This window comes from Triturus cristatus, chromosome 1_1 (assembly GCF_964204655.1).
Source record: "Triturus cristatus chromosome 1_1, aTriCri1.1, whole genome shotgun sequence".
Lineage (NCBI taxonomy): Eukaryota > Metazoa > Chordata > Amphibia > Caudata > Salamandridae > Triturus > Triturus cristatus.
Window position 1 is genome coordinate 1,221,368,783 of NC_140579.1, and position 288,358 is coordinate 1,221,657,140.

Genomic DNA, 288,358 nt, shown 5'->3' on the forward strand with positions numbered 1-288,358 from the left:
ACGTTCTAATCTGAGTGTTTGATACACCAACTACTTGGATTGTTTCATCCGAAAGAGGAAGATTTTTCACATCTGCTGATCTGACAGTAGATCGCGTAGCTCCCGTGTCTACTAGAAAAGTATTGTTTTCATCATTAACTTTCCCATCCACAAATGGTCCTGTCTGATCTATTTCTAGAGATGCGCCAAGTACGCACCCTGCTTCCTCTTTTCGGCACCGTCAATAAATCTCTTCTGACTCACTCTCGTCACTTTGCAGCCAATATTGTGACACAGTGTTCGCGCGTTGCGGTTTGTTTGCCTGTTCTTCATTGTAGAATCCCGTCTCCTTACTATATCCTCGGGCCTTCCGGCTCTGTGGTAAGGGCGGTTTTGGCACCTGATTCTGTGGATTAACAGCCTTCTGCTGTTGCAGCGGTAGGCCACTCCCCTCACACTGCACCTGTGGATTCAATGATGGATTTTCATTATTAGTACCTGGTGGATATTTACACTCTGATTTCCAGTGCCCTAATCTTCTGCAATTGTGGCATGGAAATTTCTTTTTAGCTTCTTCTATATTACCTTTCCCCTTTCTGGGGCCAAATCTTGGTTTAATGCCTGGATTATTAGCTTGTTCTACCAGCTGAGCTTCCTGTCTCTCTGCAACCTTCACTTGAGCCCACATTGCTTTTTCTTTTAGTTTTCGCTGCTTTGCCTCAATCTCGTCACTAAAGTATTTAGCATGCCTTAGGATCTATTTTCTTGCTCTGCCAGTCCACAGTGTGCTGCTTAATCATGTCCCCAATTTCGGGACGCAGACCATACACAAATCTGTACACAAAATGACCCGGGTCCTTTCCTCCCAGATTGTCATCCCCACTGAACTGTTTGAAAGCTAAAATTAGCCTCCCATAGTATGCGTGAACTGACTCTTTCGCTTCTTGATGTGTTCGATCTATTTTAACCCAGTCTGTTTCTTTGGGAGGCACTTTGTTTTTCAAGAACACCATGACCTGTTCATATTTCTTCATTACCTCTGGGTCTGGTGCTCCTGTTTTGGGATCTCTCGGGTATTCTTTGGTTGGCCAATCTATGACTATCTTGCATTCTGCCCACAAGTCTGCTGGCACTATTATATCAAACAGACTATTCAGATCAATCCATAGCACCTTTGACAATTTAACAAATCTGTCTACCTGTCTGTACCACTCTACTGGCTTTTCCCGTAATCGAGGGAAGTCATTTGTAAATGACAAAATGTCCTGTCTGGTCCATTTGACATGCACATATCCCCCTCCTGGAATCTCTCTCATGGGGAACTCTATCACCACCTTTTCCTTTTCTCTCACAGGAAACGCTGGAAATGTTCTGTCTGAGGTGTCATCCCACTTCCTATACCACCTGCTTTTCCATTTGTCCACATCTCCCCATTTCTTAACACTGTGATTATATCCTTAATCTGGACTATTCGTCCTGCAGGGTTCAGATTTTCAATATATTTTTCTGTGAAATCTACTCGGTATGGCTTCTGTAAAGCTTTTACCTTGTCCATGTCAATTCCCATTTCACTTGCTATTTCAGCTAGTCTGTCATGCAAATTCTTTGCTCTCCAGGTGACACTTTTGCACAAAAACAATAGTTCTTCATCCTGGTAATTTTTCAGCTTTTCTGTGGGGATTGTCCCTACTATTAATTCTTCTAACACCATCCGTAATTTTGCCACATCAATAGTTTGGGGTTCTTTCTCTTTTCCCTGTAGACTCTTCAACCATTCACTCAATTCATCTGTGGTTATACCTACTGATTTTTCTACGTTGCCTGGTTCTGTCATTCTCTGTGGTTCTAATATTGATCCTCCTGCCATTCTGTCCCTTTCTACCAAATCAGGACTACAGAACGGGTTATTTGACATTCAATCCACCTTCGCTCATGGTTTGTCTCCAAGGATTCTCCCTTGCTTTCATTCTGGGCTGTTCCGCTTGTCTACTGCTTACATACGGAACTGTCAAACCATGCTCACTTTCTTTCTGCTTCTCAAAAATGGGCATAACAGGACCTATGGTCACAGGGACTGTAACTGCTTCTAGATTTTTCGTCAATTCTCTTATTTTCTCTGTCAGCTCTAATGTGGTTTTTGCTAATTACCTGGAATTTTCACTCTCTACCCTATTTTCCTTTCCCCGTTCCCTAAGAGAGTTCCTTCTCTTCACTTCCGGGGTCATATCTTCGGTCTTAATGATTCTCAGAGTCTCCCTCACTGGTGTATCTGCGGTTGGCGTTTCTGATTCCTGCCTGTACGGATGTGGGCTTTTGTAAAACATATCATCTAAGACATCGTCATCTGTTTCGTTTGCCCCCTACCTCCGGGTTTCTACATGGTTTTTCTTTTCTAGGCATTTTCTTACCTCACTTTCCCCTGCAGTTCTAACTGGAAAAAAGCCTTCAGTCATACTTGCGTCTCGTCACCTTCTCATTCGATCACAATGAGTTTCGCGATCGTTTGGCTGTCCGAACATATATCGATACCTACTGCCATTTCTCTGTTTTTCTCGCTCATGCATCTCATCTTCCCACTCTGTCAACGCCTCAAACTGCGTAGGCCTAGGTCGCGGATCTAGGTTCATCATCCTCTCCCTTAAATTCCTTAATATTGCCAAATTAAAGGAACCATCCTCTGGAAACGCTAAAACTCCGTCTTCCTTTGTATACTTTGCCCAATTGTCTAACCAGATGCAAGTACGGTACCCATATATCGCAACCATGAAGGATGCGGGGGTTTTCGCTGGAGGAAGTAACTGTCCTTCCCTAGTCACAATCTCTTTGTCTTTCACAAACCAATTCTTTAATTTACTGAACAAACATTTTTTCTTCTTCTCGGGTGAATGATAATACATTTTCCTTTCTTTCGTGAACCCTTTTGTCTTTTCTGCAACTGTACGATCTTTAGTCCAATAGCAACGCGACTCTTACTTATGCACCAATCCTGGCACGTCTACGTCACAATCACAGTCTCCAATCCTTGCGCGACTCACACTAACGCACCAATCCTGGAGCATCTTCGTCACTGTCACAACCTCCAATCCCTGCGCGACTCACACTAACGCACCAATCCTGGAGCGTTTACGTCACTGACTAGCTGTCCAATCCCAGCGCGGTCAACAGTCGCTGCAGCAGTTCCTGCTCCTGACTCCTGTCTTCAGTCTACCCCTCCTTTACAAAACTACTCGGTAGACTTTGTTTCAATTTTACAATACTTGTTAGTTACAACGTACAAACATCCCCATTGTCTGCTCCGCTAACCACAGAATAGCAAAAGACCTTTCCCACGAGAATTCGGTTTCCCGAGAGCAGCGCTTAACTCTACCCTACTACAGAATCATTACGTCCGTTGGCAAAAGTAGCGCATTCCCCCACTTCACCCTTCTATCACGCATCAATTAACAGTTTTCTCCGGAATTAAGACACATAGGTGGAAACGCAATGCTCCTGAGAAATAAATCCAGAGTTCTGCAATCAATCCGAATGCTATTTCATTCACGCACTTTCATGCAAGAAAAATATAGTTGATTCACACAGAATCCTGCCTTTTCCGAGAACAGCGAACAGTCTGTCCTACTACAGAATTATACCATACGTTAAAGCAGCGCTTACCTCTACTTTGTCCTTCTAACAAGCTCAGAGAATACCTGCTACCTTTTCAGTGATAAGCGTTATCGGTATACCATTTGGTTTCCTGGTACCTAAGACCAAAATTTCACAGGTAACCCTTTGCTATCATTCACACCTTTCTCACACAGAAATATCACTAATGGTAACACTCGGCAATGCTACCAAATCGAACCCAGACAATGTGCCGTGCAACTTCAAATTGTCACACGTTTCTCCCGTGTACCTACGGGCAACCACAATTCCGTCTTTCCCCAAAGCAGCACTTACCTCTGCTTTGCTACGGAACTGTTACCAATCCCGACTTCCTACCTCCCAGAAGCCGTACAGACGACATAGAACTCAAGACGACTTCAACATATAGTGTTAGTACATATATCAATACCAATCAATAATCGATAAGCTATATACATGCCAAAATCATCAAACTAAAACAATAAAAACCATCTCTAGCTATCAGAAATACTGGTGCAGTTCAGGTCACTAAATCTCCCCCTGCTTTCACGGACGGAATGATTTCTCAGTCACACGCATCACACGCTGGTGGGGCCCATAACACCAACATTCATTCTCTCAAACTATCCATGCCTACAGAGGGATATCCAATCCCGAACTACAGTAATTCACTTGGATAGAGGAAGACCACTTCTACTGAATTACCCTAACCGTTCCTCCATCCGGAGGTCAATTGGATCATTTAGTTGATATTGGATTTGATGACACTTTTAACTCTCAAATTAATCAGTAAACATTTCAAGAAATAATCACCCGACACAGTTCTTCAAATAATGATTTTTCTTTATCTAATTAAAATGCAGGTTAAATCCTAATAATGCAATATTATCTTTTGTCATATTTACCTATTCTGGCTAATTGTCGTTTTCTAAGTCAGAACTGGTCCTCAGAAAGTTCATCAGAGTTCTAAAGTCCCCGTCCTCTTCCGTCAGCATAAGGATCTCTAGCGAAGAGCAGCAGCATAGAGTGTAGCATGGGAGAGTCTCGATTAATTCCCTCTCTAGACTACTAATATTTATACTAAAATGTACATATATCCGTAACATTTTCTCAATTCCCAGGCAAGGGATTGGCTGGATTCAAATACATCTCAATACATTAAGACACTTTTTCTAATTTTTCACATGTGGAAGAAGTATACTTCAGGCGTATGGGAAAGACTGTTCCCAGGTACAAATTGTATCTTTTTGTTGGTAACCGGTAGAATTTCAGCAGTTCATTTGCATTTTGCAACATTAAGTTCAGGTTCAGGGACATTGGCACCTCGCCCAGGGTAGTCTTCATGGGCATGGTCTGACAGGTCACACAAGGGACACGAACGAAGTCAGTGCAGGCGCCTTTCTCCATTGTTCAAATAATGAAGTCATGTACTTTAGTTAGGTTTCAGTCAGCGGCCATCTTTTGGTAGGCCAGAATAGTCAACTTTAAGCAAAGAAACACAAAATCGTAATTAATACATAGAAATGATTAAAACAGTGTTATTTCCCTTGTTAATACCCTTATGTGTATGTATTTATCTAGCCATATGCAACATTTAAAGCCGTTAATGCTGGTTTATTTAAGCGCAAATCACATTAACACTGCTCAAGCAACACTTATCGTTTTAATATGCATACAACTTAGTTCATTTATTAATTTTAGCCATGCAAATGCTTTCCCACATGTGTTTTCTTTGTTAATAAAGTTGGTTTAGTACCATCACATCAATCAATTAATTAATTATTAAAATTAATTATTAATCATTTTAATATAAACTTATATAAATGGATTGGGTATATAAAAAGAAAACATTTTACCCGCTCCATCACTATCACCCTTCATCTCTCCTTCCCATGACCTGTCCATGTAATGACTTGTCCGTCGCAGGTCATGTCTGTCACCCAACATCTTCCCATGACCTGTCCTTGTAATGCCTTGTCCATCACATGTCCATCGCAGGTCATGCCTGTCACCCAGCCTCTTCTACGTTGGGCATGTCCATGACAGGTCGTGCTCATTACAGAGAGTCAGTTTCTCAATTTGACCCCACAGGGTAATGCCCAGTTGCATCTTCATCACGGGGCATCCCCATTCCAGACTATGCCCATCACATGCCGGGCATCACCTTCACTTGTCCACCGCTTTGCCGGTATTCCCACGGGGCCTCTGCACCACAGCGTGCAACTTTCAGACCTGCAGCCGGCATCTTCGTCTCGTGGTCGGCACAGCCGGCGTCTCCAGCGCGAGCGGAACTCTCTCTGTCCCAATCTAGCGGCCAGAGGCAGTGCTCGCACCTGACGAGGCTGGAGGGATGAGGCAGTGCGGGGTCACTCTGTGGCCTGCCCGGCTCTGTCCAGCCTGCCGGGAGCAGCAGCTGCTGATTGGGAGGTGGATGGGATAGCGGGTAGGACTGGAGACATGATGCTGATGAGAGGGAGGTCCATACAAGAAGAGCGCGAGCAGGCAGACACCACAGTGCACACGCCAGACATGGGAAAGGTGCACAGATACAGGCAGGGTGGACACAAGCATTGGCAAAACCAATAGGTCTGGCCAGTGCGACAGCTATTGTCTTTGGCAATGTGTTGTTAGTCATTTTGTGCACCCGTGTGGCTGCTGTTCATCATTTCTAAAAGTTAATGGCTTGGTGTGGGGTTGGGTAGATTGGAGTAACTTGGAATTTGGTAGACTTGGGTAGAGTTGAGTGGGGTAGAGTGGAGGGGATACATTGGGGAGAAGTGGGGTGGGGTAGAATGTGGTAAATTGTAGTGTGGTAGATTAAGGTTCAGTGAGGTAGATGAAGTGGTGCAGTTTGTAGTGGGGTGGAGTGGGGTAGATTGGAATGGAGAAAAGTGTAATAGATTGGAGTTTAGTGGGGTAGAATGTATTGGAGTGGATTGGGGTAGACCGGTAGAGTGGGATACATTGAAATAGCGTTGGGTAGATTGGAGTAGGGTATATTGGAGGGGAGTGCGTAGAATGGGGTGGATTGGGGTAGACGTGGGTGGATTGTGTTAAATTATAGTGGGATAGATAGGAGTGGGGTGGAGTAGGATAGATTGGGGTAGACTGGAGAGTAGTGAGGTAAATTAAGGAAGAGGAAGAATGGAGTGGGGTAGATTAGTGTGGAGGGGGTAGACTGGAGTGAAGTAGAGTGGGGTAGATTGGGTGGATTTGAGTGGGGTCAATTTGAGTTGGGTAGACGGGTGGAGTGAAGTGGAATAGATTGTGGTAAATTGGGGTGGGATAGATTGTGGTAGATTGGAGTGGGGTAGATTGGGATACAGTTGAGTGGGGTAGGTTGGAGTAGAGTGTGGTAAATAGGAGTGGAGTTGGTTAGATTGGAATGGAGTGGAGATTGAAGTGGCATGCGGTAGATTGGGGAAAAAGTAGAGTGGGGTGGATTGGGGTAGAATGGAATGGGGTAGATTGGAGTGGGGCAGAGTGGAGTAGGGTACATTAGGATGAAATGCAGTGGAGTAGATTGGAGTGGGGTAGATTGTATTGATTAGAGTAGGGTAGATTGGAATGGAGTGAGTCGATTGGGATAAAGTGGGGTAGATAGGAGTTTGATAGATTAGAGTGGGATAGATTGGAGTAGAGTGAGTTAGATTGGAATAGGATAGAATGGAGTTGGTTAGAGTGGGGTGGGGTAGATTGGGATGGGATAAGGTAGAATGGAGTGGGGTGGTGTAGATTGGAGTGAAATGTAGTAGATTGAGTGGACTGAGGTAGATTAGAGTGAAGTGGAGCAGACTGGAGTGGAGTGAGGTAGATTGGGGTAGAGTGGAATGAGTTAGATTGGGGTTTAGTGGGGTATATTGGGTGGAGTGGAGTTGATTGAAGTGGAGTGGATTGGGGTAGACTGGAGAGGAGTAGGGTAGATTGGGTTAGGATTGATTACATTGGAGTTGAGTGGGTTAAGTGGTGGGGAGTGGAAGGGCATAGCGTAGAAAGACGTAGAGTGGAGTGGCATAATTTGTCGTAGAGTGTCTTAGAGTGAAGGGGCGTAGAGTGGAGTGGCATGCCATAGAGTGGAGTAGCACGTCAAGTGGAGTGGAGTAGAATGGAGTAGCATGGTGTAGAGTGGAAGGGCACAGAGTGTTGTAGAGTGGAGTGATGAATAGTAGAGTGTTGTAGAGTAGAGCAGTGTACAGTGGAGTGGCGATGTGTGGAGTATGCATGGTGTGGTAGTGCAGTGCCATTACAGACAACACATTTCTAATGGAAATTACCATTACAATTGCCCAGACAGAGCTTTACTGTGCACAAATGATAATGTGTGAAAATGTCAATATGTAGTGTATCGATATGTTTTGATCGTATTCAAATTTTTGTTTCCACCACATTTCAGAATTACAAAAAATATGCTTCATTTCTACATTCCTAATTCTGATGTAGTCTTTGTTGTGTGCTAATAAAACATAACATCATACAGCCTGACTCTCACATGGGTAGTCAGTAGGATGAATTGTCACAAAGTCTCTCACTTTGAAGTCAGGGAAAGAAAAGTAAGCACCAAGCTTCCTAGAATACAGAGCCTGACTTTTGACCTCTGTCTATGAATGCACAGCAAATGTGACAAGATAAGAATAAGATTTAAAGGCCTTTTTAGGTCTCGCATGCGCTGCGTAGGAGAAAGACCTTTAGCCATTGATGCGCCTTTTCATTCCAAAACGTGCACGCGTTCCATTGCCTTCAATGGCAACGTGTGCACGTGTGGCGATTCCCTTGCGGGAGCGAGCTTTGGACACCATATGTTTGTAATTAACTTGCAAACATATCGTTCCCACAAGGGAAACAGGCGCAGCCCCCTCCTGTCTTCCCTCCTCCTACTGCCTCCTTTGTTAGCGCGACTTGCGCGCATGTGCTTGTTTGTTTTTTCTTTAATGGCGGTGAAATAAAGCTGAAGTGTCTTCAGCGTTTACAGTTCTTTGCGCATGTTTGTTTTCTTTTATGGGCACAGTTATTCCGGGGCTTGCTTTGTACCGGTGCCACAACATACAAAGCATCTTCAAAAAAAGGAAAAAGGAGGGAAACCCAAATAAATAACCCTCTGGCATCTGGGTACATGAACACAATTATATAGGAATAATGCCTCGGGACCAATAGTATAACAATTACTAGAGGAGATAGCTAAATTATCTCTTCCTTTGAGTTATATTCTTTCTCTGTAAAGACATTTTTTTTATATTGTGTTTTCACATAAAAATCAAAGGTAGTTTCACTTTTAAGTTGAATATAAGTATGTATATTCATTTCATACTTTACATATCTCACATAACTACATAAATCTCTTTTTTTTCTCTTTCATATATATACAAACACGTACAATATTTACATACATAAAGAAAACTAAACACATATTTTTTTCAATATTGCACCTTTGTCAAAGAGAATTTTGGCACCTTGTCAAAATAATACCCTAATATTCAATCAGGATGCTTCTGACCTTATTTCACTAAAGCATTCCTTCCAATAAAAGAACACTCTTTAAGAGACACTTCGAGATCTATTATTACAACCTCTCTTATTGAAGTACTCTTTACTAGTTATCAAGAAAGTCAAATTCCCACGAGTGTCTTCACCATTGTTGTCGACGCGTTTCAGCCAAATCAATCTCAGGCCTCATCAGGACTAGGGCACTCAAATATACAATTTTTTCAAAGTTCAACCTAAAGGAACAAATTGAATATTCCTTTTTATCCATATATACAAAAAGACAATACTTATGTTTAATGTACACTTTATACACACAGGAACTTATCTTACAACCATAGAACTTCATTATATTTACAAACTCTGAAATGGCGGATCACAAAAGAATAAACGAGAATAAAAAATAGAGTACACCCAAAAGTGAACTTCAAACGCTTAAACGTGTTCTTCCTTACCAAGAGAGTGAAGTGTATTTAGAAAAGATTTTTACCAACACAACTCTTCCCAAACTAAAAACTAGCTTAGTTCAATGCCATAGGGAAAAACAGAATATACCTATTTTATTGCAAGTATTGCTCGAGGTATTCTCTTTTTTTCTTTCAAAACGCTAAAAACAAGTGAGTAATATGTTAGGAATATTCTTATAATACCAAGAATATGGTAGCCCAAACACTTTTGTTAGATTTATTTACTTACTAGCAAGCCATATTATGTTTTAATCATCGTTTCTGTATCCTAGGGCCTTTAATTGCCGTAGTTCTTTACAGTCCAAACTCTTATACTCGTTTTCTGTAACGAAAGCAAAGCCCAATAGATACAGATGTAACTTGCCCCCAAGGTTTAATCAACCGTATCTAAACTAGTCCAAACAATAATCCAAAACATAAAGCAACTAAAGAAAGTCGTACCTTTCAAATGACTCTTCACCCAAAATACGCCACTTCGTCTTATTCATAACATCATCTCTATTGGACCAAGCAAGAAACAGACATTGGTCTGAGTACTTATTGCCTTATTAAATCACATCACCTAATACTTTTCATTCTGACCTTATCTTACCTTAACCAACTATAATAGCCACGCTTCTCGCACTCCGTCGCCAACCGTACTTTACTCGTCTAAGGTCACGTGACACGGAAGTGCTTTTTAATGCGGAAGAGCGGGCCATGGAAACAGTAGAGAGACTTCGTTCCTACATATTTAATCAAGTGCAACGAAAGACTAGAGAAATGCGAACGACTCGTTTCTACAAGGACAGACTTGCATAGTATATCGTGTTCTCATCTGTATCGTACTCAATATTCTGGTCTAAGCATATACGTAAGATAAATTTACGTATTATCTCCAATTATATCCCCGACCTTCATCTTAAAAGACAAATTGTTATTAAAGACGTGAATCAAATAAAATAAAAACACCTTATAACCCAATGTGTAAACCGCCACTCCTTACAATCTTTACATCTGCCGTAAGTATATTATGTAAATTGTTGGTAATCAAGTATGTAGGGTAAAGCGCTTAACGTCTCAGAAACATATAAGCAATTATATATACATATTTCATTGATTCGCATCTACTCTATCAGTGACCTCATTATTGCAACAGCGCCCAAATTTCATCTTAATCATTAAAGCCCCTTGTTGCAGTGTGGTATTTTTCTATCAGTCTGACTTCCAATCTGTTCAGTTTCATATGAAGTTCTGCTTTTTCAAGGTTTCCCACTAAACACAGTATTGACCATTTTATGTCATTTTCAGAATGATTTTGGTTCTGAAAATGTTGTACCAAAGGAGCCCCTTGGACTTTACATTTTATCCGTGATTTATGCTGTAGTGTGCGTTTCTTTATAGATTGTGTTGTCTGTCCAATGTAATATTTATTACTTGGGCACTTTACGCAATATATTGCGTTCTTAGAATTACAGTTAGAAAATATCTTTTGATAATGTATCTGGCCGTTGATATCCAACTGTTTCGAGTCTTCTGTAGGATTACACGCCAAACAATTTTGGCAACGAAAGTGGCCCACCACAGGTGGTAAACTAAGTAGGCTCCTCAAATCCTTTTTGGGTAATTCAGTCTGTCTTACGGCTCTCACAAGTTGTTGCCGAATATTTTTACCCTTTTTGAACGCAAACAGAGGTTTTTTTGGATAATTTTCTTGACTTTATTGGCTTTAGGATCATAAGTCAGTACACATGTCAATGGAGTGTTCTTATCTAGTTGTTTCGGAATCAATAAAACATCCCTTGGAGTATACCATGCTCTTTTGAGCGCACCTTTCACAAGTTTTTTTGGGTACCCTCGTGCTATGTTTGTCTTTTAATAACTCTGCATTAATGAAATAGTCTGTTTTGTTTGTACAATTCCTTCGTACACGAAGAAATTGCCCATAAGGCAAATTTTCTTTTAGTGTACGTGGATGACTGCTTGTAAAATGTAAGAGGGTATTTCGATCTGTAGGCTTCGTATACAGACAAACCCCTAACATTTCATTCTCCTGTTGTATAAATACATCTAGGAAATGTATTCTTGAGTGGTCCACACATTTAGTAAAATTGAATTCAACAGTTCTTGAATTTAACCAGTTATGGAAATCCGTTAGTTGTATTTCATCTCCATCCCAAATCATAAAAATATCATCTATATAGCGACACCAAAAATTAATTTGTGTTTTGAAAGGGTTGGTGTCACCATATATCCACTTTCTTTCGAATTCTGCCATAACCAGATTTGCTATTTCAGGTGAGAAACTACACCCCATCGCTACACCTGATACTTGGAGGTATAGATGTTCTTTAAAATTAAAGAAATTGTTTTTTAGACACAGAGTTGCTAATGCTATTAAAAATTCAGTAGGCACTTGATGGGGGCGTTCTCTTTCATCCAGTGTGTATTTCATAACTGCCAATGCCTCATCCTGAGGTATATTGGTATACAAAGATTCGATATCGAATGATACCAAAAGTTGTTTTTCTTTATTGTAAGGTAACCCTTCAACCTTCGATATCAAATCCATTGTATCTCTCACATAAGCTGGAATTTCTTTAACCAAAGGGATCAAAAAATTATCAATATACTTTGCTAGTGGTTCTAGAATTGATCCACATGCAGACACTATGGGTCTGCCTGGTGGGTCTATCAATGTTTTATGTACCTTTGGTAAAACATATATATTAGGTACCTTAGTTTTATCACTGTTGAGGAAATCAAACTCATTTTTACAGAGCCACCCTTCTTCCAAACCTTCTTTGGTGATCTCCCAGATCTCAGATTTCAACTCGGGTGTGGGGTTGATTTCAAGTAGTCTATAGTGCAAAGGATTGGACAATTGGCGTATGACTTCCTGATCGTACTTGTCTTTGTCCCAAAGGACTATCCCTCCCCCTTTATCCGCGGGCTTGATTATTATAGCCGGATTATTGGATAAATCTTTAAGGGCTTGCATTTCTTGTTTGTTACAATTAGCATTATAAAAGATTTTCTTTTTTTGTAATGCATCTAACTCACGTAAAATTTGTTCTTCAAATATTAGAATTTCAGTTGGCAAAAGTATACTTTCTGGAATGTACTTTGATTTGGTTCTTAATCCACTTATATTGATTTGTTCACTTTTTTCTCTTTCTAAGAAAAAGGCTTTCAGCCTAACTTTTCTCAGGAATTGTAAGATTTCAGTTTTTGTGTCTACAGGGTTTTGTAAAGCCGTAGGAACAAACAATAACCCCTTATTCAATATCGACAGTTCCATTTGGGTGGGAGTGTATTTAGATAGATTATAGATGGGTATAGTCTCTAATCTATTTGGCAACACAGTATTTACATTCAGCGCCTGTATCTTTTCTTCCGGGTTCTGAAGGTCTCTGATTCTTGATTCTGATACTGTTCCGGAGTCTGATATTGTCCCTGTTGTTGATATTGACCTACTTGTGTGTTGTAATTTCTCCATCTTGTTCCTCCTCCTCTGCCTCGATACCTGCCTCTGCCAAAAAAAGGAGGTTGGGATCTAGGATACTGCGGGTATGGTTGATAAGTATTATACGACCCTTGATCTGAATCTGAAGAGGTATCTGAAAAAGCAATAAATTACATACAAACATAAAAAGCAAGCCCCGTAATAACTGTGCCCATTAAAGAAAAAAAACGCGCGCAAATAACTGTAAAAGCTGAAGACACTTTGGCTTTATTTCACCGCCATTAAAGTTTCAACTGTGGTCCGCATTTTTTCCCAACGGTGACACAACGTTGAAAAAAACTCGGGGCTATAACTTGTGGGCAAGCACTAGGCTATAATGTTGTTAATATCAATGTGGGTCTAACTTAATATACCATTATCATGCAATAAATAATTTTAATAGTGACAGGAGTATATTAAAATATGGTAAATCTGGGGACCTACAATCTATTGTATTGTCATACTATGTGAGTGTACTTGAACTCGAAAGAAATACAATCTTTAAATGTAAATACAAATGAAATATCTTTCATTTGAGTAGTGTGGTTCGTGTAAGTGTCTTAATCATAACGATTCACATTAATGGACAAGGGGCGTGTAAATGACGACAAGAAATTGCATGTATGCTAAAAGGTTGATAACTGCAAGAAAAGCGCGCGTTTGTTTTACAGTGTTAGGTTTTCGATTTGTGCAAAAGCAGTGACATACAAAGTGGAAAAGAATCCTCATTTGTCTAGACTTGGGGCCACTTGGACAGTCAAATGAATAAAAATGCCTCGTGCTAAACAAAAGAATAGAGGCCGGCAGGCGCAGAGTGCCTGTGGTCCGTTCTGTGAGGCCAACAGGTAGATTGCTGTTCTCGCTGCGTGTGAAATATGTCAATAATTCACTTGTGCCAGTCAAGAAGTGCTGCAGTGCACTCCCCGAGCGTATCGATCCTCTGTGTCCGGCCGCCCACAGTTACGGGGTGATAGATATAACCCCAGCAGTAGGGGCTCAAGATGGCGCAGGTCACAGCTGGACAATTCACTAGCATCTCAAGGACATTTTTTGTTTTCAGAAAACAAAAATCTTAGCATTAATTACGGCAGCCGCCCGGCAAAATGAAGTGCCTTCAGAGGAATCACTGCAGCCGTGGTTCCACTGAAGACACAGAAATCTCTGTCTGCCTTGTGGGGATGTCTGAATGAGATGAGCGTCCCTTTGCTTTAAAACAGCCCGTGAACTTATCCTGAAGGATAAATAAGATCTTCAGGTACAATACTGTCTACTCTACTCCTCAGCTGTTGCTGGTTTGTATACTCCTGGTCACCATTCCATGCTTTCGCGCATGGCCTGTGGCCTCCTGTGCTCAGTCTGTGTTGTGGATAATTATGAAGAAAGAAAATGCCAATATAGTCCACCCAAGCAGTGGTGTAGCCAGTGTGGCACGGGCCCTCGTGCAAGGAAGGACATCGGTACCCTGGCTGCAAAAATACATAAATAATCAGGGTTCAGGAAGCCAATCAGGCCTCTGGACCCCGGTGCCACTACACCTACTCACCAATGGAAGGTACACCCTTGCTTCAAACAGGCTTTTATGTCCACAAGTAAAGAGCCCCCCCCCCACCCGGCGCTACCAGGGTGTGACAATGGCCACAGAATCAGTCATCCACATACAAACACGTCCTTGCTGGATTGTTGCCTAAGAATACATTCCAACCTAACAGAGCCTGGAGGGTAGATTATTTTGCACAATGCATAATTTTATCCAAAGTCATCCAAAAATATAACACTATGAGGGATCTCTCTGTCAAAGTTTGCTGGGTGCACTTATTTTTATCTTACTAGAGGGAAACTATTGTTCGCGCATGAGGCTCAATTCTGCTGCGGTCCCACTAACATATTAAAATGTAATCTTAGCTTCCATTTTTTAATGTCTTTTTTTCTCAACTGACTCGAATATTCGTGCAGTAAGTGGGCCTATCTCTTCCTATGCTTCTGGCTTTATGTTCTCACTCCGTGCCTGTGTCCTGCCTGACGGCTTTGACAGGATCAGCTGCATTACTGCTTCAGAATGTTAACCAAAATGTGGCCATTCTAGCTCGACGTATGTTTTTCAGACGTGGTAATGGCACACACTCTCAGGTATTTCTGTGCGACGGTAAGCTTTAGGAACAATATACAATTACAGCCTAAATAAATATAGAAACTCTATTGACCTTGTGGGCATCTGACGAAAACCTGTTTTACGCAAAGCGTCCTTGCAGCTTGCTCCGTGTGCCCTACCACGCACATTGAAATAAATCAACAAGCATTGGCATAGCCAATAGGTCTCGCCTTTGGGACCTTATAAGTGTTTAGCCATGCAACAGCTGATGTTGCTGCACCAAGGATTTTGTGCTGGATAACTAAACACTTATAAGGTCCCAAAGGCGAGACCTATTGGCTATGTCAATGCTTGTTATAGAAGGTGAGTACTCTGACGTATACATTTTACACAGGATGGACGAACTCAAGCTCAAGCTGGACTGCCTGAAACAAGTAAAGCCAGCAAATGGAAAGCAAGCACATGTGAGTTACAAACCACAAAGTCAATAGTAAGCAGTGGGCGAAATGCATTCCCATGGAAGCTTTCAGAATGCCTACAACAAGTTGTAAGTAACCCAGACAGCTGTACTGTCAGGTAAGCTTTGACCTAAAAATGGAGAGGAAGGGACTAGAAAGACAGCAAGAGATGGAATGCACATGGCTTTGTCTATTGCACATGATACTATTTATTCCTTGTCTGAACACTCCAAATGTTGTAGATAAGCGCAGCAAGGTGCATGAGGTGTTTGCAGTTTTCCAGGAGCACACATGACACATGGGGGTTCTAGGAGGGAAATTAAATTATTAAATAGCTTAAGACAGAAGAGGGATAGCCACACATTTGGTGAAATGTAGGTGCATATGTAGTGAAAATACAGTAGGCCAGAGACGGAAATACATAGAGCAGTCATGAAGAATGGTATACAGTGTCAGTAAGCATTCCAGGTAAGTAAATAGGCCTGGTCCTAGTGTTAGAACCATTTCTATTCTCCAAACTAGAACCACCACTCAGGGTTTGTTGCAGGGATTCTGCTCATGCACAGAAGGATGCGCAGGAAACCAGGACTTCAGTGAATTGTGGTGTACCAAAAAAACTCACCTCAGTACCCAGAACCCCTATCCGACTAGCATCAGTGTCTCATTCGTTCTCCGTATCATCTCGAAGCTACCAATGATTAGACAACCCAGAACAAGCGACTTCGAGTACTCTCAGGAATGGTGGGAATCAGAAACACCAACTCGTTATTATTCTCATATCAGTCCACAACAAGAGTAATCGGAGACACGGTAAAGTTTAAAATGTTTATTTTTAACTACGTGCTCTAAGGTGCAAATGATTAAAAACAAAACCATCAGCATTGTTACAATACCATAGAAAATGAAGGGAGAAATCATATTACAAATAATAGTGGAAAACAACCACCCTCCCATCACTAGTAAGCTAGTTTTATGAAACTAATAGAAGGTCTCTAGGCTTGAATGGGGAACCCTATACCGTAAATATCAGCTTAGCTGAATCACATCACAGGATCAGCTCTGCTCTGTGTCTGGAAAAGGTTCTCTCCAAGTGTCTGAATCCTGCATGCAAATGCAATATTAAAGGCACCCGAGTTTCCGATATTTGCAGCTGTGTGCGTGTTACGGCTAGAGCGTGGGCCGATCAACCTGAATTCAAAAGCATTCATTGTTATTTGACATCGACAGCTTCTGCACACAGTGTTCAGACTAAGGTCGCGGTGCACTTCTAGGGATGTGAACAACAGACCGTTCTCATGTGAAGAAAAAGCAAGCAAGCAGTTTTTCTTGTAATAACAGCTACCTGCAGTGCCGTGTGCAAAAGCAGCAAAGGGGCAAGATGACGTTTGACACCCAAAGCGCTTATGCTAACATAGCAATGTGTGCACATAGAACCTCGTCTCCACTACACCCTCCCTTGATCGGACCACGAACAAAATAGGGAAGCAAAGTAGGAACGTAGAGTTCAAGTTCGATTGAGACAGAACTAAGTTCATGTATTGCCAAGCCATATAATTGGTAGTGACAGTTCGAAAAACTTGTTCGAAAAAGTAAAAATTTAAAACATCTCGAAGAGGCGTGACAGAGCCTAATGTGGAGTAAAAAAGAAGAAAAAAAGTTAAAAATCTGGGTTTGAACTTGCGGAAGATGGACAACTTCCAAGTTAATCCATCAACGTGTAAGCACAATAAGTAGCAACTGCCTCCAAGAGGAAGCCATTATAATGTTCTGTAAAAGACTCAGCCATCCAGTCAAGTAAAGTAAATGAACATACATGTTCATCGATAACCCGAGCCTCTAGCACAATCAGGACAACTTGCGTGTTCTTCAAGATAACTTCTTGCCAAGAAGTCATATTCTGCCGCATATATATCCCAATTCCCTAGGACTCAATGTGCCGCTCCACAGGCCATAATCCCGATGCCAGAACAGTCCAACTCATGAGCCACCAAGGGACTCATTAGTCGATCATAATCCGGGGCAGGAGACACCGTGTTCGAGAGCCACAAATTCAGAGCCCATTCGAATGAACAATCTAGGCAATGGAAAACAGGTTGCATGCAAGTAAAGTAATTGAACCGGATGATAATCCATAGGCCACTCTTAAAGTGGCCACCGGTAATGTTCCATAGTATTCAAGCATCCGGTTGCGCAGCTGAAACAGCCACGGCAGGTTGTCGTGTGATACAGATCGTGCAGCCATTGCGGAGCAAACAAACCAACAGGAGCACACCAGCAGTCAGGGCGAGAATCAATGTTTGTAAAGTCCATGCAAACTGCATATAGAACGCAATTGATTTTGACCATGGTATAAAACAGACATATCATCTTGTACAATATCCAGATGAAACAATATTATCTAATGTGTAAATTCTGGACGAAAGGGTGTTAATGCTATTATCGATGACAGCTAGCACTTTTTCCAAATTTGCTTGATCAACCGCCCTTAATCTGGATGCAGCTTCAATTTGAGATAATTTCCAAACTTCGTTATAAACAGCATACACCCATCTTTTGGACCTGCCACCCACAGGACCCTTAACAAAATCATTCAAATCCACTTTGTCATTCAATTTTGATAAATAAAGTTTCACAGATGCCAAGGTGGAATGTTACAGCCAGATCTGACATAACTTCCATACAGAATAGGTAGTAACAGAATGGGAAGATTCAAATCGGGGGTCCACTCTAACCTGTGTATAGCCAGGGTATAGACCCAGAAAACGATGTTGACAGGAATCTGAGCTCTTCTGCCATATCAACCACCCCTCAGGATCCAAGTTGGAAATGTTGAAGGATGTATTAGTAATAAATGACTGCAAAGCATCAAGGGACAGATCTGTGTGATTATCCCATCTTGGATAAGCGCCCAGCTCAGAAATAGAGGGGGAATTCATCTTTTTAGAAGTAGCCAATCCAAAGCAGGTGGTTTGAAAAATGGTAGAATTCAAAAACATGTGGTTTGGGATAAGGCAGTACAAAAGGGGGTGGTGATGGACGGAGCATCAGAACCAATCAAACACTCACACCCAGTCAACAGATCTGGGTTTGATCCATCACCATTCTTTAGCCCACTCTGCCACCCCAGTTCAGACATGGCCATATGCAAATCAGTCTGACCCTGTGCCTCATGGGAACAGTCCAGCCCGAACTGCCAAGCCATGTCTTCCCTGGACCGGAAACAAGCTTCCTAGGACCGGTTTCTGGCATTTCAGCAGTCTTCAGCCAGGCTTGCTTGAATCCAGTGGCAAAGTGAGCAAGGGACTCACGTCTGAGCATACCCTGCCAACTTATGGCGAACAAAGCGGTACAAAAGGGGGTGGTGATGGACGGAGCATCAGAACCAATCAAACACTCACACCCAGTCAACAGATCTGGGTTTGATCCATCACCATTCTTTAGCCCACTCTGCCACCCCAGTTCAGACATGGCCATATGCAAATCAGTCTGACCCTGTGCCTCATGGGAACAGTCCAGCCCGAACTGCCAAGCCATGTCTTCCCTGGACCGGAAACAAGCTTCCTAGGACCGGTTTCTGACATTTCAGCCGTCTTCAGCCAGGCTTGCTTGAATCCAGTGGCAAAGTGAGCAAGGGACTCACGTCTGAGCATACCCTGCCAACTTATGGCAAACAAAGCGGTACAAAAGGGGGTGGTGATGGACGGAGCATCAGAACCAATCAAACACTCACACCCAGTCAACAGATCTGGGTTTGATCCATCACCATTCTTTAGCCCACTCTGCCACCCCAGTTCAGACATGGCCATATGCAAATCAGTCTGACCCTGTGCCTCATGGGAACAGTCCAGCCCGAACTGCCAAGCCATGTCTTCCCTGGACCGGAAACAAGCTTCCTAGGACCGGTTTCTGGCATTTCAGCCGTCTTCAGCCAGGCTTGCTTGAATCCAGTGGCAAAGTGAGCAAGGGACTCACGTCTGAGCATACCCTGCCAACTTATGGCGAACAAAGCGGTACAAAAGGGGGTGGTGATGGACGGAGCATCAGAACCAATCAAACACTCACACCCAGTCAACAGATCTGGGTTTGATCCATCACCATTCTTTAGCCCACTCTGCCACCCCAGTTCAGACATGGCCATATGCAGACTGATTTGCATATGGCCATGTCTGAACTGGGGTGGCAGAGTGGGCTAAAGAACGGTGATGGATTAAACCCAGATCAGTTGACTGGGGGTGAGTGCTTGCATTGTTCAACACTCCGTCCATCATTTCCTTTGGTTTTTGGTTTGGGATAAGGCAAGCACGATGCAGAGCTTCTGTACCTTGTACCTGCCATGCTTTAGAACCCCAAACAGATTTAAGATCAATGGTATCTTTCCACAGCTCATAGCCCCCAATAGCCTATTCATCCATAAAGGACTTGAAATATAATAATTTAGTGTGGGTCAGCCTAACTTTGGAAGCTGACTCAGCCGCCACTTTAAAATAAAAGGCTTCAGGTTCAGATACACTGAAATCAGTAAAATATGTAAATTTGTTCACTAGAGTTTTGGAGCTGCCTTCAATGGGCGCTGGGCAATGTTCCCATTGCCTATAATTGACAACATTTCTAAATGAATTCGCTTTATGCAGGAAATGATTGCCATAGTGTTGGTAGCAAAACAACTCTCCGTAGTTTGCTGTGTCTAAATACAGATCTTCAGCATCAAAAGCAGCATAATATTTCAAATCAGAAAAGAGAGCCTCTACGGCAGATGTTTTTTTTTTTTACAACATTCCCCATAGAAACACGAAGTACATTGGGCACATTAATCACCTCTGTGGGACCATGAATTTGAAATTTAACAGCATACCATACAATCCCATCTAACACCGGCCAGGCAGTAATATTCACAAAAGTCTGGTCCCTCTTCATGATGTGTGACGAGGAGTGGGGTGCCAAAGTTTCATCAATTAATCTAATTGTAGATCTTTCGATGAGATAGTGTCCATTTACTAGACGAAATAAATACGACCACAAATACAATTGACATCAACAAAAAAATAGTTATGAGCACCAGCCAAATGTAAGTCCAAGGGGGAATTAAAAAATGTCTTTTAAACTAAGCAGCAAAAATAGAAATTTTCGATGGGGCAATGGAAGTCATAGAGTTAGTGTCAAATGAAAAACGTGACTGCACTTGATTGTAAACCAGGAAACGACACATCTGTGGGATAAATATACACAGTATCTTCAACTGGACCACCAGCCGGTGGAGGCAATAAAGGATTAGTAACTGTATGCATCTCAATGGCAATGTCAGGCCTGTTGGTAGTTGCCGGAGCCAAAACAGAATTTCTCAGCATTGCTGGACAAGAGACCGCTGGAGTGATACTAAGAGGAATCAGCCACTCACTGTAGTTTGACATTGTCAATGGAGATGTACCTGTTATCCTTGGACCAGTAAGTGGAGGTAAAATGACTGTTCTTGTACCCTGCACGCCAAGCACTGGAACACGATAAGAGGGGCCGAACTCCTTCTTGTTCTCCACCTTCTCATGGACCAGGTCACCAACTCGAGGTAGCCAGCCAACTATCGGAATCTGAAGCGCAGCATCAGTTGTGGAGGGCAAGTGTTGCTTTGCAAGACTGTCTCTGGTCTCTTGTAGATTCTGTAATACAGCACAGTGATCATCTACGTCAAAGGGTGCGGCTGACGCCGCCATGTCTAGACCATCAAGGTCCGGGACAAATATCTTTATGCCAAAGAGCATCTCGTATGTGGGCTGCCCACCCAGAGACCTTCTACGGAGATTATTAAGTGCACGTTGAACGCTATACAGAAGGGCCAACCAGTTCCTGCCAGTACCTAAAACCCTAGCTGTCAGGGATTGCTTTAAGTCACGGTTCATTCGGTCCACACCACTATTGCCCTCAGGCCGGTATGGAACGAAAATGTGACTTGGACCCCCAAAGATCTCATGGCTTCTTTGTACGCCTTAGAGGCGAACGCAGGACCTTGGTCAGAATGAAGGGTACCACATGCAAAAATTCCCACAAAGACATGCAAATCCCTGATGACCGTTCGAGCATCAGCACTCCGTTGTGGCCAGACCCAAAGAAAACTTGTGCACGAATCCACTGCAACGAAGATATACTTATACGCAGTATCAGAGGAGAAAGGACCGCAGTGATCTAAATAAACGCACCCAAGTGGTTTATTAGATATGTACAACTGTGTTTGAGGTGGGCGCGCAGCAGTTGAAGGTTTTATCTGCTGGCAGATGTCACAATTAAGAACATAAGCACATGTCTGTTTATACAATTCATGCCACCAGAAACGTTGTAAGACAGTAACAGTCGCCGAAACGCCGACATGGGCAGAAGCCATACCTTCGTGAGCTGCTGTTATCAAGGACAGTCTGCAGTCCGCATTGGGAATCAATCTGTCACCAACGTCGTTAATTCTCACATAGGGAACTTTATCAGGACTTAAATGATAAGAGTATTTAGAAGGGAAACCTCTAGGGTAATCACTTCCCTTCTCTGTTGCAGCAATAGCTGCCAAGATGTCATCATCAATCTTACTTTTGGATCTTGTAACTGCTGCTACTAGATATGTTGCCACTGCTGTTTTTGCTGCTTCGTCAGCTAAGCTGTTTCCGACAGCGTGGACATCTACTCGCTGGTGCCCAAGAGTATGAATTACATTCACGAGCGGCAGACGTTGTTTAAGGTCTGCGACTCAAACCCAAAGCATTTGATGCCTGATTGTGCTATCTTTGGAATCACAATACTCATTTTGAGACTAAAAGAATAAATTGTCGTTGAAAGACTGAACACAGTAAAAAGAGTCGCTCACTATAAGAGTAGTAACTCGAGGATCAGCAAACTCCAGTGCAAGCACCAGAGCACGAAGCTCTGCCAACTGGGCGGTACAATCACCCAGTGTCTGCGTGTGCACGACATCAGATTTGAATTCACCATTCACAAAAGTACCAGCCACTATTGCGCAGGCCGCTGAATAAGCATGCATAGATTCAGTCGCCGGTTGCGCCGAACCGTCAGTGTAAATGACACAATGGTAATCCTCAAGCGGACGCAAGGACAGAGGAGCTGGATGAACAAATTCATACTGCAAGTACACCTGAGTCTACAATGAGGCATCAAAGATGTAATTGACATCCGGCAATGTCAAAGAAGTGGCCCATTGTATCCAACGAGGATGCAACGCTTTTGAGTTTGGTACACTGCCCTTCGTCACTGCCTCTAGGGCAGGATACGGTGTGACAACCAACATGCGCTTCCCTTGCGACAGCGCTCTCTCCTTCAGAATCGCCATCTGCAATGCAGTCAAAACCTTTTCAACAGTGGAAAAGCGCATTTCAGCCGATGTGTACAAGTGGGATTTGTAAGCAATGGGGACTGTATCGCCCTCATTGAACGTTAAGTACGTCAAACCCACTGTGCCAGGCACAATTCTTATTAACAGGTTAGTGTGGTTATCACGCGTCAGTAAGTATTTCAAAGCAAGAAGATCAGCCTGCAAAGATTGCAGGATAGCTGAATGTTCTGGCAGCCAGCTCGATTTGGAAAAAGTAGGTTGTACCAAGGCATATAGCAGCTTAATACGCTGGGCATAATCGGGAATGTAAGTACGCCCGAAATTTAAAAAACCCAGCAAAGATTGTAGTTTCTTCAGTGTTGTCGGAGCACGCAAACATGCGCACTTCTCCAGGAAGTGAGGTGCTAATCCTCGACCTTCGTTGTGGAGTTCATAGCCCAAAAACAACACTGTATACTTTGCAATGTGTGACTTTGCAAAGTTGAATTTGTAACCGAAGTCCGCAAACATGACAAAGACGCGGTCAACGTGACACAGATGCGGCCATAATTCGTCATCTGAGATAAAGATCATCAACATACGAGTACGCATCAGGGTCAATGCTCTCCAACAGAGACAACACGAGCGGCAAAGACGCCTGGACTGTTTTTGTAGCCCATGGCTAATCTTTTAAACTGTTTTTGCTTGCCGCCTGAAGTAAAGGCTGTCCATTGACTACTAATAGAGGACAGATTATGGCTATAAAAGCCATTGGAGATGTCAAGTGTGGTCTTAAACCGTTTTCTCACGAGACTATCAACGAGGGCAAAACTGTGGGTATTCTGTACTACACAGGTCCGACAAGGATAGTTCAAATGCAGGTAATCCTAAACTAGGCGGTACGACCCATCAGGTTTAGTTACAGTGAATAGAGGATTATTCATGGGTGACACACATGTTTCAATAACACCTTGATATTCCAATTGTTCAAGGATTTCTGCGACGTGAGATCTAGCTTCGCGGTGCATGGGATATTGGGGTTGCGGCTGGGACATAGACCGTAATGGAATCTCATGGCTTGGCGACAACTTGTCCCACCCAACCTAAGTACGGTACAACGCCGGAGCAAGTACCTGAGCCCACTCTTCTGCAAAGTTCTGAGCCTGATCCTTCGGCACAGTGTGCACAAAGATGGGAGGATTACCTCCTCCCCTCTAGGAACGGCCAAAACAAAAGCTGGGGGCCAGTCTGACTCTTCCAACAGAATGTAATATGTAGAGGTCAGATTTTCCCCAAAAATCCATGTCACCTTCTATTAAAAGGACTATGTCATATAGTCTGTCAGGGGGAGCCACTCTAGTATCAGCAGTTTCTACAGTAATGAATGTGTCAGTTGCTGTCGCCTTCAGATATGGACGCAGTGGTTGCCGCACTACTGTAACCTCCGCTGCGTTCCGAAGCTGCGTTCTCACTATCTGTGGCATACCTCGCTGTCAGTGCAGCAACTGTCTTCTTTTGAAATGGGAGTCGTCGTGCAAACTCGTCCTGTTTGCCTTTACCGTCAGTCTGGCGGGACTGCTCACATCCTTGTTGGGCACCCCGACCTGTGCCACGTTCTCTCCACCGGACTGTGAAACCGATGTTTCCTGTGAAGAACGAGGAGAACGTTGTTCAGGAACCTGAAATCTATCAGGAGACCTAATTCTAGTGCGATCACGCAAATCATATGTGCGTTCAGTAGTCGCTTGGACCGGCGACACGGGACGAGACCCCTGTTTCTGTGTCTGCTTCCCCTGTTTTTTAGCTTTCCAATTTTGGTCAGGAAAAGCTGGACGGTCGTCTTTAGAAGACGTCCCTGTCTTAGTTTGCGGTTGCGTAGTTGTTGTCTGAACAAAAGGCTTAACCCCTAAACTATTGTGGCCAATGGTCTTATAAGCCTCCGCAATAATCTTCGGTAACTGCCGGGGTTTATCGACGTAGTCGACGAGGCGCAGCGCATTCGACACTTGAAAGTTAACCGCATCTCCCTTGACATTAGCAAGGATGAGCGTGGCAACTACGTCGAACACGCCGACAAGCCTCATCCCTAACTCGACCGCCGCCTCTGAACCGTGTTGATCCTGAACACGTTTGATCACGGAGGGCAGTACAGCCATAGACGTGGTGCCGAAGCACTTTGAGTAGACTGCTGCAAACACTTTACCCCAGTTATCACAATCAGCTACCTCTGGACCAAGTCTTTCTGCAAACTAATGGTGAGAATCCTGTGTTTTTCCACAGGAGTAGAATTGGGAAAAACTACTTCCAGCTGGTCATATTTCGCAGCAAGCCAATAAGGCATATCGTCCTTATTTTGGGGGCGCTTGCCCATTACCGAATGAACAATGATGGGACTAATAGTAATCCCGGCCTGGCCAGCTGGTTGCGCCGCAACCCCTGGTGCACCCACCTGGACATTGCGTGAAGCGTATTGCACTAAATCCCTATGTACGGTAATCAGGGCGGTATGGAGTTGACGTAACATCCACCGGGGCTTGCAAATAACGTGGATGTAGTGTAAACCCGGCCAAGACTGGCCAAGTGGCCCCTGGAATGGACAAGGGGCCCAAACGAACCGGTGCAACCGTGTGGGGGAGGGACCCATTGAACCAAATACGATGGTGCCAAGCAGGAATTGGAATGTCCTGCGTCCTATATGGCGTGTAATTAGCCGGGACTGCCGTAGGAGTGTATGAGTGAAACGTATTATCATCCGCATTCACCTCTGGCAAAGTAACCCAAGAGTAAAATAGCTCATAGGGATGCAATGCATCGGCACTCACTACAAAGATAATAGACATCCCATCATCAGGCACCCCGAACTGCGTCAAATGATGCCGGAGAGATGCGCGACTGTGCGCTGCAATAGCGACTTCAGCCATAAGGACACAGAGAAGAAACACCATCTATATAAACAGTAGCACAAAAAGGGTAGATAAAACAAAACCTTTTTTATTGTCAAGCTTGAGAGAACCTATAAATTAACTATTTAGGTAGGTTTAAACCGTCACTCCCGTTAACCGGAAACAAGAGTGAGGGTATTGTGGACTAATATAAGCACTACTAAGGCGTCTCAATCATAAGACCAAACGTTAGGTGCGCCATGTTGCAGGGATTCTGCTCATGCACAGAACAATGCGCAGGAAACTAGGACCTCAGTGAATTGTGGTGTACCAAAAAAACTCACCTCAGTACCCAGAACCCCTATCCGACTAACATCCGTGTCTCATTCGTTCTCCGTATCATCTCGAAGCTACCAATGATTAGACAACCCAGAACAAGCGACTTAGAGTACTCTCAGGAATGGTGGGAATCAGAAACACCTTTTCGTTATTATTCTCATATCAGTCAACAAGAATAATCAGAGACACGGTAAAGTTTAAAATGTTTATTTTTAACTACGTGCTCTACGGTGCAGTATTTTGGCTAACATAAGCAGACAAATGATTAAAAACAAAACCATCAGCATTGTTCAAATACCATAGAAAATGAAGGAAGAAATCATATTACAAATGATAGTTGAAAACAACCACCCTCCCTTTGTTAGTAAGCTAGTTTTATGAAACTAACATACCGTAAATATCAGCTTAGGTGAATCACATCACAGGATCAGCTCTGCTCTGTGTCTGGAAAAGGTTTTCTCCAAGTGTCTGAATCAAGCATGCAAATGCAATATTAAAGGCACCCGAGTTTCAGATATTTGCAGCTGTGTGCGTGTTATGGCTAGAGCGTGGGCCGATCAACCTGAATTCAAAAGCATACATTGTTATTTAACCTTGACGGCTTCTGCACACAGTGTTCAGACTAAGGTCGCGGTGCACGTTTAGGGATGTGAACAACAGACCGTTCTCGTGTGAAGAAAAAGCAAGCAAGCAGTTTTTCTTGTAATAACAGCTACCTGCAGTGTCGTGTGCAAAAGCCGCAAAGGAGCAAGATGGAGTTTGACATCTAAAGCGCTTATGCTAGCATAGCAATGTGTGCACATAGAACCCAGTCTCCACTACAGGTTTCTATGGAAACAAATGGTACTTTTTTTTAACCCTAAATATACTTCCCACCAGGTGCAATGCCCATTGGGCTGAAAGATCTTCAGACACCAGACACGTTTCTGAACGCAGCCTTCTGCAGCTTCCAGGATTCGTACAATTTTTTCACTGATCTGTGCTGTGATGGAGATGGGGTCTCAATGTCAGCCTCATACAAAGTATTTTGCAGTTCATCCTCAAGTTGAAGTGCCTTAATGAAAAATATGCGAACTGTGATTGTGAGTGCAATGAGGGCAGGGGCAGTGGCCCACTCAAATGAAAACAATATTCTGTGACAATTTTGTTGGCCTTGCACATTCAGGTAACTGTATATAAAACACACACCTTAAATGAAAACAAGTGCAAGTTATGGTAATTGCTGTGAATACATTCTTTGGTGTTATGAAAGCTGAGTTGGCTAATCTGATCTCTGCAGATGTCTTTGTAACCAGAGTGTCACGGAACTGAATCCTTGATGGTGCACTGGTGAATAGTGATGTTTATTTATAGTGCTACAAGGTCCCAGCCTGCAATTAAAAGCACTGTGGATATGCAAGTCGTTATTTTACAAATTGTATTCCACACAATCTAAGATAAGCTGACACAAAATGTACAAAGAGATGTAGTGTTTAAAGTAAAACGAGTATTAAAAAATATATTTCGTGTAATAAGCAATCTGACTGTGCCTGTTGAAAACCTTTTTTAAACAAAAATAAGTTTCCATTCGAAGGATATACTCCAAAACTCAGCTGATAACTCCCTTACAGCACATCTCAGAAAGAACAAATCTTTTTCACCATTAAGCCTCAAATAACTCCATCAATTAAAGCCATATATTGGTTCCTAAGCAGCATATAGATTTGCAGATTAACCAATTGTACTCATTTACAATCCTTTCGGATAGCAGCCACCCTGGTGAGAAAGGCTTGTTTTTTTTTGCACAGTCTGCCTCTCCCTTGGCTTCACAAAACAGGAGACTTCCCTCCCTTCCCTATCTTCAAAAGACACCTGAAGGTCAGCATTATCTATTTTGGAAGGGATGCATGGGAACTGTTTTTGTAAAAGTTTAAACGTTTAGGAACATCGCTGGCAAAAGCTCTCGTCCGTTTCAGTCACTTAGGACATCAAAAAGCCATTTACAGTTGGATAAGGCTCTGTTTTTCACAGTTTCTTGTGCCTTATGGTGTTCCGCTGTCTCTGCCCAGTCAGCCCACTTGCAAGGTGCCCATAGAAGACATGGTCCCTAATTAGGAACGGTGCAAAGCTGAATTTCCAAGTGGAAACCTATGAGATCAGGAAAAAAGAACATGATTTTACTGACTGGGAAATCTAGCAGGTGTGAGAATGTCTGCATTGAAGCTCGGACCCCTTCCATGGTTCCTGACCTAATGTCAGACAAGCCATGGGGGGACCATTATATGTTTTCCCCTGCCAGCATTCCATACTTCTTCCTACACTCTCTTCAAAACCTCCCTGCACTCCGGCCTTACAACAGAGCAGGTGTTAAATATGTGTTTCAAACCCCACGGAAAATGGAATGCCATGCAGAGTATCTCTTCGTAAATCTGTGTCCGCCCAGTAATTCTCCATTCTGTGGAGTTTAACTGGTAATTGCACAGTACTGGTGAATTGTAACCACAAAATACTAGCAATTACTGGTGTGGAGTTTGCAGCCCACCAGCACTGTGCGGTACAGAAAACAATAGGTCCTAGACAAAACTAATGAATATTACACTAGATGTAGACAATTTATCTGTAGAGAATGATTGAATCCTGTAATATAAAACACAGAGAGAAAACACATGGCCAAAACGCATTCCTTGTTAATGAGAACAGTACCCTCAGAAAAGGTTATGCTGGGGGTCGCCTAACTAGTTAGCATGGAGGAGTCTCGTTTGTTATCGGAATTAACCAGACAAATCGCTCCACCAACTAAGAACGGCCACCACCACCCACAGAATCGAGAAAGAGCTACTGTGCAATTTTTAATTGGGCCATAGTGTGCACTTAAAGTGATGTGGATGAATCAACTATGATTGAAGGTCCCCACATGTACAAATACGCAGCAGGGGTACTTCACCACACTTTGACTTCAACAATCAACAGAGAATGCATGGTTACATCAGAATGTAATAGAGAAAGGCAGTTTTAATATATTATATTGTTACTTGTGTAGCACTTTCCAAACCCCTCAGAGGCCCAAAGCACAGTTATGGCAGAAACACTGCTTTGTTTTAATTTCTAAATGCTTTGAACCTATTTATAGCACCAGGCACGATTTATACAGAAACATACAACAACAAAAAATATTTAGGTTTTAGCAATGGTTCCAATTCATGTCGCAGCCCACCAAAGGCAGACTGCTTTTTTGAGCCCAGGTAATTGTTACCTCAAGCAAAGTATATTGTGGGTGCTGTAGGGCCTCTTGTAGTGTTAAGTCTATATGGTTTTTTTCCTTCCACAGAAGCTGTTGTGGGGGTAGATTTGGCGCACTCTTGGGCCTTGTAAATGCCTGGATTCCTCAGTTTGCATCTTCCAATCGTAGCTCCTTCTATCTCTGTGCACATTCTTAGCCTGACAGTTTCAGTCATATCCACACACAAACCCTTCAAGCACAGGCCAGACTGCACTCACGCCCTTCTGTCCATCAGTTCAAATTGAATGCTTAAGCAACCTGTCTCTTAGTCATCACGTTAAGCAGAGGCATGGCAACAAAAATGTGTTAAGAGCATAGACATCAACACACTCCCCATACAGGCTGCATGATTGACAAACACGCATGTTTCATCTATGGCACTCCATGGAGCAGCATGCTATCCCACTACAAGTGCGCTTTGGTGCTTCGTTAAGATTATGAAGTACTATATAAATAGAATTGCAATGCAACGCAACATACTCAATCCCTACAGCGCGGCAAGGTCATAATAATGGCAATAAAGAGCTAAGCAGATCTCGGTTGACATATCCAATGCCTACTTTCAATAAACTTACAAGTTTTACTTAAACCCTTACTTAGAGGTATATTTTAAATTGTGATCCATGTGCAAAAGAATGTTTGCACACAAATTGGAATTCTGAGTTGCACGCCAATTACCACAATCTGCAGTTTTCCCCATACAGATTAAACCGGAAAAAGCCCTGGGAAATCTATGAGGTTAAAATGCTAAGGCATAAATGCAAAATATGCAGTAGTCACTGTGGTAAAAAACAATTCCACATGTTAGGCTTCATTCGGAGGTGGTGAACTTCAGAGAAGTTAATTACGTCGCCCATTAAATACCCCATGCTAGCTAGCGTAGCAGCAATTACCAAACTTGGAACCATGGCTTTAGTCTCCAAATAGGTTTCTGTGCTCCTATTATGAGGATACCCAGACATAGCTTACAATTTATCAATTTCAGTTTGGAGTCACCAAACTTGCCCATTTTTCTACCTGCTGTAACCTCATAGCCTTTAATAAATCCCAACTTAATGCTTTGCCCTGGCAAAAATATTAAGTATGATAAAAAGAGGAGTGAGGAGTAGGAGTGTGTGTGTAAGGGGGAAAAGTGCCTTGACCTATCTATTTGGATTCTTTTCTGCAATTTACATATTTGTCTTTGCTCTTGCATTATGATAACATCTTAGAAGACAGCTCAATAGATAACCAAGGTCATGCATAGAGATTAAAGATACACAAAGACTGCCAGATTTGGCTAATATATCAAATTCCAGGCCTACTATAAACAGGTAGACTGTGGTAAGAGGAAGATTTTTAACCTTTGGATAGTCAGTAGTCAGGGGGTGTGGGTAAATCCCGGGGCTCTGCCACTCATGTTGAGGACTGTCTGCCATATTTAAAGATCCCCACCTGCCTGGTCTGTATTTCTGTGCTGTAAGGGCAGCTGTGGTGGCAGCACCTCCTTCAGAGCACCGCATGTTTGCTGAGCAGGCACCATTTTAGAGCATTCACCCAGCAAACATCTTTGTATAGAGAAAACAAACTCTCAAAGTGAAGGTTTGTTTTCTCAATACAAAACTCTAAGGGCCTGACACACAGGTAGCTTTCTCCTCCATTAGGGAAACATTGTACATTTTCACTGCTTGTATCTGCCATTCTTCGGGCAGGGAATATTAGTGAAGGCGACCTCACCCTCCATAGGTTTGGATAACCATAATTGTTACTGGACAGCCCTTGGCAGATGGATCATAAGGACAAAGTTTACACCAGCAGAGCTCGTGGAGGCTCCACCAGAGTAACATGGATGGCCCTTTTGCCATCTCTAAAAAGAGTGAGAGTTTGGCAGGACGGAAGCACTGTAGATTTATGGTGGTGGTGCTCCTGCCCTGCCAAATTCTTTGTTCCTGATGGTGCCAGCGCGCGTTATAATAAAACACCAAAAATAATGTGATAAACAGCAAAGCATCGTTCTTTAGAGAGTAGGACAGGCTGCAATTCTATTTCTCAGGCCTCCAACTCCCTGATGGCTCTTTTCAAAGCAGTCTCCAATTTCACTAATCTGCCCTCTGACAAAATGATTGCTTTCCCTCGCTAGTTGTTTGTGACGATTTGGCCAGTTTTTTCTGTGAGAAGATCAAGGCCATTCATGATTGTATCGCCCAGCTTCTGGTTTCATCCTGTCACCTGCAGCATGCATACAAGCCTTAACCCTTTTTTGCACTCCTCTCACAGCTCTCCAAATGATTAAGGAAGAGGTTTTCTCATCACTTCCCTCTGTGAAGTTGGGTTCTCAGATGACATATTGGAACTTATGGCAGAAGCAAACTGTAGGATCAATTTTCCTTTGCCAGCAATCACTACAATTGGTAGAAGTGCTGGCTCACTGGCTATTTAGCCACCTTGAAGAGCTCAAGTTACTAGATGCAGCCAGATGAGTTTAAATACTGTCTTAGATATTGAGTGTGTTTTGAGTGTTTTGAATAATATCAGACAAGATTACAATAAAGACATTTCTACCCGCCTCATCCTGCTGTTGCAGCGGTGTGATATTGCTACGTCCTAATAAGTAGCTTAAAAAAACATTTTTTTCCCATGGCACTTGAAAGCTTGTGTTGTTAATTCTACCAGAATGTCTTGATCCATCTAAGTCAATGCTTGCTGTGTTTGTCTTCCTGAGTCAGCTATTTACAAGCTTCATGGTCTTCAGAACATGGTAGTGTGATGTGTCATGAAATTCACAAAATGTAACAAGCTTTCCAAAGCTTGCTGTAAGCTGCACTGGTTGCCAGTGTCTATTTGCCCACCGAACCCTATGCTACTTAGGTGTTCTTTTCCTAAGCTAAGTGATCCCTTCATTTTGGCTCTTCCCTCCTGCTATCAGTCCCTTGAAAGACTTACTGGGGGTGGGGGGGGGGGGGGGTGGAATAGAGGAGGATGTTCCTGCTCTTGTTTTTTGCTTCCTGTCTTTGGAAGGCACCAGTTTGTCCTGCACAAAGTCAAGTAGCATTCTACTTTTAGAAAGGCTCTTAAAAGTCATCTGTTTCATTAATTACATTCATATTATTTCTGATGTTGTAAGTCAGCTCAGCGGCAAGATGCCTAAGGTGTTTTTTTGCACCTTATTAGTAACATCGTAACTCTTACCTTCAATGCATACGTTTTTAGTATGTTCAGTGGCTGCGCTGAGACATTACACACACACCCCCGGTGGCAATTTTAGCAGAAATGATGGGTTCTGGCTCTAGTCCTTTGGTGATAGAGCATTGTCACTTGAGGGACAGCTCAGGTGTCTGGTGCCTAACCTATGGGTAGACTGAGAGGTTGCTCAGCTATGTGAAGCTGGAATATATCATTTATGTATAACCAGAGGCATACCTCTGCTGCCTAAAGCAAACACATCAATCAGTTTCTTATAGTGCATTGTAAGACAGATATAGTATGTGCTTTAAAGTACAGCTTGTGTTTCTTTTTCTTTTGCAATGGTGTCTACCCAGAGGCAGTACAACAGCCCTCACCTTTTGTGGACAATGCTTTGGTGTGTCCTGCCTCTTCAAATTAGTGTAGTGTGTAGTTTCACAAAATGCTTGTAAAACCTTATTCTGGTGTTAAACAAAGCCTGGATCTGTCACAATGCAGCATAAAATCGATTTCATTTATATTAGTTTGCCAATATAAAATCATCACACAAAGAAAACACTACTTTGTGCCACTTGTTCCAGTGTTACAATGACAAATTGATAAGAATGTTGTCTGCCTAGTGACACTCGTGTGCCCATTTCAAGGTTGCCCCTTTCTCTACCCTTGCCTGGCTAAATACTATAGGTAGTTTATATATTTAGGAACAACCACTATAGAGAATATGGCCACTCTTCTCAAAGGAATTTCGGAGAAATTCATAACAAATATTGCCTTTTATATTACACATTGCCGCTTTAGGATTTAAAAACATATATGATATATTAGTGGATTTTTCACATTATGCCCGGGCCTTTAGAAAGGAATTGAAAGTATGTTTGTTTTTATTAGGTTGTTGTTATTATAACATATGCCATTAAAAGGCACATTTATTTTTTGTGTATTTTATTGTATTACAGCTTTTACATATGGCTCACTATCCCTTTGTGGGGTGCTGATACGCTTGCCACATGGGTAGCATGCTATACCGTGTAGGGTGTGTGGTTGGAAGGGCATTTAGTTCCTTTTAATCCTATGGGGGAAGTGTTTCCATGTCGTGCATGATGACCACTGAGGCGCAGTCGTGCAGTGTGGTGAATGATGAAGCGTGAGAGTCAAACGCACAGTTTTATGGTTTTCAGTATGCAGGTAGCTTTGAACAGCTCTCAGCGCTCTCTTTAGGGTATTTCATATGATGTAGTCTGCTTAGATGGGTACTGCACTACGTTGTCCAACCTGAGATTTTATGGATAGGTGTAGTCCTGAGCTGGCATGGTTGGAGGGAAACAGAATTGGAGAGATCTGTTGGGAAGGGCATTGTTATTATCCCATATCTGAGTGTCATTGTGAGATTCAAATAAGCAGTCCGAGTGTATAGATATTTGTGACCAGCAGTGGTGGACTGTATTAAAGTCCTCCAAATTGTCCCCCAGTATGTGACCGATCTCTTTAGGTATTCCATGCATGTTCATTTGGCAATGTCTGTTTTTTTGGCTGGACCATGCTGGTGATGGTCAATCCTCGTATCAGATATCTCCTATGTGAATGTAAGAGGTATATGTTACAATTTGCTGCTGGATGCTGTGTATTCTTGTCTTTGTATTATTGTGGCCATTACTAATATATATACAGAAGTAGTTAACTATATATGCCACAGCAAACCATAGGTCAGCCCTTCTTTGATTACCTTCATATTGAAGGACTCTGCTTGTTGGATTGTTTCCAATTTATAGGTTGTTAGCTGAGGATTGCACTTGAGGGAGCAAGCGTTTTATGTACCATGTTGCCGAGATGTTGGGTGATCCAGTTATCTAGGAAATACCTATGTTTTCAACTGTCTTCGGAAGTGTATATGCCCCTGGGTGGTTCTAATGCTGACTGGTAGTGAGTTCCAGAGTTTAGCACCTAGTACTGAGAAAGCGGTGCCTCCTAGTGATTTCTTATGGTATGATGATAGCAGAGCAGTGTTCTTTTTGGTTTGTATTGCTTTAATTTAACTTGTAGGTATAGCAGTCCTTTCCCTTGGAATACTGTGTGGACAATGCAGAGTGCCTTGACCATTGCCCTTCTATCATAGTGGAGTGATTGCAAGACTGGAGTCATGTATTATCATTTGGTAACGGGGTAGAAGAAGCCATGCAGCAGCATTTTGGATGAGTTGTACATTGTGTATGATAAATGTGGGTGTGCCAAGGTAAAGGCTGTTGGCATAATCAAGCATAAAGATTACGAGTGAATGGATGGCTTGCAGTTTGTTGTTTTGCAAGGTATGGGAAGATGGAACCTGGTGTTTTCGTTGTGTAAAGGCACCTTTTTGTGACGTTGTGAACATGCGGTATCAAGGATGTATCTGAATACATGGTTCCTCCTAGGTTTCTACATTCTCATGATGTTGGAGGGGCTTCAAGTTCCTTAGGTCAGATGGCAGTAGGCCAGTAGTTTTTGCAATGGTCTACAGGTTATATTCTCTATCTTTGACAAATTGAACTATTCATCATTCATCTGTTCAAGTATTGAGTTATTCATCATTCATGTGTTTATGGCATACAGGCAGTCGTCAGGTTTTGAATTGTAGAGGTCTTCTGAGCTATCCAATGATTTAGGTATCTTCTGCATTGTTGTAACAGGTGAGGTTGAATGATTTATTCTGATTTGGTAAAGGAGTTTAAGTAGATGTTGAATAATAGAGGGGATATGAGGGCCCTCTGAGGAATGCCAGGATTGTGTGTGAGGATGTGATGTGAAAAATGGCAGGTAAACTAAACTTTGTCTGTCTGTGATACAAGAAGCAATTCATTTTAGAGCATGTTCACGGATTCCAAAATCATGGAGTCTTTGTAGGTGCATTTGTTGGTCAGAAGTGTCAAATGCAGCTGATAAATGCAGAAGCATGAAGCCAGCTAACCTGTTCTTGTTTTACTGTGAGTTTTAGATAATCCAAGAGGGGTATGATGGCTGTGTCTCTGCCTGGTCTGAAGTCAGAGGTCTAACATGAAGTCTTTAGGTTCTGCAAAGTTAGAGTGATGAGTAAACATTGCTGTCTCAACAACGTTTTCTAAGAAGGGTGCATTTGACATAGGCCTGCTGTTTGACAAGTTGGATGGGTCAAGATTTTCGTTTTTGAGGAGAGGTCTAATGTAGGAGGTTTACAGCTTGGGTGGGAATAAACCTAACTTCAAGGACCTGTGGAGTTTTCCCTGCATGGGTCAAGCGAAGCATATATTACAAAATATTTTGGGTGGTCCTGATGGTCTGGCTTTAATGATAATATCAAGGAAATCTTTTGGGACAGGGAAGGGAAAGTATGCATTGATGGATGGTTAGTGTTGTCTCTTTCTATGGTGAGTAGGTCATGTGTTGTTGTGGTGCCATCCACTTTCTTCTTAAGGTAATGTTTTTAGATCAATTCATTGGAAATTTTGTCACAGAGGTCTTGTGTCCCTGTTTTTTCTGTATTTTGGTACTCTGGATAGCAGAATTCTGTTAGAATTTTATGGAGTTCTTTAAAAGGGCAGTCTGCTTCAGTTATGTATGTGGAGTAGCAGTGTCTTTTTGTGGTCCAGATGGCTCATCTGTAGGCTCTGTTATAATGGCGTTGTGTACTTTTCCCTGTTCCATCTCTTGATTTTCTTCATTTACTTTGTAGTATATTGTTTTGTGTTTTCATTCGTTTGATGTTGTCTTTAACCCAGTTCCATGCCCGATCACCAGATAGCAATTGGTGTAGTCTAGGCCAGGGATTTTTGTTGCTGTTAGGTTGATGTAATCAAATATATACCTTTACATCGCATGCCTTTACAACGCGATCGTTACAATGACTGCGTTGTTACAACGCAAACTATTACATTGCAAGTCGTTTCAACGACTTGCTGTAGGGGGCGCGCTGGATTTAGGAATAGTATAATTTACTATTCCTACTCCAGTTTGTGCAACAGCAAGGAAGGTGTTGGATTGTAAATCCAACACCAGTGCGCCCCCTCCAGAAAGTCGTTGAAACGACTTGTGATGTAATGGCTCGCGTTGTAAAAGCATGCGATGTAACGCATGCAATGTCATGGCCGTTTCCCATGTGATCTCATGTAATTTCTATATTTACAAACACAAGAGCGACCCATATGTCCCTATGAACTGGGTGTTTTGCAGTAAGCAATAACAGTGTCCACAAGGAACTTATTTCAATTAACACCTTTTCAATAAAGAGTACAAATCTCATAGCCGATTCAATCAGAAAAAACACAGAGACAAAGACAGGGAGAAAATTGTTACAAATCAATTGAAAAATTGCTTCAGTAACCTGGAAAATTATTTACTTCAGCCGAAGTAAATATGATTTATTTCATGAATAACAATTTACCCACAGAAACAATTTGGTCACAGATTTTTTGATGCTACAGGCACAGTTCTAGAAAGTGAAAAAGTGAACCCAGTGAAGTAATTATACCCTTTAAGGTGAAAAATATGTGAATAAAGATTCAAGGAAAGGTCTTAAAAACAATGAGAGGCATTCAACAATAACATGAATCTTTCTTGCTCTCTCTTGGTTTGTGTCAACGACGTTTCAACCCACATTGGGTAAGGGGTCTCTTCAGGACAATTATCTGGGGACTTGAAATGAGAATTTATAAGTGCCAGTAGTTTATTGGGACCATCCGTAAAAATTATTATACGGATACAGGTTACTAGTTCGCTTACCCAATGTTAGTCTCGTATCTCCACAGTTTTCTACGTTGAAACCACTGATCGAAACAGGGTATGGGAGGGACTTAATCAATTCAATCCAGCCTAGTTTAAATAGATAATATAGACAGCCTTATCAATATAATTGGACATTATCTTGAGACTTAATTTATTGCACATCAAGAGACAAAAACAATTCAATCCAGCCTAAATAAGAGGATGATCTAGATAACCAACCAAATTTAAGAATTTTAATCCAGTTAAGCTACAATCTATGGCCATTGGAAACTCTCTCAGTTGAACCATATACCATCATTTTTACCACCGTTTTTATTTAATAACTAACTGGTATAGGTTATTTAACTCCTCAAGCTAATGATAAAAAAGTAACGATAATAATAGAGTCACAAACGGAGCAATTAGGCAACACTCACATACGTAGTCAGTCTCTTTCACTTGTCCCTGATATATATTGGCAGCAAAGGTGATTTTTAGCTGAAAGAAACTAGGGGAATTATTAGACAATGCCTAATAACGCTTGGAGGTTGCGTAACTCTTGGTCTCAACCCAGGGCTTGATATAACTTACTTAATTTTGAATATCTTGGAACGACAAATTAAGCGTCTCCATTCCACAGGCTGCAATGCCGAATAGACAGCGGAACTAGTAAAAATAGAAATACGGACCATTCCCCGCATGCGTAATCGAAGTGGCACCGAGTGTTAACTCGCGGCCATCTTAAGGTACCAAGATCTCCATTATTATTACTAATTAATAAATAGAGCGCGTGATCATCTCAAGGTTGATGGTATCTTGTTGTATCTAATTAAAAGTGAGCTTACTTACTCAATTAAGAATATCTTGAAACGACGATTTAAACGTCAAGGGAATACTACGCTCTCTATACCAAAGTTGTAATGTCGGACCGGAAGACAATAATCCACAATGTCCACACATGTGCAATCGGATTGGCATCGAGTATTAGCTCGCGGCCATCTTTGAGTGTCAGGAACTATATTGTTGATACTCTTTAATACATGCACAGGGCAAGTGACCCTCTTAGGATGAATGATGTCTCATTGAAACAGAAAATTAATGAGGGAATATGTTAAGTTCACAGTCTCTATATAAGGAACTAAACCCCTTATTGGGAGCAAAAATAAGGAGGTGCGAACAAGAGATGAAGGCAGAATAAAGAGAGTCCAGTTAATTGAACAATTAGCAATACTGAGTGTAAGGTAGAAACTGTTCTCCACACATACTCAAAAGAGGAACTAATAACGATTCAATTGCGGCCATCCTAGAATAACACGAATTACATTACTGTTATTCAATTTTCATACAAAAAGGATATATTATGACCTTATTGAGCTAGTCTCTCACATTAGAAGTAATTTTTTACAACATCACATTCAGTATTTACAACAGTCATTTAAGTTTTGATATATTGCATTTATACCAAATTATTATTCTATTTAGTTAAGCACTTGCAACAACAAAAAACATAACATAAAATCCCTTTTCAGTACAGACCAAATGGCGAATATATACCATAATAGATTGAATTACAGATGGTATATCAAAAATCATCGTTGATTACAGTATCTATCCTTAGAGGGAAGGGGAATATTCAATTGAGCAGGGCCCTACTCAAAAAATATGTATATATATACCCTTTCAATAGAGGCTGATGAATCTTCGCCATTCTTCTAAACTATTCAACCCTCTACTTGTCGATAGACATTTATCAATCCATTTGCACTCTAGGGTTTGTAATAGTAGAGAAATGTCACCTCCTCTAGTAGGTAACTTTGCTTTTTCAATCACCTGCCACCTGATGTCATCTGGTGAATGTGCTTTCTCTTTATAATGCTCTACCAGAGGAGCATTTTCTGTCAGACACCGTATCCTACTCCGATGTTGGCAAATTTGGACTTTTACTGGCTGGGTAGTTTGCCCAATATAGATCAATCCACATGGACACCAGATACAGTATATAACATTAGAAGTTGAACAGTTAGAAAAATCCCGTAACGTATGGTTTATATTTTCATGGGAAAAGGACTTTGTTTCCATAGTGAATTTACATGCAACACAGCTTCCACATTTAAAATGACCAATTACTGGTGGTAAGGATATATGGAGTGTATGTTCTATTGTTCTTTAACTTCAAAATGTCTGCAAGAACTCCGTTTTAAAATGCCAAAATTTCTGAAGGCATCATATTATTCGAAGGAAAAAATACAGATTTAGGTCTCAGACATGATTTAGTTGAATCAGGACCAAGTGTTTCCCTATTACTAAAGAATACCTTGAGTCTCAATGTCCTGAAAAATTTATGTAGTTCAGTTTGTAATTTGAAGAAATCAGTAGATTCAGTCAAGACATAGGATAAACCTTTGTTGAGCAATGATAATTCATTGATACTCAATTGATGGGCTGATAAATTGAAGACAGGAATCATATTGTCTGTGTTCTGATTCGTGGGGGTAATCAACTGATCACACATTAGATCTTGAACATGTGTTATTGCTTGTTCTTGTCTTGATATATTTTCTACTGACCCTGGGGACCCCATGTGTAATATTGGCGTCGCGTTTGCCTTTCTCCTGCAAACTGGTGCCAATTCCTCCTCGGATTTCGATTGTTCCCCCTGCCCCTCGGTACCTGACCTAAAAAAGGTTGTTGTTGAAGGGGGGATTGTGGTTGATTTCTTTGTAAACCACTAGGGCCCTCACCCCCGTCATCCGAGGATATTGATCCTGCAGAGGAATCTGAAAAGCCAATTAGGTTATTTTTATATCTGCCCCATGTAACACTTTTCTTATATTGTTGTGGTTGTGTGTAGTATTCGTCCTGTAAATAAGGAAAAGCTTTTTCCCTACTGTAAGCAGTGATGTCCCTCTGTACTTTATCTGCCTTCTTTTTTAAGTCAAAGCAATTAAAATCATAGATGGTTTTATTCAACTTCTCCAGTGCCAATTTGGACTCTTCTAGGTTATCACAGCCAATTAGTTCTTTCTCCAGATTCTCAATCTCAAGCAGTTCTTGTTTGCTATGCTCCAAAGCTGTTTCTATACCTAATACCATCCAGTGTCTAGAGCATGTCACTGAGATGTTGGAAAAACCACCCTTAAATCTTTTATAGTCTCTGAATATCCCAGGAACATTCCTGACTACCAACCCTTGGGGAATAATTCCTGCTTTTAAATATTCCGTTAACATGCGCGCATGCAATTCAGTGCGCACATGTTTTTTCTTTGCACGCTCTAGTTTATCTAATAGGACTGATCTTGGATTACTATGGGCAACTGGTGTAGAAGTTGAAAAAAGAGAAAGACCACTAGTCACTCTGGCAATATATTCTTCGGTATAGAGGGGAGCCTCTCTATCTGTCATCGCTAGTGCAATCTGTCTGAATTGATCAATGACACTTCATCACATACAAAAAAAATTTTTTTACAAAACATTTTTTACAAACAACCACAAACAAACATTTAGTTCAACCCTAGTTGGGTATTGAGCAATATATTTCAATGCTCTTGCAGGATACCTGCACAATCAATATTAACAAACACAAGAGCGACCCATATGTCCCTATGAACTGGGTGTTTTGCAGTAAGCAATAACAGTGTCCACAAGAAACTTATTTCAATTAACACCTTTTCAATAAAGAGTACAAATCTATATACTCATAGCTGATTCAATCAGAAAAAACACAGAGACAAAGACAGGGAGAAAATTGTTACAAATCAATTGAAAAATTGCTTCAGTAACCTGGAAAATTATTTACTTCAGCCAAAGTAAATATGATTTATTTCATGAATAACAATTTACTCACAGAAACAATTTGGTCACAGATTTTTTGATGCTACAGGCACAGTTACAGAAAGTGAAAAAGTGAACCCAGTGAAGTAATTATAGCCTTTAAGGTGAAAAATATGTGAATAAAGATTCAAGGAAAGGTCTTAAAAACAATGAGAGGCATTCAACAATAACATGAATCTTTCTTGCTCTCTCTTGGTTTGTGTCGACGACGTTTCAACCCACATTGGGTAAGGGGTCTCTTCAGGACAATTATCTGGGGACTTGAAATGGGAATTTATAAGTGCCAGGAAGTGGGTCAAGAATTACCTATGTTCTCTTTTAGAAAAGGTAAAAATATAAGAGACCATTTGGTTCACTCTGATACAAGTGTCATTAAAATCAAAACCACTATTAATGACCTTTGGTCCTTACCACCAGTAATTGGTCATTTTAAATGTGGAAGCTGTGTTGCATGTAAATTCACTATGGAAACAAAGTCCTTTTCCCATGAAAATATAAACCATACGTTACGGGATTTTTCTAACTGTTCAACTACTAATGTTATATACTGTATCTGCCCAATATAGATCAATCAACATGGACACCAAACTACCCAGCCAGTAAAAGTCCAAATTTGCCAACATCGGAGTAGGATACGGTGTCTGACAGAAAATGCTCCTCTGGTAGAGCATTATAAAGAGAAAGCACATTCACCAGATGACATCAGGTGGCAGGTGATTGAAAAAGCAAAGTTACCTACTAGAGGAGGTGACATTTCTCTACTATTACAAACCCTAGAGTGCAAATGGATTGATAAATGTCAAATCGACAAGTAGAGGGTTGAATAGTTTAGAAGAATGGCGAAGATTCATCAGCCTCTATTGAAAGGGTATATATATACACATATTTTTTGAGTAGGGCCCTGCTCAATTGAATATTCGCCTTCCCTCTAAGGGTAGATACTGTAATCAACGATGATTTTTGATATACCATCTGTAATTCAATCTATCATGGTATATATTCGCCATTTGGTCTGTACTGAAAAGGGATTTTATGTTATGTTTTTTGTTGTTGCAAGTGCTTAACTAAATAGAATAATAATTTGGTATAAATGCAATATATCAAAACTTAAATGACTGTTGTAAATACTGAATGTGATGTTGTAACAAATTACTTCTAATGTGAGAGACTAGCTCAATAAGGTCATAATATATCCTTTTTGTATGGAAATTGAATAACAGTAATGTAATTTGTGTTATTCTAGGATGGCTGCAATTGAATCGTTATTGGTTCCTCTTTTGAGTATGTGTGGACAACAGTTTCTACCTTATACTCAGTATTGCTAATTGTTCAATTAACTGGACTCTTTATTCTGCCTTCATCTCTTGTTCGCACCTCCTTATTTTTGCTCCCAATAAGGGGGTTGGTTCCTTATATAGAGACTGTGAACTTCAATTTTAAACATATTCCCTCATTAATTTTCTGTTTCAATGAGACATCATTCATCCTAAGTGGGTCACTTGCCCTGTGCATGTATTAAAGAGTATCAACAATATAGTTCCTGACCCTCAAAGATGGCCGCGAGCTAATACTCGATGCCAATCCGATTGCGCATGTGTGGTTTATTGTCTCTCGGTCCGACATTACAACTTTGGTATAGAGAGTGTAGTATTCCCTTGACGTTTAAATCGTCGTTTCAAGATATTCTTAATTGAGTAAGTAAGCTCACTTTTAATTAGATACAACTAGATACCATCTACCTTGAGATGATCACGCGCTCTATTTATTAATTAGTAATAATAATGGAGATCTTGGTACCTTAAGATGGCCGCGAGTTAACACTCGGTCCCACTTCGATTACACATGCGGGGAATGGTCCGTATTTCTAATTTGACTAGTTCCGCTGTCTATTCGGCATTGCAGCCTGTGGAATGGAGACGCTTAATTCGTCGTTCCAAGATATTCAAAATTAAGTAAGTTATATCAAGCCCTGGGTTGAGACCAAGAGTTACGCGACCTCCAAGCGTTATTAGGAATTGTCTAATAATTCCCCTGGTTTCTTTCAGCTAAAAATCACCTTTGCTGCCAATATATTTCACGGACAAGTGAAAGAGGCTGACTACGTATGTGAGTGTTGCCTAATTGCTCCGTTTTTGACTCTATTATTATTGTTACTTTTTTATCATTAGCTTGAGGAGTTAAATAACCTATACCAGTTAGTTATTAAATAAAAACGGTGGTAAAAATGATGGTATATGGTTCAACTGAGAGAGTTTCCAATGGCCATAGATTGTAGCTTAACTGGATTAAAATTCTTAAATTTGGTTGTTTATCTAGATCATCCTCTTATTTAGGCTGGATTGAATTGTTTTTGTCTCTTGATGTGCAATAAATTAAGTCTTGAGATAATGTCCAATTATATTGATAAGGCCGTCTATTTTATCTATTTAAACTAGGCTGGATGAATTGATTAAGTCCCTCCCATACCCTGTTTCGATCAGTGGTTTCAACGTAGAAAACTGTGGAGATACGAGACTAACATTGGGTAAGCGAACTAGTAACCTGTATCCGTATAATAATTTTTACGGATGGTCCCAATAAACTACTGGCACTTATAAATTCTCATTCCAAGTCCCCAGATAATTGTCCTAAAGAGACCCCTTACCCTATGTGGGTTGAAACGTCGTTGACACAAACTAAGAGAGAGCAAGAAAGATTCATGTTATTGTTGAATGCCTCTCATTGTTTTTAAGACCTTTCCTTGAATCTTTATTCACATATTTTTCACCTTAAAGGCTATAATTACTTCACTGGGTTCACTTTTTCACTTTCTATAACTGTGCCTGTAGCATCAAAAAATCTGTGACCAAATTGTTTCTGTGAGTAAATTGTTATTCATGAAATAAATCATTTACTTCGGCTGAAGTAAATAATTTTCCAGGTTACTGAAGCAATTTTTCAATTGATTTGTAACAATTTTCTCCCTGTCTTTGAATCAGCTATGAGTATATAGATTTGTACTCTTTATTGAAAAGGTGTTAATTGAAATAAGTTCCTTGTGGACACTGTTCTTGCTTACTCATGTAATTTCTGGCATTTCGCATTACGCTTGTTAAACAAAATTTCTCTGATAATGCCATCATGCCACATCACTTCATTTCAAATCAGTTCAAGTAAAAATCCTTTTATGATACTAAGGGAATAAATAACACAAAGAACATGAGGGGCTGTTGTTTATTGCACTGGTTTGTTTTTTTGCATTTTTTGATGCAAAATGTGCCTCTGCGCCTACGCATTTTGCGTTAAAATATAGCAGTAAATGACTGATTTACATTTTGGGTAATTTTTCACAAATTTCACTTAAAGGAAATTACATGATTTTCACACACCCTAGTATACTTAACTACAATCAGTGCTATTCTTTACCACTTCTTCGGGTGGTACAGAGGTACTAGTATCAAATGCGTCCTACTGTAGCAAAAGGTGCGTCTGCACCGAGGGGGAACTGAGGTGCATGTGATTTCAAACCTTTTGAGTGTCCATTTTGTTTGCTGGCACAGTATGTTTTGCAGCATGCCACCATGCTGTAGCAGACCAGTGGAAACTTCTCAGGACTTGGCGTTGACTTTATTCCAGTCCCAAGTTTCCGCCCAATGGGGACTTACATACAACGGGGGAGTTACTATCCACTACTTCTTCCAAATCATCAGGGATAGTCTGTATCCCACTAATGTCCCAGACATCATTTCACCATATAACAGTTCTTTCTTCCACTACTATTTGTATAACGGGGGCAGTCACCCGCTTATGATTCTCAAGCTGGGTTCCTCTGTCGTGCTCCCATACTGCCATTTCACACCCATGGTGGGCCTTTACACATTACGGCTCGCAGAATGCTTGACCATGTGGGATTGATGCAGTGCTCAATTTGAGCCTGAGGTTTCCGGTGCTTGGCACCGGCACTTAAATGTCAACACCAGCGCTTGTGACAGTCTACCACAAGGTGGAGCTGTCTAGCTAATTTAGAGAGGACTACAACAGCAGGTTATTGTTCATTCAATATACAATAAAATGACTATTACCTGCCACACAAACCATTCTTACAGGTTTAGGGGCCTGAAATAATCCAAATTGTCACACTTGTGGGTGTGTAATGGTTAGTAGTTGTGTTGTTACTATCATTGGCAGCATGTCAGGGGCATTGTGTGGTGCAAACTGCAGTGGCCTCCTGATAAGAGCCCTGGCACTTATTGTTTTTACAAAGTAAGCACTGGATGGATAGCTCCGGTCTCCTGTTTGCAAAGGTGAAATGTAGTTCATCAGCCATGCAAGATGCAGAGACATCTTCCGGGATCAGGGGGATGCTGTGCCTTATGTCTTGCAATGCTCCAGTCTCTTGGCAGAGTAGCCTGGTACCAGAGTATAGGAGTCTCTTCAGATTGCACTGTTCTTTGACATCTTTTTTTTCCAGACCGTCCTCCTCGATTACCATCCAGTTCTGTTGTAATGAGATAGTGTGCAAGGCCCAGCCTCAGGTCTCACTGCTGGGCACGAATGTCAAGCGGGTTTGAAGTGGGCCATTCTAGGAGCTAGAGAGCTCTCAAAAAGAGACAGCTCAGTGCCACTAGCAATCAGTCCACAAAGAGCTCATTCTGAAACAGAAAGATGGGCTCAGTGAAGCATCATTGACTCTCTGGGGAGACGCACGTGTGCATTCCAAAGTTTAACTCGAGAGGGTTGTGAGGGGCAGTAAAACACAGTAATCCAGCCCACATTGAAGTGTAAGAGTCAAGCCAAGGGCTGTGTGTGCTCAACACTTTTATTAGCATCTCATATACATGTAGAATATCTTTACAGGAGATGCGATTCAGACCTAATGCGGAGTACACAAAATACAATAGTACAATATACATTAGTAATACTAGTACTTTTTAATGTGTAGTACTTCATTCCACTCTTCTGTCATATCTAAGCACATTAAATAATAGATTTTACTATTCCACAATTAATGATACTCCACTTTATGACTTCAGAAGGATGGAAGACAGGACGGAGTCTGGATGGAGGACGGAGTCTGCCTTGCTGGGATTTAAACTCATCACCTTGAGATCACCCAGTGTCAGCTCTCTCATTGAATGAGTGAAGGCTCTTACGCTAAGGCCCTTGTAGCCCTGATCCCTTCTGCTTTAGGCCAATGAGAGAAGCGCACTATTCACCCGTTAGGGTCTCAAAGCGCTGGAGGGAGGGGAGGGGTGTAGTTCCGGTCAGATGAAGAGCCAGGTCTTGAGGGTCTTCCAGAAGATGTGCAGAGTAGAGGCGCGTCTGATGTTGATGGGGAGCTCGTTCCAGGCCACTGCTCTCCTTTGTTGCATCCAGGGCTGTGACTGGATTTTATGGGGCCCAAGCCAGGAAAACGCGGTGGACCCTTCTCCAACCCTCACCTGATGGTCTTTGATGACCTACAAGAAGCGTTTAATTTATTTTAAACTATTCCATGTATTTCGATTTCAGTTACATTATTTGCTAACAAAACAAGTATCCTCTGACCGATAAAGGTCCACTGTGAGTGGGGAGGTGGACTGCTTCAGTTTCGCGGGCCTCTTGTTAGGATTCGGAGGAGGGGGTGTAACACACTATACCAGTCCAGGGGGTCCGACCTGGCAATCCCTCCCTTACACCCCAGGCTCTGGTAGCAGGCTCAAATGCTTCTCTTATTAACAATGAGGGGTCAGAATGTGGCTTTAGGCCAGAACCCCAATGTCAGCAAGCCCGGACCCCACACAACTAATGCCCTCACTGCACACGCTCTACCTCCATGTCTCTAGAGCTGGTTCATAGACCTTGGCAGCGATAGAAATCATAATTGTGATTAAAAAATGAGGTCCCAGAAAGTAGCAGCAGACAAGAACCCTACTGTTTTTAATGCTGAGGTCCCAGGCACTAGTATCAAGCTTGTAAATCTGACTGTTGACATAACCAAGGCAGGCCAGATCCCCACTGTCGTTAAATGAGAGAAACCTGGATACCAACATCACAGCCATACTGAGGGCTGACCAGAACACCACTGTCGTCACTGAGGTTTCCAGACGAGGGCAGCCGGTGTGACTTCACTGCCATTAAGATTCAGAATCTCAGGTGCTGAATGAAGGCCAATCACTGTCAGTAAATTTGAGCCTATCAGCATGTGGGATGCGTGTTGTCAGTGTGTGATAAACCAATATGGCTCCATGTTGCACCAGCTGGTATCACATTTAGGAATGCCTACTAATCAGATGCCCACCTAGACACGCCAAGTGTCTGAAATCTGTAACAATATAGTGACAACATGGGCATAGGTTTTCCCACCCATACTCCCAAGTCTTTGCACAAGAACTAAAAAAAACAGTCTATCACCGCACAACCTGGAGCACCCAGAGTGCTACCTACATGTTTATATTACTGACGAAGACTCTCCCCACCACGTTAGAAGAAACAATCTAGATCTATCTAGTTCTGATGATGAACTTATAAATAATGAATGGCTGAAACGCACAACAGTGACAGCCCTGATATAAAAAAGACTAAAAGGAAACTGGTGTGATGGAATACAAAGACCCAGTACCTCCTTCAGCATAGGATATGTCTGTCACTCATCCTCGTTAACCTGTACCAGGAAACGTTAGAGGTTCTTAAACACCCTTGACCCTTCACATCACCAATGCACTGAGGATACAAAGGTTTATGAAGAAAAAAAAAAAAAGAATATAAGCGTATCTATTTCCAACATTAAAGACTGCATAAGTAAAATACTAAACTAGATCAACTCTCAATGGCTCATGATGAATCATAATAAGACAGAGGTTCCTATTATCAGCCACATTCCAACCCAAGCAATGACACTGCAATAGACTGGCATACTAAACTACTTGAAGCTAGCATGCGCACCAAAACAATCCACAATGCAAAATGATTAGGTATCACACTCAATAGCAAACTTAACTTAAATACTTACTTAACAAGCATGGAAAAAGGTGCATACAACCCACTAAAACCGATTAAATAAATAAAGACTTTTATACCTGCTGAAGATCTAACGCAGGTAGCACAAGTGTTAGTTACAGCGCAACTGGAATTTAGTTTATTCATATCCACAGGTTTCCATGCAATTAGTACAGCCTTCTAATAGCTACCCTCTACACTTCTGGGAGACTGATCAATGCAAACGAAAATATAAATACATGACACCAATCCTATCTAAAAATGAATGTCTCACTCTCCTAGATCACTGTATTATCACTGTATGCCGAGTACACCTCAGGAACTAAATAAGAAATTTCGCTTTGAGGGTAGCGCAGACATTTCCATAGTACAAAACATTTCCTCCTTGAAATGAAATGGTGCAACAGACTGCAACATTAACTATACAGTACCTCTAGCTGACCTATATTTCTTTGTTAAATAGCCTATGGCTTATACAACCCCACCAGAAACCAGCTTCATCTTTCTACATGAAAATCACTTAGAAACAATTTTTATTATAAAGTATTTTTAGTTTTCGATATTCATTTAAAAAAAGTGAGAATTCATTTGCAAAAGTACTAATTTCACAAATCACAAAGTTACTTAATGTGATTAATTCACCAAAATATAGCAATAATATATACATTTGAAATCAAAAACAATTCAAATTGTTTAAAAATACCAAAACCCTGCATACTCATACTATAAAATACAACAAACACTCTCCATATCATACCAATCATTTAGCCTAACATACAAAGAAAAAAGGAGTTAAAAGTACAATTTTTGTAATACAAATGGGATCCAACAGTGTATGAGATCAAAAAACCATTTCATTTATATGAATTTTTCATCAATTTCGACAGTATGTAGAAGTCACTATTTCATTTCATTGTTGTAAAAAACATCTGTCTCTTTTTCTACGCATGTCTCTCACTGGGCGGATTCCCAAGGATCAATGGTCGACGTACATTTCGGTGGAACAAACATTCTTTTCACCAACTTCTTCAGGACCAATGTATAGATTGTACAGTCGTATTATTAAAAATTGGGAGCAGGGGTATCTGAGAAGGGAAATTAATCAAACCCAACTATTGGCTAGCACTGGTCATCATGTAGGTCGCATGCAAGACCCAGATGAATCCTCTTCTAATGATTCTAGATTGTGAAAGACGATGGACACAGGAACTTTTATCTTGTGGGCATACACCCCTCGGTCTTCTGTTCAAGGGCCACAAGGCAACCAGGGATCAGTCCATAACATGTGGTTTGAAAAATGGCCTCCATATGATTTCCCGTATTAATGTATTTCGGTATACGTGGTTCGGTAACAGCTTCGAAATTCGCAGCATGGTGTCTGCCGAGCCCCTGGTAGTTGTATAAGCCATAGGCTATTTAACAAAGAAATATATGTCAGCTAGAGGTACTGTATAGTTTTTGTCTGCTTTTTTCCCCCCTCCTCTAGGACCTCAAATCAAATTAGGGGGAGCTCTTCATCATTTTACAGACTGCAATATTATTCTTCACCTTCTCAGATTTTGTTCCACTAACAGCAACAGCTCGAAACTAAATCTGGATCCATTCTTTACCTCCTTCAAAACTCCATTGAAAAACTTCAAATCCAGCCACTACATCTTGATCCTCTACTAAATGTAAGTGTACTATAACCTATGGAAAATGCAAGATGACTATCATGTATTCCTACAGTATAAAGCACTCAACATCTACTGAATGAAGCAATAGCAAAGCCAAGAGGTCTGGCTTCAATTGGCCAACACCTGTAAACACAGGCATTCACAAGCACTGAGTACATACGTTGCATGCAAAAACGCTGTTTATCAATTTAAAACCTGCCTTATTGGCTTTGTTATTGTTGTAGGAAAACACAATAAAGGACTGATTTCTACAGAGCATGCATATAAGAGATAAAGGACTGAATTTGACTAATTCGCTTGCTGATTGCGTGTACTTTTCGGATGTAAAAATGTCCCTTATGTATTCCAATGGAAGCATGTCCTGGAAAGCAGAGTGATATAGCAAATACGTGACGTGAGAGAATAGTCCTCAGTTTGGCCCTAAAGCCCACTGTATATGTTTGTATGGTATACATGGTCAAAGGCAAGTTTAAAGTGAACAAATAACAGGAGATGAAGCTTAGTTGTAAACAGTTAATCAATTGTGAGTCTTCAACTCTTTCCTAAAGTAGTGCAGCATTTGGGGCAGTCCTGGCGGATACTGGGATGTTGTCCAGGATCCTGGGTGCATAGATGGAAAAGGCCTGCAATCTTTTTTTTTTCCTTCACTTTTTAGTCTACAGTCTGAAGGTATGCTCATACTCCGAGATGGTGGGTTTGTCTGCAAGAGAAGGGGTGCAGGCTGTGATGGCTTTGAAAATCATGCAGCTGGGTTTGAAGATGGCACGGTCCCGGCAAGGGGAGCCAATGGGGTTCTATCAAGATGGGGGTGATCTGATCATATTTCTTCAGGCCCTGGATTAGATGTGCTGCTGTGTGTAGGATGCCACTAAGGGTTGCCAGTGTGTAGTGTGGGAGGCCATGGAACAGGGCATTACTGCCATCCTAATGTGAGAATGCAAGGGCATGAACAGCTGTTAAGTTGCTTTCTGGAAGAAATGATTTGACTTTCTTTAGTGTTTTTAGCTATGTGTTCCTTGAAAGAGATGTTGGTGTCTAGGGTGAATCCAAGTGATTTGGTATTCAGTGATATTTGGGTTTTGAAGCTCTCAAGATTCATGTAACTGAGTCAGGTTGTACTGTTTCTTATTTGTTGTTCTTAGCAAATAGTTCTTCTGTCTTGGTTGGGTTGAGCTTCAGGTCGGTTCTGGATATCTAGGTCTGGATGACGTGCGGGCAGTGTTTGGGACATGGGATGTCTGAAGCAGAGGAAACTTTCAAAAAGAGTTGTGTATCATCTGGGTATTGGTGAATCTTGATGTTGTTATAGTACAGCACCAAGCGACTCCATGTAAAGGTTGAAGATGACAGGTGCCCGTATGGAACCCTGGGGGACTCCGCACGTGATAGGGATCTTTTGTGACCTGTTGGTGCCTCTCTGAGCTGATGTCGGATGGAAAGGTAGGACCACCAGTAAATATTAATAAATATAGAATTGACAACAATACTTCTTGCAGGCAATTGCTCTGTGAAGCCAGAACTAAGTAAATAAAATCAACAGATATGTCAGTGGATGAGTTTAAAATAGAAATTAATATACTGTCTTGTATGCACTGAAAGGCTTATATTCAAGCCCCTTGCGCCTCCGGTACATCAATTTAATATGGGAAAAAGTGACGTATCGGCGTGAATTTTCAATGGACTACCTAATGAACAGTGCAAAAAAACAATGACCTAGGCACACATAAATAGTAGGTTTACACAGTATGTAAATATATACAAGCACTACAGTATAATAGCCATCAAAGGAAGGAAATATCTTCGGAGATCTTGAGAAATGTTCAGTCTTTTTTAATTTTTCTTAAAAGCCAATGACCAGAAGAAAAACCAGCCGACACGTGTTTCGTCGCATGTGGAAAATAGTTCTGTGACTGCCTCAGGGCTGGGAAAGGATACAAGGGATAGAGGTGATACATACATCGTGGATCAACATTACAAAAATCTCAAAATGCAGCTGTTTAAATCGAAATCGAGTGCAGCTGAATTAGTGGAAACCCACAACACCATTTAGTTGAGAAAATCCATTTGTGGGATGCACGTACAAAAATGGTGACGGCAAGTGCTGATATACTTGGTGTGCACATAACTCATCAAAAGTAAGGTTCAACATGCCCTATGTGCGAGAGTGAGATTAACTCCGGGCCATGCGTTGGTGTTGGATAGGATGTGCAAAACAAAGGTCATTATACTCATAAAGAATCTGACTGTTCTGTTGTACCTGTATATAGACGAAGAATGTCTTTATTGTCTGAGAAAGGGAATGGATAAACAGACGGAAGGTAGTGAGGAAAAAATGTTTTATCCTGTGGGTGGGCATTAAAGTAGTCAGGGACAGTAAAAAACTTAAGGTCTTTTAAAGGGTAAGTGCACGCGGAGGCTGTGCAGAGGAAAGTGGAATGGAGGGAGAGAGAAAAGGGTGGTGAGACTGTTACCGCGAAACCTGCACTTTGCACCTTTGCCAAAGCCCTTGCCCTGCAGCTGAAGCACCAAGCACTTTGACGGTCCCTGGAGGGACGATAAGGCACGGAGGAGGTCGCGCACCGCGGGAGACTTACCGCGAAACCTGCACTTTACACCTTTGCCAAAGCCCTTGCCCTGCAGCTGAAGCACCAAGCACTTTCTGACGGTCCCTGGAGGGACGATAAAGGCACGGAGGAGGTCGCGCACCGCGGGACGCGCGCGGGCCAAGACCGGGCCAAGACCGGGCCAAGACGGGCCCGTCATAGACCGACAGAGGCCGGGCTGGGCCACATCCCTGACACTGATATCCTACTAGTAAGGGGGCGTGTGGTTGGGTTAATTATTTGCATATAGACTCTGAACTCTGGCGCAAACTGTTTAGATTCTCTGTCCTTGTAAGCGTGCAACTGTTCAATGGTACCTCATTCTATATTGTAACGATTTGATCGTGTTGGCTTGAACATGGGGAAAAGGAAAATAGTGAGTACATCGAATAAGAAATCTATAAATGCTGGTGAGCATTCTCGCCAAACCTTACTCACCTACCTTACCGGAGCGGTAGGCGCTATCGAACGCCAGATCACTACTGTTGAGGAGGCTCTAAAGCCGGGAGGGGGGGGGGGAGAACTGCCCTGTAGTGAAAACTGGTAATGATAATAACAAGTCCCAGACCAGTGCTGTGGGTGGAAATGGCTGCGTAGTGGTTACTGCTGACCACTTCTCCGGTAGTGAGCAGGAACACGATGTATCGCAGCAATTGCAGCAACCACCAAATAAGCGTGCTAGGAACCCGGACTCTTGCCAGAGTACCACTGAGTTCTCAGGCCCCTTACCTGAAAAGCCCTCACCTAAAACCCGTAAAAGACCTTCGAAGAGGGGAAAATGTACCCCAGTCACTAAAATTGTCAATTGGGAAAAGACTGTCATTAGTTCTAACATGCGCACCCAGTGTGAGGTAGGGAATTTAAATGCCAAACTGGATGCACTGGATACGTTCATTAGAGCAGGCCTAAATATCTTGACATCCAGATTGGACTCAATGGAGGCTAAATTAGACAAATGTCTGAATACTTTGTTTCCTTTACCATCTGATAGAACGACATTGCCTGGCCCCGATGCGAACGATGAGAATCCCAATACTGGTGCCAGGTTAAACCATGCTGGCTCTGCGGCAGTTAGTTATAATGCCCCTGGTAATACACTTTCTATGGGGACTAAACAACTCCATTGTGTCGAGTCTGAGGTACATCTACCTGCCACTTTACCCATTGTGCCTAAGACGAGTTTTATTCCATCCTTAGCAAATGCTAACTGTGCGACTACGTCCCATGGGAACCAACAGGCTGCACTGCTTGATTTACCACCAGCAGCCACACCTTATGTAGTGGTCTTAGTTAATGTCCCTACACTGGCACATGAGATGGAAGAACCCTGGGAGAATTTGAGAAATAAATCCCTACAGTGGCTCGGCACTAGGACAGGATTAACAGAGAAACTTTGAGGAGTTTAAGATGGTAAGGAGAGTGGGATGGTTGGGGAGAGGGCCTAAAAAATCTCCAGGAGATTGTGTAGTACTGACTTTTAAATCACCAACATTGGTGAGATTGATTTTGAATAGGCTTGGTGTCAATTGTTTGGGTGACTCACATATTAGTGTCTTCCCCTTAGGATATTTTTATCAACTGCCATTAAGGAACAACATTAGATTTAACCTGGTGAACTCTGCCCCGCATTACATGAGTCAGTTTAACATTCCAACCCAAAATCGATTTGATAGTCTCAATTACCTCAAGGGGGTTGACTGACTGGGTTTGGGGGATTTGACTCGAGGCACAATTATTAGGGGAATGGGGGATTGTTGCACTAAGGGCCTTTTGACGATGAGCTCTGAAGCCACAAAAACTGTGCAATTACCCAAAGCGTCACTAGTAAATATAGAAGTGTGTAACATTTCATAGAATAAAGGATGAGTCCTTGGGTTGCTGCATCCAGATGTAGGTTTATTTTAATTAATCAGGAATCAATGTACAGGATACAGGCCCCAGTTAAGATCCAGTTAAAGCTCAGTTAAGGCCCAGTTTAAAACCCAGTTAAGCCCCACCGGGAGCAGCTGCCCTGCTACTCAGCCTCAGATCTAGCTGGCAGTAGAATCAAAGATACACAAAAGGAACTCTTGGGTGACATCACAGATACAGGCTGAGGGGCTTAGAACAAACACAGAAGAAGGACAGAGAAGAAGGAAAAGCAGGATGTAACAAAGTGGTTGAAGATATTTATATAGAGAAGGCAGTTGACTTGGAGTATAACTCCATGCCACATAATGCAATTGTATCATTGTCTGCTGAGGGCATTGAGGGGACTAGTGACTCCTCAGGGATAAATGATAATTGGAAGATAGTATTTTGGAATGTGGCTGGTATGAAAACAAAAGTGGGAAATAAAGTTTGGGTGGATTTCGTAAGCAAGTTCGAGATACTAGGCTTACAAGAAACATGGGTAGAAGAGCCAATTCATTTGTGTGGCTTTAAAACATTCCATACCCCTGCAATTGGATCTACCCATGGCAGAGCTAAAGGGGGACTTTGTACCTATATTAGCAACCACCTAAACATCAGGAAAGCTACATTAGTCACTACCAATAATTACTATCAAATTGTTAGTCTGGATATAAGTCAGACATCATGTGTGACAATAGTGAACTTCTATAATAATGCATCCGTGGCAATGCGGGAGGAAGTTTTTAGATGTTTGAATAAAGATTTAATCAACTCACAGACAACCAAAGATGCCTTTGTTATATGGGGGGGGGGGGGCTTTAATTGCCCCCTATGCCCAAATGCTGTTAAGGGCACCTGTGGCTTATTATATGGTAAAGATACTAGCCCTCCCCACTTTTCCCATATAATACATGGAGACGACTTGAACAACATAGCATTCTCCTGTGATATGGGGTTTGCTAATAATCTTTGTATACCCGAGGTCCTGTTTAACCCTACTTTTAATGGACGAGGTGTCTTCTCAACAATAGATTATATTTTGATATCTAGCAGGCATTCCCCCCGTGTTGTGGGTTTCACTACCCACGATATCGCCTTAAGCGATCACTTCCCAGTAAGTATCGAAATTATGGCACCTTGTAAAGATCTTAACACTAAAGATAGAGGTACACAGTTTTTGACGAATATTACCCTGAGTAGGCAAAATGGTTTTGCATTGAAATGGGCAAAAGTTGATCCGGAGGATTTCATTACAAAGTTAGTGAAGAGGCGCTACTATATGTTTCAAGCTTGCCTCGAAGAAAATTCTTCCCATGCAATAATTATAGATAACTTTTTGACTATTACATCCCAAATAAAAGATATTCTTTGGATTAATGCAAAAAAAAGGGTGAACCATCAAGAAGGGTGGTTTGACAATGCCTGTACTAAGGCTTACACGCATCTCAAACATACACTAAAGGCGATTGTGAAGGACCAGGATCTTATTCGGGAAGCCAGAAGAAATTACAAGAAGACACTGACCGCCAGGAAGAATCATTTAAGAGAAGAAGCTTGGAATGCTTTGCATGAGGCTTCTATTGATCGGGATTCTTCTGCCTTCTGGAAGGCGGTTAATGCGCCCTTTCTGGCGGATAAATCTAAAGCCACTATTGAGATAGCTATCCCCGAGATAGAGTGGATTTCCCATTACTCTAAGCTTTATACTAATCAAACATTGGATACCCAGGGAAATTTGGTATATGAGGCTGCTGTGGACCCTACACCCATCTTTCGGGACTGTGGATTGACTTTTAATTTGTGTGAGGTTAACTTGGCTATATTGGCCAGCCTAGGGGGTAAGGCGCCGGGGCCGGATGGTATCCCGGTTGACCTTTTTAGGTCTCGGCTCGAAGGCTGCGCTTGCGCAGTCTCGATCCGAGATTTAATGACTTGGAGAAGAGGGGCTTGAACCCGCCCCTCTTCTCCCCTGTTCTCCATTGGCTGGCCTCTTGAATGCTGGCCAGCCATTGGAGAAGAGGTCCGTCATTCCCTTTAGGCCCCGTCCTTTTCGGATCAAGGGGCGTGTTTTTTTCAGAAAGTCTCATTCTCTCCTCCAGCCAATGGCTGGAGGAGAGAAAAGACAAACACGCCCCCGAATCCGAAAATGGCGCTGCCTTTCTCCGAGGCATTTCTGCTTCGCCTCGGAGAAAGGCAGTGGTGTGCCTTTTGCTCTGCCTTGTTTTTTTTTTTTTTAAGATCGACAAGAAACTGAGCAAGCCCTGGATCGGATTCGAAACTGGTTTTGTATTTGGAGGGGGGGGGTTATCCACAATCGCAGGATTTTGAGAAGATAGCGAAACTTGTACCGAGTTCCCCAGTTCCAAAGGTACAGCTCGGGCCCGAACACCACATTCTCTACCCCTCCCCCGGCCCAATATCTCGTTGAAACCATCCTCTCTCGCCTCTCGGCGCTTTTTCTCTATCTTTGTCCCCACTCCTTCTGTTTATCCAGGCCTTTCCAAACCGGCCTCCATCCCACCAGCGAAATGCCAGTGGGAAAACAGTGGGAAAAAAACCTGTCTGGTAAAGTCCCTTAATGTATGCATCTGTGGCATTTTGGTGAAACTGCGTCCATGAGAGTGACGTGGCTTCTTTGGCTGTACGTCAGACTATCACATATAGGAGAAATATCCTCTGACAAACATTATCTCGTTGGGTGTAGATTTTTTTATTATTATCCACATGGGGCCATATTTTTTTGAAGGATATTCGGGCGCTATATTTTGCCAGCGTTTGTGTGGTGCGCTATACAGATTACTCTGCAGCTGAAACTGTTTGCAGCTGTACTGCAGTCGGACCGTGGCAGCCCCAGAGACCAGCCTCTTCGCACGTTGACCCCAGTGAACGTGTGGACGAGCCGCCAAACATGTCTGTCCGGCTGATGACCTGACAGAGGAGCTCCCAGAGGTGTCTACGCCTGGAAGAGGTTCGGTCAGCCGTGAAAACCGCCCGTGGCTAGGAAGATATCAGCGCAGACAAGGCAGGAAGGCGCCTTCTTCCTCAGCTGTAAGAAGTGAGATGTACTTGAACCCCACTTCCAAATAACATGCGTCATAAGGAGAGAAACTGCCCACTGCCGGTTCTGAATCTAGCGCCTCGAGAATGGAGACGGCTCAAAGCTTGACATGGCTGGATCACCGATGGGTGAGTGCAGGCCGGAGAAATGTTACGTGATTCATGCCAGGGTCCGAGTTAAAATGTGTAGAAAGTAGCTCTCTGTTGGGCATTTGTAGCGTGCTCCTTCAGTTAGAAACGGCAGCTTCTAAGCACGTGATCGGAGATTGTACTGCTGAATATGGACACTAACACTATGGTGGCATTCTAATGTCGAGGGGCACAAAATCGGAGGAAAGTGCATATGGGGGAAGTACAAATTTACTATCCCTTACTCCATATCTGCGTACCTTGAAGATATACATACTGCATGCGTGCATATGTTGCGATAGGTATAAAAAAATCTAGATTATCTGTCGATATTCTTTTTCGATATTCTGTCCTCTATATTTCATGCGTGCCAACTCACACGGTGCCGCATGATATCGGCTCCCATGACACGGCCACCTAGTGAGGACCCGATGCCACACGCTGGCCAGGAAAAGCTGTAAATTGTGGTTTTCCAGTTCGTTTTCTGAGGCTTTGAACAGTTGACATTCATTGAGGGGTGTGTAAACCCCTCAGGACATCAACACAATTTTTTTTTATTAAAGGAAGGGGTTTGGGGGCAGGGTGGGGTTCAAAAGTGCATCTTAGGTACTTTTTGCAGGGATGCCCCTCCCCTCCTCACATGGTAAGATTTTTGTTGGCAGGTATGATATTTTGTACCACCAATACTGTTGATTTGATATTCAGGGGGCACACCCTGATTGGGGGATGGATGATTAAATGGGCGGTGCAACCTGTAAGCCATAGGGATTTTTTTTGTTGTGCATATTCATATAGCGCGAACTCGACCCGAAGGTATTGGAGCGCTTTACATAGCACCGTATTTACATTACACATTCAGGCACGGGGAGACTGGAGTGATTTGCCCAGAATCACAGAATGTGGACGCGACCTCGAGGCTCGAACTCTGGTTTCCTCCACCAGAGGCGGCAGCGCAGCCGACGGACCACATCCCCTCCCCTCCGTGAAGGTGGAAGGATGGGCAGCACACTGAAATGAAGGGAGCTTGAGGTTCAATTATAAATGTAAGCAGGGCGAGCTCACCTCGAAGGGCTGCTGGTAAGGAGTTCCATAATCCTGGAAGAGATTTGACCAGGCCATCTCTGTTGGCAGAATTTTTTGGACTTCTTTGAAAGGGGGTGTTTGAAGACCTGAATTGTTTGATCCTGGTCTAGAAGCATGGTCATTAAAAAATATACATTTTACATGCTATGTATAGCCCTCCATACCACAGTTCCACTGCTTCTCAGCACTGTAAAAGGCAGGTGTTGCTATTACCCAATTTTTTTGGCACTCCTATTACTGGCCTCAAAAGAGCGGCAGGCAGAGCAGCCTGCAGAAATTTGAACCTTTGCCTTGCACATTATAGCAGATGTCAACTGCGCTCCCTGAGCCATCTTACCTTGGGCTCATTCTTGGCCCATATACGCTGTCAGTTCTGAACCTCCGATCCCAACCTGCCCCCACCCAGCGCCCCACGCAGCAGTTATCACACTCTCCGCGCCACAGCAACCAAATCTCCTCTATACAATCCACAAGCCCTGAATCTGTACACTTCAGCAGGTGCCCGGAGGAATCCTGGGAAGCAACACCATAGAGAGGCTGCATCCTTTCTTCTCCAGGTGCGCCATTGTTGAGAAATAATTAGAATGAAGGGCAGGCCGGTATGTCTTTAGAAATGCGGAAAACCACATAATGTAAATAGGTCAGTGGGTGACTGCGTGTGTGTGTGTGGGTTGCTCTGTGAGTGGCTCTGTGTGTGTGGGTGGCTTTGTGTGTGGCTCTGTGTGTGTGGGTGGCTTTGTGTGTGGCTCTCTGTGGGTGCAAATGCAATAGGTCTCGCATTTGAGAGTGATTAAGCTATTGACATTGCAAATAACAATGCCGTTTCTTTAAATGTTTTAAAAAAAACATAAACAAAAATAATGACATGAGCAATGCCAATAGCTCTAACTTTAACAATGCCGAGACCATTGCATTGTAAATGCTTGTTAAGAATGATATGGATCTATGGGGACCACTTTTAACGTTACTTTTTAATGCATGTTGTTCTAGTGGGTTTTTATCATCTTGGTATGAATCTACCATAGTCCCTATTTTTAAAAAGGGTGACAGATCAAACCCGGCCTGCTACCGCCCAATTTCATTATTGGACTCCACTGTTAAAATTATAGGGCGTGTGGTTTTGGACAGATTACATGTGTGGGCTGAAGATCATTCTATTTTAAGCGACTTGCAATATGGTTTCCGTAAGGGTTTAGGAACAATTGACCAGGGCTTAAATCTACACATTCTTTTAGATAAATATTGCAAAGCTAAAAAGGAAAGGCTGTTTTTGACTTTTGTTGATTTAACATCAGCATTCGATTGCGTAGTTCACGAAAAGCTTTGGCAGATTTTAAAGGGGTTGGGGGTGGATAACCATATTATTTTATTTTTAAGGCAGCTATATTCGGGGGCGAAGGCAAGGGTTCGTTTTGGACAAGGGGGAGATTGCACTAAGCACTTTAGGGTCTCTAGAGGAGTACGGCAAGGCTGTGTCCTTGCCCCATTCCTATTTTCTTTATATTTAAACAATCTTGAAGGTGTCTTAGTTAAGGAGTGCATGGACCTGCCAATGGTAGCTACACGACCCATCCCTGCACTCCTTTATGCTGATGATGCGGTCCTGATGGCACGCACACCCGTTGCTCTTCAAAGGGTAGTATCTTCCTTTACAGATTTCATGACCAATTTGGGCCTCACAATTAACTGCTCAAAAACTTTTTCTATGAAATGTGGGACTGGGGCTACCAAAAAGAAAAACTGTCTATATTAATACTAGGGCAATGGAGTGTACAAATACTTTCTCATACTTGGGGATTTTATTCGATCAGTCAGGCTCTTGGAGTAGGGCCATCAAGGAAAGAAGGTTGTTGTTTAGTAAATCATTGATGGCCCTAACCAATTTCAGTAGGAAACTGGGTAGACGCTCTCCGGGTGAACTGCTACGCATCTACAAAGCCTCATGTGTGGCGATTGCCATTTATGGGGCTGGTATCTGGGGATATGCCAATGTTAATTCTTTACAATTGGCAGACAACATCTTCCTCAGGTATCTTTTAGCAGTACCAGAGAGTACGTCAACTTTAATTTGCCATACTGAATTGGGACTGCCGTATATCGGGGACGTGATCAAGATACAGCCTGTTCTCTTGTGGCATAGGGTATGGATGACCGAAGAATCCGCTTTTAATCGCCAAATCTTAAAGGATGTATTGGGTATTGATGGGGCAAAACACATAAGATGGTTGAAATATGTTAAAACTTTTTTGATTCAAATAGGCCATGTTGAATATTATAATGATCCATCTACTATGTGTAGGGTATCAAGGAAGGACCTTAAAAACATTTGCTTGTTACATATGAATGAAGTTAGATTATCAAGCGAGATGGCCAAGACTTCCGTGGCAGCACACCAACTTACCTTGACCTCGATAAATGCACAACCATATATTTTGTTAACTACCAGGGACTATGATAGGTTTTTGTTGACATGCTTTAGATTAGACATTCTGCATCGATCTTTGAGTTTCCCGGAGGTAAATGATTGGTCCAGAACACTTTGTAATTGTCCATGTGACGATAAATCAGCCCAGTCATCTACTCATATTATGTTTTTCTGCACATTTTATTCGAAACCTAGGAAAACATGGATTATTCCTGACCTAAAAAAACTGGGCCTGAGACAATGTCGACCAGCATTTTTGGCTTTGCAGTATCTGGATAATGTCTATATCATTGCTTCTGTAACTGTGTTTTTAAAAAATGTTTTTAGATGTCGTAAATCAATTGTGACGTTTTAACTAAGTTTTTTATCAGCATCTATTGATTTTTTATCCATTTATTGTTAAAATTTGTGGAAATTTGGTGTGATATTTAACTGTGCTTTTATGGTTATTTTCTCAATAACCGAATAAAGTTCATTTGAATTTGAATTTGGGTGGTGAAGCGAAATGATATCAAGGTTTGAAAAAAGAGAAAAACCTGGAGCTTACCGCTCTGCCGGTGATAATTCCAACCCGGCTGGGCATGGAACAATCAGCGTAACTCGGGTCGTTCTAAAGTATCTGGCAATATCAGGGAGAGAAAAAGTGTCTATAAAAATCTTAGTATGTCGTCAGATCAGACATGCAATTCAAGCATTCCTATTCACCCTGTACGAAACGCGAGTGAAAAGGGTGAGAAAGAACATCCGACACGTAATTAATCAGTTCTCGATCCGTTGACTAAATAATTAGGTCACGATAGATAAAGGTCAAATGTGGACAAACTGTGGAGACACAAAAAACAGTAACCGCTGTCAGGGTATTGGGTCCGAATTTAATTGCAGCATAAGAAAAATTGCTGGTACAATTGAAAATTTACCAGAGAAAATGTATTCCGTGTAGCGGGGCGCCGTGAGGGGGTTTAAACGTTGGAACGGATAATTCCAGGGACGCGGTTGATCTGGAAAGCAGATCAATTTAACGGTGAACATCACTCAAAAAGACCGGGACGCTGTAAGTCTTACCTTAAGGCGGGTGTGCCAAGGAACCCTCACGACGAATCACTGTGTTCCTGGTGTCGAAAGTGAATTATAAACTGTCGACGGGCTCCCCTTCGTGACAAGGTAGAAGATAGGCTAGAGCGTAAACTCTCACTGTTTCGCTCATGAATGTGGAAATTCATAGAAAAAAGACTGATTGTTACCTTATGCCGGAACTGTGAGACATGAAGGTGTAAAACACGGTTTCTGAAAACACACGACCTCCACTGTGTGATGCTCATTTATTCCATAAAATAAATAAATAAATATCGTCAGTAAATCCGTATCAAAATTTAGCTAATTCTACCTATATTGGGATAAACAAAATTTGGATTCCAAATATCACAAAAAGCGAGTCCACATAACTGTGTGCAACGGTCACCGGGGCAGTACTCCAATGAGAGTTTTCGAATGGTGGGTTTTTAGAAGTAAGAGAATAGTCAGGACAGTGTGGGGTAGAGTAAAGTGACAAACTAGTGCGCAAACTCGTCCATGCTCTGGTGTGCTTCCCCCACATTGTGTATTCATGATTTTAGAAGTGTGTTCTATCGTGAGCCTGCTAATAAGATTGAACGGTGTACTCATTGTAAAACACTTATGGTATAGACCCATTGTCAATGTTAACAAACCAAAGGTGTTATTTAACAATTACTAAGCGATTGTTGGATATCGAGACACGACGATGCTGAAAACAAAACATGTAAACACGACAGGCAACTGAAAATCTACATACGGTCGTTCTGACCTACGGAATTGCCTATGGTTTCAGTCATAATGTACTAGAAAGAGGATAAAGTTAAACATTCCAGTATTTCAAAACCAAGTAATGTGCATAAACTTCAAACTATATTGAACAAGTATTCGATATCTAGTAACGTCTCTTTAGCCCGAATGTAAATGTACTGGAAATTTCTTCGTATCGAAGCAAAGTGGTGGACATAGGAAATATATATTTTTTTTAAAACATTCATGGATTACTGTGATTGTATATGGTGAAAGGACACATGGGAGAGTGTAGTGATCAACCGATCAGCATTCTAGTGTTCAGCATGTTGTAACACACACTGAACACCCACCCACCACAGGTGTCACCAGTCAGGTGACCCTGGCAATAAAAGGGGCCGGGCGCACATGCTCGCGGCCAATTATCTAACCAGTACTTCTGTGTCCGTGTCCATCCTCTTGGCTGCATATGGGCCTACGGCCCAAACACAACAGAGAGGACATGCATAAACATTGTGCTGGTGCTTATATTTCGGGGCGTGAGCTGTCAAATGTTGATCCAATTGTTACAGTGACAAAAAGGTATCAACATATTAAAGAGCAGGAACATGTCAAAACAGACTTGGATATCATCATTGACGGTCTTGAAATGGTACATCTTGCAAATGTTAAGGAAGGAAAACAATTTAAGGTCCAGGTTAGATTGATGTCTGTGGATAGGAAACCGTAGGTAAAAAACTGATTTGTGGTACCAACATTTTTTACCCAGAAAATTTTGCATTTCATGGTCATAGTTTAAGACCCTGTTCCACTGTACGTAAACGCATGATCCACATAGCCTCAGTGCGTCTAAGTTTGAGTTCTCTATTTCCACCATGTACATTAGGCTGTGTCACATCAATACCAAAAAAATGAACATTCTTTTCTGCTCCCTGTGCTAGACATGCAGCTGCATGTAATGCTACAGGGTATTTGGGGTCCTGTGTGTGAATGGCTCTGATGTGTTCTGTGATTCTGTCCTTCAGGGGTCTGATGGTGCTACCAACATAGATTTTTTTACACATGCATTCTATGATGCATATAACGAACCTAGTGGTACAGTTGATGTTAACTCTGATATCATACCTTTTTCCATCAAAATCTGTGAACTGCTTGATGCCATGTTTAGCCCACCTGCACACCCCACAGCAGCCGCACTTGTAGAAACCCAGAGTGTGTGGTCTAAGCCAGTTTGTTCCAGTGATGCTATGTGGTACGGTGGGGCTCAATCTGTTCTTTAAGGTCTTGCCCCTCCTGAATGTAATCTGAGGATGATTAGTAATGTGGTCTTGGATAGATCTGTCTGCTTGTAAGATGCCCCAATGTCTCGTGAAGCTTCTCCTGATTGAATGATGTAGATCATTAAAATACGTTATCATTCGTACTGGTTGTTTTTGATGTGTGTGAATGTGGGTTCTTAGTGTGTCTTCCCTTTGTACATTTGCCATTTTGTTCTCAGCTTTTCTAAGAATTTTGGTTGAGTCGCTCCTTTTCAAAAGCCTCTTTTTCATGTCATTGAAGTATGTTTGGAATTCTGTGTCTTCACTGCAATTCCTCCTTGTCCTTAAAAATTCACCGTAAGCTATCGCTTGGATCTGATGTGGAGGGTGGTCCCCATGCAGAACTGCATTGCATGCTGTTTTCTTTCTGTGAAGTTCGTCATGTTTAACATAAAGTCCTACATCTAGGAATTCTTGTTGTGCTTGATTCCATGGTGAATTGCATCTCCCATGTGTTGGTATTGAGATGTGTGAAAAATTCTTTCAACTGGTCTTGTGTGCCTGACCACAGTAGGAGTCAATCATCAATGTATCGGCCCCAAAAGATAATGGAGTCGATCCATTGAGCCCCTTTTGTTCCCCAAATCAAATCTGCCTCCAAAGTGCCCATAAATAGATTCGCAAAGGATGGCGAAAACTTCGATCCCATTGCAACTCCCCTCGTTTGTCTGTACCAGTGTTTGTCAAACATGAAGAAATTGTTCTGCAGAATCAACTCCATCATGGAGATTAGCATGTTCGTGTGTTGCCACTGGGTAGCTGGTCTGTTGTGCAAGAGTTGTGTGATCGCTCGTATTCCTAGGTCTGGTCTAATGCTGGTGTACTGGGATACAACGTCCAAAGTGGCCGAGATGGTACCAGGCTGCCACTGAAGATCTGCTAGTAGGCTAAGGATATATTTTGTGTCTTGTACGTAGGCGGGCAGGTTGCGTACCAATGGGCGAAGAAATAAGTCAGTATATTCTGCAAGCCTCTCTGTGGGACCCCCCATTCCTGATACTATGGTTCTGCCAGGAGGGAATGGGAGGTGTTTGTGGACTTTGGGAAGAGTATACAGCCATGGGTAGGTTGGTCTGAAGACTTTTAAATATAGAAATTCTTCCTCATTGAGTAGTCCAGCTTTGTACCAAATGTCAAGTTTCTTATTTATATCAATGGTGAGTGGCCCTATTGGGTTATAGGTCAGACGTTCATAGCAGGTGTTGTCCCTGACCACAAAAACCCTTCTTTTGAGTGTTTCACCTAATGAACAGTGATTGTTTCATTTCACCAAACCGTATAGATTACTTGTAATAAAGGTCACAAATCTATGTTTATTCTGCTGGTTTGTTTAGCTCAATATTCATAGAAACATATATTTTAAAAAAACCGAAGAGGAGATTGGTCTGTTCAGATATATGCACACCAGTGAATGTACAAAGGTAAAGGGAGCCGTAGTAACACAGGCACAATTAGTCCGTGTGTGCACTTAACTCTAGCACATGGCTCCCTCTCTTGGACTTCCTTACACATGAAGTGCAGTGATGCAGAGACACGTAAATGACTGAAAGCGCAGAGGTACTTCCATATATTTTGAAGGTGGAAACACGCTTATTTGGTGTCAGGCCTCTGACAAGAGTATGGTTAGTTATCAGGAACAGTCCATGAGGAAGCTGCCCCGCATGCAGTAAGTCCAGGCCTATGAACATAGCTGTCAGTGGACTGTTGTCTCACCGAAGTGCAGTGTGCTTCAAGGAAGAGATCTGGCAAGAGCAGGCACTCTTTACAATACCAAGAGCTTGTATATCTGCATGGGTATGTATGGATGTCACATATGTTGTGAACCTAGCTACAAAGTGTCTGAGTGCTGCACTTGATGGGTTGTTTACAGTGAGTAGTGCAGAAGGAGGAGGAGAGGGGTGTGAGTGCAGCACCCCTAACGTGGTTAGACGGTGGAGCATGGAGGGGGCTCGTGGTTCGTCCACTGATGGTTGCAGGCATGGGGGAGAAGGTGAGCTGCAGGTAGGTGAGGGTGGGGAGGTTCTTTAAGAAGGGGTCGGAGAGGGTACTCCTAAAGCGTGATCCTCCTCAAGCATGGTCCCCCGCAAGCGTGGTCCTCCTCAAGCGTGGTCCTCCTCAAGCGTGGTCCTCCTCAAGCGTGGTCCTCCGCAAGCGTGGTCCTCCTCAAGCGTGGTCCTCCTCAAGCGTGGTCCTCCTCAAGCGTGGTCCTCCTCAAGCGTGGTCCTCCTCAAGCGTGGTCCTCCTCAAGCGTGGTCCTCCTCAAGCGTGGTCCTCCTCAAGCGTGGTCCTCCTCAAGCGTGGTCCTCCTCAAGCGTGGTCCTCCTCAAGCGTGGTCCGGTATCTGGGTGGTGTACTGTTGCTTGAATAAAGTGATGGACCCAGGGGAATGTAGACTGGGCAGGAGTTCTGAGACCCTACAACCCCTGTAGGTGAACCTCTCACAGCATTGACACTTTGAGGCTCACGGGGTCATTGAGGGCGGAAGAATGACGCGCTCACAGCTGGGGAGTTTAAGAGATTTGCATCTCCACATTTCTCTAAAGGCTTGAGATGCAAACGGAATTGTACTCAGTTGTACTTCACTTTGTCAAATGAGAGCATCATGAACAGGTACGAAGGGGTTTGCTCAAAGATCACACACTTTGATCAAGTGGGAAAGCCAGGATTAATGCCTAGTTGTCTTCCTTCCATAGTCTATAACATTGGAACCTTTACCGTATTTTGTCCTACCTGACACTACCATAAAAACACTAGCAGCCACCAGCGTTCAATGCACACGTTTGGACGCATTGTAAAGATTACGGAAGAATGACTAGGGTGAATGAAGGGAGCCTGCTGTTTTCTCCTGTAAATGCTTCTCTGTGGATATTTTTACTTACGTACAGCAAGCAATTTCTAAACGAGTACTGAAAAGGTTACAATATATATTAGCTCTAAAAAAAATATGAAACTGTACGGGAGCTATTTTAAACTAACTTCGCTGGGAGTTGTTTTCTTTTGCTTCTCTGTAGTATTTACTTGCTGTTAATTAATAAACGTATTGATTGTATGGTGTATGTTAACTCCTATATACACGTTTCTTCTTGCATTCCATTCTCCTGGTGAACAATCGCATCATCGCAAGCTCACCAAATGGTTAGTTAACACTAATTTGAGAGCCCAGGTTGTGAGAAGTTGGCCTGGCATATGCTGTCCACTAGTTATAGTGGGCACCTTGCACCAGTCCAAACAACCCTTATTGATGATAGGTTTAAAGACAACCTCTATTGAAAGCTATCCTAGTGGTAGCTATGGAGAGCAGCCTTCAGGCTAAGTCTTGAAGGAATGTAAAACAGCTTGGTTTACCAGATTATAACCTCTTGAATTACTAAATGAAAGGACAACCACACCAGGTATATATAAAATATATGTATTTATTTCTAAACACTCACTACTAATCTCTTTATGAGATTAAAGTCCAAGATACACAATCATACAGTTCTAAAACGACAGTAAATAGCACAATGTACAATGGGCCCTAGGGGTGGACCAAACCATATATTAAGAAAGCGGTATAAGAACCACGACTTGACGAGACACAGTGCCTAGAGCACGTAAAATCGCTGGGACCCCAAGGAACCACCCAAGGTAGTGACACAGGAGACCCACAGGGGACTTGTGCAGTGTGAGAACACAGCCGCGAACCCCAAACTATTCTATGATAAAGTCACGTTGGAATTTTAGAAGTTAAGGATCATTAGGAGAGGACTTTCAGCAAACCCCTTTAGACTTAGGGGGTTCTAGGGCCAGCACCCACGGGAGCACCGGAGTACTCGAGTTACCTCACCCAGGGAAGCCGGGTGCATAGGTGTCAAATGGTGTCAGGAATCGTCATTGATTTCAATGGCAATCTGCTGCAAAGTGCTGCTGCCAGGAAGTAGAAAAGTGTCCGGTGTGATCCAAGCCTGGATCGAAGATCAGAAGAATTTGAAAGCAGAGGGGACAGAGTCTGGGTCACTTGCCAGTGACCAGGGGCACGATAGACGAATGCCCATCGATGTCGGGTGTTTCAGGTGTGAAGAGGTGAAGCTGGACTCTGCAGCCACGAGGACCAGGAGGCGTAGACGATGACCAGGAGCTGGATTCGAACTGTCCCACGAAGGATGTCGAGTGCTGCGGTGTTGGTGCCCCGATTGGACCCAAAAAGCTTTGGCAACAGCAACCCACGCAGGAAGAGAAAAGATGCTTCGTTGCGGACCAGCAAGGTCCTGGGGACTCCCCAAACGACGGACAGTCAGGGCACGTCTGGATCAACCAGGTAAGCCCAATTAAAGTTAAAGTTGCCTTCACAACAGGGACCCACCAGTCGACGGACCAGGGATCGCAAAGGGACCTCGAGAGAAAACACAAAGGGCTAACTCACGGAACACTTGTGGAGTGTAGGCGGGCAATCTTTGGTGCAAATGCTGCTCGGTGTCAGGGCTACATGTAACCCAAAGCTCAACTACAGGCGTCATTGGAAAACTGATGCTTCTGCAAATGGTCGCGGTGTCCAGGGGTTCGGGTTGCACGGTCGCCACGAGGGATACGGGCCTCAGACTTGCTGTGGGCACTGATCGACCTCTAAGACCATGGAAACCCACCTCCTGTGTTGCAAAATTCTTCAGAGTCCGGCGGGAGCTTCGGAGATGCAAACCAGACAGATGCGTCTTTGGTGCCTGCCTTGCAAGGAAGTAGCTCCTTTGCTTCAAGGGAGATTCTTCAGTCATCTAGTTCAATGTAGATCATTGAAGTTCCAGGATTCAGTATCAGAGTTTCGTCCAGGTGTAATCTAATGTCCTGTAGCCAAGGGTTCCTATCTTATACCCAAGGAAGGGGTGGGAAACACTCTTGGGACCCACCTATGGGAGGGTCAGGAAAGAGGGGTGGCTACACCCATTTCCTTTGTCCAGTTTCGCACCAGAGCAGAGGCTGGTAGCCCCTGCAACCGGTTTGAGCTGAACTATGCACAGGGACACCAAATGTGCCCCCAGTGCAGACTTCAAAGCACTCTTGGAGTGCACCCACCCAGCCCCAATACACTAAAGCCTGTCTGGGAGGTGGTGACACCTCCTTGTGACAGGAAACCGACATGTTTCCGTGCAGCCATCCCAAAGTTTGCATTTACCGTTCGGTTATAATGCACTTAAGAGTATATGGTTTGGCTGCATCACAAATAAACCTGGAATAAAGGTTCTGAAGGCTGCAGAGGGGCTCTGCTCTTGCATGGGCACCCTCTCACATAAAACCCAGCACCCTGCCTTTAGGATTAGTAAGGCCTGCCATAGGGGTGACTGATAGGTTTATATGTGCACTGATATGGAGAGATATAGTGAACCTATATCTCAGTAACGAAAAGTTTCTTACCTGTCGGTGTAGTTTTGCAGCTTGAAGATCTTTCTGGATTCACTATGCTGTGCATTATTCCGCGATCTTGTGGTTGGGTCCGGATTCGTAGTCTTTTGTTTGTTTTTTTTTTTTTTTTTTTTTGTAGCCCAGGTGGGCGTCGACGTCCACCATTTGGTGCACCTCCCGTGACGTCGTCGTGCTTCCTGCGGAAGTCCCACCTTTGGGGCGCCATCTTCGGGTTCTTTTTTCCCTGTTTTTTTTTTTTTTTTTTAACCCTAGGCGATTGATTAATCCTTTTGTCCATATTTCTGTACGTATCCACTTTTTTGATCCTATCCATTTCACCCCCTCTTCCTCCAGCCTCATCTTCCTGGCGGAGGTGGGTGGGTTCGCTAGTGAATCCAGAAAGATCTTCAAGCTGCAAAACTACACCGACAGGTAAGAAACTTTTCGTTTTGCAGCGTGAATCTTTCTGGATTCACTATGCTGTGCATAGATTTTGTAGCGGTTTTCCTATTTTTGTGGTGGCTGGGTGGAAGATGATCGCTGGTCGTTGAAAATGTGTTGTAGCACCTTCTGTCCGACCTGTGCTTCCTTATTCATTTGAATGTCCACGCAGTAGTGCTTTGTGAACGTGTGCACAGATGCCCAAGTTGCTGCGAGACAAATGTCTTGGATGGGCGTGTTTGCCAGGAAGGCAACTGTGGCCCCCTTCTTCCTTGTGGAGTGAGCTTGTGGCCCCTCCGTTAGCTCCTGTCCAGCCTGTTTGTGACAGAATTGGATAGTGAGGGCAATCCACCTAGCGATGGTGCCCTTGGTCACTGGTCTACCCATGAAGCTAGTAGCAAAGGACACAAACAGCTGCTTCGACTTCCTGAGTTCTTTGGTTCTTTCAATGTAGTGCATCACCGCTCTTCTGGCATCGAGGGTGTGCAGGGCCTTTTCTGCATTTGTAGTCGGGTTTTGGAAGAAACTCGGTATCTGTATACTCTGATTCATGTGAAACGCCGACACTACCTTGGGCATGAAGTGTGGGTCCGTCCTCAGGACTACCCTGTCCTTGTGAATTTGAATGTAGGGCTCCTGTAGCGTTAGTGCTTGAAGCTCGCTCACTCTGAGTAGTGAGGTTATGGCCACTAGAAAGGCAGTCTTCATCGTCAACATTTGTAGATTGGCCTTGTGAATGGGTTCAAACGGCGCCTTCATGAGCTCCGTCAGAACCACGTTTAAATTCCATGCCGGCGGCGGCAACCTTTTCGGGGGTGCCATTCTTTTGGCTCCCTCCATGAATCTCTTCACCACCTGCGAGCTGAAGAAACTTCCACCCTTCTCCCCTCTGGTGTAGGCAACGATCGCTGCTAGGTGCACCCTTAGGGAGCTCGAGCAGAGGTTACTCTTTAGAAGGTGTGTGAGGTACCTCAGCACCGTTGAGTCTCTTGTCATTCTGTTGTGCAGGCCCTTCTTCCTGCACCACACCGTGAATCTCTTCCACTTTGCGCTGTAGCACTTTCTTGTAGTAGGTTTCCTTGCCTCCCGTAGCACTCGCATAGTGCTCTGAGGTAACCTTAGGTGTGCGAACTCTAGGTCTTCAGGAGCCATGCTGCTAGGTTGAGGGTCTCTGGCTCTGGGTGCAGGACCTCCCCGTTTTGCATTGAGAGCAGGTCTTTTCTTCGCTCGAACCTGTACGGATTGCCTTGCGCCATTTCTTGAATCTGTGAGAACCATGTCTGCCTCGCCCACTGTGGGGCCACCAGGATCAGAGTCATGTTGCTGGTTCTGCACTTGTCGAGCACTCTGTGCAACAGGGGTATCGGTGGAAAGGCGTAGGCAAATGTCCTCGACCAGCTTATCCATAGGGCATTTCCCTTGGATTGCTGATCTGGTTGCCTGGACGCGAAGCTTTGGCATTTTGCATTGTGGCGTGTTGCAAAAAGGTCTATTGTGGGAGTCCCCCATCTCCGGAAGAGTTTCTCCGTTTCCTGGCCATTGAGCTCCCACTCGTGCGATGCTGAGGTCTGCCTGCTCAACCAGTCTGCCTCCACATTGTCCTTCCCCGGTAGGTGAATTGCCAGTAGATCTATCCTGAGAGGTATGGCCCATCTCCAAATCTCCTGAGCTAGGGATGAGAGGGGAAACGACTGTGTCCCCCCTTGTTTGTTGATGTAGAACATCGCCGTGGTGTTGTCTGTCTGCACCAACACCCTCTGCCCGCACAGGTGTCTCTGGAATGCCTTCAGGGCTAGCAGTATTGTTTTCAACTCGAGGTAGTTGATGTGGCGGACCGCGTCTGCCGGAGCCCATAGACCCCTCACTCTGAGGTTGTCCATGTGCGCTCCCCATCCCATCTGCGATGCGTCCGTGGTAATGGTCACTGTTGGGCTTGGTGGTGTCAGGCTTCTCCCTGTTGTTATGTTGTCTCTGTTCCACCAAGTTATCTCCTCCTGCACTGCGTGCGTAACAACCACTAGATCCTCCCAACTTCCGTTTGCTTGTGACCATTGCTGTTGCAGCCATTCCTGGAATGGTCTCATGTGCAGGCGTACATTCGGCACCAGCTGGATACAGGACGCCATCATCCCCATCATGTTGCTCACCGCCCTCACTGTCAGAGCTCGCCCCTTCTGGTAGAGCTGCGTCTCCTTCAGTAGGGCATCTGTCCTCCTGTCGCTGGGCACTACTGTACTGTTGAGGGAGTTGATCTGTGCCCCCAGGAAAATCTTTACCTGCTCCGGTTCCAGCGATGATTTTCCCCAGTGGATGGAAAATCCCAGATTTGTGAGGGTGTCCGTTACGCGTTTTGCGTGCCTCTCGCACTTCTCGCGTGAGTTTGCCTTGACCAGCCAGTCGTCCAAGTAGGGGTATACGTGTATGCCCTGCTTTCGTAGGTGTGCCGCTACCGCCGACAGGCATTTTGTAAAGACCCTTGGCGCTGATTTTAATCCGAAGGCCAGGGTTGTGAACTGGTAGTGTTCCTGTTCGATGTTGAATCTTAGAAGGCCCTTGTGCCTTCTGTTTATTGGGATGTGAAGGTAGGCATCCTTGAGGTCCACGGTGACCATGAAGTCCCCTTCTCTTATCTGTGGCAGTACCTCCTGCAGTGAAGTCATTTTGAACCTTTGTGTTTTGACGAACTTGTTTAGGTACCGGAGGTCCAGTATGGGTCTGAGGTCTCCGTCTACCTTCGGAACCACGAAGTAGTTTGAGTAGACCCCTTTGTTGCGTTCCCTGAACGGCACTGTCTCTATGGCTCCCTTTTGCAGGAGTTTCCGTGTTTCTTCTCTGAGTATTGCCAGTTCTTGGGCCGATCTCTGTTTTCCCTTCGGCTTTCTGTTTGGAGGTCTTTTCTCCAAGTCTACGCAGTATCCGTACTGCACGATGTTCCGTATCCACTTGTCTGTGGTTATGCGCCGCCACTCCTGAAGGTAGAACCTCAGCCTTCCGCCTACCGGTGACGTATGCTCGTAGGCTCTTGGATCTTCTCTTCCCCCTGATGACACCTTTTTGCGCCTCACCCTTGGGGGCCTGACGAGGGTGGGCGTCTTCTTGCGTGCTGAGTCACTTCGAGGAGGGCTGATCGCCCCCTCTCCTCCTTTGGCCACGTCCGTTCCCTCTCCCTCGAAAGGACTGGCCCCGAGGTTGATATTGCCAGCTTTGCTTCTGCTGACTTTGTCCGTGACCTTCGCCCTGCTGACCTTGTTGGAACGCCTGGTGCGACGTCCCCTGTTGGCTTCCACCCCTACCGTAGGGTCTCCTCGAGGGATTTCCTCGTCTCATTCCCCTCAGCTGCAGGGCCCCCATGGACCTCGCTGTCTCGTTCTCCTTCTTGAGCTGGGTGAGCTTCTCGTCCACCGTTGCTCCGAACAGTGTCTCTCCGTTGAAGGGAGTGCCCAGGATGTTGTTCTGCACTTCCGGTTTGAATCCCGAGATTCTTAGCCATGCATGCCTCCTTTCTGTGACCCCTATGGCCATGAGTCTTGCTGAAGTCTCTGCCCCATCCAACGCCGTCTTTATACAGGAGTTGGCGATGTTCTTGCCTTCATCTACCAGGTGAGAGGCTCTCTGGCGGTATTCTTCGGGGAGGTGCTTTACTAGCTCCCCCATTTCATCCCAGTGTTGGTACTGGTGTCTATTTAGGAGTGCATTTGAATTCGCCATGCGCCAGTGCATTGCGGCGTTCCTCTCGACCTTTCTGCCTGTGAGGTCGATTCTCCTGCTCTCTTTATCTGGAGGTGGGCCCGAGGTTGCTGGCACGTTGGCCCTTCTCCTGGCCGTGGAGGCAATGATGGAGTCTGCGGTGACGCTACCCTTGATGTAAGGTGGGTCCAGGGAGGAGTGTTTATACTTTTTCTCTGTCCTGGGCGTGATCGACCGACAGGTGGCAGGCTCCTTGAAGGCTTCTCTCCCCTGGTTCATCACGCTTTGTAGCATGGGGAGGAACTGGCTCCTAGTCTGGATGGGGAGCAGTGTTTCGACGAGAAAATCTGCTTTCGGCCTCTCCTCGTCGAGCTTGACGCCGAAGGCCATTGCTGCGCTCTTCACCACCATATTGTACACCCCGATGTCGTCTGGTGGCGAAGGCCTCGAGGGGTACGTGTCCACGGCCTCCTCCGGGTTTTCGGTGTCGAGATCTTGCCATTCGACGTCGTTGCCGGTAGATGTCGCCGATTCGAAGAACGATTGTTGGTCTTCTTCCTCGGCTTCTTCCTCATAATAGGGCTCCTCTTCCTCTTCGAGGTCCCTTGTCAGCCCTTCGGCGTCGAACTCCTCCTCGACTTCGACGACGTCTGCCGATGAAACCGTTGGAATCTTGAATTCCTTCATCCTGGCGTCGAACTCCTTCTTCCTTTGAAGGATGTTCTCCATTTCGGCCTCGAGCCGCCTCTTCTTTTTCTCCATTTCGGAGATGCTTTCGGCGTCGACCGCGGGCCTTTTCGATGAAACTTGCGTCGACGTCGAACGTTCTTTCTGCGTCGATCGGCCCGTTTCATGGGATGATTTCGACGACCCTTGCCTTTCGGCGTCTTTCTGCGCCAGGGAGTCCTTTTGTAAGGATCCGCTGGGCCTTTTGTCCGAAGTTCCCCCTTTGGACGTCGAAGTTTTCGGCGCCGGGGCTCCCTTCGTGGACCTTGACTCAGTTTTTCTCGAGTCACCCTCGTGTTTTCGAGGTGTTTTTTGATTTGCGCTCGACGATTCTCTTACCTCGTCTTCTTTCTTCTTGTCGGTCTCTACGACCGTGAAGTTTTCGGCTGCCTCGGCGACGTTGTCCTCGTCGTCCGTGTGGAGGCCCAGCGCGTAGAGTGTCGGGGGTTTTCCTTGGCCCTCCATGTTGGCGTTGGCTCTCCTCTGCCTCTCTCTCACCCTGAGTGTCTTCGGCGCGAAGACTGAGCAGGCGTTGCAGTCGATACTCTGATGATCCACCGGTAGGCAGAGGTTGCAGACCGGATGCAGGTCTTTCTGCGCGAACTTGTGGTGGCAGTTTGGGCAGAACTTGAATGGCGTCTTGTCCATTTCGCTCAGGGTCTCTGAGCGTGCATTCTCCAAGGTTGTCGAAGAAAAAGGCTCGCTGGTCTTCTTTCTTCGCGTTCCTGTCGAAATCTGTTCTTTCCTGATGTCTTCTCTTGATTCTATCGATGAAACTCGCTTTTCTTCCTTCTTCCTCCGAGTGAACTTCTGGAGCTTCCCGATGACGATCCAGACCCAACGGCGGAAAAAAGAATCTGAAGATGGCGCCCCAAAGGTGGGACTTCCGCAGGAAGCACGACGACGTCACGGGAGGTGCACCAAATGGTGGACGTCGACGCCCACCTGGGCTACAAAAAAAAAAAAAAAAAAAAAAAAAACAAAAGACTACGAATCCGGACCCAACCACAAGATCGCGGAATAATGCACAGCATAGTGAATCCAGAAAGATTCACGCTGCAAAACGGGTGCATGCACCACCTTACCCAGGCTGCAGTAGCAGTCCTGTGGTGTCATTTTGGAAGGCTTCCCAGTGGTGGCATAATACAAGCTGCAGCCCCTGGTAGGCCTCTGCGGTACCTATACCCTGGGTACATAGTATACCATATACTAGGGACTTACAAGGGTACCCCAGAATCCAATCTTTAGTGTACCTAAAGTACTGGTAATCAATTTAGAGAGGAAGCAGCTAGGCTGGGGTCCTGGTTAGCAGGGACCCAGCCAGACTAAAGTCGAAAAATAGTGAAACATCAGCAAAAAGTGGGGGTAACTATAAGAAGGAGAGCCTACTCTCCTACACAACTCCCCCCCCAAACGTAAGGACATTAAACTAACTTTGATCAGTTGAGTCTTCATGTTCTAAGTGGAAATATCTGGAGAGTCCATCTGCATTGGCATGGTTACTCCCAGGTCTATGTTCCACTGTATAGTCCATCCCCTGAGGGAAATGGACCACCTCAAAGGTTTGGGGTTTTCACCCTTCATTTGTTTTAGCCATAAGAGGGGCTTATGGTTTGTCTGAACAATGAAGTGAGTGCCAAACAAGTATGGTCTCAACTTCTTCAGAGCCTGATACAGTCCCTGACATGATCAGGTTGCCTGTAAATCTTATTTTTAACAGGCAGACTGTCCCCAGTGTCCACTTCATGAGTGCACCAGGTAGTGTGACTTGAGGTCAGTGAGAACATATGTCTAAACTGGCTGAGAACTTTTCTGCAGTCAGTTTGTTGCTGGATAGTGAGGCTGCCTGCCAAGGCCACGCCATGTACTAATCCATCATCAGGGTTCTGAGAGAGCAGGTCAGAGAGTGGGTCACTCTCTTCCTCCTGTCCCTCATCAGATGCCATGAGCAAGCCCATGTCAGCCCTGTCGACATATGGTTTGAGCCTGTTGACATGGAGAACCCTACGGGGGCTCCTGGGAGTCCCTAGGTCCACCAGGTAGGTAACCTCTCCCTTCTGCTCAAGTATTGTATGGGGGCCACTCCACTTATCTTGGAGGGCCGTTGGGGCCACAGGCTGCAACACCCATACTTTCTGCCCTGACTGGTAAACAGTCAGCACAGCCTTTTGGTCATGCCAGGCCTTTTGTAATTCCTGGCTAGCCTCAAGGTTTTTAGTTGCCTTCTTCATGTACTCAGCCATCCTGGAGTGGAGACCAAGTACATAGTCTACAATGTCTTGTTTAGTGGATTTGAGAGGTAACTCCTATCCCTCCTTCACCAGACACAATGGACCCCTAACTGGATGTCCAAACAGAAGCTCAAATGAGCTGTAACCAACCCCCTTCTGTTGAACTTCCCTGTAGGCAAATAGAAGGCAGGGCAAAAGGATGTCCCATCTACGCCTAAGCTTGTCTGGGAGACCTTTAATCATGCCCTTTAGGGTTTTGTTGAACCTTTCAACTAACCCATTGCATTGTGGGTGATAAGGGGTGGTACATTTGTAATTTACTCCACACTCATTCCACATTGCTGTTAAGTATCTAGACATGAAGTTTGCACCCCTGTCTGATACTACCTCCTTAGGGAAACCCACTCTGGAAAAGATTCCAAGTAGGGCCCTTGTGTCAGGGCTCACGGAAGGTTTCCTCATTATTTAACTCTGGCCACCCTTTCCCCCTCACAAAACCATCAAAAAGCATTCGATCCCTGGAGTTGGAGAGCAAGTTGGCATCGTAGAAATTCCAACATGGCCGCCAACATTGCAACACTGCTGCAGCATATCGCTGTGTAGTAGTCTAGTCATTTAGGTTAATCACACTCTGGTGAAGCATTCTCCAAGATTCCACTGTGCACTTCACCAAAGTACCTCAAGGAAGAGCAACGAATTTACATGGGCGTCGTTGAAGTCAGGGTAGTTTGCGTGCACACCGGGTTTAGATTGGTAACATTTCCAGAGTCAAAGTCAGTGAACTGTTTAGTTCTTGTCATGTAAAAAAGAAATACTTAGTGAAAGGCTAGTAGCCTAGATTCTAAATATCACCGGGAGGATAAAGGTTAAATAAAAGTATTTAAAACTGCTTCCTCAGTTCCCCTCTAAACCTTCAGTGAATTTTCAAAGGCTTTCATTAGACAATTTCTTTCAGAACCATTTGGTTTCTCCTGAATGCGGGTGTGACCTTTCAACACGCAGTGTTTACCAGTGAAAAATGCAAGCATCCAATTTCAGCAAAATATCTATAACCCGGGCTTCTCTTTTAACACACCGAGTTTCCTCTCAGCTAAATAAAAAGGGAATATTCTTTAAACCAAATACTTTTCAGCCAGAGTCAGAGTTATTCAAGTGTGACGATTAGCACACCATAAATCAAGGCTCTTTTCAAGGACATGTAGAGCTAATTAAAACTAACATAAAAACGACATCCCTTAAACAAATAAGTCCCTACCAGAGTCAGAGATGTGTGTGTAATAATTAGAGCTCCAGACGCTTTCCAAGCACAGGAAGAGCTTAAGGGAAAATAAATTTAAAAAAAACACATTACTGCAAATTTATACTACGAAGCTAAAAAGCCTTTACTAAATCTGTGTTACAAGAAAGAAAGGCAGAGACATGAATTCCCAGAACCCCATTTAATACAGCCAGTTCAGTTCAACTCACTGTAAGTACACTAATAGAAATTAGAGGCACACCATTACAGAATTAAATAAATAAAACTTAGACTTACCTGTATCATTTCTTGTGAAGGAAGCCTTAAGCAGGATAGGCTCTGTCGTCCCTGAAAAAGAAGAAAGAAGATTACTGAACTTCACTTTTCTTCATAAATAAAGAAGAAAACAAAAAGAGAAGTAAGAAGAGAAGTAGGCTCCCAATCTTATCCTGGTAAGACAAGCATTACTAAATGTTAAGGAAAGTAAGTTATAATTAGATAAATGGAAAAGTAAAGTTACATTACATATGTGAAATGCTGCAAACGGTGGTTTTGGGCTTTAGGTAAAGGCGCTACAGGGAAAATTTGCATATAGTTATATGTGCTGAACTTATTAGTTAACGGTGCTACAAGGTGAGAAGTACCACCTGACTTCCCAGAATTATGAGCCTTTGCCCAGTACAATTCGAAAAACAATCCTTAGCACACGTACTTATTTATACAAAATAAAGATGTAACGTGTTTTCACAGTGCAATTCAATTCAGTATACAAAAGAAAAAAATTTAGTCTTTTGCTTCTTGATGGTTCTTTTATTGATTGCCAGTCTTCTTAGTGGTTCGTAACATCCAGCCAACACGTGTTTCGTCGCTACAAGGGAATGTAGTCCCGCGACTTTTTCAAGGCTGTGTTTGCAAAAAAGATTAAAAGAACTAAAGTGTCTATCTTACAGAAAAACATGTTGTAGTTAATGCCAATATCACAGCAACACGGTAGTGGAACTCAAAAACCCAACGGACTGTGGGTGAAAATAAGATCCAATTGGAAAGACAACTTGTACGTTCAAAGTTAATGTCACCATAAATTGTGAATTCATAACATGAGTAGAAATCTATGACTCTAATCACGATGGAGAGAGCTATTTAAGTGCATTTAGTGAAGACGTTCTTTAAAACCTATGCTAGTCCTAATTGTGAACAATACACCCGCGTAGTGAGTCTCAGAAAAAAGTGAGGTGGGTGTGGTTTAGTGTATACAGGTTCTAGGGAGTGTTAATTAGCGCATATTCATGCGTGTAAAAATTCGTGCTGCGTCTTGGTGCCAGTATTGTGAACAAGTATATATAATACAGTGCATTTGATCATAGCTACCTATTCTTGGCTTGGTATTTACATCTGGAAGGTAAAGTAATATCTAAATCACACGGATGTCAAAGCGAAAGTAATCAAATGAATAAAGAAATATATGAAAAAATATATATCATAAGTGAAAGACCTACTTATTAGGTGGTGATAATTCCAAACCACCTATGGTTTCTGGGGTAAAGGCGTCACTTGTATTTGTGGAATAATGCAATCCTTGGCGAAATCCTGTTTCCCTTCAGTACTGTGAAAACAAGTTGAGTCCTAATTAACCTATAGTCATGGTCTCCAACCAGGTATGCTATGATGAGTAATAAGTAATATGATATGTGGTTATAATCTAGTGGAGCATGATATCTATGCAATGATATTATGACAAAGTCCCATTATAACAAACTGGGTGGTCGCGTAACAGTATATTACGGGACTAAGCACATGACGATATAGAGGCGCCAATGAACATATCGCGTGCGTGAAGTCAGAATCCAAATATCCCCGATTTTAGAGCAGTCTGGTCCTGATCTCAAAATGCAAAACCCCAAAATACGTGGATCTTTAATGTCATAAAAGCTAGAGTGACTATGTCTCTACTATGGATATTAGATCCATTCAGAATCACAGGCTACTAAAATATAAAATAATACGGAACTATCGACAAGTAAACTAATTTCCAGGACCTCCCCTATGTTCTGTGCCATTCTACAAGTCTCCAACTCTGACTAATGGCATAGTCTTGAAATAATCATCATAATTAGTGCTGTATAATGAGAAACTGTCAATATGTAGTACTGAGTTTTGTTAGAAAAAACGTGGACGTGGTTCTCACTCGGTAAAAAATGTAGCCGGCGAAGTAACCTATTACTATCTCTCGTTTGTGCATTCTACCTGTGAACGGCACCGCGTTCGGTAAAGCTTACCTTATTCAACTGAAGAGAGAATCTGACGTGACGCCCGTCCCTGGTATCCCGGTCTCGAGTGCGTACATGCGAGAGGTTTCCCTTCCCTATATTCAAAGTTTAGAAAGCCGGGAAGTGTATTCACGTGTGTGGCTCGGTCTCATCCAAAATCCCGTAACGTGAATAAAAGAAGGACTAAAGATGTCAGGCTAATACGGCGGCCATTTTAAAACATGTTTGTTTGTGCGTAATTATATGGGTCCCAACATATAGGGTGGAAATGGAAATAGTGCACCTATCTCGTGCTTGGTGTATATCATCGAATCTTTAAGAGTCTATTGTTCTCTCCATCTATTAGACTCAGTACATATCTTTTCAACGGTGTAACGTGAAATTCATAAACCAATATTTCTTTGGTGAAGAATAAAAGAAAAATAGAACAAATGTCACACATGTACAAATTACAAAACCACGTATTAAACAACTGAGAATTGAGACGAAGGTTGCTCATTGGAAAGACGGTCATATCTAATGAATTCATTGGCGTAAAGCCTATTCGAATCTATCATTGGTATTTACCACAATTAAATTCTTTTAATAAGAATTTACATAAAGTAATGTTATGCTCGGTATGTATAATTCATTTTAGCCCTCTGTCAGAATGGAAATGGACAATAAAGAACTTGCATATTAATCAATCTGATAAAGTTCCACAAAACTGACAGTGGGGGTCTTAATTGCCCAGAAAGTAGTGTAATTCGTGATCAATATTAAGACCCTGTTCCACACTGTGCATTCTTAAAATCCAGTGTGCCTCTTTTTGTCTTAGTGTGAGTTCCCTGTTACCCCCCCCTTGGATTTCTTGGGACATGTTCAATTCCGTAGAATTTAAACGTGCGATTGGGTGACTGGGCAGGGCAGATTGACATATGTGCTGCCAACGGGTATCTCATGTCCCCCTGTTTAACTGCCCTGGTGTGTTCCCCTATGCGTTCACGCAATGGTCTAATTGTGCTACCAATGTATTGTTTTTTACATTTGCACTCCATTATGTACACCACAAATTTTGTTAGGCAGTTGATGTTAGAGTATATTTTGTATCTTCTGTCTCCTGGTCCTGCGAAGTCTGTCTTGCGGTCATCAGCCCATTTGCAAGAACTGCAGTGACCACATATGTGAAAGCCCTGTGAGTGTTGGCTTAGCCAATTTGTTATGGTTGATGGTTTTGGGTAGCTTGGACTGAGTAGGTTCCTCAGTGAGACCCCCCTCCTGAATGTGATGTTAGGTTTGTCTGTAATAAACTCCCTGAGAGTATTATCTGCCTTGAGTAGATGCCAGTGCCTGTTAAGGCTCTTTCTCAGGATTACTGCCCAGTTGTTATAGCCAGTGATAAGTCAGATTTTTTGGTCTTGTTCTTTATGCTTGGGTTTGTCCCTTAGGGTTTCACTCTGGGTAACTTTGTCTATTTTCTCTTCAGCTCTGGTCAAAGACTTGCTGTAACCTCTCTTTTTAAATCTGGTCAATACTCTGTTTTTGTGAGTCCGAAATTCATCATCCCTGCTGCAGTTGCGTCTAGTTCTAATTAGCTCTCCAAATGGAATTGAGCGTATTTGGTGAAAGGGATGTGCACTACTTGCATGCAACAGAGAATTGCATGCTGTTGCCTTGTGGTACAGTCTACTTTCTATTTTGTTGTTGTGTATGTAGAGTTCTACGTCTAGAAATGAGATGTTAGTTTTGCTGTGTTCCATGGTAAATCTGATGTTGCATTCGTTATCATTGAGAAATTCGAAATAGCTTAAAAGTTTCGAATGGGTGCCTGTCCAAATCATGATGCAATCATCTATGTATCGACCCCAAAACAGTATCGAGTCGTTCCATTTGGCGCCAAGTGAGCCCCAGATTCTCATCTCCTCGAACCAACCGTTCACAGATAGAATGCACAAACGAGAGATAGTAATAGGTTACTTCGCCGGCTACATTTTTTACCGAGTGAGAACCACGTCCCCGTTTTTTCTAACAAAACTCAGTACTACATATTGACAGTTTCCCATTATACAGCACTAATTATGATGATTATTTCAAGACTATGCCATTAGTCAGATAGAGTTGGAGACTTGTAGAATGGCACAGAACATAGGGGAGGTCCTGGAAATTAGTTTACTTGTCGATAGTTCCGTATTATTTTATATTTTAGTAGCCTGTGATTCTGAATGGATCTAATATCCATAGTAGAGACATAGTCACTCTAGCGTTTATGACATTAAAGATCCACGTATTTTGGGGTTTTGCATTTTGAGATCAGGACCAGACTGCTCTAAAATCGGGGATATTTGGATTCTGACTTCACGCACGCGATATGTTCATTGGCGCCTCTATATCGTCACGTGCTTAGTCCCGTAATATACTGTTACGCGACCACCCAGTTTGTTATAATGGGACTTTGTCATAATATCATTGCACAGATATCATGCTCCACTAGATTATAACCACATATCATATTACTTATTACTCATCATAGCATAACTGGTTGGAGACCATGACTATAGGTTAATTAGGACTCAACTTGTTTTCACAGTACTGAAGGGAAACAGGATTTCGCCAAGGATTGCATTATTCCACAAATACAAGTGACGCCTTTACCCCAGAAACCATAGGTGGTTTGGAATTATCACCACCTAATAAGTAGGTCTTTCACTTATGATATATATTTTTTCATATATTTCTTTTCTTTATTCATTTGATTACTTTCGCTTTGACATCCGTGTGATTTAGATATTACTTTACCTTCCAGATGTAAATACCAAGCCAAGAATAGGTAGCTATGATCAAATGCACTGTATTATATATACTTGTTCTCAATACTGGCACCAAGACGCAGCACGAATTTTTACACGCATGAATATGCGCTAATTAACACTACCTAGAACCTGTATACACTAAACCACACCCACCTCACTTTTTTCTGAGACTCACTACGCGGGTGTTTTGTTCACAATTAGGACTAGCATAGGTTTTAAAGAACGTCTTCACTAAATGCACTTAAATAGCTCTCTCCATCGTGATTAGAGTCATAGATTTCTACTCATGTTATGAATTCACAATTTATGGTGACATTGACTTTGAACGTACAAGTTGTCTTTCCAATTGGATCTTATTTTCATCCACAGTCCGTTGGGTTTTTGAGTTCCACTACCGTGTTGCTGTGATATTGGCATTAACTACAACATGTTTTTCTGTAAGATAGACACTTTAGTTCTTTTAATCTTTTTTGCAAACACAGCCTTGAAAAAGTCGCGGGACTACATTCCCTTGTAGCGACGAAACACGTGTTGGCTGGATGTTACGAACCACTAAGAAGACTGGCAATCAATAAAAGAACCATCAAGAAGCAAAAGACTAAATTTTTTTCTTTTGTATACTGAATTGAATTGCACTGTGAAAACACGTTACATCTTTATTTTGTATAAATAAGTACGTGTGCTAAGGATTGTTTTTCGTATATTACATATATGTTTTAGCACTACGAGAACACTACGAAGAAGAAAAGAAGATTGGCAGAACAAGCAGAGTGTTGGGAGCTGTCTCTTCTCTGTCCCATTCCCCTTTCCCCCCTTGGTACTTACCTGCAATGGTTTATTGAGATACTAGCAGGGAGGTTCCGAGAGGGGCATTGAAAACTAACGTCGTTCTGCTCCCGTGCCATTAGAACCATAGTTGCTAGCCTTGACAGAGTGAAGTGCCCACGTTGGTACTAGCACCTGAGCAGACTGACGGAAGGATTTGAGTTAAAAGACTTAGGAGACATTTTAGGTAATATACAAAGACTTAACGGCAGTCCGAGAGGAAAATAAAATTCTGAGACAGGAACTAATTAGTTTAAAATCAGGAGAATCAGTTTTGGGGTCTAGTCAATGAACCTCCTCCTTGAAACTCAAAGGCCTAACACCAGTACCTTATCCTTTGCCCCAACACAAGTCATTCATTCATTATCCCCTATAATCCCTCTCGCCCCCTTGAGCGATTCAATGGAGACCCGCAGAAGGCGCACATTTTTTTAACGCAATGCTCCCTACATTTCATGTGCCGACCAACGATTTTCCCCGATGCACAATCCTGCGTAGCCTTCATTTTATCTTACCTAAGTGGTGACGCCGCCTCATGGTCCATGCCATTAGTAACTAAAGATGATCCTATCCTGTATAATCTAGATGACTTCAAAAAAGACTTTTTCCGAATTTTCCACAGAAAAACTTAATCTCAGGCCTCAGACAATGAATTGTTAGAATTCAAACAGGGCAACCGAGAACTAGTGGCCTACCTAGCCCAATTCAATAAACTGGTGGTAGAAACAGACTGGCCTGAGAATAAAAGAGCGGCAGTGTTCTACAGAGGGTTGAGAGACGAACTGAAGGATGCGTTGTCACAGATTCCAAATCGTCCTACTGATATTTCAGCACTGGTGGATCTAACCTTGGAGATTGATTATCGGCAAAATGAGCGGAAGGGAGAACATAGAAGAGATTTTAGACCCAGTATTCCCCGTTTTAATCGAGCCAAATCGGAATCCACGTGGACGACAGAAGGAACTTCAGGAGTTGAACCCATGCAAATTGGTGATATCCGAGGACCACTCTCAAAAGAGGAAAAAGAAAAGAGAAGACTAAATAAGTTGTGCATGTATTGTGGAGGCAGTGGACATTTCGTCAAAAAATGCTTCAAGCGACCCAAAATTCCAGCCAAGGAGAAAGAAACAACTCCAATAAATCACCAACTGGCGAACACCCTACAAGTCTCCTCACCCCACTTGGTTAGGTCTGTAAAGTTAAAATTCAGGGAGGTAGTTCAGATATTATGGTCATGGTTGACTCTGGAGCAACCGGTAATTTTTGCGACCACAAATTTGCTAATCGAATTGGACTGCAAGAGAAAAGTGAGAAGGTCAGAGCCGTAGATGGTACTGATTTAACCTCTGGGCCCATAACCAGTCACACAGAAGTTGTGGAAATGACTACCGCCCAAGGACATCGAGAAACCCTACAATTTAATTTAATTGATGCTTCCCAATTTCAATTGATTTTAGGTTTACCTTGGTTAACTGAACACAACCCGTTGATTGATTGGGGAGCTCGTACTATTCAATTAAATTCTGCCTACTACACCAGGAATTGTTTTCATAACTCGACTGAATTTTCTGAACCCAGTGCAGCTGCTCAGCTGTGTGAAAATGGTAGTTCGGTATGTGTGAACCAAACCACTATGATCCCAGAAGAATATCAAGACTTTGCTGACATTTTTGACGAAGTTAAGGCTGAAACTCTACCTCCTCACAGGCCCTATGACTGCAAAATTGATATTGAACCTGGGGCAAACTTGCCGTGCAGTCGGATCTATGCCTTAACGGAAAAAGAAAACGTCCATTTGAAACCATATTTAGCCAAGAATTTGGAGAATGGGTTTATTAGACCATCTCAATCTCCAGTCTCTTCCCCCCTTTTTTTTTGTGCCAAAAAAAGGGGGAGATCTCAGAACGTACATTGACTTACGGGCAATCAACAGGATAGCAATTAAAAATCGCTACCCATTGCCCCTCATTTCGGTCTTGATTGATCAGGTCAAAGAAGCAAAAATCTACACTCGTTCAGATCTACAAGGAGATTATCACCTGATTAGACTTTGGGAAGGCGACAAATGGAAGACCACATTTAGGACCAAATATGGCCTTTACGAGTACCTAGTAATGCCGTATGGTCGTTGTAATGTGCCAGCGGCCTTCCAGTACTTTATTAACGATGTTTTGAGTGACTTTATCAACCAGTGTGCCATTGTGTACATTGATGACATTCTGATTTATTCCAACTCTATAGAAGATCAAGATCAAGTACGAGCTGTTCTAGAACGTTTACGAGAGAATTCCCTATACATCAAGTTAGAGAAATGCTTGTTCAACACTGATACAGTGGAATTTTTAGGATTCGTATTGTCACCCACAGGTGTAAAAATGGACGAACAGAAAGTGAAGGCGATTACGGACTGGAAATCTCCTACCTCTATCAAAGAGGTTCAAGGTTTTATCAGATTCTCTAACTTTTATAGGCGATTCATTCATGGATTTTCCCAAAAGATCCTTCCTCTTACTCGTCTTCTCAAAAAAGGGGTTCCATTCAAATGGTCCGATGAAGCGGAAGAGGCCTTTAACTTGATGAAAGAAAGCTTCACCACTGCACCAGTGTTGCTTCATGCGGATCCCTCAGAACCTTTTTTCCTGGAGACAGACGCTTCAGATCTGGCCATCGGAGGAATACTTTCACAACGGCACAAGGACACAGGACAGTTACATCAGTGGCTTATCGTTCTCGCAAACTCAACCCTGTGGAATGTAATTATACAATTACAGAGAAAGAACTTCTGGCCATTAAAGATGCCTTCAAAGATTGGAGGCATTATCTGATGAGAGCTAAACACACGTTCACGGTGTTTACTGATCACTGCAATTTGAAATTTCTACAATCTGCTCGTACCCTTACTCCGCGTCAGCTTCGTTGGTCGCTCTATTTTGCAGACTTTGATTTTATAATTACCTTTCGCCCAGGTTCTAAGAATGGAAAAGCTGATGTTCTCTCCAGGCTAGACACAGAAAATCAAGCTCCTCTCATTGAGGATCTACAAATCATTCCTGAAGATAAGATTGTTGGTTGATCTCGGTGAAGCCTTTTGAGACTCGTATTCGGGAAGTTATGACTGATCTAGACATGGAGAAATGGGCTACTGAAGATCTACATCGTTTTATTTAGTATGGTCTACCCTATCAAGGAACCACCCTGTTTCTACCTACAAAGGAACTTCAACTGAAGGCGAAGCAAGAATGTCATGACAACCCTCTTGCTGGCCATAAGGGTATACTAAAGACTGAAGACTTACTCAAACAACGTTTCTGGTGGCCACACGTGTCGAGATGTTCGTCAATATGTTTTGGGATGTGGACTTTGTGCACGGGGAAAATCGGACAGGCTGGCCCCTAAAGGTCTCTTACAACCCATGCCGACACCTCCCTATCCCTGGCACACACTGTCTCCCTAGATTTAATTGTTGATTTGCTCTCCTCTCTTGGGTACGACACCATCCTTGTCTGTGTTGACACTTTTAGTAAGATAACACATTTTGTACCCTTCAAGGGCACACCCACTGCCAAACAACTGTCCATACTTTTCAATCAACATGTTATTTGTCTCCATGGTATTCCTAAAATCCTAATCTCAGATAGAGGCTCTTAGTTTCTGTTTCGATTTTGGAAAGACTACATCAAAGGTCTGAACATTGACCATCGCTACTCCACCAGTTTCCAGCCGGGGACTGATGGTCAGACTGAGCGCATTAATCAGGAACTAGAACAACATCTTCGACTTTACTTGTTAGATGAAGAGGGTGATTGGCCTGACCATCTGTGGACTGCTGAGTATGCTCATAATAACGCTTTCAATGTGTCCACTGGTCATTCCCCTTTCTTTGTAAATTCAGGCAGACATCCTAATTCCCATGTTAATTTTGAGAATGTAGAAGTTCCTGCCGTTCAAGACATTGCCCGACAGATAGCTAAAATCCACCAATCTACAACTCAAAATTTGTCGATCGCTAAAGATCGTTACAGACACTTCGCTGATCGGAAGCACAAAAAAGAACCTCATCTTCAGGTAGGGGACTTAGTTTGGCTTTGTACAAAAAATCTCAGACTCAAAGGCTCCCGTAAATTCCAACCCAGTTTCATGGGCCCCTATCCAGTTGAGAAGGTCATTAACCCAGTAACTTACCGACTATCACTGCCAGACACAACTAGGATTCATCCAGCCTTTCACATCTCTCTCCTTAAACCAGTCCAACCAGGTTTGCAGAGTACTCACCCTCCTGATCCTCTGATTCTTGATGGCGAGGTGGAGTACGAGGTGAAACTAATCTTAGATTAAAAAAAGATTCAAAACAAACTTTCTACCTCATTGATTGGAAGAGTTATGGGCCTGATGAGCGTTCATGGGAAAAAACAGCTAATGTCCATGCCCCTCGATTAATCAGAGCCTTCCATGCTAAATTCACTGCCAAACCACGATTGGAGGAAACCCGGTTGGGAGGGGGTACTGTCAGGACTCATGGTAGGTTTCCTCCTTATTTAACTCTGGCCACCATTTCCCCCTCACAAAACTATCAAAAAGCATTCGATCCCTGGAGTTGGAGAGCAAGTTGGCATCGTAGAAATTCCAACATGGCCGCCAACATTCCAACACTGCTGCAGCATATCGCTGTGTAGCAGTCTAGTCATTTAGGTTAATCACACTCTGGTGAAGCATTCTTCAAGATTCCACTGTGCACTTCACCAAAGTACCTCAAGGAAGAGCAACAAATTTACATGGGCGTCGTGGAAGTCAGTCAGGGTAGTTTGCGTGCACACCGGGTTTAGAGTCGACGGTTGGTAACATTGCCAGAGTCAAGGTCAGTGAACTGTTTAGTTCTTGTCATGTAAAAAAGAAATACTTAGTGAAAAGCTAATAGCCTAGATTCTAAATATCACCGGATGATAGAGGTTAAATAAAAGTATTTAAAACTGCTTCATCAGTTCCCCTCTAAACATTCGGTGAATTTTCAAAGGCTTTCATTAGACAATTTATGTCAAACCGATTTGGTTTCTCCTGAACGTGGGCATGACCTTTCAACACGCAGTGTTTACCAATGAGAAATGCAAGCATCCAATTTCAGCTGTGTTCAGTCAGCTGAGGCAAAATATCTATAACCTGGGCTTCTCTTTTAACACACTGAGTTTCCGCTCAGTTAAATAAAAAGGGAATAGTGGTCCACCGCAGAGTCAATTAAAAACGCGCTAATCGCGGGTGCCCCGAAGGCGCGCACAAGGCAGGCCTGTCTGCGCCCGTCCGCGCCTGGTCGCTGCCAGCAGCCAGAAATCTTTGATAAATATCTCCTTATCTCAGCAATGTCACCGTTAATGTATTCCAGAGACAATCTGCTGGAACTAGGGACAATTAGCTGTGGTAAGGAATGCGATGGTAGGTCATGCTTAGATTCTAGAGTCTTTAAATATTGCCACCCCCGTTGTCAATGGCCAGTTAGTCAGCCCCAGAGAGCTGGGGCACCTGGAAATAAGATTGGGCCAGTAGGGCGGCAAGGGATTAGAAATACGATCCAGGGGGAGGGCACGATTAAAGGCTTAAGAGCAGACAATGTCTGTAAAGGACTATATATTAATGCCAGATCTATTTCTAAATATGCCTCTGAAATTTGGGATTTGTTGGAAGATTGTAAACCGGAGATATGTTTTTTTACAGAGACATGGTTACAAACATACTCGACCCCGTCCTTAGCGATTGCCTTTCCTCCGGATTTTAGAGTATTAAGGCTGGATAGAATAGGAAAATGAGGGGGGGGATTGGCTATCGCGTTTCGATTAGGGGTAATTGTAAAGGTGTTAGACACAATCTGATCCCCCACGCTGGAGCTGATGATTGTGTCTATTGAACTGGCACATGATCATAAAGTAACAGGAGCGATCGTGTACCGCCCGCCGGGGGAAAACGAGAAGGATTTCTGTCCCGCGCTATTAGAAATTCTGGCTCCACATGCCCTGCAAGCGAAGGATTTTTTCCTCCTAGGAGATTTTAATTTTCACTTTGATATTAACTCTAACACAGATACTATTGACCTGTTAACAGCTTTGGAATCACTAGAGTTATGGCCTAGAGTAGTTGGCCCCACTCATTCGGCAGGCCACACGTTCGACAATATTTTTACTAATATACCTAGCTTGGTTACGGAACCTCCCTTAGTGGTGAGTTGGTCGGACCATAGGGCCTTGAGCTTTTCTTTTATGGCACCGAAGGGTCTGAAAAAAGCGCAAGGACGAAGGGTGTTGCGTAGACAATGGAGGAAGGTCTCTAAGAGTTTTGATACATTATTTTCTCCCCCCCAGCTCAGTGAATGCCAGGACATAAATTCAGCGCTAGAGAAATTAGAGATAGAGGTCAGTAGGACCTTTGAGAAGATTGCCCCAATCAAATCAGCTATAATTTACGATAAAAAGTGCCCAGCTCCGTGGTATTCAGATACTCTAAAGACTGAAAAGGCTGCATGTAGGACAAAAAAAAGAAGGTGGAGGAAAACTAAAACTGACATAGATAGAATGGCATATAACATCATTCATAGGAGGTACCTAAACAATTGCAATTTGGCAAGAAGAACTTTTCTGGCCACCCGCTCTAAAGAATTGTTTAGGATTTTAAAGGAATTCACTGCGCCTAGTGCAATCAACTCTTCGTGTCCTTCCTCCCAGGAATTCTGCGACAAGCTAGCGAGTCATTTTAAAAATAAAATAGATAATATTTATGACTCTTTTGAGCCGTTACCAGAAAACTGGAAGGAAGGTCAGAACACTGAGTCCCACGCATGTGAGATTGGAGGCGTTCGCAGCTATTACCAGGGAACAGGTATTACCACTATTGAAAGGCCTGAAGTCAGGGTCGCCGTCAGATATAGCCACCCCTTATGTGCTGTCGGATTTAGCCACAGAGCTTGTTAATCCAATAACAGAAGTTTTTAATCTGTCATTAGCGACCTCCTCTTTCCCGGCTAGCTGGAAGAAGTCCTTTATCAAACCTCTGCCCAAGAAACCATCGTTAGACTGTGCTGATCTGCAGAACTATAGACCCATCTTGCTCCTCCCAGGCTGCTCCAAAATTATGGAGGCGCTGATAAATCGCCAACTGTCGGATCATTTGGTTCAGCACAGCCTGTTAGATCCCTCGCAGTCGGGTTTCCGTGCTGGTTATAGCACAGAGGCCGCGCTGGTAGAGGTAACAGATACCATCAGGCTTTTACTGGAAGGTGGGACCCCGGCTGTGCTGGTCCTACTTGATCTGTCAGCGGCCTTCGACACCATCTTCCACAGAATTCTTTTGAATAGACTGCGGGAGATAGGTGTCACTGGAGGGGCCTGGGAGTGGATGCGAATTTTTCTATGAGCCAGATCCCAGTGTGTGCAGCTAGACTCTTTTGCCTCTCAGTCTACAGTGGTGGAGAAGGGGGTACCGCAGGGCTCTATTTTGAGCCCCACACTGTTTAACATCTATGTGGCCTCATTGGCTGCTACTATAGAATCCTGTGGTTTCCAAACCATCTCCTATGCGGATGACGCTCAGGTGCTTATCCCCATAGAAAAGGACCACCTATTGACTAGAGAGAGATTTAAGAGCTGCATGATCAAAATCTCCAGTTGGATGAAAGACAACTATCTCCAACTTAATCCCAACAAGACGGAGATTTTATTGTTTGGGAAGGCAGAGGAACTATGGACAGACGAATGGTGGCCAGAGGCATTAGGCTCCCCACCGCTCCCAAAAAAATGGGCAAAAAATCTGAGCGTGATTATGGATACTAATCTATCCATGGAACAACATGTCAAAATTTTAACAGGGAAATGTTTTGACCTGATGTGCACTCTAAAGAAGATTTTTCCGTGGGTTCCTCTCTCTGCTAGAAGGGTTCTGATCCTGTCACTGCTAGTCAGTAGACTTGACTATGGGAATGCTCTTCTGGTAGGAGTGAGAGAGGATCTATTGCCAAGACTACAAGTCGTACAAAATACAGCGGCCCGCTTGGCTTTGAATAAACCTCCACTCACGCCTTCTGCTCCGCTTTTGAGAGACCTACATTGGTTTCCGATTAGAAAGAGGGTGCTCTTTAAACTTCTTTGCCTAGCTTTCAAGGCACGGGTCAAACAGGGGCCGGCCTATCTCACAAAGAAGCTGGCTTGGCACTCTCCGGTCCGTTGCCTGAGATCTAGTGGCCAAAAATGTCTTCAAATGCCAAGAATCAGGAAGATGAAAATGGGGGGGGCGTGCTTTCTCCTATTTGGCACCCAAGTATTGGAATCGGTTGCCTTGGGATTTGCGTTCCTGCACAGATTTAACCATTTTCAAGAAGCATTTAAAGACCTGGTTATTTAGCCAAGCTGCCGGGGCCGTCAAAGCCTGCCTCCACAGGCGCCGAGAGATCCCTCGGGGGATGATTCGCGCGCAATATAAATTGAATAATAATAATAATATTCTTTAAACCAAATACTTTTCAGCCTGAGTCAGAGTTATTCAAGTGTGACGATTAGCACACCATAAATCAAGGTCCCACATTACTGCAAATTTATAGTACGAAGCTAAAAAGTCTTTACTAAATCTGTGTTACAAGAAAGAAAGGCAGAGACATGAATTCCCAGAACCCCATTAAACACAGCCAGTTCAGTTCAACTCACTGTAAGTACACTAATAGAAATTAGAGGCACACCATTACAGAATTAAATATATAAAACTTAGACTTACCTGTATCATTTCTTGTGAAGGAAGCTGAAGCAGGATAGGCTCTGTCGTCCCTGAAAAAGAAGAAAGAAGATTACTAAACTTCACTTTTCTTCATAAATAAAGAAGAAAACAAAAAGAGAAGTAGGCTCCCAATCTTATCCTGGTAAGACAAGCAATACTAAATGTTAAGGAAAGTAAGTTATAATTAGATAAATGGAAAAGTAAAGTTACATTACATATGTGTTTAAGCACTACAAGAACACTATGAAGAAAAGAAGATTGGCAGAACAAGCAGAGTGTTGGGAGCTGTCTCTTCTCTGTCCCATTCCTCTTTCCCCCCTTGGTACTTACCTGCGACGGTTTATTGAGATACTAGCAGGGAGGTTCCGAGAGGGGCATTGGAAACTAGCGTCGTTCTGCTCCCATGCCATTAGAACCATAGTTGCTAGCCTTGACACCTTGCCACCACAGGAGCTGTAGTGGTCCAAAGGGGAATGGCTTCTGTGTACCTGGTGGCATGATCCACCACCACCAGTATAAATCTGTGCCCAGATGCTGTTTGAGGATCCATGGGACCAACTATGTCAATCCCAACACACTCAAAGGGAACCCCCACCACAGGTAGTGGTATCAGGGGGTCCTTTGTTGTACCACCTGCCTTACCATTGGCTTGACAGGTGACACAGGAGCGACAAAACTCCTTGGTGTCTTCAGACATGTGGGGCCAATGAAAGTGATGGACAATTCTGTCCCAAGTCTTGTTTTGGCTCAGGTGTCCTGCTAAGGGAATATCATGGGCTAGTGTCAATAGGAAGCCCCTGAACTTCAGAGGTATAACCAACCTCCTGGAGGCACCAGGCTTGGGGTCTCTACTCTCTGAGTACAGGAGTCCATCATCCCAATATATCTTATGGGTTCCACCAGCTTTCCCAGCATCCTCATCAGCAGCTTGCTTTCTGAGGGGTTCAAGAGAAGGGCAGCTCAGCTGCTCCTGGCTCAGATCTGCCCTGGAAGGGCCCCCTGTCCCCAAGAACTCAACCTGATCAGGTTCAAGCTTATCTGGGACAGTTCCTTCTTCAGGCCTGAGATCATCTTCCTCAAGAGACTGATCTGCTTCCTGAGCCAGGGGGAAAGACACTGCCTTACCCCAGCTGCTCCTTTTCTTGGGAGGCACCTGGTCCATTCTTCCAGGATCCAGGGCCTGTTCAGCTTTTGACATTTTGAATGTGACCTGGTCACAGCAAACAGATGTGCAGGGATTCCCAACATTTCTGCAAGAGTCCGGAGCTCGAAACTGAAGTTTCCAAATCATTGCCAAGCAGGCATTCAACTGGGAGGTCTGCACTTACCACAACTTTCTTAAGGCCAGTTACCCCTCCCCAGGAGAAATTACCAACTGCCAAGTAATGGCCTGTCCTGACATTGCTAGCATTGGTCACTTGGTACATTTCACAAAGTATGATCTGCTCAGGTGCCATAAGATCTTTTGTCACCATTGTGACACTTGCTCCTGTGTCCCTGAATGCCATAGCCTCTTTTCCATTGATTAAAGGCTGCTGTCTGTATTTGCCCAGATTACTGGGACTCACAAAGGAGGACATATCCATGCCTCCATCACAGATCAGTACAGCCTGAGTTGGAACTCTGACTAGGCCAGAGTCCACCTCAGAACCCAGGGTTAACCCTACTACACCCTTATTCTGAGTACCACCACTTGGATCTGAACTAGGGGGAACAGTTGCCTTAGGGGCAATGGTGGCTGGAGTTGAGTCTTTGGACTTGGTACAGTCACTTGTCCAATGGTTTTTCTGTTTACAGATTTTACACCATGGTTTCTTTTGGCCTTTTCCTTTGTTAGATTTGGACTCCCCACCAGATGCAGATTTTTGGGGCCCTTGAAAAGACTTCTGGTCTTTACCCGTGTCCCCATCCTTATCAGAGTATTTGGAATCCTGCTTCTTGGAGTCACCACCTTGGTTCTGAACCTTCTGCCTCGCCCTGGTTCTGACCCATTTGTCTGCCTTCTTGCCCAATTCTTGGGGAGGGGTCAGATCCGAGTCCACCAGGTACTGATGCAACAGCTGATTTTGACAATTATTAAGCATCTGCTCCCTCATAATCAAATTGTATAATCCTTTAAAATCACACATTTTACTGCCAAGTAATCAGCCCTCCAGAGCCTTAGTAGCACAATCTACAAAGTCAACCCAGTCTTGAGTCTGTGCCTTCTGGGTATCTCCGAACTTCAACCTGTAATGTTCAGTGGTTAAGCCAAACCCATCTATCAGTGCACTCTTTAAGACTTGGTAATTGTCAGCAGCCTCTTCTCTTACAGTGAGGAGCTGGTCTCTTCCTTTGTCTGCAAAGGAGAGCCACAAGATTGCTGCCCACTGCTCCTGAGGGACCCTCTGTACTTTACAGGCCCTTTCCACTGCAGTTATCCATTTGTGGATGTCATCCTCACTCTGGTAGGTAGGGACAATCTTGTTCAGGTTCATATGGTCATGAGTATGATCTCTACCTCTAGGGACACTGTTGCTGCCACCATGGGGCTCTAGCCCCCATCTATGTGAAGCTCTCTGGAGCTCCATGGATTTCCTATCCAATGCTAACTGTTCCCTCTTTATCCTAAGCTTAGCTTCTTCAGTCTGCCTTTTCTCTCATAAGAGGACTCCCTCCTCTGGGAGAAAATGGTCCTATGGGAGACAGTGGTCCCTCCAGATACACCAAAATGATTAGACTCCAGAGAAGGAGATCTTGATCTTCTTGGCACACCACCAAGCCTTCCAGGTGGGGCATAGAGAGGGCCACTGAGGCCTTCTCCCTCACCTTCAGTATGGATTGGATTTTCCAGATTAGAATCATCTTGATTCTCCTGGTCAGCTTCAGAGTCCTGGTCATAGCTGTTGATACCTCTTGGCCTTTACTCTTCTGCTGCCCCACCCAACTTGCCTACCTCATCAGACCCTGGGGTTTTTCTGAGGTCATCTAACAGCAGTGCCTCCATGAGGCGTTGTGTGTTTGCACTCCTCCCGGTTTTCAACTTCCTAGCTGTACACATGTTTCTCAATTCCACGAATGTGAGATGGTCATACTTAGAAGTCAAGGAGCCACTGGCTTCAGGCCTTGAAGACATACTAGTGTAGTGAGGTGTTGCACCTACCTAACCTAGTGGGAGCTACTAGACTATCTTGAGTTGTGGAAAAGGGGTGTGCTGGTCCCTTTGCGAACCCAACTCCAAGTTCAGTAGAACTTACTATATTCTAGACTTGATTTATATTTACCTATGTACCTATAGTGGTTTTCAGTTAGTTACTCAAAGAGATTATCTGGTAAAGCAATAGAAAGCTTGAATCCAACCGCTGCACAACAATGTGAGTAGTTGGCCTGGTATATGCCGTCCACTAGTTATAGTGGGCACCTTGCACCAGTCCAAACAACCCTTATTGATGATAGGTTTAAAGACAACCTTTATTGAAAGCTATCCTATTGGTAGCTATGGAGAGCAGCCTTCAGGCTAAGTCTTGAAGGAGTGTAAAGCAGCTTGGTTTACCAGATTATAACATCTTGAATTACTAAATGAAAGCAGAACCTCACCAGGTATATATAAAATATATGTATTTATTTCTAAACACTCACTACTAATCTCTTTATGTGATTAGAGTCCAAGATACACAATCGTACAGTTCTAAAACGACAGTAAATCGCACAATATACAATGGCCCCTAGGGGCGGACCAAACCATATATTAAGAAAGTGGTATAAGAACCACGACTTGACTAGACAGTGCCTAGAGCACGTAGAATCGCAGTGTGAGAACACAGCCGCGAGCCCCGTACTATTCTATGGGAAAGTCGCGGTTGGAATTTTAGAAGTTAAGGACACTTAGGAGAGGACTTTAAGCAAACCCCTTTAGACTTGGGGGTTCTAAGGCCAGCACCCACGGAAGCACCAGAGTACTCGAGTTACCTCACCCAGGGAAGCCAGGTGCATAGGTGTCAAATGGTATCGGGAATTGTCGTTGATTTTAATGGCAATCTGCTGCAAAGTGCTGCTGTCGGGTAGGAGAAAAGTGTCCGGTGTGATCCAAGCCTGGATCGAAGATCAGTAGAACCTGAAAGCAGAGGGGACAGAGTCTGGGTCACTTGCCCGTGACCAGCGGCACGATAGACAAATGCCCACCGATGTTGGATGTTTCAGGTGCGAAAAGGTGAAGCTTGACTTTGCAGCCACGAGGATCAGCAGGCATCGACGATGAACAGGAGCTGGGTTCGAGCTGTCCCACGAAGGATGTCGAGTGCTGCGGTGTCGGTGCCCGGATTGGACCCAACAAGCCTTGGCAACAGCAACCCACGCAAGAAGAGAAAAGATGCTTCGGTGCGGACTAGAAAGGTCCTGGGGACTACCCCAGTGATGGAGAGTCAGGGCATGTCTGAAGCAACCAGGTAAGCTCAATTAAAGTTAAAGTTGCCTTCACAGGGACCCACCAGTCAACGGACCAGGGATCGCAAAGGGACCTCGAGAGTAAAAAAAAGGGCAATCTTTGGTGCAAATGCTGCTCGGGGTCAGGGCTACAAGGAACCCAAAGCTCAGCTGCAGGAGTAGTTGGAAAGCTGATGCTTCTGCAAATGGTCACGGTGTCCAGGGGTTCGGGTTGCACGGTCGCCACGAGGGATACGGGCCTCAGACTTGCTGTGGGCACTGATCGACCTCTAAGACCACGGAAACCCACCTCCTGTGTTGCAAAATTCTTCGGAGTCCGGCAGGAGCTTTGGAGATGCAAACCGGACAGATGCGTCTTTGGTGCCTGCCTTGCAGGGGAGTAACTCCTTTACTCCAAGAGAGATTCTTCAGTCATCTAGTTCAATGTAGATCATCGAAGTTCCAGGATTCAGTATCAGAGTTTCGTCCAGGTGTAATCTAAAGTCCTGTTGCCAAGGGTTCGTATCTTATACCCAAGGAAAGGGTGGGACAAACTCTAGGAACCCACCTATGGGAGGGTCAGGAAAGAGGGATGGCTACACCCATTTCCTTTGTCCAGTTTCGCGCCAGAGCAGGGCTGGTAGCCCCTGCAACCGGTTTGAGGTGGACTATGCACAGGGACACCAAATGTGCCCCCAGTACAGACTTCAAAGCACTCTTGGAGTGCACCCACCCAGCCCCAATACACTAAAGCCTGTCTGGGAGGTGGTGACACCTCCCTATGACAGGAAACCTATTGTCCAGGCCTCCCCTGCCGGAGTTTCGTCCAGCAGCAGGAGGGCAGACTCATGTCTGTGGCTGACAGCATCCATTTTGTGATGCCGGGCTCTGTTAGCTGGTACCGGGTATACCGGTGCTGTCATGTCTATCCCTCTAGAAGGGTGGGATCATACTCCCACACCGGTTACTGGTGTGGGGGTATGATTCCAAGGTGTTTGACACCAAACACAACATGTTTCCGTGCAGCCATCCCAAAGTTAGCATTTACCGTTTGGTTATAATGCACTTAAGAGTATATGGTTTGGCTGCATCACAAACAACCCCGGAATAAAGGTTCTGAAGGCTGCAGAGGGGCTCTGCTCATGCATGGGCACCCTCTCACATAAAACCCAGCACCCTGCCTTCAGGATTAGTAAGGCCTGCATAGGGGTGACTGATAGTTTTATATGTGCAGTGATATGGAGAGATATAGTGAACCTATATCTCAGTAAGGGGTGCATGCACCACATTACCCAGGCTGCAGTAGCAGTCCTGTGGTGTCATTTTGGAAGGCTTCCCAGGGGTGGCATAATACATGCTGCAGTCCCTGATAGTCCTCTGGGGTACCTACACCCTGGGTACATAGTATACCATATACTAGGGACTTCTAAGGGTACCCCAGAATCCAATCTGGAGTGTACCTAAAGTACTGGTAATCAATTTAGAGAGGAAGCAGCTAGGCTGGGGTCCTGGTTAGCAGGGCCCCAGCCAGACTAAAGTCGAAAAATAGTGAAACATCAGCAAAAAGTGGGGGTAAGCAGATCCTAATCTCCTACACCAGTGTGCTAACTGTAATCTAAGCCACTCTGTGTAAACCTCCCAAAGTTTCCTGAGGGGCTGCACTGAGTAAACACACCAACGGACACAGGCCAGCCAACGTGCGCCTGGTCTGGCCTTGGGGTCTTCCAGGGAGGGTTGGAGCTTGTGTTAGTGGGTGGGGGGAGGGGCACCCGAAGTGTGCTCTGGGGTATAGTTAGTCCCCAGCACCCACGTTAAGCTGACAGCTCTGTTAGGTCATTGTTTGTTAAGCGTTTACAAGGCCAGTTGGCCCTTTGATACCCCCTACTTCATTACTGTTCTACTGGTTTCTGGACCCTTAAACCACTTGGGAACCTGGAGAGCTTCAAAACTATTTGTAGTTACTGTTTTTAGTGGGCACTGGGATTCCTGTCTGGGTTGAGACTTGGTTCCCTAGATGGTTGCAGGTTCTTGCACAGCCCATGGTTCTTTTCCAACATTACCTAGCAGAGCCGGATTGGAAATTTGGTCCTCTCCATCACAGTACCTGACTTCGGAAGTCAAGGTGCATCCTGGATTATTTGACTGCATTTGGTGTCTGCTCAGTCCTCTGGCACCGAGGAATGAGAGGGCAAAGACATAGTCTTTGGTCAAGTATTATCTGTTGCCTGTGGAACTCAGGCGCTAGATACTACCGCAAGCTCTCTGAATTGGTAGAAAATCCTTTCATAGGTTTAGACTTCCACAGAGCAGCACGGTCAGACAGTCAAGGCATACTCATGGAGGGCATTGTAAGCTTGGAAGCCTGTCAACCCCCATTCGTGGACCCTGAGGCCTGCAATGGCTACGGTGCCTCAACCGTGGGGATTGAGGTTGTTCTCCTCTAATGTCCCACGGAGTGTCCTACTACAGCTCTGCAAAACAGAGCCACGTGCACCCTGCCACACTTGACTGTCAGCAGTAGCAATGGTGAGCAGGCACTGGCTTGTCAGGGAGGTAGTGTGGGAGTGCTCAAGCTCAGAGCTCAACAATCATACAGCAACTCAGTAAAGGTTCTTTAAAACACACTAGAAAGTAATACTACAAACTACTCAAACTTGATTCAATGTAGTGTCTCTCAATGCTATTTAGGCAATGCTGCCCCTCTCCCCTGCTTTCTTCCTACTTCCCCTGATGCAGGTTCTCCTCCATGGGGTCTAGGTGATCCCCTGCCCCCACCCCCACACCATGGGGTATAAGGTAGTAACCGGAATAATGCTCGGTGCAGTCTTTATCACATCCAAATAGGTTTGCTTAGTTCTCACAGTCACAGTTCACAGTCTTACCACTCAGCAGTGGTTTAGTACTGTTGGATCGTCTCCACCTCCAGTCTCTCAGGCGCACTCATAGCCTCTTCTTGGAGAGAGGGTGCATGCCAAACAGTGGGTTTCCCACTTTGTCTGCTGGGCCTGCACTCTGTAGTGTACCCAGCAGTAGCGGAGGCTGCCGTCCTGGTTTAATGCGGACCCAGACAGAACAACGGTGAGTGTCTTTGAAGTCAGGGTCTCAGTGGCGATCCCACACTGGATACGGCAGGCCCTTGCTGGAGCTGTGATCAAGCCTGACGACATCAAGTAGCTGCAGCCTCTTCTGACCGGTCACGACTTCGGCAGATGTAGCCATGCATGGGTCAGGTGCAATAGGCAGATGCAGACCCCACACTGGCTGGTTACTCTGAGCAGTCATGGCCACACACAGGCCGATTACAACATTAGGCAGTTACAGCCAATCACAGGCTGATCACAGGATTGTGGCAGTAGTGGTCATGCACAGGCCGATCACAACTTGAGCACTCATGGCCATGTACAGGACGACTCTTCAAATGTAGTAGTAACTCCGTCACTGTGGGGGAGGAGCGTCGACCCACTGCCGAAAAGGAAACATAAAATGATAACGGCGTATTGTTTTTATCATTTTATTTTTCTTATTGCAGTCAATGGCTTTCAGGGTGGGGTGGGGCTGGCCAGAGCAGGGGGAAGAATGGTTTGCACTCTCATAGGTGCGCATGACTGCTTGGCCGGCCCTCTTGGGACGGCTAAACAGTCAGGTGCACTTTGCATCTTCCCCAGCTGGCTGTAATGCACAGCCTGGTGAGGAACATGCCCAACCTCCCATTTCCTGTCTGAGCGTCAATCCACGGCTCTCAGACCAATCACAACACTGCATTGCAGTGTTGTGATTGGCCCAGGGTAGCCTGGGAGCATGGGTGCTTCCTGCTGCTAGGGGAGACAGGAAGACGGAAGAGGACAGAGGAGAGGTAGTGGTTGGCCGTCATAGGTAAGTGAGGTTCTTCTTTTTTTTTTCCCACCCCACCACCCCGTCCAGTAGCAGCCACTACTGTTCAAATGCCAGTTGCAGCTGCACACACATGGAATCTGACATGTTATCACAGTCAAACTGGGCCTCAGCAATAGTGGTCACAGGTTCTCAGTTCCCACGAGGAACCAGCATGGAGAAACTGTAAGGTCTTGGACACTGAAGACCAGCAGATCACTCTCCTCAGTCCTTTCTTCAGGGTGCCCAAAGATACTGCTCTTTCTGGATCGTCACTGTTCCTGCAGGTCCAGCAGGCTCCTTCCCTCTCTCAGCAGCAAGGCATGCTCCTAGGCACTTTAGAACATGTACACAGCTCGTCCAGCATGAGATCCAGACTTCGGTGATGTTCCCATACCTCTGGAACAGTGACTGTCAGTCAGACAACAGCCCTTTTAGTATTCTGTTGAGCACTCACTCTGTGGTCACAGAGGACCTGGAACTGGAACAATAAATGGGGTGTTGTGGTCCCGCTTTTATATACCAAAGTCACACAGGAGAGGTGTATCCACTCTCTGTCACTACAGAACCAGTTTGGTGTGGTTCTCCTTTCAAGTGTCCTTTCCTGGCAACTCTCCAGATGCAGCCTTTGTGTAGAGTGATGCTTCTAACAGCAGGGTAGCCTCCAGGCTGGAGCGCCCACAGCATAGGCACAAATGGATATGAGGTTTCTGCATGTAGTTGCCAACAGTCACCAGGGAAGCCAAAAGGGCAATGGCATAACAGAACATGATATGGCTCCCCTTCAGAATGTGGTGAAGTCCCTGAAATACTCATATCTCATAGTTACTCAAAGCCTTGGGTTGAAAAGGCCCCCTGCAGGATGCCCCCCTGCACCTCAGTGGCCACAGGGGCCTGTGTTACGCCCTTGCAAAAAGGCTGGCCTCGTCTAAAGGTTTCCTCATCAAAAGAGCCTGCAGTCCCACTTCCTCTCCTACAATCTATCACGTGGTAGTGTTCAGGAAGAATAATCAACAGCTCCTTGCTAGCAAAAGCCCTAGTCACACTTTTAACTAACCCTATTGATGCTACCTTCACTTTACTGTCTAAGTCTCCTCCCTCTAGATCCAGGAATGTGATCAATACACTTCCATTGTCAGGAAAAATAACCATCAATTCAATCTTATGCAAAGGTCAGCCCAGGGGTATCCAAAATGGATCTCAGCAGCCTCTATTACTGTGACTCACTCATGCACTCCACTCCGGATAGACGCATAAATGCGCACAACTTGCTCTCAGGATGTTTGTTCAGGGAACTGGGTAAGCATGTTGTATACGAGTGGGTGAGCAGGTCCCCACTCAAGAGACAGAGATGAAAAGTGCTGGGCACCACTGTGGATTCACAAAACGTATTATGTTGCCACCACCAGTCTGCATGCTAAACTAGTGACAAAGACATTATTTCACCATCACTTAATGATGGTATGCTTGGTCTGCCCCTCCATACCACAGGACATGTTTGGGACATTCTCATATCAAAACAGACATAGGTCTCTGCACACATGCTGTATAGCTTGAAACCAGGGCCTAAACTAAAAAAGCAGGATACGAAATATGCATAGCAGGATAGCACGATGTGAGAAGTTGGCCTGGCATATGCTGGTCACTAGCTAAAGTGGCCAGCTTGCACCAGTCCAATTCAACTCTTATGGTAGATAGGTTTAAGACAACCTTTTAAAGAAAGCTATCCTAGTGGTAGCTGTGGAGAGCAGCCTTCAGGCTAAGTCTCAGAGGAATGTAAAGCAGCTTGTTTTACCTTATAATCTCTTGAATTACCAAATGAAAGGACACCACACAGGTATATATATATATATATATATATATATATATATATATATAAAATATATATGTATTTATTTCTAGACACACTCTACTAATCTCTTTATGAGATTAGAAGTCAGGAACATATGCACAAATCAATGTTTCACAACAAATTAAGCACTTATATGGCTGGGGCCCTAGGGACGTACCAGACCATATACTAAAAAAGAGGTATAAGAAGAATGACTTGAGAAGGGAGAAGGCCTAAGGTCTTCAGAAGTGCTGGGGCCTCACTAATCCACCCAAGGCAGGTAAGTAAAGGACCCCGGGAGACGCATGCAGTGTGAGAACACAGCTGCGGATCCCAATAGACTTCAATGGAGCAAGTCGCGGTTGGAATTTTAAAGTTTTAGGGTACTTCGGGAGAGTCTACAAGCAAGTCACTTACAGGGTAAGTAGTTCGAGAGCCAACACACACAGGTGCACCAGAGTACTCGAGTTACCTCACCCAGGGAAGCCAGGTGCATAGGTGTCTTTTGGTGTCGGGTCGCGGCGTCGTTTTCAATGGGAGCCAAAGAAGACTTGCTGCTTGTGAAGACAGGAGAAGTGTCCGGTGGAATCCAAGGCTGGATTCTGAAGAAAGAAGACCTGAAAGCAGTGGAGACAGTGTTCAAAGTCACTTGCCAGTGACCCGGGGCCAGAAACCTGGATGCCCACAGAAGTCGGGTGTTTTCAGGTGATCACGGGTGTCTTGACTCTTCAGCCACGAGGTCCAGGATGCGTCGATGACAACTAGGAGCTGGATTCGGAGTGTCCCACGAAGTCTGCATCGTACTGAGGTGTCGGCAACCGGATTGGAGCCAACAAGCCTTGGCAACTGCAAGTCTTGTGGAAAGTGAAGAAAGTCAGCGGTGCAGACCAGCAAGGTCTGAGGGACTCACCCAGCAAGGGTAAGTCAGGGCTGGCCTGGAGCAACCAGGGGAGCCCTTTGGTTTGATGAAAAAGTCTTCGGGGGACCCACAAGCCAACCGGCAAGGGATCGCGAAGACGCCTCGAGAGGATTCACTTCACAGCTGCCCACGGTCACTCGGGACGAGGTAGGCCTCTGAGTTTGTGGAAATCCTGCTGGAGGCTTGGAACACACGTGGTCCAATGCACAAGTTCATAGAACGTCGTGAAAGAGTTGCATGTGACAATAGTGCACGGTACCCGGGTATTGCTGTTCCTCGTCACTCGTGGAGTCCACTCGCCTCAGTTTTGGTGGGGACTCACAATGGCCGTCGAGAAGTCAGGAAATCCACTTCCGGGGCCACAGGGACTTCGGACTCCGGCAGGAGCGGCAAAGTTTGCGACCGTTGATGCAAAGTTTTGGTGCCTGCCAAGCAGGGGAGTCACTCCTTGACTCCAAGGGAGATTCTTCAGTCTTCCAAAGGTAGTGGAACGTCGAAGGTCCAGGATTCTTCTTCCAGAGCGTCGTCCAGGGATATCTAGTTTGCAATGGCAAGGTTTCCCTATCTTATACAAAAGGAAAGGGAGGGACTAGCTCCATGACCACGCCTATGGGAGGGTCAGGGGAATGGGTGGTTACACCCACTTCCCTTTGTCCAGTTTTGCGCCAGAGCAGGGGCAGGTAGCCCCTGAACTGGTTTGAGCTGGCATATGCACAGAGGAGCCTACTGCTCCCCCAGTGCAGGACTTCAAAGCACTCTAGGAGTGCACCCACCCAGCCCCAATACACTAAATCCTGTCTGGAAGGTGGTGACACCTCCCTTTGACAGGATGCCTGTTGGGCCTCCTCCACTGTAAGTTTCGGTCAGCAGCAGGAGGGCAGCCCAGTGTCTGTGCTGGTGGCATCCATTTTGTGATGCAAGGGCTCTTCAGGATTCTACCATGTTCCACAGGAGGTACATGTCTTCCCCTCTAGAAGGGTGGGATCATACTCCCACACCAGTTACTGGTGTGGGGTATGATTCCACAGCGTTTGACACCAAACACGACAGGTTTTGGTGCAGCCATACCAAAGTTAGCATTTACCGCTAGGTTATAATGCACTTAAGAGTATATGATTTAATCGCATCCACAAACAGCTACAGAGAATAGACTGAGAGCTACAGAGGGGCCCTGCTCAGGCAGAGCAACCCCTCATGTAAACCAAGCACCCTGCCCTTGGGATTGATAGGGCCTACCATAGGGGTGACTGATAGGTTTATATGTGTGTGTAAGGTGAGATATAGGGAACCTATACCTCAGTGAGGAGTGCTAACACTACCTCACCCAGGCTGCAGTAGTACCTATGCCCTTGGTACCTAAGGTACCATATACTAGGGCCTCATAAGGTACCACAGTATCCAATCACTAGTGCACCTAATATGCACTCCAAGTTGAGAACAGAGAGGCTGGGGCCCTGATTAGAAGGGACCCAGCCAGACAGTAGCCAGAAATCAGTGTAAACATCAGAAAAAAAGTGGGGGCAACATAAGTGCAGATCCTACTCTCCTACACACGACCTACACTATGCATGGGGCATTTCCATCCTAACAAAACATAAATACAGTCAACACGTAAATAACCCTCTATGATGTTATTATGCAATCAGTGTGATAACTTTGTATGTGGAATAATGGGGCATATTTATCAAGGGTTTGCATCGTAGTGCATGCTCGACATAAATCCTAAAATGCGATTTGCAAGGCCACTTTCTGTGGCTGAGTGGCTTGATAAAGTAAAGCAATGCAGCACAAATCACTGCATTGCCCTGCGCTGGGAAGGTGTTCCATGGGCGTTGCTTGGGTGTTCACTCACAACCCCCATGGATTTTGACACATTCAAAGATTAACCATTGCTGGTAGACCTGGGAATGCGCCAAAATGCTATGCCTTCCCAGGTGAAGCATAAAAAGGAGAAATATCTTTATTTCTCCTCGTTACTTTCTCTTTCCATGTGTATTAATAGAGGAATATGCCCCTGGATTGTTTTTGTGAAGAAAGGTGCCCCTTCCTGCACAAAAACAACCCTGCATGCAGTGCAGGTGCCTGCGTTAGTGCTAGGCAGCCCATTGTGCGCCAGCACTGGAGAAAGAACAGGAACATGCCGTATTATAATAAATACGTTACTTTCTCATAAATATGGCCCTAACATTTTTATTCACTATTAGGTTCAAAGGCATTGTAATATATAACGTTAAAGTGAAATGTTAGTCTCCTTAACGTGAGTACAATTCTTGTTCTCTACTACAATTAGGGCCTTGGTTGTGAGCTTTTAAGGACCACTCGACACAGTCTGCTGATGCAAGAGGTGCGATGCTGTCATTACGTGTGGACGGGCCATACAACTGCGGAAAGAGGCAGGGGGCAAAGTATAGGGGCAAGATGGGGCGCATGCCACGGGGAAGGAAGAACAACTTGAGCCATCCAAGGGAAAGCAGCATTTCCTCTTTGAGGTTCTTGAGCTATTCCCTCTGTGGTAAGAGGCTGTAATTCGTAGGACCCGTGATGGGGCTCTGAGAAGTAGACGTTCGTGTTGGTCATCTCCCGACACAAACACATCAGCCAACACCTACGAAGTCTCCACTGGCTTCCCGTGGAGAAAAGAGTCACTTTCAAAATCCTCACTCACGCCTACAAATGCCTACACAACAACAGACCCAAATACCTCAACAGAATCAACTTCCACGTACCCAGTACCCAAAAGAAACCACCGATTCTCCAACCTCGCACTGGCCAAAACCCTGCGTATCCACAGAGCCAGAGCAGGCGGAAGATCCTTCTCTCACAATGCAGCCAAGACCTGGAACGACCTACCGGCAGACATCAGACGCGCCCCCTACCTGAACACCTTCAGGAAGACCCTCAAGACCTGGCTCTTCGGCTAAACAGATCTGCGGATTCACCTCCCTCAGCGCCTTGAGACCCTCACGGGTAAGTAGCGTGCTTACAATTCCCTGATTGATTGATTGATTGAGAAGCAGTCTGTCAGGTGGCAGCTGCTCGCGTTAGTGCAGTTCTGGAGAAGAGCTGTGGCAGGTTCTCAGCACACAGGCAGTCTGTCTCCTCGTCCTCTGGTCCAAACTAAACCAAACCTTCTACCTCAGTGCCAGGGTCTGCACTGACCTGAAATGAGTTGTGCAACAGAAACCTACCCCCAGGCCTTTGACGTTCTTCACTCCTGGTTCTGAGAACTCCACCAAACTGAAAAGGGGCTGGCTCCCTGGTTCCCAGGGCCAGCTGATGGTTAGAATCGGTAGCTCTTGTGGCACTTAAATCAATTACTCGGATCATGTAAGGCACTTGAAAATGTGCCTTTTATGGGACATTTCCAGTCCCATTCTAACCAGGCATCCCATTGTACATACATCCTCTCAGAATCAACGATGATCATCCCATAATACTCCCTGCTAGTGTGTCTGCCCGTCAGAAAGAAACCAGACAAGTAGAGGTCGTTTCTGTGGCTGATGTTCCGCAGCTGGGCTCAAGGCATTGTAGCTGGATACAGGGATAAAAGCAGACTTTGGGTGAGTGCCGGAGCCCTGCTGTTGGCCTCGTGTCTTCTCTAGGGTTTTTCTTCCGTAGGCCGCTGACAACCGTGCTCGAACTCGCAAAAACCCTTGGACTTAATTCAAGGAGTCCTTCTCTGACCCCCTCAAGAGCTTACACGACCAACCCTACCCATAGCAGCCTGGTTCAATATCCCGTGCAGAGGTTTGAGCAGCACTGAGACCTGTGGATGGGGTGCGCTAGTTGCGTGGCCTCAGTGGCAACCCACAATGTGGGCAGCACATACAAACTTGAATACATATACTCACACGGGTACAGGTACTTCAACCCTCATGGACATGCAGGCACCCCACCCACAGATCTTACTCTGGAGTGACTGTCCCCGCTCACGACAGATGTCAGGGCCTCGTCTCGGTCTGGAGAGGGGGCGATAGCTGCATTCCCTGATAGGAGGCCCTTGACTCACCTTGGTTGAACTTGTATCTCCAGTCGGGCCTACCGGGACCCCACGTAGAGGGGCGCGTTACACGAGTACTACGGGTTGGTGTGCCAGGCTTTCCTTCCCCTTGCACGCGGAATGAACTCCTTCTGAGTGCCTGGCCTGGCATCTTCACAGCGCCCGGGCCGCCCCCCTCCGCCATTAAAACACTGCTAATGAAACAGAGATTAGAAGAGTCTCTGGGGTGTCTTTCGGGGGGCGGAAACTAGCACAGAAGAGTGCGGCGGATTGGTGGATCAATGAAATAATACACCACAGATATCTATCTGTAATAGAAACAGAGGGGCATATTAACAAGCCAGGCGATAAAATTATCGCCGCTTTAGCGGCAGAAAACTGCCGCTAAAACGGCGATAATGGGCTTGATAATATGCTCTATGGAATTCCAATTGAAACCCATGTTAGATGTGAAGGACATCTAACATGGGCTTCAATTGGAACTGGACAGGCATGAAGCCGTAAACGCAGTTTTCAGGCGGCAGCAGGATGCGCTTCCAGAGAGCGGGTGATTTAAATATTGAACTCCTTACCTGCCGTGAGGGGAACGGCCATCGTTGGGGCTCAAAGTAAAGTGCAGTACCACCGCCGCCGTGAGGGGAACGGCCATCCCAACTACAATCCCCAGCATTCCAAGCCCCGGGCGCTCGCCGGTGACGGCGTCTGACAGCGCCTGAGACAGTTAAATCGTTTTCTGGTGCCACGCAGCGCGGGACGCGCACGGGCAGTGCCTGGGCTAGGCCTGGGCCAAGGGCGGGCCCATCCTAGGCCATTAGGGGCCGGAAGAGGCTGTGCTGTGCCACCCCTCTGAGATCTTCGACGGTAAGGTGTGGTGGCTGCGGGGTTGATAATAGATGATGGGTAAAAAGAGGGTCACTGGAGCCAAGCTAAATGGCGCTGCAGGGGCAACTCTGGACTCATATCTAGTTAGAGCGGCAACCGTGTTGACTGCTGAGATAGAGAGAACAGAAAGGAGTCTGTCTATGGAGGTAATGAATGTAACATCAGCCCTAATCCACAATCATGATGAGCCTCCCGATGCTCAACTGTTATTATCCTCTCCATCGCCAACGCTGGGGATACCTAGAGACCTGGCAGACCTGCCCGCGCCTATTGCATCTCTTTCCATTGCCTCCGTTGGGAAGGAAGTGTCTAGAACTGGGTCAGTACTCAATGATGATTTGCCGATTATTGTCCCCTGCCCCCTCACCCCTATCCAAACTAGGCGCAAAAGGGCGGCGGGTCCGGTACAAGGTTTGAAAGTTAAGAAACAACAAATGGGAAAGGCTTCTAAAGCTGGGTCGGCCCCTCAGCCAAGTCCTGAGTCCCTCTCCAAAAAACTTTGGGATAACATCAAGGAGAAGATTGATACCACCCTGGCCCCCCTAATTGTTAGATTGGACTCTATTGAGGAGATGGTTACTGCTCTAGAACAAAAACTTAGATATATTCCCCTAAGTGTACATCCCCCCCCTGCTTAACATGGCACCCCCTTGTGCTACTGAACAGCCTGAACCTCCTGAGACTATAATGCCAATTGATATTTCCTCAAATGTTGACGCTCCTTTTATTTCATCTGGAGCAGGTTGCCTCAATAATGCCCTAAAACCTAATTGTCCTTCATGGGTTCATAACCCCTTAAATCCACCTGCCCCCAAACCAGGGCAGCCTTTCAGCGCTTCAGATCCAACTTCCAGGAGTCTCTGGTTCCGGCAAGGGGTTTACGTCAGTCATGGAAGCTTTCCCTCTGGTCCTTGTTCTCGCCAATGTGCCACCTTTGAGACCCGACCAAATGGAATCATCTACCACCCTGATGGACAAAGCATTATTCTGGTTAACCAACAACATGGACATTAATGAAAGGGGTGGCTATCAACTAGCTAAGGAGATTATTATGGCTAGACGAGTACCATGGGTGGGCACAAATACGAAAAAGTTTGGGGGGGATTGTATTGTCATTAATTTTTCTAGGAAGGATGTATTACCAAATGTACTTGCTAACCTGCTCCCACCTCAGAAAAGGGTCCCCGGTATTATTCCTTTAACGATGGATTTCTTCCAACCAAGTGTTATCCGAAAAAACATGACCTCTAATATATCTAGGGACCAGAACGGTATGTTTAGGAGGGTACTTCCAAGTTATCCAAGTAATCTCAGATTAGACAATGGATACTCTGCTTTGACAGACCTGGAGGAGTGTGATTGACTCTGGGTGGAACCCATAAGTTCAGTGCCAGCTCCCTCGGCAGGTATCCTACCGCCCTCTGTTCGTGTAACAAATGATGGTAGCAGTGGAGCTTTATGTACTCTACAATCTGATGCCAGGAATTCCCATTTGATAGTACCCTCTGGAAGTAACCCAGTTTGTGAGCCCATAAGTTCAACCTTGGATGGAATGCAAAACGCCCCTCCATCAAACCCTAGAAGAGGAGTTAATATGTCTATATTATCATGGAATATCGCAGGTATTGGCCAAAAACTTTTACTAGAGGATTGGGGTAATTTTATTGACAAACAATATTTGTCTAATACAAGAAACATGGGCCGTTCATCCAGTATTCCGGATGGGGTATCTTAATTTCCATATCCCTGCTTCTAAAAATCTTAAATGGCGCCCTGCTGGTGGTCTGGTGATATGGGTTCGCCAAAGTTTGTCCTGTAGAGTTCTCCCTATACACTCTATCGGAAGTGACATCCTAGCAATTAAACTTATTTGGCCCCATGGGTGTACCCTAGCCTTATTTAATGTTTATGCTAGGGGCTGCAGGGGTGGGCTAAGGTCTGAGGTAATAACCGCCTTGGATTTGCAGTTGGACACCCTTCCTGGTTGCATAGTACCCATTGTGGGAGGAGATTTTAATACCACCTTTGAACCCCTGGGAATAGAGGAGCAGGAGCTTACCTCAGCCCAGGATATTAAATGGGGTATCCAAGCACTCAAGCTTCCACTCGTCAAAAGATGGACTGATGCTGCTATTCAAATTAAAGCATTATGCCTCGAAAGAGGGCTTAGAGCAGCAAATGGCCGTACTAGATCGGACCCCCTCGGGGCTAACACCTTTGAAAATGGACGCCATAGAAGCCGGATCGACTATCTATTGGTAGACGTAAGGCTCTGGTGGCGCCTAGAGGATATGAAGGTAGTGTGGCGTCTGGAAAGCGACCATAACCCCATCTGTTCAGATTTTTTGATAATAAACGAAGAGAGGGCTGTGAATCCAACAGAGGCCCTAACATCTTCCGATTTGGTAATCTCTAATGATAGGCACCATATAAAATGGAATAAGATTAGGGATTATCCCTTGAAGCTGGCCGCCCTTAAAGCAGAGGTTATGGAGCATACGGCTTTTATTGAGTCTAGAGCTACTAGTGCCGAATTCCCGCAAATTATGATAGATTCCCACTTATCCCTCTTTGCCAAGTTAAAAACTTACTTCGTCCAAGCTTCCAGGAGTGGTAAACAGGCAAAAAAATTTAATGAGGCCGGATGGTTTAACACCAACTGTAGGCTGGCCCGCCAGAAATTAATTGAAGTGCTTAAATCTAAAGATCACTCTGGGGTGAGAGACGCTAGGGACAACTACAGGCGAGTGCAAAGGGTGGCAAAGAGAGAATGGGATTATTAAAAGTGGCAGGAACTCAGAAGTGCTTGTGTAGCCAAAGACTCTAAATTATTTTGGAATATTGTTAATTGGGATCGGGGAGGGTGTCCAGAACCGCCCCAAAATAATGTAGCGCAAACGCAGTGGCTTGACTTTTTTATACCCCAGTACGCTAGTGGCCCCATAGAGGATGTTTCATCTTTGAATTCTTCTAAATTTTATCAAGGAATGGTGTTTTCCCCAAAGGACGTAGACATAGCACTTGATTGTGTGTCGGGTGGGAAGGCCCCCGGCATGGATGGTATTCCCGCTGATGTTTTTTTAAGCGACAGACCAACTTGGTGCCAGTACATTGCTTTCCTAGCTAACGCTTTGGCCAACGGGTCCCCAGTCCCACCATCATGGAAGGGAGCCGAAATTATCCCCGTATTTAAGAAGGGTGATAAATCTCTTCCTAGTAATTACAGGCCGATTAGTCTTATTGACTCTATACAGAAAGTAGTGGGCCGATTGGTGCTAAACAAAGTACAAGTGTGGGCTGAAGAAGAACATTTTTTGTCTCCGCTTCAGGCCGGGTTCCGCTCCTGTACTAGCACCATTGACCAGGTTTTCCGGTTTATTACCATCTACTGGAGAACAGTGGTCTTGGGCAAGGGGTCATTATATGTCGTCTTTGTAGACCTCAAGTCGGCTTTTGACTTAGTCCCCGGGGGAAAACTGTGTTGGGGGAAATGGGGATGGAGCTGGAATTGTTAACCCTACTAGTGCGCCTACATGAGGACAATTTTGCAAGGATCAGGTGGGGGTCACAGGGGGAGGTTACCGATCCCTTCCCTGTCGAGCGTGGTGTACGACAAGGCTGTGTGCTGGCTCCCACCCCGTTTCGTTGTACATCAACGGGGCGGTTGAATACCTCTCCCGGATACCATCTGACGCCCCCATCCTGGCGGGAACTCGTGTCCCAGTCCTCATGTTCGCGGACGATACGCTGATCGTCTCCAGTGACTTCTGTATAGAAAGAGGGCTTGAAATCAACATTTCTAAAACGAAGTTCTTGTCAATTAACCAGCACAAGTCTTTCAAGGGAAGGATTTTACTAAATAATGTGCCCCTTGAGCAGGTGGATGCTTTTACGTACTTAGGCATAACACTACAAAAGGACATGGGCTGGAAAAGCCATTTGAACCTCACAACTTTAAAATTTCACCAGCATATAGGTGCCCTGACAAAGAAGCATAAAATGTCTCTTACAAAACCTGTCACCCCGGCCCTAGAAATTTATAACATTAAGGCGGTGAGTTCAGCTCTATATGGAGCAGAACTGTGGGGATTCAATGATTTAAGATGTATAGTCCTGGCAGAGAACAAATTCCTACGTTGCCTCACAGGGGTCCCTCAAAGTACTCCGTTGGTTCCTCTACGCCTGGATTTGGGCAGGAAAAATAGAGGATATGGCAAAGCTATGCCCGCTTTTATACTGGAGGCGGTTATGGACTACACCGGAGCTTTCACATTTTACCCAGGGCCTCAAAGATGTGATTGCTTTAGATCGCTTTCATAAAATAGGATGGCTCAGAGAAATTAGAACCATACTTACTAAGCTTGATTTGGTGTATCTCTGGGATAGCCCGGAAACCTCAGTTTTTCCAACTAAGATGGTTCTAAAGCAAAAATATTGGGAATCGGTTTTCTTAACATCTTTTCAATCTATTTCTGCCACTAGCTTATCAGGCCAGTTTTTGGACTTCAAATCCTGGCCTGTGTGTGAGAAGTACTGGGATCTTATCGAGAAGCCATTTGATAGGAAACTGTTCTTTCAATTTAGGATCGGTTCTCTTCCTATTAAATTTTTTACATGTAAATGGGCTTCTAGTACTAGTGGCAAGTGTCATAATTGCTTGACTGAGGATGAAACCATCCCACATGTATTTTTTATTTGTCCGCTAAATGCGGCACCGCGACGAAAATGGCTGAGACCAATTTGTTTGTCCTTTGGTACACGGAGTTGTATCTTCGCTTTAAGAGTTTTAGGCTCCGATTGTAGTCCTTATATAGCTATTGCTGTCGCTAAATTCTTAAGTTGGTTTTGGGCCATCCGCACACGCACTTTAAATTTCACTGTCACTGTCTAAATTCTAATAATTGTTACCGTACCCATGCTCTGATAAGTGATGTGCTTCCCTTTCCTAATTGGGGAAATACACATATAAATGTTTTATACTGTTTTTATGATTTTTTTAATTCATAATGGAGCTTTATAGAATTTAATAACTTTTTAAACTGTGCCAGTGTGAATTGTATTATTTATATAGTCTGGTCATGTTTGTTGTATCTTCTTGTGCTTTTATGACATATGTCGAAATAAAGCTTTATGAAATGAATAGAGCATATTATCAAGCCCATTATCGCCGTTTTAGCTGCAGTTTTCTGCCGCCTAAGCAGCGATAATTTTATCGCCTGGCTTGTTAATATGCCCCAGAGTGCGCGCGCAGGTCTCCAGATCCTGGCACGAGGCAGTGCGTGTATGGAGACGCAGTTCACGGCTATACAAATCCACTACTGTCTAAGTTTACCTGACCTTTCTGAATCCATGAATAATATTAGCATATGTTACGGTCAGACCTGCCGACTTTGTAATTGGTGTCGTCTCAGCATCCTGTGATTCTGGCAAATCACGTAATCTCCCAGTGCCTAAAAAGTGAATGTAACCAGTGTTCATATAAAGCACTCCAGTACCTTCCTGTCGAATTCGGGGTATTTAAAACCGCAAAAAAGTTTAGCTGCATGTATAATCATCTTTCTACCACGCGCAAATACGGCCTGTGCGCCTGTTTACATTTAGATAAAGGACTCGCATAATTTCAAGCACCTTGAATCTTAAACAGATCACAGGTAACCCCAGGCGGACTTGTAAAATGGAATTATATGGTCAAAAGAACCATCTCCTGTCAACAGCCACGCTAGCGCGCTCTGCCCTAGCTGGGACCTCCCTGCCACCAGCAGCAGAAGCGCTGCATAGAGAAGAGGCCGGACTTGAACCAAAAGCAGCCACACTGCAGGAGTCCGTGACTAGAATGGTGCCATGACTGGGTCATGGTGGCCCCTCCAGCTCTAAAAGCAGACCCGAGGCTGCAGCCCACCAAAGAACTGCCAGAGTGGACAGCCTGGCCCTGCACAGACTGGGTACCTGCAGGTGAGAGGTATCTGCAGTTATTTTTTTTTACGTCCTAAATAACAAACGTTTATTTTATATGACTATCCTTAGTACATCAGTAAAATACATTGTAGGAAGGTGGAATCTGACTATATGGTTGCCCCCACTTTTTTCCTGGTGTTTGAATGGTTTTTGACTAGTCTGGCTGGGATCCTGCTATCCAGGACCCCAGCCTATCTGCTTACTCCCTTAAATGATTGGTGTGCATATTAGATGCACTAGTGATTGGGTACTGTGGTGCCTTATGAGCCCCTAGTATATGGTACCTTAGGTACCTAGGGCATTGGTACTTCACAGGCCTACCAGGGGCTGCAGCATGTATTATGCCACCCCTGGGAAGCATTCACAATCTGACACCACAGGCCTGCTACTGCAGCCTGTGTGAGGTAGTGTTAGCACTCCTCACTGAGGTATAGGTTCCTATATCTCACCATACACACACATATAAACCTATCAGTCACCCCTATGGTAGGCCCTATTAATCCCAAGGGCAGGGTGCTTGGTTTACTATGTGAGGGGGTGCTTCTGCCTGAGCAGGACCCCTCTGCAGCTTGCAGAGTCTATTCTCTGATGCTGTTTGTGAATGCGGTTAAACCATATACTCTTAAGTGCATTATAACCTCGCGGTAAATGCTAACTTTGGAATGACTGCATCAAAACATGTCGTGTTTGGTGTCAAACAACTTGGAATACTACCCCCACACCAGTAGGATCCCACCCTTCTAGAGGGGACGACATGTACCCACTGTACTACACGATAGAAATCGTTCAGAGCCCTGGCATCACAAAATGGATGCCACCAGCACAGACACCGGGCTGCCCTCCTGCTGCTGACCGAAACTCGCAGTGGAGGGAGCCCAACAAAGGGTTTCCTCTCACAGGGAGGTGTCACCACCTCCCAGACAGGATTTAGTGTATTGGAGCTGGGTGGGTGCACTCTTAGAGTGCTTTGAAGTCCTGCACTGGGGGAGCAGTAGGCTCCTCTGTGCATATGCCAGCTCAAACCGGTTCAGGGGCTACCTGCCCCTGCTCTGGCGCGAAACTGGACAAAGGGAAGTGGGTGTAACCACCCACTACCCTGACCATCCTAGAGGAGTGGTCATAGAGCTAGTCCCTCCCATCTTTTTACTATAAGATACCAAAGCTTGCCAATGCAACTTAGATTACACCTGGACGACGCTCTACATAGAAGAATCCTGGCCCGTCGACGTTCCACTATCTCTGGAAGACTGAAGAATCTCCCTTGGAGTCAAGGAGTGACTCCCCTGCTTGGCAGGCACCAAAACTCTTCAACAACGGTTGCAAACTTTATCGCTCCCGCCGGAGCCCGAAGTCCCTGCGTCCCCTGAAGCGGATTTCCTGACCTCTCGACGGCCATTTTGAGTCCCCAGCGAAGCTGTGGCGTCTGGACCCCACGAGTGACGAGGAACAGCAATACCAGGGAACCGTGCACTGATTTCGAGTGCAAGCCCTAATCTGCATCCAACGAAGTTGTGCTTTGGACCATTTGTTGTCCAAGTCCCGAGCAGGTCTAGTACCGAAAATCAGCGGCCTACCCCGTCCCGAGTGACCGTGGGCTGTTGGTAAACTTTTCCTGCAAAGGCGTCTTCGCGGTTGCTTGCCCGTTGGCTAGTAACTCACCGGAAGATTTCCACATCGACTTCAAGGGCTCGCCTGGTTGCTCTGGGCCTGCCCTCACTTACCCTCGCTGGGTAAGTCCATCAGACCTTGCTGGTCTGCACCATTGCCAATCTTCACTCTACACGAGACTTGCAGTTGCCAAGGCTTGTTGGCTCCAATCCGGGTGCCGACACCGTCATCAGCTGCAGACGTCGTGGGAACCTCCGAAGCCAGCTGCTGGTCATCTTCGATCCCTCCTGGTCCTCGTGAGCGAAGAGACAAAAACACCATCATCAACCTGAAGAGACGCGACAGCTGTGGTCATCCATCTTGCTGGCCACCGGTCACTAGCAAGTGACTTTGAACTCTGTCCCCTCAATTTCTAGGTCTTCTGCAACTCCAATCCATCGTCAGATTCCAGCAGACACCTCTCCAGTCGTCACAAGCAGCAAGTATCCAGTGATCTCCATTGGAAACAGCATCGCGACCCGACACCAAAGGACACCTATGCACCCGGCTTTCCTGGGTGAGGTAACTCGTGCACTCCGGTGCCCAAGTGTGTGTTGGCCCACGAAATACTTACCCTGTAAGTTGCTTGCCTGTTGACTTTTGCGAAGTGCCCTAGAACTGTAAAATACAAACCGCGACATTTGCCATTGAAACGTATTGAAAACCCGCGTGTGTGTTTAGACACTGCACGCGTCTCCTGTGGGCTGATTACTTACCTGCTAACACTGCAGAAGTGAAGCCCCAGCGATTCCCAAGGCCTTAGGCCTCTTCATTTTGCAAGTCGAGTTTGTTAATCCATCATTTTAGTATATGGTCTGGTACGCCCCTAGGCTACAGCCATATTTGTGCATAATTTATTGAGAACTGTTGATCTTTTGAATGTTTACCTGGCTCTAATCTCATAAAGAGATTAGTAGAGTATATTTAGAAATAAATACATATATATTTGATATATATACCTGTGTGGTGTCTTTTCATTTGGTAATTCAAGAGATTATAAGGTAAAACAAGCTGCTTTACATTCCTCTGAGATTTAACCTGAAGGCTGCTCTCCACAGCTACCACTAGGATAGCTTTCTTTAAAAGGTTGTCTTTAAACCTATCTACCATAAGGGACGAATTGTACTGGTGCAAGGTGGCCACTATAACTAGTGACCAGCATATGCCAGGCCAACTTCTCACATACATTAAGTGCAAAAAGTTACACTAGATAGAGTTACACTAGATAGAGTTAAACACGCTGAATAAAAAGTGTTTAAAAGTATATATAGCAACATGATCAAACAACACTTTGCGTAAGCGTGTGTGAGAAGTTGGCCTGGCATATGCGGTCTCCTAGTTATAGGGACACCTTGCACCAGTCCAATTAGACTCTTATTGATGATAGGTTTAAGACAACCTTTAAAGAAAGCTATCCTAGTGGTAGCTGTGGAGAGCAGCCTTCAGGCTAAGTCTTGAAGGAGTGTTAAGCTTATTGTTTTACCATAATAACCTCTTGAATAACCAAATGAAAGAGTAGCCCACACAGGTATATATATAAAATATATGTATTTATTCTAGACAGAATACCACAGTCTCTTTATGAAGCTGTGGCAAAGTTACAATATCAAACAAGCATTGATAGACACAATAAATAGCACTATTAACATTGGGCCCCAGCGGGGGACCAAACCATATACTAAAAAAGTGGTATAAGAACCACGACAATTCTACAGGCAATGCCTAGGGCATTCAGGATCGCTGGCCCCTTAAGAATCCACCCCAGGTTATGAGGAAGGGGACCCACGGGAGGCGCGTGCAGTGCAAGTAGCTGCTATCGGGATCTCTATTACAGCCTATGGAGAATGTCGCGGTTGGAAATAAACAGTTTAAAAATACTTCTAGCAGGAGTACAAAGTTAAAACTTCAGACTTAAGCTTTTGAAGAGCCCACTACCACGAGAGTACCGAGGTACCACTGTTACCTGCCCCAGGGAAGCCGGGTGCATAGGTCGTTTCTGCTGTCGGGTCGCGGGCTGATTTTCAATGGGAAAATAGTCCAAAGTTCTGCTAGCCAAAAGCGTCGATGATGCCGTGAAGATCAAAGATGTGAAGATTGTAGAGAAGTACCTGAAAGCAGAGGGGACAGAGTCTGGGTCACGGCAAAGTGACCAGGAGGCTCAAAGCAAAGAGCCCTTCGATGTCGGGTGCTTCAGGTGTAAAGTGGTGTAGCTTGGATCTGCAGCCACGGGCTCCGGGAGGCTTCAAGGAAGGCCAGCTTCAGGACGGCGACTGTCCCACGTCGGATGAGGGTCACTGCGGTGTTAGTGTCCGGATTGGATCCACTAAGCCTTGGCAACTGCAACCCACGAAGAATAAACAAATCTGCTACAGTGCAGACCCACGAGGTCTGGGAGAGGTCTCCTTCGAGGAGACTGTAGAGCAGGCCTGGAGCAACCAGGGGAACTCTTGATTGTAAAGATAGACCTCCGCTAGGGCCCACAAGTCGAGAGACAAGGGACCGCGGGAGGCGGCAATTTGGCGTGCGTAAAAGGGCACCCACGGGCCACCGGAGGGGGCTGGGGCGCTGGTCTTTGGCACAATTGCTGTAGAGTGGTTGGCTCGAAAACGGGCCAAAGCACAACTCCCCATTGGTCAGGGTCGTGTGCTACGCAAGAGGTGGCCGGTGTCCTGGGGTATTGGGGATCTCGGCACCCACGCGGTCCACGGTGCCCAAACTCGTTGAGCACACTCACTGGCCTCTGGGATGCACTGGAAACCCACCTCAAGGGTTCAGGAAGTCATCGAAGTTCGTGAGAGCAGCGAAGTTCCAACCGGGTCACTTGCAGTGTTTCAGGTGCCTGCCAAGCAGGGGGATAACTCCTTTATCCCAAGGGAGATTTCTTCCGTCAGCTGGGCAGCAGCAAGTCGAAGGTCAAGACTGTAAAGTTCAAGATTAATCTGAGGCTCTGGGGCCACGTTATTCACCTTTATCCCCAAGATTAGGGGAGTGTCCAGAGTAGTGTCCACCAATGAGAGATGAGGCGGGAAAGGGTGGCTACACCCTCTCCCCTTTGTGTGTTTCCCGCCTGGGCGAGGGGCAGGATGCCCCTGAACCGGTTCCAAGCGGTGTATGCAGAATGAGGCTTCTGCAGCTGCCTACGTGTAACTCTGAAAGGACATTTGGTGCACCCACCCTGTTCCAATCCACATTATCCTGTCTGGGGAGATGCTAGCACCTCCCTGCCACAGGAGCCCTATTAACCAGCTGGCGAGGCCGGGGTTTTCCCCAGCAACAGCCAGCCAGGGTCGTGTAGGTGGCGGGTAGTAGCCATTTTGTACTGCTTGTGCACTTTTAAATTGGTGTCTAAATTCTGCCGCTTTTCCCATATCGCCCCTCTAGCAGGGGGGAATCGTACCCTCATGCCCATGGCTGGACTGGGGGTATGATTCCTACATGTTTGACACCAAACACGATATGGTTCTGTGTAGCCATTCTCAAGTTATCGCGTTATCGCGATAGACTTATAATGCGGTTAGGAGTATATGGTATGGCTACACTACAAACAACCCAGCAATGATTTTACGAGGGTTGCAGAGAGGTCCTACTCATGTAGGGGTCCCCCCTAACACATACCTCAGCACCCTGCCTTGTAGGATTACCAAGGCCTGCTATAGGGGTGACCTATGAGAGTATATGTCTTGTAATGGGGTGGGATATAGGGTACCTATATCCCTGTAAGGGGTGCTATCACCACCTTACCCAGACTACAGTAGTGGTCTGGTGGTGTCAGTTTGTATGGCTGTCCCAGGGTGGCACAATAAGTGCTGCAGCCCTGGTAGGCCTACTGAGGGACCCATGCCCTGGGTACCTAGGGTACCATCTACAAGGGACTGTCAGGGCATCCTCAGCATCCAATTGGTTGGTACCTAGGGTACTCACATTAGTTTTAGGGAGAAAGCAGATAGGCTGGGGTCCTGGATAGCAGGATCCCAGCCAGACTAGTCAAAAACCATTCAAATACCAGGCAAAAAGTTGGGGCAACCATTAGTCAGATTCCACCTTCCTACAGCGTGTTCATTACATTCCTGAGTGGCGTTTAAAAAGTCTGCCACAGGTCCAGTTCCCCGACTTCTTGTAATTTTAACAGCGTTGTCGTGGTCGTCCCTTTTTTGTTTCCAGGGCTGATAGGGGTTTCATCCGGCTAATCTAATTTTTTTTAAGGTTAATTAAAAATGTTATTTGATGAAAAAGTAAACATAATACAATATTTGTCAAAGTGTGACATAAGTATGAAATAATACCAATAATACCATATAGAGGAACAGGAAGAGGAAAGAGGGGAAGGAAGAAAAGAAAGGGGGATAGTAAGAAAGAAGAGGGGAAAATAACTCTGATGGGACGTATATTCAAAACACAACGATTATGTAACAGTAATTCCTACTATAATAACTTTATCCTTAACCATAAGAAAAACCAGATAGAAAAATATTAGCAACTATCACATCAAGGAGGTTTGGAAATTTCTTCATTGCGAGGATTATGCAGGGGTAGGGCTCGAGCAGACAGATTTCGGAAATTAGTAATAGGTAGCCACAATATGTCACGTTTAATAGCGAGTGTGATTGGGTAAACATAAGCTCTATCTAATCTATGATTGTAACAAATGCCATACCACCACGCGTGAAATGAAATATTTGAAGTGTTTTTCCAGGACTTAGTAATTTGCTGAAATGCTACAGCTATAAGTAAATCAATAATGCAGACATTAGTATTATGAGAGGCCCACACCTCTGAGACGCTGCCTAGAAAAATATGCGAAAAAGGAATACATGTATGAAAAATAGTATTAATTTGTTGCTAGACTTTGAGCCAAAAAGTGTGAATAAATGGACATGTAAACAGCATATGCTTAAGATCTGCAAAATGGGCAGGACAAGACCAACAAGTAGAGGGGATGGTGGGATCTATATGATGTAACTTAGCCGGTGTGAGAAGAAGTCTATTATATATGAAAAATAAAGTTTGGGTGGTGTTCGCCGCTCTAGAGGACTTCCTTATTTTATTCCAAATCTTGTTCCATGTTAAAATAGGAAAAGATTCTTCTAAATCAGATTCCCAGTTACATTCCACCTTAGATTTATCGCGAGTAGTAGGGATATCCCTTAAACTCATATGTGAGAGGCCGAAGGAAAGGCATATAAAGACGATAATATGTTGGGGAGGAGACTAAGTGTAGGAGAAGGCGACAAAGCGTTGTAAGAAGCTTGAGCGACTGTAATTAAGGACATATATTTGTAGTAATAAGATGGAGGAAGAGAAAACGAGGATTGAATTACCGAAAAGTCCAAGTCCAAAATCGAACCAATCTTTCCATTAAAGGGTCCTATTTTTAAATTTAATATGTTTATTATACCAAATTGGGGATTTAAAAAATCTAGTACATTCATCTGGGCCCTCCAAAAAGAGAGGCTGAAAAAGTTTACGGTTATTTTTAAGAATAGGTAGGGATAAAGATGGTGGAGTGTGGTTTAAAGAAACATATTCGTCAAAGGTAAAGGGTTGAAAAAAGGATTTTTCGATCTCCACCCACAGGGATGAAAATTAGAATCAATCATATTGCCAGACAGCAAATAAGAGGAATGTTTAAGAAAAAATGAGGTGTGATAAGAAGAAAAATCAGGAAAATTAACACCACCCATATGTTTAGGGAGTTTAAGTTTAGAGTTTAAGTTTAGAAAAAGACATCCTAGCTTTTTTGTTCTGCCACAAAAATTTGGAGAGAACAGTATAAATATGTTTATAACAAGATTTAGGAATAACAACTGGAATATTGGTAAAATAAAATTATTGCAACTAGCATCATTTCTATAGAGTCTAATCTACCCCTCCAGTTTAGAAATAGGGGATGCCAGCGCGCTGTGGAAGTATTTAAAATTGTTTGTACATTTATTCAGATTTAATGCAACCGTGTCCTTAATGGAAGGGGTGAACCGCAGACCCAGATATTTGATCTTAGTTGGGCTCCAATGAAAAGAAGAGGCCAAGAAATCAGCGTGAAAACAATGTTTGTTTAAAGGAAGGATTTTGCATTTATTAACATTGAGTTAGTAACTTGAAACCTAAGCAAAAGCCGATACTTCAGATAAGAACGCTGGTATGGAACTTTGTGGATTGGAAATTAATATAGCCTTATAGCCCGCCGTAGCGGGCTATACCGGCTATTAAAGGCCCGAGCCGAAGGCGAGGGACTTTAACAAAAGCAGCGGGACTTTAATAGCGGTATAGCCCTGCTACGAAGGGCTATAAGGCTATTAGAACATTCTGCCACTAGAGGGCAGAATGTTCTAATAAATAAACAAAGGCTTCTCGAAGCTCGAGGGGATTTAAATCCCCTCGAGCTTCGAGAGGCTTTTGTAAAACATTGGAATGTTGCTCTGCGGGCCTTTACCAGCCCGTAGAAGCATGGAGCACTCCATTGTCTACAATGGAGTGCTCCACATTCCAATGTTCTAATAAAAGAATATCATCTGCATATGCAGAAAGTTTTAAAGATGTATTACCATATGGAAAACCTGAGATATCATTATTCAAACAAGTTTTTTATTAAAAAGGGTTCTAGGGTCAGAATGAATAAAAGTGGAGAGAGCGGACAACCTTGTTAGACACCTCTATGAAGAGGAAAGGAGGGAGAGACGATACCATTAGCCAGAATAAAACACCGGGGAAAAGAGTAAAGTATGGAAACATAAGGGAGAAATTTGGGACCAAAACCAAACCAAACAAGTGTTGAAAAAATAAACTGCCAATTAACCCTATTGAATGCTTTTTCAGCAGCTAACGCAACAGCTGCTAGTGATTGCTTATGAGATTGATATTAAATATCGACATTTAAAAAATTAACCAAAATGAACATAGCTTAACTCCAAAACGTATTTTCACTATATAAAATTTAACTACACACATTATAATTATTATAAAACTATATTATCACATATGAACATCTAAAAACATCAAATATTTACTAACACTATTAAACTTCATATAGAATATTATTACAAATAATACATACAATGCTATACATTTTAAACTATATTAAACATACAAAAGCAAAGAAATACCTTTAAAAAAAATAATTAGCATTAACAACTTCTTAATTAGCGTTTTCCATATATAGAAAGTAAATGCCAGAACCTTGAAAGAAAAAAAAAACGAATAGAAACACCAAACTAATTAAATAGACGAATGAAACAAACCCATCAATTAAACAAACACTATATAAACAACACATTTTAACACATAATTCAAACTACAACCCTACAAAAAAAAAAAAGAGCTGAAAACTCTGCCGGATTACTCCTAGAAAGCAGATTTACTACTCTGAAAGAAATTTACAACAGCATCAAGTAAGTAAAACGCAATTTAAACTAGAACACTACTTAGACTTTTCCCCAAAAAATATATCAAAATGTCATTTACTAATATATCTATCTTGCATTTATATTTCCTCTACAGATACCTTCTAAAAGGCATCCCAAAACGACTTCTACTACATCAACAAAAACGTCATTTAAATAGTAAGTATATTTCTCTTTTATTTTCCACAATTCCCTAAAATACCCACTAAAAAACCCACTTATTCCCAAGTTCCCCATCACCTATAAATTAATAGAACAAACATTATAGCATTATATTTCTTCTTACCAACAGAAATATTTTCGAATAAAAGAAAACAGAAGTTTGACAATAAACAAAACCATCTTCAGTGACCTCAACAGCAACATAGTAAGTATATAAAAAGAAATGTGTATGTATTTTCCTTTAATATGTACTATATGATATCAATTAATATTTTAAATATTTCCCTTAGAACTAAACAAACCACCATGACTGAAGGAGCCGAATTGGTTATGTCACAAAATGGCAAAATGTTATTGGGTTATGTATACACACAAGAAAAACAGAGTGGTTTAAATGTTTTTAGGAAATGCAGTAAATATTATTCTAATAAATGCTATGGTAGGGCTATTACGCAAGAAACAACTGTTACATCTGTTAAAGAACATAACCATCCACCAAATGTAACAGAGATAGAAATGAGAAGTACCCTTGAAAATATAAAAGAAGCTAGTACTAGCACAGATAGACCTACCACTGAGTTACTAAAAGAGCAATTACTAACAGTACTCCAACATGCATCCAGTCAATTGCCATCTATTGACTCTTTAAAAAGATCCAAAGCAAGACAAAAAAAAGCCACGACATCTAGTACACCTGCCCCTAGAACATTTCAAGAGGTGAAGATTCCACCTGAGCTAAGTGTCACACACAGGAATGAACAATTCATTTTTTTTTTTACAATAAATGCAATGACAAACTAATTATTATGTTTGCTACTGCAAACAATTTAGTAAAATTGCACCAATGTAATACTTGGATGATGGATGAGACATTCAAAATTTGTCCCAAACCATTCTATCAGTTATACACAATACATGTTTTTTTTCAAAATACTAATATTCCATTTGTCTATACTCTACTCCCCAACAAAAATCAAGCTACCTACTTTGAAATTTTAAACCAAATAAAAAATAAAACCAATAATTATTTCCCTCAGAAAATAATTATTGATTGAGCATGCCATGATCAATAGTATACTAAAATGCTACACCCATACAGCAATCCAGGGTTGCTATTACCACTTTAATCAGTGTCTCTGGAGACATCTACAAAAGTCAACCCTAAGGGGTCGATTCCGATCTGGTTCGGACAGCCCTCCCAGAGCTTTCTGTAGCCTTACCTTGCTACCGACTAGTACCGGGAGCCGGTCCGTCCTGGCGATGAAGTACGATGCGCAAAAGTGCCACAATTCCATCCGACATTTAGGCTGCGATTCCAGCAGCATGTCCCGTACGAGCCGTACCTCCGACCGCCGATTTGAGTCGCCCGGAATCAGTTCCCACAGCAGTTTCTGGCCGGACAAGTACGATGCGCAAATCCTACGTGCCGGACGGGTCGCCACTAGCAGCACGTCACAGCATCCGGTAGAGCTGCATATCCAGTCCGATTCGCGCCACAACACGATCCACGGCTACGAGACGGACCAACTCTCAACGTGTACGAGACGGAGCAACGAGCAGCAAGTATGAGACGAACCAACGATGAATCCCATCGCGCAGGTCATCCCAGTACGGTAAATCTATGAACAGACGCACACATCGCAGACGGTAAATCCGACACCCCCACAAGCCAATGTCACGCACACGTGAAATGCCACACACACATAGGGGGGGTGACATCCCTTCCACCAGCAACAGCAAACCACAGGGATAGCATGGTCCTCACAACCAGCAGTCCCCACACCTAGGGGGGGGGGGTGCCCATCAGCACTACCCCCAACTCAAAGGGGACTGGATGCCCTGCACCACTACCCTCCCCACTCATAGGGGGCTGGATGCCCTGCACCACTACCTTCAACTCATAGGGGGCTGTATGCCCTGCACCACTACCCCCAACTCATAGGGGGCTGTTGCCCTGCACCACTACCCCCAACTTATAGGGGGCTGTATGCCCTACACCACTACCCTCCCTACTCATAGGGGGCTGTATGCCCTGCACCACTACCCTCCCCACTCATAGGGGGATGGATGCCCTGCACCACTACCCTCACCACTCATAGGGGGCTGGATGCCCTGCACCACTACCCCCAACTCATAGGGGGCTGGATGGCCTACACCACTATCCCCAACTCATTGGGGGCTATATGCCCTGCACCACTACGCTCCCCACTCATAGGGGGCTGTATGCCCTGCACCACTACCCTCCCCACTCAGAGGGGGCTGGATACCCGGCACCACTACCCTCCCCACTCATAGGGGGCTAGGTGCCCGGCACCACTACCCTCCCCACTCATAGGGGGCTGGATGCCCTGCACCACTATCCCCAACTCATAGGGGGTTGGATGCCCTGCACCACTATCCCCAACTCATAGGGGGCTGGATGCTCTGCACCACTACCCTCCCCACTCATAGGGGGCTATATGCCCTGCACCATTACCCTCCCCACTATCCCCAACTCACAGGGGGCTGTATGCCCTGCACCACTACCCTCCCCACTCATAGGGGGCTGTATGCCGTGCACCACTACCCTCCCCACTCATAGGGGGCTGTATGCCCTGCACCACTACCATCCCCACTCATAGGTTGACCAAGCAAACCACCCCCTAACATCTTGGCAAGATTATATGTAGGTGTGTGCAAAATGCCCTCAACACAGATCCTAACAGTGAACATACAATGTGACTCCCATTACATGTCTGCCCAAAAGGTTGTTGTGGGGTTCCAAAAACCCGATTTCTAGGATCATTGTGGTAATGGGGTCTAAAACCCCCATCACTACAGTGACCAAATGGTGAGTATGGACATAATAGCAGCATCACCAGACCAGCAATTGTGACTACTGGACCCAACACCACAACCGATGTAGTGGTGGTTGTGTCACATACAAACAGATTTGAGAGGCAAAGAATGCTGTGTATCACAATAACTCCCTCTGTCATGTGCAGACAAGCATTGGCCATGACCCCTGACAATGCCAACAGTGTACAATTAGACTATGTGAAAAGTGAGCATCATGATGCATACGCACATATCTCTACGAACACACACACAAACTGCGGAATCCTGTGGAGACTGTCGATGTTATGTGACAAAGTCACATACCATGGCAGCAATGGGACATACCAAACATGAACAATATGCAGGATGATGAGCTACAACATGCATGGACACTAGGAACAATCCCACAAACAACATCCCCCCAATGGAACGCTAAAGCCATACCAATGCAGAGGCGCAGATGCACAAACACAGACAGGCAGCCACACACTGCATATCATACACAACACGTGTGTGTGTCTCAGTGTCCCCAGGCTAGTACACAACACATGACGGTGGGCTGAACTACAATGACACACGTGTACACAGTGCCATACAAAAGTAACTCATGAACTGGTTACACCTTTGTGGGCAAGCAGGCATTGTCAGGTGAGTGGGATCACAAAGGATTAATGTGACACAAGCTGGGTGAAACAGCAACCAACACAGCAAGAAACAGACCCAACACAGCACTACCCTCAAGTACCCTAATTTGTGGTGACATTAGTCTGTACGCCAATCCCACTGTGATGAGAAAGCTAGGTTTTTGCCATACTGCGTAGCACAGTCAGATGTGTGTCCTGGGTCATATGTCCTGAACAACAAACTCACATAACACCTCCATAAACACAAATCACTGGCCATGGCCTGCAAACAATGGGCAAAAAGTAGGTAGGAGCCTAGACAGGAAACAACTCCCATTTGGCCACCATCAACACCACACACCTTGATCTGCAACAATGTGCATCAGCTAGGCACACAGGGACTGGTGATCTTGCTCATGCACATGACAATCCCAGGGGCGGTGGGGGGATCTAAGGTACCCACAAATCCTCACACATGGGCTGACAACACCTGTGAAGGTCTGCCACACTGCATAACGTGAAAACTACACAATTCATTCAGAACCCTGCCACACACCTACACCAATGTTGAATCAAAGGAGAGCCACAATGAACAAATGTCGACACCTTCCTACATAGCAGCAATGACCCTGATGATAGGGAGTAGTCACACACACATACAAGTGAGCCTCTCACTGACAGATACCACATAGGGAAAACAACATGATGTTGTTAACACATAAGTGCCAATGGAAATCCAGAATGTGTCCCACGTGCGTTGGACAACATCGCTGGAATTTTCAACTGAAACTGCCTGGGATGACACCCTAATGACCAGTAGTTTCTCATGCACCTATATCCCAGAAAAGGCAGGGCAAAAAAGTCAGATGAACACAGGCCATGTCAGCATGTCCACAATACAGGAACATCTGTCTGGAACACAGTCTGCGTCCAAAAAAGGGAAGTGAACACACACAGACATGCTCACATAACACACACCATGTGCCCAGGCAATGTCACAGAATGACACAATGCCATGAGGAGACTCCACTCCTGGGCAAGGTCAGCTGTGCCAAACGTTGTCTGTGCAGGCTTCTGTCATGCCAGCACAACACTTGCCAGTGATCCAACAATTACAACACAAGAAATGCTCTGGCCACAGCAGCCTGTGTACTGGAGACTTCCTTCAGTCATCTGCACATACGCAATACACATGTTGAGCAAGTTGGACTGATGACACAGATGACTTGTGTAACATGGATGCACAAACATGCCTGTCTAGTGGTGATGGTCCGAGTCAGGGAATCTTACTATGTGCCCAAATGTAAGCACAACCTATGTGCAACAGTGTATGCAAAAGATGTGAAGTAGCAAACCCAAAGAGAAAATCCTGGTCACAACATTTTGACATCATTACACCCTGAAATTGCAGCTAAGGATGTCATGGATACATATCAGAAAAGTACACATATTCCATGGAACACATGGAGTACATCACATCAACAAATCAGTCTGTTATACATTTAAACACCTGTACAACAGGAAGTCCATGACACCCATCATCTACATCATGTATATTTGATGCAACAACACTGGATAACAACACTTGACCTTATTGGGCAAATAACTCTTTTAAACCATGTAGTCCACAATGTAAAAAGGCTGTAGGAGAGTAGGATCTGCACTTATATAACTTGGAGTGCATATTAGATGCACTAGTGATTGGATACTGTGGTGCCTTATGAGCCCCTAGTATATGGTACCTTAGGTACCAAGGGCATAGGTACTTCATAGGCCTACCAGGGGCTGAAGCATGTATTATGCCACCCCTGGGAAGCAGACTAAATCTGACACCACAGGCCTGCTACTGCAGCCTGGGTGAGGTAGTGTTAGCACTCCTCATTGAGGTATAGGTTCCTATATCTCACCTTACACACACACATCTAAACCTATCAGTCACCCCTAAGGCAGACCCTATCAATCCTGAGGGCAGGGTGCTTGGTTTACATGTGAAGGGGTGCCTCTGCCTGAGCAGGGCCCCTCTGCAGCCCTCAGAGTCTGTTCTCTGTAGCTGTTTGTGGATGTGGTTAAACCATATACTCTTAAGTGCATTATAACCTAGCGGTAAATGCTAACTTTGGGATGGCTGCATCAAAAGATGTCGTGTTTGGTGTCAAACGCTTTGGAATCATACCCCCACACCAGTAACTGGTGTGGGAGTATGATCCCACCCTTCTAGAGGGATAGACATGTACCCACTGTGGAAACTCGGTAGAATCCTGAAGAGCCCTGGCATCACAAAATGGATGCCACCAGCTCAGACACTGGGCTGCCCTCCTGCTGCTGACCGAAACTCGCAGTGGAGGAGGCCCAACAATAGGCATCCTGTCACAGGGAGGTGTAACCACCTTCCAGACAGGATTTAGTGTATTGGGGCTGGATGGGTGCACTCTTAGAGTGCTTTGAAGTCCTGCTCTGGGGGAGCAGAAGGCTCCTCTGTGCATATGCCAGCTCAAACCGGTTCAGGGGCTGCCAGCCCCTGCTCTGGCGCGAAACTGGACAAAGGGAAGTGGGTGTAGCCACCCACTCCCCTGACCCTCCCATAGGAGTGGTCATGGAGCTAGTCCCTCCCTTCCTTGTAGTATAAGTTAGGGAACCCTTGCCATTGCAAACTAGATATCCCTGGACGACACGCTCTGAAAGAAGAATCCTGGACCTTCAACGTTCCACTACCTTTGGAAGACTGAAGAATCTCCCTTGGAGTCAAGGAGTGACTCCCCTGCTTGGCAGGCACCAAAACTTTGCATCAATGGTCACAAACTTTCCCGCTCCCACTGGAGTCCGAAGTCCCTGCAGCCCCGGAAGTGGATTTCCTGACTTAGATGGCCATTGTGAGTCCCCAGTGAAGCTGAGGCAAGTGGACCCCACGAGTGACGAGGAACAGCAATACCCAGGTACTGTGCACTATTGTCGAGTGCAACCCCTTCACGACGTTCAACGAACTTGTGCTTTGGACCACGTGTGGCCCAAGCCTCCAGCAGGATTTCCCTCGAAAATCAGAGGCCTACCTCGTCCCGAGTGACCGTAGGCTCCTGTGAAGTGAATCCTCATGAGGCATCTTCGCGATCCCTTGCCGGTTGGGTTGTGGGTCCCCTGAAGACTTTTCCAAAGGGCTCCCCTGGTTGCTCCAGGCCTGCCCTGACTTACCTTCGCTGGGTGAGTCCCTCAGACCTTGCTGGTGTGCACCGCTGACTTTCTTCACATTCCACGAGACTTGCTGTTGCCAAGGCTTGTTGGCTCCAATCCAGGTGCCGACACCTCAGTAAGCTGCAGACTTCGTGGGACACTCCGAATCCAGCTCCTGGTTGTCGTCGACACCTCCTGGACCTCGTGGCTGAAGAGTCAAGACACCCGTGATCACCTGAAATCACCCGACATCTGTGGGCATTCACCTTCCTGGCCCCGGGTCACTGGCAAGTGACTGTGAACACTGTCTCCTCTGCTTTCAGGTCTTCCTTCTTCAGAATCCAGCCTTGGATTCCACCAGACACTTCCCCTGTCTTCACAAGCAGCTAGCCTGCTTTGGCTCCCATTGAACACGACGCCGCGACCCGACACCAAAAGACACCTATGCACCCGGCTTTCCTTGGTTTAGGTAACTCGAGTACTCCGGTGCTCCAGTGTGTGTTGGCTCTAGAACTACTTACCCTGTAAGTGACTTGCTTGTAGACTCTCCCGAAGTATCCTTAAACTTTAAAATTCCAACCGCGACTTGCTCCATTGAAGTCTATTGGGATCCGCGGCTGTGTTCTCACACTGCATGTGTCTCCCGTGGGTCCTTTACTTACCTGCCTTGGGTGGATTAGTGAGGCCCCAGCACTTCTGAAGACCTTAGGCCTTCTCCCTTCTCAAGTCATTCTTCTTATACCTCTTTTTTAGTACATGGTCTGGTACGCCCCTAGGGCCCCAGCCATATAAGTGCTTAATTTGTTGTGAAATGTTGATTTGTGCATATGTCCTTGACTTCTAATCTCATAAAGAGATTAGTTGAGTGTGTCTAGTAATAAATACATATATATTTTATATATATACCTATGTGGTGTCCTTTCATTTAGTAATTCAAGAGATTATAGGGTGAAACAAGCTGCTTTACATTCCTCTGAGATTTAACCTGAAGGCTGCTCTACACAGCTACCACTAGGATAGCTTTCTTTAAAAGGTTGTCTTAAACCTATCTACCATAAGAGTCGAATTGTACTGGTGCAAGGTGGCCACTTTAACTAGTGACCAGCATATACCAGGCCAACTTCTCACAAAGGTCAATGGCCATTCCATATCAGGAGTCCTCCCAGGGTGAGATGTGACAAGTTGTCACCCATGGCTTGCCTGCACTGCTACGGGCAGGGGACATCTCCCCTTGGAGGGGCATACACAGTGGCAGGCCAGGCACCGCAGGAACAGGATCAGGGGACAGCAGAATGGGGCAGGGGAGGGCTGGTGGGTGCAGGAGTGTCACTGGCAACTGCAGTGGAGGTGTCTGACACAGTGGGTGCTGTCACCACTGCAGGGCTCAAGTCAGATGGGGTTGTTACTGGCACCACTGCAGTGGACAGGTCAGATGTTTGGGATGGGGTCTCCACTGCAGTGCCTAAATCCAAAGGAGTGTCATGGGGCTCAGGTGAGGTGGGCAGGAGAGATGGGGGAACAAGGTCTCCACATCAGTGACAGGAACAGGCTGAGCGTGTGAGGTGGGGATGGAAGTGCATGTGGTAGGGGGGAGGGCCTAAGCATTTTGGGGATGCAGTATCGGTATGTGGGGGGAACCAGGGGCAGGGTGTGGCAGGGGACCTGTGGTGTGGTGGCCTTGGGGCTGCAGGACGGAGACTGACTTTGAGCGGCGGGATTGGGGGGGTCTTGCTCCTCCTGCTCCGGGGGGGACTTGCGGATGGGGGCCTCAGTGTCCGTGCACCTGGGGGAGGGTGTCTGTGTGGCAGGGGAACTCCCCCCTGTGCGAGGTGACTTCCTCTTCCCCTTGTGCGTCGGAGCAGATGGATCGGTGGGGAAGAGGCCAAGGTCAAAGAGGAAGAGCTGGTTGGAAGGGGGGGGTTGCAGGTGAGGCAGGGGAAGTGCTTTTGGAGGGAGAGGCATCTGAGGTCTGCGGAGTGCTTGTGGATGCCTGTTTGTGCATCTGTGACCTATCTCCTGTGTGTGTGCCATCAGTCCCCGGAGTGTGCGTGCCCGTGGCTTTTGATTTTTACTTGCGTGGCTGTGTGCTGCTTGGGTCTGTTTTGGTGCGTGCCGGTGCCAGTGTGTGTGTGCGTTGGACAGGTAGGGTAGTGGGGACTGTGGATGTGGCAGAGGTAGGAGGGGTGAGGGACTGTTGGAGGAAGGACACTGCTGCCGTCTGTGTGGAGGCCATGGACTGAATTGTCCAATGTAGGGCAGACATGTTGGATGAGATGCCATTCATGAAGGACACCAGTTGAGTCAACCGAGTAGTGTGGGAATGGAGGACACTCAGCATCACTGTCTGCCCTACATGGAGCTGCTTCAGTAAGTCCACAGCAATACCAAAGAGGATGATGACGGAGCGTTTGAGCAAATCAAACACTCACCCCCAGTCAACTGATCTGGGTTTAATCCATCATTCTTTAGCTCACTCCACCACCCCAGTTCAGACATGGCCATATGCAAATCAGTCTGACCCTGTGCCTCATGGGAACAGTCCAGCCCGAACTGCCAAACCATGTCTTCCCTGGACCAGAAACAAGCATCCTGGGACCGGTTTTGGGTTCATAACCCTCATCAGTCAGGCTATCTTGAATCCAGTGGCAAAGTGAGCAAGGGACCCACGTCTGGGCATACCCTGCCAACTTAGGGCGAACAAAGCGATACCAAAGGGGATGATGGACGGAGCGTTTGAGCAAATCAAACACTCACCCCCAGTCAACTGATCTGGGTTTAATCCATCATCATTCTTTAGCTCACTCCAACACCCCAGTTCAGACCTGGCCATATGCAAATCAGTCTGACCCTATGCCTCATGGGAACAGTCCAGCCCGAACTGCCAAACCATGTCTTCCCTGGACCGGAAACAAGCATCCTGGGACTGGTTTCGGGGTCATAACCCTCAGTAAGTCCACAGACTCCACACTCAGGGCAGCAGGGGAGACAGGGGCAGGGGGTGCAGTGCCTGGACCATAGGAGACATGTTCCCTTACACGGGGGCCTCCACAGACATGTGGGATGGGAGCAGATGGGAGGGTGGAGATGGTGGTGGTGGGGACAGACTCGCTAGGTATTGTCTGTGGTCTGCTGACACCCGCCTCCACAAGGGAGTCCTCACTGGAGATGCTGTGTTCCTCAGCCAAGGTGGTCGTAGCTGAGGTCTCCTCCGTGTGGTTCCCCTAACCCACTGTGCCACTGGGTCCCTCCAACTCCTCTGAAGCAGACCCAGTCTGGCTCTGCGGCTCCTCTTGGTCCGTGGAGCTGTCTCCTCCAGTAGCTGTAAATGTATCTGCAATCAATCGGGATAAACAGATTCACATCAGTCACCTCTTTCACCTGACACATCACAGTCAGTACAGCACATCACAGAGGACGCCTTTGCATCAAGTGGCAGATATTGCAAAAAGCGCAGACATTTTTTGGAAATGACACCTGTCAGTCTGCCAGTCAACCATGCCCCACATATCCTGCCCCTCCGTGGTCTCATCTGTCTGGTGCATGTAGTATGCCACTTCTCATATGTGGGTACATGCACCACATAGACATGTCTCAGAACTGCAGAAATCGTGATTGAAATCTGCCAATACACACACATCCCACCTCCTGCCACTGACTCAGTACATGTGTCAAGATAAGGGATGGCCAAAATCATTGTCAGTGAAATGGATATGCTTCATTCACAAGACACCATGAGGTGCCCATGTCTTGATGGTCAATGCCACAATAGAGTGCATGCTGTACAACTGACATTACTGCGGGATACACATCAGCAAGTGGGATACCATGCTACGGCCCAGTATGGCTAAGCAGCCATCACTGGCTTCAGTCTCCGGGGCAGTGCATCCAAAATTAAACAGTCTGCACTTTGTCACAATCATTAACATTTTTGAGAATGTAAGCTCTGCAGCCGTCAAGTGCACAGGTACCCCCACTGCTACCCACATCTTCAGGCATCAGATGATCACACATAATACAAATGCAACAGTTGAGTGACTGCAAGCACCAATATGTAAGCTTGATGACATCACAGCATGATGAGAACGAATTGAGGCTGCCTGCACTGTGATGTATAATCCAACATTATGCACCGTCGTGATTACACACCTATGCATTAACCCATTGTGATGATCCATTAGCCACACCTCAGCTAGCTGCACAAACCAAAATGACCAACACCACAGGAGTCTAAGAGGCTAGGCCACTCCACAATGGCACCAAGGCAGACACCATATTGCACATTTCACAATGCACAAAATGTAGGCTGGCACACAGGAGTAGAAGAACAGAGTGTACTTCATGTCCGGAGTATGCATACCTGTCCAGGAACATGTGCAACATGGGATTACCCTGGACAGCAGGCATGCGTTCATGCATGTGTGAAACACATGATGTACATTCTTCTGATGCCCATAAATTGTCGTACCTGCTGCATGGCTATGTGGCAAATACCCCTGGCCCATATGGTGTGCCAAAACATCAAATGGAACACATATCAATTGCCCACACAGAGTACATGTCTGATTTCTGGCAATGTGCAGACACATGGAAATCATTAGCCTCACTCATGAAGACAAAATAATGCACCGGTAGCAGATGCTGTTCACAACCTTAAATTTTGACAACAGCAGGGACACATAACCCAAGTTACACAAGTCACAGACTGAAAGGGGCACACCTGTGTATCAGATGAGGATGGGCCATGACCTAATTTGGGCACATGACTCCTGAACAAGCAGACAGGAGACCTGTGGAAGGGTAACCAGGATGAAGGAGTGCAAAGAGCATGTGAGACATAGTACACAGAGTATGCATGTACTTACCCCCTCCTTGCTGCTGTCTGGCCTTTTACTGCCCATCCAGGTCCTGGAAGACCACTGCCAGAATCCGGAGCATGTGGGGGGGTCAGTGTCCGTCGTCCGCCCCTTCTGCGAGGAGACGAAAGCTTCAGCTGGACTCTGGCAATCCTCTGGGTCCAGCCACAAAGGTCCTGCCACCTCTTCTGGCAGTTGCGGATGCGACGTCTGTAGACCCCCACAGAGCGAACAGCCCGGGCAATGGTCAGCCAGATCTCCTGCTTCTGATGGGCATCAACCTGTGAGGATGACAAGGATAAAAAAGTCCATTACCACACATGCCACATGTTTGTGCATCACACTGTTGGATATACATGTCTTTCTCGCAAGGGCATATGATGGACACAGGTAGTGCAACTATGGTGATTGACAGTTGTCCTGCATTTTCAACATGGAAACATTGCTCCTGAGGCTTGAGCCGGGAGCTTTTGCTGTTAGATTTCGCGGACTTGTCCAGCGCGCTGCTATCTGATGCTAGTGCTGTAACCATCGTGTTTTTACCCTTCCACTTATTTACGCATTTACCTTGTGCACCTTGATTCTTTTTGATTTAATAAATTGTAACTAGGATTTTTGTAATACTTGCCGCTTATAATACTCTGTGCGGGTGAGGCTCCTCCACCCATCTGATCCAAGAGGAAGCCAGTTCCCCATTTCTCGGCGTTCTGTGCTCCCGCGCCGCCATTTTGGTTGAGGCTGGTTTGACGGTCTAGTCCCCCAGGTTTCCTCACCTGATTCCTGTTGCCTGCTTTGATAAATTCGAACGCTGGCGCGAACGCGCCGAAGGCGTGCCTAAGGCAAGCCCGTCTACACCCGTCCGCGCCCCGAGAGCACCCAGCGCCAGCCATGCTGAGAGTTTGAGGCCAGGTGTTCAGATCAAGAGTCACTCATATACTTGTTTGGAAGTCTTGGCATTAAAGACGTTCATTTGTCCTGGCGACAGTGAATCAACCAGCTTATATAACATAGGGTGGAAATGTCCTCTCTGCCAGTTCTGCCTGCAAGATAATTTGCCAGCCCCAGTTCCTCACTCCCATTCTACAAGATCCCCCCACCTGCGGGCTGCGCTTATTAATGCCCGCTCCTTAGTCAAGCGTGCCCCAGACATATGAACTGCTTTCTGATTACACCTTGGATTTGCTGTTTGTGAACGAATCCTGGCTCAATGACTCTTGTGCACCAGTCATTGAGGAAGCAATTCCTATGGAATATAACATTGTTAGGGCTGATCATCTGACCGGCAGAGGGGGAGGGGTTGCCGTAGTGTTAAGAGATTCCTGGGCTTTCACCAGCGAGGTGACTGTGGGGCTGGTCGACGGGGAGGCTCTTGATTTCTCCGTTGTCCTGTCTCCACACTTTACACTAGGTGGCACATTGGTGTATCGTCCCCATGGCCCCTCGAGCGCCTTTTTGAAGAGTTTGGACGACATCATCGTGCCTTGAGTTCTTCGTTTCCAACACTTCCTCTTGCTGGGTGATTTCAATATGCATTTGGACTGGCCGGGGTCTCAGGGCTCTAACAAACTGAATGACTTGCTCAATCTGGTGCATTTAACTCAGTGGTTGAAAATGCCTTCTCACTCTGGCGGCCATACGATTGACCTGGTGTGTTCCAACTTTGGACCATCTATAGAGAATCCCATCCAGGTACCCTGGTCTGACCATTGCTTGGTCTATTTCTCTTGGTCACGGGAATCATTAATGCCCCCTAGTGCCTCTACCCTTTGTAAACCACCCCCCCCCCCCAAAAATTGAAATACCCGCCCTCTACGCTGCCCTCTCACTTTCTCGCCCGGTGCTTTCTAGTGACCTGGATTTGGCGGTTGACAACTTTACCACCTGGATTAAGCAGGGGGTCGGCTCTGTCTCTCACCCTAATTGTAAAAAGCAGTCACGCCTTTCTCCCTCTAGCACTTGGTATTCTGGCGCATTAAGAGAGCTCAAACTAGGTTGCAAGAAACTGGAACGCCTCTGGCGCTTGGAGTATTCTCCATCAGCGAAAACTGCTCTGCGGAAAGCTCAAAACAACTATTATTCAGCCATCAAACTGGCTAAGAGTAGTTTTTATGCTGAACGTATTGCCAAGACAAAAAACAATGGTAGAGAGATCTTCTCCATTGTAAGAAGCTTTTTGGCACCTTGTGCCGAACAAGTGGCCTCCCCCACCTCATTCCAATGGTGTGAGGAGCTCTCCTCTTTTTTTTTTTTTTTTAAATCGGGAAAATACAAGCCATCCAAGATAGCGTGCTGAAGGGCCTTCAGGGATTTGAGACTTCTTACCATCTGCCTTATTCCCCCCAGCTGTCTGGACCGTCTATATGTTCTGGCTTCTCTCCTGCTACGGGCTCAGATATACTGGCCATTCTTAACACTCTTAAGTCTGGCTCCCCTTCTGACCCATGTCCTGCCAGAGTACTGGTGGGTGTAGCAGAGGTTATTTATCCGGAAGTTACATCAATCATTAATCTGTGTCTGTGCACGGCGCGGGTCTCTCTGTATTGGAAGCAGGCCAAACTTTTGCCACTCGTAAAGAAGCCTTCACTGGATCCGCTATTAGCGGCCAGTTATCGTCCCATCTCTCTTCTTCCAGCCTTGTCCAAGGTCTGCGAAAAAATAGTCTTCCGACAGCTGGATACTTTTGTTGAAAACTCCGGTGCCCTCCATCCGGCTCAATCTGGATTTAGGAAAAGCTACAGCACCGAGATGGCTTTAGTGGAAATGGCTGAATCAATCAGAGAGTGCCAGGACGCAGGCGGCAGGGCGGCTCTGGTTTTACTGGATCTCTCTGCTGCCTTCGACACGGTACCCCACCATCTCCTACTCTCTCGCCTGGCTAACATCGGCATCGCAGGCTCTGCCTTGGACTGGCAGAAATCTTTTCTGGAAGACCGCTCCCAGCAGGTCTGGTCACCTCCCTTCTCCTCAACTGCTAGGAAAGTGGCCACTGGAGTCCCTCAAGGTTCTACCTTGAGCCCATTACTCTTTAACATCTATTTGACACCTCTTATTTACTTGGCAGAGGAGCTGGGGGCGAAAATAATTGCCTATGCCGATGACACCCAGCTCCTATTCATGTGGAACGACGGTGACCTGTCTACTTCTCGAGTGCAGAATTGCCTCTCTTCCGTGTTTCAGTGGCTTGCACGTGCCCAACTGAAGTGCAACGAGGATAAGTCAGAGGTTCTGCTATATGGCTCTTTTACTCCTGCCTTTCATGAAAATTTGTGGCCAAATGACTTTACTCGTCCTAAGTCAGTGGGTGCGCCCGCTAAGAACCTAGGAATATGGTTCGGCGACGATCTCCGCTTTGCGGTGCAAGTTGGGAAACTCACCAGTGCTTGCTTTGGCACACTCAAATTTCTTAGAAGATTTTTTCCTCTTCTTCCTAGCCAAGCAAAGGAAACGGTCGCACGGGCACTCATTCTCTCCCGCTTGGACTACGCCAATGCCCTCTACTGTGGCATTCCCGGCTATTTGCTGAGAAAATTGCAAACGATTCAAAACGCTACTGTTAGACTATTTAACATCTCTAGAAGATCTAACGTGCGTAAGCATCTGCGTGACCTGCACTGGCTTCCAGTGGCCCAAAGAGTGCAATATAACGCTCTTACGGTGGCCCACAGAGCGCTGCATGGTTTGGGTCCTGTATACATAAGGAAGCGGTTTAACTTCTATGTCCCTAATAGAGCCTTACGATCAGCCACCCAACACTTGATGACCATACCCCGTTTTTGTAGGTCTCGGCTGGGAGGTCAGTCTCTCTCTGTCAAAACTGCGCTGGCCTGGAATTCTCTCCCTTTGAATATTCGGAGCATTCAGGAGCTCGGTCCGTTCAAGAAACAACTTAAAACATTTCTTTTTAATTAGCCAATTCAAACTTCCCATCTCTCAGGTTCTCCGATAACTGCTCGCGCCAGGACACTCGAGTAATTGAGCGCGCTATAAAATCCTTTATAACATAGCATAACATAACATAGCCTGAGTAGTCCAACCGTGTGAAAATGCACTTTTCATGCACAGTACCTGTCCACTACAGGTACCTACACACCTTGGGGGGTAACAACTACTCAGTGAGCATGCTAGACACTGGTGAACACAATGTCATTAGTGCCAGTCAGACAACAAACACAATGAAAAAGGGATGTGGAGTGCACACTCACCTGCTCCCCTGGTTTCCCATACAGCTTGCTGTACTGTGGAAGGAGGCTGTCCAGCAGGGCCTTGTTCTCCTCCCCTGTGAATGCAGGGGCCCTCTCCACAGTACGTGCCATTCTTGGAGCCAGAGGATGCAGAGACAGCAGCAGTGGTAGCACAGATGTCAATCTTCAGCATGTAGTGCAGGCAAGTGAGCTCCCAGGGGAACAGACAGCCTTATATCTGTGCTACAGAGGCACAGTCAGTCCCATGCATCAAAATTGATAGGTCCGACACGTTTGCATCCTATGAATCTGGCCAATCCATCGCCTCGTACACGCCTTCCGCATCGTTTGAAATATTCAAAAGCATTGCACTAACGAGTCTGATACATTGTTGCAGGCAGCCAACGGATTTTCAAGAAACCGGTTCATACAAGGCTCGAATCCACGTCAGTCCCCATTGAAGTCAATGTGCAAGGCGTGTGCGTGTGGCTCCTTCCACCCGCCTTAGTCCCCATTGAAGTCAATGTGCGAGGTGTGCGTGCAAGGCGTGCGTGCGTATCCTTCCCTAGGTGTCCGACGCGTCTTTCGAATCGGTCACCCGCGTCAGTCCCCATTGAAGTCAATGTGCAAGGCGTGCGTGCAAGGCGTGCGTGCGGCTCCTTCCCTAGGTGTCCGACGCATCTTTCGAATCGGTCACCTGCGTCAGTCCCCATTGAGGTCAATGTGCAAGGCGTGCGTGCGGCTCCTTCCACCCGCGTCAGTCCCCATTGAAGTCAATGTGCAAGGCGTGCGTGCGGCTCCATCCCTACGTGTTTGACGCGTCTTTCGAATCGGTCACCCGCGTCAGATTCCATTGAAGTCAATGTGCAAGGCGTGTGTGCAAGGCCTGCGTGCGGATTCTTCCCTAGGTGTCCGACGCGTCTTTCGAATCTGTCACCCGCATCAGTCCCCATTGAAATCAATGTGCAAGGCGTGTGTGCGGCTCCTTCCCTAGGTGTCCGACGGGTCTTTCGAATCGGTCACCAGCGTCAGTCCCCATTGAAGTCAATGTGCAAGGTGTGCGTGCGGCTCCTTCCACACACGTCAGTCCCCATTGAAGTCAATGTGCAAGGTGTGCCACACACCATAGCTTGCTATGGACCCATGGGCACACCAACAAAAATACAATCTATGGACAAAGTATATCAAAGTGCATGTCAGGTTGTATTCCCTGTGTGTGTATGTGGGTAAACATGTGATTTTGAATGTTTCCCTTTGTGGCACCCACTGCCAGGCAGGGCAAGGTGTCCTGGGGACAGATACAATTGTGGCCTGGACACATAACCACTGTGGTTGACAACAGTACATTTCAGTGCATGAGGCATGTACACAGTTCCCGGTGTACATTGTGTATGTCATGTGACATACACCCTGACTCTTCGGTGGAATGGTATGTGTCTCACAGGGTGTCACAGTGCCACATATGTGATGTTCATCCACAGTATGTGTGCATTTCCATGCAGAGAAGACTCAGATTTCATGGGCTCAATGTCAAACTGTCACAACATCCATGTATATTGTCAATGTGAGTTGATGTTGCGTCTGTGTGTCACAGACATCCATGTGTGAGCTGGCAAGAAATCAGGGGGCACTTCATGTGTGTGTCATGTGTGCGTTGTGTTGTGCATATGAGACGCTACATCATGATGGTGTCCTTGTTGCGACACAAGGTCCCTGTGTGTGTCTGTCAAAAACCTGTGATATGGGGTAGACATCTGTCCTCACTAGTCACTGTGGTGTGTGTCTGGTATGTGACACTCATATTGATGTACTGTGACAGAGCCCATTGATTGGTCACAGCACAACATAGACCTTGTTGTGTGGATCTGTAGAGCTGAGATGTCAGATGATGGGCATGTATCTGACATGTGTGCCCATACCCAACAGCACACACATCATGTTCTTGTGTCCTGTAATGTGGTTTCATGTGCTATTTGTCATGTACACTGGCACATAGATAGGGGGAATGATGAACTGTCTTTGCTCATCTATGTACTGCAGAAGACCAGCTGTCCACAGACCGTTCCCTGACCTTTAAACCATGGTTGAACGTGACTGCATGCAACGGTACCGCTTCACCAGGCCACTGATCGAAGAATTGGCGGAGCAGTTGGCCCCACACTAGCAACCTGGCCGGACATACCCTACAGCCCTGACCCCCAAGGTGAAGGGGATGGCAGCCCTACACTTTTTTGCCACTGGTACTTTCTAGCACACTGTTGCTACTGCTGGTGGGATGTCACAGACTATGTTCAGCTGTGTGCTTCGAGATGTGTTGGAGGCGATGTTGCATTTCCTCAACCAGTACATCCATTTCCCCAAAGCACAACAACACGCTGACATCAAGGGGGACTTCTATGCCCTGGGCAGGATGCCACATGTCATTGGCTCCATTGTTGGGACACATGTGGCTTTGGTCCCACCACAGGCACATGAGGAGACATACCGGAACAGGAAGCATTTCCACTCTATAAATGCTCTGGTGGTTTGTTTGGCGGACATGACCATTTCCCATGTGTGTGCACGGTTTCCGGGCTCGTCGCTCGACGCCTACATAATGAGGAGTAGTCGCATCCCAACGATGATGTCACAGATGCAGTACCAGCGTTCCTGGCTGGTCGGTGTGTACTGACTGTTTAGCATTGTGTGTGTTTGCTAAAGTTGATTGGCACCCTATTTTCACACTCAACTAATGTGCAATTGTCTCTATGTAGGTGCCTCCGGATATGCCATGGTTGCTGACAGCCCTCAGGAACCCTGTGACACCGGCGGAGATGCGCTACAATGAGGCACATGGTCGGACCAGGAGAGTGATCGAGCGGACATTTGGCCTCCTGAAAAGCAGATTCCGCTGCCTGGACAAAACAGGAGGGGCCCTCCCATATGCACCTGCGAAGGTGTGCAGGATCATCATAGTGTACTGCATGCTACACAACCTGGCAGTGAGGAAGCGTTTGCCTCTCATCCAGGATGACGATAAACCAACCTCCGCCAGCCGCGGAGGATCCTGGCCTGGGGCATGATGCCAGTGATGATGAGGGTGATGGTGATGTTCGGAGCCAGCTGATCCAGAACGTCTTCACATGAATGTCAGTATACAGGTATGTGTTGTCAAAGTATTGTGTTTGCCTGACATATGTTGGTGGTGCACTGGTGCTGATTGAGTGTGGCTGTATGCTACTTGTCAGGATGCTTGCTGTGATGTGTCCTTTCTGGTAGTCTGTACTCCCAAACAGTGTTTACCTGATTGTTAGGTTGTGTCTAGGTAGTTAGTGTTTTGTTTTGGGCATGTATATTGTTGTCTGCTGTAAATCTGTGTTTTTGATTGTGTTTCCTGTCCGTCCTTCACAGGGTACTTTGGATGCTGTATGTTGCAGTCTGAACCCCAAGACCCAGATCCTTGTTCCAGAGTGCAAGTACTCGTTGTCCCAACCAATGATGTGCCACACACCCCTGGACTTTCATTGTTCACCACATGTTTAATTTTCTGCTCAGTGTCACGTGAGGTTAACTTGCATCAGTTGTGGAATTCTCACATTGTGAATATTTAATAAACTTGCGCTTCACTTTGGGATGTGCTCCGTGTGTGTCCACACCTCCGACAGTCATTCGCATCCTGTACCTGAGGGCTGCTTGCCACTGACCCAGGATGGGTGTTGTGTGTGCATTTCACTGTATTTCCTGTTGACATCAGTGTTGACGATGAGTTAGAGGGCCATGGTGAGTATGTGTTGTGTTGTCCTAGTGGTGTGGCTCCCTCATATATATCACATTCACATGACTCACATAACGGTGTTCACATTGCTGTAGTAGTTTGCATGCACAGTGTTCCTTAGCAGCTCATCATCGCCATGGAACAAACCAAGTATGAATCACGACAGAGGCAAGTATTGTGTGATTGTGATTTTATTTCCAAACATGTGTAAGGATTGTGAACGGAATTTTAAGTGCTGTACAATGTGATGGTAATCCAAAGTTCACAGGTGAGTTGGTAGTCTTGGGAGTTGGAATGTCCAGAGTAGAATCCACAATAATTTGGTGCATTGTCACAACTTTGACCCTCCATGTCAAGTGGGTGATTTGGATGTATGTCGACAAGGTTAACTGGTTTGCACACAAAGGACGATATCAAGAACAGGTGTTGGGTGCCTGGGGGATATACATGGCCATCAGCGTCTCAATTGCCCTTTTGCGGACGACCCCTCTTCTTTCTCGGGGGACCCTCATGTGCAGGCTGCTGCGGTGCCGAGGACTCTCCACCAGAGTCCTCCTCCCTCCCTGTGGCTGTTGCGGTTGTTGTGGCAACAGATGTTGTGGGCGCACAGGGAGGTGTGGTCATGTTGGTGCTGATCTGGCGGAGGCATGTCAGTATGTCCCTATGCACCGCTGTTAGTTCATCCAATTTATCCCACTTGGACTCCACTCGGGACATGTGGGAGTCCAAGCGGGCATGGTGGGCAGACTGCTGTTCTTTGAGTTGCTTGAGGATCCCCATGACCTTTCCAAACCCTCAGGTGCTTTCCTGGTATGCATCTATGATGCGTTCCAGGTCTGGGTCATCATGCAGTCCAGCCCCCTCTGCAGGCCATGTCCTCTGCCTGCCCCCCCTCCCACCGCCCGACCTACATGGGCAGGACCTGCCGTGGCCGGCACAGGCGACACTGGGCCCCCTTGACTGTTTGCGCCAGTGGTGTTGTCCCTTGCTTCCAGGGTGCCCTGTGTACCTGTTCCGTTGTTGTTCTGTGGCCTGAGCCGGTCCGTGTCGGCATGGGTACTCTGTCTGGTGTCAGATGTGGCAGGAGTGGTTGCCGGGGGTGCTGATGTTACTGCTGCTAGGGCTGCACGATGACTCACACCAGAGGTGCCAGGTCGGTCAAGGTCATCGTCCAAAGAGGACAGAGAGTGATCCACACCGGGGAGCTCAGGGTCCGCCAGAGTCTGGGACTCTTCTTCAGGTCCTTCTGTGTCCCCAGCATCCACTGTGGTTGGCGGAGACACACAATGCATGTTATGTTTCTACCGACATCAACGTTTCACACACATGACATTTGCCACTGGACATCATTATGAGAGTCTGTACATTGCATTGTCTTAAGTTGTGACAGAGGTTGATATTGTTGAAGCACTTTGTAATGGCAACCTGGAGCATTTTGATGTGCACGTCAAGCTGTGTGCATGACCAGCTCATGTATTGATCAGTTGTCTGTAGATGCCCATTGCCACTCAGGTTCCACCACATGCCTGACACAGCTGTATTATCCCTTTCCACATTTGTGCTTTAACAATGACATACGTACAATTACACTTGGGGTATGTGGCGAGCTTGGGGCATGTGTTGTGTGATTCCTTTTTTTCCTCTGTGGGCCACATTGGTGTGTCTGTGCAACATGGTTGCAGTACGGTATGCCTGAGATCCAATGTGAGATACTAATTTGTTGTCTGTGTTCCTAGTGCACATCTCTTTTCATACAAGTCAAGGTGTTAGCATAGCTAATGAAGTTGGTGCTGAGTTTTGTAGGTGCTAACGCCTTCTATCGTGTCAAATTCCTCCATAGTGATAGGGATTGGGCACAGAAGCTCTCTTGCTTTTCCATGCTCATGACAGGGATGGGCAGAGGTGTGTGTGTTACAGTTCAGCTGTTGTGAGTTGCATGCCTCCTCAGATGCAGTCCAGGTTAGTCATTGTGTTTGGGGTGTCCATGACAGTGAATGATGTGTTGTGTGAATGATGCGTACAACGCAGACCGATGTGGGATTGAAATGCAGCTCACAACTGCACATTTTGTGAATGACACCATGCTACAGTGTCAGCTATATGTGTGTGTCCATCCTAGTCACTGTCAGGTGTCCACCGTCAATGATGTATAGGTGACATTGTATGTGCTTGTTGCTATGTACTATGCCTACATCTCCCCAATTGTCATCTACAAGACACACCTTCACAGCCAGGTCAGGGGACACCACAGCGACACTGCATCGCCAGAGTGGGAGGATACCTACAGTTCCAATGGCTGTGAGTGTAGATGTGTTTGAGTTGGCCAGTGCATAGGTGTGACTTGCAGCCAATTCATACATCATGACCATGTGTCAGCCATCTTGCCAAGGCATTTACTTTTGGAGTGACTGGTCCCAAGGGTGCACTTTGTTCTGGCTGAGAAGGTGTGCTTTGAGGCAGCATTGAAGGCATTTGGAGTCATTGCAGGACCTCCTTCACCCACAGTGGCCAGCTAATCCCCCATGTGTTATGCTTCCATTGGAGGGAGTCACAATTAACGTTCAGGCTGTCAGGCATTGGTGTCCTGTTGTCAGTTTGAGCCCAAGTCCCAGCAGGGCCTTGTGCTTCCCCAGCAGGGCCTAGTGTCAGCCATCTTGGCAGTACTTTTGCACTCCCTGTGAGGTGAGCATGGTTCAGTGTGAGCTTGCAAGGGCATGTGGGTGTGGGACTGGTGGCTGTGACTGCAACTCCCATCATGATTTTGGCTCCACCCGTCTAGCCACAAAACATGAGCTTCCTTCCTGTGAATCTTTTTCCCTATGTGGTGGTGTGCCTGTGCTGCCAGGTTGGCAAGCAGTTGTGTCCTGGTGTTTGTTTGCACTCAAGTCCCGACAAGCCCATGTCCTTCACACAGCAGAACCCAGTGTGGTAGATCTTTGTGGGATATTTAAATGGATTCTGAGGGAATGCATTAGACCAGGTGGGTTGGGTGTAGTTTGTGTTAGGGGGGGTGCAAGTTCCTACTGGTAGTTGTAGTCAGAGCTGGCAGTCCTCCTCCCCCAGTCCAGACATCCCACCATGCAGCATGCTTCCATTGCAATGAGTAGTAGTCACCTTTCAGGCTGTCTGGCATTGGTGTCCTGTTGTCAGTTAGAGCCCAAGGCCCAGCAGGTCCTTGTGCTCCCCACAGCAGGGCCTAGTGTCAGCCATCTTGGCGGTACTTTTGCTCTCCCTGTGAGGTGAGCATGGTTCAGTGTGAGCTTGCAGGGACATGTGGGTGGGGGACTGGTGGCTGTGAATGCAACTCCCAACATGCACATTCCCAGCAGCCAAACCTTCCTTCATTTTGACTCAGCTTTTCTGTGAGGTGGTGTGTCAGTGGTGGCAAAATGGATGACAGTGTTTGTTGGTTATTTATGGTTATGCTTTGCAGTATTAGTCTTTAGGTTTGTACATGTTAGGACGGAGTTCCATATTACTGTGGGATGGCAGGTATTGTGTTTGTGTAACTGATATACACGTCACAGGATACTTGCCTTTCCGTTGCTATGGCTTTGCTGGCGGTAATTGGTTTCACAGTCCCCTTGACAGTGCTATATGTGTGTTGCCACAAAGTTTTGAGTACATTGGTTGTGTACTCACCAGGCTCTGGTATTCCTGTTAATCCATGTATGCTCTCCGGTGGTAGAATGGCCCACACCTTCTCCTCCCAGGACCTGAAGTGCGTTGGTTTGGCAGGAGCGCCACCGCCAGTCTGCCTGCTCAGGGTGTGTTCCCGGTCGATGAGCTTCTTGACCCTCCTGCGCACATCATAATACCTGTTCTGTACATCGTCCTTTGTGCGCAAACAAGGTGCTTGTGCGTTGACCTTGTCGACAATCCTCTCCCACATCTTGGTTTTCTGTGACATGGGGGTCTGTTGGACCAATGTGCCAAACAACTGTGGCTCTACCCTGAGTATTTTGTGAATCATAACTTACAACTCACTATCTGTGAACTTTGGATTCTTCTTGGGGGGCATGGTCCTGGGTGGTTGTGGAGATTGATGTGGGGGGGGTTATATGTGAGTGTGGTGGGTGTGAGTTTGTCAGTGAATATGTGATTTAGTATTTGAGTGGTGCAAATGGTGTAGTTGTTGTGTGAGTTGTGGTGTGTCTCTGCAGTGTGGTGGTGGTGTCTGCTGTCCTATGCCTGTAGTCTGCAAAGGATCATGGTAGGGATTTCTTGCCTTTATATAGGTGGAGTTGTGGGTGTGTCTTTGTTTCTTTTTTTTTATTGGCTGTGTCATTTTTTGTGTGTGCTGTTTTTGTGACATTTCCTTTGCTTTTGTTGTGCATGATGGAGACGTTCGTTTGACCATGTCAGACGCGGCCAGTGGCTCGCGCAGGGTAACCGAGTCTGTCACACTGACATTCTGCTGTTTTTCAACGTTGGCGTTCACGTCGGACGCAGAGGGGTCTGTTTGCTAGTCACTATTTGCTTGCGTCTCGGTTTTCATGATCATGCTCCGTGCGAGTCGGTCTCAATTCACATGTATTGCTTACTACGCGGCTCGTGCATCACGGGTACGTTTCAGTCGCGTCAATTCCAGATGCATGTCGATCGGTACGATTCCCGGTCATTTTACGGGCGAATCACTGATTTGCGTATGGTTCGGTCGTGCGGCTCGTGTTCCGTACGAGTGGGTTGTAATTTACACGCGTTGCATCGTACTGCGCGGGTCGTACGGCACCGGTCCGTGTCGGTCGGTCTCCGTTCCGTGTTGGTCGGTACGTTTTACGTCCGGAATCGGCCCCTAAGTGTTGAGTATGCTACAGACAGTACCTTTGCATATCAAGTTAAAAAATTAATTGCACTGGCTTATGTTCCAGTAACGGAGGTAGCAGAGCACTACAATATCCCAATTGAAAGTCTCTACTACAAAAGACATGAAGAAAAACTAAGCCCACTATTGGATTACTTTGAGGATACCTGGGTAGGAAGACTCCACAGATCAGGGCACAGAAGACTACCCAAATTCCACATTCCATGGTGGAATGTCTACTTAAGCACCTTAAATAAACAAGCCAAAACCAACAAAGCTGTTGAAGGATGGCATAATGCCTTCCAGTCAACAACAGGAAGAGGGATACCTACACTACATAAATTACTACAAGCCCTACAAAAGGAACAAAGTTAGCAGGAATTTAGGATGGAACAATCAGTAACTCAAATAGGCCCTAAACTCACAAAACAAAAGAATGTACGACTTACTACAAAGTCAAGTAACACTATACCCAACAACTAGAGGCCTAGAATATCTGTCACTAATAGCAAAAACAATTATTTGAAGAAATAGCTTAAATCAATAGAAAAACACTTTGCTACAAAACACATTTGATAACTGTCCACATATCTTTGCTTTTAAATAATATGTTATATATATATATATATATATATATATATATATATATATATGTAATGCAGTTATAAAAATATATATGTACATATTATTTACATTTTAACTATTATTACACATATATCAAATAACATAATCAAAATACCCTCCCACAATTATTAAAATAAAAGACTTACGGTTTCTGTAGCTGAAGAAAACGTAATCCAAATTTCTGGAACCCATCCAGGTATCTCTCAATCCAAATAATATTTAACTTTCACCCCCCAAAAAATGTAAATATACAACTGTTCCCAAAAAAGAATCCAGCATTGATAAATCCAATGACTTTAATCCATAAAAAACCCGAAAATAGTGTTTAAAGAAAGAAACGCTCCAGGAAAACACGGAAAATTAAGAATGTGTTAAATAAATACACACTTCTTAATATAAAAAAACGCTTTCCTCTCCAAAACGCGATTCTGAGAACAAAACCTACAAAAAGAGAAAGAAACATATATACATACTCCATATTAAATAAACATATATTTAGAAACATAGCATAATATTTCTACACTAGGCCGCAAACACAAAGGGGTCAATGAGAATGTCGGGCGGATCGCTACCGCCATGCGGGCGGTGGCGATCCGCCTGACATTCCCGCTAGCATGCCATTTCCCCCGCCATATTACTATGGCGGGGGACCCTGGCAGACGGTTTTCCGCCCGGTCGATGAGTCGACCGGGCCGAAAAGGTTTTAATATGGTGGCGTTGTCTGTTAGACACTGCCATCCATATTACAATACATGCGGGGATTTGCCTTTCCACGGCACCACAGAAGGGCATGCGGTCCTTGCCATTGGGGGCCCGTAGCAGGCCCCCAGGAATTTTGGGGGGTGGTGGGTGCACATGGGGGTACCTATGGTACCCCCCTGCATTTGCATGCACAACATGGCAGGCACCGCGCGTTGTGCATGCGAATGTACAACATGCATTTTTGGCATTGCGGCGGGTGGACTGGAAGCACCGCCCGCCGCAATGTCAAAAACGCAGGATGCGCCTGCCAGTGTGCCGGGCGCATCATAATCTCCCCAACTGGACCACCGCACCTATGGCGGGCGGTCCCTTTTTACGTCGGGATGGCAGGCGGACTTTGATGTCCAAAGTTTCGATATCTCGCTAAAATAGAACTAACTACCAAAAGGCACCAAAAACACAACACCCTACCACTAGACATACTAACTACCAGTTAACAACATGCACTTACTAGTAAATATGTAATAAAAAGGTTGTAAATTAAACTTACCTTCATCGACGCGACGCAGCATCTAACTGGGAGCTTCTCTCCTTGGAAATTACCCAAAACAACAGTAAGCGGTTATAAAATATTCCCTTTTAAACAAAAATGGCTGCTTTAATAATTAAAAAGATACTAAATAATTAGAAAACAAAGGAAACATACATAAGCTATTTTTTTTATTTTCTAAAAATATTACAACAATGTACTTATTTAAAAAAAAAAATATAATGTTTGTATGTATTGTAAAATTATAGTAATAATTAATATGCAAAATATTAATTATTATAATTGCTTATTAATTTGTATCATTTACAATGTATATCCAAAAATGCTTAAAAAGTGTAAAATGTTAAAAATTAATTTAACCTTTTGTAAATCATATTTGTATAAAATGCTAAAATGTACTAATTAATTTGATTAGTTTTTCAAAAATTAATAATATTAATAAAAAATATATACACTATGGTGCCGATTCCGATCCGTTAAAACCCGGGTACGAATGGTGGTACGGAGCGTTTTCTCCCTACGACTCGTACCCGGGAAATCCTCAAGTACGATTCGTACAGAAATACCATTTCTGTACGATTCGTACAAAACTACGTGCGGCTAAAAAATACCCACAATTCCGATCCGGGACATCACGTACGTGACGTCCGGACGGAGTCAGGCAGCGTTTTACGGACCAGCAAGTACGATTCGTGCCTACGTCACTCCGCACGGCTAATATTTTACGGCAGCCAAAAACTCCCGGGAAATTGAGGACGACGCGAAGAAGGAGCACCTGTACGCGACGGACAGCCATGGACCCCATCCTACGTGTAATGCCGGCTCTCCTAGCCTACGACCTGGTGCACAGAAACCGACGCAGACGCCGCAGAAGGTCAGACCACCACCCATGGTCCAAGGGGGGAGGGGGGGCGAGGGGCATGCAACTTAACCCCTACCCAAATTATACCACATATATCATGTACATACAGTACCTCCAGGGTCTGGTCACTTCAGGGGGCGTGTCCACCAAGGCCTGTGTCCCGCCACAACGGAAGTGGACGTGGACGCGTCCCGTCACCACAACAATGGTGGTACGGGCCGTACCCACGCCCTCAGAGCGTGGGTACGGGTCGTACCATGCGTACCCCTACGTCACCCCAACAATGGTGGTACGGCCCGTACCCACGCCCTCAGAGCGTGGGTATGGGTCGTACCACGCGTACCCCTACGTCACCCCAACAATGGTGGTACGGCCCGTACCCACGCTCTGGGGGCGTGGGTACGGCCCGTACCACCATTGTTGGGGTGACGTAGGGGTACGCGTGGTAGAACCTGTACCCACGCCCTCAGAGCGTGGGTACGGGCCGTATCCCTACGTCACACCAACAAGGGTGGTACGGCCCGTACACATGTCCTCGGAGCGTGGGTACGGTCCGTACCCCTACGTCACCCCAACAATGGTGGTACGGCCCGTACACACACCCTCAGAGCGTGGGTACGGTCCGTACCCCTACGTCACGCCAACAATAGTGGTACGGCCCGTACACACACCCTCAGAGCGTGTGTACGGTCCGTACCCCTACGTCACCCCAACAATAGTGGTACGGGCCGTACACACGCCCTCAGAGCGTGGGTACGGGCCATACCACCATAGTTGTGGTGATGTAGGGGTACAGACCGTACACACGCTCTCAGAGCGTGGGTACGGGCCGTACCCCTACGTCACCCCAACAATAGTGGTACGGGCCGTACACACGCCCTCAGAGCGTGGGTACGGGCCGTACCACCATAGTTGTGGTGATGTAGGGGTACCGACCGTACACACGCTCTCAGAGCGTGGGTACGGGCCGTACCCCTACGTCACCCCAACAATAGTGGTACGGGCCGTACCCATGCCCTCAGAGCGTGGGTACGGCCCGTACCACCATAGTTGTGGTGATGTAGGGGTACGGACCGCATCACGCGTACCCCTAGGGCACCAGTACATCAGTGATACAAGGCGTACACACGCCACGAATGTTGTCATAGGGCCTGGTGCAGCATCTAACCAGTATATTGGGGGGGGGGGGTATGCCCAGGAGAGCAGTGTACTGCACCAAGGGTGCAGGCGGGTGGGTGGGTGTCTGCCTAGGATTCACATCAGTGGACAGAGACATGGGGGTGGGTGCAGAGGAATACCTGCAGTGGACAGACATATGAGGGGTGGGTGCATATCACTCCCAGCAGTGCCCAGACATATGAGGGGTGGGTGCCTATCACTCCCAGCAGTGCCCAGACATATGAGGGGTGGGTGCACATCACTCCCAGCAGTGCCCAGACATATGAGGGGTGGGACCCTATCACTCCCAGCAGTGCCCAGACATATGAGGGGTAGGTGCATATCACTCCCAGCAGTGGACAGAGATATGTGAGGGGTGGGTGCCTATCACTCCCAGCAGTGCCCAGACATATGAGGGGTGGGTGCCTATCACTCCCAGCAGTGCCCAGACATATTAGGGGTGGGTGCATATCACTCCCAGCAGTGGACAGAGACATGGGGGTGGGTGCAGAGGAATACCTGCAGTGGACAGAGACATATGAGGGGTGGGTGCCTATCACTCCCAGCAGTGCCCAGACATATGAGGGGTGGGTGCCTATCACTCCCAGCAGTGGACAGAGACATGGGGTTGGGTGCAGAGGAATACCTGCAGTGGACAGTGACATATGAGGGGTGGGTGCCTATCACTCCCAGCAGTGCCCAGACATATGAGGGGTGGGTGCATATCACTCCCAGCAGTGCCCAGACATATGAAGGGTGGGTGCATATCACTCCCAGCAGTGGACAGAGATATGTGAGGGGTGGGTGCCTATCACTCCCAGCACTGCCCAGACATATGAGGGGTGGGTGCCTATCACTCCCAGCAGTGGACAGGGACATGGGGGTGGGTTCAGAGGAATACCTGCAGTGTACAGAGACATATGAGGGGTGGGTGCCTATCACTCCCAGCAGTGCCCAGACATATGAGGGGTGGGTGCCTATCACTCCCAGCAGTGCCCAGACATATGAGGGATGGGTGCATATCACTCCCAGCAGTGCCCAGACATATGAGGGGTGGGTGCATATCACTCCCAGCAGTGCCCAGACATATGAGGGGTGGGTGCCTATCACTCCCAGCAGTGCCCGGACATATGAGGGGTGGGTGCATATCACTCCCAGCAGTGCCCAGACATATGAGGGGTGGGTGCATATCACTCCCAGCAGTGGACAGAGATATGTGAGGGGCGGGTGCCTACCACTCCCAGCAGTGCCCAGACATATGAGGGGTGGGTGCCTATCACTCCCAGCAGTGGACAGAGACATGGGGGTGGGTGCAGAGGAATACCTGCAGTGGACAGAGACATATTTGGGGTGGGTGCCTATCACTCCCAGCAGTGGACAGAGACATGGGGGTGTGTACATCATCCTCAGATGACCACAACTCCATGGGCGTATGAACGCAACCACAATGTGCGACTATGTTGAGAGTGCCATAACACCACATCACTGACAGCAGTGTCCCACTCCCATGAGGATGGATGTCCTTCCCCCACTGCATGACACACCACATGTGTGTGTGATGACAAATGACATATGCATACCCACCCCTGGCGGATGCAGCACAATACACACACTGAGATCATGCCACAAGACTGTATAGTCATGTTAAAGCCTACTAAACTAAGAGAGCCAAAGGGAACACACACTGTCACGCACATTCCAGGACTGATAGGAATGTACAGGTGCTGGGACAGCCACCAAGTTGTTGTCTCCCATGGAAGAAATAGGGTGGAGTTCCCACAGATACAATGCCCACAATTGTGAGTCAGGTGCCCAAATCCCCTGCAGAACAAGTAACATATGTGTGCTAGGCTGGGAGTACACACATGCATAGTGCGTAAAAGGGACCATTTCTACATGAAGGCATGGCAACATACTCTATAGACAAGTACAGTGACTACCAAGGATGGCACAGATGATGCAGGCGGAGACATTGCTCAGCAGGCATGGCCATAGTTGAAGGGATCCGTCACCCACCAAGGAAATGTAGACACAGGTCAGCACAACAATTGTGCAACTCCCTGCAGGGAAGATGTCAGGTGCCACAGAGGAAGGAACACTCCTTGGGACAATGTCTCCAAACACAAAGAGCATACACGACCAAAGATTTACAGAGACCTTGTGATGGCACGCAGATACAAGGGTCCACCCCATGAGCAGCACACTACAACATTTCCCAGACACCCGACACATTATCACCACCCCAACTCAGGGAGCATCAGCACCAACATCAATACCAGAAAAGCAATAGTGTGCAAAGGAAAAACAAAATGCTTTATTCAGCATTAAATAAAACGTATAAAAGGACACTATTTACAAAGGCCATAGGCCAGTCCAGATGCGAAGTCCTGGGAGGGGGACACATGGCCACGCGTCTCCCCTAGCTTGCCTGCACATTTGCGGGGGGGGGGGGGCATCATGTGGGGAAGGACCAGGCACCGCAGGGACAGGAGGGGGAAGGGTAGGTGTTGTGGGTGCAGAGACGGACTACTCCACCACAGGGGGTGGGGCAGCGCCAAAGGTGGTGGTTAGCAGGGCGCTGCACACGTCCGCAAGCTCGGCCAGCGTCTCCCCTGCACCCGAAAAAACCACAGGCCCCATGGAGGGGGGGGGGGGGTCGGAGGGATGGGTTGCAGCGCTACTGGGGGAGGTGGTGGAAAGGGGGGGGGCTCAACTCCCCTACCCGTGGAGTGCCTTGCCCGTTTGTGAGCTGGTGAACCAGTGGGGCTGAGGCCCAGCACAGCCAAGTAGGTGTCCTTCTCAGATTGTGGGGCAGGGGAGCCGAGGGGAGTGACATTGGAGGGACTGGGGAGTGAGGAATGTGGACTCCGACTGTGGCTGCGTGACTGCCTGTGTGCCCCAGACCCAGTGGGTGTGCCTTTTTCCCCCCTGAGTGTGCGTGACAGGAGGTGTGCGCTTGCCCTTCCGTGATGGTGTGCTGCCTGTGTCTGGTGGGGTGCGTGCCTGGGAACGTCTGGGTGTGCTTGGGACAGGCATGGGAGTGGGAAGTGTGGATGGTGCAGGGGTAGGGGGGGAGACGAAGCGCTGCAAGAGACTCACTGCTGCCGTCAGTGACGAGTCCATGGACCTCAGCAACATCCGTTGGTCAGACATCGCTGATGACATGCCCTCCATGTACGACACCATCTGTGTCAGCAGCCTGGTGTGGCCATGGAGGACACTCAGCAGCGATGTTTGGCCAACCTGCAACTGCCGCTGAATGTCCACAGACTACGCAGTGAGGGCAGCAGGGGAGACAGGGGCAGGGGGTGCGGTGCCTGGCACGAAGGAGACCTGTTGTTGCCCTACATGGACAGGAGGGACCGGAGCAACTGGGAGGGTGGTGATGGGAATGGAGGGGGCGGTGATAGATGTAGTGCTGCTGCCAGCTGCCAGCTGTTGGAGCAGCATCCGCCCCCTCTGGGAGTTCAGCCTCGGACCCGTCAGCGTCGTAGTCGGTGTTGGTACTAGACAGGTCCTCCGCCTGACTCCCCTCGCCCTCCGTGCCACTTGCTGCGCCAGACTCGCCAGCACTGGTGGCACCGGTGCTGGATCCCTCCTCTACGTCCGTGCAGGTGTCTCCCTCGGTGTCCCCCGACGATGCTGTGGGCAAGGTGAAGAGACAGGAAATGATCAGACACCTGTATACATATGACACATGAGTCCAAACAAAATAGGTCACAGTGCATATCATGAAAAGCATCATGAGTAACATCTACAATACTCCGCACATATGTAAGCCCTGCACTCCCCAGTTGGTTGACCCATCATGCCCCTTGGAAACAATGAAAATCCGGACACAACAGCTAATAACTCGATATCCAATTAGACAGAGGATATGGTGTCTGGGAATTGTTGAGCACAGCCAGACTATGAAGGCATGCCACCTCTTGTTCACTGTGAAAGAAACAGTATTGGTGCACCCAAGGGCAAATAACTGACGCCAATGCTGAAGGTGTCCCCACACTCAGAGACCTGTGAGTAATTAGGAAAGCCAAAATAAATACATTGTGAAACCTTGGGAATCACAACACTTTACACAATCAACGTGTTTGGAATGTGTCACTTTTTGATCAGAACACACATGTGTCTGTATAACAGAAGTCACACAAGGAGGTGCACAGAAAACTACATTTACACAGTCATTGTATGAGCTGGGAGCCCAAATCAAATAAGCCACAGTAAAGAAGAAATGGGATATCAGTAAGTACATATACATGGCACCATGGTGGTCTGGATGACTTGACACTCGTAAGTTGGTATCATCAACAACCAAGGACTTAGCCAAATGCAACCCCACAGTGGGAACATGTATATGTATAATCTGTAAACATATTTTTCGAAACTGTGCCTTCGTTTTTAATGTGCCAGCGTGTCCAAGAAAAGTGTAAAGGTGGTGTCTTGTGCACTTCCTTGGGAGACATCTGTCATGCAGGCACATTGTCATTCACCACAAAACATCAAAGTCATGCATATCAACTATTGAGACATGTTGACAAGTGTAGTGAGTACCAACGTCCAAGACAACTTGAATCATGCCACCTGTCACATGGCCATCTGTAACATCATGACACATTTGGCAACACATCTGACCCACTACCTGTCATGTGGAGTGGCACACATGTCCAAACACAGGACAATGCATTAGCTAATGGCCCTGCAATTGTGTCGGAACAAGGAGCACCTGCACTGAGGAGACACCCTCATGGGAACCAAGATTGTCCACACAGATGTCAGCACACACAGACCAAACTACGTAGCATCTGGACCACACACCGTTGCCAAAAATGGATGAGCAGGAACCATGTCTTTTAACTTGTGACACATGCTGCAAAGCACAGACATTAAACCCTGCACAACATGACTGGGTCACTGCATGTTGAGTGTCTGTCCAGACAATTATCACACACAGGTCAGACCTGGCAAGGAGACATAAGGTTTGGACATGTAGGCCTTGCCCGCACAAACCCCCCATACCTGAGACAATGTGATTGAGACAGAGCAAGTACTTACACCTCTTAATCTGGGTTTACTAAAATGTGCATCAAGAACTCCTAAATGTACTCCACATCAGCTCGTGAGGCTGACCACACATATTAGTGACAAACAACCATCATCAGATAGTTGTACATAGACACACAGGCACTGGCCAGTGTGAGTATGCACAAGCCAAATGGGGTCACCCTGTACAGTGGACACATGTAGCACACTTTACGTAAATACAAATGAGGCCAGGGAACAATGCCACAAAGGTCAACCTATGCTGAACACACCGAGAATGTCCACAGTGTTGGATGACACACATGATTCCTAGGAAAAGGTGTCTCAGGGGACTGTAGTGGGCACACGGCTCATGGTCCTGGAATGATCTGACTGCAACAGGAGCAACCGTCCCGGCACTATGCATATCTCCCACTCATGCACATCCTGTCTGAGGCCACAACATCGGTCATGCATGCTGCAAGTCTGTTCATTTTAAGCCTCACACTCCTATGTTGAGACTCCGCATCAGTGCCAACAATTATGGACCCCCAAATGACTGAACAGGACAGGGCACAGGCAAGGTATCAACACATGTCACAGACCACCCCCACACATGATGCAGCAAGCATTGTGCACTTGGATTAACTGGCAGCCTAGATGACCATGTGCAAGAGTGATTACACACAGACCAGGGAACACATGTCAAGGAGGGTAAGGGAGGAAGAACAGCACCGGTTGACTTGAGGGAACAGGATATGCACTGCACATATAAACCCTGGCAGTGTATCCAGGCGACTGAGCACTTCCAAAAGCTGGTGACACACAACAAACGCACATGTACCTACCCCCTCCTTGCTGCTGTCTCTCCTGTAACCGCCTATCCATGTCAGGGAAGACCACTGCCAGGACACGCTTCATTTGGTGGGTCAGTCGTCGACGCCCGCCGTGGGGGCGTGGAGGTGAGTCCCCCAGCAGGACCCGGGCGATCCTGGTCCAGCACTGGATGTCCTGCCAGCATTTCCTCACTTGAGGTAGGCGCCGACACTGACCCTCCACCGACATCACGGCCCTGACGGCCCGCTTCCAAATTCTCCCCTTCTCGTAGGCGGTTACCTGTGAGGATGACAAAGTGAGACAACATCACTACACCTGCTCCATGTCACAGAGACACACATTTGAACATCTTTGCTTTTTTGAACAGGGCATAGTATGCAGCCAACTAATAGCACCTTTGTCATAGGGACATTAGCCTCTGGGGAAGCCCAAATGCACTACATGGCATTGAAAGTACACAGGTGGCATGAGGGGTATGACACACTCACTGCTGATCATGGCTCACACTGGGCATCACAAGCAACACAAGGATGATGGACAGCACCTCAAAGCAGTCACATGGCCCAGGCCACTGACGCAACCTCAGCAGAGCAGACAGACACACACAGGCACAGATCAATCACCTGCCATTGGCAACAGCGGATACAAACCTCACTCTGCACATGTGCCACTTGACTGGGGGGTGTCACAGGTGTGGGGCTGGCTCAGCACGTCAGACACACAGCACGTCTTCCTTCTCACATCAGATGGGTAGAGCATATGCCTCCTCCATGCAGCTGTGGTGCAACACTCCACATAGAAACTCACCCACATGACAGGGAACATTCACACACATCAATGTCCAGGGGGCGTACACATCATTTGGACACTCTCACCACAGCTACACTGAACTCACACACATCTGTGGGTACAGTCACCTGTCACACCGGGGGGACCACATAATCACATCAGGACTATAGAACTAAAATGCCCAAGAGGATTAGCCAGGCTGAATGTGCCATGCACCATGCAGTGATTGTCACAGTAAGCAAAATGCAAGTGAGGAGTGCAGACATGAACTACATCATGCTCTGCATGGGAGACATAAGGCATTCCCCCCCCTGTGACCCACTCCAAACAACATTGCATGTCTGTCACACCTGGACACAATGCCAGAAGTGACAGTCACAAAAAAGGGGCACAGTCAAAGCTAGTGGAGTCAGCACTCACCTGCTCCCCTGGTCTCCCATACAGGCTGGGGTACTGTGGGAGGATGACGTCCAGCAACGCCTCATTCTCCTCCTGGGTGAATGGCTGGGCCCTCTCCACAGACCTGGACATGGTGACAGAGGAAGCAATGACAGCAGCAGTGGTGTCCAATGACGTGTTGTGCAGGCAAGTGCCCTCTCATGGGTTCTGGCTGCCTTATATCTGCCTTGCTGGGCTGTTTCATTTACAGGAGTACAGAGTGATTGGTCAGACTCATTAGCATCCTACGTTTCCTCCAATCATATAAAACATACACCAGTGAGTGCCTTTGCATGGTTCAAAATTTGAGCATCATGTCAAGTCAACAACCACTTTGCAACATTGTATATGGTCTCCAACCGACTTTTGCTGGCCACCTGATGAAAAAATGTGAACTGGAAACTCGGTCTCCATGACAACCAGCATGCATTTAGGCCATTATACTTGTCCCTCATGTGTCCCCTATGTAATTTGACAATCCACACACAGGTACGGTGCGTTTGACACGTACCCCTATGGCACCAGTTGCAGTGCGTTTGACACGTACGTGTACACACTTGTCGTACACGTACGTGTACGACCAGTGTGTACACGTCCGTGTACTACCGTAGTACACGTCCGTGTACACACTGGTCGTATACGTCCGTGTGCACACTGGTCGTACACGTACGTGTGTACGGTCCTTACACACACGCGTACTCCTACGCCAACACCAATATAGTGATACGTACCGTACACACGCCCTCAGAGCGTGTGTGCGGTGCGTTTCACATCTTCCACTGGTGATAGGAGGTGCACAGGACAGGAATGGAGGTCTCACACTCGCACAAGGCTAAACATCAAGTCATTGTCAGTGCAGTCCTTCTTGTGCAGGGCCTATGTGTGTCAGGCAGTGATATGGCACTTTTCTCCTCATGTTTTTGCACAATAGATGTGTGATGACCTCTGGACAGATGGCATGTGTGATGGGGCACTATGTGGCACACTTCCCCTTCACATTTTGCACATGTGTGCATGTAGTACAAACGTGTCAAGCACTGCATCACTGGTATGGCACAGTCACCAACACCCGCAACTGTCCCCTGATGCCAGGACAGGGACACTGACACCTGACATCTCACTACCAGCGTGACCCGATGTGACTGTCGTGTGTGTCATGTGTTCCCATGAGCTTGCTGTTGGTGTTCCGTCAACTGCATCTGCTGTTGCTGCATCCAACATGTCTCTGTGCGTAGATGGCCATGGCACACATATACGCACAACATGCCACATGTGGATTCACACGTTACGTGTGTCTGGATGCTTCGAACATGTTCTTTTGACATGAGGACATATCTGCGTCATCTCCATGTCTGTGTTTTCTTTTTTCACGTGTACCCCTTCATCGCAATGTGTGTGAGCTGCTAATTTTTAATGACATGTGCCCTGTGCATATAGCTTGCCGCCAGCTGTCTGTATGAGATGACATCCTTCAAATGCAGATATGTGGATGTATGTCACTCCTGTGATGTCTCTGGCTGTTCACTTACACTGGCCCACAGCTTGTTTCAGGGCATGTAATGTAGAACTTGACAATCAACGGTTGTAGCTGGCTCTTCGTAGGAGTCTCATCTGGCTGGCATACGTGTCCTGGATGTATTGCACAGACCAGACTATGTATTTCGCAGATGTGTATTAGCAATTGAACATGTGCTCAGTTTATTGACATTGGTGTTGTGATGTACTCACTCTTCGTTATGCCTTCCAAATTTCTGCAGGGTACCGCCTCTCCCCCAACCAATGCCAGACTTTGGTGCCATGAGGGAACATGCCTGCATACGCCGTTACAGATTCACCCAACAGTTAATTGAGGACCTGACAAACAGGCTGGCACCACACCTCCAACCGCGACACAGTTATCCTACTGCGCTGACCCCCAAGATGAAGGTGATGGCAGCCCTACATTTTTTTGCCACCGGTACTTTTCAATTCACCATAGCTGATGTGGGTGGCATGTCACAGACGATGTTCAGCCGTGTCCTGCATGATGTTTTGGCAGCCATGTTGGAGCACCTGGATGAATTCATCCATTTTCCGACTCGTGAGCAGTTGACAGGTGTCAAGGGTGAGTTCTATGCCCTGGGAGGGATGCCCCATGTAATTGGGTCCATTGATGGGACATATGTGGCTTTGGTGCCACCACAGGCACAGGAGGTAGCCTATCGAAACCGAAAACATTATCACTCCATTAATGCCCTTGTGGTGTGTCTTGCTAACATGCTGATTTCCCATGTCTGTACACGTTTTCCAGGGTCAGCACACGATGCCTACATCATGAGGCGTTACAACAAACAAATGATGGACGGAATGCTGACAATGCAGACATTCTCCCCCAGTCAAGAGATCTAGGTTAAATCCATCGTTCTTTTGCCCACTACGCCACCCCAGTTCAGACATGGCCATATGCAAATCAGTCTTGACCCTGTGCCTCATGGGAACAGTCCAGCCCGAACTGCCAAGCCATGTCTTCCCTGGACCGGAATCAAGCATCCTAGGACCGGTTTCTGGCTATCAGCCGTCATCAGCCAGGATAGCTTGACTCCAGTGGCGTAGTGAGCACGGGTCCCACGTCTGGGAATACCCATCCCACTTAGGGCGAAAAGCGTTACAACAAACAAATGATGGACGGAAGGCTGGGTTCAAACTGGAATGGCATGGTGAGCAAAAAAACGATGGATTTAGGCCCAGATCTCTGTACTGGGGTGAATGTATGACATTGTTCTGCATTCTGTCCATCAATTGTTGTTTTTACATCATGAGGCGTAGCAGGGTGCCAGAAATGATGCTGCGGCTGCACAACGAACAAGCATGTCTTGTTGGTGGGTATACTCTGTTTGTCCTGTATTTAGCGGTATCTTTGTATCTTACAGCATCTCCTGACCCACTTCTGTACATGATGTTTCCATGTAGGGGACTCTGGCTATCCCAACATGCCATGGCTGATGACGCCTCTCCGCAACCCCAGAACAGCTGCAGATCACCATTACAACAACACCCATGGGCAGACCAGGCGAGTGATTGAGAGGACGTTTGGCCTCCTGAAGAGCCGATTCCGGTGTCTTCATAAGACAGGCGGATCCCTCCCATATGCACCGGTCAAGGTCTGCAAACTCTTCATCGTGTGCTGCATGCTGCACAACATGGCAGTGGAGAAAGCTGTGCCACTCATCCTGGATCCGGATGAGCAGGAACATCCACCCGTGGAGGATGAAGGGCTTGGTCACGAGGCAAGTGAGGAGGAGGAGGATGAGGAGGAGGATGAGGAGGATGACATCCGGAGTCAGCTCATACGCAACTTCTTCTCATAATGGTGAGTCCCTGGGTCTGAGTGTGCACGCTTTTAGCCTTGTGTGGCATGTGTTGCGATGTGTGTGTCCAGCTAACTGTATGCTAAGTTACTTAGAGGTGTGTTCTGATGTGTCACTCGAGTGATGATGTCATTCCACACATTGTGGATGAGACAGTAAATTTAAAGCTAGCATGGTGACAACCTTATTCCTGTAGAGTCAATGACCATGCATGCGGTTGAGTATCTTTTCAGTGACTTCTTGTGTGTCTGTCATCATCCCCAGGTATTTGCGCATGCTGTCTGCTCGTGGCATCGTTGGGCTCTTGCTATTCCTCATGAGTATTGCAACGTGTGCTGAATCAGCGTTACATGCACGGACATGGTGAAAATTCTCCTTTGGGTAGGATTGCAACAAGGCATTTTGGGTGTGGTAGTTGTTTGGAATGTGTGTGCACTGCTCCTGTGCATGTTTTGTTACTATGCATACATGTCGACTCACCATGGGGCACCGGACATGTAGCATGACTCCCATGACTTGATAGTCACCCTACGTGGCAGTCATCTGTAATGGGATTGTGGATTGTGAGGAAGGCATCAATGTGTTTGAAACTTCCCTCTGAAACATACGGGAGGCTACGGGTGGACATATGTGGGACATCCCCATAAGAGGCTCAATTGGGAATTGCAGCCTCTCCGTGTGCAGCAGGGGTTGTTTGGCTCACCCCCTTCACTTGTGTGCCAGTTCAATGGATTTACAGCATCTGTGGTGTGAAAGGGGTGTCCAGTGTAGGTCCCACATATTCAGCCAAATGACCTGTGAGTCTGTTCATATTGATGCATTTCCCCTACTGTTGGCCTGAGTAATAAAGGTGTTCCTCACCCTCCAAGGTGCCTCATCTCTGTCAATGCAGGTCTCTTGCCACTGTGCATGCGGCATCTCTGGCATAGTTGTCAAAGATTGTGCATATGAGTCTATGTGTAGATGAGCAACATGTATGGTGTTCTTCATGGATTTGAATCTCCATTGTGCATGAAGTTCATGGTTGTGTATGTATTTGGCCATGTTGGTCCCCACAACGGGCCCTCAACACCTGCTGAGGGTGTGTTTCCTGTGCGCAGCTCGGCCTTCAGTTTCATGATCCGGTGTCAGTCATCTTTGGTGATTGTGCATCCTTTGTCTCTGGGTGTGCCATTGAAAACCGGACACTCCTTCCTTTACATACACCTGTTGCAGTTGGACTTTCTGACATCCTTGTCTTTGTGTGCAACTTGTGGCATATTTTCCAGGACATGCCGCTTGCTGCTGCAGCCCCTATGTCAGCTACCTTGTCAGTACTTTGCCAGTCCCTGTGCCTTGGGCATGGTGCATGGGTATGTACCTAGGCCATATGGGCTGAGGGCATTGGTGTCTGCATAGGAGTGTCACGCTTAATTGTACTTACTATTAAATCTTTAAGATGCGATATATTAAACATATTAAATTTACTACTCCCACTCCATATAATATTAAATCAGGGAAGGTGTTTGTCAGTAAAAACATATAAAATTACTATTCCCACTCCAGTCAGTATTAATTCAGGGAATGTGCTGGACACTTGACATATATAAATTACTATTCCCACTCCAATCAGTATTAAGTCAGGGAAGGTACTGGACACTAAAGATATATAATTTACTATTCCCACTGCACCCAATATTAAGTCAGGGAAGGTGCTGGACACTAAAGATATATAAATTACTATTCCCACTCCAGTCAGTATTAATTCAGGCAATGTGCTGGACACAATACTGACTGGAGTGGGAATAGTCATTATCTACTGGCGGTCGCCAGTAGATAGTTATAGTTAGGACCGAGTTTCCATAGGAAATCTCAAAATTCTATTTTGAATAACTTTGGCGCCGATTGACGAATCCTCGCGAAATTTTCAAAACTAATGGGGCGCTCCGCTCCGCTCCTACTCTGAAAGTCTCGGGGTGATTCGTCAAGCGGGGGCCGAGAAAAAGGGGGGTCCCAAAACGCGTTTTCCCCATGGATTTTTCCATAGGGACTTTAGTCGCAGCTACAGCCCGAACGGCTGAACAGAATTACATGAAATTTGGCAGAGAGGTAGCCATAAGGTCCATGAAGTGCCTTTTGCAGGTTTGGTGTAAATCTGCTCGGTATTTCCAGAGAAAATATAATTTAAATCAATATATATATCTGTACGCGCGCAGCGTGCGCGCTGGGTGCGCGCACCTTGGCGTGCGCGAGCCCAATTCTGATTGGTTGTTAGATCTTAGTAAACATTCGAATAGGTCGAAACCAGGAAGTGTCGGCCGCCATTTTGTCTCTCGCACTCTGAGGGGGTGAAAAACAAATGTGGAGAACGTGAAAAGGGGGCAGGGTGGACAGTTCCTGACCCCCTAGCCGTGGTCAGGGGGTCCCAGATATTACATCACTGATGACATATGTGTCTTTCTGAAAAAAACCAAAATGAAATATATGTATAGCTAAAGATGAATGGAAGAAGACATGGGTAAATAAGTGTCTAAATACAGTGATGTAATATCTGACGTCATCAGCAGCGGATTGCGGTCGCGTGAGTTATAGTTGCCTGCACTAACTATAACGGGGGAATTTTATTGGTTTTTTACGAGGGAAATGCCCAGCTAACTATAACATGTGTGAAACCTATGGTTTTTTAAGTGAATTTGCAAGGTTTTTTAAATGCTAATTCCTAACTATAACGTGTGTGAAACCTATGGTTTTTTCAGTGAATTTATATATGTATAAAGTCAGGGAAGGTGCTGGACCCTAAACATATATAAATTACTATTCCCACTCCAGTCATTATTAAATCAGGGAAGGTGCTGGACACTAAACATATATAATTTACTATTAAAACTTCAATAATCATTGAGTCAGGGAAAGTGCTGTACACTAAAGATTTTTAATTTAGTATTTTAACTCCCTCACCATTTTCCCCTAAATACACAACATCCCACTGCTAAAAAAAATTGTTCAAATGTAAATAATAAATTTTTAATTTCAATTTCTTATAAATAATTTTTAAAAAATCCTGAACCTTATCCCCCAACAACCCAAAATCCCACTACTAAAACAACATTTTAAATTGTATTTTAAAATAAAATTTCTAATTATAAAATAATTTATAAATGTTATTTAAATTTGTAAATTTATACAAATATATTTAAAACACTCCCCACCCTTGTCCCCTAAAAATCCAACATCCCACTCCTAAAACAAAAAGAAAATTTCGATTTTAACTTTAAATTTCTAATTTTAAATTAATTTCAATTTTCTAAATTTTATTTAAATGTGTATTTTATGCTAATATTTTTAAAGCACTCCCCACGCTTATCCCCTAATAACCCAACATCCCACTCCTAAAATATATCTTACAATAATTATTTTAATACAATTTAAAACAAATATTATTACAATAAAACAAATCATAAATTATTAATAAATACTATTTCGATATTTACAAAAAACGATATTTTACACATTCTATATATTTTATTCCGATATTTATTACAACACTAAAAAATGATATTTTCTAATAACGATATTTTTGACTCGCTATTTTATACTTCAATTTTTTTTAACTATATTTTTTACATCGATATTAATAACATCGAAATAATGGTAATATCGATATACAAAACTTGATATTATTGTAAGTTGATATTAAAAATTCGATATGTCTAATTACCATAATTTTTAACAACATCTAAATATATATAATAAATGTTAAACTATGATCTAAACAATTACAAGTATGCAAGTATAATGATGCATGAAGAGTCAAAATTTCAATTGAAAGAACTTTCGTAGAGTAATGATAAATGTAGAGAAAGAGGAGTACACAGTAGGAAAAGAAGATAGGATAAAATAGAAACTGAGTTGTGATGAAGAGAAAGAAGAAGCTCACCGAATGGAATAAAAAGAAAAAAGTAAGAAACGAGAATTGACTAAATACAAAACAGAAAAGAATGAAAAAATAATAAAGAACATACCACAAAAAACATGAGGATGGTGAAGCCACAGGAGGAAAACAGCACAATCAAGCGGGAAAACTCCAGGATGACAATGGAGAAGGGAGACAACGTCCAGGCGAGATAATAGGATCACATAACCGGGGACCACAGTAAACCGCACCTAATAGTAAAAGGGAACAGTTATTACAAAAGATATAATGAACAATAGCAAACATCAAGATACATAAAATATAAGATCATAACAGAATAACATGAAGATACTCAAAACAATGATGAAAGAGGAATTTCCATGTTTTCTTCTTTACGGGAGTCCAAGAAGTATTGTAAACGAGCCGGAACTTCATAGGTAGTGGTTCTATTGTTAAATGTCACCTTCATAAGACAAGGATGAAATAATCCATAACGAGCATTCAAACGGCGTAGAGCTGGTCTCATGTACACAAATTTTTTCCGTCTATCAGCAGTCACTTTGGCATAGTCCTGAGCGAAAAAGAGATTGGCACCTTGCCAGGAAATTTTCCCCTTATCTCTGGCAGCATGTAGGGCTTTGAGCAAATCTGTATATTCTAAAAAATATAGAATAACACCTCTTGGTTTCGTGGTAGAAGATGCTGATTTTGGGGTTTGTCCCAAGCGATGAGCCCTTTGGATATTCAGTCTTAGGGAGTCAGGAAGACCCAGAAGCGTCGGTAGAAAAGATTGAAAAAAGGCGTGAGGATCCGAACCTTCAAGCCCTTCCACAAGACCATAAATGCGTAAATTGTTACGCCTATTGCGAGTTTCCAAATTCTCCACTTGTTGCTTAAGGTGTAAAATCTCCGACTGTAGATGACGGTCTTTGTACCATTCAGATAGAGCAGGCGCGCTTGTTTCATGCAAGTAGTGACATTTTGGCACTGATGTTTTGTACAGTGTCCGGTGAGTGGCTTTGATGCCCTGTGCTGCAGTGTTACAGCTGCCGTCAGGTCCACTGTGAGCAGTGGCTGCAGTTGGTACCCATAGGTGTGAGCCAGACAGCCCAGCTCTCTAACCCTGGTAGAGAATCCTCATTGGCCTACCGTAGATCTTGGTGTTGATTAACATTCTGTGGTAATATTAATAAGTACGGACATAGAAAATGTATATGAAGCATCTGCTCCCATTCATCGTCTTGCATGTCTTAGCCTCTTTGTTCACACTCTCCATCCCTTTACCCCACTATCCTTTTGCCTTTCCTCCTTTTGCACCCTCTTTCTTCTAGGACAATTTTTCTATTGCTTTAATGTAGAGCTTTGTATGGTGTACCATCCTCTTATTGCCACTACCTCTCAACATCACCCTCCTTTCCTCTTTTCTCTCTTTCATCTCTTCCTAATTCATAATTGCCACAGTTAGTACATCGTTGAGCAATGCTTCATTGTGTTTGATAGATTATCTCCCTGCCGTTATTTTCACCCTCTCATAGATTATCTCTTTTCCAAAGAGATCTGTGGCATTACAATCCCTCACACTCCTGCATTCGTATTTTCCCTCCTGCTGACTCAATTCTTCTCGATTTGTTTACCTCTTATTAGTTTCCTCATTTTTCTCTGGTAAATCAAAGATAGAGTACATTTATAGAGCACCCAAAACTGAGGTATAAAAGAGTTGAATGTCTTTATCATAAACGTCTGAAGAAACCAGAAACTGATGATTTTTCAGGTATTTCCTGAACTGAGACAAGATTTGTGAAGCACCTTAATTCGAGGAAAAGCTCATTCAAAACTTCAGGCCATTCTCTGCCAGGACTGGTGACTGTCAAATGAATTCCAAATAGCACGCATCTCTAGATGCTACATACTGGGTATTGGTATTGTTCCAGTGAGCCTGTTCGCATCTTTCCAAGAATTGGAGTCTAATGATCAGACTCCAAAATTGAACCCAAGTGTTGACTGGCAGCTAGTGAAGGTAAAATAGGATCGAGGAAACATGATCAAACTTGGAAATACCTGTGACAGCAAGGGGGCACGACTGCACCTTCTGTGCACAGCATGGCATCTTAACTGGAACACCCGCTAACAGCAGACCGCTATAGTCAATGACTATAGTTCCATGATTTCTCTGGCGGTATTTGCCCTTGTCTGCACATCTAGACAGGGATGTGTCTTGTCTATGACACAAATACAGGAGGTCCGGTTTTTAGTGAAGTAACTGGCCTGCTGTTTTACTGTCACTTGACCTTGAATAGGGAACCAAGTGTTTTGCCCATTTTGGCAGTTAAAATGTCCACTCTTCACTTGCGATACTCTGGGCCCAATTCAGTAAACTGGTTACCAAATCAGATGATTATCAGCTCTTTCTTCACACGTATTCAGTGGAAGGCATTTATGTTTCACTCATGTTTGGATAACATGGATTCACCTTTTAATAACCTAAATGTAAGTAATAGTTGCCAGACAAGTGAAAAACAGTTGTGTATCTGCATACTTGTTGTAACATATTTTCCAAAAGATTATGCAATGCATGTACATGTTAAAATGTATTAGTAACAGCAGGGAGACCTGCTGCGCTCTACATGGACGGGGGTGTTAGCTGACCCTGGTGTTTGACAAGCGTGACTCTTTTGGTAACAAATCTTTAAACCACCCACTTGAGTTGTTAGACGCTCCAGCTACAATGGACAAACAATCAAGCAGCGATATACGACGTATGGTGTTGAAGGCGGCCGACAAGTTCAGTGGCACCGAGAGGGCAGCTGATCTCATTGACCTCTCACACCATTTGTTCTTGAATGTCCAGAAGTGTAAGCTGTCTCTCTTCCAGGTCTCCCATAGATAAACGGTTTCAAGATATTTAAACAGCGGTGTGGTAGCAATATTTTACCGCTCCATAATTATGGAGGACGCCCATGGGTAATTTGTGATGTTCATTCGCAGGAGAGTAGGTGTCATCAAATGAAATGAGTGAAAGAATAAAAATATCAGTCAGCGCATGTACACCCTAGGGCATATTGGCGCAAGGACTATGGCACTGAGATACCGCCAAAAAATTAACCAACCAAAAAGGATATCGAAGAAAACATTATTTCTCGGTCTGTGTGCTGAGTCTGTAAAAAGTTATTAAGATCACAAACATTCGGGTGGGGATCCACCTTGCAGGCGACAGAGAGAAGCTTTCTGTGCTAAAGCTGCACCTACACTATAGCAAAGTATATATTCTTGTAAGTTTCTGCTCTCGAACGAGGAAGTGCATTAGTGGGATGATGAGAAAAGAAAAACTCAGGAAGTGTTCTTCGTTTCTGTATAATTAGAGCAAGATCCTACTAAGAAAGCAAATTTCTGAAACCCCATGTAGCAGCGAGGGCAGAGCTTCTAATTAATGGCCCCAAAAAATGGCTCCAGCAGGTTGCACCCTACAGGGTTAGCATATCTACAAAGCTGGTCATTTGTTGCAGTCACAGAGAAGGTGTTCACGTCGATACCAACCCTTAATTAGTTCCTCCGTTTTGCTGGTATTGAGCTTCAGCAGATTGTTGTCCAACGTAGTATAGCTGCACATCCTTCATGGAGAGACTGCTGAAGCTCAGATTGAGGTCTGTTTAAGCAGAGGATCTGTGTGTGGGCTGCATCTGAGACTTAGTCAACGCTGAAAGATTTGACAATGGCAGACAGGTTCCATGTCTACGTTAAATAGTATATGAGACAAGTGAGACGCTTGTAATACCCCACAGATCTCAGGTAAAGGCTGATGTGGTTGAAGATTTAAAGATTGCTCTTTTTCCTTATAAACACGATGAGAATAAGGACAAGACCACACACACCAGGACTAGTTCTGCTCCACAGTGGCTTAGAATGGCATGATCCTCCGTATCAAAAGTGGATCAAGGTCTAGAAGAATTACACTAACCGGCTGTACTCCCTCCAGCTACATTCTGTGTTCATCCAGTAAAGACACCAGGACAGTCTCAGTCTATTTCCCAGGCCGAACTACAGCATGTGCGACTTGTACGTGATGGAGAAGCGCAAATTACTTTAGATGACTGAAGGGAGAAGGGCCAGTGACTTCCTTTCTACTTTGGAGCCGGCAAGTTGCAATAATATGTCTGTAGTTGGTTCAGCATTAGGGTTTAATTTGGACTTCTTTAAGAGAGGCTTTCTCAGGCTCTCTTTCCAACTCGGCTACTACACCTGAGACAAAAGAGACTTTTAATAGGGATGTGATTGCAGGCATGATTACAGCGTATGGAGCATGGGCGCAAGGCAGAAATCATCTAGATGTAGCGGACATGAATTTCACCTGCACCACTTCCTCTTGAATTTTTGATCTAGCCGGACCATGTCAGATTGCTTCTGGATGGTACAGCCCTGTCCTGTCCGTTCCCAGATCTGTAGAAGTTGGGGACAGAGAAACAGGAAGCTGTGGAAAGAAATGCCTTGAAGTTGTGGTCCAACTACCACATTCCGTGTCATATTTTGCAATAAAAGTAGTTATTACTATTCAGGGATTTGCAACTCCTCCCCCTCACCCAGCTTTCTGAGCACCCAAGTTCCTGAGTTAGCTTGAATGTCTGCTATGATATCCTTCACCCTTTCTCTGACAAACATCTTCTGAGAATAATTGGAGCTAGAAAGCTACCTGTGGTAGAAGCGGATTTTCCTCTTCCATCCTGCTTCCGAGCATCAAAGGTTGCTTTTAAGTCCCGGCAAATGCTATTCTCCCTCACAGCCTATCTCTCTTTTCCTCAGACTCCCATGTTGTCTCGAGGTTTCAGCCCTCTTCCTCCTGACACTCACTCACTAGAAGTCCCTCTCTTAGACAGACCCACATTGTCTTGGGATTGAGTTTGCGGCCCTATCCCATATTTCTCAATATTCCCTTTCTCTCTACCTACCAACTGACCTCACTCACTCACAGGAGGGCTCTCACTCTCTCTCACTTATTCACAAGATGTCTCTCCCGCTCACTTGTTTACACAGTATCCCTCTCTCTTACTCAGTGACAGGCTGTCGCTCTCTCTCCTGCGCTCGCTCACAGAATGTCTCTCACTCACTGACGTGATCCCTCGCTCACTTACAGGGTGTCTTTTATAATCACAAAATGCCTCTCCCTTGTTCACATAACAGTCTCGCTCCCTCTCAATACCTGATGTCTCTCTCTCCCACTCTCTTGGTTGCAGGATCTCTCTCTCATGCTTACTCGTGGAATCTTTGTTTCTCTCTCTCTCTCTCGATCACGGTCTTTAACTCACAGGATATGTGTATCTTTTTTAAAGAGCTTCATATTTCTCAGGAGCCCTCTCTGTTTCTTCTTTACCCTCCCTATCACCATCTGCCTCTCACTCTCAGAGCTTAAGGTTGTCTCACACCGCCCTGCTCTCTTTACCTTCCCCATATCCTTTCCTCCTTGCTCTGTGTGAAGACCTGTGTGTGCAGCCCAGCTTTGCCACCACTTTTGTCTCAGTGATTATTTGTAGCTTTATGGGATCCTTGAGGCTCCTCTACGTTTCTACTGAGCTGTTCGGCGGCTTGAGCTGCACCTGAAATCGGTCTCTTTTTTAAGTCAGAGAAAGCCAGTGATATCAACATAATAAGCATTGGCAAACCCAAAAGACCTTACTTGTAAAAACCAATGGGCTTTACCACTGTACTTTAGCCATGCTGGACAGCATCACAGGTCCTGTGCTACATGACTATAAAAAAAAAAAAAAAGACACATGATGTGGCCACTGCTTAATTTTGTAGAGGCGCACATGCTTTCAACGTGAGATGGATCAGTAAATTAAACAAGCATTTGGAATGCAATAGGTCTCGCATTTAAGAGATTTTGAGCCATTGGCATTGTAAATGACAATCCCTTTTATTTATGTGTTGTTTTTAAGACAGATAAATAAAAGGCATTGTCATTTACAATGTCAATAGCTTAAACTCTCGCAAATTCGGGATCTATTGCACTGCAAATCATTCGGCACCCGTGCTATAACATTTTTTTTTAAAGCGTTAAAGAGCATGTCCTGTCTGCAACAGCAGGCAGAACAAAGCTGTTTGAGAAAATAGTGCTCGGAGGCTGTAATTAAAGCCTACCGAGTAACAACACACGTAACAGGGGGTGTCACCATGAGAGGTTACAAAATGAGCCAAGGCAGTACTAAGGAGGGGCTACTAATCCTACTGACCAATGAACAGCCACAGTTTACAGTGGACAATGACACAAGCCAATGAAAAAATATGGGCGGAGCTTCAAGTCCCTACCTGAATACAGCATGCCTCGCAGAACAGCGCATGTGCTGCCCAGGCTCGACCTAAAAAGGTGTAGCACTGAAGTGCTCTTTTAGAACGTAGTGTGAAAGCACTTAAAAAATGGATGAGCTGGTTGCAGGGTTTGGGGAAGCGGTGGCAGATAAAGCAACATGGAAGACGGGCAGGTGAAGCACATCAGGGGTTGGGCGGGTGAAGCAACATGGCGAGCAGGGGGGAGAAGCAACACGAGGAAGAGAATATGGGCAAAAGAGAGTGCCGGATGGGCAGAAGCACATGGGCGACAGAGCAAAGTGAATGTGTGTGGGAGGAGAGAACCACATGGATGAGAGAGTGCAATGTGGGAGGGGGGAAAAAGTGCATGAGGTAGACATCTGGAAAACTCATGCACTCCTATGAAGTGCTTATACAAAAAGAAAAAAAGTGTTCCATAAAAGCGAGCAGAGGAAGCATAGAACTTAGCCAGTCAAAGAGATGGTAAAGAGGCTATTCTCCAGGGAAGGGACAAACTTAAGGTAAAAAGGCTGAAACAAGGAAAGCCATCCAATAGAAAGAACGCATATCAGACTAAAAGCAAAGCCAACCAATGGTAACTAACGGGCAGGCTGCAATCACTGAATGTTTTGGTAAACCGACAATATGTCTTTTGCAACACGACAGCCTGTGCTATCTGGTAGGCTCAATCTAAAAATAGAATGCCTTCCATCGATCGCCTTAACCTAGTTCTTTTTTGTAGAAACACTTCTTGTGTCAGCTTGATTTGGCGTGAGATGTTACATATATTTACGAACTTAACTCCTCAAAGAATGAAATGCAAAGCACTGTCCTTTCCTGTTAAGTGGGATTAGGAGATGCCCATCCTCTAGCTGTCTTCCCTCTTTTGATAATCACAGTTCAGAGCACCTTGAAATAGTTCAGTTCAGGTTGTGCCTGCACAAAAACCTCTTGTATGTGCTTTAACAGATTATAATGTTGCTTCAGCTATAATAATCCATGCCACATATATGGGGTACAATGAAAATGACGAATCTCCTGGGCCATTAAGGGTTTTGTTGTCAGGGTGGGGGAAAGGGCGATTCCTGAATGTTTTCAAATTAAAGTTTAGAAACCATAACTTCTAAAATATTCCACTCAATTCAGTAGTATAAAATAATGTAATACTATGAAATGATAACAAGTGTCAGCGGAACACGTTTTTTTAAATTGTGAAGTGTTTTAATCAACTTTTAATGACATTTCTTTCACCATTGCATGCCAAATATTTGTCTCTGGCTCCAGGAGCCAAGTCAGATCCTTGGTGTGGCTCTCCCTGTTAATTTGCTGGCTTGCTCTCCTCTGCTCATGGGACTCTCCAATGATATCTCTATTTCACTCACACACAGGTTAGCCCTCTCCCGTCCACTCACTTGATCTTTCTTTTTATCTCTTTTTAGTGCTCCATGGTGGCGCAGGCTCCCATCTGCTCCAGACCGCCAAGTCCTTCCAGGGAACTCCGTATTCTCTGAATCATTTCCCCGTGGACCTGACAACCTCCATGGACGGGAAGTACAAGGAGATTGCCGAGGTAATAGGACAACAGGACAAGACCTGCAAAAACTCCACTTGATCTCCACCAGACCACACCTGACTGTATTCGGCCTGCACTAAGATTCTTTCAAACCGATATCATACTTGCACTAGACCATCCCCACCACATCTGCAAAAAAGGCATTTGATCTGCACCAGGGATACACCATCACTACATCACACCTGTATCAAAATTGCCCTAGACCACCACCTGACCAGGCATGCCAAAAAACTGCACTTGATTGTTAACCTGCACTAAGACCACCAGACCAGCATCACATCTTCGACACCAGACCATGATCTGACCTGCAGAAAAATTCAGCTGATCTACATCAAAGCTACACTTCTCTTGAATAGCATCTGTACCAGGCCACCACCTTGCTCCAGGGCACGACTTGCATCAGGGCTGCATCACACCTGAACAGGCCCTGTAAAAAAAAAAACTGCACCTGATCTGCACCAGAGCTTTACCAGACCGGCATCACATCTTCACCAGACCACCACCTCACTGCACCTGATCTGCAACAGGACTGCATCAAACCTTCACCAGCCCTGTATAAATTGCACCTCACATTCATCAAAGCTACCCACACCCAGTCACCACCTCATTTAGGATCTCTTTCACCCCCAGGCCAGGGAGCACCGTAAGCACTCTTACTCTTCACATCTGACTACCTGAAGCTCTCTTGTCTACAGGTTTCCTACCCCGTGCACATCTGAAGCGCTCTCACACCAGGTTCCCTACTGGTTGATGTTCTCTCACCCCACGCCCCCTTGTCATCTAGAGCTATCTAGCCCGAGCCCCTGGCCGCTTTCTTACCTGAAGCCCCTGGCTACCTGATGCCCTATCTCACCCCTGTCCCCTGGTCGGGAGCTCTCTCACCATAGTCCCCTGCAGTCCATAGCTTTCTCCCAGCAACATGGCCCTAAAGCTGTCCCACCACAAGCCTGAAGTTAACTCACCCCAAACCCCTGGCAGCCTGAAGCTCTGTTTCCCCAGCACCCTGGCCGTCTGGAGAAATCTTACCTCAAACCTCCATCACAGTCTAAAGCTCTCTCCCCGCGTGCCCTGTCCGCCTTAATGCTCGCTGTCGCTGCTCGATCGCCCTGACAGACACCTGTGTCTCTCTTTCCTCAGGAGCTATACTCCCGCTCCCTGGCCGACAGCGAGATGCGCAGCGCGCCCTACGAGTTCCCGGAGGAGAGCCCCATAGATAAGCTGGAGGAGCGGCGCCAGCGCCTGGAGCGGCAGATCAGCCAGGACATCAAGTGAGATCCTTATCTGCGAAATTCACCCGCATGGCGCTGCTTGGGGAGAGGCTGTGTCTCACCCAGTGTGAGGGCCCTTTGGATCTGTGCGGTGAGGGCTCTGTCGGAATTGCGTGTAGTATGTCACTGTCAGATGGGCCAGCTATAAAGTGCCAGTGTCGGCCATTTTTTTGCGTCCTGTACGCGCTGACGGGACCAAAAAAAAGGCCACGTGCTACTGTTTCAGCTGACCCATATGGCACTGGCAGTCGGCCCAGAGTTCCACCCCAACAAACAATGACTGAAGGCGCAGCTGCTCCGGAGAGGCTCTGCTCACGGAGCGGCGCAGTGTAAGGGCTTTGGATGCCTACATTGTGTGTGGGCGTTGTAGAGCTGCCTTATGCCCAGGCACCTGCGTGAGGGCCCTACTCTCCAGCAACAACGTTGTCCTTAGCCAGCAGCTGTATTGGATCTGCTCAGCACCCATGTGAGGTCCCGAGGAGCCGCTGTTCAAGATCCCTCATGAACAGCTGGCTGGCCTCTGAGGGGCTGCTGTGTGGGGAGCCCTTTCCCTCCTCCTTTTGAGAGGTTTAGACACTTCCTCAAGGCATGTATTTTTTATTCGGTATGTATGAGCCTGCCCGAGGTCTTCAGTGGTATGTCTGACACTGAGTGTACGAAACAGATATGGACAGTTTAGGTCTGACCATGACAGACGGCTACATATAGTCTACTCTTTAAAAAAAAAAAAAAAATCCCCACAGAGGCATACGCTGTCCTGTGTTAGGCCTTGGTGTTTAGTTGCATTCTGTTACTTGTAGTTCTACATTATATCACAGCGACTGCTTGAGAATCTCCCTAGTTGAGCATAGTCACTGTTTTTTTAGGTCTCGCCTGACCCAGCGCATGCGCTGGTCTGGCGAGTTTAGGTCTCGCCTGACCCAGCGCATGCGCTGGTCTGGCGAGACTTATTGAGAGGGCTCCAAAAAGTGCTACCAGGCCAGCCTAGAGCTACAGTGCATGTGCGCGGGCGCGCGCGCCTCGTTTTACCGCGATTACTTTCACTTTCGGCCGCTTTGATGTTTGATCGGATCGCGGTCACTTTCACTTCCGCGGCCGCCGCTTTGCATAGCCAATAGGTCTCGCTTTTGGGACCTTATAAGTATTTAGTTACGCAACTGTTGCATGGCTAAACACTTATAAGGTCCCAAAGGCGAGACCTATTGGCTATGCCAATGCTTGTTTACTCTTGTCTTTCTGTGTTCTCTCATCTCTCTGTGTGCCCTCCACCCATGAGCACCCCCCCCCCCCCCCCCCGTCACCCGCTTGTATTTTTACGGCTATATCTGTGTCTTCTACCCCCATCCATTTAAACTGTATTCTGCACCACTACATGCTTTGTATACCTACTTCCCGTACTCCATTCCCATACTATCTACCCCATCTCCTGCCGCTCACCTGTCCCCACCCCGCTCCCTGCCCTGTACCCCTCTGTTCCATAGGGTACCCTCAAATACACTGAACTGGGCCCGCGCGTGCGCAGATATGCTCCTGAATATGAGGCTGGTAAACATCTATACAATCTGCCTGGCGTGGCAGGCAAGAAGTCTGGAAAATCGAGTTGGGAAAATCAAGTTTCCAGCATATCGAAGCCAAAATACCGAGGGCACAAACATCGAGTAGGGAAGAATATATAGGTGAGTATAGATTTACCATTACTAACTCCAAATCTGCGTACCTTGAACATATGTATATTGTCAAGGTCCATACATGTGGAGTAAAGTAAAGTAAACCTATACTTACCTGTCGATCGATATTGTAGTCCTATATATTTTAGCTATGATATTGTAGTAACTTGATATTACCCACTCGCTGTTTCATACCCCGCCTCCCAATACCAGCTCATGCAGCCAGGCATGAAATACCGGCTAGGAGGCCAGGCATTTCAAAATTTTCCTGCTTAGATATATGTGGATACATCCGGATATACCTGATAGATTTCATGTAACAAAATACCACTTTGCAAGCAGATGTCAAGAGTCGTGCCATGCCCATATTTCCCTGCCCAGGAAGCAGAAATACCCAGAAAAACTTGTGCTAGGGCCAGGCATACCCTCATATACCTGTTAAGAAGGCATCGTATGCCAAATAAACCTCCCTGGAGACCAGCAAAGCCGAGATATATCTGATTTAGGCATGCCCACATATAGTGGCTCAAGAAGCATGGTATATCCAGATACCTGCCAGAGACCAGGCGTGCCCAGATATACCTGAGCTAGGGCCAGGCATACCCTTATATACCTGCTAAAAATTCTTCATGAGTCCAAATAAACCCTCCCTAGAGCCAAGGCATGGTTAGTCATATCCACATACACCAGCTCAAGTAGCATGGTATGTTCAGCTACCTGCCAAAGACCAGGCGTGTCCAGGTATATCTGAGTTAGGCATCACATATACCTGCTAAGAAGGCATTGTATGGTCAAATAAACTTGCCCAGAGACCAGCAATGGCTAGATGAAGCTGAGTGAGGCATACCCACATATACTGACTCAAGAAGCACGTTATGTCCAGACACCAGCCAGAGACCTGGTGTGCACATATACCCGAGTTAGGTATTCCCTCATATACCAGCTCAAGAAGCACTGTATGTCCAGATACCTGCCACAGACCAGTTGTGCCCAGATATACCTGAGCTAGGGCCAGGCATACCCTCACATACCTGCTCAGAATGCATTGTATGTCCAAATAAACCTGCCCAGGGAACAGGCATGCCCAGCTATAACTTAGCAATACCCACACATGCTGACTAAAGAAGCACAACTTGTCCAGATACCAGTCAAAGACCAGGTGTGCCCAGATATACCCGAGTTAGGTATGGTATATCTATATACCTGCCAGAGACTAGTCGTGCCTAGATATACCTGAGCTAGGGCCAGGCATACCTATATACACCAGCTCAGGAAGCACAGTATGTCCAGATACCTGCCAGAGGGGAAACAACCATTACAACACAGTCATTACAACGCACTACATTTACAACGCAGTCATTAACATGCAACTGCCTTTACATCGCATGCTATTACAATGCAGCAATTACAACGCATGTCACTACAATGCATTTCACTACAGTGCATGCCACTACAACGCATGCCATTACAACGCATTATAAGGTAAGTTATGGGGAATAGTAATTTTTAACCCTACACTATCCAACACTTACCCTACTGTTGCAGTCACTGGAGTGGGAACAGAAATTTTTACCTCTACACTATCCAACACTTTCTACCCCACTGTTGCACTCACTGGAGTCGGAATAGTAATTATTACCCCTACACTATCTAACACTTACCCTACTGTTGCCCTAAAAGTATTATGTGTTTCAATGGTATGCGTTGTAATGGTATGCATTGTAATTGAATGCATTGTAAATGTAGTTTCTAAAAATGCGCTTTGATGGCATGCGTTGTAAAATCATGCATTGTAATGGTTGTTGCGATGTAAAAACCGAGTTGTAAAGGCATGCGTTGTAAATGTTTGCGTGGTAACGTGTCCCTATTCCTGCCAGAGACCAGAAGTGCCCAGATATACCTACTCAATTTACATGCTGAGGCAATGGTGGGAAGCAGCCTTCATCAAAGAACACCTGAGTAAACCTGCTGATGATCAATGGGCCATGATCTCCCTCAGAGCATATGCAGATACTTTGCCCTACCCAGGACAGTGTGCCTAGTTGTACATGCTAATGTATGTGGTGGGCTACAGGCTGACTAAGACAGTGTGTCCCAACAGTTGGAAATGATATGCAGTCTGGCTCGGCTGTTTTTCCAGACAAGCCTTCCAAGATGCCATGCACAGCAAGATATAGCTAGCCAGTGTGCAGGACATGCCAGCTTTACCACCTCAAGGACCAGGTGAGCACAAATATACCTAATTATGTATGGATGGCTTCCAGCTCAAGGGACCAGCATGATTAAATGGATCTCTTCAGTCTGGCAAGCAAGATATTACAGACATGCATGCCCAGATTCTGCTGCCCAAGGGCCAGACATGGCCTGTCTAGACACCTGCTAAGCGACTAGGCATGCCCAGTTATATCTATTTTGTCATTGGTAGGGTCCAGCCTTCATTAGCTGCAGCTAAGGATACCCTTCCAGTGTTAAACCTGTGCGAGGCATCACACACACACAAACACACACACACACCCCCCCTTTCACTATGGTGCAAGGGTATGTACAAGGTGCAAGGCAGCCAAAAGTGCGCTGCCGCAAGGGTAGAGAGAATAATGGCAGATTTTAGTATATCAGGTGGTTTTCCTGCTCTCTGTCTGAAACAAAGCAGCGTGACTTTGGTTTCTGCGCTGCATCAAAGCTTAATAAAGTTGGGCTACAGTTGTTATTGGTGCAAAGAAAATATACCATTCATTTTCAATTACAGTAACCTGCAGACACAGTTTAAGCACACAAGGATGGCTACACAGAGGGAGAAAGGATGGATGGAAAATAACTTTGACAAAGTAAACTATTGGCCCACCAGCCCAGGCAGGGGAGTGCACTTTTTTAAGACACATGTACAATTTTCTTGCACAAGGCAGGCGAGTCAACTAAAGCTTTTTCTATGCCGCATCTTAAAAACATAGACTTAATTTCTAATGGAGCATGAGCCTTGAAGCTAAATAAATACATTTTTACGGAACTGCTTCTTTTCAATTAGTTACCTCGAAGAAGATCCTTTCATACCTCTCCTCCCATTACAATGTCATAGTTGTGGGACCTTCTATCACCTCATGCCTTGAGTATGCATATGGGCTATGTTCTAAGTCAAGGACAACAAAATGCCAATAAACTGGTCACTTTTAGTAAAAAAAGAAAAAAAGCTATAAGGGGCCATCAGTAACATCTTCTGTCACTCATATCCTGACTGGGAATAGGTGTCCCAGTCAAGATAATAATCCCCATAGTGCTGTGAAAGATGTAGGAGGGTAGTCTTCTTAGTAGTGAAAGGAGATTTTATTCCATTTAGTTATTATTCACGCAAGGACCCACTGGTACAGCTGCTCCCTCCACTCCCTGTAAATATCTCCCAGCTGGAGAGATTCCAACTCAAACATTCCCAATTCAGAACAAAGAACACTGCCCATGTTATGATCTCGTACAGGAGTTTAGACAGCAAAATAAAAGACAGACAGCACATTTCCCCCCCTTAAACAATTCAACAAAAACGTCATGGCAAACAGACACAAGGAAGTAGGCATGAAGAAGGAAGACACACAGGAACACAGGGAAATACAACAACCAGAAACACACAACAACCTAGAGGTAATTAAATCAATCCTCTCACCAATCTCTCAACAAAATTGTTAAACCTTTTGGGAAGTTTAACAGCCCATCAACATTTCGTCGCAATGGAACCAACAGGCAATGTGGCCAGATCAACAACAACGCAGACCTTGTTGACAAAGCCTCAGGAACCTTCACACGCAGAATCAAAATAATCACTACGAACATCCAATATAGCTCCTGAAACACCAGTTGAATCTATCACAAGAGTCCTAAGATCCAGGGAGAGACAGGAAACCTGAGTGTGGGAGGGAGAGGAAGCCTGAGTGTGGGACTACAACCCAGAACCGCTACGCCATCACACCATCTAGAATTAAAATCTAAACTTCTAAGACACAGACAACTCCTTCCCCTCTCTTGCACACTTTGACAACAGCTAAAATGACACACTTTGCATTCACTTAACATAGCCAAATTATTACATCATTCAGTGACTTTGCAAAGCTTGGAAAGACTTACTATCCCCCGTCCTTGACCAAAGGTCAAGTTTCACACTAGTAACTACTGTCCGAGATCCAAGGATACCTCCATGGCGCCCTTTTTCTTGTCATAGTACTCTTTACCAATGGCTTGCGCTTTAAGAATATTCTGTCTGACAATCTCAAGAGACTAGTCTTCCTGTCTCTCTCCAGAAATCCAAGCCATTCACATTATCCAAAGTAAAAGGCTCCTGACCCCTCAAGATCCATTTTGGGCTAAACCCAGTTAAGGTGGTAGCAGTGCTTAATTTGAGCCAGGAATAAACAAAGGGATATCGTCCATGCGACGCCAGGTATGGACGTATATTAATAATAAGAGAAAAAGAGAAAACCTGGCTGTCAATTCACAAACCGCTTTATATTTAGGCGGAACTGAGCTACCACAATTCTGAAGCTCGGAATGTCGTAAATTACATTCTTTTTAGAGGTTTCGAAGCATTCAAAGAAACATTTTCTTATGTCTAAATGAAACACATTTCACTACACAAAGTGATATAGACAAAAACATATGTGAAATAGCAAAAAAATCACATATAATACATGTGAACAAATGAACAACATTAATAAAGTTTTTACAAAAAATTACACCAGCAAATATTCACATGTATACTTGTATTCTTGAATCATACAAGGCAATTCCAGAGAAAAGAGGGAAAGCAATTCCAGAGAAAAGAGGGAAAAGCTTAAAGCTTATTCTATCATTCGGGAACTGCTGCCACACTGGAAAAATTAGAGCTCCGAGGGGTATATTTATTATTGAAACACCCTCAACAGAGGTCAAAAGCAACTCTATGAGTCCTTAGTGGCGTAGGAAGGTGGAACATGCCGACGCGTTTCCAATCCCAGCACTCAATCAGGGGTTTTTCGTCAGGGCTAAAAGCACGGTGTAACCTGAACTTTTAGTGGGGTTCTTATTTTTCTTGATTGTACGAGTTTTCTTACATACAGAGCGAGCTAATGTTGTCAAGGAAGAATTACAAGATTACTCCGTCTCTCTGGGCAGTTACTTTGTGTTGAGATACGAGATGGGGCAGCGCGACTGTCACGTTAGTTAATTCAGTGTAAGTCCGTGTGCGTTGATTGTTATCGCGTTTCCCAAAGCGTGCGCATGGTAAATCTTTCTGTGGGCTGTCCTATTTTTCATATGTAGCGCTCCGCGTGCGAGATACCAACCGTTGGGTTGCTCGGTTTAGGATTTGAGCCAGGGGCGCCGGTGGGGGCACCAGCACTCTTATTTTTCATCAGACATTCCTGAGAGAAATAGAGGGAAAAACAAACAAAGGGGAAAGATGAAGAAAGAAAAAGAGCACACAATCACAAAGGGAGAACGTCGGAACCTGCAAAAGTTAGATAAAGGAACAATGAGTGTCTGGTATTTGAATAAAAAGGCATGATTTGTATTCAGGGCTACACAGCTTTGGCGTTCAGTGCACTGACATTTAATAGCACCAGGCACGTGCATCCAAGCAGAATTTTGGGCACCAGCACTCTTTCTTTTACAAACTATGCAAATGAATGGAAGTAACAAAACACTCCCAGACCAAGTCCCTTCCTTCACTCTCCCAATTGCTACTATGCTTGACAGCTATCTGGACTGCACCCATAATTACTTGGTTAAAACGCTCAACTGCTCCATTGTCAGCATGGTGGTAAAGAGAAACCTTCCTATGCACTACCCCATTACACTTTAGGAAGCTCCTTCAAGACACTAGCATGAAACTGTGGAACATTATCCGTCACAACCCAGCTCGACAAATCTTCTCTCAGGAAAAGCCTATCTAAGATCATGACATCACTAGTATCAAATTTGCACACAATACAAATATCTGTCCAGTTGAAGTAAAAGTCTATGAGCACCATGCAATACGAAGCCATAAAGTTTACACATGGGCGGATCCATATGCCAAAAGACGCACATTTAGAAAAAACATAGTGACAACGACAGATGAAAGCAGTGATTTGAGGACGACAGCACAACACACCACACACCTATTAACAAAGAAACTCACAAACATAACAAAATCAAGTCCCCAAACCATCAACATCTACAGGGTGGGTAGAAAAACTGGGGCCTTAAAAAAGAAAAAGAATTTCTTAACAACCACTTTTCCACTTTGTCCACAGATATACATGTTCCCAAAACTACACGAGGATGCACAAAACCCAGTTTTATCCAATTGTTTCAGAATGCGGTTCAATTCATGAACCTATCGGGAAATATATTGATCAATTTCTCCAACCATTGATACAACAGACACCATACTACTTAAAAGACGCAACTGAATTTTTTAATAAACTACGAAACCTGATATTACCTTGTGATACAGAACTACATTGCACTTTGCCTTATACCATAGCTACTTCGATGGCAAAATAAATTTGATCTGCAAATCAGTGCCACATTCATGGGTTTTTCTGGGGCATTTATGTCTTTGTTCGAACACCAATACATCTATAGCAATGAAAGCTGGACAAAAGGTATAGTAATGTACACCATGTACATAGATGATATCTTTGTGATTTGACATGGCACTAGAGACAGATTTGAAAACAATATATGAGCACTAAATTTTAAATGTGAACACATTATGTTCAGTTATGACATCAATCAAGAGCAAATTCCATAATTGGATGTACTACTGAGTATTCAGAATCGGAGAATCATTACAAATATATACAAAAAACCCACTGACAAGAACAATTTTCTGCACTACATGGGTTTCCATCCCGAATCTTTTAAACAGCATCCACCATTTTCACAATTTGCAAGAATGAAAAGGATCATATCTGAATGACGGGATTTACAAACAGCATTAGAAGAACAGATGCCAATCCGCACAAATAGGTGCAGAAATATTCCACAGATCAAGCTGCAGCTAGTGCCTCCTGCTCAATAACAGAATAGTGTTGCTCTGTCTCTGTTAAGGAATGGGATGCAAAAGCCAAATACTTTTCAACCGCATTATACACCGGAGACAAATTAGCTTCAATACCGGTGGCACTAGCACCAACCATGAAGATAGTCTTTACCACATTATCAAATGGCACTTAAATACCTCCACTACAAAGTTATTTTTTGATCCCCTAAAAGGTATCCTGTGGTCCATTTTCCCACTCACAATTGCAACTAGATTCATTCAAAGAGGTTATAGCTCACCAACTCTTCAACATTCGTTACAAAGATTACAATCACAAACAAGAGACCAACTTTTATCAAAACATCATAAACCCCTTTCTACAAGAATGACCTTTGTGTCTACTTTCTCCACAAAAAGTCCAGCCATAAAAAGAATAATTAAAAAGAGATGGGACGTTCTGCAAATTGAATGTGATTTTGGATCCTTATTCAAAGATTGGTCATTGTTTGGTTACAAAGGCACCAAGAACGTAAAATAACTCATCTCCAACAAAGGTGTGCAGGCCACAACTACTGTGTACACTTTAACGTCATGACGGGTCCAGTATTGTTTCTTCGACACAAGGGCACACCAATTAAATTGAAACAGAGTAGTGATTGAAACACCAACAACTGCATATACTCTTTGAAGTGCCCATGTGGCTTATTATACATCGGGATTACCGAAAGGAGGCTCAAATTACATATCACTGAACACAAAAGTAATATTCGTCACAGCTAAGAAAAATCCCCATAAGCTGTACACTTCACTAAAAATAATCATTAGATTGCTCAACTTAAATTTCAAACCATTTAATATATTGAAGACAATCCCGAATTGGACATTAAGAAATAGATTGCTACAGAGAGAACTGTATTGGATAAAAAGACTAAACAATAGCCAACTGGGGGCCTGAATGATCGTATCGAATTGAGTTGTTACTTCAATGATAGATCAAATCATGGTGGTTTTAATTTTTTTCACATTTACATCTTGGAATAATGACAATTGTATGATTATGTATGTTGCAAATACTTCAACAACTGTGCATAATGCTCATTATACATCTTGCAGAATGCTTTTCACAAAATTTACCTTATATTGTGCACAGACTTCTGTTCAAAACCGCAACATGTACTGAGAACTCATTTAAAAATGGCTGACACAATTATTACAAGGAGTTATAGCTGATATCGCATTTACATCAGTTTTTACTTCGGATGCTTTTGTTTTATTATTTTAATTTATTTTATCATCTCTTTTGTCATTTTCATATACTTTAACCATATTACACTTGTTTAACATGAGGTTTCACCAGCAACACAGCAGGTTTAACATCGCAATGTCTGAGTGTTAGAATATGGTCGCTGCGCCTTTTCTAACATATAGATTTACTTGCTATATGCTGATGTTAATCACATGGTCCGGCTGTCAGAATATGGCCACCACGTCTTGGGTTCACTTTTCAATTCAACATTTTACACCATGTGAACGCTCTTGCTGCACTTCCTACAGCCAGAGGATCTATTGTTTTGCCACGGGAACTCCCACTACACACACTCATCAGGTAAGCGTGACTTTCAGGCCAGCAAAGTTTTTACAGATTAATGAAATTTTCTGTATTGACATCACAATTCTGTTTATTGATTCACTGGTCAACTTTAACTCTCATTTGAGGGTACTCGACAACTGGCCTAACTTACAGTTTGGTGCACAGAATATTAAAACATTTTCATTAGATTAGGTGTTCTTTAGTAATTGGTGTCACTGATATGGCATGTTAACATCAAACTATACTCAAACTGTACTCATAACCATTATAATTACAGTTCTTTCATAGCATGAGTTAAACTCATCTGACTAATAACATGAGTACAAATCCTTCACTTAACGTATATAACTCTTTCCCCTCTCTATTCTGGAGTTTCCATTACCATAAAGGCCTCCTTTTACATTTTTCACCCCTCCACTTAACATTGGTTGTGTTTGTTTTTTTCAGCATCTGTTAATAATTTTCCCCTAATAATGGACAGTCAGTCTGACATGCACTGGGAATTATTCACAAGGAAATTACAAAAAATGTAATTATTTTACCAATGAGAAACAATATAAAAGTTAATGAAATTAGAAAAATGTAATACGGAAGCCATTGGTTCTAATTTAAGCCATTGGTTCTAATTTCATTGAGAGTGGATATTATGTCAACAGAAACATTGAAACCAATCAATTCAAGTTTAAGTAACTTTTATACTGTGTGACTTGGGACTATATTTATTCGTAATAGTAGCTACTACCTTCATACGTAGCCATGCCATCAGAACTAGAACTGGTTCCTAGTATATCTATGTCAATAGCTTCTCATGGCAATTCAGATCAAGGTATGCATTAAGAGATGGACATAACAGTGTAGAAAATAGGCCTCAGCTAGGCCTACCAGTGCAAGGGGTTCGCCCTTCTCTGCACAGAGTCCTCAGACTATTAGAAAGAAATTGGCACAGAAACTGAAATAGAAAATACAAAGTTTAATAAACCTTCATGAAGTGGAACCACATTCACCCAGCACCCTGTGGTGCTGAATGAAGGTAGCACCCAGAGTAGAAGAACCATGGGTCTTTTATACCCACACAGGGGCTCAGAAAGAGGGCGGTACAAGCATACATGAGAAGAGTTACATACATAGATGGTCATACAGAAATGCACAGTCGACAGTAAAGGAGGAGCTAGCAGTTGCTGACTCTGGTAGAAACAACCTGATAGTTACAGACTAAAAACAGATGTATAGACAGTTAGATATTCCTGCGCATGTGCAGGGTAGCAGAGTCTAAGTATAACCAGTCCTTTAAACAGAGCACAAGGGTAAACAAAATGGCTGCCAGAAATACAAAATGGATTCCACAAAATTGACAAGATAGCCTCTAAATACCAGATGGATTCTGCTAACGCTAATTTAATCGCAGCCAATTTACGACAACAGGACCAGGGATTTATCTGAGTCACTACTGTGGTATCCAGGTTAGCTGGTTACCATGAGAGTAGTTCTGGAATATTAGGATGAGAAGGACGACAGTTGGCAAGAGTACTGGCTTGCTCTCTAATAAACTTATTTCTCACCTGTATGCTGCGACTCTTCTCTACAAATTTGGCAATGAGGATGGGAGGGAATGGGTGTTGACGATGATGTGTCTGCTGACCTAGAGTAGCTGGAGTCTCCACTCGTGTGGGGAGATTTACTGCCTTACCAAAAACGTTTCAAGATTTGTTGGGCTGAGGTAATAAACTTCTGTACTTTATTGCTGTGTAATTTATTTTAATTTGTTAATGGTCAATGCCCTTTTACATGCTAGTCTTAGTTCTTTGTTTAGGCTTTGATTATATATTTGTATTTTGATTGAATTACTAATTGTACTTTTAAGAAGGGGATGTGTGGTATCCAGGTTAGCTGGTTACCACGGGAGTAGTTCTGGAATGTTAGGATGAGGATAACAGTTGCCAAGAGTACTGGGAAGCATTTAAGTTCCTCCGGCTTGCTCTCTAATAAACGTATTTCTCATCTGTATGCTGCGACTCTTTTCTACAACTACAATCCAAAACACTCACAAACCTTCTCCACACAACAATCTATACCAGGCTACCAATACTGATTCTTAACAAGTAATTTGTTTTTTTATTATACCCTCATGGCCTTCTTGGTTAATGTCCACAATTCTTTCCCTCAAGGTGACTGTGGGTATTACATGTCCACTTCTCAATAAGAATCCGCCGTCATACACCAATTCCCTTCTGATCTCCCTACAGCACCTAATCCAGTCACTTAAGCACTTCGTCTCAGATCATCCTTCGTCCAAAAACGTATTTACCATAAAAAATCATTCTTATTCTCATAAGCTTCATTCCATTCCTCATTGGCAATGGGCCCACCACCATTGCATTCCACACTTGCCACAGCAATATTGTTTCATTAATTTTTGACATAGAGTTTCTGGGGCAAGGGTTCATGACTCAGGAGATCAGTGACTCTATTCTTCAGCCAAGGGACATACTGAACTTTGTACTTAGAGTCAAAAATAGGCATGGTACTCCTGGCAATGCGGGACAATGCTTTGAGGAGTCTGCAAGTGGTGATAACCTTCACAAGGGGTTTATGTTCTGTACCCAACGTAAATTCAGATTCCCCAGAAATACTGTCACATACTGTTTCAAATTGTCCATACCCGACATGCAAGCCAGTAGTAGAGTGGTTTGCATGGAGTAGAGTTCTTTAATGGGGGACAAGGAGCGGGAGGCAAAGGCCATGATAACCTTCTTCCCACTTGTATGTACTTGTGTAAGCACAGCTTCTAGACCTTTCCCACATGCACAGGTTGGTATGCTAGAACTGGTTTGCAGATCAAACCCTTGTACAACTGTGGCCCTGGAAATGTAATTTTTAATAGATGTGAAACACTCTTGATGGTTCTCATACCATTCAAACAGTTGTCTTGCCTTAAAAGTTGTTTAAGGGCATATGCCGTAATAGCAAAATCATGCATGGACTTTGAATACAAATCCATAAGTCCCAGGAAGAAATCACATTAGCCTTCAAAGTTGGTGTATAGGGATTCAAAATGGCATCAACCAATTCTTTTTTGGCAGTACTGCAGCCTCACTCTCCTCTTTTCCCAAATACATCACAGAAATTCTCCAGTAAAACCATTACCATCCTAAGTTCTCAACAATCTCAACAAGTGTTGATTGTGTTCTGTCCTGTCCCTATCCATGACTAAAATGACATCCTGAAATATTGCCACACCACAGCAACTCTTGAATAGTTCATATATCAACCACTGGAGAACTGCAGTTGCTGAGGTGCGGCTCAATGGCATACATACAAGCTGGTAACACTCAGAAAAAAGTGAAGGCTCCTACTAGACTGATTTGGTGGTACTCTGAGGACAGGTCTATAGAGGAGAGTTCATTGATTCTGGGCAATGGAAAATTTCACCAAGATGTTATTGGTTTAATCTCTTATATTCCCATTGGCCATCTTGAGACGACCATGGTAGCTAACCATTCACTAGATTATATGGCTTTAATGATTCCTTCTTCCTCCAGTTTTGTCAGCTCAGCTTTAACTTCACTTCTAGTGCCCAAGGAAATGTTCCTAGCTTTATGATCTACAGGAACAGCATCCTCTTCGCTGGAACAATTTTCAGAGTGGGGGTGCGGCCATTAATGTTACATCACTGAAGTCATAGGAATTATGAAAAATCCTAGTGATACACAAAGAACTAATGTGACAAATGAGCCACACCCATTCAGCAAGAGTGTGATGTGCAGTTGTTGGTCCATTTTGGAGCAAATTGTCGGAAACCTATTACTAAAGCATGATGATATAGCCCACTGTCAATTGCAAACATTCAATTTTCCATTGAAATGGGCAGTAAATTTGCACATATAAGCAGCTTTTTTATGTATTTGTTTTTTACACTTATTTTATTTAAACCGTTTTTACAATATGTAACATAGTACCAAGCACATCAATTTTGCCTGGGAGCAGGGTGGCCCCATCGCAGGACCCCAGTTCACAATGAGTGTCATAACAAAAAGGAAATAAGACAGCAAGCTAGTATGCCAGTGGATATACGGAGAACACAGCCTCCACTTCTAAACAGTTGGGCTTACAGCATATCTCTCCATATATGCAGCTTTATTGGTAGCGCTGGGGGTGAAGTCATGGATTAATCGTGCCATGGATTAAGAAGGCTGCCTCTCTTTGAGCTCCTGCATATTGACGATCCTCGCCGAAGCACGGTCCGGATCCTTCGCATGCGCTCATAGGCAACAAAGACTTGGGAAAGCTGTTAGACGATGCAGGGATTGAGGCCACTCTCCCACCTGGCCCGCTAGAGATGCTGCAAGCTGGCACCAGCGCAAACTACCAACTCTTTGCTCTCCTCGCTGCAGAATTGGCCAGCTCTGCTACCCGCCATAACTGCTTAGCCCTCTACTCCATGATTAGCCACCATTCTAGCCAACAAGCAGCAGGAGGCTGACTAAGCACACCCCAGAGCAGAGGACCCGGAGGCTCTACAGGCATGGTAAGACACTCTCGCTTGAGCACATCAGCACCCTCCATGGGCTTCTTGAACACCATAGGGATCCTGCACTCTTTGTGCACCAAATGCTCTAGGCCAGATAATCAGAGGTTCCACAGCTCACTCCTCCCTTTGGGCCCACCTCATTCCATTTCTAGTTCCATGGAGACTCCTGCTAACCGATTGCCCCCAAGTAGCGTCTGACCCCCGAATCTAGCTGCCTAGGATTCCCTATCTTTAAGACCATCATCAGCACAAGACTCTCTATGACCTGTTGTATCGGCCACTGCTCTGCTGTACACCAGTTGCTATTGACTCATAGCCTTAGAGTTACACTGAAGGGAGGAAGGCACCTGCTTCACTGAGGTACAATTAGACTTTCAAACTACTCTTCTCTAACATTCTGCCCGACGGGCTACCTCACTGTCCTATGCCATTGCGGTTTAGGGGGGACTTCAACCACACTTTTTGCCAATGCACTAACTTCACCCAGTTGGCCATACATTTCCCTCACATCTGTTTCTGTCATGATGGCGCTTCTGGCATCTGGCAAATCCTACTAACAGTTGCTTTTCACAGAAGTAGAGGGAGGTAGCAAAGCAACTGCCACGCAACGTCGCAAGGTACCCCCTCGATGCTGTCCTCACCGCCATTGGGGCACACTTATCTGCTATGTACTCGAAGATTATGGAACCCACACAAGATGTGAAAACCATCAAACCAGACATGAGAAATGTTCATGCTCTCATAGATGCCATGGATCAACGGCTCATTGTAGCAGAGGATACACTGGAACACGCAGACGTGCACTGTCCAAGGCAAAAAGTAGTTGGTTTGGAGAATTGATCGCAGCAAGACAATCTCTGATTGTATGCCGTGCTGGAGAAAATGGAAGGCACCAATATAACGTTTCTACTTTAGTTCATCCCTCGTCTTACTGTCTTTCTTTCACTACCCAGCTTGCAAATACAGAGGGCTCACAGGCTAATGGTCTGTTTCATTCATTCTACTCTAGCTGACAACTACAAACCTTGACCTCTGATAGCCTGCTTTTTACGCCACATTCACACCCGCCAAATCCTCCTGATATTGGCTATGCAAAAGTGAAAGTAATCAGGGTAAAACGCAGCGCGCGCGCCCACGCACATGCACTGTAGCTCTAGGCTGGCCTGGTAGCGCTTTTTGGAGCCCTCTCAATAAGTCTCGCCAGACCAGCGCATGCGCTGGATCAGGCGAGACCTAAAAAGGGCGCTCTCTGAACCAAGCACTACCTTTTTGCCAAATTTGGTGTAATTCCGGTCAGCAGTTTTGGCTGTAACCGTGTCTAAAGTTTCCTATGGGAAAAATTATTTTCCGACCTCTATTTTTTTAATTTCTCAGAAACTACTGAACTGATTTACACCATTTAAAAAAAGGTCTCTTTCTGAACCAAGGGCTACCTTCCTGCCAAATTTGGTGTAATTCCATTCAGCAGTTCTGGCTGTAGTCATGTCTAAAATTTCCTATGGGAATTAACATGGAGAAAACACGTTTTGGGACCCCCCTTTTTTCTTGGCACCAGCTTGGCGAATCACACCGAAACTTTCAGGATAGGAATTGACCGGAGCGGGATCAACGTTTTGAAAATGTCGCGAATTTTCGTCAATCGGCGCCAAAGTTATTGGGAAAAGGAAAAACGCTTTTTGAATAGAAACAAGGTCCTAACTATAACTATTTACTGGCGACCGCCAGTAGATAATACTGGAGACCACCAGTAGATAATATATATATAGTGTAGGGGGTTGTGCCGGGGTAGTGTTTCAGGGTTTAGGGCAGTGCAGTGGTGTTCGGGCAGTGTAGGGGGTCCTGCTGGGGCTGGTGTTTCAGGGTTTAGGGTAGTGCAGTGATGTTTGTGTAGTGTAGGGGGTCATGCTGGGGTACTGTTTTAGGGTTTAGGGCAGTGCAGTGGTGTTTGTGTAGTGTAGGGGTAGTGTTTTAGGGTAGTGTAGTGGTGTTTGTGTAGTGTAGGGGTAGTGTTTTAGGGTAGTGTAGTGGTGTTTGTGTAGTGTAGGGTTAGTGTTTTAGGGTAGTGCAGTGGTGTTTGTGTAGTGTAGGGGGTCATGCTGGGTGTAGTGTTTTAGGGCTTAGGGTAGTGCAGTGGTGTTTGTGTAGTGTAGGGGGTCGTGCTGTGGTAGTGTTTTAGGGTGTAGGGTAGAGCAGCGGTGCTTGTGTAGTGTAGGGGGTCATGTTTTAGGGTTTAGGGTAGTGCAGTGGTCTTTGGGTAGTGTAGGGGGTCATGTGAGGGGTAGTGTTTGTGTTTTAGGGTTTAGGGTAGTGCAGTGGTGTTTGGGTAGTATAGGGGGTCGTGCGGGGGGTAGTGTTTTAGGGTTTATGGCAGTGCAGTGGTGTTTGTGTAGTGTAGGGGGTCGTGCTGGGGTAGTGTTTTAGGGTTTAGGGTAGTGCAGTGGTGTTTGGGTAGTGTAGGGGGTCCTGCTGGGAGTAGCGTTTTAGGGTTTAGGGTAGTGCAGAGGAGTTTGGGTAGTGTAGGGGTGCTGCTGGGAATAGTGTTTTAGGGTTTAGGGTAGTGCAGTGGTGTTCGGGCAGTGTAGGGGGTCGTGCAGGGGGTGGTGTTTCAGGGTTTATGCCAGGGCAGTGGTGTTCGGGCAGTGTAGGGGTCTTGCAGGGGGTGGTGTTTCAGGGTTTAGGGTAGTGCAGTGATGTTTGTGTAGTGTAGGGGGTCATGCTGGGGTACTGTTTTAGGGTTTAGGGCAGTGCAGTGGTGTTTGAGTAGTGTAGGGGGTCGTGTTGAGGGTAGTGTTTTAGGGTTTAGGGTAGTGCAGTGGTGTTTGTGTAGTGTAGGGGTAGTGTTTTAGGGTAGTGTAGTGGTGTTTGTGTAGTGTAGGGTTAGTGTTTTAGGGTAGTGCAGTGGTGTTTGTGTAGTGTAGGGGTCATGCTGGGTGTAGTGTTTTAGGGCTTAGGGTAGTGCAGTGGTGTTTGTGTAGTGTAGGGGTAGTGTTTTAGGGTAGTGCAGTGGTGTTTGTGTAGTGTAGGGGGTCGTGCTGGGGTAGTGTTTTAGGGTGTAGGGTAGAGCAGCGGTGCTTGTGTAGTGTAGGGGGTCATGTTTTAGGGTTTAGGGTAGTGCAGTGGTCTTTGGGTAGTGTAGGGGGTCATGTGAGGGGTAGTGTTTGTGTTTTAGGGTTTAGGGTAGTGCAGTGGTGTTTGGGTAGTATAGGGGGTCGTGCTGGGGGTAGTGTTTTAGGGTTTATGCCAGTGCAGTGGTGTTTGTGTAGTGTAGGGGGTCGTGCTGGGGTAGTGTTTTAGGGTTTATGCCAGTGCAGTGGTGTTTGTGTAGTGTAGGGGGTCCTGCTGGGAGTAGCGTTTTAGGGTTTAGGGTAGTGCAGTGGTGTTTGTGTAGTGTAGGGGTAGTGTTTTAGGGTAGTGCAGTGGTGTTTGTGTAGTGTAGGGGGTCGTGCTGGGGGTAGTGTTTTAGGGCTTAGGGTAGTGCAGTGGTGTTTGTGTAGTGTAGGGGTAGTGTTTTAGGGTAGTGCTGTGTTGTTTGTGTAGTGTAGGGGATCGTGCTGGGGTAGTGTTTTAGGGTTTAGGGTAGAGCAGCGGTGCTGGTGTAGTGTAGGAGGTCGTGTTTTAGGGTTTAGGGTAGTGCAGTGGTGTTCGGGCAGTGTAGGGGGTCGTGCAGGGGGTGGTGTTTCAGGGTTTATGCCAGGGCAGTGGTGTTCGGGCAGTGTAGGGGTCTTGCAGGGGGTGGTGTTTCAGGGTTTAGGGCAGTGGTGTTTGGGCAGTGTAGGGGGTCGTGCTGGGTGTAGTGTTTTAGGGCTTAGTGCAGTGGTGTTTGTGTAATGTAGGGGTAGTGTTTTAGGGTAGTGCAGTGGTGTTTGTGTAGTGTAGGGGGTCGTGGTGGGCGTAGTGTTTTAGGGTTTAGGGTAGAGCAGCGGTGCTTGTGTAGTGTAGGGGGTGGTGTTTCAGGGTTTAGGGTAGTGCAGTGGTGTTCAGGCAGTGTAGGGGTTGTGCTGGGTGTGATATTTAAGGGTTTAGCGTTTCAGGGTTCAGGGCAGTGCAGTGTAGGGGGTCGTGCTGGGGATGGTGTTTCAGGGTAGTGCAGTGATGTTTGTGTAGTGTAGGGGGTCATGCTGGGGTACTGTTTTAGGGTTTAGGGTAGTGCAGTGGTGTTTGGGTAGTGTAGGGGGTCGTGTTGAGGGTAGTGTTTGAGGGTTTAGGGTAGTGCAGTGGTGTTTGTGTAGTGTAGGGGTAGTGTTTTAGGGTAGTGTAGTGGTGTTTGTGTAGTGTAGGGTTAGTGTTTTAGGGTAGTGCAGTGGTGTTTGTGTAGTGTAGGGGGTCATGCTGGGTGTAGTGTTTTAGGGCTTAGGGTAGTGCAGTGGTGTTTGTGTAGTGTAGGGGGTCGTGTTGAGGGTAGTGTTTTAGGGTTTAGGGTAGTGCAGTGGTGTTTGTGTAGTGTAGGGGTAGTGTTTTAGGGTAGTGTAGTGGTGTTTGTGTAGTGTAGGGTTAGTGTTTTAGGGTAGTGCAGTGGTGTTTGTGTAGTGTAGGGGTAGTGTTTTAGGGTAGTGTAGTGGTGTTTGTGTAGTGTAGGGTTAGTGTTTTAGGGTAGTGCAGTGGTGTTTGTGTAGTGTAGGGGGTCATGCTGGGTGTAGTGTTTTAGGGCTTAGGGTAGTGCAGTGGTGTTTGTGTAGTGTAGGGGTAGTGTTTTAGGGTAGTGCAGTGGTGTTTGTGTAGTGTAGGGGGTCGTGCTGGGGTAGTGTTTTAGGGTGTAGGGTAGAGCAGCGGTGCTTGTGTAGTGTAGGGGGTCATGTTTTAGGGTTTAGGGTAGTGCAGTGGTCTTTGGGTAGTGTAGGGGGTCATGTGAGGGGTAGTGTTTGTGTTTTAGGGTTTAGGGTAGTGCAGTGGTGTTTGGGTAGTATAGGGGGTCGTGCTGGGGGTAGTGTTTTAGGGTTTATGGCAGTGCAGTGGTGTTTGTGTAGTGTAGTGGGTCGTGCTGGGGTAGTGTTTTAGGGTTTAGGGTAGTGCAGTGGTGTTTGGGTAGTGTAGGGGGTCCTGCTGGGAGTAGCGTTTTAGGGTTTAGGGTAGTGCAGAGGAGTTTGGGTAGTGTAGGGGTGCTGCTGGGAATAGTGTTTTAGGGTTTAGGGTAGTGCAGTGGTGTTTGGGTAGTGTAGGGGGTCGTGCTGGGGGTAGTGTTTTAGGGTTTAAGGGTAGTGCAGTGGTGTTTGTGTAGTGTAGGGGTAGTGTTTTAGGGTAGTGCAGTGGTGTTTGTGTAGTGTAGGGGGTCGTGCTGGGGGTAGTGTTTTAGGGCTTAGGGTAGTGCAGTGGTGTTTGTGTAGTGTAGGGGTAGTGTTTTAGGGTAGTGCTGTGTTGTTTGTGTAGTGTAGGGGATCGTGCTGGGGTAGTGTTTTAGGGTTTAGGGTAGAGCAGCGGTGCTGGTGTAGTGTAGGAGGTCGTGTTTTAGGGTTTAGGGTAGTGCAGTGGTGTTTGGGTAGTGTAGGGGGTCGTGAAGGGGTAGTGTTTTAGGGTTTAGGGTAGTGCAGTGGTGTTTGGGTAGTGTAGGGGTCATGCTGGGGGTAGTGTTTTAGGGTTTAGGGTAGTGCAGTGGTGTTTGGGTAGTGTAGGGGGTCATGCAGGGGGTGGTGTTTCAGGGTTTAGGGCAGGACAGTGGTGTTCGTGCAGTGTTGGGGTCCGTGCAGGGGGTGGTGTTTCAGGGTTTAGGGCAGGGCAGTGGTGTTCGGGCAGTGTAGGGGGTCGTGCAGGGGGTGGTGTTTCAGGGTTTATGCCAGGGCAGTGGTGTTCGGGCAGTGTAGGGGTCTTGCAGGGGGTGGTGTTTCAGGGTTTAGGGCAGTGGTGTTTGGGCAGTGTAGGGGGTCGTGCTGGGTGTAGTGTTTTAGGGCTTAGGGTAGTGCAGTGGTGTTTGTGTAGTGTAGGGGTAGTGTTTTAGGGTAGTGCAGTGGTGTTTGTGTAGTGTAGGGGGTCGTGGTGGGCGTAGTGTTTTAGGGTTTAGGGTAGAGCAGCGGTGCTTGTGTAGTGTAGGGGGTGGTGTTTCAGGGTTTAGGGTAGTGCAGTGGTGTTCAGGCAGTGTAGGGGTTGTGCTGGGTGTGATATTTAAGGGTTTAGCGTTTCAGGGTTCAGGGCAGTGCAGTGGTGTTTGGGCAGTGTAGGGGGTCGTGCTGGGGATGGTGTTTCAGGGTAGTGCAGTGATGTTTGTGTAGTGTAGGGGGTCATGCTGGGGTACTGTTTTAGGGTTTAGGGTAGTGCAGTGGTGTTTGGGTAGTGTAGGGGGTCGTGTTGAGGGTAGTGTTTGAGGGTTTAGGGTAGTGCAGTGGTGTTTGTGTAGTGTAGGGGTAGTGTTTTAGGGTAGTGTAGTGGTGTTTGTGTAGTGTAGGGTTAGTGTTTTAGGGTAGTGCAGTGGTGTTTGTGTAGTGTAGGGGGTCATGCTGGGTGTAGTGTTTTAGGGCTTAGGGTAGTGCAGTGGTGTTTGTGTAGTGTAGGGGTAGTGTTTTAGGGTAGTGCAGTGGTGTTTGTGTAGTGTAGGGGGTCGTGCTGGGGTAGTGTTTTAGGGTGTAGGGTAAAGCAGCGGTGCTTGTGTAGTGTAGGGGGTCGTGTTTTAGGGTTTAGGGTAGTGCAGTGGTCTTTGGGTAGTGTAGGGGGTCATGTGGGGGGTAGTGTTTGTGTTTTAGGGTAGTGCAGTGGTGTTTGGGTAGTATAGGGGGTCGTGCTGGGGGTAGTGTTTTAGGGTTTATGGCAGTGCAGTGGTGTTTGTGTAGTGTAGGGGGTCGTGCTGGGGTAGTGTTTTAGGGTTTAGGGTAGTGCAGTGGTGTTTGGGTAGTGTAGGGGTAGTGTGTTAGGGTAGTGCAGTGGTGTTTGTGTAGTGTAGGGGGTCGTGCTGGGGTAGTGTTTTAGGGTTTAGGGTAGTGCAGAGGAGTTTGGGTAGTGTAGGGGTGCTGCTGGGAATAGTGTTTTAGGGTAGTGCAGTGGTGTTTGTGTAGTGTAGGGGGTCGTGCTGGGGGTAGTGTTTTAGGGTTTAGGGTAGTGCAGTGGTGTTTGTGTAGTGTAGGGGTAGTGTTGTAGGGTAGTGCAGTGGTGTTTGTGTAGTGTAGGGGGTCGTGCTGGGGGTAGTGTTTTAGGGCTTAGGGTAGTGCAGTGGTGTTTGTGTAGTGTAGGGGTAGTGTTTTAGGGTAGTGCTGTGTTGTATGTGTAGTGTAGGGGATCGTGCTGGAGTAGTGTTTTAGGGTTTAGGGTAGAGCAGCGGTGCTGGTGTAGTGTAGGAGGTCGTGTTTTAGGGTTTAGGGTAGTGCAGTGGTGTTTGGGTAGTGTAGGGGGTCGTGAAGGGGTAGTGTTTTAGGGTTTAGGGTAGTGCAGTGGTGTTTGGGTAGTGTAGGGGTCATGCTGGGGGTAGTGTTTTAGGGTTTAGGGTAGTGTAGGGGGTCATGCAGGGGGTGGTGTTTCAGGGTTTAGGGCAGGACAGTGGTGTTCGGGCAGTGTTGGGGGCCGTGCAGGGGTGGTGTTTCAGGGTTTAGGGCAGGGCAGTGGTGTTCGGGCAGTGTAGGGGGTCGTGCAGGGGGTGGTGTTTCAGGGTTTAGGGCAGGGCAGTGGTGTTCGGGCAGTGTAGGGGTCTTGCAGGGGGTGGTGTTTCAGGGTTTAGGGCAGTGGTATTTGGGCAGTGTAAAGGGTCGTGCTGAGTGTAGTGTTTTAGGGCTTAGGGTAGTGCAGTGGTGTTTGTGTAGTGTAGGGGTAGTGTTTTAGGGTAGTGCAGTGGTGTTTGTGTAGTGTAGGGGGTCGTGGTGGGCGTAGTGTTTTAGGGTTTAGGGTAGAGCAGCGGTGCTTGTGTAGTGTAGGGGGTGGTGTTTTAGGGTTTAGGGTAGTGCAGTGGTCTTTGGGTAGTGTAGGGGGTTGTGCGGGGGGTAGTGTTTGTGTTTTAGGGTTTAGGGTAGTGCAGTGGTGTTTGGGTAGTATAGGGGGTCGTGCTGGGCGTAGTGTTTTAGGGTTTAGGGCAGTGCAGTGGTGTTAGTGTAGTGTAGTGTAGGGGGTCATGCTGGGGTAGTGTTTTAGGGTTTAGGGTAGTGCAGTGGTGTTTGGGTAGTGTAGGGGGTCGTGCTGGGGGTAGTGATTTAGGGTTTAGGGTAGTGCAGTGGTGTTTGTGTAGTGTAGGGGTAGTGTTTTAGGGTAGTGCAGTGGTGTTTGTGTAGTGTAGGGGGTCGTGCTGGGGGTAGTGTTTTAGGGCTCAGGGTAGTGCAGTGGTGTTTGTGTAGTGTAGGGGTAGTCTTTTAGGTTAGTGCTGTGGTGTCTGTAGTGTAGGGGGTCGTGCTGGGAATAGTGTTTTAGGGTTTAGGGTAGAGCAGCGGTGCTTGTGTAGTGTAGGAGGTCGTGTTTTAGGGTTTAGGGTAGTGCAGTGGTGTTTGGGTAGTGTAGGGGTAGTGAGGGGGTAGTGTTTTAGGGTTTAGGGTAGTGCAGTGGTGTTTGGGTAGTGTAGGGGGTCATGCTGGGGGTAGTTTTTTAGGGTTTAGGGTAGTGCAGTGGTGTTTGGGTAGTGTAGGGGGTCGTGCTGGGGGTGGTGTTTCAGGGTTTAGGGCAGGACAGTGGTGTTCGGGCAGTGTAGGGGGCCGTGCAGGGGGTGGTGTTTCAGGGTTTAGGGCAGTGGTGTTCGGGCAGTGTAGGGGGTCGTGCAGAGGGTGGTGTTTCAGGGTTTAGGGCAGGGCAGTGGTGTTCGGGCAGTGTAGGGATCTTGCAGGGGGTGGTGTTTCAGGGTTTAGGGCAGTGGTGTTCGAGCAGTGTAGGGGTCGTGCTGGGGGTGGTGTTTCAGGGTTTAGGGCAGTGCAGTGGTGTTCGGGCAGTGTAGGGTGTCGTGCTGGGGGTGGTGTTTCAGGGTTTAGGGCAGTGCAGTGGTGTTTGGGCAGTGTAGAGGGTCGTGCTGGGGGTAGTGTTTCAGGGTTTAGGGCAGTGTAGTGGTGTTCGTACAGTGTAGGGGGTCGTGCTGGGGTAGTGTTTTGGGTTTAGGGCAGTGCAGTGTAAGGGGTCGTGCTGGGGTAGTGTTTTAGGGTTTAGGGCAGTGCAGTGGTGTTTGTGTAGTGTGCAGCGCATGCGCTGCGTCGCTAGGTGAGACCTAAAAAGCATTGCACCAAGATGGCTGCCAACACTTCCTGGATTGAAGTGTTGGCAGCCAATTAGAGCCAAGCTCGTGCTTGTGTAGTTAGGTCCCGCCCAGATCTATAAAGGTTTTTTTCCTTTAATATCTCGAAAACTACTGAATGGATTTACACCATTTTAAAGAAAGGGCGCTTTCTGAACCAAGCACTACCTTTTTGCCAAATTTGGTGTAATTCTGTTGAGCAGTTTGGCTGTAACCGTGTCTAAAGTTTCCTATGGGAAAAAAGATTTTCCGACCTCTATGTTTTGAATTTCTCAGAAACTACTGAACGGATTTACACCATTTAAAAGAAAGGTCTCTTTCTGAACCAAAGGCTACCTTCTTGCCAAATTTGGTGTAATTCCGTTCAGGAGTTCGGGCTGTAGTCGCGTCTAAAATTTCCTATGGGAATTAACATGGAGAAAACACGTTTTGGGACCCCCTTTTTTTCTCGGCCTCCGCTTGGCGAATCACCCCGAAACTGACCGGAGCGGGACCAACGTTCTGAAAATTTCGCGAAGATTCGTCAACTGGCACCATAGTTATTGGGAAGAGAAAAAACGCTTTTTGAATAGAAACAAGGTCCTTACTATAACTATCTACTGGCGACTGCCAGTAGATAATATATATATATTATATTCTCTGAAAAAACCATAGGTTTCCGGTGCCTTATAGTTAGTTGGACTTTTCTCTTGTACAAAACGATTGAAATTCCCCCGTTATAGTTAGTTCAGCTAACTATAACTCGCGCGCCCGCAATGCACTGTTGATGACGTCACATATTACATCACTCATGACATGGTCAGTGACATCACTCATGACATCACTCATGACATCTCAAATGACATCACTGATGACATCATCCACTGAATGTGTGTTTTTCTGAAAATCAAATATGTTTTATATATGTATATCTCAAGGTCGATGGAAGAATAAATGGGTATATAAGTGTCTAAATGGATGAATTTTTTGGGGGAAAATTGATTCAATAACTGACTGATTAAGTGTATCTTAGTGAATACATGGGTTAGTTTGTGTATAAGTGGCTGCATGGGTTGTTGAGTAGCTACATGAGTGTCTATCTAGGTTATTAGTTGTTTTTTTGAGTATCAGTATGAGTGTCTGTATGGTTCGGTGGGGCGTATTACATAGTGCATAGATGCATGAATGAGTGACTCACTGTTTGTATGTGTTGAAGACAGTATGTGTGCAGCACTGTATGGGTGGATGAGTGTGTGTATGGGTGTGTTAGTGAGTGAATGACTGTCTCAATAGTGTCTTTATGAGTAACTACATATGTTTTAAACTAGTATCTGTGAGTATTGGTGTATATAAGTGAGTATATGTGAGAGTGAGAGATTGGAAGAGTTCCTGTATAAATTAGTTTGTGTTTCTTTAAGTGATTGTTTAAGAGAGTAAGTATGTGTAAATTTCTGTCGCAGTAAGTGTGGTGGTGTGTGTATAACTGTATATATGCAATTTAATGGATGTTTGATACTTTGTTTGCATGTGTGACTATGTGTCTGAGTAACTCTATGGATGAGTGTCACTGTGTAACAGGATGTATAGGTGTATAAGTACATATGATGAGTGAGTACATGTATGAGTGACTGTATAGGACTGTTGGTGAATGAGTGGATATGTGTTTAGATCTTGGAATTACTGAATTGGTGTGTTGTAAGTGGTAGTGCTATGTCCATTCATTTGAAAAGGTTAGTTTCTATTTTTGAGTGTGTGTATCAAAGGTTCTATTATGGTAAGATGAGGTCTGCCACTCTGTCACAAGGATGATGTCATCAGTGATGTCATTTGAGATGTCATCAGTGATGTCATGAGTGATGTCACTGACCATGTCATGAGTGATGTAATATGTGACGTCATCAGCAGCGCATTGCGGGCATGCGAGTTATAGTTAGCTGAACTAACTATAATGGGGGAATGTCAATGGTTTTGTACGAGAGAAATGTCCAACTAACTATAACGCACCTGAAACCTATGGTTTTTTCAGTGAATTTGTAAGGTTTTTGAAATGCTAATTCCTAACTATAACGTGCCTGAAACCTATGGTTTTTTTAGTGAATTTCAAAGGTTTTGTAAATGACAATTTTTAAATGTATTAATTGTTATATTGATTTTTTTATACTGATTTCCCACATTTTTTAAAACTATTTATTTTTAGATATTTTATTTTTTTAATTACATTATAATTTCATTATACATTACATTACAAAATATACTTTCTCAGAATGAATTACTTTAGTTTAAATACTTTGCAAATAGGCAATAGACTTTTAAGTACAGTAGTTACAGTTGTTGCAATGGGCAACACAATTTCAAACACAATGCACCATTGACCTCAATGTGAATTTCTAGTTAAATGCAATTAGTTACTTTATGGATTACTTTTCTAACCACAGGACTGGATCCTAGATTCAGTCCTTGGACATCTCCTGTAAACAGTTGAGTAAAAGCGTTTTGGTTACAGTAGTGATTGTTAAGGAATATTATTGTATTTTAAAAGTTGACACTTTAAAATGTTTTCACATAGAATCACCAATGTTATCCTATGGCAGGAAATTCACTTAGCAGGTAAGTAGTGTTATCGTCACTTTTTCTTACTCAGTGGTGGATACTGGATCCAGCACTGGTGCATCTCCTGTAAACAGTTGAAAGAATGCGTTTAAGTCATACAGGCGATTTTTAAGGAATATTTTTAGTTTGTGGAAATAGACAGAAACTTTTCTGCTGAAAACCAGACAATGGATTCCTATGGAAGGAAATACAAGTTACTGGTAAGTACGGTTAAAATTACTTTTCAGGGTCAGTGCTGGGCTAAAAGATGCAGCACTGAGGTCTCTCCTGATAACAGGTGAGTTAATCAGAATTCGTAGTTCTGCTGATTTTAGATGAATATTTTAAAGTTCCAAAACTCCACACTTAGAAGAATTTCCAAGTGAAACCAGTCAATGTTAACCTATGGAAGGAAATTCAAGTTACTGGTAAGTATGGTTAGAATTACTTTTCAGGATCAGTACTGGGCTCAAAGATGCAGCACTGAGGTCTCTCCTGATAACAGGTGAGTAAATCGGAAATCGTAGTACATCCAGTAAGCGCCACAGAGCTGAGTAGCAGAGACATGTCAAAAGGGGCACGGCCTGCACCACCTCTCTGCAACGCAGCACAGTGGCACTTCCTGGAAGCACCTGGTGGGCTACTTGGCCCCCATGGTCCCTCAGGTTTGAAGTGGAATTTTTTCCCCAACTGAAAATGTGTCACAGGGCGTGTTTGCACACATCACGTCAGGCCCCGTCCCCTCCCTTCACCACTGTGTAAACACGCCCTGTCACCGTTCTAAGTTTAGAGATTAAGTCCCCTTCAATCCTAAGGGTCCCTAGGGTTAAACTAGCCCACTAGGTACCTTCAGTAAGCGCCACAGAGCTGCCTTGCAGAGCGAAGTAAAAAGGGGCGTGGCCTCTGAACACCTGTCTGCAACGCTGTTCCCTGGCGCATACTGGAGATACCTGTTGGGCTATTTGGCCCTCATGGACCCTCAGTATTGAAAGAGAATTAATTCCCCTATTTAAAACGCGCCACAGAGCGTGTTTCCACAGTGGTGAAGGAAAGGGGCGTGGCCTGAGGTTATATGTCTGCAAACACACCCTGTGGCGCGTTTTAAGTTAGAGAATTAATTCCTCCTCAATCCTGTGGGTCCCTGGGGGCCAACTAGCCCACCAGGTACCTCCAGTATGCGCCAGGAGGCTGCGTTGCAGAGAGGTGCTTAGAGGCCACGCATCTTTTTACAACACTCTGCAACGCAGCTCCGTGGTGCTTACTGGAGGTACCTGGTGGGCTAGTTGGCCCCCAGGGACCCTCAGTATTGACAAGGAATTAATTCCCCAACTTAAACCGGGCCACAGGGCGTGTCTGCACACATGTGAACTCATGCCCTGCCCCCTCCCTTCACCACTGTGCAAACGCACCCCGAAATTCACGCTGAGTGCGCGAATCTCGCCGATTGTTTTTTTAAATAAAATGCTTTTTTTGGCCCTGGGGGTCCTTGTGGGACCCCCTGAGCAGGCCTAGGGGGTCAGGGTGTTTCTATCCTGCCCCCTTTTTGCGTTTTTTGCGTTTGTTTTATAGGTTTTAGATGGCTGCCAACACTTCCTGATTTGGAGTGTTGACAGCCAATTAGAATACAGCTCGTGCACGGCAGGGTGCGCGCTGGGTGCGCATAGGGTGCGCGGATCCTCCGAGGCCATAGATATATATATGTACTTTTAAATGTCATTTTCTCAGAAACTACTGAACGAATTTACACCATTTAAGCAAAAGGCACGAGTCTGAACTAAGGACTACCTATTTGCCAAATTTGGTGTAATTCCGTTCAGCAGTTCGGGCTGTAGCTGCGGCTAAAGGTCCTATGGGAAATTGCGTGGGGAAAATGCGTTTTTGGACCCCCCTTTTTTCTCAGCCCCCGCTTGACGAATCACCGTGAAACTTTCAGGATAGGAGCAGACCGGAACTGGCCAAAAGGTTTGAAAATTTCGTGAAGATTCGTCAATCGGTGCCATAGTTATTCCAAATAGAATGTTGCGGATTTCCTATGGAAAATAGGTCCTAACTATAACTATCTACTGGCGACCGCCAGTAGATAATATATATATATATTATATATAATATATAATATTCAACAATGAGGTCTTCCAGCAGCTGCGGGGTGTGGCCATGGAGGCTTGCTTCTCCCTCAGCTATGCATGTTTACACGTTGGCTGGTTGGAGGAGCATGTCCTCAGGCAGGCCCACGGCGAGTTATATGAAGCCCATGTCTTCCGATTGTGGCGATTAGTTGATGACATTTGTATTATCTGGAAGGGGTCACTTGAATCAGCCAATGAATTCGTAAAATGTGTCAATAACAACAGTCTTAATCTTGAATTTACTGCTCAGATCAGTTCAGAAAAAGTTCAATTTTTGGATGTAGAATTGTACATTGAAAACAGCATGCTACAAACTAAGCTCCACAGAAAAGCTACGGCGGGCAATGCAATATTGCATGCCCAGAGTTCTCACCCTTGTCATCTCCTGAAAATTATCCCCTATTGGGAATTTTTACGTATAAGATTTATTTGTAGTTCTAACAAGGATCTGGTGAGCTGTCAGAACAAATCCTTTGACAGATTTTTAGCCCGTGGTTACAAAAGTAATGAATTGAAGCATGCTCTGTCCAAAGCTAACAGTATGAACCGTAATGAATATCTGGGAACAGTTTCCAATAAGACCAATGCGTAAAACCATTATGAATACCAACATTACACCCTCAGAACCAGCCCCTGTTCGGCTAATTACCACTTTTTGCAGTCAGGACAAAGAGATAAGAAAGGTCATTTATAAGAACTGGCCTATTGTCCAAACTGACCCGACTATGTTGCAATTGGTCCCTAATCTACCTTAGATTACATTCAGGAGGGCACCCTCTATGAGGGATGCCCTGGTAAGAACTAGCCCAGAGATAAATAACTAAGACAGGTACATGGCAGTACGTGTAGGGCCTGCAAATTTGGAACCACCACATCTGAGTTCACTAATGCTTTTGAATCTAACCCCACCAAAATATCTGTTTTTTTCACTTGCAAAACGGATCACGCATTATATATACTTGAGTGTTCGTGCAAGTTGAAATACGTTGGTAGCACGAAACTACAGGTATTCACCTGTATTTTACAACATCTTCGTGCTATCGTAAACTCGGACGCCAGTTACCCTGTAGCGCCCCATTTTAAATTAGTTCACCACAGTAACCTGAATGAGTTATGGTATTTTGTTATAGATGCGGTACCCAAACTTTCGAGAGGTGGTAATAGAGAGAAAAGATTGAGGCAACTGGAATCTCATTATATATTACTACTCGATACCAAGATGCCCAACGGGCTCAACACAGGAGAGGATTTGCACAATATTCCATATATTGTTCATTCATTTTTGTGCATATCCGGCTCCTGTGTATAAGGTGACTCTAGGTGTGGGCATTATTTTAGCCGTTCCTTTTAGCCAGTTCATGCTCTGTTTTTAATCCGATTTTAACCTTTTTTTAGGGGGGGGGAGTTTTGGACTGGGTTCTGTTTCTGGATTTTTAGACGGTTTTTATGATGCAGCACGGTGGTTTTACTTCAGTTTGTTGGAAGTATACCTTAATGACTGGTATCATCCTTATTATTTTCTATGTGTTGGGTATTCTGTAAATATATATCCTTTACCTTGTCTATGCTGCGAGTTTCCTGCAATTCTTTCCACATGCTATAAGTAATAACTTTGGGATTTGAATATTGATTGCTGCTTAAGTACTTGCACTTTATATGAAAATTGGAGTATACATGTTGCCATTCCATGCTAATTGTTCTCCTGATGATATTTAATTATTGCCTTTGGTACGATGCTTACTTTGCACATGCAGTATCGAATGATACATATTTGGAATTTATCTGCTGCTAATAGTGATAATCGCTAATGCACTTGCAATTTATAATATTAGTGCCCCATAGGTGGGACTAATTTGGACTGGTTTACTCCGTCTTGCACATGTTACTTGTTTTATACATTGTTCTTAATGGTTTGTATCTATTTATATCATGTATGTTATGATATTTTATTGCACTTGCACTTTTAATATCAACTATTGACAGTGATATTTTTCAGTTTAATGATGATAGATACTATCTAGAATGTGATAAAAGCAGTAGCTGCAGCAGAGGTTTTTTCAGAATTTTCCGATTATCCAGTCAGTCGCAGCAGATCAAAGACCTTATTATCATGTACAGGGAGTAATACAATATTTCTGGCAGTGAAAGGCCATTGCCCTCCCCAGCGTTTGGTGTTTAACTTCAGGCATCATGCACAGATATCATAATGTCCAAATTGAACCCTCTACAGTTTCTCTTTTTATGTTTGCACATTTAAAATTGTACCTTTGGGCCCAACTAGGAATTCAATAGTGGCCGGAAGATTAGGGGACATTCCCCGTCTCTCTGATTTATACACTTTTTTTTACTTTAAGCACTTGCACTGTGGTATATAATTTGTTTTAGTGTTTAGTCACACTCAGCCCCCGTGTAGTCAGCCATAGGTGTACACAATGTTTTTATGATCAGGAACATTCCGTATTGTTTTAGCAAATGGAGAACATTTTACACCATATGTATATTATTGTAATATATGTGTTCGATAGTAGAAGTATTTCTTTTACCTGTTGATGATTATGCTTGTTCCTGATCACAGTAGTATGTTTTTCAGTTTCATTGTGCAATGCCATTGGCTGATTAGGGAGGAGGGTACTATGTGAGACCATTTAAAGGAACATTAGATCTTAGCATGTCATGTGATCAAGGTCATGGAAACACGACCAAAACGTGTCATGTCAAGTTGCACAGAATAAAGTTGCACTGAAAATTGGATATCAGTAGCACGTTGTGGTCTGTACTTGTGTGTCTCCTTTTAAATTCGGAGAGTGGGACGGTGATTTTATATATATATATATATATATATATATATATATATATATATATATATATATATATATATATTCACTGAATAAAACAAAGGTTATAGGGACGTTATAGTTAGGCTCAGGTTTCACTCGTACAAAACCAGTGAAATTCAGCTGTTATAGTTAGCTGAGCTAAATATACCTTACGCCTCCGCTATGCACTGCTTATGACCTCACACATTACATCACTCATGACAATATCAGTGATATCACTGATGACATTACTGATGACATCACTGATGACATATCAAATGACATCACTGATGTCATTTGATATGTGTTTTTAAATAGTTTATGAGTGTTAAATATATATACACCAAGGTGTATTGGTGAATCAGTGGGTGTATGAGTGCCTGTTTGGATGATTCAGTGTGGGACTTACCTTCCTTAAGGATTGCTGAGTGGTCTTCGTGGCACTGCCCCCTTTCTTCACCACTCTGTAAACGCACCTCCGGATGCAGTACTGTTGGGGGAAGAAGTCAATTTGAATACTGAGGGCCTCAGAAGTAAAGTGAAATTCATTCCCCAACCAGCAGTGCACCAGGAGCACGTTTGCAGAGTGGTGCAGAAAGGGGGTAGCGCCTTCTTTTTTCTTCATTTATTGGAAAAGGGAGGTAGTATGGCCCCCCTCCATGGACCAATTTCGGCACAGGAGACCCTATCCCCCAGGGCCAGGCTTTTTTTGTCTGGTGGAGAGGGGAGTGTGGCCCCCTCCCTGGCCTGTTTTCGGGCACGTGGAAACCTTCCCCGGGTCCCTGCCTTTTATATTGTTTATTTTATTATTTTTAAATAAAAGGAGGGGGCTGAGTGGCTGGGCCCCGGGGACCCCATCCCCTGGGGCCCAGCCTTTAAAAAAAAAAAAAATTTAATTAAAGGGAGTGGGGTCGAGTGGGCCCCTCCCTGGGCCGATTTCAGCCCCGGGTACCCCATCCCCCAGGGTCTGGCCTTTTTCATTTATTTTTGGGGGTGGGGGCTGCCCGACACCCCCCTCCCCAGGCCAAATCCGACCCTGGATATCTCATCCCTCAGGGCCTGGCTGTGTAAAGTGGGTGCCTCCAGGGCTCCCATTCTCCCGATCGCAGGGGGAGCCTCAAGGCCCCCGTGTTCCTGGCATTGCTTTTGGGCACAGGGAGCTGCTGAACATGCAGCTCCCTTTGTCCAAAAGCAATTCTGCTTCGCTTCTAGTAAGCAAGAGCATTTTTAGTGCTCTTGCTTGCTAGAAGCAGGGCAGAGTTTGTTATGGCTTGGTGGGAGCAGTAAAGCTCTCGCCAAGCCATAGCAAATTGCAATTTCTCGGGGTGAGCACCCCAGGACATTGCATGAGCAGGCCCTGGGGAGTGGCGGTCCCCAGGGCCATTATTGGGTCTAAAAGTGAGGGGCAGTGCGGCCCCTCTCCTTTTTTGTCATTTGGAGGTGTGATTCCCGGGGGCTACGGCCCCCGAATTCAAATTTGCAAAAGCCCGGGGCTGCGGGGGGCTGTGTGGTCCCCTCCACTTTTTTTTCAAAATGAAAGCCCCAGGGAGGTGGCGGCCCCTGGAGTTGCAGGGGGGTCAGTGTGCCACCCCACATTCTTTTAAGAAAAGCCCCGAGCAGGTGGCGGTCCAAAGGGCTGGGGGGGTCCAAGAGTACCCCACCTTTCTAAAATTTAGGAAACCCCAGAGAGGTGGCAGTCCCTGGGTCATAATAAGCACCAGGAGGGGGGGCTCATGTGCCCCCATCTCCCCTATTTACCCAATGCCCCCGGGATCCAGCCCATCCGGCAGCCAATTAATAATGAAGCACGGGAGCCCGCTTCTTTTTTTTTGTTTCTTTTTGCAGGATTTATGGTTCTAGTGCGACTCCCGCCACTCAAAAAAAAAAATAAATCTTTTAATCCCCGGCGGGATCCATTTGTAACCCCTCCACCATATCTTGGGGGGGGTCAGTGTATTCCTACCCTGCCACCTTTTCTTTATTGTATACTTTTTTGTGGGACTCGGCTTGAAGCCGGGTCCCAAGAAGGCTGCCAACACTTCCTGGTTGAAGTGTTGGCAGCCAATCAAATTTCAGCAGGATTTCAGTAGGATTTTGGGCTCCCTGATATCTATATTTTTTTAACTTAAATATTTCTGAAACTACTGAAAGGATTTACACCAAATCACAAAAAGCACATTTCTTGACCAACATCTAGCTTTTTGCCAAATTTGGTGAAAATCCGTTCAGCGGTTCAGCTGTAGTCATGTTTAAAAAAATGAAAAATCCCCATAGACAAATCATGGAAAAATTGTGTTTTGGTATCCCCCTTTTTTTCGGCCCCCGCTTTACAGATCACCCTGAAACTTTCAACACAGCTGAACCAAAAAGGGAAGTTTTTTCAAATTTTGTGAAGATTGGTCAAGTGGCGTCAAAGTTATTGGCAAAACAAAAAATGCTTTTCCTATGGAAGCTTTGATCCTAAGTACAACTACCTACTGGTTATCACCAGACGTATTTTTTCACGAAAGTCCTCTATAAAGGCATCAACAGTGTTTCTCGGTGACTAGAAAAACACATAACCAACATAAGAACAAAGGAGCATATCATCAAGGACGGTGTTAAAATTATCGCCGCTTTAGCGGCAGGAAACTGCCACTAAAAGCAGCGATAATGGGCTTGATAATATGCCGCAGAGAATTCCAATAGAAGCCCATGTTCTGGTGTGAACATGGGCTTCTATTGGAATTCTCTGCGGCATATCATCAAGTCCATTTTCGCCGCTTTAGCGTCAGTTTTCTGCCGCTAAACCGGCGATCATTTTTAACGCCGTCCTTGATAATATGCCCCAATAATTGTAAGAATGCCAGCAGTCTTCAGGGCTCTCAGTGAACGCTCTGATGTCAAAAGATAGTAGAGGCGGAAAGCAAAAGTATATGTTGATAAAAAATTCTTTAGTAATTCATCAGTTAATCCATTATACATAGTAGTGCCCAGAATTGTGAAGTGAAAAACGTGCAAAGTACAAAAAGTGCTTAATTTTGCCTGACACGTCTGGGCCAACTACCTTACATCAAAAGGGTATGCAAAGCAGCCTTTTATGTCTTTACATAGTCATTCACTAAAAAAAAGTTAAAACATACCATTTCAAATTAACAAAGTCACTGAAATTCACCAGCTACTGTTATCTCAAGTAACTATAACTCGCCTCCTAAAGTGACTATAACTCACGCCTCCGCCATACACAATCTTGTCATCAATTATGTAATTTCAGATCTTATAGTCATGTTATCAATAATGTCATAGAGCATTTAATGAGTTATGTAATATGGGAGGTTATTAGCAGTGCATGGCGAGGGCACGATTTATAGTTACATGTAGGCCTTGAGGTAACATTTAAAACCGTATGTTCTGACTAACATTTTCACCTAACTTTAATATTCCTTTAACCTTTTGATTTTTGAGTGCATTTATATGGTTTTATTTTATTGCAGAGTAAGATATTTTAACCTTTGCTTTTTTCAGTGATTTAAAAAAAAACATAAGTGATATTTTATTACTATACATAATACCAACCCCTCGCTGCACACAGGGAGGTCTTCGATCATGGGCTGTGTGGGGTTGGCCACAGGGCCTGTACTGTGGCCAGGCATTGCTTTCATCCCCTCGCAGACAGCCAACGCACAAAACGTGCACGGTCTTTGGCTGTGCAAGGCATGAGTTTGGCCTTCACCCAACCCTTGCTGGTGCCCAACTCCCTCTCCTCTGCGCCTGAGCCATGGGCAGCGGGGGCAGGGCGGTTGCACTAAAGGCCTGAGTATCATTTTAAGTAACTACATATATATAATGAATCAAACAAGAGTAACCCAAATATCCAAGCAAACCTGGGAATTACAAGAACCAATAGTCATAACGGTTCACATATAGCTCATTTTTTAAAGAATTATTGGAAGAAAGCAAAATTACTGTAGGATGATAACATGACAATCCAAAGCATAGGTTTCCAGTGTACAAATGTGATTTTATTTACCTCTTGAATCACATCTTAAAATGAATATTAGGAATTGTAAGTGGAAAGCAACCTCCACGTGAGCAACAACCACATCCAAAGAAATAAGTGAGACAGTTCCTGAAGGTTTGTTTGCATGTAGTGTCGAAAGCGTTTTGACCCTACAAGGGATAAGAGGGTCTCAACAGGATGTAAGATGGTCTGGGGGAACCTACAAAATAGAATAGAATAAATAAGGCTGGCAAACCTACTGGGAAGGATGCTAAGAAATCAGGTAAGATGATGGATATCTACGTATGCCTTGAAATGAATACATTTCAAGGCATAAGTAGGTTACCTCCATTTTCAAACCTTCCGATACTTCACCACAGTGTGTATTTAGGTAACCTTGTGCCTGGCCTAATGAGACTGAACTTAATGGCTGTTTACTTACAAATATACCTTGGATTTTCACTCAGTGTCTCCCTTATTTGTTTGGCTGTTGCTCACATGGGGGTCACTTTGCACTTGCAATGTACCAATAATTCATTTTAAGATGGTATTTATGAGGTGAATAAAAATATGCTTTGGATTGACATGTTATCATAATACAGTAATTTTGCTATCTTATCCAATTCTTTGAAAAATGAGCTCGATGTGAACAGCTGTCATTTTAGGTAAGGGAGACCTACTGACTTTGTCTAAGGGCCAGAACACCAAAGTATAAAAAGTGGGCCTATTGGCTATATGAAGGGATGAGAATTTCAACATATATAAAGCACGTTTTGTCACTGTTAAAAAAATGACTAATAATTACAATTAAATGTATATTTCAACAATTCACACAGTGCAATGTTTGATAAAAGTGATTGTCATAAAAATGTTATGAAGTTTAATTTTAAACAAATATATATGTTTTTGAGTCTTTAAAAAAAACATAGTTCAAGCTGCAAAGTGCAGCCCTAGCACCCACTACGAGAAGACTCTGCACTCCAGCTAAAGAACATAGAGTTCCAGTTAGGAGTGCTTTAAAAAAATATGGTAATCTCTCCAGGTGTAATGGACTTTAAGACCCAGGAGACTTGCAGGTTTTTTTTTATGTTGCTGGGGGGCTGCTGAACCGCCTGCAGCTCCCCACAACATTAAACAAGAAGGCTTGGGGTGCCGCTGCCCCTACCCCTTCTAGGAAAATCGTTCAGCTCCAAATAAAAAATTAAAGAGCCCTCTCAAAGCATTATGGGATGCTCCTTTAAGGAGCAGTGACTAATAAGTGAACGGTTCCTGCGGCTTATAATTCATATTTTTAACATTTTTATTTTGGTTGTCCAGATGCCCACATAATCCTTAATTTTTTGTTGGTTGTTGGGGTCTGGGGTGTCGGAGGAACCCAGAGGGCCCCCACGGCTCCATTGCCAGCATGCCAGCAGGAGCCACCAGTTATTACTTTTTTTAAACTTTTGAATTATTGGGAAGGGGCCATGCACCCCACCTCCACAAGCCTTTATAGGCCATGGGGATCTCATCCATTGGGGGGAGTCATCTTTTTTAAGGAAAGGGGGGGGCACAGCCACTATCTCTGTGCCTTTACAGGCCCCGGTGACCCCATACCACAGGGACATATTCATTTTTTTGGGGAGGGCACATGCAGCCCACCTACCCGAGCTAATACTTGCCCCGGGGCAACACAGAATGTAGGAGCTGCGCAGGAGCTCTAGGGACCCTGTGGCCTTGCCATCTCTCCGCATGCACCCATCCTGGGTGCAGCAGGAGCCGACTTTGCTCCTGCCTGGCAGGAACTGGTTTTGTAAGGGGAGGTGGCGTGCAACCCCCTCTCACCAAGCCTCGTAACGCCACGGGGACCTCATCCCCCGGGGCCAGCTCCATTGTTTTGTCCTGCTAGATATTTATATATATATTACCCACTGGTGGTTGCCAGTTAGGACTTTGTTTTAATAGGAAAAGCGATTTTGACTTGCCTATCTTTGGTGCCGGTTGACATATCTTCACAAACATTTCCAAAACATGTGCCCTGCTGATTCTTGTTATGCATGGAAAGTTTCGGGAATGAGAAAAGGAGGGAGGGGTCAAAAAACATGGGTTTCCCATGTTAATTGCTATATGAATTTTAGACACGACTACAGCCTGTACTGCTGAACGGAATTTCACCAAATTTGGCAGAAAGGTAGCTGTTGTTCCAGAAAGCAACCTTTGTGCAAATTAGCGTGAGTCTGTTCCGGAGTTTTGGAGATATTAAGGAAAATCCACATTTGTATATATAGGGACGCAGATCCTAGACAGTCCCCGTGCTCAAATTTGATTGGTTGCCAACACTTCACACCAAGATGTTTTGCTGCCATCTTGGGACTTGGCTTCGGCTGAGTCCCCCCAAAAAAGTTACATAAAATATAAGGGGGCAGGATAGGTATACCGTGACCCCCTAGATGCGGTGGAGGGGTACCAGAGGGAACCCACCATGGAAAAAAAGCATTTTTTTAAAAAGATTTTTGGCGGGAGCTATGCTGGATCCATGGCTCCTGCTGGGGAAAAAAAGAAGCACAGGATCTTGCACTTCACTAATGTTTAGCCCCCAGGTGGGCCAGGTCCATTAGCATTAGCAAATATATGCAGGAGGGGGTGCACAGGGGCCCCTTCCTAAAGCATATGTAAGCCCGATGGACCAGCCTCCTCACCGGGGCACTGGTTTTAAAGTATGTGGGGGGCCTGTGCAGCAACCTGCACCCTGGGGACCACCACCTCCCCAGGGAAAATGCTGAATAGATTCAGGGGGCCCGTGCTCTCCCCTGAAGCCTCGGAGACCGAAACCTCTCTGTGGCTATAAATAAAATAAATGCGGGGGCCCACAGCCTTGGGGACTGCCACCTCCCCAGGGTTAAAGTTAAAATGAATGCAGGTGGGGCAATGTGACCTCCCCCACAGCCTTAGGGTCCGCCACCTCCACGTGGCTATAGATCAAATGATTGCGAGGGGGCCCGTATCTCCTCCCCCGCAGCACCGTGGACCGCCACCTCCCTGGGGTTAATGATAAAATTAATGGGGGGCGTTGCGGTCCCCCCACAGGCCCATGAACCACCACCTTCCCGGGGCTACCTATTACAATGTGGGGGGCAACATGGCCCCCGTCTTAGAGCCATGGATGGCCCTGGGGACCTTTTCTCCCCAGGGCCGGCTCCTGCTACCTCCCAAGGTGCTCACCTTCGGAAGGTAGCTGTTTGCTTTTGCTTGGTGCTCCCACTAATTAAAAGCAAACATAACTCCGCTTTCTGCAAGCCTGAACTGTCAAACAGCTCTGGCCTGCAGAAAGCGAAGTTTTCATATGTTTCCCTGCATGCAAATATGCGTGCAGGGAAATAGATGAAAACATTTGATCTGACAGACAGGGTGCTGCCTTTTAGCCGCTCCCTGTCTGTCAGAGCAAGGCTAGCTCCCGCAGGAGGCGGGGAGCCGGTTGGGACTTTAATGGCCTGGAGGCTAACCCCGCAGTCCCATTGCACACTAGGTACCTTGGGGGCACCCAGGTGATATTTCCAGGCCCCGGAGGATTATACAAAGTATAATGCCAACGAGCAGAAAGAGGCAAGATAACAGTGAGAAACGGGCAGAAAGAGGAAGAACAAAGGTCAGAAACTAGCAAAAAAAGGCAGAATAAAGGTCAACAATGAGCATTAAAGGCAGAATAACGGTCAGAAACTAGCAGACAATGCAGAATAAAGGTCAACAACGATCAGAAACAGGCAAACTAAAGGCCAGCAACAAGCAGAATAACATAAAATAGAGATCCTAAATAAGCAAAAAGAGGCAAAATAAAGGCCAGCAACAAGCAGAAATAGGCCATTTAGAGATCAGAAAGGGTAAAATGGAGGTCAGAAAAGAGCAGAAGGAGGCAAAATAGTGGTTAGCAACGAAGCAACGAGCAGAAATAGGAAAAATATAGGGCAGCAATGAGCAGAACAAGCATTTACAATGCAATAGGTCTCGCATTTACAAGAGTTTGAGCTATTGGCATTGTAAATGATATTGCTAACAGCTTAAACTCTCGCAAATACGGGACCGATTGCATTTAAAATGTAGGTTTTGGAAAAGGCCCTCATGCCGAGCTTTCACGTTAATGTCAGCTACGCCACTTTCTTTAGACAAGCCACGTACCGTAACTTCAGGGCACAAGTATTTGAGGAGTATTGTCAATTAATTTAAGCCTGGTATCATTTGCAGAGACATGGAGAGGACTCCTTGCTGTTTTATGCTTGCACTTAAAACAAGCAAACTGTGGGCAGAACGGGGTAGGCAGACACCGGGTTCCAAGAATGGACCTGCTCCTGCACGTAAGACAGCGATGCATGCAGCGTATGTTCATTTGATGGAAAACGCTGACTAATATGCAACATGTAAAGCGCCTTGACACCCTCTTGTCTGCGCTATATAACACTACTACATGTAAATAAATAAAAGGCGAGCATGTCCAGCAGGCAAAATGCTTCTTACTGAACAAAAACAAATGGATAAAAACACAAATAATCTATAAAGGCGCCATCATAACTACAACAAATGGGGGTGTAAAGCAGAATGTATCATGTGCTGTGAGCGGCGTCATACAACAAAGCGCTGCTAGAATAGCGCCTTGAGGCTATTTAGTGCACAGTGCACTTTTATGAGCTTATGTAGCGCGGCCATTGTAGTTTAAGCCACTGGCCCGTGGCCTCTCTGAATGCCTTTCCTCCGCCCCAAGGAGATGGAATGGGGCAATTAAAGGGCTGGAAGTAAAAGCTTGAAAACAGAACACAGCAAAGCTGTGAAAAGCATTCCAGTCTGAGCACTGCAGGTCACCGCGCCGGCGGCTGGCGCAGGCCTGATTTTATCCGAGCAGGATTATAGCAACGCGCGCCTGAGCCAAGAGGCCCTGAGCCCACGGAACTCGGGGGCAGGAGGGGTCTCGGCAAAGCAGGTAGCAGGGCTGGGGAGGCAGAGAAACCAGTACGACTGACTGCGCCCCAGCCCTACAAGCAGCTCTACTCAGTGACTCCATTTCCCCACCTGGCCACTCTGCCGCTTCTTAACCCCCCCCCCCCCTGCAGAAGATGCCCACCCACTGTTAACCATCAGCAGGGCACGGAAACCGTTTTTATTTATAAAGAAGAAAAGCTTCTCAGAAATGTAAGGGCATAAGATAGCTTGTATGGATAACGTGCCTGCGCCAGAAAGGTGCTCTGAGGTCTGCCTAGGCTCCAAGCGCCAAATAACAAATAGCGTGCATGGTCGCTCCTGTTTAACACGGAACTCGGGGGCAGGAGGGGTCTTGACAAAGCAGGGAGCAGGGCTGGGGGGATGGGAGGGGTGCAGAGAAAACAGTATAACTCACTGCGCCCCAGCCCTACAAGTGCTACTCTGCTGACTCCATCAGTAATAATAAACGAGTATGAGCTATTGACATTGTAAATGACAATGCCTTTTATTTATGTTTTGGGTTTAAAAACGTAAATAAAAGGCATTGCCATTTCAATACTAATAGCTTAAACTCTCGCAAATGCGACACCTGTTGCATTGCAAATGCTTGTTGTTTTTACAGGGGAAAAGAAATGCAAGATGTTGCCTATGAATATGCATAGAAAGCCAGTTTGATGTTTTTGAAAACTTTTCTATGAAAATAATTGCTAGATGGACGCTCATGCATGTGCAGGCCTGTGCATCCACAGTTAGCCATCTTATTGTAATAAAGTTTTAAAAAAACAATTCCCAAACAGAAACAAGCAATGGCACAACTGAAAGTTTGACAGTCAATGCCAGGCCTATCGGCTTTACGCTCGCAGTGGAAATTGTTTGGGAATCTTGAAAGCCTGAAGTGGTGACAAGCAACATCCGGCTCTTATTCCGTCGGTGTGATGGTGCAGGAAGGCGAGGATCCGCGATATACCTTATAATTACACGTCAGGCACCCAACCCTGGGCTGTAGATTCTGAACTGTGTACACAAATGATGTAAAAAAAAAAAAACGAAAAATGTTCAATTGCATTGTACACAGGTTGCACAAAAGCGGATTATGAGATAACCACGATTTACATGAAACCGCTAAGTTTTTTTAAATCACGCTTTCCTGTGCAGGCTCTGAAATTAAATATTATTAATCACACAAAGAAGGAGAGCACGGGGGAAATCAGAAAGATGTAATGCAGGCAGTTAAAAGTGACATGACCTTCTGTAATGTCACTTGTCACCGACTGATGCCACAGACTGGAGGAAGGTCTCGAAAGAAACGAATGCCTGGCGCGACTCCTCGCGCGCAATACTAATACAGATGACATTTGAAACAAGACAAGCAGGAAGTGGGATAAGGGAGGGGGTGGCAAATGGTGTGTACATTTTGCGGGCGCTTTGATGTTCGCAGTGGCCACGCGGCTCACTGCGAACATCAAAGCGCCCGCGAAATGTACACGCAGGCTGCCAATGCACTGTGTGAAAGTGATCGCGATCGCGATCAAAGCGGCCGCGAAAGTGAAAGCAAACGAGTGCTTTCAGGCTGCCAAATGGTGCGCGCGCCCGGCGCACATGCACTGTATTTGGAGGCCTGAAAGCACTCGTTTGCACTTCCAGATCCCCCATTTACAAAAGCTCTCGCGAGAGCAGCGGTAAAGCGCTGTCTCAGACGAGACCTAAAAAGGCAAAACAGAGATCAGAAACAAGCAGAAATAGGCAAAATAATGGTGAGAAACGAGGAAACAAATAAAGGTCAGAAACAAGCAGAAGAGGCAAAATATAGGTCAGAAACAAGCAGAAAGAGGCAAAATAGAGGTCAGCGATGAACAGAAAGAGGCAAAATAAAGGTCAGCAACGAGCAGAAAGAGGCAAAAACAGGGATCAGAAATGAGAAGAAAGGCAAAATAAAGGACAGAAACGAGGGAAAAAATAAAGGTCAGAAACAAGCAGAAGAGGCAAAATGCAGGTCAGAAACAAGCAGAAAGAGGCAAAATAAAGGTCAGAAGGGAGCAGAAAAAGGCAGAAAATGAGCGGAACCTGCTCTGGCACTCATGTGCCCACTCACAGACAACTCAGACACTCTCTCACCCACTCACAGACCAAGTCAGAAACCCATGCGCCCATATATAGAATCACTCATACTCATCTCTCACCCACTCACAGATGTACTCAGAGACTAATGCCTGACTCACAGACCCACTCAGAGACTCACACACAAACTCACAGACCCACTCAGAGACTCATGCACCCACTCACAGACCCACTCAGACACTCATGCAGTCACTCACAGACTGACTGACATACTTATGGAGGCACTCGCAAACTCACTCAGACACTCTCACACCCACTCACAGACCCACTTAGACTCACAGACGCACTCACTCAATCATGCACCCACTCACACACCCAGTGAGACACTCATGCACCCTCTCACAGACACTCATGCACTCAATCACAGACTGACACACACACATGGAGGCACTCGCAAACCCACTCAGACATTCTCACACCCACTCACAGACCCACTCAGACACTCATGCACCCACTCACACACCCAGTGAGACACTTATGCAGGCTCTCCCAGGCCCACTGAGACACTCACACACATTGAGACACTCACGCACTCGCTCACACACCCACTGAGACACTCATGCTATGGTCACACACTCATTCTAAAAGGTTACAGGTTACAGTTAGGAAAAAACATTTAAAAACCTTAGAAATAAAAGGTTACAGGGACATTATAGTTAGGAAGTAGAATTTGAAAAACCTTAGAAATTCACTGAAGAAAACAAAGGCTATAGTTAGGCTCAGATTTCACTCGTACAAAACCATAGAAATTCAGCAGTTATAGTTACCTGAGCTAACTATAACTTACGCCCCTGCAATGCACCAGTGGAGTAGCTAGACCCCCGGCTGCCAGTGACAGCCCCTGTGTTTTCCACCCTGCGGCAGCTGTTTGAAAGAGCAGGGGCCGGTGGGGGGTGGGGGCTGGCGATTGCTGCGGCGGCAGCCCCCTCGACAGCCGCAGGTAAGAGCGGGGTTTGTGAGAAGGGCGCCACTCCAAAATTCATGCCTCCTGGGGCGGACCGCACCCTCCCTTGCTACCCACTGCAATGCACTGTTTAGACCTCACATATTACATCACTCATGACATAAACAGTGATATCACTGATGACATCTAAAATGCTCTTAATGCACACTACATGTGAATAAACACAACAAACAAAAGCAGAAAATGGTCAACAAATACAGCTACGCATAACTAGAGTGCTGTGAGCCCCTCACACTCCCGGCCCAATAAAATAGAACCTGCTGCACGAATCATATCTGAGGCCCTGGGTATCAGGCTGTGTACCCCGCCCTCTTCCACCCCTTCCTCACCATACCTGGCCATCATTCCAATCTTGAAAAAGACTCTCTGTCCCTTTCACAAAAACGCTTGCTTCCCCAAGTTGCCCCCTTCTTTGCAGCAAGGGTGCCCTTGACTCTAATGCTATCAAGAAGTATGAGATCGATGCTCCTTTTGTAAATAAGTCAGTCATATTTGTGAAACAATGGACCCCTCACACTCCTAGGACCTAGTGCCACTGCACCTACTTTACTAATGATAGCTACTAGCTTCTTTGCAAGCGGGCTGTCTCCTCTGCTCTTTGTTAAAAACATGGGCCTCTGGTCTTGCCCCTCCCCCCTCTCCGCAATTTCTTTGAGGTGGAAGCTAAGGTTTCTCATCTGCTTCAATATTCCCCTCCCATGGGCCATTGCTCGAGGTCAAAAGCAACAGTGACACTGCAAGGGTGCGATTGGCCCTAATGCAATCAAGGAACTATAGTAAAACAAACATTATTGGGGTTTAGTTGGCAATTCACCCAATTGGGCCCCAAAGTCGCTAAAAAATTCAACGCCAATGATACCTAAAGCATGGCTCATCTGCCCACTCCACTTGCCTAAGGCTTTAAAGCAGACTGTCTGCCCCTTTATGTAAAAAAGAAAGGGAAAAAAACCTCACATCTACCCCTCTTTTTCTTAGGCCATGTACAGCAAGCGTGACATGGGCCATAATGCTAGCGAGAAAAATCTGCATGTAAACAGAGATGGATGCGGGCAGGATCTATGGGGATCGGTGTGCCTATGTTTTTTTAGTTTTACAAAATCAGTTCCATACTATTTGTAAAAAAAACTATTATCTTGTCCCTGAATAGTTAATGCGGTGCCTGTAGCTGAAAGTGAAATGGGAAAGATCTCACATAATGTGAAGTCTAGGGAAGCACTGAGAACAAAAGAAGAAACAGGCATTTTCACCAGGGTACCTGCAGCCTTAAAGAAATGCAAATGTGTTCCATTGGTTAATGACTGAATGTAAAGGCTGTATGGGAACCAGAATTGGGCTATAATTTATAGAGTCTCCTAAAGCAGCATCATGGTAACAAAGATTTATTCTTTCTGAGATGTAAAGTAAGTGTGTTAATAGCAGAGTTCTACAATGCATCCTTTTAATGGACACATAAAAATGTTTGTACTAGGAAGAGTCTGATTACATATAGAATCTGCTTACATATTACCAAAATATATACTTTGAAAGCACCTGTTTTAATGTAAACGCTAAGGGCCATATGTAGGAAGCCCAATACCGGTCGATAGCGGCCGATTTCCGGTAAATATCCCGTTACACACCGGTATTCAGGCTTTTGGTATGTAGGGGGCACATTTCAGGATTCGGTAATTTACCGAATCGGTAAAATTACCGATTCGGTAATTTTACCGATTCGGTAAATACCGAATCCTGAAATGATATGTAGGGGGAGTGTGTGGTTGTTGTGGGGATTCGTTATTTACCACCAACTAAAAGTTGGTGGTAAATGACGAATAGCTGGAAAAAAGCATTTTTTTGCACTTTGAAGTGTGCAATGTGGCAGACATACATGCCCTTAGGGCATGTATGTGTGCCACATGTGCACACATGCAGGAATCAGGGGTGCAACAGGGTGTCACTGTGACACCCTGCCACCCTTGATTGTGCTACCCTCATTACCGAATCGGTATTTACCGATTCGGTAATGGTAACTGGCTTCCCATTGATTCCTATGGGCCTCCTGGCCCATAGGAATCAATGGGAAGCCAGTTACCATTACCGAATCGGTAAATACAGATTCTAAATTACCGACCCATTCCGAATCGGTAAATATTACCGATGGATTACCTACATATCATTTACCACTTCATAAATACCGAATCGGTAAAACTCGGTATTTATGAAGTGGTAAATGTTAGGCTACCTACATATGGCCCTAAATCATTTTGCTGCAGCCTGTATTATGCTGTGTGTAACAATTTTAAAATAATGACACACATTCACAGTATTTTTCTGTCACAGACCGGGACCCTGAAGCACTATAAACACACAAGTCACTATTCCCCACTGCACCAACCAGGATTCAGTTCTGTGACTCTCTGGCCATACACACAGACATACATCAGCACTGACTGTGTTAACCAACTGAGGTTTCAAAACATAAGAATGCTTTTCCCACTTATTAATTTTGCATTTATTTTTCATCCAAGGTGTGTGCGTTATTTTATATGCAGTTAACCAGAGGTGAACAACACAACAAAAGAACAGCTCCAGAATATGTTGTTGGTTTTATGCAAATCTTTGGCCCTACTACCACACTTCTGACGGCAGTCCCCTCCCTCTCAGGGGTCAATTCCGATCTCGCTCGTAAGGGCTCTGAACGCGATCTGGCCGGAAAAAGTACGAGCCGTACGAGTGTTTTCCAACCGACTCGTACAGCTGTACAAACGGGCAAGTACGATGCTAGAAACGCGAAATCGCCGACCGAATCGTTTCCGGGTCCAAACCAACCGTACGTCTTGTCCGTAAGCAAACTGTGCCGTGCAATGGAGGCGATTCCCAACCGAGCCAGTACGATGCACGTTTCGGACAGCCGGATCGAGTCAGAGCCTCCGACACGTTAAAGCTCGGGAAGAGGACTTCAGGGGTCCGCGCTGGACCCCCCCGTAAGCCGTAGTCATACGAGTCATAGGCAGGGGGAGCCAAGGGTCCCCCTACACATGCATGTACGGTGCGGGTGGCACAGATGCGTCCCCACTACAGGGGGCGACCTTGTGCGCAACGTACCTTTTTCGTCAATGGGAGCCTATGTACGCGTTGTACAGCAGGCTGCCATTGACTTCAATGGGGCTCCGAGCAACCCGTGTCTGTCAGCACTCGTTCGCATCGTGCTCGGAGCCCCGGAACACGAGTCAGTCGGAATGCCCTCTGGATCCGAGTTGGACGGAGCCTTCTCCCAGCGGGATCGGAATTGGCCCCTCAGTGTGATCTTCCCCCAGAAGTGTCAGGTCCGTGTCTGCTTTCTCCAGCAATGCAAGCTTCCCCTACCACGGTCCTGTCACCGTGAGCTTTTCCCATCAGCTTTTACCCTGTCAGAAGTGCCCCATCGGAGCACGTTTTATCAAGCACTGACAGCTTCACTCTACAGTGCCCTGTCAGTCTGACCTTTCTTCAGAAATGTCCTTCCTCTTCTCCAGCAGGTGATCATCCCCCAGAAGTGCCCTGTCAGTGTGAACATTTTCCGGTAGTGTTCTCTGCCTTCAGAAGTGCCCTTTCAGTGTGAGCTTCCACCACCAGTACGGGCCTCCCACAGATCTGCCCTGTCAGTGTGAGCTTCCACCACCAGTACGGGCCTCCCACAGATCTGCCCTGTCAGTGTGAGCTTTCACCATCAGTACGGACCTCCCACAGATCTGCCCTGTCAGTGTGAGCTTCCACCACCAGTACGGGCCTCCCACAGATCTGCCCTGTCAGTGTGAGCTTCCACCACCAGTACGGGCCTCCCACAGATCTGCCCTGTCAGTGTGAGCTTCCACCACCAGTACGGGCCTCCCACAGATCTGCCCTGTCAGTGTGAGCTTCCACCACCAGTACGAGCCTCCCACAGATCTGCCCTGTCAGTGTGAGCTTCCACCACCAGTACGGGCCTCCCACAGATCTGCCCTGTCAGTGTGAGCTTTCACCACCAGTACGGGCCTCCCACAGATCTGCCCTGTCAGTGTGAGCTTTCACCACCAGTACGGGCCTCCCACAGATCTGCCCTGTCAGTGTGAGCTTCCACCACCAGTACGGGCCTCCCACAGATCTGCCCTGTCAGTGTGAGCTTCCACCACCAGTACGGGCCTCCCACAGATCTGCCCTGTCAGTGTGAGCTTCCACCACCAGTACGGGCCTCCCACAGATCTGCCCTGTCAGTGTGAGCTTCCACCACCAGTACGAGCCTCCCACAGATCTGCCCTGTCAGTGTGAGCTTCCACCACCAGTACGAGCCTCCCACAGATCTGCCCTGTTAGTGTGAGCTTTCACCACAAGTACGGGCCTCCCACAGATATGTACCGTCAGTGTGAGCTTTATCTAGCAGTGCCAGCCTTCTCCAGAGGTGTCTATCAATGTGATCTCTGTCCAGTGATGTGAGCGTCCCCCAGCAGTGCCTGTCACTGTGAGCTTTCTCCAGCAGTGTGAGGCCCTAACAGAGGTGCCCTGTAAATGCGACTTTTCTCCATAAGTCTGAGTCTCTCAGGTGATTGTGATTGATTGTGAAGGGATTTATAGGGCGCACGGCTACTCAAGTGTGTTCCAGCGCTATACTGTCTGCGAAAGGAAGCAGATACAGAATGAGATTACGGAGAAAAAAAGCATTTGCAACGCAATAGGTCTCGGCATTTATTGGCATGGTAAATGTCAATAGCTTAAATTCTCGCAAATGCGAGACCTATTGATTTGCAAATATTCTTTGTTTCCAAGCGCCCCATGCCGCACTTGCACGTGAATAGAGAACACACCCCTTTCTTTTTACAAGCCGTGGCTAAAGAAAGCGGCGCGGCCGCCAATAAAGTGCAAGCGCGGTATGGGGCGTTTTTACCAAAAAAGCATTTGTTTAAAAAACAAATGCTTTTTTGATAAAAGCACCCCAAACAGCGCTTTCATTTGGATGGCAGCCACGCCCCTTTCTGTAGACGTGACTCACCTAAAGGAAGGGGTGTGGCCTCTATTAAGGACAAGCACGGCATGGGCGCTTGGACACAACCCCCCAAAAAATATTTGCAAAGCAATAGGTCTTGTATTTGCAAAAGTTTAAGCTATTGTCATTTACAATGATAATAGCTCAAACTGCCCAAAATGCGAGACCTATTGCATTGCAAAGAAGCAGCCGCCATTGTCCCGGCTGCTTGGAAAGTGAAAGGGCGCATGGCACACGGAATGTTGCTGCAAAGCATATTGTGCCTGCAGTAGGACATAACTCACTAAAAGAATAGTGCTTACAGACTAAATAACACAAACTATGTAACAACAGAAGTAATAAGGGCAGTCCTCATGGGAGGTTACAAATGAAGACAAGGTGGTACTAAGGAGGGACTTACAAGCTGTTTACTGACTCAGAAGCCAGCATTTGCAAAGGACAAAGACACAAGCCAATAAAAATATGGGTGGACAGTGGGCGGAGCTTCAAGTCTATACTCTAATACAGCATGCCTTGCATAGTAGCTCATGCGCTGCCCAGGCTCAACCTAAAAAGCCAAGTCTTAAGCTTTTTCTTAAAACTGGCCTCAGCCTTTGTTTGATGTAGGTCAAAAGGGACCTTTTTCCACCATACAGAGCCCAGGAAGGAAAAACGGCAACCTCCCGCAGTAGCCAGACGAACCTTAGGGACCTTGGACAGATGATTACCTGATGAGCGTAAATCTCTCGCAGGGCTATAAAAAGCAATTGTAGCCGAAAGATAGTCCCATGCAGTAAGAGTGTTACTATAAAAAGAATCAGTTTTCCAAAGGAAAGCCAGGCCAAATTGCGCAAATGACAGGAAATATGTTCCAGTCCCGGCAAACCCAGAACCAGTCATGCTGCCGCATTCTGTACGACCTGAAGTCTATTCAGAAGATATTTGGCAACCCTGCATATAATGTGTTGGCGTAGTAAAATCTGGACAACACCAGGGCAAATATCACAGTACTCTTCGTTCAAAATGATAAAAAATGAAAAACATGTTTTGCCATGCGCAGGGTGGCAAAACAAACACCAACCACTTAGGTAATTTGATTATAAATTAACATTTTATTTTCAAAAGTTGATCGCTAAGTTTTTTTGCTTAGGTGTCTGGTGAAGGTACCCCTATAGGCCAATGGATATCTAAGTTTAAGACAAGGTTATGTCCAAAACTAAGCACCTCTGTCTTCGCTGTGTTGTATTTAAAATTGTTGCATGCCAGCCATTAAAAAACTCCCGAGACACAGGGCTGAGTGACACCCGAATCGTTGTAAACTCCTTTGCTAAAAGCAAAGAGGATCAGGTTGTCATCAGCAGAAGAAACAATTTTAGCCCCAAATGATTTCACCACCTTAGCTAAGGGCAACAAGAAGATGTTAAACATAGTGGGACTAAGTGCAAAGCCCTAAGGGACTCCAACTGACACCCTTCGGCTAGTAGAAGAATAGGGGGGTAGCCAAACATATTGACTCCTGTCCTCAAGAAAGGACTTACCCAGTTCCAGGCATTATCTCTAATGCCAATCTCACCAAAGCGTACGTGAGCAGCCTGTCATGTGAGACCCTGTTGAATGCTGCCAACAGGTCCAACAATAACAGGACTGCCCTGCCGCCTGCATCAATGGTATCAATGGTGCCTGTCAGTGTGACTTTTCACTGTCAATGAGAACTGCTCTTCAGCAGTGTGAACTTCTAACAGACGTTCCCTGTTACTGTGAGCTTTCTCCAGCAGTGTACGCTTCTCTTAACAGTGCCCTGTCACTGTGAGCTTTCTCCAGCAGTGTGCACATCCCATACCAGTGCCCTGTCTCTGTGAGATTTCTCAAGCAATGTAAACCTCCAACAGAGGTTCCCTGTCACTGTGACCTTTCTCCAGCAGCGTAAGCCTCCAAGGTTCCCTGTCACTGTGAGCTTTCTCCAGCAGGGTGAGCCTCCAACAGAGGCTCCCTGTCATTGTGACCTTTCTCCACCAGGGTGAGCCTCCAAGGTTCCCTGTCAATGTGACCTTTCTCCAGCAGGGTGAGCCTCCAACAGAGGTTCCCTGTCACTGTGACCTTTCTCCAGCAGGGTGAGCCTCCAAGGTTCCCAGTCACTGTGAGCTTTCTCCAGCAGAGTGAGCCTCCAACAGAGGCTCCCTGTCACTGTGACCTTTCTCCAGCAGGGTGAGCCTCCAACAGAGGTTCCCTGTCACTGTGACCTTTCTGCAGCAGCGTGAGCCTCCAAAAGAGGCTCCGTGTCACTGTGACCTTTCTCCACCAGGGTGAGCCTCCAAGGTTCCATACCACTGTGAGCTTTCTCCAGCAGGGTGAGCCTCCAACAGAGGTTCCCTGTCACTGCGACCTTTCTCCACCAGGGTGAGCCTCCAAGATTCCATGCCACTGTGAGCTTTCTCCAGCAGGGTGACCCTCCAACAGAGGTTCCCTGTCACTGCGACCTTTCTCCACCAGGGTGAGCCTCCAAGGTTCCCTGTCACCGTGAGCTTTCTCCAGCAGGGTGAGCCTCCAAAGAGGCTCCCTGTCACTGTGTCCTTTATCCACCATGGTGAGCCTCCAAGGTTCCCTGTCACTGTGTGCTTTCTCCAGCAAGGTGAGCCTCCAAAAGAGGCTCCCTGTCACTGTGACCTTTCTCCACCAGGGTGAGCCTATAAGGTTCCCTGTCACGGTGACCTTTCTCCACCAGGGTGAGCCTATAAGGTTCCCTGTCACGGTGACCTTTCTCCACCAAGGTGAGCCTCCAACAGAGGTTGCCTGTTAGTGTGACCTTTCTTCAGCAGTGCAAGTGTCCCCTGGCAGTGCTCTGCCACTGTGAACTTTCTCCATCAGAGTGAGGTTCCTTCAGAACTATCCTGACAGTGTGTGTTTTTTCCACAAGTGTGTGCTTTCCTTAGCTGTGCCCTGTCAATGTTAACGACCTCCAAATTATTTCCACTGTGTGTCACCCGAGTGCTACCATTGTTTCAGAGCTTGGTGACCAGACCCCAGTCTGGACCAGTTGACCACAGCTGCCACCTACCTTCTCCTTCACAAGAGTGTTCCTCAACCTGACCAGGAAGACCGGCACCAACGACGAGTCTTTTGCCTGCCAACTGAGAGGACTGATTCCTGAGAATGGGGTGGCGTGCAGCAGAGGTGAGAACAGAGCGGGCCAGTGACAGTGCCAGTCCTGTCAGACCACAGGGGTTGAGCTATATGTACAGAGATACTGTACCCAACTCAGACTCTGCCGAAGCCTGAGGGAGAGGCAAATATTTATTGTCCTTGTGACGCTTCTCTCACTTTAAATGTTTGCTTTGCTGAGTAATAAAAACCTGTGCATCTTCTCTCCATGTCCTTATCTTTAAGAAAAACAAGTTACTTAGCTTTGTTAACACTCTTTCTGGCGGCTACTCTAACTGCAGATTCATCACCTTTAGAATATCGTCAGACACCAGGCTGGATCTGGAGCACTTGAACAGCATTCCTGACACGCCGAAAAAAGTTTGTGCTTCTGAGGCTCTACTTTGACTTCATTCTGCCCCGGAGTGACATAGAGCTGCAAATAAGAGCAACCTCTGAGCATCAACATCAGTTTTTTTTCTCGACTCTGTCTGCACCCTCGAGTGCGGACCCAACAGTAATGAGAAATACCAGTGTACAGATCTCTAGTTTCCAACCCTTTTAATCGGGAAAAGAGACCATTTCACAGAAGAGGTGATGGGAGGTCAGTGAGGAATCTGCAATTAGATAGACTACCCGCCAGAAAAAGTATTACCAAAGGTAACTAACTTTTTCTTCTGATGAAAGGTTTTACCACACATTCATCAGCCTTAGATTAGGTAACAAAGCAATACCTTTAAAGTAGGTGTCTGAAGAGCAACTCAGAACAAAAAGCCCTGCAGGGCCGAATGGCCAAGATACTCTTCCCATCAGACGTGGCTGTGAAGGCAGAGTTGCTCTGTTAATGTGTGCACTGAAGCTGGCATTGCGACTTGACAGATGTGAAAGACAGGCACTCCGCATTCCAGTGCTGTGGTAAGAGTCTTGGCCCTGGTGAAATGGGCTCTCAGTCCCTCTGGAAGCTGCTTCCTGGCCAATGCATAGCAGATCTTAATACAGAGGACCATCCACCTTGACAGAGTCCTTTTCTGCACTGCCTTGCCTTTCTTTGCCCCTGGGAACCCCACAAAAAAGCTAATCGTCCACCCTGTGGTCTTTGGTGTGACTGATGTAGAAGCTTAAAGCTCATCTGGGGTCCAACCAATGAAGTCTCTCCTCCTACTTCGAGAGGTGAGGTGAAGAAAAGTAAGTTGGGAGAGTGATGGATTGTCCAACGTGAAAAGCAGTTCCAACCTTTGGCAGAAAGGCCGCCTTGGTGCTCAACACCACTTTATCTGGAAAAAAGGTGGTGTAAGGCAGCTGAACCTAGAGTAGTTGGCGTTTACCATTGTGACGAACCGTAGTTACCACGACCAGGAACACAGTCTTCAAAGTCAGGAGACCCAGTGAACAGTTGTGCATTGGTTCTAAGTGGTGCACAAGAGGAAAGTGAGAACCAGATTGAAATCCAACTATGGCATCACAATAACAAACATATATGTCAAACCTTTGAGAAGCCGCATCACAACATGTGATTTGAACAGAGACAACTAGTCTGACCAATGCAAGAAAGCCAAAAGGGCTGACAATAACCTTTAATGGTGCCCACTGCAAGTTCTTACTAAGACAGAATCGAAAACAAGACATTTGAGAGTCTTGCTTGTAATGGGTATGTATTGTGGGTGCCCCACCAGGCCCCAAATGTGTTCCAGTACTCACCCTAAACAGACTATGCTGGAGGATGGATATCTGGCACCAAGGAGGACATCCATAACTTTGGAAGGAAGAGCAAACAAAGTCAACAGCTGCCACTCACTCTCTGTGTATGAAGGTGCAGATTTCGCAGGTTTGGATGCAGGACCCTGCCTGCTGCTACGACAGTTGAATCTTCTGAAGTTGTAACCTGATTAGAGGACAGCTACTCATGCCCAGTAGTTCCAGTACTTGCACAATATGGAAACCTGATCTTCTCCAGAACTCTTGGCAGAATTATAACAAAATAGGCTACAAAACAGTCAGGGCTGCCAACCTAAGAAGGATGGCATTGTTTAGCAAATGGATGATCTACTATACTCCTGTGCTCCCCAAAGTTGATCCTAGGTGCTTTAGATGTGGAATTACAACTGGGGATTGGCTTCACGTTGGGTTTACATGCCACCACCTAAAACAATTTTGGCAAGATGTCTTTTCTGAAATCAATAAAAAATTGGAAATCAATCTTCCTCCTAGCCCTTTAACTGCCCTCTTTGGCAGAATGGAGATGAGTGAAGACTTGACCTTAGGTCAACGTCAAATTAGTTTTATTGCAACATTAATTGCGAGATCATTTATTTTAGCAAACTGGAAATTCAAGGTGGTTCCGAAGATCCATCAATGGCTTATAAAAATGCAGATAGTTCTCAAACGAGAAACATTGTACGCTAAGAGGGTAGGCTCTTCTGCCAAACTTGATAGAATCTGGCGATTTATGAATTGAACTGTTTTGTAACTAACTTTAAACTATGTGCTATTTCATTTTAATTTCACTGCAATTTATGAGTTTTATAAGTATAATTACTTATATTGAACAGGTCTTGAGCTTTTTAGTAAATCATGAGCACCTGTTTTTTTATAGTGTACCTGCAGCACTAAATCATAATTGATCTTGTTTGGTCTTTCTAAATTGCTTTTATTAAGTTTTCTTTCTTGATGAATTGTGTATTCTAAATGTATGTAACGTTTGAATGACGGTTTCATAGACTTAAAATGAATAATGAATTATGAATATTGCATTTACGTAACAGGATCTATGCAGGTTGCTCTTTCATTTTGTAAAAAATACTTTTGCTACAAATAAAAAATAAAAAAAGAACTCTTGCCAGGAGAAGAAGCGGTGGAAAGGCCACTCATAATCTGCCAGGCGCTGATGGCTAAGTTTGCTGTGGCTTTGAAAGATGTTGTTCACATCCAGGTTGACAACCAGGGGAATCCCCTGTCACTCAAGACAACTTCAGAGGTGAAGAGCCTCTCCGCACAGGACCCAGGACTCCACACCGCCCTACCCTACCTGTTTCTGTACCACATGGCGGTGGGGTTATCCATGAGAACCTTAATCAGCCTCCACTTGACAGACAGTATGAAGGCTTTAAGGCGGATAGCCCGTAACTTCAACAGGATGATACGGAGTCTAGTATCCGCCAGAGACCAAAGTCCTCTGATCTTCCCCTCTACCAGATGATCTCCCTAGCCCAGCAGTGACGCATTCAGCACCAGCATCACCTCTTGGTGGGGCAGGAAGCAGGGTTTGCTTCTGGTCCAATTGCAGTTGAGCAGCCACCACTGCAGATCTCCTTTGAAAGGTGGATAGAGTCGAAGAGGTTCCACTGGTGCTGGACCCGCTGAGACTTCAGGTTCTACTGCAGAGCCTGCATATGCTACCTAGCATAGTCGACAAGCAGGATGCCAAGATGCCCAGAAGCCTCAGAGCCACACTCACAAGATCCAGGCCTGAGGCTGAACCATTGGGCTCATTGCCTGATAGTCTTAGCCTCGTTGTGGAGCAGGGAAGGCCCAAAACTGGGCTGTATGCAGGATGGCTCCAATGAAAGGGAACCTCTGCGAAGGAGTCAGGTGGGACTTTGGCACATTGCTAGTGAACTCCAATGATGTCAAGACATATGCCGTCATCTGGAGGTGGTTTACCAATGAATGTGGCAAGCTGACCTTCAACAGCCAGTCATCAGTGTAGAGGTAAACTGGGTCCCCCACCTCTAAAGGTGTGCAGTGACCACCTCCATCATTTAGTGAAGACCCGAGGAGCACTGTTGAGGCCAAAGGAAAGCACAGCATAATGAAAATATTTCTCACCTACCTTGAACCGCTAACAGCATCTCTCGTACATCAGGACTAGGCACATGAAAGTAAGTGTCCTGTAGGTCAAAGCCACCATCCAGTTGCCCGTATTCAGTGCAGCCACAACCTTCTCCAATAATGTATTCAGAGGGCAGAGATCTCAAATAGAATGAAGACCTCCATCCTTCTTCGGCAAAATGAAATAACAGGAAGAACAACCAGAGCCTATTTCTGGGGCCGGGACGCTTTTAATGGGTCCTTTGGCCATGACAGCCTACATATCCTGGAGCATGATGACAGGTGCTCCTCTGAAAGGCACTCTGATGAAGGGGAAAGATACAGCGGGTCAAAAAGGAATAGCAAGGACTAGCCTTTTTTGATGATCTGAAGGACCTACCTGTCAGATGTTATAATTTGGTACCCTTAGCCTGATCCTGCCTCCCACTGGGTGGTCATGTGCCACTGAGGGCAAGCAAAAGCAGCTTGAAGGCTGATGCAGGAGGGGCTGAGACCTGGGAAGTTTATCGCCACTGATGGCTTCGATTTTGTCTACTTGTTCTTCAACCCAAACCCTAAAAGGTCTGTTGCAGTGGCAGTGGACCAATATTGTTGATACACCAACCCTCTAGTGTAGCCTCAAAAGGAGAAAAATTGTTGAAGCTACTGGCTTGCAGGAGCAGAAAATCCTAAGGTACATGCCGTGGCCTGACTTTCCATGACACGTTCCAACGTTGAATCGGCTTGCTCACCAAAAAAGTGAGATACATCAAATGGCATGCCTTCTCATCCCCAGAGAAGCCCATGGATTTCATCCATGTATGATGCTGAACAACCACGTTAGTGCCAACTGCTCTACCCAAGCAGCCTATATGTCCAGTCTTGAGCATATGATGTATTTGGCCACATACTGACCATCTTGAATGGTTTGAGCCTGGTTGCCCCGAAATTTCTAGGGGACTGCTGGCAAGATCTCACCAACCATCTACCATGAAGAATGTGATTATCTCCCCAGCAAACAGCTGCCAATGGCTGACCAGAGGGCTAGACTGGCTGAGGAAAACATCAGTTTCCTGAAAATCTCAATTTGCTTTGACTCTGTCTGAGGAACTTGCAGGACAGTGACTGGGGTGCACCCTGCTGGTTGAAGCCGCCCCAACCAAACATTCTGGCTTAGAGTTACGTTTAAAAAAGTCAGGATAGCATGGCGCCGGTTGGTGTCACCTAGCAAACTGCCAGTTCACCGGTGGACATGAACAAGTCAAAGACCAGTTGCCCATTTAGAGTATCTGTCAGGGCTTTATTGAATGTTAATAGGTGCTCAGAAAAGGTCTGCTCAGGTTGCCAAACCTCAACCGAACATTAGTTTTGACTTCCATAGTTGGCACTGATGGAGTGCTCTGCTTCGTTCAAATTCTGATGCAAATTGAAAGCTCATGAAGTACTCTTCGATTAATCTTTATTTCCAACTGAGCCTAATCATCAGACTTCAGTACCTTTCAATAATATAAAGCACATTAGGCTCCATAAGGAAGAGAAGAAATGGGTTAAATTTCAAATCATAAAGGTTGTTAAAGGATTAGCAAAGTTACAATCTCAAATCATCAATTAGTTTTAAATCCATGATCAAAACATGAATGCATTTTTCAATGTCTAATTCAAAGGAATTCAAAAGTCCAAAAACAAAACTATTCTTAAATATTGTTTCAGAAAGGGAAGTTAAGCACATCAGTTCTCCCATAAGGAGAGTACCCATCTCTGCTAGGTCAGGGAAAGTTTCTGCTAGTATCTCAGGAAACTGGATTTTTGAAAAGCAGCAGGAAGGCATCTGAAATCTTGCCTACTCAACATTAGAGTAAATTGCACAATTCTAACACTCGACACACCTACACATTGTTCTCATATAATGGACCAATCAGGTTAAGGCATTCACAGACAATATAAACGTATTACTTTATCAAGCTCCTACACAATGAGGCCACTCTAAGCGTCCTTCAAACCTACAGTTATCTGCAACATAATGAGAAACATTGAACCAAGCTGTAACCTGCAAGTGCATTGCAACAGCTCATTAGCATATTCCACAAGTATCACATAAAAAGAAAATATTTCAACATGAATGAATAAAAATGAATTTGTAAAGCACAACTGCTGATTCATAGGACATGGCGCTAAGCCGGTAGTGGAAGTAGGACTGGATTACACTTCTTGAAACAATGCTTTCCTTAGAGACAGAACAAAGATGCACTGGTATGGCATACCAGAGGCTGGGGGCTAAAAAAGAAAAAGATCTGCCACCTGGTCTGACTTTTCACACAGTAAGTACGCATAACCGATTTAGATTGGCAGAACAAAGTATATTTTTTGAGCTTGTCCTGGATATACCTAGGAACATTTTGATGATATGCCCTGTACTTGACCATAAATGCTTTGAACTTAATTCTGGACTTGACAGGCAGTCCGTGTAATAGCTTCAGGCCTTGCCGAATGGATTGTCTTTTTGGGATATTTTTTTTTGATAATCAAGTTTATTGGTTTTTCGGAGAATAAATCACAAGATATATTGGTAGCAAAATCAGGCACATTATATAAGAGAAGTACAGTGGAAAGAAGGACGACAGAGACTTGTATGGCACCCTTGGAATGGATAAAACACCTGCTTATAAACATTCTTATGCAAGACGCACTCACGCCCCTTAGGGCATTAAGTTGAACCATTTGCCCCATATCTTACCAAAAAGCTCGGAGCAGCCCCGGGCCCCAAAGAGAGGCTCCTCCTGAGTTCCACACCAATCCACTCCCCGTCTCTATTTCCGCATAGTAGGCGGCTTGGCCTGGGACCAGAGTGCCACTATATCACGCTTCGTCATCGCCACCGCCGTTCCAAGGAAGCACTTATCGGCCGGGAACCATTGAGGCCATCAAACACACCCAGGATCAGGCTTAGCGGGTCGTGGGGAACCTCCCACCCCAAGTAAATTCTAGCTCCACCACCGCCTACAATGGTGCAATGACGGGGCATTGCCATGTCATGTGGTAGAAGTCCGCAGGAGCATGGTTGCATCGTGTGCAGGAAGGGGAAGACCGCATACGGGCGCTGTATAGGCGTACTGGGGTGAGGTATGCTGTGTGGAGGTAATAGAGTTGGATTAGACGCAGCTTGGAGGAGGTCGTCAAAGTATTGGGAGCCATGAGGGCATCCCTCCAGTCCGCTTCTTCTAGGGGGCCCAGCCACCCGTCCCAGCGGGCACGTAGCAGGTCCAGGGATGCAGGGCCATTGTTCACTAAGGAGCGGTAAATCAGTGACACCCCCTATCTGCCCAGATTCCCCATCATCACCTGGGCCTCCAGGTGACTGAATTCCGGGAAGGAGGTGGGAGATGGAATATGTAGCTGTAAATATTTATAAAATTGGGAGGAATGGAGGGTGTAGCGTTGCTGTAACTCTGCAAACGATCTGATGTGGTCCCCTACCCAGACGACCCCTAACAGCGAGATCCTGATATGGTCCCATCGACGGAAGTCTCGAAGAGACAAAATCTCTCCCAGACAAACACCATTCCACAGAGGCGTCTGCCTGGGGAGTTTCCGGTCCCATTTTGTGTGGCGTAAGGCTGTACGCCAGGCCATAAGTACCGTTCGGGTGATGGGGGGAAGGGCCTGTGGCACGGGGGCACCATACAGGTAAGCTTGGAGCTGCAGGAAGTCCAGTGACCGGAGTTCCACCCGGTACGCCGGGTCGGACCAGCCGCCCGCGAACCAGTCATGGATCACAATGAGCCTCGTGACCAGGTAGTAGAGGTGGAGATTGGTTACCCCCATGCCCCCATCGTAGGGGGGTATGCGGCAGTGCACCAGGGACAGTCGTGGCCTCCCGCCCCCCCACAGAAACTGGGTAAGGGCACTATCTGTTTCCCGAAACCAACTCCCTGGGAGATGAAGGGTGGTATTTTGTAGAATATTTAGAAAACGGGGAAGGACCATCATTTTAAAAAGGGCGCTCCTGCCAAGGGGATTGAGAGGGAGGGAATGCCATTTCCTGAGGTCCGCCTTGGCCTTGGTGACCAGGGGCGTGATGTTCAGGGCCCATTTGAGTTCTGGAAGGAGGGCGACCCACACCCCCAAGTACTTAAATGACTGCCTGCACAGTGGAATGGTCATTTGCCAGTCGAAGCACGCCCGGGATGGGTGCAGGGGAACCATTGTGGATTTCGCCGGGTTGAGCTGGAGGCCGGAGATCCATTCAAAGGCAAAGAGGGCGTCCAAGCATCTCGGGCTGGAGCTCTCTCGGTCTGCCAGGAAAAGGAGGACGTCGTCAGCATATAGGGCGATCTTATCGATCTGATATGGGTTCCAAGCCCAACCTCGGATTAGGGGCTCCTGACGGACGAGGGAGGCCAGGGGCTCCATTGCTAACGCAAATAAGAGCGGCGAGAGCGGACAGCCCTGACAAGTGCCCCTCTGAATGGGAAACGTCTCCGAAAGCACGCCATTAATGAGGACCCTTGCCCTAGGATTGGAGTATAGGACCCTGATAAGGCGTCGAAACGGGGGGCCGAAACCCATCCTCTCCAACTCGTCCCCAAGATAGCTTCAGTCTACCGTATCAAATGCTTTTTTGAAATCAATGATAAGCAGGGCCAGATACGGGGTGAGGTGATGACGGTGTTCAAGGGCAAGGTGAAGGCGGCGTATGCAGTGCTGAGTGCCCCGGGCAGGCATAAAGCCGCATTCATCCGGGTGAACCAAATTTTGCAAATGGGGGCGGAACAGTTGGGCCACGACAGTGGCGAAAATCTTTACCTCGGTATTTATGAGGGAGATTGGGCGGTAGTCCGCACAGGCAAGGGAGGGCGGCTGTGTCTTTGGGAGGACCACAATTGTGGCCACATCAGTCTTGGGTGGGAAGGACCCCGTGTCCACTACATGTTTAAACAGTTCCACTAAATGTGGGACCAGTGTGTCACGGTAGCTCGCGTAGTATTCTTGGGGATAACCGTCGGGCCCGGGCGTCTTGCCGGAGTGCAACAATGAAATGGCCCCGTGTATCTCCTCTGGGGTAAAGGGAAGATCCAGGGTCTCCGAGACCGTCTGGGAGAGGCAGGGCAGATGAGTCCCGGTCTCGGATAGCAAATCAGCCAGAGAGGTTCTGGGAGGTCGGGCTGCGTAAAGCGCAGTATAGTAGCCCGCGAACCTTTGGGCGATAGCTTGGGAGGTGGCGTGGTGAGCCCCGGTCTCATCACAAATCTTGGGAATAATGCTGTTGGCTTTGGGGTAGGACACTAAATTGTGAAGTAATTTGCCATTTTTATGGCCCCAGCCATACACGTGTGCCACAGAGGAGCGCCAAAGCATTTTAGCGGACTCCAGCGAGTAGTGGCAGATCTCTTCGTGGATCAATGTGAGTTGTCGATTGAAGTCGTTGCTGTCAGTGTACGCCCGGGCCCCTGCAGCTGTGCCGGTTGGGCTTCCAGCTGTGCGAGTCGGGCGGTCTGTTCCGTGCGCTTCGCTTGGACCAAACCTCTAGCTACCCCTCGCATAGTGGCCTTGCCGGCCTCCCATAATGTTCCCGGCGAGGAGAACGAGTCCATATTAGTTGAAAAATAATGCCTCAGTTCCTGCCCGAGAGATTCAACAAATTCTGCATCTTGCAGGAACCAGGCATTCTGGGGGGTTCCCGAGATGGAGGGAGACGGGGGAGTGATCCGAGATGCCTCTGGGCAAGACAGTGGCCCCGGACATCAGCTGACAGTCTGAGGCAGGTAGCAGAAACAGATCAATACGAGAGTGGGTATGGTGGGCCGCTGATGTGTGAGTATATTGTTTTCTGCGGGGGTTGCACACCCTCCAAGCATCGCAAAGACCCAAGGCAGAGGACCAGTCAGATAGGCGTTTGGCAGAAGCAAGGCGGGATGCCGATGGAGTACCTGTCGTGTCGTGAGAGGGTTGCAGAACGGCGTTGAAGTCGCCTCCAATGAGGTCACACCCTGTGGAAGAGAGGAGAGTACAAGTGTGAGACGGCGAAGGGCAGAGGCCATGGTGGCGGGGGGAATGTAAGTACACAGGAGATTAAAGGGGTGTCCTTCGAACTTACCTGTCAGGGCCATGTAGCGGCCTTGTGTATCCGTCTCGGCCTGCGCCAGGGTAAAGGGAAGGCCCTTCCGAAACAGTATGGCAACCCCCGGGAACCCCGCGTAAAACCTGAATGCCAGACCCTATCGACGCTATCGAACCCATACCGGTGATGAAGTTGCATTGAGTACCCAGAAGGTGTGTTTCTTGGGCGCTACGAAGAACAACAGGGGAGCGACTTGGGAAACATTATCATGTGATGTTTGTATTTGGCTGGATTCTCTTTACGCTGTGAGCATACTGGCTTTAACCTCTTAAATTTGCCAAGTTCGTGAGTAACATGGAAACCATTAATATGTGGGTTGGACATTTGGCGGATTTTTCTTAATTTTGTGAACACACTGGCTCCAGACCGCCGAGCAAGCTGCTCCTCAATCGATCTTTCCTGTGAGAATAAGACAATGTTCTTGGGACGCAGTGCCCACACCGTGAGCTGAATAAATATCTAGAAATTGATGTCCAGTCTGCTCACCTATTGTGAAACATAGGGGCTTGGACTACTATATCCATGCTCAATACGCCATCCAGAAAAGCCTAAGTCCTGTTTGGGAGCGACTTGGGAAACATTATCATGTGAAGTTTGTATTTGGCTGGATTCTCTTTACGCTGTGAGCATACTGGCTTTAACCTCTTAAATTTGCCAAGTTCGTGAGTAACATGGAAACCATTAATATGTAGGTTGGACATTTGGTGGATTTTTCTTAATTTTGTGAACACACTGGCTCCAGACCGCCGAGCAAGCTGCTCCTCATTCGATCTGTACCGCGAGAATAAGACAATGTTCTTGGGACCCAGTGCCCACACCGTGAGCTGAATAAATATCTAGAAATTGATGTCCAGTCTGCTCACCTATTGTGAAATATAGGGGCTTGGACTACTATATCCATGCTCAATACGCCATCTAGAAAAGCCTAACTAGCTTCACCATACCGCACACAACATAGCTCTTTCAGCCTTGAAAAAGTCTTTTCAAGACGAAACACGTGTCGGCTGTTCTTTCTGTCTCTATGTGTCAACATTGATGAAGATCTGCGAATAAATCTTTTTTATCATTTTTGGAGTGGTGTTATTGTTACTGAACAAAACTTTGACTTACTTGAATCAATTGTGTAACTATGTTTGGGTTGTGCGCTGTCAACTAATGTATTATTGTGCATACATGCATGGATAGCTACCAAGGAAAACAAGGAACAGTGGCCCGTAGGCGGCTAAAAACAACAATCGGGAGACAACGGTCTACCCACCCTCCCTCGCCCCCCGACTCCCCCACCCTACACTTTTGAAGACGAAGCATCTGTCGCCCTGAAAAGGAAACAACTCAAAACAACAACCCACCAATGAGTCTAAGTGCTAAGCTAAAACGGTTAGCTGAACATGGCAGAGATGGACCCCCTTCCATATAGCCGGATAAGAGATTCATCAACAGCTGCAAAGGACTAATATGTAACAAGGAATACAAATAAGTCCAGGAACGGAAACAGTTTGCAACGCCGTGGTTGAAATGAAGATGGATCGCTCCCATTATATAGATTAGATAACAATCGTAAATGTAAGAACCATCTGGGAAACGAAATGGGGAGTTCCTGTTTTTAGGCCACAGTTCAGGTTCCCTCGTCTTCTCCGGATCCAGGAAGCGCAGGGCTCCTAGACAGGTCGGAGTCAGATATGAAAGGGCGCAAGGTCTCGGAGGGGTCCGGGATATGGCTCAAGTCAATCAGAGAGTTAGTCGGGCTGGGAGTAGCGGACCTCTGAGTTGAAGCATTGGAGGGGGGCGCTGGGACGGTGCACCTGGTGAACGGGATGCCTCCCCCCGACGGTCATTTTTCTTAAGGGACCTGGTACGGCGTCTCTGGGGTTTAGACAAGGTTGGGTGGGGCTGCGGGGATCTCGCCGGGTAGGGAATGGAACCAGCAGATTCAGAAGGGGCCATTCTTCCGTGAGCCAGGTCCACGCTGCCTGGGGGCTGTCGAAGAAGAATGACTTGTCTTGAAAGACCACTCGGAGCAGGGCCAGGAAGAGAAGACCGTAGCGAAGACCCAGGTTACGTCATAGGTTCGGCGCTGGGCCTGTACCTCCCGTGAGGAAATTCAATTTTCGATCTTGCTTGTATTTAGCCACCATTTTGTGTTCCACCGCCATTTTGTGTTGCCCTCACTCAGGCAGCAAAATAAACGAAGTTTTGCTGCTGATCTCACTGCAACGTGTCAAAATAACCTCCTGCCTCTGTTTACGAGACTGATGTCAGGGACTAGCTAAGTCCACTAATTCCCGTCTGGTCCGACTGATCCCTGTCTCAACTGTCTGTTGGTTCGCACCATTCTTTCCTGACTTTATCTTATCTTCTGGCCTTCGCTATTCTCTACTTGTATTCTCTCATTTCACAACTGTCCTCCAAAGCATACAAATGTGTCCTGCCACCTGCAAGTTGAGTTGTAGATACTACCACTGATTAACTTGTGGGGAGGGGTGACAAAAACAGTTGGAAAAGAGGTTTATTTGGGTTACTTGATATCTTGTTTTCAAACTTTTTTCATTGGTTATACCTTGTTTTCAAACTCTTCTCATTGGCTAATCATGTATGCATTGGGAGTGTTCTTGGTGAATCTATGTGCTATAAAAGATTGTACGCCATGGAGTAAAGTGGCAGTCTCCTAAGAACATACCAGTTGTACTTCTGATACAACTGTACTTAGCTGCAGCTAATAAACCTGATCTTCTACGCTCAGCAGAGTGTCCTGTGTCTCTGTTCAACAAAGCAGGTGAACTCAGGAGATTAAGGCGTACCCTGCGCCGCCAGGCCTAATTCAGCCTGGTTCTTCACCGGGTGTAATCCGGGAAGACCATGATCCTGTTGTTTTGAAACAGCAGTGGACCCCGCGCCCTAGTCACCTTGAGGATGGCATCTCTGTCCCGGAAATTAAGGACCCTCAGGGTTATGGGATGGCTGAACCAGGGCGAAAGGGACTCTTTGGGCATCCAGGAACGCATCCAGTCTTCCACAAACGTATCTGCATGGCCTTGCTCAGTTCCTTCGGGAAAACCTATAAGGCGCAGATTGTTTCTTCTCGACCTGTTTTCAGCGTCCTCCGCCCGTCGGTGGAGCTCCGAGGTTTGGGTCTGGGGGCGGGCCACCAGGATCTTAAGCTGGCCAATGTCATCTTCTGCCATGGAGATATGGGATTCCACCTCCGTGATTCGTGCCGTGGCATTGCGCAGGTCTTGGCGAATAAGAGCCACATCCACCCTCACCTCGCCAATCTTGTTTTCGACTGAGGCCTGCGATGCACCTATGGCCTGAAGGATGGTGGAGAGATCGTTCCCAGCGGGGACAGTGGCATTAGGTGGCCCACCTTCAGGCTCCCGGTCCGACGTGGTAAATTGATCCATTTTGGTTTGGGTTGGAGGGGTAGGGTTCTGCAGTGTGCGAGACCTGCCCATCGCCACCAAGGATGGGGTCCGGCCCCCGCGCGGGTAGGGGGGAACAGCAGTCCCGCAGAGAGGGGGGGGGGCTCCCCGGCCACCCAGACCGTCAACACTCGGGTCCGGGCGCCCAGGTCCACCTCTTCAGGCCCCCCGTGAGAAGCAAGAATGATTCAGTGCCCCGGGGTCGGTGTCAGGTCTGCGTGGAACACTCCAGTGGAAGGCGGCTAGGCCAGGTCAGTCGGCAGCGACAGGTCCACCGCCCGGACCCCCTGCCCAGCAGGGATGGCTTCTCCTCCGAGAAAGTAGCTTGGATCAGACAAGGGCCAGGGAAGAGCCAAGCCCTGTGGTGGGGTCCGCCGCCGACACCGGCTGGCCGGAGCAGATGGGGCCCCAACTGAACCCATCCGTCGAACACAGGGAGGCACCCCCCCGGCAAAGAGCGTGGTGTGTGAAGGAGGGGAATTAAGCAACGAAGGAGGAAGGGGGGGCGGAGGCACTGATGTTAGCCCCCTGCGCCGCCACCCGACATGGTGGCCGATCCCCAATCCCAGATCCCATTCACCGGTGCATTGGTGGTGGGGGCGACAAGGGAGTTTAACACGTCCCTGGTCGTCCCAGCAGCTGCAGTGAGGCCGCTGCACCCTCGTAGAGGTACAATGGTGGGAGGGTTCGCGTCCAGGACAGCCAAGGCACAGGGGGGGAACCCACCAGACGCCACACTGATGAGGGGCCCACAGCTCCACATATGACACTAGGTGGCCCAAAAGAGACAGGCCCGCAGCCGACAGCGATGATGACCTGGAGGAGTAGGCCCAGGACTGCGAGGGGGGAATCAGGAGAACAATGGAGGAAGGGGGGGGTGGGGGCACCAAGTTACCCCTCCGCCCTGCCACCCGACAAGATGGCCGGTCCCCAACTCCAGACCCCACTCACCGGTGCAATGGTGTCATAGTCCGCAAGGAAATCCCGGGCGCCCCCAAGCCACCCACCGCCGAGCCCGCGTCAACGCGAGACAGCGGGCGGGTCCGGGCCCAAGACGCCCAGGCCCAGGGCGGCTCACGCGTCTGCACTGGGAGAGGCTCCACCAGAGGTCACAGCGTCGAGGGGTTCACAGCTCTCCCGGGGACTCCAGGAAGGCCCAGAGGCAGCACCCCTCCCAGGATCCAGTGGGCGTCTGCAGCCGGCCCGTGAAGAGCAGTCCCAGGTCCGCCCCCCTCCCACCGGCTCACCCGACGTTACGACCGGGCAGCAGGTCGGGGAGGGAGACTTGTGGGGAGGCCCAAGGAAGGCCCCTGTCCTTGCGCCGTCGCCCGACAATGGCGGCCGAGGTCCGGAGGCGGGTCCAGGGGGGAGCACCGAAGTGATCCCCGGGGGCAGCAGGCCGAATCAGGAGATCAATCGTGCCCCTGTCCGTAGACCGCCACACACAGCGTTTGATGCCGGCGTGGCCGGGAGGGGCTCCAGCGCCGAGGGCCCACCACCAAGCGATGTCCGGCGTTGGAGGCGAGCAGATGGGTCATAGACACTGCCGCCACCCTAATGCAGCCATGGGAGCCAGATCGCCCAGGGAGGTCATCAGGCCCGGGATCGGGGCACCAGCGGGTCTGCCATTTTGAAGATCTAAGGCCGCCAGCTGAAGGAGAGCACCCCCGGGCCACCAGAGCACTGATCCGCCTGTGGGAGGGATCGGAGCTGACCCAAGGATGCAGGGAAGCTTTGTGGGCAGATGCGAGTGGTAAGCAGCGGCTGTTAGCGGCAGATGCAAGGCGGATGATGGAGGGGTCCGGAGCACTCTCAGAGTTCGTCCGCCATCTTGACGCCTCAGGCTACACCACCCCTTTTTGGGATATTTAAACCATGCTGAGCTGCATCATTTTGGACTCGCTAAAGCCAACTTAGCAGATCCTGAGAGACTCCAAGATAAAGTACATTGGCATTATGCAATCTGAAGGTGATTAATGCATGTACAATATCTTTCCGGCTGGCTAGAGGAAGATGTTTTTTAACTTTCTTAATAATTATAAAAGCGCCAAACAAATAGCAGCAGTGACAAGCCCCCGGCGGCTTAATGGATAGGGCCGTATCAAATAGAACCCCAAGGTTCCTGGCAACTGTTTTGGGAGTGGGGGGTTGTCCCACATCCAGAGGCCAGCGTTTCATGGCATCGACGTGGGGAAAGAGTGTTAAAAAGGAATATGCTACTTACCAGTATGCATCTGTTCTTGGCATGTAGAGCTGCAGATCTACACACGATGCATAGATCGCCATCTGGTGTTTGGCCTGGATGTTTGCACTTGTTTTTGTCCTGGAAAGTCTTTGGAAGTCACAAGGTAGGTGACTCCTCCTTAGGATCATAGTGCGCATGGGCATCGGCTCCATCTTCAGATTGTTTTTTGCCAGCAGGGAAATGATGGAGCTTTGTAAGAAACAGGAAGATGCCCTTGTATGCTGTATCTAAATAAGATAATACTGCAACAGATAAAGGAAGTCGGGGAGGCAGGTGGGCGTGTGTAGACCTGCAGCTCTACATGCCAAGAACAGATGCATACTGGTAAGTAGCATATTCCGTTCGAGGCATATGAGCTGCAGATTACACACTCTGCATAGATTGTATAGCAGTCCCATTCCTTAGCGGCGGCCACTAGTATCTGTTGCAGTAGTCTGAAATAGGGTTTTGAGAACAGCTTGGCCCACACTAGCTTGTTGTTTTGATTGCACATCTACACAATAGTGTTTTGTGAATGTGTGCGGTGTAGACCATGTTGCTGCTTTGCAGATGTCATCTAATGGAATGTTCCCTAAAAATGCCATAGAAGCCCCTATTTTTCTTGTACAGTGGTCTCTAGTAGGAACAGTTAAAGTACGTTTTGCTTTGTGGTAGCAAATTTGTATGCATTTAACAATCCATCTGGCTACCCTGGACTTTGATATGGGATTTCCTTTGTTGTGGTGGTGAGAAAGAAACGAAAAGTTGTTTAGTTTTTCGAAAAGGTTGTGTTCTCTCAATGTAATAGAGCAATGCTCTTTTAACATCTAAAGTATGAAGAACTCTTTCTGTGACTGTGTGTGGTTGCGAGAAGAATAAGGGCAACTCCACAGATTGATTAAGGTGGAAGGGAGAAATGACTTTAGGGAGGAATTTAGGATTAGTTTGGAGAACAACCTTATTGTGATGGATTTGTAAGAATGGTTCCTGAATAGTTAGTGCTTGTAGCTCACTAACTCTTCTTAGAGAAGTTATGGCCACTAGGAAAGCAACCGTCCATGTTAAGAATTGTAGCTCACATTTATGTAGAGGTTCAAAGGGAGGTCCCATTAGTCTTGTGAGAACGATATTTAAATTCTACACAGGTGAGGGTGGAACTCTGGGAGGAATTATCCTTTTGTATCCTTCTATAAAGGCTTTGATGGCAGGTACACTGAATAGTGATAAATGTTGTCTATTTTGTAGATATGCTGCTATGGCAGCAAGGTGTAGCCTAATAGATGTATAGGCTAAGTTGCACCTTTGTAGGTGTAGTAGGTAGCTTATGATGTGTTGGATAGACACATCTAGGGGATTGATGTTATTGTTATGACAATATATCACAAATTGTTTCCACTTGGCTACGTAGCAGGCTCTAGTGGTAGGGCGTCTAGCTTCCTTAATGACGTTCATACAGTCAGGAGGAAGGTTAAGGTAACCGAATTCCAAGATTTCAGGAGCCAGATCGCAAGGTTGAGCTGAGCTGGGTCCGGGTGTCTGATCTCTCCACGGTTCTGGGTTAAGAGGCGTGGTGAGAGGTGTAATCTTTGGTGCGGAACTACTGACAGTTCCAGCAATGTGGTGTACCACGGTTGTCTGGCCCAAGTTGGAGCAACTAGAATGAGAGTCAGTGAGTGTTGCCATGGTTTGCGCACCACCAGTGGTATGAGTGGGAGAGGCGGAAAGGCGAACGCAAATCTGTCTGACCAGTTCATTCATATCGCATTGCCTTTGGACAATGGGTGTGGGTATCTGGCGGCGAAGCTTGGGCATTTGGCGTTTTCGTGGGTGGTGAAGAGGTCTATTTGTGGTTGCTCCCACATTTAAAAGAATGGTTGAAGAACTTGTGGATGGAATTCCCACTCGTGGATCTGTTGCGTTTGACGACTTAACAGATCGGCTATGGTGTTTTGGACTCCTGGGACATGTTGGGCTAGGAGAAAAATGTTCTGATGTATAGCCCATCTCCATATGTTCTGTGCTAGCTGAGAGAGCTGCAGAGAGTGTGTCCCGCCTTGTTTCTGTATGTAGTACATGGCTGTCATGTTGTCTGTACGGACTAGGACAGTCTTGTCTGATATTTGTTTTTGAAATGCTTTTAAGGCTAGGAATATGGCCAGTAATTCCAGGTGATTGATGTGGAATAACTTTTGTTGAGGTGTCCACCTGCCCTGCATGGTGTGATGTAATAGGTGAGCTCCCCAGCTGGAGAGCGATGCGTCCGCTGTCATGACAATTTGAGGAACTGGCTCTAGGAACGGTCGCCCTTTGGAAAGGTTTTTGGTGTTCCACCACTGCAGAGAGCGATGAGTGCGACCGTCTCCCAACACCAGATCTGTTAGCTGACCTTGAGCCTGGTTCCATTGGCGTGTTAAGCACTCTTGTATGGGACGCATCTGGAGCCTTGCGTGAATATGCAAGAGGCCATCATCCCTATGAGCTGCATGAACACTCGAGCTGGAAGAGAGTGATGCGGCTGAAATTTGGGTAGGAGAGCGAGAATGCTTGCTATCCTGGCTGGACTGGGATAGGCTAGCGCTTTTGAGGCGTCTATTGTGGCGCTGAGGTACTGTTGCGTGTGAGAGGGTTGCAGATGAGACTTGGTCTGGTTTATTGTGAACCCCATGTTGTGGAGTAATTGGATATTTGTGTGAGTGTGATGAACACACTGGTTGTACGAGCTGGCTTTTATGAGCCAGTCGTTGATGTATGGGAAGACGTGAATGTGTTGTCTCCTTAGCTGGGCTGCGACTACTGCTAGGGACTTTGTGAATACCCATGGTGCTGTTGTGACTCCGAAAGGGAGTACTTTGAATTGATAGTGCTGCCCGTCCACTACAAACCTGAGATATTTTCTGTGAGCTGCGTGAATGGGAATATGGAAATAGGCGTCCTTGAGATCTTAGGTAGCTAGGAAGTCGCCCTGTGAAAGTAGAGGGAGGACTTGCTGAAGTGTGACCATGTGGAAATGGTCTAATTGTATGTATATGTTTAGTGGCCTGAGGTCTAGAATAGGTCTCAGAGAGCCGTCTTTCTTTGGTATGAGAAAATACAGGGAGTAAACTCCCGTGTTTTGTTGATGCAGGGGAACTAGTTCTATTGCACTTTTTTGTAGTAAGGAAATTACCTCTTGTTTCAAGATTGGCAAATGTTCTGCTGACATTGGACGCTGTTTGGGTGGAATGTTTGGGGGGTAGAGGTAAGTTCGAGACAGTAACCTGATTGCACTATTTGTCGCACCCACCTGTCTGTGGTGATGTTGGTCCAGACAGGAAGGAACTGTTGTAGTCTTCCCCCAACAGGAGTGGAATGGTCTGGGGGAAGTGGAGGGAAGTCATTGGGCAGGGGTGGAGGCAGAACGGGCGTTGTTAGCCTTGCCTCTGCCCTTGTTATTGTTGCCTCTGTATCCTCCTCTCTGATGACCTCTGGGGAAGGTGGATTGGGTGGGAGCCTTGTAAGAGGCTTGGGTATCAGACGAATATCCCCTGGAGTTGCCCTTGTAGGATGAGCGTCAAAAAGAACATCTGGGAGCTTGCGATTGCAAGGCTCCCATTGATTTGGCTGTGTCTGTCTTTTTTCATCTTCTCAAGGGATGCATCAACATTAGGGCCAAAAAGGTGTTGTTGGTCGAATGGTTGGTTGAGGATAGAGCTTTGCACCTCAGGTTTAAAACCGGAAATGCGTAGCCACGCGTGCCTGCGGAGAAGGAAGCTTATGTTTACTGCTCTGGATGCCGTATCTGCCACATCGAGAGCGCACCGGATGGAGGTGTTGTTGATAATTTTACCCTCCTGTATGAGGTCGTTGGCCTTATGTTTTAATTTGTCCGGGGGGTGTTGGGAGTAGGGACTCCAACTCATCATAGTGAGCCCTATTGTATCTGGCTAACAGGGCCTGAGTGTTTGCGATGCGCCAAATGTTAGCTGCCTGTGACGCTGTTCTTTTGCCAGAGTTGTCGAGGAGTTTAGACTCTTTGTCGGGCAGAGCTGCATCACCTGATGTCGGCAAATTGGCCCTTTTTCTAGCATTTGAGACCACCATGGAGTCTAATGGAACAGGGCACTTAATGTAAGCTGGGTCTGTAGGGGCAGCTTTGTATTTTTTCTCAATTCTAGGATTGATGACTCTAGCCCTGACAGGGTCCTTAAATACTTCTGTAGCGTGTTTAATAACCCCTTTGAGCATGGGTAAAGTGGATGTGGACCTTTGGGTGGTGTCAAAAGTGTCCATTAAAAAATCCTCTTCGACCGGTTCTGTATGAAGGTCGACCCCGTGGTACTGGGCAGCCCGGTGTATCAGCTGATTAAAACCCATGGTGTCTTCTGGTGGGGAAGGCCTAGAGGGGTAGATGTCATCTTGCGGGACATTAGGGACATCAGGCATATTATAGTCATCCCAGGGGTCAGGGGAACCTGGTGGACTGGGGTCCCCTAGTGGCAGGTTGTTGTCACTGTCCCCTGTGTCATCATATGTGTCGTCATCGTTTACTGGCTTAGGGGATGGCGTAGGAGAACGAGGTGGTTGGGGAGGTGGAGGAGGAGGTGGAGGTGGAGAAGGGACCCTAAGAGGTGATGTGGCTATGTCCCTCTTTTTAGGTGGTGGAGCTGGTGCAGGCATGTCCAGTGGTCTTTTTCTGGACAGTTTTAGGGTTTTTAGTTAGAGTTTTTTGTTGAGGGTCTGGTCGAAAAAGCTCTTCTGAAGAAGGTTGGGTGTTCGGTACCGAGTGTGCCGGCATCAAGGACTTTTTCGGCGCCGGCGCGGTTTTGGGCTTCGAGCCGTGTGGTTTACCAGTCTCTGTGTGCTTCTTCGGTGTCAATGGTTTTTTCGGCTCTGAAGAGTGTGAGTCCGAACTTTTGGGGTGTGGCTTCTTCGTCGGCTCCGAGTGTTTTTTCGGTGTCACTGCTTGGTGCCTTCGGTGCCGAGGGCTTCAGGGTGGAAGTAGCGGTCGGCCAGGAGGATGGGTGCGGCTTCTTTTTTGGTGCCGATGATTGGGCTTCGGCACCGGTGGCAGGCAGACTCGAGCCTGAGTCGCCGGAAGGCTTGGTAGGCTTCTTGCCCCGAGGGCAGGGCATGGGAAGCAGTGTGTCGGTGTGCACCTGAGCCCGAAGGTGAAGGTGTGACCGAAGCCTTTGTTGTTGTAGGGAGTGAGTCGGGGTCGACGTCTCTACTTACGACCTGTTGAGCTGGAGTCACTTCTTCGACGTCGGAGTCATCGGCCTCGGAGGCGCTGATGAGGCCTTCTTCGACACGCTCCTCTGGCACATTGACACCCTCTTAGAAGATGTCGCCGGGGATCGAACTCGACGAGCGAGCCATGGTCCTTCGAGCTCGTCGATCCCAGATGGTCTTCTTCGAGCAGAAAGAGGCACAAGCTAGGCAGTCTCTGGCCTCGTGCTCGGGAGAGAGGCAGAGGTTACACACCTCATGCAGATCGGTGTGGGGAAACTTCGACCCACATCGAGGACACTTTTTGAAAGGCGTCCTTTCCATGAGCCAGATGCCAAGGCTCAGGTCGGCCCGAAGGCCTTTTTCGACGACCGGAATTGAAGACTTGTAGAGATGCGCGCCAATTAGGGTTCGCGATCGAGACAATACCGTCGAAAGGGTGAAGGATTGCGCGTCGAAACAGGAATCGGTAACGGTTCCAAACTGGAGCGCGAGAAACACATCCGAGCCCGATGGCGGAAAAAAACAATCTGAAGATGGAGCCGATTCCCATGCGCACTATGATCCTAAGGAGGAGTCACCTACCTCGTGACTTCCAAAGACTTTCCAGGACAAAAACAAGTGCAAACATCCGGGCCCAACACCAGATGGCGATCTATGCATAGTGTGTAATCTGCAGCTCATATGCCTCGAACATAACATTTCTTATTTGCCAGAATTAAGGTGTAGGCATCTATTGTGCATCCAATCGGCAACAGCTGTAAGACAACCCTGAAAGTCACCTACCACACTGTCATTGAGCTGTTGGAATGCCAGCATAACCTGTGTGTCATTTGCATATGAAACAATGTTCAGGCCCCACCTTTGAGCTATCGGTGCTAGTAAGGCCAAGTAGATAGAGTTGGGCTTAATTCTCTGCCACAAGGGACACCCCATTGTACTGCTCTAAACTGGGAGGTAAAAGGTAATAAAAAATAAACTGCTTGCTTCCTGTGATGTGGATAGAATCGAAGCCAATTCAAGGCTCTACCCACTATTCCCGCCTTGTCCAGTCTCTGCAAGATAATTTTATGGGACACCATGTCGAATGCTGTGGACAGATCTAATACAAGGGACACCATGTTGAATGCTGTGGACAGCTCTAATAAAATTACCGCCTCTTTTCTTACCAAGTCAAGGTAACATCGAATATACTCTGTGACCTCCCAGAGGGCAGACTCAGTGCTAAAGCCCGCACAGAAGCCAGACTGATTAGAATGAAGGATGTTATTCCTTTCAATGTGCCTGGTAATTTGTCAATTTACCAGAGATGTCAGCATCTTCCTCAGCAAAGTGAGAAAATAAATAGGCCTATAATTACACAAAATAAATGGATCAGTATTGTTTTTTTTCAAAAGAGGCACCACAACCGCATTTTTCCAAATTGTTGGCACCTCACCCAATTCAAAAGAATTATTGAAAAAGGCATTTATCTGCATATTGATGGAAGTAACTGCCCTAGACAACAAATAGGGAGGACAAACATTGAGAGGAGATCCAGATTTAACCTTGTGGGTGATATGTTCAGATTCAACTAGAGTATCTTCTCGAAGAACTCAAGCAGCAGGCCTTTCTTATCCTGCAGAAGGTCAAAATTTGACCCCAAAAAAGGGCTGTCTCCAGACCTATCAAAGTTAGAACAGATTTGTTCCATGTAATCACTGTTCTTGGAACATTCTCAGAGGCAGCTATTTGTTTGATGAAAAAAATCTATTTTGGCTTTCTTGATATTTTTACAAAATTGTTTGAGTAGTGTAATAAGTCTACTTTTTCTCAGAATCCTAATTCAACCTACATTTCCTTTCTATTTGTTTACATCTTGATTTTTATGCCTGAAGGCAAAGAAGATGAGCCAAGCTTCCGGAGGGACAGTTCTTATCCTTGTGTGAGTTTTTAATGGTGCAAATTTCTCAAAACCTTGTGACAAGGCAGAGATGAGGGAATTAACCGCTTCATGAATTCCCCCAGACATGTTTACCATGATTTGGGAATACATGTCAACCAAGTTTGAGTCAAGAATAGAGTGCCACACCCTAGAAATTTCCTTAGCCCTAGTGGTGTTAGTCTGAACAACAGAATGTAACAAGTAGAAGGGAACTAAAAATGGTTAGTCCGGGCTAACTGAAGAGGAGGACCAGTGACGAAAGAGCAGTAATTGGAGAAAATCAGATCAAGCGTATGCCCACATTTGTGAGTTGGACCCTTGACTAGTTGCACTAAATTGCTATCAATCATAGATTCCATAAACTATTCTGCCAATTTGCAGTTGTGATCTTCCATATCAATTTTAAAACATCCCAATACTACAACGTTAGATTATTGTAGGTGAAAAGGAGTGATCATATTAGTGAATACTTCCAAGAACTGAGGAGATGATTTAGGAGGATGATAGACTAAGGCACCCGAGAGGGAGAAATGATCTGATATCTTGAGAATGGAAAACCAACGGCACATCGAAATGGTACATGAGAAGTCTGCTTCTCCTGGAATGAAGAAAGACATATGATGGGAAACAAGATGGCAACAAGACATTAGCTATTTTAAAATACAGGCCTACATTACCTATGGTCGACCTAAATGTGAAAAATACACACTCAGGACATATATGTGTTACATGTTGATGTCGATATAATTGAAAAATATCTTCACCAGCAGTTGTAGGTCTAATACCTCCACTGCCTGTTTCATCACCAAAGCTAAGGAGGCACTCTCTTCTGTTCTGAGTCAGACTGAACTGTGGCTGGGTGCGTCGGTATAGCTTCTTGACACAACCTCATTTGGAGCCCAGATGGATTCAGCTTGGAGTCAGAGGGGACTTTAGGAACAGAGTCATCCTGCGGTGCAATGGGCATCGGCGTTGATTTTGCAGGGACTGGTATGGATTTTGGTGCTGGAGAGGAAGTCGGCTCCAGAGTCGGAGCAGAACCCAAGGTGAGTTCAGGTGGTACAGATGGTGATGGTGGTGGACCCGCTAGTGGTAATCTGACTGGTGTTTCCGCTGCTCCTTGGGGCCCAAAGGCGTGTTAGAGGGCTTCTCAAAACTCTTCAATCTGTTGTGACATCGCTGACAGACCCGGAAACACAGGGTGCATCGGGATCAGTTGCGGAATCAGCTCCTCTGCAGTGGACTGGGAGCAAAACCACGAGCATGTCAATCCTCATGGGTTCCCTGGCTGGGATTGGCAAGCATAGGATAAATCCATTTGGGCTTCCTGAGCTTGTGCTTCCACTGCCACTTATGGAAAGCATGGAACACAATGAGGAGCTGTCACAGAAATGCCCCCGATAGTGGGAACGTGTCTGCGCCCTTGACTTCGAGCAGGAACGGGACTTCTGAAATTTTTCTTGGTATTCAGCGACATGCAGCTTCGCTTCCCATTCCCAGATCACCTTCGGATTCATAAGGGGACACTCGTCACAGAACCTGGATTCATGACCTGAACCCAGACACCATAGGCAAACCTCGTGCACATCTGTCGCACACATTTGGTTTGACAATCCCTACAAGGATTAAACTCGTTAGTTTTAGCAGGGGACAGAGTTGCCTTGCATAATGGCAAATTCAAAATTTGCAATTAAAAACACGTTAACTGATGAGAAGAAGTTTGAGAGCGAGCTCCTGATCCACATATGAAGATGCAGAAAGAAAGAAACTGACGTTGATACACAGATATACTGCTTATATATGGCTCCATCATTACGACCGGGGCAGAATGAAGTCAACATGGAACCACACAACACCACCTATTGGCATGTGGGAGCAGTGCTGTTTAGATCTGCCAGATCCAATCTAGTGCCTGGGGATATTCCATAGGTGAGGAATCTGCAGTTAGAAGTATACATAAGAAGCTTTTTTACTAGCCACCATAATGCACAAGCTACTTCTTTGCGGCACCCAGGTTTCACAAACCCCTTTAAGTTTAAAAAGAGTGCACTGGAAAGTCGAGAACAAACAGAAAGCTGTTTCCTTAAATATCGGAGACATTAGAGACAGGGTTTAAAAGCAGCTGGGTGAGAGAACTTGTCTTTGGCGTCGTGGTCTTCCTCCTGTTTGGAGCACTTTTAAAAGACAAAATATTGATACTAAAGGCTAAACAAACAAGCATTTGCAATGCTTTAAGCTATTGCCATTGTGAATGGCATTGTAAAAGGCATTGTAAATGGCAATGCCTTTTTTTAATCTGTCTTCAAAACCAACACATAGATAAAAAGGTTTGTTATTTACAATGCCAGTAGCTCAATACCATTGCAGGAGAGAGACACGTAGAGCTCCGCCAGTGCGCCTCGATCTTACCCTATTATTCTTGTACTGGAACGAGCACCTGAATCCACTGTTGCTCCACTCCTACAATTCCAGTAATGAAACAAGAACACTACTATCCTAGTGCTGAAGACCCACTGTGTGCTCTGCCAGTGCCCCTCAATCCTGAGCCTTGCTATTTTACTTGTGAGGCTAATTTACAGCTCTGCCAGTGTGACTGAATCCTGATCTGCGCCATACCTGCCATGCCACAAAGACCCACACGCAGCTCTCCCAGTGCATCTCAATCCTGGACTGCAGCCCCCCATGAGATTCCAGCTCTGACACCACACACTGTTCTTCTAATGCACCTCCTTCCAAAATGTACACCCCTGCCGTTCCATTATATTCAGCTCCCCAAGTGTACCTGCAGCTGTGAACCCATACGCTGCTCTTCCAATGCACCTCACTCTTAACTTACACCACCCCCTCCATTCCATCTAGATGAAATTCAGCTCCCCCAGTCTACCTGCAGTTCTGAGACCACACGCTGCTTCTCCAATGCACCTCCTTCCTAACTTACACCAACCCTGCCATTCCATCACATATAGCTCCCCCAGTCTACCTGCAAATTGGACCCCTGCACGCTGCTCCTCCAATGCACCTTCTTCAAAACTTACCCCACCCTGCCATTCAATCAGATAGAGCTCCCCAATGTACCTGCAGCTCTTAAGACAACACGCTGCTCTTTCGCGGTACCTCCTTCCTAACTTCACCACCCCTGCCATTCCACCACATACAGCTCCCCTAGTGCACCTGCAGCTCTGAGACAACACGCTGCTTTTCCAATGCACCTCCTTCCAAACGTACCCCGCCATTCATTATATACAGCGCCCCAGTGTACCTGCAGCACCCCTATTCTATTCCAGCTCTGAGACCACATGCTGATAGTATACCAAGATCACAGTGCGTTTATATAGCGCCACAAAGCATGACCTCGCTGTAAGGCACATAGCTGCCTTCCTGCTAAAGGTGTTGTAGTTTAAGACACAGTAAAGTAACCGTTTTTAGGACTTAAAATAAGCACAAATCCTTACTCATGCGAGCCTTACCTGTTCTTCTTGGCGACGGCGTGCCTGTCTGTATGTTACAGGGACTTCTTGCAGAGGTGTAACTTTCGGGGTACAGGGGCTCCTTGGTGCCCAGATGCGCAGGTCTATTTCTTGGGGTGCAAGGGCTCCTTAGCAGTTAGTGCTCACAGCTCCGGGTCAGGCACTCACAGAGCGCCTATCTGCTCCACGGAGCCTAACAGAGAAGCCCGGCTCAGCCCCTGGTTCCTGCTTCTGCCGAAGGAGAAGCTGAGGTGAGAGGAGAAACCAGCCGGAGGTAGTGAGTGCCTACGTCTGTGTCTTGTGAGAACCCACATGGATGAGCCTCGTCATAGAGCGCCTCTGTGCTCCACCCGAGGGTGGCAGCACAAGAAAACTTCAGCCGGGTCAGCTGCAAGGAGCAGGCAAAGACTAGTGTCCCATGCTCTGAGGCAGGTTGCAGCATAACCCGCCTTCTCCGTTCCCTGGCTTCGCTGCTCTGCTGGAGCCCCATGACTGATTGGGGGAGGGAGGAGCTCAGAAATAGAGAACAAAGAAAATGAAACCAGCCACGGCATCGCTGCTGCTTGATGTTTGACTCGATCCTGTTTGGGAGGAGGGAGGGGTGTTTTTGGCATGCAAGCATTACGGGCGCTGTAATGGGGCGCTTATAAAACAAGCATTGGCATAGCCAATAGGTCTTGCTTTTGGGACCTTATAAGTGTTTAGCCATGCAACAGTTGCATAACTAAATACTTATAAGGTCCCAAAAGCGAGACCTATTGGCTATGCCAATGCTTGTTTATAGAGGCACTACAGTTGAAGATTCTAAGGGTGGAAGAGCACTGCTCCGTTAGCAAGCATAGGCACTACAGCGCTTCCAGCTTCAAAAGTAACTGCAGCCACAAAAGAACATGGAAAGGGGAGGGGGGGGGGGGGGGGGTCGGTGAGTGCTAAAGCAACACATGGAAGGCTGGCATATGGTGAGCACTTTTGCGGCCGCTTTGATGTTCTTAGTGGCCGCGCGGCTCACTGAGAACATCAAAGCGGCCGCAAAAGTGATCAGCAGGCTGGCAAATGGTGCGCGCGCCCTGCGCACATGCACTGTAGTTGGCGGCCTGAAAAGCACTTGTTTGCACTTCCAAATCCCGCTTTCTATAGCTCTCGCCAGAGCAGGGCTAAAGCGCTGGCTCAGGCGAGACCAAAAAAAACTAGCAACGTTCAAAGGCACTTGTATAACAAATCCACGTGGAAAGAGTCCGCAGGACCGTTTCAGCCCAGCATGAGTACATAGCACCAAAGTCTATACATTCCAGCGAGCCTGATGGGTCCAATGGGGTACAGTCTCTATCAACCCTTTCTGCGTGATGTATCCGCTGAAAGTTGTGGGCAACGTTATCGAACGTGTAAATGTGACCCCGTCCCCAAGATCCAGGGAGGATACCGGGGATACGCGCAAACGTTACAACACGCTCCATCGAGCTGGAATTCTGAAGCCAGACTAAATGCCACGTTGGATTCCTGGTTGTTCTAACAGACTCATCCCGCACGCGCTCCTAAAAAGTAACATTGTTCTTAGATGCAAAAAGTTCACATGGGCCCAGCTGTACGAAAAAAAGTGTCCACAAGCTTCAACCTCAGCCATTCACATCTAGCTTTAAGTTCGTCACCCTCCGAGCGCGGGGCGAGTGATCGCCTTGACACAGGAAGACAGCGAATCAGCTGGACTACAAGGTAGTGCTGGGATGAGGGTACATTTAGTCCTGCTCTAGAGCTAGAGACCCAGGTCCGCAGAGCTGCTTTAGAGCCAGAGAATCAGGTCAGCAGAGCCTCTTTAGAGCCAGAGAACCAGGTCAGCAGAGCTGTTGTAGAGCCAAAGAACCAGGTCAGCAGAGCTGCTCTAGAGCCTAAGAACCAGGTCAGCAGAGCTGCTCTAGAGCCAGAGAACCAGGTCAGCAAAGCTGCTTTAGAGAGAGAGAACCTGGTCAGCAGAGCTGCTTTAGAGGGAGAGAACCAGGTCAGCAGAGCCTCTTTACAGGCAGAGAATGAGGCCAGCAGAGCTGCTTTAAAGGGAGAGAACCAGGTCAGCAGAGCTGCTCTACAGCCAGAGAACCAGGTCAGCAGAGCTGTTTTACATCCGGAGAACCAGGTCAGCAAAGCTGCTTTAGAGCCAGAGAACCAGGTCAGCAGAGCCGTTGTAGAACCAGACAACCAGGTCAGCAGAGCTGCTCTAGAGCCAGAGAACCAGGTCAGCAGAACTGCTATAGAGCCAGGGAACCAGGTCAGCAGACCTGCGCTAGAGCCAGAGAACCAGGTCAGCAGAGCTGCTTTAGAGCCATAGAACCAGGTCAGCCAGCACAGCTGCTTTAGAGCCAGAGAACCAGGTCAGCAGAGCCGTTGTAGAGCCAGAGAACCAGGTCAGCAGAGCTGCTCTAGAGCCTAAGAACCAGGTCAGCAGAGCTGCTCTAGAGCCTAAGAACCAGGTCAGCAGAGCTGCTCTAGAGCCAGAGAACCAGGTCAGCAGAGCTGCTTCAACGCCAGTGAACAACATCATCAGAGCGGCTGTAGAGCCAGAGAACCAGGTCAGCAGAGCTGCTCTAGAGCCTAAGAACCAGGTCAGCAGAGCCGCTCTAGAGCCAGAGAACCAGGTCAGCTGAGCTGCTGTAGAGCCAGAGAAACCAGGTCAGCAGAGCTGCTTTAGAGGGAGAGAACCAGGTCAGCAGAGCTGCTTTAGAGCCAGAGAACCACGTCAGCAGAGCTGCTTTAGAGGGAGAGAACCAGGTCAGCAGAGCTGCTCTAGAGCCAGAGAACCAGGTCACCATAGCTGCTCTAGAGCCTTAGAACCAGGTCAGCAGAGCTGCTTTAGAGCCTGAGAACCAGGTCAGCCGAGCTGTTGTCGAGCCAGAGAACCAGGTCAGCAGAGCTGCTTTAGAGCCTGAGAACCAGGTCAGCAGAGCTCCTCTAGAGCCAGCGAACCAGGTTAGCAGAGCTGCTTTAGAGCCAGAGAACCAGGTCAGCAGAGCCGTTGTAGAGCCAGAGAACCAGGTCAGCAGAGCTGCTCTAGAGCCTAAGAACCAGGTCAGCAGAGCTGCTCTAGAGCCTAAGAACCAGGTCAGCAGAGCTGCTCTAGAGCCAGAGAACCAGGTCAGCAGAGCTGCTTCAACGCCAGTGAACCACGTCAGCAGAGCGGCTGTAGAGCCAGAGAACCAGGTCAGCAGAGCTGCTCTAGAGCCTAAGAACCAGGTCAGCAGAGCCGCTCTAGAGCCAGAGAACCAGGTCAGCTGAGCTGCTGTAGAGCCAGAGAAACCAGGTCAGCAGAGCTGCTTTAGAGGGAGAGAACCAGGTCAGCAGAGCTGCTTTAGAGCCAGAGAACCACGTCAGCAGAGCTGCTTTAGAGGGAGAGAACCAGGTCAGCAGAACTGCTCTAGAGCCAGAGAACCAGGTCACCATAGCTGCTCTAGAGCCTTAGAACCAGGTCAGCAGAGCTGCTTTAGAGCCTGAGAACCAGGTCAGCCGAGCCGTTGTCGAGCCAGAGAACCAGGTCAGCAGAGCTGCTTTAGAGCCTGAGAACCAGGTCAGCAGAGCTCCTCTAGAGCCAGCGAACCAGGTTAGCAGAGCTGCTTTAGAGCCAGAGAACCAGGTCAGCAGAGTTGCTTTAGAGCCAGAGAACCAGGTCAGCAGAGTTGCTTTACAGCCAGAGAATCAGGTCAGCAGATTCACTTTAGAGCCAGAGAACCAGGTCAGCAGAGCCGTTGTAGAGCCAGAGAACCAGGTCAGCAGAGCTGCTCTAGAGCCTTAGAACCAGGTCAGCAGAGCTGCTGTAGAGCCAGAGAACCAGGTCAGCAGAGCTGCTGTAGAGCCAGAGAAACCAGGTCAGCAGAGCTGCTTTAGAGGGAGAGAACCACGTCAGCAGAGCTGCTTTAAAGCCAGAGAACAAGGTCAGCAGAGCTGCTTTAGACCCAGACAACCAGGTCAGCAGAGCTGCTTTAAAGCCAGAGAACCAGGTCAGCAGAGCCGTTGTAGAGCCAGAGACCCAATTCAGCAGAGCTGCTCTAGAGCCTAAGAACCATGTCAGCAGAGCTGCTCTAGAGCCAGAGAACCAAGTCAGCAGAGCTGCTGTAGAGCCAGAGAAACCAGGTCAGCAGAGCTGCTTTAGAGACAGAGAACCGGGTCAGCAGAGCTGCTTTAGAGCCAGAGAACCGGATCAGCAGAGCTGCTCTAGAGCCAGAGAACCAGGTCAGCAGAGCTGTTGTAGAGCCACTGAACCAGGTCAGTAGAGCTGCTCTAGAGACTAAGAACCAGGTCAGCAGAGCTGCTCTGGAGCCAGAGACCCAGGTCCGCAGAGCTGCTTTAGAGCCAGAGAACCAGGTCAGCAGAGCCTCTTTAGAGCCAGGGAACCAGGTCAGCAGAGCAGTTGTAGAGCCAAAGAACCAGGTCAGCAGAGCTGCTCTAGAGCCTAAGAACCAGGTCAGCAGAGCTGCTCTAGAGCTAGAGAACCAAGTCAGCAGAGCTGCTTTAGAGAGAGAGAACCTGGTCAGCAGAGCTGCTTTAGAGGGAGAGAACCTGGTCAGCAGAGCCGCTTTAGAGGGAGAGAACAAGGTCAGCCGAGCTGCTGTAGAGCCAGAGAACCAGCTCAGCAGAGCTGCTCTAGAGCCAGAGAACCAGGTCAGCAGAGCTGCTCTAGAGACAGAGAACCAGGCCAGCAGGGCTGCTTTAGAGGGAGAGAACCAGGTCAGCAGAGCTGCTTTACAGCCAGAGAACCAGGTCAGCAGAGCTGCTTTACAGCCAGAGAAACAGGTCAGCAGAGCTACTTTAGAGCCAGAGATCCAGGTCAGCAGAGCTGCTTTAGAGCCAGAGAACCAATTCAGCAGAGCTGCTCTAGAGCCTAAGAACCAGGTCAGCAGACCTGCTCTAGAGGCAGAGAACCAGGTCAGCAGAGCTGCTGTAGAGCCAGAGAACCAGGTCAGCAGAGCTGCTTTAGACCCATAGAACCAGGTCAGCCAGCACAGCTGCTTTAGAGCCAGAGAACCAGGTCAGCAGAGTCGTTGTAGAGCCAGAGAAACCAGGTCAGCAGAGCAGCTTTAGAGGGAGAGAACAAGGTCAACAGAGGTGCTTTAGACCCAGACAACCAGGTCAGCAGAGCCGCTTTAAAGCCAGAGAACCAGGTCAGCAGAGCCGTTGTAGAGCCAGAGAACCAGGTCAGCAGAGCTGCTCTACAGCCTAAGAACCAGGTCAGCAGAGCTGCCTTTGAGCCATAGAACCAGGTCAGCAGAGCTGCTCTAGACCCATAGAACTAAGTCAGCAGAGCTGCTGTAGAGCCAGAGAAACAAGGTCAGCAGAGTTGCTTTAGAGCCAAAGAAGCAGGTCAGCAGAGCTGCTTTAGAGGGAGAGAACCAGGTCAGCAGAGCTGCTTTAGAGGCATTGAACCGGGTTAGCAGAGCTGCTTAAAAGACAGAGAACCAGATCAGCAGAGCTGCTCTAGAGCCAGAGAACCAGGTCAGCAGAGCTGTTGTAGAGCCAAAGAACCAGGTCAGCAGAGCTGCTCTAGAGGCAGAGAACCAGGTCAGCAGAGCTGCTGTAGAGCCAGAGAACCAGGTCAGCAGAGCTGCTTTAGACCCATAGAACCAGGTCAGCCAGCACAGCTGCTCTAGAGCCTAAGAACCAGGTCAGCAGAGCTGCTTTAGAGCCAGAGAACCGGGTTAGCAGAGCTGCTTAAAAGACAGAGAACCAGATCAGCAGAGCTGCTCTAGAGCCAGAGAACCAGGTCAGCAGAGCTGTTGTAGAGCCAAAGAACCAGGTCAGCAGAGCTGCTCTAGAGGCAGAGAACCAGGTCAGCAGAGCTGCTGTAGAGCCAGAGAACCAGGTCAGCAGAGCTGCTTTAGACCCATAGAACCAGGTCAGCCAGCACAGCTGCTTTAGAGCCAGAGAACCAGGTCAGCAGAGTCTTTGTAGAGCCAGAGAACCAGGTCAGCAGAGCTGCTCTAGAGCCAGAGAACCAGGTCAGCAGAGCTGCTTCAAAGCGAGGGAACCACATCAGCAGAGCCGCTGTAGAGCCAGAGAACCAGGTCAGCAGAGCTGCTCTAGAGCCTAAGAACCAGGTCAGCAGAGCCGCTCTAGAGCCAGAGAACCAGGTCAGCTGAGCTGCTGTAGAGCCAGAGAAACCAGGTCAGCAGAGCTGCTTTAGAGGGAGAGAACCAGGTCAGCAGAGCTGCTTTAGAGGGAGAGAACCAGGTCAGCAGAGCTGCTCTAGAGCCAGAGAACCAGGTCAGCAGAGCTGCTTTAGAGCCTGAGAACCAGGTCAGCCGAGCCGTTGTAGAGCCACAGAACCAGATCAGCAGAGCTGCTTTAGAGCCAGAGAACCAGGTCAGCAGAATTGCTTTAGAGCCAGAGAACCAGGTCAGCAGAGTTGCTTTACAGCCAGACAATCCGGTCAGCAGATCTACTTTAGACTCAGAGAAACAGGTCAGCAGAGCCGTTGTAGAGCCAGATAACCAGGTCAGCAGAGCTGCTCTAGAGCCTAAGAACCAGGTCAGCAATGCTGCTCTAGAGCCAGAGAACCAGGTCAGCAGAGCTGCTGTAGAGCCAGAGAAAACAGGTCAGCAGAGCTGCTTTAGAGGGAGAGAACCACGTCAGCAGAGCTACTTTAGAGCCAGAGAACAAGGTCAGTAGAGCTGCTTTAGAGGGAGAGAAACAGGTCAGTAGAGCTGCTCTAGAGCCAGAGAACCAGGTCAGCAGAGCTGTTGTAGAGCCAGAGAAACCAGGTCAGCAGAGCTGCTTTAGAGGGAGAGAACCAGGCCAGCAGAGCTGCTTTAGACCCAGACAACCAGGTCAGCAGAGCCGCTTTAAAGCCAGAGAACCAGGTCAGCAGAGCCGTTGTAGAGCCAGAGAACCAGGCCAGCAGAGCTGCTCTAGACCCTAAGAACCAGGTCAGCAGATCTGCCTTTGAGCCATAGAACCAGGTCAGCAGAGCTGCTCTAGAGCCAGAGAACCAGGTCAGCAGAGCTGCTGTAGAACCAGAGAAACCAGGTCAGCAGAGTTGCTTTAGAGCCAAAGAACCTGGTCAGTAGAGCTGCTTTAGAGGGAGAGAACCAGGTCAGCAGAGCTGCTTTAGAGGGATAGAACCAGGTTAGCAGAGCTGCTTTAGAGCCATAGAACCAGGTCAGCAGAGCTGCTCTAGAGCCTAAGAACCAGGTCAGCAGAGCTGCCTTTGAGCCATAGAACCAGGCCAGCAGAGCTGCTCTAGAGCCAGAGAACCAGGTCAGCAGAGTTGCTGTAGAGCCAGAGAAACTTGGTCAGCAGAGTTGCTTTAGAGCCAAAGGACCAGGTCAGCAGAGCTGCTTTAGAGGGAGAGAACCAGGCCAGCAGAGCTGCTTTAGAGGGATAGAACATGGTCAGCAGAGCTGGTTTAGAGCCATAGAACCAGGTCAGCAGAGCTGCTCTAGAGCCTAAGAACCAGGTCAGCAGAGCTGCTCTAGAGCCAGAGAACCAGGTCAGCAGAGCTGCTGTAGAGCCAGAGAAACCAGGTCAGCAGAGCTGCTTAATAGACAGAGAACCAGGTCAGCAGAGCTGATCTAAAGCCTTTAACCAGGTAAGCAGAGCTGCTCTGGAGGCAGAGAACCAGGTCAGGAGAGCTGCTGGAGAGCCAAAGAAACCAGGTCATCAGAGCTGCTTTAAAGGGAGAGAACCAGGTCATCAGAGCTGCTTTAGAGACAGAGAACCAGGTCATCAGAGCTGCTTTAGTGCCAGAGAACCAGGTCATCAGAGCTGCTGTAGAGCCAGAGAACCTTGTCAGCAGTGCGGCTCTAGAGCCAGAGAACCAGGTCAGCAGAGCTGCTCTAGAGCCTAGGAACCAGGTCAGCAGAGCTGCACTTGAGCCAGAGAACCAGGTCAGCAGAGCTGCTCTAGAGCCAGAGAACCAGGTCAGCAGAGCCGCTGTAGAGCCAGAGAAACCAGGTCAGGAGAGCTGATTTAGAGGGAGAAAACAAGGTCATCAGAGCTGCTTTAGAGCCAGAGAACCTTGTCAGCAGTGTGGCTCTAGAGCCAGAGAACCAGGTCAGCAGAGCTGCTCTAGAGCCTAGGAACCAGGTCAGCAGAGTTGCACTTGAGCCAGAGAACCAGGTCAGCAGAGCTGCTCTAGATCCAGAGAACCAGGTCAGCAGAGCTGCTGTAGAGCCAGAGAAACCAGGTCAGCAGAGCTGATTTAGAGGGAGAAAACAAGGTCAGCAGAGCTGCTTTAGAGCCAAAGAACCAGGTCAGCAGAGCTGCTTTAGAGCCAGAGAACCAGGTCAGCAGAGCTGCTTTAGAGCCAGAGAACCAGGTCAGAAGAGCTGCTCTAGAGCCTAGGAACCGGGTCAGCAGAGCTGCACTTGAGCCAGAGAACCAGGTAAGCAGAGCTGCTCTAGAGGCAGAGAACCAGGTCAGCAGAGCTGCTATAGAGCCAGCGAAACCAGGTCATCAGAGCTGCTTTAAAGGGAGAGGACCAGGTCAGCAGAGCTGCTATAGAGCCAGAGAACCAGGTCATCAGAGCTGCTTTAGAGCCAGAGAACCTTGTCAGCGGTGTGGCTCTAGAACCAGGGAACCAGGTCAGCAAAGCTGCTGTAGAGACTAAGAACCAGGTCAGCGGAGCCGTTGTAGAGCCAGAGAACCAATTCAGCAGAGCTGCTCTAGAGCCTAAGAACCATGTCAGCAGAGCTGCTCTAGAGCCAGAGAACCAAGTCAGCAGAGCTGCTGTAGAGCCAGAGAAACCAGGTCAGCAGAGCTGCTTTAGAGACAGAGAACCGGGTCAGCAGAGCTGCTTTAGAGCCAGAGAACCGGATCAGCAGAGCTGCTCTAGAGCCAGAGAACCAGGTCAGCAGAGCTGCTGTAGAGCCAGAGAACCCAGGTCAGGAGAGCTGATTTAGAGGGAGAAAACAAGGTCAGCAGAGCTGCTTTAGAGCCAGAGAACCTTGTCAGCAGTGCGGCTCTAGAGCCAGAGAACCAGGTCAGCAGAGCTGCTCTAGAGCCTAGGAACCAGGTCAGCAGAGTTGCACTTGAGCCAGAGAACCAGGTCAGCAGAGCTGCTCTAGATCCAGAGAACCAGGTCAGCAGAGCTGCTGTAGAGCCAGAGAAACCAGGTCAGCAGAGCTGATTTAGAGGGAGAAAACAAGGCCAGCAGAGCTGCTTTAGAGCCAGAGAACCAGGTCAGCAGAGCTGCTTTAGAGCCAGAGAACCAGGTCAGCAGAGCTGCTTTAGAGCCAGAGAACCAGGTCAGAAGAGCTGCTCTAGAGACTAAGAACCAGGTAAGCAGAGCTGCTCTAGAGGCAGAGAACCAGGTCAGCAGAGCTGCTATAGAGCCAGAGAAACCAGGTCATCAGAGCTGCTTTGAAGGGAGAGGACTAGGTCAGCAGAGCTGCTATAGAGCCAGAGAACCAGGTCATCAGAGCTGCTTTAGAGCCAGAGAACCTTGTCAGCGGTGTGGCTCTAGAACCAGAGAACCAGGTCAGCAAAGCTGCTCTAGAGACTAAGAACCAGGTCAGCGGAGCCGTTGTAGAGCCAGAGAACCAATTCATCAGAGCTGCTTTAGAGCCAGAGAACGTTGTCAGCAGTGCGGCTCTAGAGCCAGAGAACCAGGTCAGCAGAGCTGCTGTAGAGCCAGAGAAACCAGGTCAGCAGAGTTGCTGTAGAGCCAAAGAACCCGGTCAGCAGAGCTGCTTAAGAGGGAGAGAACCAGGTCAGCAGAGCTGCTTTAGAGGGATAGAACCAGGTCAGCAGAACTGCTTTGGAGCCATAGAAACCAGGTCAGCAGAGTTGCTTTAGAGCCAAAGAAGCAGGTCAGCAGAGCTGCTTTAGAGGGAGAGAACCAGGTCAGCAGAGCTGCTTTAGAGGGAGAGAACCAGGTCAGCAGAGCTGCTTTACTGGGAGAGAACCAGGTCAGCAGAGCTGCTTTAGAGGCATAGAACCAGGTCAGCAGAGCTGCTCTAGAGCCTAAGAACCATGTCAGCAGAGCTGCTTTAGAGAGAGAGAACCAGGTCAGCAGAGCTGCTTTACAGCCAGAGAACCAGGTCAGCAGAGCTGCTTTACAGCCAGAGAACCAGGTCAGCAGAGCTGCTTTACAGCCAGAGAACCAGGTCAGCAGAGCTACTTTAGAGCCAGAGAACCAGGTCAGCAGAGCTGCTTTAGAGCCAGAGAACCAATTCAGCAGAGCTGCTCTAGAGCCTAAGAACCAGGTCAGCAGACCTGCTCTAGAGGCAGAGAACCAGGTCAGCAGAGCTGCTGTAGAGCCAGAGAATCAGGTCAGCAGAGCTGCTTTAGACCCATAGAGCCAGGTCAGCCAGCACAGCTGCTTTAGAGCCAGAGAACCAGGTCAGCAGAGTAGTTGTAGAGCCAGAGAAACCAGGTCAGCAGAGCAGCTTTAGAGGGAGAGAACAAGGTCAACAGAGATGCTTTAGACCCAGACAACCAGGTCAGCAGAGGCGCTTTAAAGCCAGAGAACCAGGTCAGAAGAGCTGCTCTAGAGCCTCAGAACCAGGTCAGCAGAGCTGCTTTAGAGCTGGAGAACCAGGTCAGAAGAGCTGCTCTAGAGCCTAAGAACCAGGTAAGCAGAGCTGCTCTAGAGGCAGAGAACCAGGTCAGCAGAGCTGCTATAGAGCCAGAGAAACCAGGTCATCAGAGCTGCTTTAAAGGGAGAGGACCAGGTCAGCAGAGCTGCTATAAAGCCAGAGAACCAGGTCATCAGAGCTGCTTTAGAGCCAGAGAACCTTGTCAGCGGTGTGGCTCTAGAACCAGAGAACCAGGTCAGCAAAGCTGCTCTAGAGACTAAGAACCAGGTCAGCGGAGCCGTTGTAGAGCCAGAGAACCAATTCAGCAGAGCTGCTCTAGAGCCTAAGAACCATGTCAGCAGAGCTGCTCTAGAGCCAGAGATCCAAGTCAGCAGAGCTGCTGTAGAGCCAGAGAAACCAGGTCAGCAGAGCTGCTTTAGAGGGAGAAAACAAGGTCAGCAGAGCTGCTTTAAAGCCAGAGAACCAGGTCAGCAGAGCTGCTTTAGAGCCAGAGAACCAGGTCAGCAGAGCTTTTTTAGAGCCAGAGAACCAGGTCAGAAGAGCTGCTCTAGAGCCAGAGAACCAGGTCAGCAGAGCTGCTGTAGAGCCAGAGAAACCAGGTCAGCAGAGTTGCTTTAGAGCCAAAGAACCCGGTCAGCAGAGCTGCTTTAGAGGGAGAGAACCAGGTCAGCAGAGCTGCTTTAGAGGGATAGAACCAGGTCAGCAAAGCTGCTTTAGAGCCAGAGAACCTTGTCAGCGGTGTGGCTCTAGAACCAGAGAACCAGGTCAGCAAAGCTGCTCTAGAGACTAAGAACCAGGTCAGCGGAGCCGATGTAGAGCCAGAGAACCAATTCAGCAGAGCTGCTCTAGAGCCTAAGAACCATGTCAGCAGAGCTACTCTAGAGCCAGAGAACCAAGTCAGCAGAGCTGCTGTAGAGCCAGAGAAACCAGGTCAGCAGAGCTGATTTAGAGGGAGAAAACACGGTCAGCAGAGCTGCTTTAGAGCCAGAGAACCAGGTCAGCAGAGCTGCTTTAAAGCCAGAGAACCAGGTCAGCAGAGCTGCTTTAGAGCCAGAGAACCAGGTCAGAAGAGCTGCTCTAGAGCCTAAGAACCAGGTAAGCAGAGCTGCTCTAGAGGCAGAGAACCAGGTCAGCAGAGCTTCTATAGAGCCAGAGAAACCAGGTCATCAGAACTGCTTTAGAGCCAGAGTACTTGTCAGCAGTGTGGCTCTAGAACCAGAGAACCAGGTCAGCAAAGCTGCTCTAGAGACTAAGAACCAGGTCAGCGGAGCCGTTGTAGAGCCAGAGAACCAATTCAGCAGAGCTGCTCTAGAGCCTAAGAACCATGTCAGCAGAGCTGCTCTAGAGCCAGAGAACCAGGTTAGCAGAGCTGCTTTAGAGCCAGAGAACCAGGTCAGCAGAGCTGCTTTAGAGCCAGAGAACCAGGTCAGAAGAGCTGCTCTAGAGCCAGAGAACCAGGTCAGCAGAGCTGCTGTAGAGCCAGAGAAACCAGGTCAGCAGAGTTGCTTTAGAGCCAAAGAACCCGGTCAGCAGAGCTGCTTTAGAGGGAGAGAACCAGGTCAGCAGAGCTGCTTTAGAGGGATAGAACCAGGTCAGCAGAGCTGCTTTAGAGCCAGAGAACCTTGTCAGCGGTGTGGCTCTAGAACCAGAGAACCAGGTCAGCAAAGCTGCTCTAGAGACTAAGAACCAGGTCAGCAGAGCCGTTGTAGAGCCAGAGAACCAATTCAGCAAAGCTGCTCTAGAGCCTAAGAACCATGTCAGCAGAGCTGCTCTAGAGCCAGAGAACCAAGTCAGCAGAGCTGCTGTAGAGCCAGAGAAACCAGGTCAGCAGAGCTGATTTAGAGGGAGAAAACAAGGTCAGCAGAGCTGCTTTAGAGCCAGAGAACCAGGTCAGCAGAGCTGCTTTAGAGCCAGAGAACCAGGTCAGAAGAGCTGCTCTAGAGCCTAAGAACCATGTCAGCAGAGCTGCTCTAGAGCCAGAGAACCAGATCAGCAGAGCTGCTGTAGAGCCAGAGAAACCAGGTCAGCAGAGCTGCTTTAGAGGGAGAGAACCAGGTCAGCAGAGCCTCTTTACAGGCAGAGAATGAGGCCAGCAGAGCTGCTTTAAAGGGAGAGAACCAGGTCAGCAGAGCTGCTCTACAGCCAGAGAACCAGGTCAGCAGAGCTGTTTTACATCCGGAGAAACAGGTCAGCAAAGCTGCTTTAGAGCCAGAGAACCAGGTCAGCAGAGCCGTTGTAGAACCAGACAACCAGGTCAGCAGAGCTGCTCTAGAGCCAGAGAACCAGGTCAGCAGAACTGCTATAGAGCCAGAGAACCAGGTCAGCAGACCTGCGCTAGAGCCAGAGAACCAGGTCAGCAGAGCTGCTTTAGAGCCATAGAACCAGGTCAGCCAGCACAGCTGCTTTAGAGCCAGAGAACCAGGTCAGCAGAGCCGTTGTAGAGCCAGAGAACCAGGTCAGCAGAGCTGCACTAGAGCCTAAGAACCAGGTCAGCAGAGCTGCTCTAGAGCCTAAGAACCAGGTCAGCAGAGCTGCTCTAGAGCCAGAGAACCAGGTCAGCAGAGCTGCTTCAACGCCAGTGAACCACGTCAGCAGAGCGGCTGTAGAGCCAGAGAACCAGGTCAGCAGAGCTGCTCTAGAGCCTAAGAACCAGGTCAGCAGAGCCGCTCTAGAGCCAGAGAACCAGGTCAGCTGAGCTGCTGTAGAGCCAGAGAAACCAGGTCAGCAGAGCTGCTTTAGAGGGAGAGAACCAGGTCAGCAGAGCTGCTTTAGAGCCAGAGGACCACGTCAGCAGAGCTGCTTTAGAGGGAGAGAACCAGGTCAGCAGAGCTGCTCTAGAGCCAGAGAACCAGGTCACCATAGCTGCTCTAGAGCCTTAGAACCAGGTCAGCAGAGCTGCTTTAGAGCCTGAGAACCAGGTCAGCCGAACCGTTGTCGAGCCAGAGAACCAGGTCAGCAGAGCTGCTTTAGAGCCTGAGAACCAGGTCAGCAGAGCTCCTCTAGAGCCAGCGAACCAGGTTAGCAGAGCTGCTTTAGAGCCAGAGAACCAGGTCAGCAGAGTTGCTTTAGAGCCAGAGAACCAGGTCAGCAGAGTTGCTTTACAGCCAGAGAACCAGGTCAGCAGAGCCGTTGTAGAGCCAGAGAACCAGGTCAGCAGAGCTGCTCTAGAGCCTTAGAACCAGGTCAGCAGAGCTGCTGTAGAGCCAGAGAACCAGGTCAGCAGAGCTGCTGTAGAGCCAGAGAAACCAGGTCAGCAGAGCTGCTTTAGAGGGAGAGAACCACGTCAGCAGAGCTGCTTTAAAGCCAGAGAACAAGGTCAGTAGAGCTGCTTTAGAGGGATAGAAACAGGTCAGCAGAGCTGCTCTAGAGCCAGAGAACCAGGTCAGCAGAGTTGCTGTAGAGCCAGAGAAACCAGGTCAGCAGAGCTGCTTTAGAGGGAGAGAACAAGGTCAGCAGAGCTGCTTTAGACCCAGACAACCAGGTCAGCAGATCCGCTTTAAAGCCAGAGAACCAGGTCAGCAGAGCCGTTGTAGAGCCAGAGAACCAATTCAGCAGAGCTGCTCTAGAGCCCAAGAACCACGTCAGCAGAGCTGCTCTAGAGCCAGAGAACCAAGTCAGCAGAGCTGCTGTAGAGCCAGAGAAACCAGGTCAGCAGAGCTGCTTTAGAGACCGAGAACCGGGTCAGCAGAGCTGCTTTAGAGCCAGAGAACCGGATCAGCAGAGCTGCTCTAGAGCCAGAGAACCAGGTCAGCAGAGCTGTTGTAGAGCCACTGAACCAGGTCAGTAGAGCTGCTCTAGAGACTAAGAACCAGGTCAGCAGAGCTGCTCTGGAGCCAGAGACCCAGGTCCGCAGAGCTGCTTTAGAGCCAGAGAACCAGGTCAGCAGAGCCTCTTTAGAGCCAGGGAACCAGGTCAGCAGAGCCGTTGTAGAGCCAAAGAACCAGGTCAGCAGAGCTGCTCTAGAGCCTAAGAACCAGGTCAGCAGAGCTGCTCTAGAGCTAGAGAACCAAGTCAGCAGAGCTGCTTTAGAGGGAGAGAACCTGGTCAGCAGAGCCGCTTTAGAGGGAGAGAACAAGGTCAGCCGAGCTGCTGTAGAGCCAGAGAACCAGCTCAGCAGAGCTGCTCTAGAGCCAGAGAACCAGGTCAGCAGAGCTGCTATAGAGACAGAGAACCAGGCCAGCAGGGCTGCTTTAGAGGGAGAGAACCAGGTCAGCAGAGCTGCTTTACAGCCAGAGAACCAGGTCAGCAGAGCTGCTTTACAGCCAGAGAACCAGGTCAGCAGAGCTACTTTAGAGCCAGAGAACCAGGTCAGCAGAGCTGCTTTAGAGCCAGAGAACCAATTCAGCAGAGCTGCTCTAGAGCCTAAGAACCAGGTCAGCAGACCTGCTCTAGAGGCAGAGAACAAGGTCAGCAGAGCTGCTGTAGAGCCAGAGAACCAGGTCAGCAGAGCTGCTTTAGACCCATAGAACCAGGTCAGCCAGCACAGCTGCTTTAGAGCCAGAGAACCAGGTCAGCAGAGTCGTTGTAGAGCCAGAGAAACCAGGTCAGCAGAGCAGCTTTAGAGGGAGAGAACAAGGTCAACAGAGGTGCTTTAGACCCAGACAACCAGGTCAGCAGAGCCGCTTTAAAGCCAGAGAACCAGGTCAGCAGAGCCGTTGTAGAGCCAGAGAACCAGGTCAGCAGAGCTGCTCTACAGCCTAAGAACCAGGTCAGCAGAGCTGCCTTTGAGCCATAGAACCAGGTCAGCAGAGCTGCTCTAGACCCATAGAACTAAGTCAGCAGAGCTGCTGTAAAGCCAGAGAAACCAGGTCAGCAGAGTTGCTTTAGAGCCAAAGAAGCAGGTCAGCAGAGCTGCTTTAGAGGGAGAGAACCAGGTCAGCAGAGCTGCTTTAGAGGCATTGAACCGGGTTAGCAGAGCTGCTTAAAAGACAGAGAACCAGATCAGCAGAGCTGCTCTAGAGCCAGAGAACCAGGTCAGCAGAGCTGTTGTAGAGCCAAAGAACCAGGTCAGCAGAGCTGCTCTAGAGGCAGAGAACCAGGTCAGCAGAGCTGCTGTAGAGCCAGAGAACCAGGTCAGCAGAGCTGCTTTAGACCCATAGAACCAGGTCAGCCAGCACAGCTGCTCTAGAGCCTAAGAACCAGGTCAGCAGAGCTGCTTTAGAGCCAGAGAACCGGGTTAGCAGAGCTGCTTAAAAGACAGAGAACCAGATCGGCAGAGCTGCTCTAGAGCCAGAGAACCAGGTCAGCAGAGCTGTTGTAGAGCCAAAGAACCAGGTCAGCAGAGCTGCTCTAGAGGCAGAGAACCAGGTCAGCAGAGCTGCTGTAGAGCCAGAGAACCAGGTCAGCAGAGCTGCTTTAGACCCATAGAACCAGGTCAGCCAGCACAGCTGCTTTAGAGCCAGAGAACCAGGTCAGCAGAGTCGTTGTAGAGCCAGAGAACCAGGTCAGCAGAGCTGCTCTAGAGCCAGAGAACCAGGTCAGCAGAGCTGCTTCAAAGCGAGGGAACCACATCAGCAGAGCCGCTGTAGAGCCAGAGAACCAGGTCAGCAGAGCTGCTCTAGAGCCTAAGAACCAGGTCAGCAGAGCCGCTCTAGAGCCAGAGAACCAGGTCAGCTGAGCTGCTGTAGAGCCAGAGAAACCAGGTCAGCAGAGCTGCTTTAGAGGGAGAGAACCAGGTCAGCAGAGCTGCTTTAGAGGGAGAGAACCAGGTCAGCAGAGCTGCTCTAGAGCCAGAGAACCAGGTCAGCAGAGCTGCTTTAGAGCCTGAGAACCAGGTCAGCTGAGCCGTTGTAGAGCCACAGAACCAGATCAGCAGAGCTGCTTTAGAGCCTGAGAACCAGGTCAGCAGTGCTCCTCTAGAGCCAGCAAACCAGGTCAGCAGAGCTGCTTTAGAGCCAGAGAACCAGGTCAGCAGAATTGCTTTAGAGCCAGAGAACCAGGTCAGCAGACTTGCTTTACAGCCAGACAATCCGGTCAGCAGATCTACTTTAGACTCAGAGAAACAGGTCAGCAGAGCCGTTGTAGAGCCAGATAACCAGGTCAGCAGAGCTGCTCTAGAGCCTAAGAACCAGGTCAGCAATGCTGCTCTAGAGCCAGAGAACCAGGTCAGCAGAGCTGCTGTAGAGCCAGAGAAAACAGGTCAGCAGAGCTGCTTTAGAGGGAGAGAACCACGTCAGCAGAGCTGCTTTAGAGCCAGAGAACAAGGTCAGTAGAGCTGCTTTAGAGGGAGAGAAACAGGTCAGTAGAGCTGCTCTAGAGCCAGAGAACCAGGTCAGCAGAGCTGTTGTAGAGCCAGAGAAACCAGGTCAGCAGAGCTGCTTTAGAGGGAGAGAACCAGGCCAGCAGAGCTGCTTTAGACCCAGACAACCAGGTCAGCAGAGCCGCTTTAAAGCCAGAGAACCAGGTCAGCAGAGCCGTTGTAGAGCCAGAGAACCAGGCCAGCAGAGCTGCTCTAGACCCTAAGAACCAGGTCAGCAGATCTGCCTTTGAGCCATAGAACCAGGTCAGCAGAGCTGCTCTAGAGCCAGAGAACCAGGTCAGCAGAGCTGCTGTAGAACCAGAGAAACCAGGTCAGCAGAGTTGCTTTAGAGCCAAAGAACCCGGTCAGTAGAGCTGCTTTAGAGGGAGAGAACCAGGTCAGCAGAGCTGCTTTAGAGGGATAGAACCAGGTTAGCAGAGCTGCTTTAGAGCCATAGAACCAGGTCAGCAGAGCTGCTCTAGATCCAGAGAACCAGGTCAGCAGAGCTGCCTTTGAGCCATAGAACCAGGCCAGCAGAGCTGCTCTAGATCCAGAGAACCAGGTCAGCAGAGTTGCTGTAGAGCCAGAGAAACCTGGTCAGCAGAGTTGCTTTAGAGCCAAAGGACCAGGTCAGCAGAGCTGCTTTAGAGGGAGAGAACCAGGCCAGCAGAGCTGCTTTAGAGGGATAGAACATGGTCAGCAGAGCTGCTTTAGAGCCATAGAACCAGGTCAGCAGAGCTGCTCTAGAGCCTAAGAACCAGGTCAGCAGAGCTGCTCTAGAGCCAGAGAACCAGGTCAGCAGAGCTGCTGTAGAGCCAGAGAAACCAGGTCAGCAGAGCTGCTTAATAGACAGAGAACCAGGTCAGCAGAGCTGATCTAAAGCCTTTAACCAGGTAAGCAGAGCTGCTCTGGAGGCAGAGAACCAGGTCAGGAGAGCTGCTGGAGAGCCAAAGAAACCAGGTCATCAGAGCTGCTTTAAAGGGAGAGAACCAGGTCATCAGAGCTGCTTTAGAGCCAGAGAACCAGGTCATCAGAGCTGTTTTAGTGCCAGAGAACCAGGTCATCAGAGCTGCTGTAGAGCCAGAGAACCTTGTCAGCAGTGCGGCTCTAGAGCCAGAGAACCAGGTCAGCAGAGCTGCTCTAGAGCCTAGGAACCAGGTCAGCAGAGCTGCACTTGAGCCAGAGAACCAGGTCAGCAGAGCTGCTCTAGAGCCAGAGAACCAGGTCAGCAGAGCTGCTCTAGAGCCAGAGAACCAGGTCAGCAGAGCCGCTGTAGAGCCAGAGAAACCAGGTCAGGAGAGCTGATTTAGAGGGAGAAAACAAGGTCATCAGAGCTGCTTTAGAGCCAGAGAACCTTGTCAGCAGTGTGGCTCTAGAGCCAGAGAACCAGGTCAGCAGAGCTGCTCTAGAGCCTAGGAACCAGGTCAGCAGAGTTGCACTTGAGCCAGAGAACCAGGTCAGCAGAGCTGCTCTAGATCCAGAGAACCAGGTCAGCAGAGCTGCTGTAGAGCCAGAGAAACCAGGTCAGCAGAGCTGATTTAGAGGGAGAAAACAAGGTCAGCAGAGCTGCTTTAGAGCCAGAGAACCAGGTCAGCAGAGCTGCTTTAGAGCCAGAGAACCAGGTCAGCAGAGCTGCTTTAGAGCCAGAGAACCAGGTCAGAAGAGCTGCTCTAGAGCCTAGGAACCAGGTCAGCAGAGCTGCACTTGAGCCAGAGAACCAGGTAAGCAGAGCTGCTCTAGAGGCACAGAACCAGGTCAGCAGAGCTGCTATAGAGCCAGCGAAACCAGGTCATCAGAGCTGCTTTAAAGGGAGAGGACCAGGTCAGCAGAGCTGCTATAGAGCCAGAGAACCAGGTCATCAGAGCTGCTTTAGAGCCAGAGAACCTTGTCAGCGGTGTGGCTCTAGAACCAGGGAACCAGGTCAGCAAAGCTGCTGTAGAGACTAAGAACCAGGTCAGCGGAGCCGTTGTAGAGCCAGAGAACCAATTCAGCAGAGCTGCTCTAGAGCCTAAGAACCATGTCAGCAGAGCTGCTCTAGAGCCAGAGAACCAAGTCAGCAGAGCTGCTGTAGAGCCAGAGAAACCAGGTCAGCAGAGCTGCTTTAGAGACAGAGAACCGGGTCAGCAGAGCTGCTTTAGAGCCAGAGAACCGGATCAGCAGAGCTGCTCTAGAGCCAGAGAACCAGGTCAGCAGAGCTGCTGTAGAGCCAGAGAACCCAGGTCAGGAGAGCTGATTTAGAGGGAGAAAACAAGGTCAGCAGAGCTGCTTTAGAGCCAGAGAACCTTGTCAGCAGTGCGGCTCTAGAGCTAGAGAACCAGGTCAGCAGAGCTGCTCTAGAGCCTAGGAACCAGGTCAGCAGAGTTGCACTTGAGCCAGAGAACCAGGTCAGCAGAGCTGCTCTAGATCCAGAGAACCAGGTCAGCAGAGCTGCTGTAGAGCCAGAGAAACCAGGTCAGCAGAGCTGATTTAGAGGGAGAAAACAAGGCCAGCAGAGCTGCTTTAGAGCCAGAGAACCAGGTCAGCAGAGCTGCTTTAGAGCCAGAGAACCAGGTCAGCAGAGCTGCTGTAGAGCCAGAGAAACCAGGTCAGCAGAGCTGATTTAGAGGGAGAAAACAAGGCCAGCAGAGCTGCTTTAGAGCCAGAGAACCAGGTCAGAAGAGCCGCTTTAGAGCCAGAGAACCAGGTCAGCAGAGTTGCTTTAGAGCCAGAGAACCAGGTCAGAAGAGCTGCTCTAGAGACTAAGAACCAGGTAAGCAGAGCTGCTCTAGAGGCGGAGAACCAGGTCAGCAGAGCTGCTATAGAGCCAGAGAAACCAGGTCATCAGAGCTGCTTTGAAGGGAGAGGACTAGGTCAGCAGAGCTGCTATAGAGCCAGAGAACCAGGTCATCAGAGCTGCTTTAGAGCCAGAGAACCTTGTCAGCGGTGTGGCTCTAGAACCAGAGAACCAGGTCAGCAAAGCTGCTCTAGAGACTAAGAACCAGGTCAGCGGAGCCGTTGTAGAGCCAGAGAACCAATTCAGCAGAGCTGCTTTAGAGCCAGAGAACGTTGTCAGCAGTGCGGCTCTAGAGCCAGAGAAGCAGGTCAGCAGAGCTGCTCTAGAGCCTAAGAACCAGGTCAGCAGAGATGCCTTTGAGCCATAGAACCAGGTCAGCAGAGCTGCTCTAGAGCCAGAGAACCAGGTCAGCAGAGCTGCTGTAGAGCCAGAGAAACCAGGTCAGCAGAGTTGCTGTAGAGCCAAAGAACCCGGTCAGCAGAGCTGCTTAAGAGGGAGAGAACCAGGTCAGCAGAGCTGCTTTAGAGGGATAGAACCAGGTCAGCAGAACTGCTTTAGAGCCATAGAAACCAGGTCAGCAGAGTTGCTTTAGAGCCAAAGAAGCAGGTCAGCAGAGCTGCTTTAGAGGGAGAGAACCAGGTCAGCAGAGCTGCTTTAGAGGGAGAGAACCAGGTCAGCAGAGCTGCTTTACTGGGAGAGAACCAGGTCAGCAGAGCTGCTTTAGAGGCATAGAACCAGGTCAGCAGAGCTGCTCTAGAGCCTAAGAACCATGTCAGCAGAGCTGCTTTAGAGAGAGAGAACCAGGTCAGCAGAGCTGCTTTACAGCCAGAGAACCAGGTCAGCAGAGCTGCTTTACAGCCAGAGAACCAGGTCAGCAGAGCTGCTTTACAGCCAGAGAACCAGGTCAGCAGAGCTACTTTAGAGCCAGAGAACCAGGTCAGCAGAGCTGCTTTAGAGCCAGAGAACCAATTCAGCAGAGCTGCTCTAGAGCCTAAGAACCAGGTCAGCAGACCTGCTCTAGAGGCAGAGAACCAGGTCAGCAGAGCTGCTGTAGAGCCAGAGAATCAGGTCAGCAGAGCTGCTTTAGACCCATAGAACCAGGTCAGCCAGCACAGCTGCTTTAGAGCCAGAGAACCAGGTCAGCAGAGTCGTTGTAGAGCCAGAGAAACCAGGTCAGCAGAGCAGCTTCAGAGGGAGAGAACAAGGTCAACAGAGATGCTTTAGACCCAGACAACCAGGTCAGCAGAGGCGCTTTAAAGCCAGAGAACCAGGTCAGAAGAGCTGCTCTAGAGCCTCAGAACCAGGTCAGCAGAGCTGCTTTAGAGCCGGAGAACCAGGTCAGAAGAGCTGCTCTAGAGCCTAAGAACCAGGTAAGCAGAGCTGCTCTAGAGGCAGAGAACCAGGTCAGCAGAGCTGCTATAGAGCCAGAGAAACCAGGTCATCAGAGCTGCTTTAAAGGGAGAGGACCAGGTCAGCAGAGCTGCTATAAAGCCAGAGAACCAGGTCATCAGAGCTGCTTTAGAGCCAGAGAACCTTGTCAGCGGTGTGGCTCTAGAACCAGAGAACCAGGTCAGCAAAGCTGCTCTAGAGACTAAGAACCAGGTCAGCGGAGCCGTTGTAGAGCCAGAGAACCAATTCAGCAGAGCTGCTCTAGAGCCTAAGAACCATGTCAGCAGAGCTGCTCTAGAGCCAGAGATCCAAGTCAGCAGAGCTGCTGTAGAGCCAGAGAAACCAGGTCAGCAGAGCTGCTTTAGAGGGAGAAAACAAGGTCAGCAGAGCTGCTTTAAAGCCAGAGAACCAGGTCAGCAGAGCTGCTTTAGTGCCAGAGAACCAGGTCAGCAGAGCTTTTTTAGAGCCAGAGAACCAGGTCAGAAGAGCTGCTCTAGAGCCAGAGAACCAGGTCAGCAGAGCTGCTGTAGAGCCAGAGAAACCAGGTCAGCAGAGTTGCTTTAGAGCCAAAGAACCCGGTCAGCAGAGCTGCTTTAGAGGGAGAGAACCAGGTCAGCAGAGCTGCTTTAGAGGGATAGAACCAGGTCAGCAAAGCTGCTTTAGAGCCAGAGAACCTTGTCAGCGGTGTGGCTCTAGAACCAGAGAACCAGGTCAGCAAAGCTGCTCTAGAGACTAAGAACCAGGTCAGCGGAGCCGATGTAGAGCCAGAGAACCAATTCAGCAGAGCTGCTCTAGAGCCTAAGAACCATGTCAGCAGAGCTGCTCTAGAGCCAGAGAACCAAGTCAGCAGAGCTGCTGTAGAGCCAGAGAAACCAGGTCAGCAGAGCTGATTTAGAGGGAGAAAACACGGTCAGCAGAGCTGCTTTAGAGCCAGAGAACCAGGTCAGCAGAGCTGCTTTAAAGCCAGAGAACCAGGTCAGCAGAGCTGCTCTAGAGCCTAAGAACCAGGTAAGCAGAGCTGCTCTAGAGGCAGAGAACCAGGTCAGCAGAGCTTCTATAGAGCCAGAGAAACCAGGTCATCAGAACTGCTTTAGAGCCAGAGTACTTGTCAGCGGTGTGGCTCTAGAACCAGAGAACCAGGTCAGCAAAGCTGCTCTAGAGACTAAGAACCAGGTCAGCGGAGCCGTTGTAGAGCCAGAGAACCAATTCAGCAGAGCTGCTCTAGAGCCTAAGAACCATGTCAGCAGAGCTGCTCTAGAGCCAGAGAACCAGGTCAGCAGAGCTGCTTTAGAGCCAGAGAACCAGGTCAGCAGAGCTGCTTTAGAGCCAGAGAACCAGGTCAGAAGAGCTGCTCTAGAGCCAGAGAACCAGGTCAGCAGAGCTGCTGTAGAGCCAGAGAAACCAGGTCAGCAGAGTTGCTTTAGAGCCAAAGAACCCGGTCAGCAGAGCTGCTTTAGAGGGAGAGAACCAGGTCAGCAGAGCTGCTTTAGAGGGATAGAACCAGGTCAGCAGAGCTGCTTTAGAGCCAGAGAACCTTGTCAGCGGTGTGGCTCTAGAACCAGAGAACCAGGTCAGCAAAGCTGCTCTAGAGACTAAGAACCAGGTCAGCGGAGCCGTTGTAGAGCCAGAGAACCAATTCAGCAGAGCTGCTCTAGAGCCTAAGAACCATGTCAGCAGAGCTGCTCTAGAGCCAGAGAACCAAGTCAGCAGAGCTGCTGTAGAGCCAGAGAAACCGGGTCAGCAGAGCTGATTTAGAGGGAGAAAACAAGGTCAGCAGAGCTGCTTTAGAGCCAGAGAACCAGGTCAGCAGAGCTGCTTTAGAGCCAGAGAACCAGGTCAGAAGAGCTGCTCTAGAGCCTAAGAACCATGTCAGCAGAGCTGCTCTAGAGCCAGAGAACCAAGTCAGCAGAGCTGCTGTAGAGCCAGAGAAACCAGGTCAGCAGAGCTGCTTTAGAGACAGAGAACCGTGTCAGCAGAGCTGCTTTAGAGCCAGAGAACCGGATCAGCAGAGCTGCTCTAGAGCCAGAGAACCAGGTCAGCAGAGCTGCTGTAGAGCCAGAGAACCCAGGTCAGGAGAGCTGATTTAGAGGGAGAAAACAAGGTCAGCAGAGCTGCTTTAGAGCCAGAGAACCTTGTCAGCAGTGCGGCTCTAGAGCCAGAGAACCAGGTGAGCAGAGCTGCTCTAGAGCCTAGGAACCAGATCAGCAGAGTTGCACTTGAGCCAGAGAACCAGGTCAGCAGAGCTGCTCTAGATCCAGAGAACCAGGTCAGCAGAGCTGCTGTAGAGCCAGAGAACCAGGTCAGCAGAGCTGCTTTAGAGCCAGAGAACCAGGTCAGAAGAGCTGCTCTAGAGCCTAAGAACCAGGTAAGCAGAGCTGCTCTAGAGGCAGAGAACCAGGTCAGCAGAGCTGCTATAGAGCCAGAGAAACCAGGTCATAAGAGCTGCTTTAAAGGGAGAGGACCAGGTCAGCAGACCTGCTATAGAGCCAGAGAACCAGGTCATCAGAGCTGCTTTAGAGCCAGAGAACCTTGTCAGCGGTGTGGCTCTAGAACCAGAGAACCAGGTCAGCAAAGCTGCTCTAGAGACTAAGAACTAGGTCAGCGGAGCCGTTGTAGAGCCAGAGAACCAATTCAGCAGAGCTGCTCTAGAGCCTAAGAACCATGTCAGCAGAGCTGCTCTAGAGCCAGAGAACCAAGTCAGCAGAGCTGCTGTAGAGCCAGAGAAACCAGGTCAGCAGAGCTGCTTTAGAGGGAGAAAACAAGGTCAGCAGAGCTGCTTTAGAGCCAGAGAACCAGGCCAGCAGAGCTGCTTTAGAGCCAGAGAACCAGGTCAGCAGAGCTGCTTTAGAGCCAGAGAACGAGGTCAGCAGAGCTGCTGTAGAGCCAGAGAAACCAGGTCAGCAGAGTTGCTTTAGAGCCAAAGAACCCGGTCAGCAGAGCTGCTTTAGAGGGAGAGAACCAGGTCAGCAGAGCTGCTTTAGAGGGATAGAACCAGGTCAGCAGAGCTGCTGTAGAGCCAGAGAAACCAGGTCAGCAGAGTTGATTTAGAGGGAGAAAACAAGGCCAGCAGAGCTGCTTTAGAGCCAGAGAACCAGGTCAGCAGAGATGCTTTAGAGCCAGAGAACCAGGTCAGAAGAGCTGCTCTAGAGCCTGAGAACCAGGTAAGCAGAGCTGCTCTAGAGGAAGAGAACAAGGTCAGCAGAGCTTCTATAGAGCCAGAGAAACCAGGTCATCAGAACTGCTTTAAAGGGAGAGGACCAGGTCAGCAGAGCTGCTATAGAGCCAGAGAACCAGGTCATCAGAGCTGCTTTAGAGCCAGAGAACCTTGTCAGCGGTGTGGCTCTAGAACCAGAGAACCAGGTCAGCAAAGCTGCTCTAGAGACTAAGAACCAGGTCAGCGGAGCCGTTGTAGAGCCAGAGAACCAATTCAGCAGAGCTGCTCTAGAGCCTAAGAACCATGTCAGCAGAGCTGCTCTAGAGCCAGAGAACCAGGTCAGCAGAGCTGCTTTAGAGCCAGAGAATCAGGTCAGCAGAGCTGCTTTAGAGCCAGAGAACCAGGTCAGAAGAGCTGCTCTAGAGCCAGAGAACCAGGTCAGCAGAGCTGCTGTAGAGCCAGAGAAACCAGGTCAGCAGAGTTGCTTTAGAGCCAAAGAACCCGGTCAGCAGAGCTGCTTTAGAGGGAGAGAACCAGGTCAGCAGAGCTGCTTTAGAGCCAGAGAACCTTGTCAGCGGTGTGGCTCTAGAACCAGAGAACCAGGTCAGCAAAGCTGCTCTAGAGACTAAGTACCAGGTCAGCGGAGCCGTTGTAGAGCCAGAGAACCAATTCAGCAGAGCTGCTCTAGAGCCTAAGAACCATGTCAGCAGAGCTGCTCTAGAGCCAGAGAACCAAGTCAGCAGAGCTGCTGTAGAGCCAGAGAAACCAGGTCAGCAGAGCTGATTTAGAGGGAGAAAACAAGGTCAGCAGAGCTGCTTTAGAGCCAGAGAACCAGGTCAGCAGAGCTGCTTTAGATCCAGAGAACCAGGTCAGCAGAGCTGCTTTAGAGCCAGAGAACCAGGTCAGAAGAGCTGCTCTAGAGCCTAAGAACCATCTCAGCAGAGCTGCTCTAGAGCCAGAGAACCAAGTCAGCAGAGCTGCTGTAGAGCCAGAGAAACCAGGTCAGCAGAGCTGCTTTAGAGCCAGAGAACCGGATCAGCAGAGCTGCTCTAGAGCCAGAGAACCAGGTCAGCAGAGCTGCTGTAGAGCCAGAGAACCCAGGTCAGGAGAGCTGATTTAGAGGGAGAAAACAAGGTCAGCAGAGCTGCTTTAGAGCCAGAGAACCTTGTCAGCAGTGCGGCTCTAGAGCCAGAGAACCAGGTGAGCAGAGCTGCTCTAGAGCCTAGGAACCAGGTCAGCAGAGTTGCACTTGAGCCAGAGAACCAGGTCAGCAGAGCTGCTCTAGATCCAGAGAACCAGGTCAGCAGAGCTGCTGTAGAGCCAGAGAAACCAGGTCAGCAGAGCTGATTTAGAGGGAGAAAACAAGGTCAGCAGAGCTGCTTTAGAGCCAGAGAACCAGGTCAGCAGAGCTGCTTTAGAGCCAGAGAACCAGGTCAGCAGAGCTGCTTTAGAGCCAGAGAACCAGGTCAGCAGAGTTGCTCTAGAGCCTAAGAACCAGGTAAGCAGAGCTGCTCTAGAGGCAGAGAACCAGGTCAGCAGAGCTGCTATAAAGCCAGAGAAACCAGGTCATCAGAGCTGCTTTAAAGGGAGAGGACCAGGTCAGCAGAGCTGCTATAGAGCCAGAGAACCAGGTCATCAGAGCTGCTTTAGAGCCAGAGAACCTTGTCAGCGGTGTGGCTCTAGAACCAGAGAACCAGGTCAGCAAAGCTGCTCTAGAGACTAAGAACCAGGTCAGCGGAGCCGTTGTAGAGCCAGAGAACCAATTCAGCAGAGCTGCTCTAGAGCCTAAGAACCATGTCAGCAGAGCTGCTCTAGAGCCAGAGAACCAAGTCAGCAGAGCTGCTGTAGAGCCAGAGAAACCAGGTCAGCAGAGTTGCTTTAGAGGGAGAGAACCAGGTCAGCAGAGCTGCTTTAGACCCAGACAACCAGGTCAGCAGAGCCACTTTAAAGCCAGAGAACCAGGTCAGCAGAGCCGTTGTAGAGCCAGAGAAGCAGGTCAGCAGAGTTGCTCTAGAGCCTAAGAACCAGGTCAGCAGAGATGCCTTTGAGCCATAGAACCAGGTCAGCAGAGCTGCTCTAGAGCCAGAGAACCAGGTCAGCAGAGCTGCTGTAGTGCCAGAGAAACCAGGTCAGCAGAGTTGCTTTAGAGCCAAAGAACCCGGTCAGCAGAGCTGCTTAAGAGGGAGAGAACCAGGTCAGCAGAGCTGCTTTAGAGGGATAGAACCAGGTCAGCAGAACTGCTTTAGAGCCAGAGAAACCAGGTCAGCAGAGTTGCTTTAGAGCCAAAGAAGCAGGTCAGCAGAGCTGCTTTAGAGGGAGAGAACCAGGTCAGCAGAGCTGCTTTAGAGGGAGAGAACCAGGTCAGCAGAGCTGCTTTAGAGGCATAGAACCAGGTCAGCAGAGCTGCTTTACAGCCAGAGAACCAGGTCAGCAGAGCTACTTTAGAGCCAGAGAACCAGGTCAGCAGAGCTGCTTTAGAGCCAGAGAACCAATTAAGCAGAGCTGCTCTAGAGCCTAAGAACCAGGTCAGCAGACATGCTCTAGAGGCAGAGAACCAGGTCAGCAGAGCTGCTGTAGAGCCAGAGAACCAGGTCAGCAGAGCTGCTTTAGACCCATAGAACCAGGTCAGCCAGCACAGCTGCTTTAGAGCCAGAGAACCAGGTCAGCAGAGTCGTTGTAGAGCCAGAGAAACCAGGTCAGCAGAGCAGCTTTAGAGGGAGAGAACAAGGTCAATAGAGGTGCTTTAGACCCAGACAACCAGGTCAGCAGAGGCGCTTTAAAGCCAGAGAACCAGGTCAGAAGAGCTGCTCTAGAGCCTAAGAACCAGGTCAGCAGAGCTGCTTTAGAGCCAGAGAACCAGGTCAGAAGAGCTGCTCTAGAACCTAAGAACCAGGTAAGCAGAGCTGCTCTAGAGGCAGAGAACCAGGTCAGCAGAGCTGCTATAGAGCCAGAGAAACCAGGTCATCAGAGTTGCTTTAAAGGGAGAGGACCAGGTCAGCAGAGCTGCTATAGAGCCAGAGAACCAGGTCATCAGAGCTGCTTTAGAGCCAGAGAACCTTGTCAGCGGTGTGGCTCTAGAACCGGAGACCCAGGTCAGCAAAGCTGCTCTAGAGACTAAGAACCAGGTCAGCGGAGCCGTTGTAGAGCCAGAGAATAAATTCAGCAGAGCTGCTCTAGAGCCTAAGAACCATGTCAGCAGAGCTGCTCTAGAGCCAGAGAACCAAGTCAGCAGAGCTGCTGTAGAGCCAGAGAAACCAGGTCAGCAGAGCTGCTTTAGAGGGAGAAAACAAGGTCAGCAGAGCTGCTTTAAAGCCAGAGAACCAGGTCAGCAGAGCTGCTTTAGAGCCAGAGAACCAAGTCAGCAGAGCTGCTTTAGAGCCAGAGAACCAGGTCAGAAGAGCTGCTCTAGAGCCAGAGAACCAGGTCAGCAGAGCTGCTGTAGAGCCAGAGAAACCAGGTCAGCAGAGTTGCTTTAGAGCCAAAGAACCCGGTCAGCAGAGCTGCTTTAGAGGGAGAGAACCAGGTCAGCAGAGCTGCTTTAGAGGGATAGAACCAGGTCAGCAAAGCTGCTTTAGAGCCAGAGAACCTTGTCAGCGGTGTGGATCTAGAACCAGAGAACCAGATCAGCAAAGCTGCTCTAGAGACTAAGAACCAGGTCAGCGGAGCCGTTGTAGAGCCAGAGAACCAATTCAGCAGAGCTGCTCTTGAGCCTAAGAACCATGTCAGCAGAGCTGCTCTAGATCCAGAGAACCAAGTCAGCAGAGCTGCTGTAGAGCCAGAGAAACCAGGTCAGCAGAGCTGATTTAGAGGGAGAAAACAAGGTCAGCAGAGCTGCTTTAGAGCCAGAGAACCAGGTCAGCAGAGCTGCTTTAGAGCCAGAGAACCAGGTCAGCAGAGCTGCATTAGAGCCAGAGAACCAGGTCAGAAGAGCTGCTCTAGAGCCTAAGAACCAGGTAAGCAGAGCTGCTCTAGAGGCAGAGAACCAGGTCAGCAGAGCTTCTATAGTGCCAGAGAAACCAGGTCATCAGAACTGCTTTAAAGGGAGAGGACCAGGTCAGCAGAGCTGCTATAGAGCCAGAGAACCAGGTCATCAGAGCTGCTTTAGAGCCAGAGAACCTTGTCAGCGGTGTGGCTCTAGAACCAGAGAACCAGGTCAGCAAAGCTGCTCTAGAGACTAAGAACCAGGTCAGCGGAGCCGTTGTAGAGCCAGAGAACCAATTCAGCAGAGCTGCTCTAGAGCCTAAGAACCATGTCAGCAGAGCTGCTCTAGAGCCAGAGAACCAGGTCAGCAGAGCTGCTTTAGAGCCAGAGAACCAGGTCAGCAGAGCTGCTTTAGAGCCAGAGAACCAGGTCAGAAGAGCTGCTCTAGAGCCAGAGAACCAGGTCAGAAGAGCTGCTGTAGAGCCAGAGAAACCAGGTCAGCAGAGCTGCTTTAGAGACAGAGAAACCAGGTCAGCAGAGCTGCTTTAGAGGGAGAAAACAAGGTCAGCAGAGCTGCTTTAGCGCCAGAGAACCAGGCCAGCAGAGCTGCTTTAGAGCCAGAGAACCAGGTCAGCAGAGCTGCTTTAGAGCCAGAGAACCAGGTCAGAAGAGCTGCTCTGGAGCCAGAGAACCAGGTCAGCAGAGCTGCTGTAGAGCCAGAGAAACCAGGTCAGCAGAGTTGCTTTAGAGCCAAAGAACCCGGTCAGCAGAGCTGCTTTAGAGGGAGAGAACCAGGTCAGCAGAGCTGCTTTAGAGGGATAGAACCAGGTCAGCAGAGCTGCTGTAGAGCCAGAGAAACCAGGTCAGCAGAGCTGATTTAGAGGGAGAAAACAAGGCCAGCAGAGCTGCTTTAGAGCCAGAGAACCAGGTCAGCAGAGCTGCTTTAGAGCCAGAGAACCAGGTCAGAAGAGCTGCTCTAGAGCCTAAGAACCAGGTAAGCAGAGCTGCTCTAGAGGCAGAGAACAAGGTCAGCAGAGCTTCTATAGAGCCAGAGAAACCAGGTCATCAGAACTGCTTTAAAGGGAGAGGACCAGGTCAGCAGAGCTGCTATAGAGCCAGAGAACCAGGTCATCAGAGCTGCTTTAGAGCCAGAGAACCTTGTCAGCGGTGTGGCTCTAGAACCAGAGAACCAGGTCAGCAAAGCTGCTCTAGAGACTAAGAACCAGGTCAGCGGAGCCGTTGTAGAGCCAGAGAACCAATTCAGCAGAGCTGCTCTAGAGCCTAAGAACCATGTCAGCAGAGCTGCTCTAGAGCCAGAGAACCAGGTCAGCAGAGCTGCTTTAAAGCCAGAGAACCAGGTCAGCAGAGCTGCTTTAGAGCCAGAGAACCAGGTCAGAAGAGCTGCTCTAGAGCCAGAGAACCAGGTCAGCAGAGCTGCTGTAGAGCCAGAGAAACCAGGTCAGCAGAGTTGCTTTAGAGCCAAAGAACCCGGTCAGCAGAGCTGCTTTAGAGGGAGAGAACCAGGTCAGCAGAGCTGCTTTAGAGGGATAGAACCAGGTCAGCAGAGCTGCTTTAGAGCCAGAGAACCTTGTCAGCGGTGTGGCTCTAGAACCAGAGAACCAGGTCAGCAAAGCTGCTCTAGAGACTAAGAACCAGGTCAGCGGAGCCGTTGTAGAGCCAGAGAACCAATTCAGCAGAGCTGCTCTAGAGCCTAAGAACCATGTCAGCAGAGCTGATCTAGAGCCAGAGAACCAAGTCAGCAGAGCTGCTGTAGAGCCAGAGAACCAGGTCAGAAGAGCTGCTCTAGAGCCAGAGAACCAGGTCAGCAGAGCCGCTGTAGAGCCAGAGAAACCAGGTCAGCAGAGCTGCTTTAGAGACAGAGAAACCAGGTCAGCAGAGCTGCTTTAGAGGGAGAAAACAAGGTCAGCAGAGCTGCTTTAGCGCCAGAGAACCAGGCCAGCAGAGCTGCTTTAGAGCCAGAGAACCAGGTCAGCAGAGCTTCTTTAGAGCCAGAGAACCAGGTCAGAAGAGCTGCTCTAGAGCCAGAGAACCAGGTCAGCAGAGCTGCTGTAGAGCCAGAGAAACCAGGTCAGCAGAGTTGCTTTAGAGCCAAAGAACCCGGTCAGCAGAGCTGCTTTAGAGGGAGAGAACCAGGTCAGCAGAGCTGCTTTAGATGGATAGAACCAGGTCAGCAGAGCTGCTGTAGAGCCAGAGAAACCAGGTCAGCAGAGCTGATTTAGAGGGAGAAAACAAGGCCAGCAGAGCTGCTTTAGAGCCAGAGAACCAGGTCAGCAGAGCTGCTTTAGAGCCAGAGAACCAGGTCAGAAGAGCTGCTCTAGAGGCAGAGAACAAGGTCAGCAGAGCTTCTATAGAGCCAGAGAAACCAGGTCATCAGAACTGCTTTAAAGGGAGAGGACCAGGTCAGCAGAGCTGCTATAGAGCCAGAGAACCAGGTCATCAGAGCTGCTTTAGAGCCAGAGAACCTTGTCAGCGGTGTGGCTCTAGAACCAGAGAACCAGGTCAGCAAAGCTGCTCTAGAGACTAAGAACCAGGTCAGCGGAGCCGTTGTAGAGCCAGAGAACCAATTCAGCAGAGCTGCTCTAGAGCCTAAGAACCATGTCAGCAGAGCTGCTCTAGAGCCAGAGAACCAGGTCAGCAGAGCTGCTTTAAAGCCAGAGAACCAGGTCAGCAGAGCTGCTTTAGAGCCAGAGAACCAGGTCAGAAGAGCTGCTCTAGAGCCAGAGAACCAGGTCAGCAGAGCTTCTTTAGAGCCAGAGAACCAGGTCAGCAGAGCTGCTCTAGAGCCAGAGAACCAGGTCAGCAGAGCTGCTTTAGAGCCAGAGAACCAGGTCAGCAGAGCTGCTTTAGAGCCAGAGAACCAGGTCAGAAGAGCTGCTCTAGAGCCAGAGAACCAGGTCAGCAGAGCTGCTGTAGAGCCAGAGAAACCAGGTCAGCAGAGTTGCTTTAGAGCCAAAGAACCCGGTCAGCAGAGCTGCTTTAGAGGGAGAGAACCAGGTCAGCAGAGCTGCTTTAGAGGGATAGAACCAGGTCAGCAGAGCTGCTTTAGAGCCAGAGAACCTTGTCAGCGGTGTGGCTCTAGAACCAGAGAACCAGGTCAGCAAAGCTGCTCTAGAGACTAAGAACCAGGTCAGCGGAGCCGTTGTAGAGCCAGAGAACCAATTCAGCAGAGCTGCTCTAGAGCCTAAGAACCATGTCAGCAGAGCTGCTCTAGAGCCAGAGAACCAAGTCAGCAGAGCTGCTGTAGAGCCAGAGAAACCAGGTCAGCAGAGCTGATTTAGAGGGAGAAAACAAGGTCAGCAGAGCTGCTTTAGAGCCAGAGAACCAGGTCAGCAGAGCTGCTTTAGATCCAGAGAACCAGGTCAGCAGAGCTGCTTTAGAGCCAGAGAACCAGGTCAGAAGAGCTGCTCTAGAGCCTAAGAACCATGTCAGCAGAGCTGCTCTAGAGCCAGAGAACCAAGTCAGCAGAGCTGCTGTAAAGCCAGAGAAACCAGGTCAGCAGAGCTGCTTTAGAGACAGAGAACCGGGTCAGCAGAGCTGCTTTAGAGCCAGAGAACCGGATCAGCAGAGCTGCTCTAGAGCCAGAGAACCAGGTCAGCAGAGCTGCTGTAGAGCCAGAGAACCCAGGTCAGGAGAGCTGATTTAGAGGGAGAAAACAAGGTCAGCAGAGCTGCTTTAGAGCCAGAGAACCTTGTCAGCAGTGCGGCTCTAGAGCCAGAGAACCAGGTGAGCAGAGCTGCTCTAGAGCCTAGGAACCAGGTCAGCAGAGTTGCACTTGAGCCAGAGAACCAGGTCAGCAGAGCTGCTCTAGATCCAGAGAAACCAGGTCAGCAGAGCTGATTTAGAGGGAGAAAACAAGGTCAGCAGAGCTGCTTTAGAGCCAGAGAACCTGGTCAGCAGAGCTGCTTTAGAGCCAGAGAACCAGGTCAGCAGAGCTGCTTTAGAGCCAGAGAACCAGGTCAGCAGAGTTGCTCTAGAGCCTAAGAACCAGGTAAGCAGAGCTGCTCTAGAGGCAGAGAACCAGGTCAGCAGAGCTGCTATAGAGCCAGAGAACCAGTTCATCAGAGGGGCTTTAGAGCCAGAGAACCTTGTCAGCGGTGTGGCTCTAGAACCAGAGAACCAGGTCAGCAAAGCTGCTCTAGAGACTAAGAACCAGGTCAGCGGAGCCGTTGTAGAGCCAGAGAACCAATTCAGCAGAGCTGCTCTAGAGCCTAAGAACCATGTCAGCAGAGCTGCTCTAGAGCCAGAGAACCAAGTCAGCAGAGCTGCTGTAGAGCCAGAGAAACCAGGTCAGCAGAGTTGCTTTAGAGGGAAAGAACCAGGTCAGCAGAGCTGCTTTAGACCCAGACAACCAGGTCAGCAGAGCCACTTTAAAGCCAGAGAACCAGGTCAGCAGAGCCGTTGTAGAGCCAGAGAAGCAGGTCAGCAGAGTTGCTCTAGAGCCTAAGAACCAGGTCAGCAGAGATGCCTTTGAGCCATAGAACCAGGTCAGCAGAGCTGCTCTAGAGCCAGAGAACCAGGTCAGCAGAGCTGCTGTAGAGCCAGAGAAACCAGGTCAGCAGAGTTGCTTTAGAGCCAAAGAACCCGGTCAGCAGAGCTGCTTAAGAGGGAGAGAACCAGGTCAGCAGAGCTGCTTTAGAGGGATAGAACCAGGTCAGCAGAACTGCTTTAGAGCCAGAGAAACCAGGTCAGCAGAGTTGCTTTAGAGCCAAAGAAGCAGGTCAGCAGAGCTGCTTTAGAGGGTGAGAACCAGGTCAGCAGAGCTGCTTTAGAGGGAGAGAACCAGGTCAGCAGAGCTGCTTTAGAGGCATAGAACCAGGTCAGCAGAGCTGCTTTACAGCCAGAGAACCAGGTCAGCAGAGCTACTTTAGAGCCAGAGAACCAGGTCAGCAGAGCTGCTTTAGAGCCAGAGAACCAATTAAGCAGAGCTGCTCTAGAGCCTAAGAACCAGGTCAGCAGACATGCTCTAGAGGCAGAGAACCAGGTCAGCAGAGCTGCTGTAGAGCCAGAGAACCAGGTCAGAAGAGCTGCTTTAGACCCATAGAACCAGGTCAGCCAGCACAGCTGCTTTAGAGCCAGAGAACCAGGTCAGCAGAGTCGTTGTAGAGCCAGAGAAACCAGGTCAGCAGAGCAGCTTTAGAGGGAGAGAACAAGGTCAATAGAGGTGCTTTAGACCCAGACAACCAGGTCAGCAGAGGCGCTTTAAAGCCAGAGAACCAGGTCAGAAGAGCTGCTCTAGAGCCTAAGAACCAGGTCAGCAGAGCTGCTTTAGAGCCAGAGAACCAGGTCAGAAGAGCTGCTCTAGAGCCTAAGAACCAGGTAAGCAGAGCTGCTCTAGAGGCAGAGAACCAGGTCAGCAGAGCTGCTATAGAGCCAGAGAAACCAGGTCATCAGAGTTGCTTTAAAGGGAGAAAACAAGGTCAGCAGAGCTGCTTTAAAGCCAGAGAACCAGGTCAGCAGAGCTGCTTTAGAGCCAGAGAACCAGGTCAGCAGAGCTGCTTTAGAGCCAGAGAACCAGGTCAGAAGAGCTGCTCTAGAGCCAGAGAACCAGGTCAGCAGAGCTGCTGTAGAGCCAGAGAAACCAGGTCAGCAGAGTTGCTTTAGAGCCAAAGAACCCGGTCAGCAGAGCTGCTTTAGAGGGAGAGAACCAGGTCAGCAGAGCTGCTTTAGAGGGATAGAACCAGGTCAGCAAAGCTGCTTTAGAGCCAGAGAACCTTGTCAGCGGTGTGGCTCTAGAACCAGAGAACAAGGTCAGCAAAGCTGCTCTAGAGACTAAGAACCAGTTCAGCGGAGCCGTTGTAGAGCCAGAGAACCAATTCAGCAGAGCTGCTCTAGAGCCTAAGAACCATGTCAGCAGAGCTGCTCTAGAGCCAGAGAACCAAGTCAGCAGAGCTGCTGTAGAGCCAGAGAAACCAGGTCAGCAGAGCTGCTTTAGAGCCAGAGAACCAGGTCAGCAGAGCTGCTTTAGAGCCAGAGAACCAGGTCAGCAGAGCTGCTTTAGAGCCAGAGAACCAGGTCAGCAGAGCTGCTTTAGAGCCAGAGAACCAGGTCAGAAGAGCTGCTCTAGAGCCTAAGAACCAGGTAAGCAGAGCTGCTCTAGAGGCAGAGAACCAGGTCAGCAGAGCTTCTATAGTGCCAGAGAAACCAGGTCATCAGAACTGCTTTAAAGGGAGAGGACCAGGTCAGCAGAGCTGCTATAGAGCCAGAGAACCAGGTCATCAGAGCTGCTTTAGAGCCAGAGAACCTTGTCAGCGGTGTGGCTCTAGAACCAGAGAACCAGGTCAGCAAAGCTGCTCTAGAGACTAAGAACCAGGTCAGCGGAGCCGTTGTAGAGCCAGAGAACCAATTCAGCAGAGCTGCTCTAGAGCCTAAGAACCATGTCAGCAGAGCTGCTCTAGAGCCAGATAACCAGGTCAGAAGAGCTGCTCTAGAGCCAGAGAACCAGGTCAGCAGAGCTGCTGTAGAGCCAGAGAAACCAGGTCAGCAGAGTTGCTTTAGAGCCAAAGAACCCGGTCAGCAGAGCTGCTTTAGAGGGAGAGAACCAGGTCAGCAGAGCTGCTTTAGAGGGATAGAACCAGGTCAGCAGAGCTGCTTTAGAGCCAGAGAACCTTGCCAGCGGTGTGGCTCTAGAACCAGAGAACCAGGTCAGCAAAGCTGCTCTAGAGACTAAGAACCAGGTCAGCGGAGCCGTTGTAGAGCCAGAGAACCAATTCAGCAGAGCTGCTCTAGAGCCTAAGAACCATGTCAGCAGAGCTGCTCTAGAGCCAGAGAACCAAGTCAGCAGAGCTGCTGTAGAGCCAGAGAAACCAGGTCAGCAGAGCTGATTTAGAGGGAGAAAACAAGGTCAGCAGAGCTGCTTTAGAGCCAGAGAACCAGGACAGCAGAGCTGCTTTAGATCCAGAGAACCAGGTCAGCAGAGCTGCTTTAGAGCCAGAGAACCAGGTCAGAAGAGCTGCTCTAGAGCCTAAGAACCATGTCAGCAGAGCTGCTCTAGAGCCAGAGAACCAAGTCAGCAGAGCTGCTGTAGAGCCAGAGAAACCAGGTCAGCAGAGCTGCTTTAGAGACAGAGAACCGGGTCAGCGGAGCTGCTTTAGAGCCAGAGAACCGTATCAGCAGAGCTGCTCTAGAGCCAGAGAACCAGGTCAGCAGAGCTGCTGTAGAGCCAGAGAACCCAGGTCAGGAGAGCTGATTTAGAGGGAGAAAACAAGGTCAGCAGAGCTGCTTTAGAGCCAGAGAACCTTGTCAGCAGTGCGGCTCTAGAGCCAGAGAACCAGGACAGCAGAGCTGCTCTAGATCCAGAGAACCAGGTCAGCAGAGCTGCTGTAGAGCCAGAGAAACCAGGTCAGCAGAGCTGATTTAGAGGGAGAAAACTAGGTCAGCAGAGCTGCTTTAGAGCCAGAGAACCAGGTCAGCAGAGCTGCTTTAGAGCCAGAGAACCAGGTCAGCAGAGCTGCTTTAGAGCCAGAGAACCAGGTCAGCAGAGTTGCTCTAGAGCCTAAGAACCAGGTAAGCAGAGCTGCTCTAGAGGCAGAGAACCAGGTCAGCAGAGCTGCTATAGAGCCAGAGAAACCAGGTCATCAGAGCTGCTTTAAAGGGAGAGGACCAGGTCAGCAGAGCTGCTATAGAGCCAGAGAACCAGGTCATCAGAGTTGCTTTAGAGCCAGAGAACCTTGTCAGCGGTGTGGCTCTAGAACCAGAGAACCAGGTCAGCAAAGCTGCTCTAGAGACTAAGAACCAGGTCAG

The 288,358-nt window shown here is 46.6% G+C and overlaps 1 protein-coding gene across 1 annotated transcript; it reads right to left on the reverse strand.

The window, feature by feature from the left end:
- Nucleotides 1–26,294: 26,294 nt before the first annotated feature.
- On the reverse strand, nucleotides 26,295–226,806 carry LOC146871857 (uncharacterized). Its single transcript, XM_085649127.1, has 7 exons — nucleotides 226,756–226,806; nucleotides 226,362–226,511; nucleotides 134,857–135,128; nucleotides 92,326–92,375; nucleotides 78,000–78,050; nucleotides 37,253–37,342; nucleotides 26,295–28,230 (listed from the first exon to the last, which is right to left on the reverse strand). Exons 1-7 carry the CDS (start codon nucleotides 226,804–226,806, stop codon nucleotides 28,190–28,192), a joined length of 705 nt encoding a protein of 234 aa, XP_085505253.1. The 3' UTR covers nucleotides 26,295–28,189.
- Nucleotides 226,807–288,358: the final 61,552 nt, after the last annotated feature.

Coding starts and splice junctions, on each gene's coding strand:
- LOC146871857 (XM_085649127.1), bottom strand. CDS start 226,806: ATGCTGTTCAAGTGCTCCAGATCCAGCCTGGTGTCTGACGATATTCTA. Junction 92,376..134,856: donor CAGACAGCAGCAAGGAGGGG/GTAAGTACATGC, acceptor CTTCTTTTTCAG/GGACGACAGAGCCTATCCTG. Junction 37,343..77,999: donor CTTCACAAGAAATGATACAG/GTAAGTCTAAGT, acceptor TATTTAAACTAG/GCTGGATTGAATTGATTAAG.